Genomic DNA, 257,212 nt, shown 5'->3' with positions numbered 1-257,212 from the left:
CTACCAAGTGGGGATAACTATGCTGGAATTTACTGCCAAGCAAGACTCTGCCACAAGATAGTTTGTTCACTGGAAGTGCGGCAGCGTGGAGAAATCCCAGAACTAGGTTCTTATGAAGTTCTCGTGCTATTCCTCCCCTTCCACCCTTGCCTCCTCCTCGGATGAAGAAGGTGAGAAGATACTGGGCCTTTGTTCATCTGCCCATGCACTTTTGATTCAAGGAGTCCCCTTGCCCCTGGGGAATAGATTGTCCTTTTGGAGATAAATTTACTCAGTGCATAATTCAAATTATTTGCCACTTACTTGGCGTCACAAGCAGCCTTGTCCCTGTCGCAAAGGCAGAGGAGACACTGTCCTTCTGCACAGTGCTTCTCTCAGCATCAAAACCCAGCTCAGGTTTCTCTCTCACAAAGCAGCCAGAGAAGGGAACCTGTACTGCAAATCCTCCAGCTTGAATTCCCACACCTCCAGTGAGCAAACTCTCCTCCTCTGTCCTCACGGGCTTCTCCTTCAGCCCCTCCTGAGGTCACAGTGGACCTCTGGCCTCAGGTCCCTCAGCTGACCCCCATGCCAGCACTGTACTCATCGCGTCTTGTCACTATTGTGTACTTACGGGGATACACAGATAACCTGGTGCCGAGACCGAAGGTCAGTCGCCCACCATTGTTATTTGCACAGTGCTTCTGTGCTCAGCAAAAACTCACTAGTGCTTCCTCCCTGTGCCCCCAGAGCCTCTCCACACCACAAGAGACTCAGGACCTGGAACCGGCAGCTCTGGCTTTAGAAGACAAAAGCGGTCCCTTTTGTCTGTTGAGTCCTGAGAACAAAGGGAGTTTGGGAAGCAGCAAGCAATGGTTCTAAGACTTAGCCCAGTAAGCCATGTACGCATCCCGAAGGCTAGAACTCTGCATTAATCAGTCCTGTATTTTCACAGAGAGAGGCTCTGGAGGCTACAGAAAGCTTAAAAAGATTCTCTCATTCCTCCAAACGCCTGGGGGCAGAACTGTACTTCACTCACCCCTGACAGGAGGTGTCTATCTCCTTTCAAAAACCCTCTGGAGAAAGCGCTCTGGCTATGACTCCTGACAGCTCATTTCCACCGTTCAAAAACCTATTAAGAAGGTTTTACCACTAATGTGCTCCCTTCTGCAGTATCAGCTGCATCTTATGCTCTGTGTCCTGGCCAGGCTGGAGAGCGAAGCCCCTCAGTCTTGTCTAATATGTCCTTTCCCAGACTTAGAGATGGGACAGTGCCCACCTGGCCCTCACAGCTTTCCCCTGAAATACATGGTCCTCATTCACATTTGTGGACTTTGCTGAGCTTCTCTCTCCAGGCTTGAGAGCTTTGTCAGAGGCAAAGGAGTTTCAGGAACCAGATTTCTAGTGAGCATCACTGCCCAGAAGAGCAGGGCAATTTGAGACAGGTTACCTTTCCTCTAAAGTCTCTCCTGTATTTTGGTGATATGGAAACCCCTTTGGGGAAAGAGGATCCAGGTATCTTGGAGGGAGTTGTGTTGTGCTGGGGTCAAGTTGGTGGGTGGCCCCAAGAGCCTGGCTGTGCAGCTCTGCAGAAACCTTGCCCTTGTCCCTGTCCCTCTGACACTGCAATTTTTTTTTTATTGAAATGAGTCAGGGTTCTTTCTATTTTCAGTGTCAAATCCCAGGTGAAGAATTTCATAGAACAGGCTGACACCCTTCACCCTCCCTTCTATTCCATCTCTGCTCCTGCTGCGTGACAGAGCCTTGACAGGAGAGCCCAAAGGGTGAAGCGAAAGCTCTGCCGTGCGTCAGAGATGACCTATGTCATTATTATTAACGGCTGAGGTTTAATGATGGCTCCCTGTGTTCTGGGCACTATGCTAAATATGTGAACTGTATTATTTCATTTGAACGTCACAATAATTTATCAGGGGAGATGTATTTTTATCTTCATATTATAGATGGAAAAGCTGAAACTCACCCCAGATTACTCAGCTGGTTAAGGAGTAGAACACGAATTTGAGTTCGGATATTTTGTCTCTAGAGCTGATGCTGTAGTGCCCAGCCCATCATTGCTGCAGCTTAAAATGTCTAGGAGGGCAAAGGGCATTCCACAGAAGTCTTAGGATGGGACTCAGTGCTGAGCCTCATGATCCAAGAAAGATACTTATTTTTCTTAATCCAGATGTACAAAGTCCGCCTGGTTCTTTCCAGTTATTTAAATTGTAGCAGAGATCAGAATTAGATGTGAGAAAGTACTTTCAGACAGCGAGGGTTGCTAGGTTTTGGAACTGATTACAGAGAAGAAGCCTGAGGACTTTTCTGCTCTTGACCATTAGACAGAACCAAAGTGCATCCCACAGGCCCAGGGAGCCTGCTAGAAAGTCTAGTCAAAAGTGCTGGGGTACTGGATTCCCTAGAGCTCCCTCCTAATGTCCTCAGTGGCTTCAAAATTGTTTATGTCTTTATTCCCTGCCCCTCCCCACTCCCATCTCATTTTAAAGCAGGGGAGAGAAACAGCTCTTTTTTGGCCTGAGGAAAGAATATTAATAAAGAGCCCAAGCAGATGCATAAGATTAAAGTATTTTTCAAGCTAATGATTTGATTGATTTCCCCTAAAGGCCCAGGCTAAGAAGAAGGCAACTTACTTGGCTTCACTGTGAGCATGGTCCCATCCCCAAAGGTTAATTTGCCTGTATTCGTGTTACACAGTGCTCTGTGCTTTTGCAATAACCTTGACTGGAGCCTCTAAGAAGACAGGTGGAGGTGGGGAGGCAGGCAGGAAAACAAAACCTGAAATGACTGCCCGTGGCCAAAACAATCTCCCTGTAATTAGGTTAGAGTGTGGGAGGAATACTGATAACCAGCCACTTCCTGGCTCTGTCCTATTTGCCAGAATTTTCCTTGAAAGAACGACTCTTAGAGAGAACTCCTCCAGGGAAATTCAGAGTGGCTGTGGCCTGTCTCTTGGGGCTGAGTCTTGTTACTCCCACAGGCCTTTTGTCTGTTTTCACCAAGTTCTTGCTTCCCCACCTCCTTACTTTCCCTGCACCTTCTCCCTCCTGGTGGTTCATGGATTTTCTCAGGGAGAGACTACATGGATATTAAAAGCCCAAGCACAATGCCTCAGGGAACATGCACATTGATAACCTTGTTTTCTGTCTGCTACCCCAAACCACACAACACAAACCAAGCAAGGAAAACACCACCTGTGTTTTGACAGCCTCTGCATGAGGGAGGGTGGGCTTCTTTCAGAAGATAATTAGCTAGCAAGAGGGACTCACTCGGTGGGAATGAGAGTTTGGTGCCTTTCCCAAGAGTGAGCTTGTTCCTCCCAGTGCCTGGCAGACACAGATTTTCCTTTCTTTGTGAAAACTCCACAGATGCTGAGGGAATCAAACTCCACACACGGAGCACAGGGAAGAAAGTGACTTTGAAGGGAAGGGTCAGGGGCAATGTTGTCCTTATCCTTACTTGGAGTTGCTTACAATAAGAGCATTTTATGTATTACACAGAAAAACTAAAATTTGTTACTAGTTAAAAATTAAATAGACATCCACAATGGATTTAAAAGTCACCCTTTAGCCCAAGACAACCCTTTCTATACTTCTCCAGGTTATGGAATCTCAGGTTCTCTCCAAGGCTTTGGACTCCTGGGGCCAGGGGAAGGAGCTCCCTTGGGATGTGTGGTCAGGGAAGCTAGGCTGTGAGGCACAGTACAGGGTAGGTCTGGCCTGGGCTTGCCCATAGCTCTCTGGCTGGAGTTTGGTTTACAGTAGTTTGACTGCTGTGTCTTCCTGCTTAACCCTAGTGACTTAGCTCCTAACAGACACAACCTCTCTCCTGTGCTTGAACAGAGGACCTCATGTATGCTATATGCACTCCTGAGCTACATCTCAAACCCTAACAGACCTTTGATGGGGGCAGAGGGTTCCCATGAGCACTGAAGGTCAGAAGCCATTGCTGATGAAGGTTAGAGCTGGCTAGGCACTTTCAACCATAGAAAGTCTTACTTTCCTAAGACAAGCTCTCCACTTCCTGGATTCCCACGGTGACCATCTTTCTATGCACCCCATACCCCCCAGTGCCTGGCCCAGTGTTTTTCTTGGGCCCTTCTTCTTGTTAATCATTTTTTCCCAGTGGAATCATCCAGAAGTCTCCCCATTTAACCATAGCTGTTATTTTCCCTTTGAGTCCTTATCTCTAACCCTTACACATGACAGTATAATAAAAACATGTCTGGCTTTGCCTGTCTACCCTGACCATAGAGTTTCCATAGATGGATCTATGATCCAGGAAGGCGTTTCTGAGCTCCCTGAGAATGTCCAAGCCATTGTTAGCCTGAGAAAACTATCCCAAAGGAAATCCCTGGTCCCAGCCTTGTGATGAACATGTTGCTGGGTCTGAATAGACCACAGACATGGAAAGGCGGAAACGACTGAGAGAGGGCTGTGGAGTGAAGGGGCTCCTGCTCTTCCTCTCTGTTGTCTCTTAGAGAAGTTGTGTCCTGCCCATCCCTGGAACAAGGGACATGATGAAGCACGGGGACAGAGTGCCAGGACACCAGCAAAGGCCAAACACAGAAAGTAGACCTTTTATAAAGAATGGGCGAGAGATTGTGGGAGTCATAAAACAAAGCAAAACAAAACAGAGCCAAAAATCACATTGACTGTACAGTCAGCTGGGGACAATTTGGGGTAGGGTGGAGTGGGGTGGGGAGACTTGAAAATGGATTCTGGACAAAGTTTCTTGATTTTCCTTTCACTCCTCGTAAACAATGAAAAAGATCTCTGTGTTAGCTGGAAGAGTGGGAGCATTTTCTTCTGCGGTAGAGGTAGAGGATGTGGTATTTGGCTGAGCCGAGGAGTGCCTTGGACCTGAGGGCTGCCCTCTTATCTCAGAATGTAAGAAACTTTCCCACACAACACTCAGCACACCTTAGGCTCAGTGGGAGAGAATGTAGAACATTAGAGAATGGAACAGCACTTACTAGGGAGAACATGAAGCAGGGTCCCTTTTCCAAAGACGATTTTGTAAGCCTCTGAGCCACACTGTGATTGGGACCATACCGAAAACTTCTAATGACAGTTTTTGGGAAAGCTCCATATCCCTCAATGGATATTTCCCCTTCATGGGACTTAACAGATCCCACATTGCCTCTTTTGCTGTAACAAGCAGTCCCCATTACCTATTTGGCCGTCACTCTCTGTCTCCTCGTTATTTTGCCTGAAGTTTTTGCTGCTTATTGACCACATTTGACACCGAGAGTGAGTTATAAAAGCAGCAGCTCAACAAACTCCTTTAGGATCTCAAACAGTTCTGTTATTGCTGGCAAAAGAAATCTGGCAGGCAGCCCTCTCTCCAGAGCCTCAACAAGGATGTGGATAGGAAGGGGCAGCTTGGGTCCATCTCACTTCTCACCTCGCACTCAGCACTGAGTTGTAAGCTTGGGAACAAACCACATCACCAACCCCTGAGGACACTCTCCTTGAGTCAAGCAAATATCTGTTGTGCCCATTATAACCTTCCCTAGCTGGGGGCACGGAGACCACTCATTTTGACTCAGAGGGATTCTTGGTTTTGGGGAAATGTAGGTATGAAGCGCATGGATATTCTCTTACCACTAAGAGATGCTCATTAACTCTGAAAAGACTCCTGCTTGGCACTCAAAGAACAAGTTCCATTGTTTCTCTCCTCCTCGTCCACCTGACCCCACAGATGCACCTCATCACAGTCATTGAAAGAGATGGACATGAGATAGTTAAACTGTCAGCTCGGAACAAGATCAGTGAGCCAGGAAGCCCCTTCTCTGCCTCTCAGCAGTCCCCCAGCAAAGCACTAGAAGACAGACTACCCCTAGTTTAAATCTCCCTGGTTGCTTATTCTAGAGTCACAGGCATAACCTGTTGTGGGCTTTAATAACCTGGCCAGGTTATAACACTTGCCTCTTAGTATTTATTGTCTGACATTTGTGTGGCTCTTAGCTCCTCAAATAGCAATGTGGAGAAAACTGACACCCTAGAAACACCCCTCGGAGTGCCAGGCTCCTGAATTTCCTTCTCCATCACCCCTCCAATGAGATACATTTATAAGTTTTTATCCTACAAGGAGGCATTGATTATTGAACAAGAATCTGTCATGCCTGTCACTTTTTCCATGATGAATTCCCCTTCTGATATTCACAAAACCACCCTGAACAATCTGCTGCTCTCTGAATGGCTTTTTCGGCTCCACTGGATTTGAACAGTGAGGCTGCGTTTTTAGTGGAATTTGATGTGGATGATGAGACCAGATGTGGGCATTTACCAAAGCAGGACAGTACATGGATTTCCTGTTAGACTTTTGAAGAATAAATATGTGTTAGACATGATGGAGGAGAAGGCACATTATAAATATCATTAGCATTGAAAATGAGATAGATGCTCATTTTTAATACAAGACAAGTTCTGTGGGCAAAATCATAATAAACACACAAATCATTGCAGACTGTAGTTTCGGAGATACCGAGGTTGTAAATTTCTCATGGTTTCAGTATCTGCCTGGGAAAAGAGAGCCAGGCTAGTGTATTAAAGGCGATTTGGGCTGGCCTCTTTTCCTGTCTATTTATTATTATTGCTGTATTCTCAACATTATGAATGTTTCCTGTGCTAAAATGAACATTCACTTTAAGAAGGATGCTTGTTTCCTTAATAAATTACATCTCTGCTACAGTCACAGGATTTACCTGTTTGGCCAAATGCGAGCAGAACATGGACACTTACTGGGCTTCACCGTCAGCTGCGTCCCACCTCCAAAGAAGAGTCTGTTATTGTTATTCCCACAGCATTTCCTGCCTTTGCTGAAACCTTTGGCAAGACCCAGCCAAACACACGGCATCACAGAGAGGAGGCAGTTAGACTCCGCTATGCTTTTTTGCTTTTCTTCTTTGTTTTCTGGAAATTGTGTTTTACCATAGGAATAAAAAGAGCGGTTATACTACGTAAAGCCCAGCCATTTCTCCTTTAAAAAGGCCAGACTTACAAGCTTTTAAAACTCCTCCGCTCCAACGTTTCTGAACTGAAACCTACCCAAGATGAATCAAACAATTTGTTAACAGTTCTGTGTCCTGTGTGGGCTCAGCTTCAGATATGCAGGTCTGTTCTGGAAGGAAAATTAAGATGTGGCCTAAGGAAGCAAGTGCCCAGACAAGCTGACCGTGGAAACAAACAAAAATGGTGTATTCCTATAATCCAGAGGGACGCTCAGCAGCCACAGAACCTTCTTAACTCACCTCTAAGCTTGACCTTGGCTCCATGGTCCTGTCCCTCCTTACTGGTCAACTTATTTTGGAGCCTTCTCAGTGTACAATGATGCTTAAGTAATTATCTAGATATTTCCTGAAGAAATTCCACTATGGGCTGCCATGTGGTTTCAGTCAGAAAGGGTTGGGAGTAAAAATCCATGATCTCTCTCAACCTTAGAAAGAGTCAGGCCTGAAATGACTGGAAGAAGTGACCATCTTCCACCATAAAAAAGTTTGTATAAGAAAGGACAATGGTGCCAAGAGCTCGATTATCTCCAACTGTACTTGGGCTGGGCTTTAATATGCATGACGTCATTTTATTGAAGGGAGAAGGCGAGCAGTCCAGGCAGGGACAGCAGCTGGACGCTGGCTTTCTGTAAGGTTAAAAGTAGGGATTCCCTGACAGCATTTAAATTCTGGAAGGACGGCAGTGACTTTATCCCAGCCCCAGGTAACTGTGATGTTGATTCATCAGGTTTGAGGAAGGTTCAGAATAGATTTTATTGTCCCCTTTTTAGACAGAGAGAAACAGGTGTCCGGAGAAAAGAGAAAGGACTCCTCCCAGGCAGAGGGAAGAGAACAAATGCAGACAGCATTAGCTGGGTTGCAATTCAAAGATGGAGTTAACCTACTCCTCCCCTCCCAGTCATCTCATCAAAGATGACTCTGGAGTCTCTACGGGAAGAAGAAAAAAGGTATAGCTTAAGGAAGCAGATACAAAATTATATATAAACAATCCACAGAGAGGTCGCTCTGCATAAGCTGATCACGACTATCAGTGGCTAGAAAGCCAGACCCAGAAACAGAGGCTCTGCAGCGTGCAGAGGAGAGGACTTTCTCACAATAGACTTCACAACCTCCCTAAGGTTTATCTGAAAATTAGCACAATTTCCTCCTCCCTGGCTGAGGTTGTCTTTCAGTAGAGTGGGGGAGGGTCAGAGTCCAGCATTTTGTGACAGACAAAGGAGGACACAGCAGGCAACAAAGCCAGCCTTGGCCCTCCTCAGCAAAACTTCCCATTTGCCACGGCCAGGTCTAGCACACAAATGCCATTACTCACGTACTTGGCTGGACAGAAAGCAGAGTGCCGGTCCCAAAGATGAGCTCGTTGCCACCAGCCCCATAATTCACACAGCCCTACAGAGCCTTACAATAACTCCCAGGAAAGGCCGTGGAAGATGGGCTTAGAAAAGCGTGTGTCCTTTCATGTCAAGACTCTCTTAGCACCTCTGTGGCAGAAGTCAAGAACCAGAAACCCTCTAGCCTCCAGATTCTTCTAACACTGACTTTTAGTTGATGTCTTTGTGGGGTCTGAGCTACAGCCCCAAACCCTGAGAAATCAACAAGTGGCCAGGAGCTTTGTAGGCATTTACTCTCCACAGAGGACGGTGGCCCAAGGTGAGCATGTCAGGAAAGCTGCAGCCACACTGCAGTTTGCCTACTGGTCTTTGACCTTCCTCTCTTCTTTGAATTTATTTCCCTACCGGGATGGACTGGCTTGTCTTTGGGAAAGAATTCTAAACCTACCAGAGGGAATTAGGCACCCCCTAACCACTCTGCTATTTTAGAAGGCCAGTCAAGCATTATTCATTCTGGAAGCAAGCAGACTAAACAAGGAAGTTTGTGGCTGACATTGCCTCTCTCTGGGAGTGAAGACCCCATCGGGCTGAGTGCATTGTCTCCAGCAGGCTAGATTATTCTTAAAAATAGAATTTGCATGCTACACGTCATGTATTATTCAGCTAGTGCCTCCTTTCTTACTGTCATATACCTGAGACTTACCTGCCTTTATAATTAGCTTGGTCCCAGAGCCCCAGATCAACCGATAGTTGTTATCCACACAGACACAAAAACCTTAACAAAAACACTCACTGTCCTTCTGGGGAGCCTATTAGAGATAAAGCCCAGATAAAAACTCCAGAGCGAAGCACATAAAACAATGTTGGAATATTGACTATTGAAGATTATGTGTTCGTTTAATTACATCTGATTCCCTTGCCCATTATAGATTCCAGACAGAGATGACAGAATCAAATGACTAACCATCCAAAGTCAGTCTTGGTCTCTCTACATACAAGGAAGTGGAATTCACAACTGTTTTTAAATTAGAGAAGTTGAACTCACTTTATCTTCCCTGATACTCTAAATAAAACTGTAAATGAGAAATACATCATTTTCTTGGCATCCTAAGGCCTCTAGTGTCTCATTTCAGAAGAATTGTGTTCTCATACAGATGAAATGGATTTGTTTACAGAAGGTTGTGTCTGGCAGAAACGACATCCGGCGCTTCTGTGGACACAGCAGTCAGAAATATAGAGGGTGCCCCCAGAACCCAGTGCTAGGCAGGGTGCCTTGAACACACCACATAAGGCTGGGGATTTATAGAAAACACCTTCAAACTGCTCCATGGCTTCAGAACTTACTTGGTGAAACTTGTAGTCTGGTCCCCATTCCAAAGATGAGTTTGTCAGTATTGGAAGACACAGTGATACCAAGATCTACAAAAACCCCTGGCCCCACTGCTCTTTCTGTTTGTGGTAGCAAATGACTATGAGGATCAGAAATTTGGGGTACAGTAAAGCTCCAAATGCCGTTTCATCTCCTGAAAATATCCATGGCTCGTGCTTATTGTGTTTCTAATCAACAAGCCAACAGTGGGAGAGGATCCACCCGTGAAAGCGGCAGGCATATCTCAAGCTCTACGCCCAGTTCTGAGGTTTTTGGCTGGACTTAAATTATTTAACTCTTTTGCTCATCAACTTTTCTGCCTCTGAAACATGTTTGATGACACATGGTCTCTTTGATTTTATTAGAGAAAGAGTGAAGATAAGAAGGACCGTGGGTGCAGTGGGTCTGAAGAATGTGGGGAAGACACGCGTGTTCAAGTCAGGGTACTATTAACCTGAATAACAGGGAATACATTGGCTGAAATGTGTTGTCAAAGCTACTAACACAAAAACTTTCTTAGTGAGAAATAAAGGAGACAATGTCTGTCTTGTGTATCTTTCACAATACATTTGGTAGACACAACCACTTCATCAACCAGAAAAGACAGGCTTGGAAAAAGGCCATAAAATTGGGAGTCTAAGGATGGGACAGAAGACACGACTGTCCTCACAGCAGTGATGAGGATAGACTAAGTACCCACACCGGCTAGTCCCCTTGGCTGTTGGCAGCGTTAAAAGGAATTAGGCTAAGTTATTTTTAAAAGTGAACTTGACATTTTGAGTAGTTAAACTTGACCCTTTTAAGAGTTAAACTGACTGTGTCTGCAGACCCAGAAATCATATCCTACCAGGGAATTGCTGTAAACTCATGGGACAAGAGAAGACACACTTACGTGGTTTAACAATCACTTTTGTTCCTGGTCCATATTGCAGTGCACTCCCAATGCCAGTCTGCCCACAGTGGCCAAGTCTACTACAAAAACCTCTTCAGAGCCACACAGAGTCCAAGGTGGCAGCTAAAACTGCTTAGGCCTGAGAAGACTTGGGCATATGGATTACAAAAGAGGTGCTATTCCTTATTCCTGAGGCTTTCCTCCTCCCGACCCTGCCCAGTCTTCTAACAGGCACCTAGGATCCATGACACTGCCTGCAAAACCGTAGGGGCTCTGCTGAAGGCCACCAAAGAGGACTCTCCCAGGTCTCCTGGTCACTTGAGAATCATTCAGGGGGTCAAGGAACTGCTTAGAAATATAGCAGGCTTGCCAAAGAGCAAGGCAGTGGTATGTGCTTGGGTTGTGGCTGGGCATGGTAGACAAAGTCAGAGGAGAATGAAAACATAAGTGTTAGAGATGAAGGGACCAGGGTTGGACTCGGAGATGGCGAGATGAAGACATTAGACCCACTAAGTGCTAAGAGCTAGTAGGCACACTAAGAGCTGATGCCCACCTCGCCGTTCTTTGCTTTGTGAGTACACATATTTCTAGGAGGGCGGCTCCTGGCTGTCAGCAGCCCTCACCTATTTAGATTCTTCCTGAGCAAGTTCTCAGTGCGGCTGAGAAACCCACCACACACGCACCGACCACCTCCCATCTTCCTCCTGTGTTACCAAACTATCCGACCAAGTGTTCTATATGAGTGGCTTGGAACTGCAGCCACAAAAGACTCTCAGAATCCGTCTCTCTCCTCCTAATTAGGCTGTCAATCTGTTTAGCTAATAAGTCGTATAAAGTGCCTTAATCTCTTCCGTGGAAAAGAGTCATATAAATGCAAACTAGCAGCAGCAGCCAGTCACATGGCCTGCTGCACGGCTTGTCTTGGTGTGAGGAGACGCTGTTTGGAAGGAAGCCTTTCTGTGAGGGGAGGCCGGGCAGGAAAGCGCAGCAGCGTTTGTGTTGATTAGGCCAAGTCTACGTGGCACAAAGTGAAACAGATTCGGCAATTACTTAGGTAATGTGACAGTCAGTCCAAGCAATGTGAACCCAGAGAAGTTTGCTTAGAGGGGAGCTTAACTATTTGGATCAGCTACTGGCACTAATCAAATTAACCGGACATTGGTGGCATACAGACACGCACTGATAAATGCACCCGGATTGGGCTCTAAAAGGCTTCTGTTTTATAAACTTAGCGTTAAAACTGGCTAGATGTTTGGACCTGTTCTCTGCTTTGGCAATGCCCTTGGCCTTCCCCACTTATTCCTAGAATACCTTCCTTACATTACACTGCAAAGGTAAGAGTGGCCTCTCCCCGGAGAGTCTTAGCAGGTGAGCGCTGGAGTCTCATTTAGAACCTCCTTAGTCGTCTGGGCTAAGAGCCCATTGCAGATGAAGGGCGTTTTCTCAAGTGGTAAAGGACTTATGAGGAATAATGGTTAGTCCTGATCTAGTCCCAAAGATGAGGCTGCTTGTCCAGATGTTGGCACGGTGTTTCTGCCCTGTTTAAAGCACCTTCTCCCTCCGCTAGATGTTCTCCATCACCAGGGTCACGCTGGACACATTTGGACCCCTACTTAGTCAAAATCACTTTGTTAAAAACATGCGGTATTATGTTTCCTTTAACAAAAAAAGCCAACAACAAACAGCCCCCTAGTTTTTCAATGGAAAGCTGGCCAATTTTCACACTATTTCTCCTTGTAGGACAGACAGTGCTTGAAGAATCTTGGAGGTTACTGCTGTGGTTTTTACTTTAGAATACTACTATGATAAAAAGCAAAACAACCCATTCTTTTCTGTGAGTCAGTCAAACTTACAGTCCCTCTACCATAGCTAGAAATTTCAGAGCCAACTCACTGCAAATCTTTTCTGCCTTGGCCACAAGCTGAAACCAAACAGGCAGTGAAGATCTTGCCAGTTACTTTACATGACTTCTACTTCATAAAAGGAAAATAAAACCTGAAACCAAGAGTTTTTAGTTAGAAGTAGAAAGGCAAGGAAGACTAATAAAACCGAGCTGAAGCGATAGCTGTGGCCCGCAGGGGACCGTCCAGACCCACCTGGCTGCACTTGTAAAGTTGTCCCTAGTCCAAAGACAAGATTCCTGTTGTTGCTATTTCCACCCCAATGCTATGCTTTACAAAAACTGTCAGGGTGGCTCATTCTTATCTTTCCTTCCTTTCTTCAGCAGTCTAAGCTAGCCGCAGTGAGAAGATACTAACCAGGGCACTCACTGTAGGCTCAACATTGTAAAAACATCTCGAAGCTGTTAGCTGTTAATGTCATGACATCTTGGAAAGCTGGTTACCACCCTGCCCCCACTGTACAATGGGAGAAAGTGAGGTATAAAGAGAATGACAACCTGGTTAGACACAACAAAAGGGGAAGTGGGTCCCATGGTGCTCCTCAACATCCCTAGAGAGAATAGCTTCTCAGGAAAAGCCAGAGTTACAGCAAAATCTGCTTCTTTTATGGTATGTCTAGCAAGGTCACAATAAGGCTCCAAGCCACAAAAAATACAGGTCGTAAGGTCTATGGGGAACCTTTGATGGGGAAGTGTTCCCTGCATGGTCCCTGACTTGGAGATGACCCCAAGTCATGAGAATTCCCAGAAGCACTTGGCTGGTGAGAAACGGTATTGACCAATAGCCCATGTGGAGGGTGGAACAAGATGTACAGACAGTCTAACGTTCTCCAACATTCAGCGCTCCCTGGCAGCCCTTCTGAGATGGGACAGCCCAGTTTCCCTGTAAAAACGAGCCGCACACTCCACCTGCCTTCCTACCACAGCCCTCTTGATTCCTTGATCTAGTTATTTTGATTAGGCAATCAGCAATTCATTGGGCAGGAGAGAAATACTAACTATAAGTGGATATTTTAACATTTGGAGTGGAAAAGAAGGAGATTCTGGGATTTTACAAATGGTAGAGACAGTGAACATGAAGACTTACTTGGATTTACTGTCAGACTTGTTCCCAAACCCCAAATCAGCTTACGGTCGCCACCAACATTACACAGTTATAGAGAGCTTTACAGAAATGGAGCAGCCAATATGGACCAGAAAATCCCTTTCAATCTCCCAAACTGGAGGACATGCTCCTTCAGCTGGGACCCTGGCCAAGGAGGCTGTCGGGAAGACAGTTTATTATTGTGGCTAGTTCAGGGGACAGGCAGGGTGGAAGGGCTCAGCAGAGATTAAACACCTTCCTTCCACCTCTGGGACCAGATGCTCTCTGACCAGCACAGCAGGGAGCGGTGCAGTCTTGACCATGCTGCTTCAGGATTCCCTGACTCCAGCGCTCACCTCCCTGTGTTGAATAGTCTTTAGGTTCCCAATGGTGAAGTCAAAAAGGACAAGGAGTCTAAATTCTCCAGTGTCCTTGTTCCTATACCACACAACTACACACGTGTCCACCTTCACACATGCATAAGCTACATTCATACCACACAATCTCTGGATTAACAGGAAAATAAAGTTGGGTAGAGAAAGCAGAAAGCTGGGCTTGGTGCTATGGCTTCTCTTTGAAATTAGAGCGCTGGTTATTAATACAGTGGAGATACTCACGGGGTTTGACCATTAACCTTGTTCCCCCTCCAAATGTGAGCTTGTCGCCTGCATTATTCACACAGTGATCCTCAGCTCAGCAAAAACCTCCTAGAAGCTGAGCTAAGTTTCCCCTAAATACCTGCTGGAAGGAGTGACGCTGTGAACATAGAGAATATTAAGTAATCGTCACAGTAACAAGCTGGCACAGAGTCCTCGCACCAGCTTCGATTTCAGGTCTGTTTCCACACTGGACAAGTGAAGGTGTTCTTCCTAAACATTCTAAAGAAGGCATTCCCATGTACAAGCTCAGAACACCGACTCTCAAAGTCCCAGCACATCTTCAGTATTTTAGATAATAATTCTCCAGGGTTCTGGACAAAATATGGACATTTTATGCTCATGGTACCTAAGACTGTCACCACAGTGAGAGGGGCTGAAGGAAGCTGTCACTGACTCCCTAGCAAGAGAGGTCAGAGTGTTGATCCACATTCCAAGGGTAGGGCCAGGTACTTCAGACCATGGTCTACAGCCAGCTCTTGGCACTTTTAGGAGGCTGGCTTGCTTCCTCAGCACCCAGAAGGAGAGACAGTCACACACACACTTCTCTGCCTTGGAGTTTGCCCCTGATCACAGATATTCTCTGTTCTCTGCTTAGACGGTCACCAGAAAAAGGACTTTAGGACTTTCCACCTCTTAAGATCCTTGCTCTAGGGGAGACCTCTTCATCCTCTTCATCCCCTCCCAGGAGCTAGTGCAGCTCAGGAACTAGTCTGAAATCATTCCTGTATGACTAAGTAATTTCTTCCATTCTTTCTAAGTCCTCTGCTGTGGAGAAAGGAGGTACTCTTCCAATTTTAACAGTCTGAAAGAGAGTCAGAGTCAAAAGCTCCAGGGTACACTACTCATGCCAAGTGTCAACGTGGCCTCCTCCGCCTTCCTCATTGTGTGTCAATCGGAGGATTCAGTGCTTAGCAGCTATTACTCAGAAATGGATCTCTCTCTCTCTCTCTCTCTCTCTCTCTCTCTCTCTCTGTATAAGAGACACAGAAACATAGACAATGCAGCAACTCATAAATTTCTGACTTGAATTTACCAAGGCCCATCAGCCCACGAACCCTCTTTTTTCCTCACACTCACGCAGACGCTGGCTTTTGTCTTCCTCCCACTTGTCCACTGGATCCCTTACTCTGATCTTATTATTTAAGAGAAGTTTAAAATTTTTCACATCTCCTTGTGAAATTAGGTCTAGTTACATCTGTGCTGAATTTTCAGGCTACGTGATAGGAAACTCAAGTGCTTACAAACCTGTACAAGTCTGAGTGGGTATTAGCCAGGAAGTTTGCTGTGTGGATACAGGGCAGAGGTGTGAGTGTATGCAACTGTTCAGTAGAAACAGTTTGCCTGGGGCAGAGAGGTTAGTAAGGGGAATATCTGGAAATCACGTTAAAGTTCAGGAAGCGCCCAGGTTTCAGAGGGAGTGACAGGCTAAGCAGTGAATATGATAAAAACCCTGAGATAAAACTGTGAGTGCCCAGACAGAGCAGTAGGTTAGACAGGGAGAGAGACACAAAGAGGGACAAAAAAGTCAAGTGGAAAAGTATGGACTGAGAATATCATTATAGAAGAAGAAAATGAAGAAGTCAGGATTGCTATTTGAGAAGTCTCTTGAGGCCTCAGACATACCTTTCTGTTTGTTACATTTTACAACAAAGTCTTAGTAGTTCAGTCCTGGCTGACCTTGAACCTGTGACCCTCCTGCATCCATCTCCAGAAGGGCTAGGATTACAGATCTCCACTACCAAGCCCAGCTTCATTAGCATTCTTCTGAATAATGAGAAGTTCTTTACAGTGGTTCCTCAGAGCTCTTTTAACCCTTTCTGTTCAGAGTTGAGGGACCCAGAGCCTCTCAGATAGCATTAATTTTAGCCTCTGTCGTCATTTGTAATGAGTATTTATTCTGCTTACTATGTCCCTTACATGTGAGCATCAACAATTTTGAAATCAAGTCTGTCTTGTCTGTACTACTTACTTGCTAGAACCTTCAATCTGGTACCCGCTCCAAAGACGTAGTAGTTTCCTGTGTTAGCCACAGTGTTCTGTGTCTCTACATAAACCAAGGTAAGGCTGCCATTGTGAAAAATTAATATCCAGCACTAGAACACGATAGGTACATCTTCACTGAGAGGACTCAATGGCATGTTTTCACAAAAGGAGTTTAGTTGGCATTGTATCTCAGTCTACATAGAAAGTCCTTGTTCTTTCTGTTGGATTTGAGTTTGCAAAACCTCCCTCAATTTCACGCTACTACCCTGCGTGCTCATCAAACAAGAGAAGAGGCTGACTTAGCAAATGTCCTAGCACTCAAACCCTTAGCAGTTGCTTGAACTCTGCAAAAAATATTCTCCTTAGGATTCTCTCTGAGAGTCAGTTTATGAACCATAAAACAAACCATTGACATTATTTCACAGATAAATTTCATTTTAGACTCCAAACAGTATTGGCAATTAACTGGAGTCCCTTCTCGATTGATGTCTTTTTCTGAAAGCTTTTTGATTATTAGCAATAGTGAAATCTACTTTCCAAGGATGAAGCCATCATGGTTGCTACAGGAAGAAAAGGGTGTGTCCTCTGGGGGCCGTTTCAGAAGAGGAAACAGCTGCTATCAACACAGAGTCCTATCCCTGTATTGTTTCACACACTGAAGGGAATTGATAAAATATTACAAAAACACAATGAAGTGGCAGCCACTTCTGTAAAATGTGTGTCTGTATGGAAAATACTTATAACTGTAATTCTAACAGAAAAAGACAAAACAAAACAAAAAAGCAACCCAAGCAATTAATGGAAACCCTACCGACCCTGGAAGGGTGGGTAGCGTGTAAATCTTCCATATTGCTTCCATTTGCCCATCTCTATAATGCTCTCCCCGACAACTTACAACTCACAGTCTACTGCTTCAGCACCGATAACCCTGTGGAGATGGGAAGATGTGTACGCCACTGGGGTCCTCAGTCTCTCTCATAGGACCGACTTAGCCAATGACGTACAGCGGTAAAATTGTCCTAGGGTGAAGAGGAGTGCTCTCCAAAGACAAACAATCCATGGATGTGACAAAGCTAGGGTTGTCCTCTGTCTAGAGAGAGTTCCATGGTTTGGCCACTTGCTCAGAATGAGAAATCCAGGAACTGCGGCTGCCGTCTGTGCCCCTACCTGTGCTCAGCCCACTTGCGTTACTTCTCAGTTCTGCTCAGATGACATGGCATAAGCCCGATTGGGCCCTCACCGCTTATCTGTTGAGGACACGCTTCCTTGGCTACGCACTGCTGCTCAGCAGACCCTTTCCATTCGCTTGTTTCCATCTCTATCACAGAGCTTTGCTTCTTATCTCTGCCTTTTCCCCAAAGCCATAATGTGCTTTGTGGACCTTGGAGAGAAACACTGATTGCAGTATTAGTATAATTCATCAAACTGCCCATAGACCCGATAACCAAGTCCAGCCTCCAGGGAGACATGCATTCATATCTTGCTCACACATCCGACATGGTTAACAACTGCATGCTAAACGAAGCAATTAAATTTAGCTGTGTTTTAACAGGCCCCAATAGATTTCTTTCCAGAAGGGATAATTAGTTAGCCACAGGAACTTAGGAGGTGTCTTTGCCAACATGGAGCTAGTGTTTGAGACCCACAGCACATTCTCCTGAAATGACTCCCTCATCAAATCTCCTGCCACGGCCCTTACAGAAGCTAGTATCTAAAAGCCGATCACCCAGAGTCATAGATCATGGCTCACTGAGGAACCTCTTCCACAACACCATCGCTGAAACTACCACTGTGCCCCACGATCAAATGGGCCCTTACTCCTGAGGAAGTACCATCCTGGGAACGGGGGCCTTCTAAAGTTAGGAAGCTCAGAGTTTGCTTCCATCCAGCACAGGGAAGTACCAGTCTGGACTGAGAACCGCCAGGGGTGTTCTGGTGAGTTTGTGGGTGAAGTAAGATGGGAGAACCCCATCCCCTCTAAAGTGCACTTCAGATACACACTGGTGTGGTCTTTGGAGTCTTTAACACTTACTTGACTCAACCAAGAGTTTAGTGCCTTTCCCGAAGGTTAGCTTTCCTAGGCCTCCTCCAGAGTTCACAGTCATTTGGGGCCTTACAATAACCAGCAGGCAGGAAGGATGTGAAGAAACCTCATCTTTCCCTCTAGTGGAAGCCTCACTCCTTGCAGCCTTAATTCCCAGGTTCTTGGCAAGCTTAGAGCATCCTCTAAAAATGAGTAACAGCCGGCTGGGAAGCTACAGCTGAGCTGGATCATAAACCACGAGCTTTCTGCCACAACAGTGAATTCTAATGGCTGCTCTTGCTTAAGACTTACAAAGACAATAAAAAGGTCAGGTAGATGTGGTAAACTTAGGGGTCAGAGAATGACAGTTTTTGGGCAGGTAGCACCATGCCTTCTCCAAAGGCAAAGGTTTTTTTTTTTTTTTTTTTTTTTTTTTTACAAAGAATAACAGAAAAAGCCAACCAACTAACCAACAGACAGAAACGCACTTCTTGAGTGAGGCAAACACAACAACCTTTACACGAAGGAAGCCAGATGCAGTCGCACGGCCCTCTGAAGGTGTGTATGTGTCTTTGTATTGAGGAAAACCTGGTTTTTGAATTGTTAGGTTTTAATTTTATCTTCTATGAACTTACATAAATCGCCCTCAGCATTCCTGGATAGCCTGAGCTCATGAAAACAGAAAACAGTGCCATGAATTACTTTTTGACCAAATCTTTGGGATGGCCAGAACCTATTAGCTAACAGAGGTCCACACGAACAAGAGCATTAGGAAGTTAGAAACACGGCTCTTGGAGGTGGTGCTGTGTACCCGCTGAAACTGTACGGAACAGTAAAGCCACCCACTCGTGCTGGCCTTAGGATGGGCTCAGTCCTCTCCTTACTTGGTTTTACTCTGAGTCTGGTTCCAGCTCCGAATCGCGGGGCATTGTTGTTATAGCCACAGTGATACACACTCTAACAAAAACGCCTGGGAGACTCCTGTAGTTATCTCCGAGGTAGGGGTAGGGACAGAGGAGCTGGCATGCCATACTATGCAGGGCTTTTCTGCAGGAATACCAGAGCTGTCTGTCACACGTCCACACTGCGAGTGCTCATATTTGTCAAGGCATTCGGCACACCTAACTGGAACTCAAATTGGTACTCAGAGACAGCTAATCAGCCTTCAAACAGGTCCCTGAACACTACCAAGCCAACAGAGCCCAAGAAATCATGCCCAGGTACACAGACTATCTTCTGTGGCTTGTGACTTGTTCCAAAACTTCTATTTTCATCTTCCTCATAGGTAAGAATGCTGAACCTCTTCTTCATCATTTTGTGCTAATTATCATCAGTGATTTCACAACTCGTAAATAATGAGACAGCAGTGCATTGGAAGAAAAGATCCGCCATTTGCTTCTGTTCTCAGAGGGTCAAGGTTTTGCTTTGACTCCACCAAGAGCCCAGTAAGGTGGCCCTCCCAGAAGGCATGCGCACAAGGAAGCAAGCTCCCCCAGGGTCTCTGTAGAGTGCCCATTAGCAGATCACAGTAGCCCATTTCCCGCCTTATACTCATCACCCTTGGGAAGTTGTCAGAGTGACTTGCTGCTCTCTGAGAGCTCTTTCACCCCGTTGCTAAGTGACAAGGTCCCGGCGATAAATTAATTTCCAGCCCTGCTGTTCCCAGGAAAACATGCAGTATGAGGAATTCTGAAGAAGCCTGGAGCAGAGGTTGCTCTCACGGTTGGAAGGGGAAGATGCAGTGACAGAAATCAAGATAGCACGAATAATAATTGAAGGCTGGTGTCCTCCACGAGGTCTCCTCCCATTAGAAGGCAGGGAGAACTATACACAGCCAGGACATCTATATAACACTCCTTTTCTTAAAGGAGTATTCAGGTAAGTTCCTGGTACCTACCAAGGCTGACCTGAAGTCTTGTTCCAGTCCCAAAAGTGAGTTTCCCGCCACCGCCGGTATTTACACCGTGAGACACTCCATAACAGAAACCCTATGCTGGACTTCCTAGCTGGTCTCCACTGCCTGCCTCAGAGTTCTCCCCATGGTGTCTTTGCAGACAGGAAAGCTTCCCTGAACTCTAAAGTATCAGCTTCTGTGAGAGTAGAGGGGCAGAGGGGCAGAGGGGCAGAGGGGCAGAGCGGCAGAGGGGCAGAGGGGCAGAGGGGCAGAGGGGCAGCGGGCTCTGGTCAGATAATTGCTTGATGAGCATATCCTGCCGGTTGCCCTTTCGGCCCCAGTTGGTCATAGGCACTGGCTAGTTCATTAACACCAGTCAAGTTCAACTCTGAACACACTGGGCACTGAGCTCTTTGCCCTCTCTCTCCGGGTTTATGGTAATGCATCTGTCTTGTCACTCTCAATGAGTGATGCAGCTGAGAAACCAAATGATTAATAACTGCTTGACTTCGGGTCCCTAAGGCTGAGACAAAGCCATGAGGACAGAATAGGAGACACGAAGAAACTCTATTAGCAGAGCATTGCAAAGCTTCCCGTGAAAACAGTTTTCATTTGCAGAGACACTGCCGGCTAAGTGCCTGGTGTATCTTTATGCCTTAGCCTTAAGCTCATCGCTTTTGTCTGCGGGAGTCTAGAATGGACATGTAGTCATAATCAGAGACAAGGGGCAAATCTCAGGAGTCCTCCAAAACATGGCCTGCATGGCTTCCTTCAGCCACATGGCTCAAAGCCTTCTGTACACTGAGAACAGTATTGGCAGTGGCAGTTGTGCCAGCTGCCTGAAACAGGATTTGGAAGTGTCCCCATAGACCCCTCGTTTAGATTCCCACCTCCCAGGTAGAAGCACTTACAGGGCTGGATAATCAGCTTTGTTCCTTTCCCAAAGGTGAGTCGGTTTGCAACTGTATTCACACCCTGAGGCAAGCCTTGACATAAACCTCTGTCTCAGAAATGCACATCCTGAGCCCCCAAATCCCCTACAGAGGCAGCACCAGCTTGTTACCCTGGTTTAAGCTACTGGCCATTTCTTCCCCTGCCTTGTTGCCAGCATGAAATATTTACCATTTGTCACCAAGGCAGAGGACTGAGTAATACAGGCCCTGTATAGTTACTGATTTTGACACTGCCCATGTCTTCCAGACTGTTTGGAAGTTCCTGCCTACCTGGAAGGGTTAGGTAGAATGGAAGAACTTAGCCGAAAGTATTTAAAAGACTAAAAAAAACCAACAAAACAAAACCCAAAACCACAGACAGTTCTTATGTCTGAATCCAAAGGAGGACAAATCAAATGTCAGTCTGGAGCGAACAATAGGAGAAGGCGCAGAAAAGACCCCACTGTGTGCTGACACTATGGGCCTGACGTCTGCACTGCTGTTTTCCTCGCTGCCGTCAATAGCAGTACAGAAACAGAGCTGGCAGCGTCACCGACCTCCTCTTACCAGCCGTCTGCCTGGGCTTTCCCACCATGCAGGATGCCCTGGCAGCCACCAGTGCCGCTTTGCTCAGACCCAAGTCACAGGCCAAGGAGAAATCTCTAAGCTCAACGCCACAGCCCACACTTGCCATTTTGCAAATCTAGACACCAAACAGCAGACAGCAGGTCTGCAGACATGGCAATTTTGTTTTCCAAGTTTAAACTCAGTTTTCAAGCTGTCAGCCGCACCAGTGAGTTTGGTGCACAAAGCTCTCCAAGGCGATGGGTGGAAAACCTCACACGAACCACACCAGAGGCATGCGTGTACTGTGCCTGGAGCTTTGTTTGTTTCTTAGAACCAAATACGTCTCTGCTAGTCTGTTCAGCATACAGAGAAGACCAGTCTGTACGGTATTCAGGGATCCTGGAAGAGCGGAATGTGTTTGTACTTACGAGGTCTGACTCTCAAAATGGTTCCCAAGCCAAAGATCAGCTTGTTTCCATAATTCACACAGCCTCAAAGTCCTGTACAAAAACTGCACCTGAGCCTGAGTGTGGTGACTGTGGGGCTATGGGGTGGGGTGAGGAGCGGGGTGGGGGGGGTGAGTGACTTGGTGCTGGAGTCAAGGCTCCCCGGCTTTGCTTCTAAGACCTGATGGTATTTGGCCAGAAAGCTAAAGACATTATTCTAATTACAGACTCTGACGAATCTGACATTATCGATTGTGTATCAGAATTTGGCTCCTGTTTGCTCACCACTTGGACTAGATAAACGTTGCAATCCCCCAGGCTTCACGGCTTCTTTTCTCTCAGGACTTCCCTAGCCCTCTAGTCAGAATTGCCTTTCGTCTCATTAGGTCTATCAGATCCTCCTGTTCTACATAATTCCACTCTGCTGGAATGTCCTCCAACCCCAACCCCAATCACTGTCTCCTCCTGACCATCTCAGGACCGCCTGTTTAGAGGGTGAACCTATGGTTTCAGCATGGTGTCGAATGTCTGCAGCTGTGGGCTGGCTTGGAGGCAATCTGTCCTCTTCTGGGACATCCTATTCCAAGTTTGCTCTTGGTGGCGTTTCCCCTGGGTGTACTATGGTCTCACTTTGAGACATTTTTTCTGAAGTTTCCAAGCAACTTCAGCATTGGGGAGTGAGCAGGCTGACAATTACTGGGTCCCCGCTTCCCTGGCTGAGCTCTGGGCTGTCATTCTTTAGAGCTCTGAGCCACCTGTCCCTACATTCAGAGGGAGGAAACCATTTTCCCGCCTTATCTAGAGAGAAAAGAAACAAAGCCCCTTGGTATCGAGAAGTGCCTTATCCAGCTGGCTGGACAGTGATGGCAGTGTAGGTCTCCCTGGAAGAGTCTGAGCCGTACAGATCCTCAGGCCTCAGGCCTCTAGTTTTCAATGCAGAGAAGCAGAGAATTCCCTAGGAAACAAAGTGGTTTAGACAGCTGGGAAATCCCAGGTTGGAGAGGTTCCATCCCCTGGTTCTTGCTCCTTCCGCACGCCTTTCTGCTTTAAGAGGAGGCCTTTGGGAGCATGGTGGAGACATTTAACCTCTGCAGGTTGTCACGGCAGGCAGGACTCTATCTGCCTCACGTGTGCACATCGCTCTGTGTGTACAGCATCCCTTTGTATCCGGCTATTGTCTTTATCTCTCACGTCAGAGTTTCCAGCAGTTCAATCTAGATGCCAATTTTGTAACTCTAGACACCAAATAGTATGCAGCACAGCCCACAGAGGCGGCCAGGTTTTCAAGGTAAATCTCGGGTTTGTAGCTGTGGACCGCACCGCAGTGCTGGTGTGTAGCATGCTCTCAAAGGCAGCGTGAAGAACTAAATACGTATTGCTGCCACACAGACAGGCTCCTTCTGGGGAAGGGGAAGAAAGAAACTGGAATTTCCCATAATTTAGTTTTTTTCCCTTCATGTTTGGTGCTTCGCTTTCCCACCTAGCTATCTCTGCCTCCCCAGAGCATCTGTGTTCCCGCCCTTCCCAGTGTCTTTGCCGTCTGTAAAAAGAGACACAACACTGGGTTGATTCTATAACGTGGTTCTGCCAGGAGTTCTCTGCCTGCATCCCTACATCTCCCGTGAGTCTCTTCGATAGCTTATGTTTCTACCGTTTCTTCCCAACACTTCCAGCAGCCAAAGTTAGAATCATCACACAAGATGAAAGAGGAGATGCGCAGGCATTCCAAATTCTCTTCACATGGCACATGATACCAGCAGCAAAAACGGGAATCACATTTTCTAGCTATGAATTAAATATTCATGACTGAGTTTCCCCCAGAAAACTCAGATACTTGGCTGCCACCTATCTATGCCAATAGTGGAAAAGGACATGGAATTTCCCTAAGCCTGTATAGTCCAGTTTGATCCCTAAAACCTAACAGGCTGGTTTCCGGACTAGGATGAAGTACTTACTGGGTTTAATGGTGAGTCTGGTTCCAGCCCCGAAAGTTATTCTGTCGTTCCCATATTGGCACAGTGTGCCAGGCCATTACAAAATCCCCCGTGCCAACTCTGTCAACCCCCTGAAAGCCCTCGTAAGTTTCTTGTGAGCCTCCTCCCTCCACTCTTGCACAGCCGTTACCTCACACTGCCTGCTGCATCGGCGGCGACTACAGGCTGTCCTCAGGAGAGTGTGGCAGGTGGCTTTCTGCTAAGTTTGTCTTCGAGAGGACGGGAACCCCCTTGTCAGTCTGGGTGCTTTCAGTTCACACTTATGCCTAAGATACAAGCCGGGGACCCCAGCCATGCACCTCCCATATTGCAGTTTTCTCTGAAGTTCCCTCTTGTTCTTCCTGGCCTCTACCCCTCTTCCCTCAGTTGAGTGGTCCCTTCAGCCTCTGTCCCCGAGGTGAGTCACTGTGGTGAAGACAGATGCCTCAGGTCACTGCTCTCTTGGGGAGCGAGCAAGAGCAAAGGTGACTGCTGCAAACATCACTGTCTATTCTCCTCCCCTCAGGAATTACGACCTGTCCTGGCATAGACCATCCTTGGGGGAAGGCAAGGGGCCCTTGCAATGTTCCTGACAACATTCTACCCAGGAGCAGGGAAACCGAGTAGTAAACTTTTGATAGCTCCTTCCGCAACAGGTTCAGAATTTACAGATGGCAAAGGAAAAAACATTTTTTTCCCCACTTACTTGGAACAACAGTCAAACTTGTCCCTGTCCCAAAATAGAAGTTCTGGTAACCTGTGTTCCACTGTGACAGGAGCCTCAACAAAAACCAGAAGTCAGAGCTAGAGTCTACACCTAGGCTCCCCATGTGGACAAGCGGGAAGGGACAGGCTGTCTGTCACTTTCCCTGTAAGGACACTTGGCAAGGGAATCAGAATGAGGAAGTTGCTGCTGGACGGTGGCTTCCCCTTGGGAGGGGACTAGAAGGACAGCTGATACGATTTGCTGGGGCTTACTGTCTAATTTAGGAGTAGGCCATTTGTTTTATGCTTGGGTATTTAAATTTTTTCTTTTAAGTCTTAATTTCTCTCTTGCTGATTATATGATTCTGAAACATACTGCAAACCCAGGGCTCCCTGTGAAATCTCTTGGCTCTGGGGAGGATTTTATTTCTTTATTAAACTCTCTGGGCTAATCTAGACTGAGGCTAGGGCCACATTGCTATGCCCCACTCTGCCTCACTCCTCAGACCCTGAACTCTCTCATGCCCACCACTCCCTCCACCGTAAGTATCTCCGTATTTGGGGAGAAGGCAGCACTAAACCACAGTGGCCTTTAGTCGCCACCACCAAGGCCCACACTGTCCGCGGCACCTTTTAAGGACTGACCTTACACCTGCTGCTCTTTGACCTCTTGTGCTGACCAGAGTGACTAGACCTCGACTCCTTCAGCTTTGCGTCCTCACCCACCCTGCCCCCGAGCTCCGTGTTTATGACTATGGATTCCACCCTATTCCGCAGCAGCGGTTCTCAAGCCGTGGATCGCGACCCCTTTCACGGGGTCACATACCAGATACCCTGGATCTCAGATATTTGCATCACATTTCATAACAGTAGAAAATTACACTTATGAAGCATCAGTGGAAAGAATTTGAGGGTTGTGGGGGGTCTCCACAACATGAGGAGCTGTATTAAAGGGTCACAGCATTAGGAAGGTTGAGAACCACTGCTCCACAGACAACATGCAAACTTACTTGGAATGACTGATAAGATTGTCCCCTGCCCAAACACCAGCTTGTTGTTGGAGGAGAATGTCACACAGCAAGTCAACCCTTTACAATAACTAGCGGGCGACTCTTAAGGAGCAAAGATCCTAGCTTTTTGTGCTACAACACGGGTCCTGTTCAGCCTATGGGATCTGAGTAGGAGACACATTTTGAAGGGACTCTGCTGGGGAAAGCAGGGCACTTGCTAGGAGTATGCAGTTCTCCTTGGTGTCGTCAGAACCCCTGGTACCCTGCAGCAGGCTTTAAAGGGCACCATCAGGCTCCCTTGTCTTCTCCCATCTTCATGATTTCTCCACCCACAGCATTTCCATCGGTACCTCATCCCGATCTCCAAGCGAGCTTGGTGACACCAGGTCCTCAGGCATCATCGATCTACCATCTTGGAGACAGCGTCTGCTCACCAGCACACTGTCACTGAAGGGTTAGAAAGGCCAGGTTCTCCAAAGCCCAGATCCGGACTGCCCACACCTTTCCTCTGGTCTACGTGTTGTTCTCATTTGTCTGGCTAATGAAGGGCTGACCTTTCTAAGTGGATGTGTTCCGCTGAGATGACAGCTGCCGGGGAGTTAACACAAAGACCACGCATTGGAGGCATCTTGGCCTTTCAGACCCCTTTGACATATTTCAGTCAATTGGCTCCTGAACTAAAATGTCAAGCTCTCAGTGTTGGTGCTCACACTCCTGGGCTTGGGAAACTGAACAGCAGCAGCAACAACAACATGAGCGGTCCTGGTACAACCTGGGCTGTGCCCATTAGGGCCGGACTTTACTAGCAGGTGTCTTGCACATTTGAGACATTTGTATAACCCCACAATGAACCTCAGAGCAGCCTTGCTAACAATGTTGCTCCACACCCACCTGGTGTGAATCTACGCCGCTAAGGCCAGATTAAAAAGTCATGTCCGATATGTCCTCTGCACACTTAGAATCTGTGCCGTGCCCTCTGCCTGCAGAAGAGTAGCCATTTCAGACAGTGCTGGGCACACATCTCTTTGTGAGAAGACACTGTCCTTGGTAGAGTTCCTGGGATGGCAACTATAGTGATGACAGCTTTCTCTTTGATCCCTTCCTCCTGGTTCAGTCCTGTCAAGCTGCACTGAATGTCTCCTTCTGCCTTTTAACTGTTTCCTCTCCTGCTTGCCACTCACTGACTTAATTATCTCTGAGCGCCCACGCTCTCCAAGCTCCAGGCTCTCTCTAATTCAGGTCTCTTTGGCTCCCTTAGGGTCCCTACAAGGAAGATCTAAAAGGCCTGAAGTGGGGAAGGGAACAATGGTGTTGGGGGACACTGAGTTGGGCTCTCTCTCCAGCTGTCTCTCTCCACACATCAGCTTCGCTTCACTGTCACACATCTCTTTGCAGTGGGGTTGTACGACAGATGACAGGAGGAATTTTATGCATCTTAAAAAATAGTTGCATTTCTCTCTTTTCCCAGTGGGATCCAGTTGCAAACACAACTGGAAACAAGTCTTCCTATCTGCTCTAGTTATTGGCAAGGATGCAAGTTATCGTGAACCTTAAGAATGGTTTTAAGCTCTGGACCTGTCACTCTTTGGAATTACTTGTCATTTTTTGCCTGTGGTTTCAGTGACAGGGAATAAACATAGTAACCCCTTCTTTCTGGCCTTCCTTTCTCTCTTTTGTAGTTTTGCATTTATAGATATAGTTGGATACATTCAGGGGACATAGAGGGATTTGAAGTGAGACCTTATGGTCCCATACAGTTGTCTGTTTTCCCTTCTCTGCTTCATTTAAGACCCTCCAAGCTGAATACGACATAGCTATTCATCCACACTCTGTTCTGATTATCTCTCTCTGCTGGGGAGGACTCCCGTGGAGGTGGCCTTAGCTGGGCCAAGAAGAGTTGAAGATTGCTATACGGGGGACCTTTCTGATAGGGAATGCTGTGAAACATAAGATGACTTACTCAGGAGGAGTCAGTTGGAAAGAGTTCCCTCCTCTCCCCAAAAGTAAGTGCCCCACTTCCAGAAAAGACTCTGAAAATGGAAACGATCCCAGCTTTCCAACATCAGGATTGGCTACTCTTGGGGGAAGAAACTAGACGAGACTGAAGTTGACTAAGGACCCTGAGCAGTGTTAGTTTACTTAGGCAAAGTGCGGCTCCTAAACAGCACACATTCTTTTAAACCCGATGCCAGGGACGACCCTTCAGAACCCCATTGTGCAGCCATGTCCTTTATCACTTACTTGGGTGGACCCTAAGGATGGTCCCTTGTCCAAATGTCAGCTTGCCCGTTGTAGCACCAGAGGTAGCACTGTAACAGAGGCCTTTGCAAAAACACCTGGTGGAACCCCCAGGCTCACAGATAGCTTTCCATTTTAGTTTTGGGGGAAATAAACTCACCTGGAAAGGCCTAGACCTATGAGGCTGAGTATAATCCTCTAAAGGTCAAGGCACCGTTTCTACATTTGGTCCAGAGACACTGACCAGCCGCACCCAGGGCCTGCCTCCCACCCCTCTTTCCTCTGGTTTCACAACGAGGCTTGCTGATTTCTCATGCTCAGTGTTCTCTTCTAAAGGTCTCATTTCCATTTACAGCATCACTTTTAGGACAGTTTCTCTGTTCAGCTTGCATGGCATGTCCTTCCTCCCCTCGAGGCGTCACACATTTCTGATGACAATGAATTGATGACAAGGAGACAGGAGGATAGAGGATAGTGTTCCCCATTTGGAGGCTGACTGGAATGAGATGAGGTTTAGACTCAGCCCTGGGAAACGCTGTCTCCTCAGCTCCCTTCCTGCCTTAGCACAGGAGAGGGAAATGGTGGGCACACTGAGCTGAGCCTCCACACAGCGTAGCTTTCTGCTGTTCTTGCACTGATGGCATGCAAGCAGAACCTCACAGGACGTTTACCTCTGAGCCCGGTTACCACAGTGAACTATCTGTTAACGTAATGAGCTGTTCGGGGAAGCCTCTCAATCTTGGTGACCCTACCATCTCCGCAGAGGTGTGCAGACTTACAGAGCAGGCCTGGCACTCCGGTGGAGAATGAGATGTCCCCATGGAGACATCCCTGTAGAGTTACTTAGGATGGCTGTAAATTCCATGCCTTGATCAAATGAAGCTCCTAGTGCTGACAGTCACAACCATGGGAAACTGGGGGCTTTGTTGTCTAGTCTGATGGATGCCACAAAAAGTTGCAAAGAGAAAAACTCACATGATTTTATTATATGACATATTTTTGTCCTTTAACTCAATTTGACTTTTATACTGTTAAACATTTTTTTTTTCAACTAAGTTTTTGGTAACATCTCTACCCTGAATCAATCATTAGAGTCCCTTTCCTGGAGCCACTCTTTTTAAGAGCCTTGCCTGGTCTGTTTCACAACAACCCCACCCCACTGTGGCTCTTCTCTTGATCACAGAGGACAGAGCTGAACTAAAGGAACTAGGAATCTGGCTTCTATGCAGCACCCAGGGCACACAGCCTACGTCATGGCACCCTTCAACGTTCTCCTCCTTTCACGGTAGCTGAATTTTAGAACAGGTCAGTTTTGAAGTAGAGTCTTAAAACCCACGAGCAACACAGGTATTTTTGAAAGTGTCAATAGCAACCACAGGGACTTTTCTGTGAGATTTTAACTGTTTCAGTGCACACACGTCCTCACCAGTGCACACACGTCCTCACCAGTGCACACCCGTCCTCACCAGTGCACACACGTCCTCACCAGTGCACACCCGTCCTCACCAGTGCACACACGTCCTCACCAGTGCACACACGTCCTCACCAGTGCACACACGTCCTCACCAGTGCACACCCGTCCTCATCAGTGCACACCCGTCCTCACCAGTGCACACCCGTCCTCATCAGTGCACACCCGTCCTCACCAGTGCACGCACGTCCTCACCAGTGCACACACGTCATTGTCAGATTCCTCTAGTCTCAAGTGAACTAAGAAGAGGCTGAATTATTACCTATGAAAGGGATTTAATGCTCTTCCCAGTGAACCTGACAGTCTCTCCTACAGAGATCTCAAGTCTCCAGGCAGGACTGAGTACAGTTTCTTTAAGAGAAAGAGCAAGAAGGCATAAGAAATAGATCAGGCTATAGGATTTCCATCATTAATGAAATCTCAGGGTCCCACATTATTTTGGTGTAGTTTTAGTATCTACATTACTTTTGGGTAACTAAATTTGCATAGTCACAACATGCCAATTTCCTCTCAATTTTTCTGCAAAATCCTTTCCAGCCTTAGCCGAATCCTTCTGGATCCTATATTCAGATTGCCTCCCTGTACCAATAATTTGACTTAAGGAGAATTGTTGGGACATTTTTGGCTAGAGGCCATCTAGTCTTTGTACTGTGGCTTTGGGCACCATCTCTCCATAATAAATCCGTTCAGATTTAGAAGCTAAGCTGGGAGCTTTGGAGGGGCAATGCTTGGAGAGAGAGGTGTCTGACTCTCCCCTTCTGCCACCCCCTTAAGACTTACTTGGAGTCACAGTTAAGAGAGTTCCTTTTCCAAATGTCAGTTTGTAGCTGCCTCCAGTGTTCCCACAGCCTGGGGAGGCTTTACAAAAACAGGAACCAGGGCTGCTCTTGCAGAAGGGCCCTGCATTGCAGGTTTGCCAAGACCTGGGCTTCTCGAAGCCAGTGGAAGGCTGTGATCTAGAAACCCAACATATATGTCTCTCTGTCTCTCTAAGTCTTAAATGTGATTTTTTTTATTGCTCTTTTTATGACTAAGCTGCCACCTTCGTTTTGGTAAGCCTTTTCTCTCTCTTCCTTCCTAATTGTTTTCTTCTGCTCGGTACTCATGTAGTTTCTAGTTTATTGTACCTTTTGGGCCACAATTTCTCTGCTGTTTATTGAATTACTTAAAATCAATTCACTGGTTTCTGGTCCGTGGGAAATGGATTTCAGAAGCAAAAGAGGTCAGGGATACACATATTACGTGAGGCTGAGGGCTTGCCCATCCTTCCTGGCCTGCTTCTCTGGAGGAGCATGCAAACTGTGTCTGTCTCTTCAGCGAGCTCAGAGGACACAGCCTAGAAAGATGGCTGTAGAGATCTAGAAGCAGCTTCGGTCTCCATATCCAGTCAGGTCAGCCTGTCCCTTGCTCATACGCCAGCTTCTAGAAACCACTCTCGGAGTTGGGCCACACCACACAGCACAGATTTACAAAGCTTGCATGCAAACTGCACAGCAGAGCCTCTTTCCTCGCTTGAAGAAGCCAGGCCAGGTGCCTAGCAGTCAAGTCTGCTATGGAGAATGGCTGAGCCTCACAAACCTGCGGGGTGTGGCTGCACCTCCCTGCTGTGCTCCTCTTGCCCTTCACAGTCTCCTTTACCGGTTGGAGACAGTGTACTGGAAACTTCAGTTCCTTTGTCAGATATTTAACATCTTTATCTTTTTCTCCTTCATAGATCTTAACTTCCTTTCCTCCTGCCCTTCATCCAGCCTTTACAGAACTTTCCCTGAAACAGTTGGATTAAAAGAATCTTTACACTTAAAAGTCTCTCCAGTGAAGTTAAGCTGACTTCCTACTTAAAGTTCCTGGACCGACTCTGGGGCCTTCTCTTTGGGGACTCAAAACACCGCTCTAAGACAGGAAAGGTTAAAAGGCACATGGAGAAGCCAGGGAGGAGCCTGTTCCCAGAACTCCTCTCATTTTCTGTGCTTAGGTGGATTTATTTCTGAACACCTCCCTCCCCAAACCAAAGCCACTAATATGAAGCTGTCCTCAAAATCAACCCAGAGTGCTCTTTCCATGTGACCTCTAGTCTTGAAAGAGGACACGGCCCAGTTTCTAGTTGTGCAGCACGAGAGGACTGTGGGAAGATCTGTTTGCCTCCCACCACCTGCCCTTCTTTAATAGTTTCAAACTATTTACGGAAATGCCCCTTTAGGCTAGAGAAATGTGCTAAGTTTCTGATCGCTTCATCTTTCGTCTTGCTATCTATTTACTGCAGTCATATATTTACAATCTAAATTTCCATTTCATTTCCATCTCAGGGGCTCCCTAATGCACTTTTCTATTACTTCCAGAACACTGTTCAGAATGACAAACTCTCGAAACAAAACAAATCACAAGGACATTTTGGGCAAGAGACTGACATTTCTGTCTGCTGAAGACGGGTCTGGGATGAACATATTATTATGACTGTTCCAGGCAAGACGAAACAGGCAGCCCAGGCAACTGGGCAAAGAGGCTCACGGGATTGACAGGCTATGTCTAAGAGTTATCTATTGAGCATCACTCCCTGGGATTAGTTTGGATTTCCTCTTTAATCTGCTTCTCAAATGTCAGTTTCCTATCTTTTTTAGAACCCCTCTGGCAGGGGAAGCTGAAGGTAGATCTCAGGGATGTGTTTTCAACCTCAGCTGATATTTTATCTTCACACATCACAAATAGAGGGACCAAAAGAAAGAACACAACACTATGGGGGAGAATTTAAAACAGTTCCTTGGGAAGTGTAAGAATTATAAATAAAATAGAGTTGTATATTTTTCCTGATTATATTTCTCATATTTGGAGAGCTCTAAACAGCCACTCCAGTCTGGAAATGCAGCGACTCACCTGCCTGCTCCTTGGGCCCCTGTGAACCACTAGACACACAGGCCAGCATCTAAATGGTTTTCTATTTGATGCTGTTTTAGCATGAAGGACTTAAGGAAGGTCAAACAGAGGCAACACAGTGGTTCTGAGGACATTTTCATTCTGGCTTTTTAAAATGTGGATAATAATTCAGCCATGCAAGTGGATTTGCTTTGAGACACCCAGTTGGTATTTTGGAATTATGAGGCAACGTTAACTCCTAAATAATTATTTGGAAAAAGCTTCCATTGGTGTAGAAAATAGAAATTGTCTCGCAAGGCAAAATTTCAGCAACACTGAAGCTGATAGAGATTAGGTTGTTTTGAGAATGGTGAGGCATCACCCAAAGCGTCCTTCTGGCCTCATGGGGTGAAGAGAAGGGCTGTTAAGATGCCTGGCCTAAGAGTCCTTTTCCAAGCCCAGGCACCAGTTTGTCAGCAAGAGCACAGAAGTGAGAGAGTATTAGAAGGGTCTCCTCTGGTGCACAGAACTCAGTCCAGGCAAGGATGTAAACATTCTGGGAGGACCCAGTTAGAACACAGCAGTGAGCATCATCCTGAGACATAGTGACCAGTTAGTCTAAGGTTCTGTTGTAGGGGCTGGCTATGTGCCACCGTGACCAGTTAGTCTAAGGTTCTGTTGTAGGGGCTGGCTATGTGCCACCGTGACCAGTTAGTCTAAGGTTCTGTTGTAGGGGCTGGCTATGGTGCCACCGTGACCAGTTAGTCTAAGGTTGTGTTGTAGGGGCTGGCTATGTGCCACCATGACCAGTTAGTCTAAGGTTCTGTTGTAGGGCTGGCTATGGTGCCACCGTGACCAGTTAGCAATGCAGTGGAAGATGCTGGTCAGCGGGTAATGTTGTTTCCAGAGAATTTTTAAAGTGATGGTTTAGGTTTAGAGACAAGTAAATGTCATCAAACATACCTGGGGTGACCCTCAGAATTGTTCCTTTTCCAAATGTCAGCTTATTGTTGGCTCCAGCAGACACACAATGACACAAGACTCTACAAAAACTCAGTTGTCCGAACTTCCCCTGAAGCCCCAGTGTTTGCTTGTTGGTCTAGAAAGCTCCCAGGTAAAGCCAGCCTTGCATAATGAGGAGCAGTAGTGGGTTTTGTGGACTATCCGCAAACCCCCCTTTTCTCATAGTTTTGATCACTTTTCTGGAAATGTATTAGCATCTATCCCCTACTGCTTCTCTGCCCAGCAACACAGAGGTCCAGACTCCTTCTCTTCCCTCTTTCTCATTTTATGAGAGAAAAAATAGAAGCCCAAAGAGTCGGTTGATTTTCCTTTATGCACAGTAGCCCGACTCCTGGTGCAGTGGGCCAGTGCCATTCTCATCTTATTATCAGGTAAAGGGCGTGTAGGGTCAAGGGCGGTGTCCTGCATGTGGCAGGAATACACCAGAAATTGTTTGGACTGGAATCTGCTAACAAGCTGCTGTGGTGCGGACTTGGGTTATAAAACAGAACAGAAAATTTGCATATCAGGGGTCCAGAGAGAAAGTTGGAATACTAGAAATTAAAACTTACACAAGCTTACTGTCAGTTTTGTCCCTTTCCCAAAGACGAGCTTCTCAGATCCTCCTTGGTTCCCACAGCCACACACTGCTTTACAAATACTCTCTAGACTTTCCTGCCAACTACCAGGAGCCAGAGCTCTACCAAGTCTCTGGGGGGGAGGGGCAAAGGCAGAATCACGGTGCAATTGTGCAATTACATGGCTATTTCTGAGTGGGACAATGGAAAATATTTGATTGCCCTTTTACCTAAGAGATTATTAGATTGCTGCCTTATTAATTACATAAGTAATCAATCCAGCTGGTTGGCAGGTACAGTTAGTTTGAAGGAGCTCAAGGCTCCAGGGTCAGAGACTTGAGTTTGACATCAAGGGCAAGTGCTTTAACTTGCTTCACCTCAGTTTCCGTATCTGCAAAGTGGGAGAATGGCAACAGCCTGTCAGTGCTGGTTTAGGGGTTAGGAGCTTATGGCTGGGTGGCTGGAGTCTGTCTGTCCAGTGCTGGGCCATCTGTAAGACACACTTCTAGTTCTTACAACTGGGGAGAACGAGGCTCCAGCGGCTTCCCAGATACATTCTCAGATGTAAACACTCATCTCTGGTACCTAGAGGTCATGAACTAAGCCTCAAGTCCTTCCTCCCTTTTTTGTTTATTCAATTTCATCCATTTAACCTTTTTTTCCCTTTGTCTTGGTCTCACTAGCTAGCCCTAGCTAGTCTGGAACTCACAATCTAGACCAGGTTGGTCTTGAACTTGCAGTGATCCTCCTGCCTCTGCCCCCCATGCACTTAGCTTACAGGTTAGACCACTACTCTTGGCCCTTGAGTTCTCTTTCTTACTGCATGGACTTTATGAAATTATTTGCCTCCCAAGCATCCTTACCAACAGGGAAGTCATGTTTAAAATGAGGGTTGCAGCTGCACCGAACTCAGAGCCATATCAAGAGTGAGTGTGATAATAAACAGAAGGCGTGTGGCCGGCAGCTAACAGCCCTCACTGTTATTTTCCTCCACGTCAAATACATTGCACATGACCTTAAAAATAATGACCTGAAGGTTTGGAAACTCTTGTGAGACTGTAGAATTCTAGAGTTGTCTCTTTACCTGAAGACCAGCATGGCATGAAGGGCACAGAAGAGCTGCTGGACGGTTTGACGTGGTGTGGGGGTGGTTACGCGATCCTGTGGGAAGTTGGGCAAAGCTCTATCCCCTTGCAGGTGGATCAGGTACTTTTCTCTTTTTAAAAAACTCAACTGAACCTAAGTCTCGGCAGACACAGAGCAGGAAGCCGTATGCCCATTAGTTGGCATGAAAAAGATCTCAAATCACATTTAGAAAGAGGGTTAGATACTCTCACACTTACCTGGATTTTCTGTGAGTTTTTTTCCCTTCCCAAATATCAGCTCAGAGCCACTGACTTGCTGGGCACTGAGCTGAAGGGCTTTGCAAAAACCCGTGGCATCAGCCTAATGAGCACGGCTTCGCAGAGTTTCCCAAGGACTAGAAGCTTCCTCCACTGTCCAGGTCTCAGAAGAGGAAGAAGGGACACCATTCTTTTAGTTAAACTGGGGTGCTGTGACTGAGGCAGTGCCCAGGGATACGATTCTTACTTGATGATTCCAGAAGGCTGTGCAAGCCAATTCTGTATCTGTAATCCACAAGTCAAAGTCATCACAGCGTGCAATCTCACCGAATTTAAGCTCCCCTGGGAGAGTCAGCTTGCGCAGTGTCAACGAGCAGGTCCGATAGCTACGTCATTGTCTGAAGGCAAGGCCAGTGTTCCACCCAGGCTTCTGTTTTCCGTCTCTGTGGGTAGCTGCTCCTCTCTTCTGTTATCTGGTTCAGTTGCTGTCTGTCATGGTCCCTGCCTCAGCTAGCTTTTCCCAACCCCAGCTAACACGTAGTGATTTATTTCTTTTTGGAATCAATGCCTAAACTTTGTATAAAGAGTGTGCTGTCTTCCTCCATTCTGGGAGGGTCTGGACTAGTCAAGCTTATGAGACATCTGGGCTCTGCCCTGGACCTTGGGATCAGGCTCAGCTGTGTGACTTTGAGCACCCTTACTTCCTCTCCGAGTTCCACTGTCCTCATTTGCAAAGTTGGGAGGTCAGTAAGGACTGATTCTCTAAGCTGGGAGTTTTTCATTGCTTCTCTGGGTTTAAAGTATTCAAAAATACTGTGTCATTTTTACCCCCCAGCTCATCTAATTCACCTCATCTAAACAAAATCAAACAAAAAAGAAAAAAAAAGAGAGAGAGAGAAAAGTAGGTCTCTACTTAGCATACCGGGAAGTGGTGGTTTCCAACCCTGCCATCTGCCTTAGTGTTTGATCTTCTTAGAGTTTGAAGTCAAAATTTTGGAACCAAATCCTTAGGGAGAGCTATAGTTTCTTAAAGGAATCCAGATAATTTGAAACACAGCAAATAAACCAACACCTTTGGTTTAAACACAACTCTTCTTAAGCTTCATGCCCTCCAGTTGCAAATGTAGTTTTTTCTTCTGCTTTTCTGCAGGACATGCTGTTTGTCTTTGAATCTGAGACCCTCTGGGAAGGGAGACTGACCTCCCATTGGATAAGGTGATTCCCCATGCAGCTTGCTCCAGGCCTCCAAGTATCAGGTGCTCCTACTGAGCGAGGCTGCCGAGGCACCTCTGAGTGGGGCTCTCTGGGCAGACAAGTCACAGAGCACCTCAGAGTTCTTTACGGAGAGCTGGGTCTGTTCCTCAGTGTCTACAGAGATATCAGGCAGGAGTGGAGGCCAGCATCTTGAACTGCCATTTGAGGTTATCTTTCTTTGACTACTGCAGCCTAAGATGCAGGCCACGGGAGGAAGAGACCAAGCATGTCAGGATGCTCCAGATTTCTTTTCTGTATTCACAAGGATCAGAGAAACCTTCTGGAAACCTTACTCAGCTATTTCTCACCTGTGCTGTTCTATAGGTGTCAGGAAGGGTAACTCTTGCTTCTTTACCACTGACCTAGAGTAGAGGAGAGCCCGGGGGCCATCAAGTATACCAGGCGGACCAGGTTTCCCTTCCTACTACACAAACGCACAGAGTATTGACTGCCTTTCCTTGGGTACCAGGAACCCAATATCAAAAACATTGTTCTTCAGATGGTTTCTCCCTGCGGACTTCAGCTTAGGAAAACATGCAATAGTGGGAGAGAACTCTACCCTACAAAGTAAGAAAATACATGCTAGAGCCAATCAGAAAGCATCACTGCTGATTACCTGCTGTTGAAGGTTATTGCATGTTGCACACGTTTTTTTCTCAAGTCCTGTCACTCAGGGCCTCTGTTAAATAAGTCCTGGCTTCATGATGAAAACCGTTCCACCCACGTGCCTGACCCACTGATAAAACATTTGTCTCTCTCTTGGTGCTGACAACATCTTCTCAGAAATCAGTCTGGGTGATCCTTAGGAAAACAGTGGGTTCCTAATAAGCATTTGTTAAGTTGAATATGTATTATGAGTATGTATTAAATATTCATATTTTGCTACTGTTCCCTAAGGAACACATCAATCTCTTCTCCAACAATTTTCAGGTGAAAAAAAGTAATTCTGTCAGATATTATTTGCCAAGTTTCATGACTCTTCCAGTCATGGCTTCAAATACCAGTTCCTATGAATTCTGTACCCACGGAAGCAAGCACCTTGCAAAAGCTTGCTGCATCAGCATGGCTCAAAGGTGGCGACTTTGTTCTTTCCTCCCCAGAAAGAGACACCCTCTGTTACTCAGAGACACCATCTTCCCTGAGAAGGGGCTGGCCTCTTTTGCTCTTCTGGAGATGAAGGAGGGATCAGAGTCCATTTCAGGATGAAGATGATAAATAAGATCTCAAAAATCTTATCACACCCAGGCAGATTTTTTTTTCCCCCATATTGATGGTTTTGCCAAAGGTTGCTTTCAGCACTCTGTTCTCTCCCAGATGCAGTAATAACTGAATTTCAAGTTGTCATCTGGACATCCATGTCCTCAGGCTCCAATGAGTCACACATATTGAACCAAGTCATTCTGCTACCCCCAATAAAGAAACACGCTTTCCTTTCTCCTCCTGCTGGACAATGGGGACTCAAGCAACACATGGGATGGTATCAACTCTTAAGCCTTGGGTCAGCCTCACTGCTCAATACAGTGGCGAGCTGAGCGAGAGACCTGGAAGAGATTGCCTTTCCCAGCGTATTTGCTGGAAAGATAGAGACAAATTTGCTCCAGGTCCTGTAGGTAGGTTTAAGTCATGGCTAGGACTAGAACTCAGGGCATCTGAGTTCCAGCATTACCTTCTGCATCTCTCTGCATGTACCACTTTCTCCGGGCAATCTCTCCCTACAGGAGCTACTGGCTGGCAGGGAATGATTCTCCCTCTTAAATAGTGCATATGACACCATGAAGAAAGACTTGGCAAATGAGAGGTAGACCTTCTTGATTTATCTCTAAGGAATCAGGCAGTAACAATTGATAGCAAGGGAAATGGCCTGTGGGATACCCAGGGAAGCCAAGGAAAAGACAGAGATAGAAAAGTTTGCCCTTTACCAAAAGGATAATCCAGCAGGGAGTTGGCTTTGATTGGTGTCTCTTCAGGACCCATTATGCGGAATGACACTGCATGAGTGGATGGCAAATACGAAACAGTGAGGTCCTGCCTCCTCTCCTCGCTCCCACAGTGGGACTATGAAGAGAAGAGTGCTCTTCCCTCTGAGTGTAGATGTGACCAAAGCATCCTTCTTACCAGTGTGTTCCAGGGAGCCACTACCAATTGTCAGCTCTTGGTAGTTGAGATGCAGCCTGCTGGCTCTTGCTGGTCAAGAGAACAGCTGTGGAGCAGATCCCACAGACTGTGGTTGAGAAATCCGACTGCTAGGAGTTAGACACAATTCCATCATAAAGATATCAAAGACCTGGTAGGATGAAGACTGTCCTTCCCGCAGGCTGCTCCAGAAGTGGCACCCAGGACATCATCTTCAGAGTGTTTCCCCAAAATCCAGCATTATAGAGGGTAATGTGGGGTGAGTGGGTGGGATCAAGGTAGGGTTCTTCAGGCTTATTATTTCCCAAATCTGAAAGGTCTTCCCCCAAACCAGGAGCTTGGTGATGTGTTGGCCCTTGTCTTTCTTTGGAGCACTTCCTGGTATTCATCAGGCCAAGCTGTCCCCGGGCATCTTGGAATGGAAGGTGCCACAGGAAGACAGTGGTGCCAAAGCTCTTTCTCTGGACCCTTGTTCCATAGCCACACATTCCTGATGCCTCTAAGGCTTCCCTTCCAGCATAGATTTGTAGTATCCACAGTATATCTAGTGTCTGCATCCATCCAGTCAAGCTTCCCTGTTCTTGATTGTGGCTTAGGTATTTTGAAGGCAAAAATGTCTACTTCTCTGGGTCTCTTAGAGTAATATCTCATTTCCTTGAAGCCTGTCCTCTTTTAGTGACTGGCAAAGAATGTGCCCATTGGACCAATACAGAAGCAGCTGTCAGTCTCAGAGATGAACGGGGGATGGCAATAGAAGAGCAGCTTTGAGATTAGGTGTGCCAAGAGCGTGTTTTCCCTCCAAACAGTTTTCTGCTGAGCTCCAGCTAGACCTGTTTATGGAGATGGGTTGGTTAGAGCAGCAGAGGGCGCTGCAAGGTCAGAAACAAAGCCACCCCAAAACAAAACCTCTCCCCTATTTTATTAATTAAATTCATTCTTTGACAATTTCATATGCATCTATAATGCATTCTAGTTCCTTTCACCCCGCCTTCTCTATCTTTCCCCTCCTCCAGCCATTCCCCTTCTGCCTTATGGGTCCCTTTACCATGGTCATGACTTTGTGTTTGTTTGGTGACCTGCCCAGCTAAGCCAGGGCCACCTGTGTGACTAAGGGTATGGAGCCCGGCAGGCTGACTGCTCGATACACTTCTGAACATAACCTGCCCCCCAATCCACCACTACCCAATAGTTCAGCAGGGAGAGGTAAGGGCCCCAGGAGCACCCTCTCCATGCATGACTGGCTGTTGATAGGTCCAGGCTGGTGCAGACCCAGAGCAGGCTGCTGTGGTAGGTGAATTCCTGATTCCAGCAGCTCGGTCACACGCAGGAGACAGTATTCAGCAGCCCTTCTCTCTGTCTTCTGGTTCTTACATTTTTTCCAACTTTCTTTTAGTAACAGGAGTTATCAAGACTCAGAATGAAGGATAAAGGAGGTTTTGTTTACCTCTCTTGAGAGGTGATTTCAAGCTATGAAAACCAGTCCTTTTTTTTAGGTGGTAGGTGATGCCTGCAAACTCCTAGTTCCCTGTGAGCTGCTCGGGCTGCAGGTAGCAATGTATCAGGGAGACAGCTATAGCTCTGAGGGCGATTAGTCAGTAGGGGGCTACGACATCCGGATAGAACTTGGGGCTCATTCAGTCATACAAAAGTTGCAGTCTTTTGTAGACCCAACAGCAGTGGGCATGAAGACATATTTCTCATGCTCCTCAGATTCTTTGGATTTAGGAGAGAGCACAGCAGGCTCAAGTCTCAGGGGAGCACAGTGCTCTATGACAACATGTTTGCAGCATAAAGATAAGAAATCCTGGGCCAGGGAGATAACAGCATGTGAAAGACCCTTCTCCTAAGCTTGTTGGCCAGAGTTCCACCCCCAGATTCCCCAAGATAGAAGGAGAGAACAGAGTTCTGCAAGTTGTCCTCTGACCCCCACATGTATGTTGTGGTTTCTGAATAATGCATTGAGTATGTTCAAACACACACACACACACACACACAGGTGCACACACACACACCTTTGAAAGGTATGGTCTTTAGATTTTTTTTAACTGTTGATTGATAGAACAAACCTTCAGCTAAATTTAAAAGTCAATTTTCCCCCATATTTAGTTAGCATCTTCTCCCTGAATAGTTTTGAGAACAGTGATCTTAGGACCATATTAATCTGCATATTTGATAAATGGGTGCTGACTGCAGAAGCCCAGCTGGCTTACTGTGCGGCCCCCTCAGAAGGGCCCTTTCTGAAGAACGCCTTTCAGGAAAAGTACACCACATCTGGGAGATGTCACTTATGCCACTGAGCACTGCACCCAGCGTCTGTGCCTCCGTGTGAACTGGCTGCATGTGTCCCCTGTGAGGGGCCGTGGAACCCATGCTCTTGCATGTGGTCAGATGTCACTGAAGTTGGGCAATAGGAGAAGTCATTAAGAAAATGGCTCAGTCCAGGGATGGACTGGGGACCTGGAAGCTGTGGAAATGACTTCGGCCAGCAGGGATTGAACTGTGTGCAAGGATCCCTCCAAGCTGCAGGCTCTGAGAGGGAGAGCAGCCCTTTCACTCCGAATCTTCCCTCCAACATGCAGGGCCTTAAAGATGCTCACAGTGGGATGCTGGCCCAGGTAGTATTTTTCCTGAGAACTCTCCATGCCTGGGGCTGCCAGATACAATTCAGGAAGACAAGTGTAAATAGAATTCCAGGTAAATAATGAATACTTTTAAAAAAATGTAGAGTGATGTCCCAAATACGGCATGTTCCAGATATTAGTAAATTTTAGCTGTCATTGATTTGAAATAAATATTGACTGCTCTCTTGTGTTTGTGTTTGTGCTGCTGCTGAAGTCTTTCCTCTTCTTTTTCTCCTCTTCCTCCTCCTTCTTTCTCTCTTTCTTCCCCACCCCTGGGGCCTCAGGATGCTAGACAAGGACCTCACACTGAACCTCTCTGGTGAGCTTTTCAGTGGAGCAGCCTTCTTCCACTGCACATCTACTTATTGAAAGACAAGCTTTTCATAGTGAAAAGATGAAGTTGTCATTAGTCTTGCGGAGCTCGTGTGTGTGTGTGTGTGTGTGTGTGTGTGTTGAGACTGAAGAGAGAAGTGATTTTATATATATATATATATATACATATAGATATATATATATAAAACATATAACAAATCCTTGTGATTTCAGATAGCAATCTGAGGGAAAATTCCAACAGACTTGCAATCCAGTAATCCAGGGTGGCAATGAGTTAGGAACCAAGTGGAGTGGCCAGGGACATCTCACTGGAGTGAAGGTCATAAAGGACTAGGCCCAGAGTTTTAGACAGCTGGAACTAGCTGGGACAGGGAAGTTGATGGAGGACTACAAGAAAGGCTGTAACAGCTGAGGGAGACCGAGAAAGCAAGGAATACATGTGAGTACGGCTGGAAAAGAGGCAAGGGCCAGAGCTTTGTAGGAGCTCAGAGACACAGGCAAAGAGGAGCAGTTAGCATTCTAAAGACCTGGAAAATGGATGGCTCAGGACAAGATCAGAAGCAAGGGGACCAGTTAGGACTCTTTGCGGTGGTCCTTGTAAGAGCTGATGTTGGCATGAAGGAGCAGAGGGGAGAGGGGGAAGGAGATGGGCTGGTGATTCCAAGTGCTAACAGGTTTTGTTGATGAAGCAGATGTAGGAAAAAGGGGAGGAGGAAGGGCCTTTGCAGACCCTCATGGGGTTGAGGAGTGAATTAGTGTTTCTGATTCCAGAGCAGTGCTTCCTAAATACTGTGTCATGGCTTACATGGAAAGCCGTATTGTTGGGGTGCGTGACTGGGAGGGGATGGCACAGGGTCTCCAGACGTGGCAGGTATACAGGGCTTCTCAGAACAGTATCTTAGTAAGCTTCATTGCACTTTACCTGCCAGGAAGCTCTCTCTGGGGCAGTAATTTTACCGCTGTAGCCAAGTGTAGGCTGTGGACAGTCCCACGAGACAGGAAGATACACAGCGCAATGCAGTAACCACTGTCAGGATCAGCAAGCACCCCTCAAGACCAGAAACCAAGACTTGCAGGGTCCAAGGCTGGAAAAGGTGTTAGAAACAATCTTGTTCGCCCATTTTTCCACCTTTATACAGAGGGGTGATGGGCTTATGTGTTGATTTTACACATTGCGTACTACACAGGAACGTATCCATTTGTTCATTTATTGAGCTCTACAAGGTGAATGCACAGAGGTCAGGTGCCCTGAGACAGGGCTACTTGGAGTGTGATTCATGGACTGGCGCCAGCCATGATCAGAGACCCTCGGAATGGAGAGCGAGTTACTTTATGAATTGAGTATGCCAAAGCATGCCATGGCGGGGATGTCAGTTTCCTTCCCTTTATCCCACGTTCTCAACCTCCCTCTGTCCTTCCCTCCACCCCTCCTCACATTTAGTTTTTAAAGCAACTCATTTCACTGTCAGAAGTCTCAGTCCCAGACAGTCTGGAGACCAACATTTCTGTAAGCCGCAGCAGTCCCTCGTGCAGGCGCTTACCTCACAGCTTCAGCTGACCCAGTCACATGACAGTCACATGAGCAGATGCCTGCCTCCCCTCATTTCCGGTCTATCTCCGGCCCATCCAGAGCCCTGTGAAGATTAAAGAGCTCCCAGCGGCCTTCTCCATGGGCTGCCTCCTGCACTGACCTAAAGGATGATTCTTGGCTTGACTCTCAGCCTTTTGTTCACCTGTAAGGGGCGCATTTCTTTTGCTCTGTACCCCTCTCCCTTCCTCTGACCTTTGGAGGCTCGGTCCCTTGTTCCTGCATGATTAGCTTCTGTCTAGTCATTCTCTGCCTGTGACATTCATTCCTGTTCTCTATTGAGTTCCTCTGAGCTGGTCAGTGTCTGGGAACTCAGAAGCTACTATTGTCTCATTTCCTCTTCACAGACAAGGATGCGCTATGTGTCACGCTGACCCAGAGCTCACCTGACAAGACAGTCGCAAGTGGCAGTGGAGTAACATTGCTTTGCACTTATGATGGAACTTATCGAAATCCAGATTTATTTTGGTATCGCAGAAGGCAAGATCTGTCCTTTCAGTTCGTCCTTTACAGGGACGATACAAGATCCCGTGATGCAGACTTTGTTCAAGGTCGATTTTCTGTAAGACACAGCAGCGTCTACAGAACCTTCCACCTGGTGATCTCTCCAGTGAGGCCCGAGGACAGTGGCACTTACTACTGTGCTTCAGACACCACGGTGATGCAGGTGCCCAGGAAGCCTGTACCTAAACCCCTGGAGCACAGTTGAGGAGTGGCCCACTTCCACAGGAAGTCACATCTCAGGTTGTCAGGCATCCTTCTCAGGCGTCTGTATCCCAGTCTAGCTTTTAGTGGTGCCCCAAGTGATTGCTAATAAAAGGCCTGGGCACAGCCGGGGGAGACTCTGGCTTCCAAGGAGCAGAACATCTCCCTTCTGGCTCACTGGGCCTTTGTCACCTGCGTCTCCTGTGATTGGCTTTGGAGAACTACAACTTGAGGAAATACCTTTTCTCTGTCCTCGAGCCTGTGCTGTTTGCTGTGAGGGTATCAGGGTGGTGCAGGTGTCAGGCTAGGGACATCACCATCACTATATCTCCACCATCGCTTACTTGTTGCAGTGTATTAATTAGTAAGCATTCATCTGAGACTCCGAGTGGATTATTAAATCCATTCCTATCTTTTCTTCGTCCTGTATCTTGCTATGGTTAGTCATGTTGTTCCTCTGAAACCCCCATTTTATTTATTTTGTTTGGACAACGTTTCTCTCTCTTCATTGAAGAACATGCCTGCTAGTTGTCAAAGAACTGAACACATTTTCTAAGGTACTGAGTGTGGAGCTCAATGGTATCCTGAGACAAGACCATTTCCTCTAGGAATAACTGGTGTGTGGTGTTGAAACAGATGCCCCTTCAGTTTCTGAGACACGCTCTCACCTTTCTCTACTTCTCTATTAACGTCTGCATCTTAAATATATCACCAGTTATTACAGACAACCCTAGGGAGGGAAGAGCCAGAAGTTAGAAATAGTCTCCCGGTCTCCCAGCTGGCTCCGGACAGCCAGGGATGCCATGCTGTACTTCTAGAACTCTGCTGCAGCCAGACCCAGGAGGCTTTATCAAAATGAATTTGGGCAGGAGTTTGCATGCACTTTAGACACAGTAAGTGAAACGTAGCCAGTATGTGGAGCAACCGAGAGGATGAGGTGAGCAAACCACAGGTCACGGTTCATCCCAAGGCAGCATCTTTCCTGGATCCTGCCTTCAGTCATCACACACACACACACACACACACACACACACACACACACACACACACTTGAGAGCAGAGGAAGAACAATTTCTGGGAGGGAGAGGGCCAGTGGGAGGGGTTAGGAACGTGAGAGAGTAATGTGGGTGGTGGTGGATCTGAACAAGAAGATAATGACATCCCTGTAGGAAAATCTTATAATCAAACTTGTTATTTGTTTGCTAACTAAAATATCGATTTAAAACTTTTGGAGATTCATTTTGGTGGAAGAAATTTATAATTCTGTGATGTGCTAGGATTTTTTTTTTTTTTTCTGGCTGCTGGGTCAGAGTCCTCTCATTTGTTGCTGACAAGAGGCAGTCCTGGAGCTCAATGTAGTGACATTTAGATTGACACATCGTCCTCATTTCGGTGATGCAATGAGCTCAGGGGACAGTAACTTTGGGCTGACAGTCTTGAGACCTTGGTTCCGTTCCTAGCAGTATATCTGCCTCACTGAATGACTTTTGACAAAGTGCAAACTTTTTTCTTCTGGGGGTGGGGCGGGCAGGGCAAATGTTTTGTTCCATTTGAAAAATGAGGATGTGATCTTTTCTAACAACTTCAGAATAGCATTCTGATGTCACAGCCAGGAGCAGAAGTGAGTGTTTTGGGACTAGGCGGTCGTCATATGTACCAGGTGATGTGTGGAATGCTATCATTGCTGTTCCTTGGGTAGATCTGACTTATCCTCTTAGATTTTCCTGAACCCAGGGCCTCCCAGAATTGTTACCTCCTTTGGCTTGGAGTCTGTGGCCAATGGTGGCAGGGGAATTAACAGGAGTAATTGCTCATGTCACACCATGGTCCCTGCTTTATACTTCTTGTAGTAGCTGAGGAAACCACAGTGCTCCTGCCTTGGTGCTACCAATAAAGCTGCGGCCTTGTCTGGCTGGGCTGAACAGAGCTGCAAGCCACACGGAAGGTGCTGCTGTGCTAACAGAGCAGGAAACCAGGGCCTAGTCCCCCAGACAGGCCTGGGGTCAGGAAGCTGTGGTGTGACTAACATGCCCACTCTGGCTTCCAGCAGACTAATAGCTCAACAGGGCTGAGTGACTTCTTCCCAGGCAGCACACAGTGAGTGACTGCAGAGGTTGCAGCTTAACAAATGCAGCAGAGGCAGGCCGGAGAAGAAAGGCAGGAAAACACCAACATCAAAGACCATGGCGAAAGGATCTGTGCCCAGTGATGTCAAAGCCCAGGGCACAGACTGGCCAGAAAAAGACAATAAAAAGCTACCTTCACAGGGAAAAAGAGAGAGGTCACATTCTTGTCCCTGCTTCCAAAACTGCTGTCCAGTGAGTGGTTGGCAGGCCAGGCACAGGTCGCAATTCTGTACCCTCAGTACTGCGCCTGGGACTCAGCCAGTTTGTGCAGTGAAGTCAGTTCACAGAAAGAGGTATCCTTCCTCTCTGTATTTTACTTTCATCTTTGGTAATAGAGTGGAGAATGGTTAGATGTGATTGTAGAAGCTTTATTGCCTGTTTGGAGAGCCTTCGGGAGCCACAGATGAGCATAAAGTATTAGGAGAAACAGAAAGTGCTGAAGTCATTGGCGCCCTAGTGCTGCTGGGAAAACTCTCCCGCATGGCATGAGAGCAAAGACAGTGGGCCATACTGACCTCAGGGGAGGGAGGAGGGCGCTGGCTAGGAGTGGGTTGAGTGCAGCTTTCCATGTTTAGCTAACATGACACATGTTCTCTCTCCCAAGACCATTTTCCTCCCGGGTTATTAAACTGGTATTTGCTTCTCCCCACTTTCTAGTTCTGGGTAAATAAAGAAGGATGGAACACCATTTTCAAAGTATAATAGTTATATGGGTAAAAGAAAACAAGTCTATATTTTCATAGCTTTCTATGCTTTTATAAAGCAGCGTGTAAAGCCAGACACACAAACCCCACTCCCCAGGGCTTTTGCTTTTCTACCAGACTGGAGAATTAGCTGGCTTGCTGCCGTCACAGAATGGCTGGTTTTCCTAGCAGCCCTTTAGATGCAATGGTGAAGGGTCAGTTTGAAGCACTTAGGAGTTGGAAGCCTCTGATATAGCATCTTTGTAAGCTTTTGATTTCTTTCAGGAATCAGTCTCCTCATGCCAGCCAGCCTGCAAGACAAGGAAAGTCGTTACAGAATCATAGACCCTGAGCTCTGGAAGGGGTTGCAGGGGTGATGTCATTTTGGGATGGTGGGTACCCACTATGCTGCACCACTACAGACATCATTAATCAGTTGTGGAACGTGGCAGAGGTTCTGCTGGTCAGAATAGTATTCAAACCCATTGGCTTTCTTATAACCATTCTTAAACCCAGGCCCAGAGAGGGTAAACAAAATGGCCATGGGATCAGAGACCTAGTCACAGGGTCAGGACTAAAACTCGGTTTTCTGATGCCTAGGGCAGGCAACATTCTTTATACTGCTGTGCTGCCTGTGGCCTCCAGATTGCGAGTGCAGTAGCAGGTGGGGCTAGATACCCATTTGGGAATTATTGGCTGTACTTAGAGATCAATCCAACCCTCAAAATTTTGGGTCATTCCTGGAATAGAAATTGATAAACATTTGGAAACACTGGGAAAAATAAGGGGAGGAGTATTTTATTTTGTTTGTATGCATGGGTGTTTCACCCGCACGTGTGTCTGTGGACCACGCGTGTGTAGTGCTCTGGAGGCTAGAAGAGGGTATCAGACACCTGGAGCATGTGCAGTGTAGAAGAGGGTATCAGATACCTGGAGCATGTGCAGTGTAGAAGAGGGTATCAGATACCTGGAGCTTGTGCAGTGCTCTGGAGGCTAAAAGAGGGTATCAGATACCTGGAGCTTGTGCAGTGTAGAAGAGGGTATCAGATACCTGGAGCATGTGCAGTGTAGAAGAGGGTATCAGATACCTGGAGCGTGTGCAGTGCTCTGGAGGCTAGAAGAGGGTATCAGATACCTGGAGCTTGACTTGCACATGGTTGTGAGTTGTCATGTGGGTGCTGGGAATTGAACTCTTGTTCTCTGGAAGAGCAGTCAGTGCACTAAGCCACTGAGCCATCTCTCCAGCCCAGGAAAGTCTTCATAGGCAAGTCTAGTGTGGTCTCTCTCTCTCCTTCCGTCCCTCTCTCCCTCCCTCCTCCTTTCTTTTGAAACAAGGTCTTGCTGCATAGCCCTGGCCAGCTTGATGCTATATATCAAGGCTGGTCTTGAACTCACATCAATCCTATTTCCTTAGCTTCCCAAGTGCTAAAATTATGGGACGGCACCACCACACTTTCCTTGTTTGTTACCATTTCCAAACATACTTCCCAATTTATAGCATAATTAGGACGGAGTTGGGAATATGAAGTGAGTAATTCTTACCTTAAAAGAAGAGTAACTTGGCAGTAAAGAGAAAGTTGATGGCGACACTCTTGACAAACAGCATCCGTAGCCCCAGCACTACGAGGGACATCATGTTTACATCTTTGCTGTGAACTATGATGGAATAAAAGTAGAACAGCGGCTTCAGGAGGGGCTAGATTTCTCTCTACAGTGCCAACAACTGTCACCAGTCTGCTCTAAATGGCCATAGCTCTTCCTGGCCTGTACACCCAGCACAGTGCCAGGCAGCACTCAGAGCCCCCAGGCTCCTGTGCCCACTCAGACAGGAGGAAAACACAGGCTCACAGCCTGGCCAGCTCTGCTGGGATGGAGACGGGGAACCAGCGGATTCGGTATGTTTTTTGTTTTCTTTTGAAGTTTGAGGCTTTGAGGTCTCAGGTGACAATGACAGAATTTGTTTTAACCACTTTGTTTGAACTAACCTTTTGAGCCATGGCAAGTCTCTGAAGTTTGTGTGGCACTTTCCTGTTCTGGTGGTTTTATGTCATCTAGAAAAAACAACAGTGGTCAAGATTAAGTTGGCAAGCAAGAAGCAAAAAGAGGAGACTCTGGGTTGGTAAACTGAGGACAAGAGGGTCATATATCTGTCTATACAGGTAGGATTCCTTCGATTTGGGACTTTTGGCATCATCAGGACAACCTCAAGATGCTCTCTAATCTGTAGGCAGAACAAAGATTTTCAATCCCATGATGGGACAACCACCCTTGTAGAGTTTTTGGATTAAAATAATACCTTTGGTGCCAGACATTTATATGAAAAAGACCGTGGTTGGTGAAGATGAGCAATGGGGATTAAATAAGAGGAGAGACGCAGAGCAATTCCTTCTTAGCCAGAGATGAGCGCCTTTTTTTTCCAGCATAATGCTAAACCAGAAGTAATCTATGCTGGGCTCACACTGCCCGCTTTTCTTTTCCTCCACTTTTCCCGTCTTAGCTCCTTCAAGCTAGATACTCACCGGGAGAATTTGCATGTGGTTCAAAGTCTGTCGAGTGCACAGTTCCACTGTTGTGCTGAACCGAACATGTCACTGAATTCGAATCTCCATACTGACCAAGCTTGACAGCACTGTACTTCCCGCTGGGGGAGATGACTATAGCAGGGTCAAATTCCGCTATCTTCTTGGATGACTTGAGACTTATATTCACGTCCTTGGGATAGAAGTCCTTCACCAGACAGGCAACATTTGTTCCATTTTTCATAATGAAAACAGATGGTGTAGTAGGAGGCTGAATTTCTGAAAATATAATTAACTGAGATGATAATTTACAGCCTTAGGAGAATTAAACTGGTGTTGGCTAGAATCTAGAACACTCTATACCTTGTTAGTGGTATCCCTGATAGCCTTTCATAGATGTATGGGCAAGGTGAGAGGAAAGAAGGGACAGTTAGTTTGGCTTCTCATAAGGAGCTGAAAGGAGATAGTACTGGAAGAGAGATGTGGTGTAGTAACTATAAAGAAATTTCTAGAACGGAGGTCTAATATGAGGCCCTGGGTGTGATCCCTGCCACTGCATAAACCCACCATAGTGCTATATACCACTGATTCCAGCAGGAAGATGGAAACAGGAGGATCAGGAGTTCTAGGTTACCCTTGAGTAGCAGTGCAGTCTCGGCTATATGATACCCTGTATCAAACTAAACCAAACCCCAACCCAAAGAAGGCTGGAGAGCTCATTTTGTGAAGTGTTTGCTTTGCAACCATGAGAGCCTCAGTTTGATTTCTAGAGCCCACATAAAAATGCCAGCATGGTGGCAAGTGTTTGTCATCTCAGCACTGGAAAGCAGAGATGGGATCTTCAGGGCTTGCTGACCAGCTAGCTCCAGCCTAATTGGTGAACGCCAAGCCAACAAGAGACTCTGTCTCAAGTGAGATAGGTAGTGTTTCTGAGGATAATACTCAGTGTAGTCCTTTGGCTTCCCTGTCCTCATGTGTGTATGACCTGCACACACATGTCTACCTGTGCACACACAAACAGTTTTTAAAACCAAGTTTTTGGGTAAGCTGGACTTATCTATGATTTGTTAGTTAGTTGGACAACTGAGGTCAGGCTGAATATCTGTCTGGGTCAGTTTGTTAATTTTAAATATGGGAGCCCTTGGAGGAGATTATGGAAGGCGCTCATACTTTGCATGTGTCAGTTAAAAGCACAGACTTCTAGAAAGGTCTGCATAATCAACTCAAACTCAGAGGGTGGCAGTTGGAGTTACTGTGAGGTGTTTTCCCTGTTCTGTAGACTGGAACAGATTGCACTGGAAGGAAAGGCTGTATTTCTCTCCATTTGTTTGGATACTGATTCTTTTCCCAAGGGCCTGCCTACTATACAATTTGAGTGTTTTTGTTTATTTATGTTTGTTTGATATAGTCTTTAACTGTATATCAAGCTGATCAAACCCTTGATCCTTTTACCTCACTCAGCCTCCTACGTGGTGAGACTAAAGGTGTTTGCTACCTCCTTGGAGTCATTTCTTTGGAGACAGGGTCTCATGCATCCCAGACTAAAGGTGTTTGCTACCTCCTTGGAGTCATTTCTTTGGAGACAGGGTCTCATGCATCCCAGACTAAAGGTGTTTGCTACCTCCTTGGAGTCATTTCTTTGGAGACAGGGACTCATGCATCTCAGACGGGCTTTGAACTTGCTATGTAGTCAGGGATGCTCTTGAACTCGTGACTCTTCTGTTTGTATCTTCTGAGTGATAAGACTGGAGGCACACACCATCAGATAACAACCATCATCCTCAGAAAGTAAATAGAACAAGCTACACTTATTTCTTACTTTATTCTAAGTGGGGCTGTAAAATGAACACTGGTCCCAGAACTGGATCCTCTACCTGCCTCTTCTTTCATACCTTGCTTTGACTATAACCTAGTGCTATTCTAGGTATGCACCTTTTCTTTCCTTAAAACGGGCAGTCTTGACGCTTTGAGAAAGACAGTAATAATTCTCATATTGCCTGATTGGAGCTTCTGAATTGTGATAATTTTGTGTCCACAGAGACTTGGATTCTACATTATCTTTAAATAACCACAAAACAAAGAGCCTTCTTCTTACCTACATTAAGGAGCAGCCACTGATCTGTGAACAGATTTCTAATCCTAAAACTTATTTCTGACTTTCAGCAGTAATTTCTCTCATGAACAGAGCCCATACACCCATGGTATTTGCTAATAAAGAGCTGGGGTTGTTGGTATCAAATGAAAACTATGGCGAATCACAATGGACGTTATCTGTTATGGGTTATGATCAAGACAGCAGATCTTTTGCTAAACAGAAAATCTTGGTAGTGCATATGCAAGTAGAAAAGAATTGACTTTTCTAGCACTCTATCCAGAGTCTGGGTCTGAGTTTTAGCCATGGGGTCCACGGTAGTAAAGCTCTGACCAAGTCAGTTGGTCCGGGTTGGTTGAGAGGAGTGGTTGTTAATGGGAAGGTGGCTGCTGATCTCCACGGTATAATTAGATCACGGTGGATCTGGGCGAGCCCAAGAGAACAAGCTGTCCCAAGAAGGCTTCCTCATGTCTGCATCATAATTCTTTTTATTTTTTCTTCACCAAGAAGCTCAAATGAAAGATGGGGATCTGGCACTCAGGGAAGGAGACAACTTTCCATGATTCTGACTATTTTGGCTTTAGCTCTAGATAAGATTTGGTTTCTTTCTTTCTTTCTTTCTTTCTTTCTGTCTGTCTGTCTTTCTTTTTTCTTTTTCTCTCTCTTTCTATCTTTCTTTCTGTTTTAAAAGAGTTTCTTAGAATATTCACTCTCAACCCTCATGAGAAAATCTTTGCTTTTTTTTATTTCCTGTTTTGTTTTTTACACACTGAAGTCGCTGACAGTAAAACTGATAACCCCAGCACTAACGGCTGGAAACCACAAGTCTTCATTACTTGTCTCCTTCCAGGAGCATGGCATTTCTTGTTCATTATCCTGTTTGTGGCTTGAGATATATTGTGGCTGATTTTCAAGAGAGTTAGGAGTTAGAAATTGGTTCAATTGAAAAAAATCAAACTAACCAATGCAAACTCAAACTCATCTTGTCAGTTATTCAAGAGCACGATTCAATTTGAGTAAATTGGATAGTGATAGATTGCTTGTGTTTTTGCTGTTTGAGACAGGGTCTCTCTAAGTAGTTAAGGCTAACAGCACACTCAGTCCTCCTGCCCAGCTGCTTGTGTGGGATTTTAAAACCTAAACGCATCAAGAGATTATCATCAATTAATATTTGGGATAGGGAGATTATTTCTGAATAGCATGAATATTATAATATAGCTGGCAAGGTGGATGTCTGGAGACATGCATGCACACACATGCTGAGATTAGAACATAGTTGTTGGGGTTTCAAATTGAACACAGAGCATTGACTTAGTAAAACATTTTCTCAGGCTCTCTCCCTAAGTTAAGATCCATATGTTTAAAACAATTGAAAGAAAAGTTTATTCAATCAATTTACTGGCCTCTGATTGGCATGGTAATCAAAGAAAACAGCTATCTGGTTTGAACTGACCCTTTCTCTTTAAATAAGTAGAATGTACTCCATGTAGTTGTCGTATGGAACTTAGTCTACTTTGCATTTGATTTAAACAAATATTTGAAGATAACATTTAAAGGAAAGATTTCATTGTTTATCTTTGAGAATAATCTCTTATTATTCCATGAATATGACTGTATTTCATGCTTTCTTTCAAATGTATTTACTTGGACAATACTGTTCATTTTGTTTTCAGCCATTCTCTTAAGACACTCATACAGTGCTAAAATTACATGCGGGCAAACAGCAGAGAGATAGAGACCGCCCTCTCTACATGCTCTTTATGATCCCATTGGTTCTCTAGGAACTGTGGCATCTATAACACATGCCACTCAGAATTTCACGGTTCTTTGCCAGTCTGGGATTTCACTTAAGCCCTAAGGTTTGCTCTACCTGGTTATTCTCACCTGGTTAACCACCTGTCTCCAAAGCCTTCCTAGCGGAGGAATATTTGTGCTTTGTCAGGAGGCACACTGACTAGTCAACTTAGCCGAAGGTGTTTGTAGGAAACAAGCCACATCCTGGGGAGTTTGAGCCCAAGCATGCCTGTGACTGCCTCCCTTCCCCCCAGTGCTACATTTACTAGTATAATTTCAAAAAGATTCCTCTGTTTTCTAGGTTGACCTGAAGAGTTCAGAAATAAATGTGGACTAGAGTTTTAGTGTCTGTATATTAAAAATAAAAGCAGTTAGAGAAGCATGTGAGCAGCTCAGTGTCCTTGTGCTGGCTCACTTCCTTCTGCTCCACTCTGTCTCTGAGATGTAAGCGAATCTACTAGTTATAATTTGTAATATAAACTGGGGGGGGGGGTGTAGCTCTAGTCTGGACTCAAGTTATCCACAGAAATAAAGAAAAAGTTCAACTTACGGGGCTCCACAAAGAGCTTTGTGCCAGCTCCAAAAAACATCTGCCGGGTGTTCCAGGAGCACATTATAGCCTTGCTTTACAGATAACCAGCCTGGGACTAGCCCTGGGCCTGAGTCTGAACATCTGTGCCATTCCTCACAGCCTGCGTCTCAGCCTGTAGAGCCCACAGTTCAGAGGATTAAAAGTTGTCCTTGATAGGACAGGGGGCCGAGTACACAGAATGTCCTTCTTTGAGCTAATAGTAGCTGAATGTTTGGATAGGAATGTGGGCAGGATGTCTCCATCTCAGAGGTGCCGGGACAGGGATGAAGCAGGGCAAGAGATGGTGACAGACATCTGATTTCAAGAAGTCAAATTGAGCTCCCAGTTTTTTGAGAAGACTTTCCAAGAAAAGCACAATAGCAGGATACAGATATAGAATACTAAATTTCTTACCGTGACTGAAAAGCAAGGACAGGAGGCCTTAGAAACATCATTTTCTCATACTTTGGTTCCTTTCTCTAGAGCCACAAATAGTGTGTCCTGATTTGAGTCCTATTTTTCCTCCATTACTCAGGGAGTTTCATGGTAGTAATGAGTTTGGTTCCTAATTGTTGAGCCTAGAAAAGGGCCAGGGACCTGAAAGTTGAGTAGCCAAGTGGCTGTGTTTGACAGGACCCCACTAGTGCTGTGTGGTGTGTGGGTGAGGGAGGTCTGTCCTGTGCTGCTGTCCTCAGTTAGTTTTGTTTTATAATTTCTTCTGATTCTGGAGCCAGATGGATGTCTCAGGAAGGAATAGTAATCGTGTGACTACGTGGATCATGCGATCTCTCACCAAACTCAGGAGGTAGAGCTAGAGCCGGGGAAAAGAGACAGCCAGTTCAGGACCATTATTCAAAGTTGAAGCTCTCAGACCTGAAGAACTGATTTAAAATTCTTACTTTCCCCACCCGAGCTTCACACATCACATTAACTTCCACCACTGCTGGCAGAACCCAGAGAAGAAAGTAGGGTATCGCGGGGACGTGTGGCCAGTGGCCCAACAGAGAGTAAGCGTTTATTTTTCAACCTCCTTTCCCCTGCCCAAAGGAGTAGCCTCAAAGATTTGACTCTTAACACAGAAGATAATTCCTAATTTCAAGTAGAAATGGTTTAAAGAGAAAATGAAACACAGTAGTTTTTACTCAGATGCAATTTGCCAAACATCAATCAGGCTGCAATCGCTATAACATAACGTGGCTTCCCTCCTTCTTTTTGTTGCTCTGGCATTTCTCTCCTTAGAAATAAGGATACTAAGCAAATCCCTGCAAGCAACAGGCAATGAAGAACCCTTACCTATTAATAAATAAAAAACCCTTAAGTTTTTTTTATTCTCTGAAATGCAGAGACCGAGTTGATGGTACCAGTCACTTAGGACTGCCAGACTTCCTACTTCCCTGCACCTTTCCCACTTCATTTCCTCTAGAATATTAAAACTTCTCATGTCACCATGTAAGAGGTAATGACTGCCCCATTGGACTTGGTATTTTGGAGGTCATTTGTAAGACTGTTGCTCTCTGGCTTGGCTCCAGCTCTTGACTGTTGGTAGTCAAATCACTCATTATAGAGACTGGATTTGCAAACCCTGGACCGTGTTGCCCGTGGGCAGCGCCTCTAGGAGAACTCCATCACTTCTCTACTGTTCTGGAGCCAGTGGCTGTGTTTCTGGGGTGAATATGGGTCCCTGAGGCCTTGTGCAGAGTCTCCAGACTCAGAGCTAACAGATGAGGTAAGCATGACCCTGGCTAGGATGGGATCTTGGAGGACCACTTAGTTTGTGGCCAGTCTTGCTGGTGTAATGCAAGTTCTCAAGGGAGAAGAGAAAGAAAAGAAAAGAGACCAAGATGAGGAAGGGATCTTGGGGATCACCTAACCTGCAGTCAACCTTGCTGGTTTAATGCAAGTTTTCAAGGAAAAAGAAAAGAGACTTAGATGGCAGATCGGTCCATCTCTCAATAGACAGATATAGATGATAGAGTACATTTAATGGCTTCTTTCATGTCTTTTCAATGTTTCTAACCCTCCTTTCTACACCATGACAACTCTTTTCCCCCTGAGAGTGAGAGAGGCTCATCTGATCCAAGCTTTTGTGGCCCTAGTTCCCGACCAGAGAGAGACCAGAACCAGAACCAGAACCAGGACCCCGAGCTATGGCTTTTCAAGGTAGTTGTTGAAAATCTATTCTTATTAATCTTCAGGATAGAGTTTTCCATTGTGCATTGAGTATTTTCTTATGAAAGACTAATTGGCCCTCAAATTCTATTGCAATTCACGGCAGCAACTAATAAATTTCAGATTTAGACCCCACCCCCAATGTCCTGAGAAACTTCAGCCACTGAAACTGAGTAACTCCAAGGCTGTGGTTCTCACACTTCCTGATGCTGAGACCCTTTCATACAGGTCCTCATGTTGTCATGAACCCCAACCATAAACATATTTCATTGCTGCTTCGTGACTGTAATTTTGCTACCATTATAAATCATAATGTAAATATTTGATATGCAGGATATCTGACGTGCGACTCCTGTTAAAGGGTCACGCACTCCCCTCTGAGGGATCATGACCCATGGGTTGGGAACCACTGCTCTAAGGGTACGAGCACAATGTGGTTCTCTGATGAGCGGGCGCCCATTCCCATAGATAGGCTGCACTGGTTCAGTATTGGCTTAGGCATCAGCTGGGCTCTTTGCTACTCATCCCTTCCAGTCCACCTCGTCTGTTGGCATAGGGTTGGCGGATGAGGGTAGCGTGAGGAATAGAAGCACATGAAGGTTTCAGAGATCTAAGCACTGCATTTTTCAGACTGTTTAACTCCTTTTATCTTCTAATTGTTGATATTTAGGAATGTCCCTAGGTTTTTGGCTATTAGCTCCTTAATCTGCCATCTCTTATCCCTAGATTTTTTGGCAGAGTATCTCATTTTCCCTAAGAAAAAGGAATCGTTTCTGTTTTGCCAAAATGCTAAATGGCCATCATAAGCAAAAATAGTTATAGGAAGGTTCAAGTAAGCTAATGACCACCAGGTCATGCGTCAGCTAGACATGAAAGGGCAAAGTGATTGAGGGCGAGGCCTCTTGGTTCTGGTCAAGAGTTCATAACAAGAGCATTGTTCAAGAGTTCCTGTAGCTATGTCAAACATCATTCACATCAAAACCTTATACTACTTAAACACTGGAGTCTACACTATAGCAGCCATCATAACCAGCTTCATGAGCTGATGCTGTCACTAGGGGTAAAGACAGCAAATGTGCCTGGGCCTCTTTCTTAAGCCCTCCAGAACCCAGTTTCCATTCACCAGTGGTAACAGAGGAAGAAGAACGAGTTACATGATTCGACCTCTGGATAAACATGCTCCTCTGAGAAAGATCAGAGCTTTGCCTCAGCCAGTAAGCCTAATCCAAAACAAATTTGCTCCATTTTACACCAACCCTTGCTTCAGATGCCAAGCTATGTGCTATCTGCTGGGTGGGATTTCCTGTCCCACTGGTCTTATTTCTTTTCTTCTAGGGGCTATCTTCCAAGACAAACAGAGGGGAACTTCGGTGTCATGTAGAAATCCAAGCTTTTCTCTTGTGACATTTTAACAAAATTTGTCCTCTAAAGGAGAGATAAGGAATATAAACTGGCAAGGAGTTTTTATTATAAATTGTTATTATTATTACTATTTATTCAATAGTGACAAAATATAGAACGTTGGTCCTAGAGCAGTGGTTCTTAGACAGGGTTTCTCTGTGTAGCTTTGGAGCCTGATCTAGTACTTGCTCTGTAGCCCAGACTGGCCTCAAACTCGCAGAGATCCACCTATCTCTGCCCCTCTGAGTGCTGGGATTAAAGGCGTGCACCACTGCCGCCCAGCCTAGAGCTGTTGTTCTTAAGCTCTGGGCAACAGGAAGGTGTGGCAAAATCCACTGAGCTATGGACTTCACTCAGCCTGATCTTTTAGAAATTCTGCTCCAGTTCAGTGAGAGCACTGTGTCCTTACCAAGCGTGTGCAGCAGCCTTACTTTCCAGTGCCTGAGAGAATCAGAGTCCCCTGCCCACAAGAGGCACATGCCCATGAATGCCACACTTTAGAAACCTTGAATGCCATACGCATACTTAGAAGTGACTGGTAAGTTAGCTCTGTTATTTGTACAACATCCCTCCATTAGACTGCCTACATGTCTCTCAAAAACCCAAGGAGAGACTGTACGTTTTCAAGTCAGTTTAGAACCCACGGAAGACAGAAGTACTCTGAGAATCACTAAAATAAAGGGTGTTTTTTAGTTGTGGTGAATGAGATGTCAGAAGACCGTTAGTGGTTATGATCTTTATGACATGTAGGGAGCTCTATTTTCTTCCTTATAAAGTGAAGAAATGTCTTTCTTATTGGCAGGTTGTAAGATAATGGGAGAACAAGTACAGGGCATCTGTAAGCTACACCACACCAATGTAATTCCTAGAGTTTTATTAGGTCTAGACTGAGGGAGGAGGAATTTCACTTGAAGCAGAAGAGATGTAATTTCAGTAAGGGTAGAGCTCAGACTCAGGGGGAATGCTGGGAGCGGTTGCAGAGGGAGAAGGAGTCTCATTTTTGGTGTTCTTTGATGTGAGGATGGTGATCATTTGCCAGTGATACAGCTGAAGACTGGAATCCAGGTTTCTCTGTTCCTTGATCCAAGTCAGTTATGATCTCCATTCCACTCTCTAGCCTTCCTCTCAAAGAGTGTAAGTCCTTACAGTAGCTTGTAAGCGACCCTTCCCCACCTCCACTACCGGCTTATTTTCCCTATCTGTGTCTCTGTTTCCTTACCACCCACCCAACCACCCACCCACCCACATAGCTTATGTATGCAAGTTATGTGTGTGTGTGTGTGTGTGTGTGTGCGTGCATGCGTAAACCAGAGGCAGATGTTGGATATCTTCCTTTATTATTTTCTGCTTTCTGAGCTAGGATCTTTCACGGAACCTGGAACTCACTGGTTAAGCAAAAACTGTCTAGACTGTGAGTTCAGGGGTCTGTCTGTCTCTGCCTTCCCAGTACTAGGACAGCAGGCGTGCGCCGCTGTGCCGGGCTTTTTACATGGGTTCTGGAGATCTGAACTCAAATTCTCATATCTGCATGGTAAGTGCTTTACTGACTGTGCCCTCTCTCCAGTCTCTCTTTCAAATTTGTTCCCTGGCTCTTTCTCTCACCCAGCCCTCACCTCCTGACTGTTCCTCACACACTCCAGAGAGCACTATGACCCCTTTGCCTGGAAGTTTTATTCCTCCAGGGAGCTGCAGGGTGCGTTCTGACATGCCAAATGCCACCTTTCCAACAAGACTCCTTCATGTAAAATCACGCACTGGTCCTTCCTACTCGGGACTTTTATTTTACTTCTTGGATCTTGGCTTGTTGTCACCTGGCACGCTTCCATTTCAGTTTCCTTTCCTTTAGACCACAACTGAGGTGTCCTCGATAGACTGAGTCACTCAAGTAACAAAATACATTCAGTGTCTTAAATGTCCTTGTGGATGGCAAATCTTATCATGTTTATCTCCATGGAGAGATATTATAAACCAACAGATATTTTTAGATGGACAGGACTATAAATAATAGGCTTTTGAGGTGGGTTGGAAAGGCCTCACATTTTAAGCAGGGATTGGGAGAAAGCTATACCCGTCCCTGGTGGGAAACGGCTCTAGGGAGAGAGCTGCACACTTAAAGACTCTGTTCTGAGAGATGCTCATGAGAAAGGAATGGGGGAGGGGGCACTGTTGAAGAGCCAGTGACTGGGAAGAATAAGAAAGTTAACCCAGAGTCTCCTGGCAGAAGGAAGATACTCTGACCGCTGTCTGGGAATTTTTAGGTTAGGGACTCTTGGGCTCTAAAGCCACAATGTGAGTACGGAGGAGCTTGTCCTAGGCCTCCTGGAAGGGATGACTCTCTGGGTATCTGTCTTGGATATGGGATAGGAGCCCTTCCTTGGTGAGGGAGGTGCTGGAAAGGAAATACCACAAAGTCCTGCAGGAATAGCTCTTCTGAGTGGGAAACCCTCCTCCTGTGGAGATACAGCCTGACAGAACACAGGGATCTTAAAGAGCACAGGTGCTGGAACCACACAGGTGATTCAAATTAGAATTGGGCTAAGCGGTATGATCTCAGGTAACCCCCCTCCCAGCAAGATTTATTTTCCTTGTTTGCAAAAGACAAAATGGTAACTAAACCCAGAAGGTCACCGTGAGCCTGAATGCCTGAGCTGATGCAAGGTAGAGGCAGTCAAAAGCCATGTTTGATGTAAGGGTGGTGTACGATAGCAGACAGCCCTGGAAGGCACTATACAGCCACTTCATTCAGGGAGAGGTCTCTGAGGACTATGGTCTCCCCGGGTTTGTTCTCTCTGTAAACTCTATCCACTGGCCTAGAATACCTGGTGGGACCTGCTGCTGTAGGATAGGATCGGCCAGTCTGGGGCTTTCTGGAAATCTTCCAAGTAGGAGCTTAAAAGAGGCTTTCAAAGAAAAGATCAAAAGAAAGTTGGCTTCAGAGAAGACAAAGGCCCTGTTTGCAGCTGTCCCTCATTAATCCAGCACTGGGTGGCTAAAAGGAAGACACCATTCAAAACTATTCTGGATCCTACCCCTAGATGCGCCTCATCTTTTCTAGCTCACAGAATAATGGGGTGCACCGGCTAGGTGTCTGGCAAACTTCAATGAATCACATCTCTCTTTTTGTAGAGGGGGAAGAGGGTCATTCATATCTACCTGTCACAGTTTGCCAAATCATTTTTCCTTAAGTTCACTCACGTTTGAAGTTAGAATATAATTAAAAGGAAACTTTGAACCTTATGGATTTGAGAAATAATTTCTGCTATTCTACACCTGGGCGACACCGGCCCAGTGGATCAGAAAAAGTTAACTCATTAAAGAGCTCTGTGAACAAGGGGAGATTAGGGAAATCGGCCACCGCCTCACTGGGTGGGGACATGCTGCTGTTTCAGTGAGAAGTTTCAAAGTCAAAGAAATGGAAAGGCAATAAATAGCCTGAGTTGCTCGACTTTACGAACTTTTCCTATGACAAAAACAAAAGCCAGTGAACATGCGCTTCTTTCTGTTCAGCCTCAGGTCTGTGTCTTCTGGCTCTGAGCCTCAACAGTAGGTGGCCTTGGGGGGTCTGAAGATACCCACCAGGCTTGGGTTTCCCTTCCTGTCTCCAGATCCTTCGCTTCTTTCACTGCCCACACAGGACCCTCCTATTCCTACAGTTCTCTGAGTGAGCGGAGCCTGCCCCACCTCAGTCCCCATCTGGCCTCCCAGAGCCCCTTCTTGACCTTGGAAAACAAACTGAGCATCAAAATAGCAGTGAGCACTTGCTTCTTTCCCAGAAGCCAGGCTGATGGCCTGTGGCTACTGGTGCTTGTCACTAGGCTAAGATTTGCTTGTCACTATACTTTAATGGAGTTTGCTGACTGGTAGACCCTTGGCTTAGGGCAATAGCCACTACTTGACTGCAATAACTGGCAGCTTCTACGAAGTAGAAACTACTGTCCTTTTTAATAACAAGAAACTGTTGAATTTAGATGTCAACTTAAATGATGCTAAAAGACCCCTTTTGTGTAGAGAACACCCTTTCAACACTTTTAGTGCCCCTGCTTTAGAACAGCTAGGAACACGGTTCTGAAGGCTCATAGGGAGTTCCCACAGACTTTTAGTGTCTCTTGGCTGGAAGTCCCACACACTCACTTAATTCCCATTCTTGGATCTGGTCTCACTGGGAACCGCACTGCTTCCTCCTTATTTCTCTCTAGTAGCGGCTTCCAGCTGCAGTTTGAACAAGTAGACCTGTGTGTCTGCACACCTTCCTTCCACAGAGGACCGTGCTCACATATTTGTAGTGCATGGCCACTTATTCTGGCTTCACGCTCCGCGTCCAGGACTCTGATTCATCCTATGCTCTCCCAGGAGCAGGCGTTTGACCTATGGAAGGTCAGCATTATTTAAATCTGGAGCCACTGCTACAGGACCACCTGGGCTCAGATTCATCCGGACCCTGCTGAAGCTGTCCCACTTTGGTTTCTACAGTTTGACTTGATTCCATGGAGAAGGCACAATTCTCTCAGCTTCTTCCGAGCGCATAGGTAATTTTAAATCCCCCAATTCTACATTTTTATAGGTGCCCCAGCTCCTATGGAGAAGCTAACCATAGCTCATCTCTTCTAGACATCTTCCTGGACAGTACTGGACCGCCGGGCTTATTCATATTATTCCTTTCACATTTCCTTGCACTTCCACCTAGGTAGAAGATCCCTTAACCCCAAATCCAGACAAATAAATGACTTACTTGGTTCCACAATCACTTGGGTTCCTTGTCCAAAGACGAGCTTGTCTGTCGCACAGCCACTGAGGCCATTCCAAAAACCTCCATGGCTCTTCCCAACTTCTTTCTGTTGACTTCATGGCTGGAGGGCTTTCATGCTTCTGTACTTTAAACATGGCACTAGCCGCTCATCCAGATGGCTCATCATGACTTCACAGATGTGTGTGAGGACAGGTTTGCCTATATGAGCTTGTTGCTTGAGAACCAAGTGGGAACAACATATTCCGCAGCAAACGTTTCTGGCACAGAACACACGACATTCTCTTAGCTGAGTTTTCTGCTGCTTAAAACTGTTCCATTTCTTAGACCCACAAACAAACTGCTTGTCTCAAATATCCAGCACTTGGTCTTGGATCCAGGACAGCTCCAGAGTGGAGACTTCTACACTTGTCGTGTGGCTTTAAGGTCAGAGAACACATCACACAGCAAAGGAGAGGGAGAAGTGGCATGAAGTGTCAGTTAGTTCCTCCATATAAAACTTCAAAGTTCCTAAGTGCGGCTGGCGAACTGGCCTACCGACGAATCAACTTCCCTCAAGTCCACCTTCCCAAACTGCAAAAAAAAAAAAAAAAAAAGAACTTGGGAAAATTTCTCTAGGGACCCAACTCCCCAAATTCCCCAGGGAAGGGCTCATTTAGCTCTTTGAGTGTTGCAGAACCAACAGGAAAGCAAGACAAGGGTACATATTTAACAAAGCCCCTTCGTCTTCCTCATTTGCAATGTAAGGAAATGATGAGATAACATTTTTACCCAGCAAACAGGCAGAGGCCAGCAGTAGGGGTCATCTCGTGTCCAGTCAACTTCCTGACATTTTCCCAGGCTTCCAAACAAGGAGGACAGGCTGCCCCACCGGGTTTATCCTCCGCGACACCTGACAGGCAGGGCACTTCCCAGGGAGATGACTCTGCACCCTTGCAGTTTTTGTACAGGTCTCCAGTGGGGTTTGTAACACTGTGCTCGTATCCCTCCAATCACAGTGTTTCAGAGCTTTACAGAAACCTTCCCTGGGCTCCGCATTATGTGTGTCTGAGAACCCCCAGCCAGATGTCTTCTGCAAGTCAAACCACAGCGAGATCAAAGGATTCGGCAGTTAGTTCAGGCCAGACTTGCCTGGGCACTACTGCCCAATGCTCACTGCCCTGCTGGCTGGAGACCCTGGGGGTCAGAGTGGACTGTTAGAAACTGTCAGGTTCACTCCTATCCATACTTTTTGTCCAGTCTTCTCTGAGATGGTTTCCCAGGGAGGAGTGTGTTAGCTGTCTGAAAGTCTCCCGTGTGTTCTACGTGCTGTGGGTTAGGCAGAGAATGTTTGTGGCCAATATAATTTTTCCTCCCTCCCGCTAAGCCTCAGAACCACCTTTGCCTGCCTACTTTTCACTTGAATAGTGTTATACGGTCCGCAAAAAGGCTTTCAAGTAAATTAAAAATTTTATCCTCTCCATTGACCTCCCAGTTGCTTAATTTGGAGCCAGTAGCCCATATGGCGCTTTGTGTGAGTCAGAAATGACAACCTGCTGGGCTTGCAGAGGCGGCACCATAGGTTCCAGCTTGGTAAAGAGAACTCTCTTTTGTGGGCTTTATAAAAGGTATTCAGTTCTCCAGCTGGTGCTGTCCTGTACTAGGGCCACATACAGTCTAGTTAGGTCTTCTGGCCCAGTGCCCTTGGTCAGGGCACAACCAGACCAATCAGAGACAGTAACTCTGCCTGAATACAATAGATACATCTTAGTTATACAGATATTTGACTTCTGCTTTGGGCTGAGTTACGCCCGTTGGGTCTTTCCTAGAGGCCTCCAATGCTAATCTTGTTTGTTTTTGATCATTGTGAGGATGGCTGTTGGGACATGGCAACAAAGAGGTTCTTTTTTTTCTTTGTTAAATTTTTTTTTGTCTGACAGACCTGTCTAGTGGTGAGAGTAGAGTGCTGAAGTCTCCCACTATTAGTGTGTGGGGTTTAATATGTGAGTTAAACTGTTAAGCTTTAGAAATGTTTCTTTACATATGAAGGTGCCCTTGTATTCAGGGCATAGATATTTAATATTGAGATTTCCTCTTGATGGATTTTTCCTGTGACTAATATGAAATGTCTTTCTTTATCTCTTTTGATTGATTTTAGTTTGAAGTCTATTTTGTTAAATATTAGGATATCTACACCAGCTTGTCTTACATCCATTTGATTGGAAATCTTTTTCTTTCTCGCTGGTTCTAGATCAGTACCCTGGACCCACAGAGATCTCTGGTTCCGGCTTATTCTCTCAGAGGTCCCAGACTTGTGTCCAGACCTGCAGAGCTCCTGGTTCAGCCTCACAAGAGGTTCTTCTTAAGTGACTTTGTTAAATGTTGAGTAATGTGAATGTATGAGTGTTGTGTTTATCAAAAAAGAGTAGGATTGAAAAAAAATATTGATATTCATTCCCTGGAGGTCTTAGAGAAGTTCATGACCTAATTTAGATGTTGCTATTTTACTTGTGGTCTTTTAATGACTCCTGTCCACCTAGATGCAACGGCCACATGCAGAGGTCCAGAGTACCTCTGTAACTCAGATCCCTGACTGTAACTCCTGCTGAGGGTTAGTCTTCCAGAGGTGGTTGGTCAGTGTGCTGAAGAACTAATCAAACTGGTTAATATGGCATGCACAGACTCTTCCTAGTATTGGTGTAAACTTTACCAAGAAGCAGCACGAGAAACTGCTCTGAGTGAGACTATTGCGGGAAAGAAAAGTTGGTACCCCAATGAGGATACAGCTGTCAGAGTTCCCAGATCTTCATTCCCTTCCTCCACAGATGTATGCATCCAGATTTGATCCCGCATGATCTGCTATAGGTGTGAGGTACCCCTACTCTCTTGACATTGGTGTTTTGGACGCAAATGACAGTATTTCTATTCCAAGCAGGGACTCCTCATTGTGGATTTCTGCCAGTGTTCTTGAGCCTTCTATGATGTAGAAATTTGTTGCTGCTTCTGCCTGGGTCCTTTTATATCATGCAGAATCGACTTGAATACAAGTCATGTCTTGAAGCCAAGTTCAGCTGGCCTGCTGCAAAAGCAAGACATTAAACCACTGAAAATTTAGAGATATTTATTACAGAACAGTCACAACAGAAATAGCTGAGTGCTACAGATTGAGAGTAAAGAACTTCTACCCACAAGCCAAGCTCCTACACTGAACTCAGAGTCTCAGGAAACTGACCATTTGGATACTGCAGAAGAAAAGCAACTGACCCTGACCTCAGACACCAGCCTTGCAAAAAGAAACAACAGAGTCTGCCATTTCAAACACAGTTTATCTGAGAAATTGGATGGTTATCCAATTTCCCTATTTTGCCCTTAAGGAAACCCTCTGTCCATTTTCCTATAGTACCCTACCTTGAAGTATGTAGTCTACATTCTCTAGAACTCTGGTCACTGTGTTTCTGGGTCATGTGTCCACATCGCTGCCACCTCTCTGGCATTAACTAAAAGTTTGGGATCTTGCTGTTTGGGGGTCATCTAAACTCCCATCCTTTATTTCTTCCATCACATTTAATTCTTATATATAAATTCTTACTCATTGACACCAAAGACCAAGAAAGGCTTCCCAGATGGTTACAGCCTCACCAGTCCCCTTCCCTCACAGGACTTCTAGCCTATCCCCCAGCTCTGGTTTCTTATCTCTCCTTCCTTCAGAAGGTCACTCCACCCTTAAAACTAAGGCTGAATGTTGGCCAGCTAGTATGCCACCCAGGACCTCACCCCATCTGGGGTCAGGGCTTCTAGCTCCTCATGGCCATGTGATAGGAGTAAGAGTTTTGTCTTAACTCTGTCGGCAGGAGTGGTAAGCTCACTGTCTTATCCTAACGCTATCTCCAGCACCTGAGACGGCCATTTTTGCCACTCCCAGTTCTACGCTTAACACAGGTCATTCCACTGCTCAGCACACAGTAGGTAAGGGCTAATCCACTTTCCAGGGGTACCCTGGGACGTCCCCTGTTTCAGGACCCAGGGAATTTGATTCCTTGGGAACTTTCTTCTGATGGCACTTCCATCTCTGGGGGACATTCCTGAAGAGGAATGAGCCCTGGCTCATTTTAGACCTACAAACAAAGGCAGTCTCCTCAATTCCCAAAGACAGTCCTTTGGATTGTCCCCTAAGATGTTTCAAACGGCCTTCAAGTCAGATCTTGGGCTGGTTCCAATATGTCCCTTGACAACCCAAACCTCTGGCCTAAATTTGGTTTGCTTTAACCTTTCCTTTGTAGAACCTCGACAAAACTCCTCCAGCGAAGCCAGAAACAGAGGTTCCCTGTTTTCAAGCCTCCTTCAATCTTCACTCCTCTCCTTCCCTTTGTTTCTCTGTCTGTTCTGCATGTCAGGTTTTACTATGCCCAGCTTCCAAACCTAATTCTCTCAGATCCTGATTCAGCAGATGAGCCCCGCCCCCCCCCCGATCAAACTTCATTGGGGCTGCCCCCCACTCTGCTTTTCCACACATTCCTCCCTTCTCCCATACTTTTGTTCCCACAATCTACTCACCACCGCCCTCTGTCTCTCTCTCTGGACCCCTAAAGCTTGCCCTTTCTGTGTCCCAGGGACAGCTAGCACCTAGAGTCCTTTGATACAAACGGTTCCTTTGGAGTCTGGGACGTCTCCTTACTGAAGGATTCTGACACATGGGTCTGAGGAGAAATATTTAGAAGGCATTTGACAGTGTGTCTGGCTAGCCAAAGGGAGGTAGTAAGTTTTTAAGGGGGCATGTTAAATACCCTTAACAACCCATGGCTACAGGTTATTTTGTTCCATGCATGCTGATATTGTTTGCTTGTATTTTAGAGACAGAGTCTTACTAGGTAGCCCAAGCTGGAATTCACTCAAGGCCCAGGTTAGCCTTGAGCCCATGGTGATCCTGCTTCCTTGGCCTCCATACTGTTGGGACTACAGGTATGAGCCACCATGCCTGGCTTGTGGCAATAGTACTTTTGCTAATATAACCAAAATGTGACAAGAGATAGTTTCTTGAATGTTAGAACCTGGAGTTGGAAAGCATGCTCGTGAACTTATTGTATTTGCTATATTTAAACAATTATCCTTCTAAGGTTTAGATGGAATGTCCGCCCAGGGATGGCTTTGTGACACCATCCATCATTCATCAGGGAAACAACTGATTCAATGAGTAAAGTAGCTTCATGTTTACACTGAATTATATAATATGAAAGTATAGCCATAATTAAGGCCACCACCACCACCCCCAGTATCTCTTCTGTTTTCATGTTATGTGGTATACATGTGGGTATACATGTTTGCATGTGTGTAGGTATATTTGTGCACACTCATGTTAGTGCAAGCAGAGGCACAATGTTAAGGTCGAAAATCACCCTGAATTTCTCTTCCATCCCTGGCTGAAGCAGGGTTCTCAAGCAAAGTCTGAGCTCACTGACATGGCTAATCTTGCCAGTCAGCTTGCTCAGAGGATCCCTCCCATCCCTGCCTTCCAGAGCTGGAATTGCAGGTGGCTGTCATGATGGCCAAACATTCACAGAGGTTCTGAGCATCCAAACTCCAGTCCTCACATTGGCACAGCAGCTTCTTTAACTGCTGTGCCGTCTCCCAGCCTCCAGTCGCTAGTTTTCCCTAACTGATGTTATGCTGTTATTTTCACTGAATTGAAACTCTCTCTCATGGAGTGAGAATCAGGAGACTCCGGCAGCTAACTAACTAAGCTTAGAAGGTGCAGGGAGTTCGTAGTTTGCAAGGCTCCTCTTTAAGACTCTATGAGCTGCAAACATTCTCTGGGGAGAGATGAGTCTGCTGGACTTGACTGCAAGTCTTCTAGCAAGCTCTGTGGGTGCAGATTTTGTGAGTTATCGCCAATGCTCATGAGCCTTTTGCTCATCACTTTTTGTTGATGTGTTGCCTTTTAGTTGCTGATGTGCTTGTAGCCCCGCTCCCAGGCTGCGTTAGCAACTCCAACGCACCCACTGATTCATCAAGCTAGACTTGGAACCATTTCCTTGATCTGTTGTTGGTGCCCTATCTGGGGTCAGTAGATCCGAACAGGAAAAGTCATACAACATGTGACCAGCTCAGCTTATTCATTTGAAAGAAAATGCCTCAAGTTTGAATTGCCATGGCTGCCAGTCACTCTTTCAAATAAAACTGTTTCATGAAAAACAGTGCTTCTGTTTACTTCATAATGGCTGTGGTTTAAGTCATGCTGAAAAATGCTTTATGCATACATCCAATTTTGTCACACAGACCACCGAGAAGATATATTCAAGGGTTGAGAATTTATTAAAATTAATGTTTTTACTTGTATGTAAGTATTATGGGCTGAATTACGCCCCAGTCTTCCCCATATACACATGTTGAATCCCTAATCCCAGGTTTCATTAATCTCTCTCTCTCTCTCTCTCTCTCTCTCTCTCTCTCTTTCTTTCTGGGCAGCTACAAAATTGAGGAAAATACTTCCCGTTTTTGGGAAACTGTCAGCTTATATATACTTTTATATCAATTTATAATCCTCTGGGGCCCTGCATACTGCCTTTTGAGCTCCCTGTCCATCCACATCATATATGAATCCTGCAGGTATTCATATATGCTCAGATTTCAAGTTAGAAACATCCATGTCGTGCCCCAGAGACAGAGTTCCACAACATCCTCTAACTTCAGAACATGACTGTACTTGGAAATGAGGCTGCCAGGGTGAGACCTAGTTCAATATAACTGATACTCTTGGCAATTTGTTTGCAGGTTCTATTTTGGGAGCACAACGGGACTCGTTTGTTTGCCCTTTATTTAAAGATGGTCTTTCTCTATTGGGGAAGGTTGTCTTTTTCTATCAAGAGCATTGCTTTGGGAGGGATACATAGAGAGTTAACAGGAGGGAGGAGAGGGACACTATGTAGCCAGTCAGATCAGCTAAGTCAATACCCTGATTAATGAGATGACAGATGTTATAGCTACATTGTCTGCACACTCAAATGATGTCCTTAGAAAAGGAGACTTTAGAATGTGTGATCACAGAAGAAAGTCCACGTGGAAATGTGGCAAGAAACTGTCCATTTGCAAAGCAAGTGGAGAAGCTTCAGAATAAACCAACCCTGCCAGTCCTTGAGTTCTAGACTCAAGAACTGTGAGAACATAAGTTTCTATTGCTTAAGAATAAACACTCATGGCAACCTGAGCAGACTAATGCAGGGCCCTGAGTTGTAACTATCCAATAATACATGCACACATTCATACAAACAGGCACATGCAACCCCAGAAAGCTGATGGAGTTAATAAAATGTTTATCTGAAGCCACCCTTTTTCTCATGGATATGTGGCAGGGAAGAACACAGTGAATATTATTAGAAAATTGATGTGACTCCATTGCTTCATGTTAAGGCACACGACATTTGACCCAACATGGTTGTTTCTGCAACATCAGTGCAAATGTCAACAGGATGAAGGGAAACATCGCTTTGGTATTGTGAAAATAGATCTGAGTGTCCTGCGTTCTCTGAACAGGTCTCGGGGTCCTGAGGACTTGACAGGCTGCACTTTGAGAAGATTGTCCTCATTCTCTGTTGTTTGTGCTGTCAAAGCTGCAACAGCAGTGGAAGACTACAGTCTCTCTACCGCTTCATCCCCCTACCTGCCTGCTAGTGGCTATGGCTCCCTTAGCATGTGCTTTCACTAACCATTGCACAATGATCAGACACCATTGGAGTGACAGCTTCCTATGTTTGTAGATATGATGGATTTGACCTTCACTTTTTTTTTTTGAGACAGAGTTTCTTTGTGTATCTTCAGACCTGTCCTGGAATTCACTCTGTAGACTAGGTTGGCCTCGAACTCACGGAGATCCACCTGTCTGTGTCCCCCGAGTGCTGGGATTAAAGGTGTGCGCCACCACCTCTCAGATTCACTTACGCTTTTGGTTGGAATTTCTGGTGTGAAAGGCTGTGAATCTAAATGTTGCCAACTATAATTTCTTCTTTCTGACAGTACCCTGGAGGTCAGATGTTGCACCCTTGGTGACTGTGTTTGGTGACATAGGACTCAGTGATGGATCTGATTGCATTATGTTCAATATGCATAGTATGTTTCACTAAATGTAAGTATTCACTTATTTAAGTGACAAGTTTGCTGGCATAGGAAGTTTCAACAATGATCTAAGAGTATATCTTTGATATACATGCTATATTTCTTTAGCAGTGATTCAGTATTCTCATTAAAATAAATATCTACTTATTTAGGTGGCTGGTACTTGGAACTGATAATGCAATTTTACAAAACCATGAACGGGAAGAATGAACCACCATGGCTTGTGGGTTAATGAGTCAAATAGTAGCTTAGCAACCAGACAGGACTGAAAATTAACCAGGTCTTTGGACTGAGATTCATTTCTGGCCTCAAAATGTTTAATTTTTTTTGTGTTAGTTACTTGTATTTTTGGTATGATGAAAATACCTGACAATAGTGGCTTAAGAAAATAAGATTAGATTTTGGCCTATAGCTCTGTGGGATGCAATCTGTCATGCAGGGGAGGTAAATGCCAGCAGGAGCAGGAGACAGGTGGTCACATTCTGTCCAGTCTAGAGGCAGAGAACCTTGAATGTCTGTGCTCAGCTCACTCTTCCTTTTGTTTCAGTCTGTGACCCTGTCCTATGGAAAGGCACTGTCCACATTTAGAGTGTTTTTCTATCTCACTTAACCTGATCTAGATAATCCTTTCGTAGACGTGTCTAGAGATTTGTTTCCATGGTAACTAAATTCTGTCATGTTGACAATTGTAACCATCATAATTGTCAAGTTCTCATTTGGGAGATTGAGACAGTTTCAGTTCTGACAAAACTTCCTTTTGCCATCTCTGTGACACCTGCTCACCTGAAGGAAAAGTGAGCCTAGCAACCAGCAGAGGGGAGCTCCCTGGTGGAATGTGGACGTCTGGAATGCCCCTCCCCCACTTAAGTGTAATACATCTCCACTTTTCACTGTTATTATAATCTCAGATCTTGAAAGGATTTTAAGACACCTCCCCAGTTATGCTTGTGTCCTGCAAAAGAATAGTAAGAATCCAAACGGACACATAATTATTAGTGTTTTTATTTATTTGACGTGTGTATAGTTATAGACAGAATGCATTATTATGTGAGGAATAAATCAAGTTTTTGTCTCACTTTCATCTGGACATACCATGGCCATCGCGCTCTTGAATTGCTACTACCTGGGAGACCTGTACGTGATGGGGGCCGCTGACTTGCTCTCATGGAGGGGGTATTGTTCACAGACCTGTTAACCTCTTCAACACACCTGTAAGTATCACCAACCACGCTCACTGTTTTTGCCAGGCTATACTGATTAGACTGTTATTATTACCTTATCTAGGGTGAACAGAAACTTACCCATTTCCACAGGGAAATTTACACAGCATATGTGTGAGCACAGAGTTTTAATTGGTTCTGACTTCTATAGATTCAGGAAGAATTCTTCAAGAAATATATGAATTTTCAAAACAATATCATGTTTCACTTTTTCATTTGTTTAAATCTGCTGTAGATTTGTTGACCAATTAAAAAAGACACTCTATTAAAAGTTTTTGGAATATTCCAAAAGAGATTAGTAGAATATTGTTGTAGGGAGCTGCTTGTTCATCCCAGCCACCCAAAACTGAAATAATCACACAAAACTGTATTAATTAAATCACTGCTTGGCCCATTAGGCCCACGTTGGGCACCAATTTGTAGGAGGAGGGCCCACTTGTTCGGCCCGGCCACCCAGAACCAAAATAATCACACATAAATTGTATTAATTAAAACACTGCTTGGCCCATTAGCTCTAGCTTTTCATTGGCTAACTCTTATATTAATTTAACCAATGTCTATTAATTTGTATATTGCCATGTGGCAGTGGCTTACTGGCAAAGACTCTAACGGGTGTCTGTCTCAGGTGGAGGATCCATGGCTTTTCCCTTCGCCTCTTCTTCCCAGCATTTCGTTTAGTTTTCCCCACCTAGCTCTGTTCCCCTATAGCTCTGCTATAGGCCCAAAGCAGTTCCTTTATTAACCAATGAAAGCAACACACAGGCAGAAGGACCTCCTACACCAGAGTACCATAGGCTTGTCACCTAGCCTTAGCAATTGTTAGCATTCACCATATTTTCTATTTGTTTTGTTCAAAAATCTAAAAATACATCACAAACATGACAGGTCATTACTGTACATTTCAACATACATTACCATTAACTTTGTGTGTGGCTTTTTGAGGCAGGGTTTTGTTCTGTAGCACAGGCTGACCTAGGATTTACTCTGTAGTCCACATTGGTTTCAAACCGGCAGCAATCTCAGTAGCTCAAACTCTTTGATATCAGGAATACAGGTGGAGCCATTATGATTGGTTTTATTATACATTAACAAAGAAGTGTAATTTTTTTGTACGCAGTCACAATCTCATTCCAATCTACCAAAGTCAATAGTAATTTCCTCAAATCACTTAATAACATCTCTGTTGTCAAATTTGTTCAGTTCTCCCATTTATTTTTTACATATTAAAAATGGAGATCCATTTAAAGACAGTATATCCCATTTGGTCAAAGTGGTTACAGTTTTCTCTGTCCCCTTTACACACTTTAAGTCCTGTCCAGTCGCCCTCTGTTTCCCCTTCAGTGTGCCTTGCCCCTTCTCACATCACTGTTTATGGGAATGATGGGGCCGCTAGTCTGCAGAATATCTCACTGTACCTATCCATTCTCCTTTACTTCAAGGAAATACTCAAGCAGAATGGCTTATAAAGCAGGGAGATTTATTTACTCAGCCTTGGACAGGAAGTTCAAAGAGCAGGATGTGGAGCTTATGAGCTCCCCATGTCACATTATAGAGAACAGCATCAAACAGGACAGCAAGTAAGGAGCACACAATGCCAGACCAGGCTCTAGAGCCCAGAGGACCAACCTTGTTCCTTTGCAAGCTTAGTAATCTTTCAGCATTTGCTTGCTCCTCTTGTAGAGGACCCAGGTTTGGTTGCCAACACCTGTATAAAAGCTCACAACTGTCCACCCCTTCAGTTCCCGGGGATCTAACATCCTCTTCTGGCCTCTGTGGGCATCACCATGCATGCATATGGTGCACATTTGCACAGGCAGACACAGCACATTAAATAAATAATTAAAATAAAGTAAATCTTTTTTCAAAAACCCAACATTTGACTGGGGCCCGAGAACTACATCAACCCCTTCCAAATGGAGGTCTTCAGCAGCTGCTGTACTTCCCACTGGGCTCTGCTTCTTAAAGACTCCACACTGCTTCCCAATATCATGAACAACACCTAAGCCCTTAGGGGACACACTCAGACCAAACCCAAACCACAGTTTGCTCTCTGGGTTTGATTAGTTGTTCCGTTGTGAAATAATTTAGCTGGTTCTTCTTGCTTCCTTGATTCTTATTAGAATGGAAGGTTAGATTGGATTTAACCTATTTACTTCCATCAAAAATACTATGAAGGTTGTCTGCACCGAGTATGGAGTCATGCCAAGATGGACTTGGTGGCAGATAACATGGGCGACATAGTGACAGATAAATCTGCTGCTTTGTTAGGGTACCCATTCCCATTCCAACCAGCAAGAATCCTGAGACATCCAAATGTTTTAATCCTGTCTTGACATGCCATATATTTTCTGGTGTGGTTTGTCTGGGTAAGGTAGAATTCATCACATTTATTTCTGTAGCAGTGAATGTCTACAGTCTGCTGTAGTAAAGGAATTATAAACCATTACTCTATTCAAAAGTTAATATCTAGGAGTTTGCACTTTCATCAAATAAGCAATCTATTTCTGTATGAAAAAATGAGAATTTCATTAAAAATGTTATGCTTGTGAATTGCTCATATTCTCTGAAAATGGGCTTCTTTGATTTTATTTTGATTGGCCTGGTGCTTCTATCACTGAAACCGTATAACCAGTCATTTTCAACAACACAGAAAGGATCCCCTGACATCGTTCCCCCTTGTGCATGGGTTTTGCGTTCCTGGATTGATAAAAGAGGAATCCGACACAGTGTTCTCACTGAAGATTGCCACGCTGAGATGAAAAGTTTAATTTTTGCGTCTCTGGATGGACTTATGCCGGACCACGAAGAGAATGGAGAGGAGTCTGAGACTGGCGAGCTCTCAGATCTGTGGTATCAGCTGGTTTGTCTCTGATGTGCGCAGAACTACTGCTTAGTTCCCAGGAAACTTCGCACCCAAAACTAAGTTCACATGGGTGGAGAGAAACTGTCTTTCCTACAGAATGAGGGAACTTCTGGTGGGTTAGTGGGAGAGGGGGATGGCTTGATTCTCAAGTTCCCAGTGATTCTCTACCATACTGTCTGCAAAGACCAATTAAGGCTTATTTCAAAAAGCTCTTCTGGCTGTCTTGATGCAATACAAATTTCCTTCCACCACATGTTTTTCTCTTTCCTGGTGATTTACTTCTCCCTAGGCATGGCCTACATTTTTCATCACAGAGCCTTTTGTTTCTGTGTAACCTTCTTGCTCCATTGTTACCTCATTTGACAATTTTCTCATCAGAATGAGGTACCCAGGATTTGGGAATTCAGTATCATAGTGTCACGCCAGGATCCACTTCCAGTCATGACTTTTGAAAATACATCATGGTTAGAAGCTGGGATTCTGCAAGCATGTCATATTCCAGTCTAGAAATAATTTCACAACTGCTTTTCTGAGCATTTGCTTTGTTATCTACAAGGTTTGAGGTCTTTGAAAGAAGGAATTGTGTAACCAATACAGATTTGGATTCAGGGTTTTGGTTTCTCGTTTACGTGGTGTGATCCAGTCGACTGGTACTCAGTCACTGTCATGTCAGTCCACTCGATAAGGCTTGGGGAGTGAGGTTAGGACTTGGTTACTGAAGACTTTGGTGATACTTGTTCCTGTTCTGAAATTATTGCAGTAACAATACAGAGAAAATATCTTAAGACTCAGGGCAGTGATGGTGCACACCTTCAATCCTGGCACTAAGGAGGCAGAGTCAGGCAGATCTCTGTGAGTTCTAGGCCAGCCTGGTCTACAAAGCAAGTTCCAGAGAACCAGGGTTACATAGAGAAACCCTGTCTGGAAAACATCAAACAAACAAAAATAAAATCAGGGCAAGGAGGCAATAAAGCTCCAACATAATTTCCCACAGCTCTCGTGGACTCTGCAGTGCTGAGGCCAGCAAACCCTAACCCTAACCAATTACAACTGGGTGTTTCTGAACGTAGGTTTAATATGCTTTAACCTCTGTGATGTCCCCAACACCATGAAACACAGCAGAACAAAAACCCTTTATTCCGTTTCTCCTCTGCCTTAGAATCTTCCACCAAAGCTGTTACTGTGGTTTAGTGTCTGCAAACTCAGGGCATCAAACCATCACCTCAGTTACCAAAGCCACACAGAGAAACCTTTTCTCGGAAAACCAAAAACCAAACCAAACGAAAACCAAACCATCACAACTGTAAGTACTGAGAACTTAAAAAAGAGAGATGGAAGGTGGAAAGATGAAGAAAGTTACTTGTTATCAAACTGGGAAAAATAGTTTAACCCACTAGCAATGAAAACATAAAGCCTTTGATAACTGCTGCTTTGAGCTGTTAATTAAGTGATGCTTTTCTAGAAAGCTTTATCTGCTTTAGCTTTACCTGCTAAAAGATGCTTGTGACAAACTGATGACACTTTTTGGAAGCCAATTATCAAAAATTCAAAGAAAGTGCTGCTTATATTTGATTGCTTCAGTGATGGCAAGACTAACAGTACTGTGTGTATGCTCAGCTTTTGTTCTTTCGGCAATGGAGCAGAGTTGAGTACATCCTAACTGAGGATGATCACAGTCAGTGCTTGTTCTTGGATGCTCACGGCTGCCAGCTAAGTTGCCATTTAGGTTCTGGAAACTGACCCAGGTGCTTTGCAAGAGCAGCAAGTGTTGATAACCCCTGAGCCATCTTTCTACCCACACGCCAACATTTATTCGTTTTCCTTGTTGGTATTAGCTAAATATTAGTGCAAATTGACTTCAGGACCCCTTTTGAGGTTGGGTTTTAATAAGAATAGATGGAAAATGTACTAGGGATGTGATGAGGGAAGTATACAGAAAAAGGACACAGTAAGAAAACCAGAGGTTACAGATCACCGGCTTTATAGCTCACAGACACCAGTCACTGGCAGCCTCTCTTATCCAGTGCTAGGCCTCTAGATTGTTTACCCACAATTAAGCATACCACTCGGTCACAGCTCTTCTCTCCCTCTTTCTTTCTTTCTTTCTTTCTTTCTTTCTTTCTTGCCTTCCTTGTAGGTCAGTAGCACTCATGGAATTCTCCTATTTTTTTCATACCTCATAAGAAAATATATTTTGTAATTTGGACCTTGACACCTTCTGGTGAGGTCAGATTAATGTAACCCAAATGATAAACACTCTGTGTGAACATTTCCTGGCATTAATATTTTTGTTTCTTACTTTGTACTTTGTCCCTTTCTTCATTATCGTCTCTGTCTTTTTTTTTTTTTTTTTTTTTTTTTTTGGTTTTTCAAGACAGGGTTTCTCTGTGGCTTTGGAGCCTGTCCTGGAACTAGCTCTGTAGACCAGGCTGAAAACTTTCTTTTTTTATATATATTTATTTATTTATTTATTTATTATGTATACAGTGTTCTATCTGTGTGTATGCCTGCAGGCCAGAAGAGGGCACCACACCCCATTACGGATGGTTGTGAGCCAGCATGTGGTTACTGGGAATTGAACTTAGGACCTTTGGAAGAGCAGGCAATGCTCTTAACCACTGAGCCATCTCTCCAGCCCCTATCGTCTCTGTCTTTACTAAGTAGAAGGTATATAACAAAGACTATTTTTTTTTTGAGGGGAGAAAAGTATTTTTTAAAAGACTTTCAGACAGCCAGAGTATAGTTCCTCCCAGACAACTGGAAATGAAGGATGCCCTCATAAGACCTGGCACAAGCCGATAATATTACTCTGGTCACCAGAATCCTCATCTTCATTGCCCAGTATGCAGAGAGGCAAGGCCCTGTTGCATGTGGCTTTGAATGTCTATTCAGTGTATGTCCACTACATGGGACTCAAAAAGTGAGGGACAGGGGCAGTGACATGGGACATTAATTATGTCAGGATATATATTTTGTAGCTTTCCAAGCAGTACAAGTAAAATTATAGCACCTACTTTCCAGTAACTTGCTCACCTCTATCTAAGCCTTCTTAAGTCTCTAGAATATTTCAACCTTCTTAATTCCCAACAGAATGAATTAAACATTAGGAGAAAGTCTACCAGGTTCCTCTCTCTGAGCAGGTATTAAATGATTGAAGAGATCCTGATTATGAGAATTTCTAAGAAGCTGATTCTCATGCCTGCCCCTGTGAAGCTCCTTGGGTAGTTGGTGGTTATGGCTTACATCTGTTGTTGATTGGCCCGATGCCAGTAGCTCTGGTTCTCTGAACTGGAAAGGAATTCAACTGTGGGGTTTTAGGGGTATGGAGAACCACAGGATGTGGCATCCTGGGCCTCTGGTGCCTCATAAGGAAGCTGCATCTGCTGGACTAAGGAGCTGGAGAGAAGACTAAGTCAGCAGCCGATGTGAGCAGTTTCCCAGCATTTGGTCCCCATGTGTCCCCCACTTTCCACTTCTCTTGGAACAGGGGCCCTTTCGCTGAAGAGTCAGGTCTGACTAACAGCGTGCATGTGCAATGCTGAGCAAGGAGGCCAGATGGCTTGGCTGTGGAGGCTGAAGACTATGGCAGAACCATCTTAAGCCCCGCTGGCAAGCAAGATGAGAAAAAGTGAGAGGGGCAAAAACCTTTCTCATGTTTTCCTCATTAAAATCGTGGTTAGTGAGTTTGGTCCCACAGTATTTTCCTTCCATGTCACTCTGCACTGACAGTTGAGTTGGTTGGTACGTGGAGGACGGGGGATCAATTTTCATCACCAACTTTTGTATAGGCAGAAATGATGTACAGGGGCTACAATAAATATATCTAGCCGGAAAGGTAGGGTACCTGCTTTCTGTAGCATTCTTGGAGTCTTTGAATTCCAAATAAGGATTTTTCTGTATGTCAGATTTGCTTATTTTACACTTTGTCTCTATATCAACACAAGCTGGGGCTGAATTATTATTCTAGTCTTTATCAACTAGGCCAGAAAAGGAAGGTGTGGTGTTAGAGAGGCAAATATGGACCAGGGGGTTGGAACTGTCTAAGGTGCCAGTGTTTCTTCGGTCACTGAAGGCCTGTGATCTGAGCATCTTCTTCAAGTCCATAAAACTTGTACAGTCAGTTTTTTCTTCAGAACTTTGTAGAATCTGTGCAAGTTAAGATTCAGCCATGATTCTTTATGGTAGAGTTAGCTCAATGACCCTGCGTTTCCTGAACATACATTATAGTGAAGAGGTAGCCGGATCTGGGAATAGTTAGAGACTCTTGAATCTTTCTGAGCCAGCACTTCCGAGGATGATGAGGTTGATGGAGCTCAAGTCAATGCTGTTCTGTGGACAAGTCTCTGAGGAGAGAACCCCCAAATGATGTGAAGTGATGGTAACTTTCAGGCTGTGGAATGGGATGGGCCTGAAAAGTGTATCATCCAAACCCCAGAGAATCCTGCCAACCAAACCAAAATAAAACACCCAGGAGTAAGAAGGGAAGAAAGACCTGTTTTGTAAATAATCCAGGATGATCATTGATGGACGACTGGATGGAAGACCTAAGATGTGTAATATAAACATTGTGGAGTAGCTTAATTTAAAAAGCAAAGGCCACATACACAGGAAAGAGAGAACGACAGACAGAAAGAGAGAATAAAAGGGGGAGATTTTATTTTAGAAATAATTTGCTTCAGGAGGCGCCAATGGACCAATGAATGATTTGGTTTGGAACAATAACACACAGGATTTTTTACTTGTGTTCTGACATGAGTGGTTTTGGTTGTCTAGAATAACAGAAATGAAAGAAGAAATCTCCCTACGTGAGATTTCCAAAGAGATTGTACAAGTTAACTTGTACATTGGTCTTATTCTGGAAATGAGAATACACAAGAAGGTCATAATGGGAGTTATCTTCAGAAGAGAAGTTCTGAGAAATAAAAACAAGTCATGGAATTTTCATAAAGGGTGATAATTCCATGCTTAATACATGGTCATAGTTAATGTAGTTTGGAATGTGCCAATTAGCTGGAATATTAGTGAGTTTTCAGTTCCAATGAAAAGCTGGGTGTGGATGCGCGTGAGTTCAATCAGGGCTCATGGGGTGATGCACCTGGCCCTTGGTTCAGTGGAGTCACTGTGAGGTGTCCAGTGTTTTCAGGCTTGTTTTGAAGGCTGTGCAGGGCTGTTATTGTATCTGTAGACTTTACTTTCTTTATATCCTGTGCAAGTGTGGTGCCTCATTCTGATGATACCGATGACTTACTGCACGCCCTGTCTCAGACCTAATCAATATCATTACCTCACGTAGTTTATAAGATTGAAATGTGAGGCCATAATATAGGCATACACACTTTCTGGTTTTCCTTACTATTCTCAAATGGAACCCGATAATACTCTGGTTACTTAGCAGCCAGCTGTGTATTACATTCTCCCGGGGACATTTCTAAAAGCTTCCTTTAGATGACTATGAAAGGAGGAAGACTAAAGACGACACACAGCCTGAAGCTCCAGCCGCTGACTTGAGCACGGAAGGGAGAACAACAGCTAAGAAATATGAGGTCTTTGGCCCCTTTCCCAGGATTGCCAGGCTAAGACCTTGGCAGAGACACAACAGGAAACTGAACTCTATTTGCATATCCTTTTATACGTGGGAGATTAAAAGCTTCAACCTTGAATGATCACAGTTTCTGAGAATCATGACAAGGCATTAAAGAAGAGGTGGAGTGTCCCGAGGGAGGTGAGCAGGAGTCTGCGCAAGGTAGGTGTGAGGTTGGCACTGACTTTCAATTCCCTTTGATTAATGGTGAGAATATTTAATTTAGTTCTTTGAAAATAAACTATTCTTATGGGGGGGGTCACAAAAAGGAATCAGCAGGGCAGGGATCTTTGATTCCCCAAATACTGGGAATCTTTCAAAGTTGACCCCTTTTGTCCCATAGCTAAAATCCATTTTCTGTGCAGATGCCTACATAGCTTACCGCTAAAGGAGGCTTATAGGTAATCCAGGAACAACTCAACTGTACAGATGCCATCAAGACTCAAAGAGGTCTACTGACCTGCCCAAAGTCAGACAAAAAGTTCAAAGTGGAGTTTTGACGCCCACACAGGCTTCCTGCCCCCCTTAGCAGGTGGTGGGTTCCTCTAGTCTCAGGCCTGTTACTTGGCACAACCACCCTTCACTATTGTCTCCCACCAGAACATGCATTTCTCTGGCAAGACTGTGACTCTGATTCCCTGGCTCTTTCCCCAGTTCTCCTAGACCTTGTGGTTTTTAATTGAAGAATGAACATATTTATTCTTGAGATTCATTTAGGAGAACTTGGCTTTCTTGGCCAAGCAGCACTATAAAAACTAACCTTCTGGGACAAGATCGGCAACACAAGAATGTGAGAACGGAACCCTTCATATTAGTAATTGACTCAATCATTTTCAAGGACAGGTAAAGCTCTATTCTTAAAAGGGCACATTAATGAGGGAGTCCCTGCAGGTGTCATGGCAGGCAGGGAAATGATCCACAAAGAGGTGAGAATGTAAACTTAGTTCAGCTTGGCTTAGGCTGGACCAAACTTCTAGAGAGTGTGATACCAGGCGGTTTATTGCTAGCATATTTAAGCACAGTACAATTTGGGATAAGTTTTCCAGGAAACAATTATTCCCATTGCAGGCTTCCAGATGACAATCATTCCAATTGCAGGTCCCCTATAAAGCTTCAGGTGTGACTACATGGAAACTCCTTTGCAAAGTATGTGCAACCATGAAGGTGGGTTCATAGCTAAAAGACTTAGAATCTAGTGAGGTCTCTGACCGAGAGAGCACAGAGGTCAGCAGGCCGTAGAAAACATGTGACATCTCTCCTAAGGATGGGTTTTATTAACTGGGAGCCAAAGATTAAGATCTAGGGATGGAGAGTCTGGGGTAATCATTCTGTTGGATTTGGTGAGGCCTGGTCCCACAGACTGCGAAAGATCGCCAGGTCATTAACTACATCTACTCTCAACTTTCTGGATAGAGTGCAGGTATTTTATCTTCTCCATTGAGGAGACACTCCTGAGTGTTTAACATTCCTGGTTTTTCTAGTCATCTGTGGGTGCAAAGACCTCTGTGTCCACAACATGGGGAGGTCCTGCATGACAGCATTCCTAAGATAGGCAAGACCCAACTTCCTAAAAATTTAAATCCTTTGCCTAGTTCTTATCCAAGATGTCTGATCAAGTCTACTGGAAAATGGTTCATATGAAAATCTTTTTCTTTCTGCTACTCTAGTGAAGTAGAGCCATGTTCACTTGGCACAGACAAGGAGCCTTAAGGCCAGTATTTATCAAGGGGGTATTTACCCCCAGCCAGTGATGATGTGGCCTTTAGGACTTTCACTGTCAATAGCACAGGGTGTAATGATATTTCAGTTGTGTTTTAATAGATAAAGTTTGCGTGAAGTTCAGAGAGTAAAACAGCTGCACTGATCAGCCTTACAGACCATGTTGTGGTGACACACACCTTTAATCCCAGTAGCCACACTAGTTTACTGTAGAAACTGGGTGGTAGTGGTGCATAGCTTTAATCCCAGCACCTGAGAGGAATATAAGATGGGAGGAATATAAGAATATAATATAAGACAACTCTCATACACAGTCTCATCCTGAGATTTCCGGTGGCAGGATCGTCATTTCAGGCTGAGGTAGAGGCAAGAGCCAGTGGCTGGCTGTTTTGCTTTTCTGACCTTCAAGTTGAACCTCAATTCCTGTCTCTGGGTTTTTATTAATCGTGCTACAACAGGGAATTAATTTAGAGTAGTCTTGGGAAAGAAGACTCCTGATAAAAGTCACTTTTATGAAAAACCATGCTGGCAGTACATTGGATTTGGAAAATGCTAATAGTTATTGGCACTGAGCTCCATCCCATTCTGGATCCTTTTGTGTTTTCTAGGATTTAACATTGCTGAGAACTTTTGGGTGCTCATCACAGGCATCCCAACTAACTAGTTGATGTTTATTCTTGTAATAACCCTGTGAACTTATTCTCCCTAGTTTATGGACAAAGGATAGAATAAAGGCTTAGAGAAGTTGGGCAACCTACTGTAAGGTCCGGAACTAGTAAAAGAGGAGTTGTGATTCTCACGATTTTTGTTCGATTGTTTTCACTAGCGAGACACTATGTTATATGTAACTTATGAACCAAATTCTTGAATATGTTCATTTAGGATAAATGAAACAACTTCCCCAGTAATGTTCATATTATGAAAAAATTTAATTTCAGCACAATGTTTTTATGAATGGTTATCCCATTTATTTTCATATACCACTTACTTATCTGTAGTATATTGGGACTTCTGAGAGGAAAATATACTTATTTAAATTGAGGCACGAGACTTTTTGTTAGGACAACAAAGAAGTCTTCATGGATCTGCAGACATGGGAAGACTTCAGACTCAGGGAGAAACTCATATCCTTTGTCTTGATATGCTCCCACCTTTTGCCCTTCTTGTTCATTTCTTCCAGTGCCCTAGAAGAAAACAAAAACATCAGCAATGGGAAGCCCATTCCATCTCAGAGCTTCCTGTCTACTCAGCAGTCACGTCCTTTGGCCAATAAGACTTCTGAAAGGGCGACTCAGGACCTTTGTGACTCATCGTGCCCCTCCTTTCCCTTGCACCCAGGTAGCCCCGAATGCTGTTATTAACAGGAGAAAGACATGAAAGATTTGAAGGACCTCGGGGGATAAGGAAGTTGTCTAAGTATAATCATGCTGGAGCTATAACGAGAAGATATCAAGGGAGGGGACCGTGCCCCTGGTCACACTTGCAGATTTTACTTTGTTCTGCCTGTTGAAGGGAGTTTCAACTCCTGCAGTTTTTCTGGATTCCCAGTCATAAAAGTAGAATACAGAATAACAGAGTCTTCCTGTTTCAGTCCCTTGGTTAATAAATACAAGTGACTGTGAGCATCCTACCTGGTGATAACAAGTATCATTTCACACAAGATGTTGAGTGATTAATATTCCCTGTCTTAGTTGATTTTCTGTTGCTGTGATAAAACACCATGACTTACATACAATAGAAAGTATTTAATTTGGGGATCACTGTTCCAGAAACACACTCACACGGACAAGGACACAGACACGGACACACAATAGCAGGCATCTTTTGAAACCTCAAAGTCCACCCCTAGTGACATACCTCCTCCAACAGGACCACACCTCCTAATCCTTCCCAAACAGTTCCACCAACTATGGACCAAGCATTTAAATAAATGAGCCAATGTGGCCATTCTCACTCAAACTACCATACTTCTCAAAGGACTAAGTTTGCAGATGGATTCATGTAGTCTTTCTGGAGCTCATTAATACTAGTTTATATAGAAGAATGCAAAGTTAAACCCATCGGAGTCGCCACAAGTTCTCACTGAACATCTGAACAAAAGGAAACATCAGTAAGGCTCATAAGAGGCAGATGTCACCTCCTGTAATCTAAAAATGACGACTACTACATCACCGCCGCCATCTTTGATTGCATTTCCACAGGGAAATGCCACTGAGCAGTCAGTTCAGGCAGACACTAAATGTTTCATGGAGGCTGGGATGTGGCCTTGGGCAATCTCCACAGCTCCTCTCACTTTGGTTTCTTCTTCTGTAAAAGAGAGATAACAACAGCAGTGGTTGTTGGGAGGACTAAACAAGTGGAACAAGCAATGACGTTATGCAGATGTCCTCGGAGGCTGCAGGCCGCACTATTAAGCTCACTACTAGTAACTGGAGTGACTAATGATTCCCACTCGGAGGGGCTGTTTTATTTTTAACTTCTTATTGCTGAAAGTCAAAAGGTTTTCTTTTTTTTTCAACTAATAGCAAATGAGGACAGCTGCTCGCAGAAGGTGAGAACCGGAAGAGACCTTGGCTGTGCCAGGCTCGCCTTCTTCATCTTACAAATAAGCCTGGGAGCAGGCGTGTTGGGTTCAAGTTCTCACAGGGCAGACGCAGGTTTGGAATAAATCACAGTCAGGGGGGTTTCCTTCCCATTTGTCACAACTCTTTGCCTACAACAATTCAATCCTGTCTAATTCTTTGTCTCTCACGTGAGCTGACTCAGAAACTGACCAGGACTGTGTCCTGCACCTATGGAAGACTGACCAGTGCTGAGCAGAATGAACCATCACTGCTAACATATAAAAACACTTTTAATACCTTGGCTTTTTCTTTACAACATTGTCATACAGGTAATGTGTTGGCTAGGTCTACGTCAACTTGACACAAACTAGAGTCATCTGAAAGGAAGGAACCTCAATTGAGAAATGGCTCCTTAAGATCTGGCTGTAGGGCATTCTTAATTAGTGATCGATGCAGGAGGGCCCAGCCCATGGTGGGTGGTGCTGTCCTTGGGCTGGTGGTCCTGGGTTCTAAAAGAAAGCAGACCGAGCAAGCCATGAAGAGCTGGCCAGTAAGTAGCGCTCCTCCATGGCCTCTGCATCAGCTCCTGCTTCCAGGTACTTTTCCTGTTTGAATTCTTGTCCTGACTTTCTTCGAAGATGAACAGTGATTTGGAAATGTAAGCCAAATAAACCCTTTCCTCCTCGAGTTGCTTTTTTGGTTATGGTGTTTCATGGGAGCATTAGGAACCCCAATTAAGACAAGTAACTTCTTTTATTTTGAAAAGGACAGAAATGGGAAATGTCTTGTCTCTGAACAAAAGTGAGAGGAAAAGCTGCCTGGCAGGCTCTGGTCATTGATCCATTTATTCCCTAGCAGAGTGAGCCAGAGGCCCTGTGGTGCGGGGCAGGGGTTACCCAGGTTGAGATGAGAGAGGGGAGCCTGGCTTTGTTCTTTCCCCAGCTTTGTGCTCAGTGTGATGCAAGGTCCAGCAGAAGTGCCGGGAATCCAGGGTGGGGATGGAGGGTTTGAGGTTCTTTAGAAAGAATCAGAAACCACAAACTGAGCTTCAGGCAAGCACTCTGACTTCATCGGGAGCTTTGTACTCTCACAGCGTAGAAGAAAGTACTTACTCTGCAAACCTTGAAGGAGCTTGTTGGGGGCTCAGCCAGGCTGGGGGAGAAAAGTTTTTCAGTTGACTGGCAGGGACTTCCTTAGCGGGGAAGTGGGTTGTAAACACGGGGTAGGAGTGCGCGTGGTGGCTCTCAGCTGTCAGGGCTGGTGGAGGAAGCTCTGAGCCAGAGATGGGAGAGCTGGGTGTTTTTGGTCACCCGCTGATCTGTGGGGATGGGAAGATCACTAAAGTCCTTTCATTTTGACAAGCTTAGTGAGAGGGGCTGGGCAAGGTGGCGATTAAACTCCCTTCGCTTCTGACGCTGAATGAAAAGAACATGGTAGCGTGGTTAGGGTGCTGAACCCAAAGGCTTCCATTTCTCTTCCTGCCCACACGGGCCTTGTCCCGGAGCTCTCTCTGATTTCAGTGATCCTCTGGTCCACGTGGAGTTGTGTCCTTACTTACAACTTGCTGCGTGAAGCCTTAGTTACTCTTTTAGGGGACTGGAGCAGGTGGCCCTCTACTCAGGGTTAAAGTCAGATGTGACATAAACACAGCTGAGGTCTTTATGCAGGGGGGACGCCTTTGATGTGACAGTACTGTGACCACACACCCAGGCTGTGTCTCCATGGCATTGCCCCTGTGGGTGCTGGCTTCCTTCCCATTGCCTCGTCAGCTGACACAGAGAGGGAAACGAGTGTCGGGGCTTTCTCTGGGCCTTGTGGTTCCAGAAGCCCTGGCACCTCAGGCTGGGTACGTATTGTAAAGGCATCCCCATTTTCTCATAGTCACCCCGCTCCTCTGGTTCCCTCTGTGGCTGGCACTCGCTGGGGTGCGCATCCTTGATTTCAGCTCCATTGCTTATTAAGGCTGTTTGGGACGGACACTGATCTGCAACTGTGGACAAGGAGGAGGTTGTGTCCCAGGGAGACTGGTGTCAGCCTGGGATGAGGCAGGGGAGTAGGTCACGCTCTCCACATTCTTTCCTTCTGTGGAGGACAAGGTGAGCTTGTCGGTCTGTAGAATATGGTCAGGTTAGAGAGGGAAAGAGGCAAGGTAGGGGCTCAGTGGCATGCACCAAATGCATTTCCCACCTGTCGACAATTGAATTCTGTCTTCTTTCTTCTCGTGTGCTAAGTTTCGATCTCTTCTGGACCCATCCATGCTGCTCCCCAACACTTGCCCACTGACAGTTTGTGCCAATCAATCCCATTTCATCATTCAGTCTTAAACAACAGTGCCTGTCAAAGAACGCTTAGCAAGATAAGGGAGGGCCCTCTGACTTACAGAAAAGCTGCTGCCCTATCCTAAAACTGGATGAAAAGTTAATTTTGCAGAGGTGTTTAGAGAGGACAAACGCCGCCAGGCTGTCTGTGTGGAAGCCCCACTGTGCTATCGCCTTTGGTCTACAGTCTGTTTGAGAAGTCATAGAAAGCTGCAATCTCAGCACCCTGGGGGACACCTTCTCTGAGTCTCCCTTCCCTCTCTTCCCTCTTTGCTCCCTCCCCTTTTTTCTTTTTCCTTCTCCTCCTCTTCCTTTATTCTTCTTTATAAACATTATCACCATGTAACAATTATTTTTAAATTTAATTTACCATTTATTTCCACTAAAATATAAACTCCCTGAGCTTTCAAAAGCCACATTCCCAGGACTTTAAAAAAATGTACTCAGCACACAGTAGGCACTTAATAAATTGTTATTAAATTAATGAACGAATGAATGTTGTTACATTCCATGAAAGCAACTTTAATCTCCAAAGGTCTATAGTCGAGATTGATTTTTCTCTCTTAATGATTTGTTGTCATGGTGATATATTTATACTGACATTTCTGTTTCTGAGAGTTATAAATACTCATGAGGTTTGCCCTTAAGCTGGGGAAGGATAATTTAAGCCTCTCTATTGTATCATATGCATGCAGGTGAAGAGGACTTAAGATTGCTGGATTGATTAGCTAAGCACAGTACTTGGGATCTGACCTTACTTTAATGTATACAGCTGTTACATTCATTCGCCTTAACTTACTTTGTCCCATCACCAGGTATTCTTTCCAACTGAGTGTGGCGTCCTGGGCAAGCGCACTGCTCCCCTGACTGATGTCTGCTCAGGAGCCCTTGGGCATCTCTAGGCCATGTCTCTGGGGAGTCCTTTCCATATTTGTTCCATGCTACTGCATGCTGCTACCATCATAAATGTGTGTGTACAATATCTGAAAAACTTTAAAGACCCCAATAGAGTTCCTGTTCTTGAGGAGTACCCTCATCATGTGGTGGTGGTAGTGTGCAGAGCTGTTAGGAATCACACATACCCCTTTTGGTACTGGGGATGGAATAGTCTTTTGTTTAGGAAAATGAGTTATTATAAGTTTTAATTATGAGATAGCAGGCTCTTGTGTGTCTGTTTGGGGGAGGAAGTGCAGAATTCCTTATAAAATGAAATAGAAACATACAACTTTCCTCTGGCAGCCCAAGACACAGGGTATATGGCCCTGGGGCTCATCCATGAAAAGAGGTGGTAGAAGTGGAAGCCCTTTCACCTCGCCCCCATTTCACATAGCCATCATCCGGTGTCCAGGGAACATAGGAGGGCTGAGGGATGGCCTCTCAGAGCCATGTAGCTGGCGTTTAAGCATATTGGATTGTCAGAGTGTCACAAAATCTTGTTGCAGCCAATAGCCTTTGGTTAGTGGGTAGTCAGTCTGAGGCAAAGCGGCTCAGAGGACAGGGTGAGCACCAGTCTTGTGCCCCCAGCATCAGCATAGGGTGGAGCACATGGCTCTCATGGTGTTGGGTTTCTCCCTTCAGTGAATGTCTAACATGCTAGACTTTTCCAAATGCCAGAGTTAAAGAAAGAATAAAACAGAAAAAAAAAATAAACCCAAAAGAATCTTGCCACCAAGTACCTGTATTCCACAGCTAGGCAGACAGGAGAGGCATTTTCTCTGCCCCATGTTAGGCTGAAACCCACAGCCAGACTGTCTATCTGAGCAAACAGGAATGCACAGATAGGTTAAGAGTGGCTGATCCCCATGTAAATCGTACATTCAAGAAAACCACAGTCTTACTGGCCTGCCGTTTACATAGATCTCAGTGGTTTTCAGCTGCTCAGAAGTAGCCTGGAAACCGGCGGCAGGAAGAGCCCTCAGATGCCTCAGTAATGCTGAGCAGAGCCTGGCTGTTGGCCATCAGTGTCACCTTGGAACACAGGTTTTCTCTGTATGAATGTCTTCATCAGTCTACTCTTACTGTGCGAGTTAACTACAAGTGTTCCCTTCTATGAAGTACCTGAGGCTCCTCAGGGTGCCTGACTGCCAACCTGAGATGTCAGCACCACATCTTCTGTGACTCCTGAAAGACAAGGCGTAGAGGGGCCTCGTAAGGTCTGAGGCTGAGACAATCGCATGGAGGCGTTGTCTATAACTAACATGTCCTAAGATTCCTCTTGGCAGCTTTTTCTTCTCCTCCTTCTTCATTCTCCTCTCTCTCTCTCTCTCTCTCTCTCTCTCTCTCTCTCCCCCTTCCTTCCTTTCTTTCTTTTAAAAGTTTTTCCAGACAGGGTTTCTCTGTGTAGCTTTGGCTGTCCTGAAACTCACTCTGTAAACCAGGTTGACCTCGAACTCACAGAGATCTGCCTGCCTCTGACTCCTGAGTGCTGGGATTAAAGGTGTGTGCCACCACTGCCCAGTACCTCTTGGCTTCTCAATCTTGCTTGGTTTTTCAACTCTGGATTGAAAATAATTTGCAGAAGATGAGATGAACAAGGAAGAAGATTCTTCTTGGGGTTCTGCACAGGGCTTCCCTGGCAGCCTGGGTTTCTTCCCCTTTCACACCCTGCTTTTTCTGTGGCAAACTCGCACCCGAGAAAGTCAGCTCTTGTTTACAGCTGTCCCACTCCCTCTTTCTCATAGGAACATCTCCCCCTTTATTCAGGGAAACACCCTAAAGTTTTCTTTCTCTTCTCTCAGCTTCCCAAGGCAGGCATTACAGGTGTGCACCACTAGACTCTGGCTTAGAGGAATCTCCTTCCAAGCACGGAGGCTTGCTGTGCCTGCCTCCTGGTGATGTGATGATTAAACCACCTTCAAGATCGGCAGTGTGACCAAGTCAGGCCACTAGAGAGGCAGCAAGGTCTCATTTCCTTCCCTAGAAGTAAAAGTTGATATTGTTACTTCATTTTTAATTAGATGTACATGCTGGACCATTTGCTGTGACGTTAACGGCTAATATAAAGAAGATTCATTGGCTTTTCCAATGCAATCAAAAGAAACATCAAGGAGGAGATCGATGTGTGTGCAGTGACTGGGGATGCTATAATGATTGTTGTGCTTGCTACAAATTCCCTCTGGGCAAAGCTGGGCAAGGATAATTCACCTTTGTGTAAAAGCACAGCTCAGCGAGACATTCTCTCCCAATCTGAGCCATCTCCTGATCTTCACTGAGTTTATCTGTCCTCCTCTCCCTTCTTCAGAGTCACCTATGCTGAGTTAGGAAAAACAGTGTAAAATTTTTAGATATGCCAATTGGTTGTCCAGTGCCAATGGTCAGTCCAGAAAACATACATACAAGGAACATTTATGTATATACAAGTACATAGAGTCATACAATAATAATTGATGAAAAAGAGGGTTTGAATTGGAAGAAAAGTGCGGAGGGGTATATGGGAAGATTGGGAAGGAGAAAAGGGAAGGAGAAATGTTGTAATTAAAAAGCAAAGATACCACAACTTTATCCCAGTTTATGACAAACTAAATATCCACTGACCTTAAAAAGGGGAATGTTTGAATTCTTTTAACTTGCTCTTTGGAAGCTGAAAACCATAATCTTTGAGGTCAAACAGGTCAATTAATAATAGGAAATAGAGAACGCAGGAGAAACTTGGAATTGGGTCCATGGCAAATAAGAAAGCAAGAATGGGGTCTCCCACAACGTTTGAGTGGATCCAGGACCTACATTTCCAATGACAGTGTTGAAAACTGCACCCTAAGTACTGATTACCCCTCCCACGTTACAGGGACCAGACTGCCCTGAGGAAATTCAAGTTTGCTTGCCCCGTGGTAGTTGCTTTTTCCAGTCAATGCTGTCACCCTTTACTTGGCCCCAATATCTATTTATCCATGAATTCTGAAGGATGTAAAAATACTGAGGGTGGACACATTGTATGCTATTACAGAGTATGTCATCAGGGTTCCCATGAAGGATAGAATGGTATTCACTACCAAAGGCAAGCCCTCTTGGTTTAACGCTTGGCCTTTTCATGCCAGGCTGACTAGCTCTCAGTACATAAGTCTAGGCATCCTACTGTGTATCCCACCCTGAATATTTACTGAAGAATGACAGATGTGGTCTCCTCTCTCATGGTGCTTATGTTTGAGCATCACAGCCAGTTATCACTCAGTTATCCGCATTCTCAGCTCCTTCATCACAGCAATGGTGAGTATCCAGGAGACACAGAAAGATCCTGAGAGCTTGGTGCACAGGAGAGGTTCTGGTTAGAAGGGATGGCGGGCGACTATGGACTTGGCAGTGAGTCTGCTGTTCACTGTTCTCACTGGCAGACTGACTTTAATGGATTGCATCCACCTGCTTCCTTTGCTACTTGGCATCCCGTCTGGTTTGGCCAAAGAGATTCAGGAGGAGAGGGCAGTCTGGAGGAACAGAAAGGGAGGTGCAGATTTCATTTTGCAGGGCTGGTATTGGCAGAGCTGCCTTCCTCCACTGAGAATATAGCTCTCTCATAGTCCCTGGTTTTAGTGAAGTTCCTTCCGGCTACATTTCAGACCCAGGGTTCTGCTAGTTCCTGGCTATTTCACCATCATTATTTGGTTTCTTATTTCTTTTTAAATATTTATTATTTATGAGTTTTTTTTTGCCTGCATGTGCGTCTGTGTACCGCACACATCACTGATGTCCTTGGAGGTCTGAGTTTGTCACTAGAGCTCCTCGCATTAGAGTGACAGGTGGTTGTGAGCTGCCTTGTGGGTGAGAGGAATTGAGCCCAAGTCACTTGGAAGAGCAGCCACTAGTTTTAACCACTGAACCCACTCTCTAGTTTCATTTATTGGGTTTCTTACACCCCTACTCTGGTAGTTTTCTGTAGCTAGGTGGTTTAAATTTTGTCTCATTTCTGCATTCTAAATGTCTGAAGTCAGGGTGTTAGCAGGATCACAACCCTGGGAAACAGGGAGGAGGCACTTTCCGGCCTCTCCTTGCCTCCAAGGCTTTGCTGCTCATCTTCAGATTCGTTTCCAGAGTACAATACAAGTGGCTTCTGGTTCCCAAGAGGGCCCTTGTTTCAGAAACCCCAAGCACCCAGGTCCTGCTGCACGAATTCCTACTTGGTCTTTGAAATTCACCAGACTCTCCCACTCAGCTCTGTTCCCAGAAGCCTCAAGTTTTTCTAGCCATATCTCCAAAATCTTCCCCATTCTTCCTGGAAACCGGTTTCAAAGGCTTGTGAATCACACGGACGAGATAAACAGCAGTAGACAATGGCTCCACATTGTGGTGCCAGTCTCTGTATTGGTTGATTGTCTTATTGTTCAGACCAAAAACCAAACCAAGCCAAACCAAAATAAACATCTTAGAAGAAACATCAAGGGAAGAAGGATTTATTTCGTCTTGCAGTGTGAGGGAGCATCTCATCAGGGTAGGAGGTACAGCAGCAGAAACTTGCTCATATCTGGGAGGTTGCTGGGCATACAAGGTGGTTTGGGAAAGAATGTTCAGTTGGCTGTTTCAGTGAGGGACCTTAACCCATGTGGTGGTATTACCCACATTCAGAGTAAATCTTCCTTTTCCAGTTAAACCTCTTTGGAAATGCCTTTGATACTCTCAGACACGTATCTTCTAGGTGACTTTAAACAATGCCACGTTGTCAGTAGAGATCATCATCTCATTGGGCCTTCAGGCTGTGGTTCTGAAAGTCAGGCCATCATAGCACAGGACCTCCCATCCCCTCCTGCCATCGTAGGAACTGCTGACCCTCATGTGTAACCCGTCACGGGTTTGTCTTGTTTCTTTATTAGTGTCAGATGGGCAGTGATGCTGTAAACATGTGGTTAACATCTCATTTTCAGAGTCAGCGTGCTTCCTCTGAGGACCAGACCAATCAACTGTAGCATGAGAATATGTTGGGGGAAGACACTGTCTTGCTTTCTTTCAGATTAGAAAAACTCTAATCCCTTTTCAATTTTCACATCTCTCTAATCTCAGGCAGAGCCTTAGTACATATTGTTCAAGTGAATTCCTTGAACTCTTCCTCAATTTTCATTAAGTTTAACTTTGTTTTTAATGACGGTTTTAATATGCATGTATTTATGGTGTACTAGTTGATGTTTGGAACATGTTTACATGGTGTTATTTTTAAATCGGGTTATATATATTCCCTGGAACACTTATTATTTGATGTAGTGGAAACACTGAGACTCCTTTCTGCCGCTTTGAAATATGCAGCAGGTAGTTGCTATCCACAGCTATCCCACTGTGCAGCCGGAAGCCTTACTTCTGTCTAACTGACTTGGAGCCAGTTAATCAGCCTTTCTCCATCTCTCCCTCTTCCCATTCTCACCTGCCTCCCATAACCACCTACTTCAATAAGGTCAACTTTTGAGATTCTTCAGGAGCGGGATCATGGCGTGCTTGTCTTCTGTGTCTGGTATGGCTTCATTTAATAATTTGCATAGACTGCCGAGGAGTCGGCTGACTTACCTCTGTTCACACAAGCCCCAGACTCGTCTGGAAGTGCTCCTGGATCTTTCCTTACTGTCTACCCCAGTTTCCAAGCTGAAGTTGTGCCGTTGTGGAAACACTGAATTGAGATTCTGAGCACCTGGATCTGAAACTGACTCATCTCTTACTCCAAGTCTCACATCACCAGGCTTCAGTTTACGGGACAATTAAACAGGAACGATTCTTTTCTGCATGGGTGTTGGCAGTCATGAATTTGCAGATGTGATCAACAGTTTGATCTGTGTTAGGGACTAGCTAGTCAACAAGAATGACCAGGCTGAAGTCTGTGACCCAGAGGCAGAGCAATAGCACTGAGGGTAGGGTGGCACAGAAATAATGAGCCTTCTTCACTATGGTGACAATAACAATCTCTGGAAAGACTTGGCTGACTGAATCCCTACCATTACCAAGAATGGAAAGATGAAGAATTTGCGTTGCAACTGTTTACTTCTTCTAAACGAAACAAGTGCATCCAGCCTTTATCAGTCAAAAAAACTATCTGGCTTGATCCTGAAAGAAAAAACACAGTAAAAGTAGATAGAGAAATTGAGAAACAATACTCTTTCTTAGTGCTGTTGGCAGAGAATTGCCATCAGTTATCTTGCTCAGCTGTGGACCCGGTGTGCAACAGTATCTGGTGTGGGAGGTCCTTCTGTCTATGTGTTACTTTTATTGGTTAATGAATAAAGAGCTGGCTTGGCCTATAGCATTGGAGGAGGAAGGTGGAGTCAGAGAGAAGCCATGGAGCCTGCCGGGGACAGACGCTGGAAACTTTGCCAGTAAGCCACTGCCATGTGGCAGTACACAGATCAATAGAAATGGGTCAAATTAATATGTAAGAGTTAGCCAATAAGAAGCTGGAGCTAATGGGCCAAGCAGTGATTTAATTAATACAGTTTCTGTGTGATTATTTCCGGTCTGAGATAGCCGGGCAGCCCAGATGAACAAGCGGCCTGCAGCTACAAGTATCAACTAGCTAAGTGAGGCGAGTCAGCTGGTACAATAGTGGCAAGTCTGTTTTGGGGGTAACCAACTTTCTGACAGATTTGAAGCTTACTCCACAGGTGAGACTTCCTGTTTGATACTGTATGCTTAGTCAAAAGCCAGTGGCTAGGGAGGTCATGTGTCCTAATGCGGAAGCTACTGCTGTTGTTTTGCTAAATGGACAGGATGTGTCTGTCTTATTGTTTTCTAAATAACTATGTTTCTGTTCATAGGGACTACATTTCTGCTGCTGTCAGCTTTGGTTCAGGCCAGAGAAACATCTTTTTGTAAGGGTCAGTAGTGACTTCAGAGACTCAAAGATTAGAGGAAAAAACCACTGTTGAAAACCTTGTCATAAAGGGGACATCTACAACTTCTCCAAAGCTCAGGGAACATCATGGAAGGAGTCAGAAGAATATAAGAGCCAGAGAAAAAGGGCATGGGGAAGCAGTGTGGATCAGCAACTTCTGGGCATGACATGGCTGCTGCACTCCTGAATCCACAGCAAATATGAGTACCTGCACAATATCTCTACAAGCCTAGGTCTGTCATGGAAAGGGGAGGGGTTGTAAGATCCATCATGGTCTGTGGTTTATCCATAGGGAACAGGTAATGGGGCAAGGAGAGAGATTGTCTTCAGTGGTGTAGCCAGTGGTAAGATGCACATAGTTCTGTAAATAAACTCTTCCCTGCTCCTGTAAACAACCCTAATGAAACTCATTGGGCCATAGAGAAGAAAAGAGAAGTAGGGCTAATTGGGAAGAAAAAGGGGACTGTTGGGAGGAGGAACACAAAAGAGGGTAGTAGGGATGAATATGATAGAAACACATTACGTACACATATAAAATTGCCATAATGAATCATATTATTACTTGTAATTAACATATGTGAATAGAAACATTTTTTAAAAAAGGAAAATGAAGAGCAATGTTAGAATATTAAGGGGTTTGAGGCCTGAGTGTAGGATTATAGAGCCATTTTCTCAGGGTGGATCTGTAGGAAAGATAATGTTTCCAGATTTCTGGGTTCACCAGGCCCAGGAAATTATAGTCTTGGGATTCTCAAGTTCCAAGGTGGTTCTTACTTACAGGGCAGGGCAGCAGGATGACAAATGGGCAGATGCCCTGTGTGGCTTCCTCTAAGAACTCAGGGGTTCTGTTTCTGGGACTATCTTCTGGCCTGTCTTCCTCTTCCACTTCCTCTACTCCCATCACCTCCTCCTCATTTCTTTTCCTCTACCACCTATACCACCTCCTCCACCTATTTTCCTCCTTCATCTCTTCCTCCTCCTCTTCCTCATATTTCACATTTTAGAGACTGGACAAATGCTTCTGGCTTGCTTTCAGATTGTATTAGCTCAAGGTTCTCTGGAGAACAGAAGTTATAAAATAATTGCATATATATATATTTATAAATTATAATTTATATTTATTTATATTTAATATATATTACACAATAAATATATTTTATGATGTAAATTTAGAAATATATTTCTTTATAATATATTATACAATCTATATAAATATCTATATAAAATACATATGATAAACTATATATGATTGTATGTCTTTATTTAGGCTTCCAACAGAAGATGTAGCTCAGATTAGAGGTAGATTTTCTAAGTTCAAATGATCTGGTTTAGAGGTGTGTCTTCCCAACTCAAGATCCCAGATTAAAGGCATGTCTTTTCCCACTTCAAGTGGTCTGGATCCAAGACATGTCTTTCTATCTCAAAGATCCAGATTAGAAGTGGACCTTCCTACTTTAAATTAGCAAAAATCCCTCACAGATGTGCTCTCCATATGTGGGTCTTAGTTAATTCCAGATGTAGTCAAGTTGATAACCAAGAACAGTCATTGCACAAATGAAGAGAAAATAGCTTGAGTCAGCAGGTATTCTGTCCCCAGAAATAACCTCACTGGCTGTACAGTCTGAGTCTTTTCCTGTCTGCTGCAAACTGAGCATCTTCTTCATAGAATAAGGCTAAATTGGTTAGAGGAGATGTTGACGTTCAGTTTCTGATTGCTGTTAATGCTTCTTTGGCCTCTATTTGTGGGTACTTCTTTAATATTTTACCACAATTTATCTATTTATTTTAGATTTATTATTTATACACCAAGGCAGATGTTTCCTTGGGAGAGAAATAAATTATGCCAAAATGCCAATTATCTATCAGACAAAAACCCATAGCTGTAGCACAGACCTTAACAGAGAACGTTATTGCATTAGTTTTGTTTTTAGCAGCAGCTAAGTACTTACTGTACTATTCTGCCCATATCAGGGGCCCTGTAACTGTTGTTAGGAACTAAGGAAAATACAGAACCAAATAAACGTAATGAAAGATGAATCAGCAGAATGGACATGGAGATTAAAGGAGGAAAATCAAACCTAAAGTACAAGAAGACTTAGTGAAATGTTGTAGAATTATCCTCTGAAGGATGAAGTAGAGCAAACTAGATATGAAAGGGACTGGGGCAGCTTGGTCAACAATAGGAAAGTGGAGGAAGCTGATGAGGCCATCAGCACAAACCATCCATAATTTGACACCACACTGGGATACCTGGGAATCTTAGGAGTTACTAAAGCCTGGCTGTTACCTCCCTGGAATCTCCTTCGTCAGTCTAGGGCAGGTTCTGGGAATCCAAGATCTTAAAAAAAAATCCCTTCCAGAGGCTGGGTATATGGCTCTGTGATTAAAAGCATTTCCTGTTCTCCCAAATGACCCGAGTTCAGTTGTCAGCACCCACCTTGAGTGGTTCACAATTACCTGAATCTCCAGCTCCAGGGGATCCGACGCCCTCTTCTGGCCTCAGTGAGCACTGCACATGATTAATTAGTATATCCTCTCTCTCAAAGGAACTCAGGACCACGAGGGGTGCTCCCACACACTGAGACAATGGGGATGTTCTATCGGGAACTCACCAAGGCCAGCTGGCCTAGGTCTGAAAAAGCATGGGATAAAACCGGACTAGCTGAACATAGCAGACAATGAGGAATACTGAGAACTCAAGAACAATCGCAGTGGGTTTTTGATTCTACTGCACATACTGGCTTTGGGGGAGCCTAGGCAGTTTGGATGCTCACCTTACTAGACCTGGATAGAGGTGGGCGGTCCTTGGGCTTCCCACAGGTCAGGGAACCCTGATTGCTCTTCGAGCAGATGAGGGAGGGGGACTTGATCGGGGGAGGGGGAGGGAAATGGGAAGCAGTTGCGGGGAGGAGGCAGAAATCCTTAATAAATAAATAAATAAATAAATAAATAAATAAAAAAGCTTCTCATGATGTACCCATGAAATATAGACAATAAGCAATATAGTTACCTAAACAAGACTGAGTAATGACAATACCAGTTGATGTGCCAACGTGTATGAGGAAAATTTCACAAAGTCCCAGCCCTAGATGAAGAGATACAACCAACCAATTAATAGCTGCTGAGGGAGGAAAAAAATCAGCTTTCTCCAGAGACAAGCTCTCAGATAGGTTATCCGGTCCTGGGTTCAACTCTAAACACACACACACACACACACACACACACGCACACACACATATGAGTGACACTAAACGTATACTACATATATATCTACGTGTGTGTGTGTGTGTGTGCACGTGCTATGGAGTTCCTGCTCCTGGGGGAAAGACCACAGGCTCAATTCAATTATAATTAAAAGATTTATTAATTATTGCCAGCAGGATAACAATCTCTGAGCCAAACTCGAATTGCCATGAGAAGAAGGGTGAGGGAGGACTTTTAAAGGTGAAACCCACAAGAAGACCTTGAGTATCCGCACAAGCAAGCTTGTAATTCCTGACTTTTAGCAGACCACAGTTATCACAGGAGATTTGCATAAAGAGTGATGTGTTCGGTTCCTGAGGTAAACACATTTCCTTCAAGAGACTGGCAGATTACTTTCTGCTTTCCTGCAATTTCTGATTTCATAAAGAATATTTTATGTCATAGGATGTCAATTTTATGCTGTTTGGATAGAATGTGAAGTTCTTTTTGTTTATTTAATATTTTTTCATTTTACATACCAACCTCAGTTCCCTCTCTCACACCCCCACCTCTCTTCATTCTACCCTCCCCCCAATCCAGTCCTTAGAGAGGGCAAGGTCTCCTTTGGGATGTCAGCAAAATCTGACAGACCAAGTTGAGGCAGGACCAGGCCCTCCCCACTGCATCAAGGCTGAGCAAGGTATCCCACAATAGGGAATGAGCTCCAAAAGCCAGTTCATGATAAAGATAAGTCCTGGCCTCATTGCCAGCCCCCTCCCTAACAGACCAAGCCACATAACTGTCACTCACATTCAGTGACAGGGGAGGACCCTGGTCTTGCCTTTACCTGGTATGTCAAATTTTGTTGATACCCCAAGGGGAGGTCTTGCCCTCTCTAAGGAGTGGATGGAGGGTGGGATGGGGGAAGTGGGATGGGGGGAAGCAAGAGAAGGGGAGGGATGGGGAACTGGGGTTGGTATGTAAAATGGAAAAAATTAAATAAACAAAAAGAACTTCATTTTCTATACGAGTGGCATAGAATGTGCTCTAGTTCTGTCCTACACAGGTCCCCCAACTGTCAGTTCATAGTCTGTGAGCTTCCATCAGCTTGGGTCAGCTGTCGCTGTGGTTCATGTTCTTTACCCCCCTGGTTCTTATGATCCCTCCTCCCTCTCTTCAGCTGAACTCCAGGAGCTCAGCCCAGTGCTTGGCTATGGATCACTGCATCTGCTTCCATCAGTTACTGAATGTAGGTTCCATGACGACAGTTAGGGTAGTCAGGAAGTTCTTTCTTTTTTTAACAAACTATTCATCCTATGTATGCGGGTGTTTTGTCCGTAGAGATGTCTGTGCGCCATGTGCATGCAGCGCCCATGGAAGCACAAAGAGGGCATTGGGTCCCTTCGAACTGGAGTTACAGACGACCAACTTCCGTGTGGATGCCGGAAGTCAAACTTGAGTCCTCTGGAAGAGCAGCCAGTGCTCTTAGCAGCTGAGCCACTTGTCGAGCCTGGAATGAGAAATTCTTTCTGCTTCTAGAAACCCTCTTTGTTTTCCCTGCTTTCTGGAAGCCCGAGGAATCTGGGGAACTTCAGACGGAACCCAGAGTAACAACACTAGAGGCTCTCGTGCTGCTGATAGATAAAAACAAGTTTTTATTGATTGAAGGCCAGTTATCACGACTAAACAAAACGTGATTTTGTACTTCTGTCCAATAATATCCCAAAAGAGAGGTAAGTGCTGGGAAAACTTGAATGAGATGCCTAGGGCTACTGATTTCTAGAGAACCTAAGAGGCCCTTCCTCTTTGAAGTGTTCTTTGCATCTGAGGAAAAGCTCACAGCTCAAGGTTGGGAAGTCAAGGCATCAGAACCTTGAAGCAGCTGGTCACATCCTGTCCATGAACAGGAAGCAGAGATGTTGAATGTCTGTGCCATGCTGCCCAGTTCCCTTCCTCCATTCCATACAGTCTAGGCTCTCCTGCCCAGGGAATGGTGCCACCCACAGTGGATGGGTCTTCCCACTTTAATGAATACAATCAAGATAAATCCTCCACAGGCACACCCAGAGGCCCTCCTCCCAGGTGACACTATATTGTGCAAGTTGACAATCCGCACCAACCACCATGAATGCTTTCTCCCTCCTCTGGGGACGAGATGAATAAAAGGAGAAGGCAGCCGCTTTAGGAAGCTCGCATTCTGTAACTAGAATTATACAACTGTGAACTGAGACGAGCTGTACAGACCGTGCATCCTTCACCTCTAGTCGTCCTGTTGTGCGCAGGCTGATGACACTGCTGTGCTCCCTCAGAGCCCTGGGGAAACGCTCCACTTCATCTTCCTTCAGGAAGCAAGTAACAACTCTTTATTTTTCAATCCAAGGGAAAGGAGAAAGGTATAGGAGCCTCTGTGGAAACACCACTCTCCCACTTGCCACACATGGGAGGGAATGGGGTGACCCTGCCTTCTGGGTAGTGCTTCAGATGGCAGACTGGGAAGGCAGATAGAAAAGGACTTGTCCTCTTGTCCTTGGACCAGGTGTTGGAGGTTCTGACCCTTCGTGCCCGTGGTTTCCACAGTCACCAACAAACATTTGTGTCACTTATGGTTCCACAGCATGCCCAGATCTGGGCTCTGTCTGAGCTAAGTATACCTAGTAGTTTTCAATTAGTTTTATTACAGATTGGAAGGGAAAAAGGAGTGAGGCTGAAAGAACGGCAAGATGGAGTTAGAGCTAACTGAGGACATAAAGGGAGAAAAGCATGAAATCCCTGGGGGGACTTTTGTGAAGACAGATGTGTCATAAAATAAAACGGTGCCTCCGAGGGTAGCCTTGGGACTAGGTGAAGAGAGTTTCCAAACAGAGTAAGCGGGAAAGTTGGTATTCAAGTGGCAACTTGGACCACAACAGCTTAGATCATTACTACCCTGTGTCCTTGTCATGTCTCAAAGCTTCAAGCACTCCGCATGTCCCACTGTCCCACTGCCATGGCCTGTGTACCCCAGGTGCTCTCATAGGGTCTGTGGGATTTGTAAGGAATTTTGATGGTAGGTAGAGACGGGTTCGGGGGCAATGACAGGTGCACACAACAGATGCCATAGCGAAGAGAGGTTTTTTTCCAGTTACCGCTGCACTGTGTGCTGTGCGCTGCTGTGCTGGTACCTAGTTTGAATGCATGTGCTGTTATATACATCATGCACATGACAAGTTAGAGGGCTCTTAACATTGAGCTGTATCATGAATGCTCAGTATGAGTGAATGGAAAGATTAGTGAATGGGAACACAAGCTATCCTGTTGGCAGGGCTCTAATTGCAAAGTCATCTGAGAGTCAATGCGTGTACTTACTTGACTGAGAAGTGACTATGGGAACTAGCAGAAGAGGACAAAGGAAATACCTCAAGACTGCCTTTGCCTGGTGGACAACCTCGGCATCCAACAAACTGAAACAACACTGGGAGGGGACTCAGAATCTGTGACAAAGAGCACAGCGTCCGTCTCCCCAGTGGCAGTGTCCAGGCTGCCATGGGAAGTTTGGGGTGCATAGGTGGTGATCCATGCAAAGAGATAGACCAGAAGAGCACAGGGACAAAGGACTTTAAAAACTCAGATGACAATACCTTATTTTAAAAAGTGTCGACTCAGTTTCCAGAACCATGACCCAGAGGGTGCACTGAGAATCACAGCTGAAGCACGGCACTGTTACTGTTGCCTTGATTCACGAATTACTGTGTCTGTGCTGACCTGGCTGGGGACTCTGCTGGGTCTATCACACACCACTGTTGGCCCAGAGGACTCCTCATTGCTAATAAATATTATAGCACAAACTGTTTATCTTGGGCTAGGTAAAGAAGGGACATATGTGGAGAGGAAAATAAAATTCAAAATGCTATTGCAGCCAAGAAACGTTTATTTTTGCAATAGAGATACGACCAGGCAAATGTCCTCTGTGCTAATAGAGATCAAACCCTGAGTTCCAAATTCATAGAAGCTTAAGACAAACCTTTTTTTATGACAACCAAGGTGAAAAAATTAGCCAATAACACATAGTTGTTCAAAGGGAAACAAGAACCAGGGACTTCTCAGCTGGCAATCAGGGATCTCCATTCATATGGAGGGACCAAGAGTAAAGATGTCCTTAGTTTGTATCTGGACAACCTAGTTGAACTTGGGCTGTCTGGCATCTGAGAACTAACAGGCTGTGATTAGTACAAGAGGATGTGGGAAGATGGGATCAGAATTCAGAAAAAGTGAGGTTGCCATGTGCTGTTACTGGAAGCACTGGGAGACTCTTTCCCTCCTGATCCAGGGAGTTTTCTTCTTTAACTTATTTCTGTGGCCTCAGGTCTGAATCAGAAAGCAGCATTGTGTGGTTGAATTGAATTGCTGCCCTGGTGAAGCAGGAGGGATTTAAGAGAACCCAATGTTGTTTCCTCCTGTCTTTTCACGTTGGAGTAGAGAGTAGACATGAATGGACTGTGGCAAGGAGTAGGTCGGTCATCTCTTGCTCCACGCCAGCTCAGGAGCTGGGGTGCAAGAGAGAAGGTGGGTCACAGAGCTGGGGTGCAGGAGAGAAGGTGGGTCATCTCTGTTGCTCCATGACAGCCCAGGAGCTGGGGTGCAGGAGAGAAGGTGGGTCATCTCTTGTTCCATGCTAGTTCAGCAGCTGGGGTGCAGGAGAGTAGGTGGGTCATCTCTTGTTCCAGCCATCTCAGCAGCTGGGGTGCAGGGGAGTAGGTGGGTCATCTCTTGTTCCACGCCATCTCAGCAGCTGGGGTGCAGGAGAGTAGGTGGGTCATCTCTTGTTCCAGCCAGTTCAGCAGCTGGGGTGCAGGAGAGTAGGTGGGTCATCTCTTGTTCCACGCCATCTCAGCAGCTGGAGTGCAGGAGAGTAGGTGGGTCATCTCTTGTTCCATGCTAGTTCAGTAGCTGGGGTGCAGGACAGTAGGTGGTTCAGGAAAGCCATGCAGCCCTTTCCATACCCACAGGGGATGATGTTAGCTCAATTTAGCGTTTTAAAGTCAAGCATTCACACGCCAATGTGCTGTCTCATTTGATACTCCTCATTTAGAAACACACGAGAATGCGGCATTATTTCTTTAAATAAAACATTCTCGTTTGTGTTGCCTGTGTCTCGATGATCCCTAAGGCAGAAGTTCAGTTCAGACAGTAAACTCAATATGTATATTTTAAGTGCTTACTAATAATGCACTGTGGAAACTGAAGATGGAAGACCAAAGCTTCCTGCCCTGAGGGGTTTATAAATTGGGGGCTGGGCAGACGAAGGAAATAGCTGAACAATCACGGCATGAGAGAAAACACGTGAAATAAGCCAAGGCAGGCAGGTACTTAGGTGGTGCTGGTGAGGGCAAATGCTATCCTTAGAAGAGAGTTTTACATTGGGAATATAAATTCATGAGCCATGAGCACATCTGTGAAATTTAATGCTGTGAGAATAAATGGGATCACTTAGGAAGACAGAGTAGGAGGCCCAGTAGGAGCCTGGGACTCTAGACCTCCAGAGAGGAGTAAAAGCCACCGAAGGGAACTGATGACGAGGGGCCTACGATGGAACAATCCACAAAGTGCGGCATCTCGGAAGCTAAGCCCAGGAAGCATTTCCAGGAGGAGCAGATGTCCCACAGCTGTGAGAAGTGGTGTGACAGCCAGCTACGTACGAGTCATGTGTTGGCCTTAGGCCAATTTTATTTTATTTTAAACAAAACCATGTGGGCAGAACCCATGTCTGCCTTGCTCACGTTATATACCCAATGCTGGGCACAGCATTTGGCACAGTACAGATTGCAGGATACAGCTGTTACAAAGAACAGAGAAATGCGAACTAGTTTCAGGTATTTATAACTTATTCAATAGCATTTGCAGGTTCGTGATATGGAGCTGAATCTCGGCAAAAGCAGGTACTTCCTTTAGAGGGCTGTATAGACCTGTTGGTCTTGTGTGTAACTCATTTCGCTTTCCCAGCTGTTGTTCCTTGCTCTGTTACCAAGGCTGTGTTTGGAGGATAGGAATTCAGCTTTGACTGTTTTACAGCTCAGTGTGTGACCCAGCAGCAGGAGCATTGTGCTGGCTCAGTGCATGTTTGAGGGATGAGGCTCTGCCTCTCTGTAATCACAGGCTTGTGCATTTTAATAATATGGCTTCTGAAAATAGCCAAGTGGAGAAAAATAACCAAAAGGCTATGTTTATTCCAGTTAGGGGTCACTGAGAAAGATAACAATCATATTAGACTCCTGTGGTTTCCACAGATCCATTGGACTTCCTGGGAAAGTTTTACTTACCTGCAGCACGGAGACATCTTAGACCTATGGAGGACCATGTGCCCTGCTCTTATCCTATGTGCCCAGAATGTGCTCTTAAGGATGTCACCCAACGGATAGGAATCAGTAGCCTCTGAAACCTTTAGATTCCAACTCAGGGTCTCTAAGATCACTAAAACAAGACCTTACTGCATCCCAGAGTCTACAACAAAGGCCAAATTCTGAAAGATGAATCCATTTTTTATACAGATACAATAATGTAATTTTCAGGTCCAGTGAAAAGCAAAATCAAATTTGGTCCTAATTCTCTTGGTACTTACAATCTAGAGAAAATAGGCACAATGAAATTAATGGAATACCCTTGTAGGTTACAATATGAAAGCACTAGGGGAGAAACAGTCTGAATTTGCCATTGAGCTCAAGATGCCCCTGAGAAGCAAGCATCAGATGAGGAGAGAGAAAGCCCTAGGATGGGGTAGCACATGCCTGGACACTCCAGCAACATCAGGAAGACATATTAGACGGAAGCACAGTAAGGGAGAGAAGGTAGAGCAGAGCTGCACAGGGAGGTGAGGGGTCAAACTGCTCAGTCTCAGGGACTTTGAAGGCTTCAGCTCTTCCTGTAAGTAATAAGAAGTTGCAGGAGAATTTCCAGCGAGGGACATGACACGCTCATATTTGCATTCATAAGCTCACTCTGGTACTAGAGGCTGGATATTTTAATCAACAGGTCATAGGCTGCCTAAACACCAGCTGAGCAAAGGTGACGTTAACAGACATGCCAAAGTGAATGGGAGAATGCCCACAAGAACTCCAGGTAACTATGGAATTCTGAGAATGAGAGAAATAGTCTTCCCTAGGGAAGCACACACCAATTGGTTCCCCAATCCCAAATGGTCAGCTCTGACAACACTCACACAAGAAACATTATTCAGACACAGCAGGTTTTATTTAGGAATATATTTATGTACCTACACATACATATGTGGGTGTAAGAGCAATTAATGAAAAAAGAGGCCATAAATTTGAAAGAGAACGAGGAGAATATGGGAGGGTTTAGAGGGGAGAAAGGGAAGACGAAAATGATATAATTATATTATAGTCTCAAAAATAAAAATAACTAAACAACAACAAGAAAACCCAATTTATTTTGATCATATTTTCCCTTTCCTTGACCTCCTAGAGGAATTTTATTTTTTAAAATAAAAATAGTCATTGAAAATATTTGAATGGAGAATGGGTTATCATTTATTTGATCAATATTTGATGAACATGTATATTAATGGAGGACTTTCTTTTTGACCTTTTACATTCCTTCTGGCTTTAAAATTCAATGATTTTTAATTTCTTATTTAAAACATTAATTGTTCTAAATGAAGGTCACAGTTTGGAGTTGTTCAGATTGATTTCTTTATTTGGACTGTAGACATATATTTCTTAGGCACTTTTAATAATGCCACAATTAGTGCCTTCCTCAAGGATGAGACACTCTTGGACTAGGGGATATGTTGTATGGTAGAAGCATCTTTTCTTTCTTGACTGCATGGAGCCTTGGCCTCAGCTGGGGCAGAGGAAGAAACTGAACTGAGGCACATGTTGTCAGTTTACCTCTTTGCTCTTGCCTCTCATCTTTAGGGGTGGCTCTGCAGTGTTGGGTGACCTTCTGTCACTGTAACTAGATAATGGCCCTGTTCCTGGGTGTAAAACATATTTTGTCTGATATTGAATTTTTTATTCCCAACCACAAAGCAGGCCTGCAGACGACCCTGCTTGGGAGTCTAGAGGAAGTGATGTCTATTCCTGTGCCTAGGAATTGAACTCAGGCTTTTTTTAGAGGGAGATTTCCTTTCAGTGAACACTGTTCAACCAAGTTCTTTCTGTGATGCATAAACATTACAGAAGAAGAATGGAAATAACAATTATAAAAACTGGTTTGGTATCAATTGCTTTTATTGGAAGAGTTGGGAAGAGTGTGGGCAATATAAAATTAATAGACAATTTTTGTGCCATTCATTTGGCTTCAGGATTTTTGCAGAGATCTTTGGTTGTTCACACTAGGTGAGGCCTTCAGTGGGCACGTCTCCTCCTAAGTATGAGGCTTGGGTGTCATATGAAGGCTTCCTACTTGTAGGTTGGGAACTGCTCTAGGCCTTTACCTTTAACTCTCTTCTCTCTTTTCTTCTCTCTCTCTCTCTCTCATTCCTCCTCCTTCCTTCATTCTCCTCCTCTTCTTCTTTTCCCTGTTCTCTCTTTTTCTCCTTCGTATGGATTCTCTCAGGACACTGGGACTGTTTTTCCTAGTATGTCTTTCTCTGTTGGCTGCATGCTGTTTTACTTGCTTATCCCATGCTTATGTTTTGAGATTTCTCATTTTAACATGTCCCTATGCAGCTGTAGTAAGGAGCTGCAGGCCGCTTCCTGCTGCCCAGCTCCCACACCCCCAAGGCTAGCTTTACCCAAAATAATTACATGGAAACTGTATTCATTTAAACACTGCCTGGCCCATTAGCTTCAGCCTCTTATTGGCTAATTCTCATATCTTGCTTTAACCCATATTTAGTAATCTGTGTAGCACCATGAGATGGTGGCTTACCGGGAAAGATTTTAACCTGTGTCCATTTCAGAAAGGAGAGCTATGGTGTCTGTCTCACTTCCTTTCTTCCCAGGATTCTGTTCTGTCTACTCCGCCTATCTAAGCTGCTGCCCTATCAAAGGCGAAGACAGTTTCTTTATTAACCAATGAAAGTAACACATAGACAGATAACACTCCTACATCATGCAGCCTGTAAAGCAGTGGTTCTCAGCCTGTGAGTCGCGACCCCTTGGACAAATCTCTGTCTCCACAAATACTTACATTATAATTCATAACAATAGCAAAACTACAGCTATGAGGTAGCACTGAAAATAAGTTTAAGGTTGGGGGTCACTGCAGCATAAGGAGTTGTGTTAAAGGGCAGCAGCATTTGGAAGGTTGAGAACCACTGCTGTGAGGGAATGGGTGAGCCCTCTCCTCCTGTCCTCTACTGCTCTTCTTGTAATGAGAAGTAAGTGTGCACTGAAGACTCGTGTTTTATTTCCAACTTGATCTTAAGCTGGTGGGAGGAAAGGCTGGATTTCAGTGGATGATCTATGAATTATATATGGGCAAATATAACGTGTTCAGGGACCTTGTTAAAACACAGATTCTGATTCTGATTTAGTAGATACAGGGTGATATGTAGGATTTCTCAATTGGAAAAACAACTAGGTGATACTGATGACCGGTTTGGATGATGCCCAGACGACTTTGTTTAGACCAGTTGTTTTCGGTCTTAGAGGACAGGAAGAAGGAGTTACCTGAGTTATTCTAGAAGCCAGAACGCATATGCAAGTTAAATCAAAATCTCTGGAAATATATACCAGACACTGATAGTCTCAAAGAATTTCCCGCAGGTGATTCAAATATTAGGATGAAATTGAGTGAGAATCATTGTTCTGGAGGTAAAGTGACCACAGCTACTGGCTGTTTCTTTGAATCAGGGCAAGAGACAAGAAGCAAGGGCTTGGGTTCAATCCCAGGCACTGTACCAAACAAACAAAACCCCAGCTCTTTCTTGTCTGCTCACACAGAGGCTCTCACAGCAGGCCTTTTGATTACCTGCATCAAAGTCACCTTGGGCACTTGCTGTGAAAAGATACTCTTTTCAAGCATAGAGGTATGTTGTAGTAATAAGAGGAGCGGCGGGGCTGCCTCCCCGGCACCCCGGCCGCCTGCTCGGCTAGCTTATGCCCCGAAATAATTACACGGAAACTGTATTCTTTTAAGCACTGCTTGGCCCTTTAGCTCTAGCCCTTACTGGCTAATTCTGATATCCCGATCAACCCATTTCTAATAAACTGTAGCACCGGTCTTACCAGGAAGATTCTAGCCTATGTCCATCCTGGGTCGGATCGTGTGCGTCTGCCTGGGAGCTGGGAGCATGGCATCTCTCTGAGGCGTCTGCTCCCTAGAGGAGAGCTGTGGAGTCTGAGCTCACTTCCTCTTCCTCCCAGCATTCTGTTCTGTTTACTCCACCTACCTATGTTCTAACCAATAAAATGGGCCAGGGCAGTTCCTTTATTAGCCAATGACCTTCCTCCATCAGTATGTGTTGATAATCCCAGTGCTTGAGAAGTTAAGAAGGAGCATCAGGATAAGTTAAAGGCCGGGCCAGGCAGCATATGGGCAACTTGTCTCAAAAACATAGCCAAGTAGTTAATTGATTGTGGTCCTTCCCCTGGGAAGCCAGAATTAGAAACACTACATCAAGCTCAAGAACATATATTTGAAACAGTTTCCCCAAGGTGTTTTATATGTGCAACAACGTCTTGGTCTACTGTAAGATAAACGCACATCTCCTTGCCTCATAGCGAGAGATCTTTCAACAAGTCGGTTATACCAACTTTTAGACTTTTCTTTCCATGCTCTCTGCTCCAGTCCCTTACTGTAGGTGGGCTAAGGTGAGCTGTTTTTGGTATTCATACTCAGATGTAACCCTTCTTCTTCAATGCAGCTTCACTTACCCACTCACCGCTGTTAAGGGAGTAGTGGAATGTCACTTCCCAGATAGGCTGCGGAAAGACTTCTAATGCAGACAACTCCTTTCCTCAGAGTCCTGGCCTTAGTCCCCATACTGGGTCGCCTTGCCCAGCCTTGATGCAGGGGGAGGAGCTTGGTCCTGCCTCATCTTGATGTGCCATGCTTTGTTGACACTCATGGGGGGCCTGCCGCTTTCTGAATGGAGACAGAGAAGGGTGGTTGGGGAGAGGGGTACATGGGAAGGGGGTAGATGGGAGGTGGCAGGGGGTAGAGAATGAGAGGAGAGGGAGGAGGGAAAACTGTGGTTGGTATGTAAACAAATAAAAAGATTTCATTAATTAAAAAAAAGAGCTTTATGGAGATACCTCTGTTGAGGACTCAGGTTGTGTGATGGTTTGAATGAGAATGGCCCAATAGGCTCATGTATGTGAATATTTGGTCACCAGTTGGTGGGGAAGGATTAGGAAATATGACCTTGGAAGAGGTCCTAGGGAAGGGATTTGAGGTTTCAAAAGATGTATGCAATTCCTAGTTCTCTCTCTTCTTCCCTCCCTCTCCCTCTCTCTCTGCCTCATGGTTGTGGATGAAGATGTGAGCTCTCAGTTTTTCTTTCGATCCACCATCATGGACTCTAATCCTCTGAAATTATGAGTCAAATTAAATTCTTCCTTTTATATGCTGTCCTGGTCTTGGCGTCTTATCACAGCAACCAGAAATAACTAGCACAAGCTATCGATACCGTGTGGGTGAGCTTAAGGTAGATCTAATCAAGCTGTAACCTGATGATGACTCTGGAGCCAGAGGAGCCAGCTACCACACTTGCATTTCTGACCCACAGAGAATGTGGCACAATGAAATGAATGTTTTGAGGTTGAGCCTTTAAATTTTGAGGTAATTTACAATAATAACTTGTATGCCTACTGGGAAAAACCTTTCTTCATTTATTCAAATCTTGACTCTTTCAAGCCTGAAAGTTCTAGGAAAACCTTTTTCACAGAAATTGGTATTTCTAGAAGTCTTAGGGCATTGCATATAAAATTAGTAATATTCATTGTTATATAGCTAGTATGTGTTATATTTTTAAAATTTTGATATTTTCAATTTTAAGTTAGTTTACTAAGTAACAGGCTTCAAAATGACATTTTCGTACATGGATCATTATTTGTTCATATTTGGTCCTTGCATTTTTGTGTTCTTTTGTAATTTTGTAATTGCTGATGCCAGGTCTACTAAAGAAAACTGTAAGCACCTAGATAAGAATTTCCCTTTTTTATTCTCATGACCCAGCCTAATACCATGAACGCCATCAGGAGCTTTATAAATCATGTGTGGGAAGGTGGCATCGTAAAGAATGTTGACTGGAAGGCATTTCAAGATCTTACTTAGAATTTCCACAGTCATTTCTTCTAGGTATGCTTGCTAAGTTTCGCTTTACACGAGGAGAAGATTTCAAATGGACCTCTGAGCAGAAGAAATGCTGGCTGCTAGAATATGTCCCCAATGATTCTCAAATGCTTGCCTCTTTAAGTGCCTGCCCACCAGCCTGTTTACTGGGTTCGTCTGGACCTCACACCCTGCAGACTCAGCCCTTCGTAGGTGATAATCCATGTATTTTATTCATTTGATTCTTGGTCAGTTCAGTCCATATAATGGTGACTGTTAACTGTTTACAAGATTCTTCTAGGAACCTGAGAAGGAGGTCTGTATGTGTATTACCCCTCTCTGCCTGTGCCCCTGGGGCCTCAGAACTTTTCTCCAGTCAAGACAGAAAGCCTTTAACCTGAAACTCATGAAAACATTTCAGAAAACAACCCTACTCACTCTGCAGAGGAAGTGTGAAAACTAGTGTTGATCACTTTGGAAACTTTGGTTAGAATTCTGATGGAAAACAATCTTTGTGTTAGCTAGTTTCTGCAAGGCAAGCTTCCGGTGAGCTACAGCACTCATGATGGAAGACAATCTGTTCATCAGCTTGCTGTTTGGATAAGAAGCCATTTTGGCAGCTGAGGTTGAGGGCCTGTGGGTCTCTCCACATAAACTCTTAGTGATTCTTTCTTTTAGCCACAACTGGCATAGAAACTTCAAAGATCAGGCCTTGCCCCAACTCCGTTCTAGTCCCTCTTATCAGAGGCGACTGTCAGTGCAATCAAGAGGTCCCATCTCACATGTGGTGCTAAGTTCAGCCTGAGATGGTCGCTCATTGGGTCTGCCGCCTTTGTTTGACCAACTCTAGACTTTGTTTTGAAGCGATTAGAAGCAGTAACTGCAGCACTGTGGATATCTGACCCACAGTAATAAGTCCCGGCGTCTTTCGTTGTTGCCTTTTGAATGTCAAGTATAAACCGACTTTCTGAAATGTCAATTTTCCCTTTGAAATTGCCCATTAAATCCTCAGTAGAATTGTTATTTAGTTTGTATACCAGAATCAGAGCGTTATCTTCACTCTTCTTGTACCAGCTCATTTGAAACTTCCTCAAGTCTCCTCCTGTTACAGTGCAGTAGAAGACGGCACGGTCCCCAGCTACAACAGTTATCTGGTCAACTTGTTCCAAACTTACATCCAAAGAGACCCCTGAAGGGAAGAATCTAAAGTCAGAGAGTTTGCAAGGAACTTTTTGCACCCCAAGTAGATGGAGTTTTGGTGAATGCTAGGCATCAATTCACCGTTTACAGCCCCAGAAAATTATCCCAGAGACATACTTCCCAATGAGTGAAAGGCCCAGGCATCTGTCCTTACCGGTACAGAAGATGAAAACGTAGAAGACGGGACATCTCCAAAGCATGGCTGGTGCTTCCCTGGCTGCCTTGCCAAGACTTGCTTCTGTCTTGGTCTCCGTGAGAATCCTTATCTGCTGTAAAGATGGTTTGAAATTAGTCACTTCCTCAGAGAGGTGTGTGGCATGCTAATGAGGTCACGGGCTGCCATGATATTAATTCAACAAACACAGACAACCCACCTATTGCAGGCCAGATATTATTTGGGAGATGAAAAGTAAAAAAGATATGACTTCTGGCTTCAAAAAATTTATGGTGTTTTTTTTTTTCTTGTTTGTTCACAGGGAAGTGGAGAAAATAGATAGACAACAGTGACTGGAGAATTAGGTTCTACAGAAGGGGTGGCCCCAGGGTTCCAAGAGCACCAAGGAAGAACTGCCTGGGACGCTCAAAGCAGGGAATCCTGGGCTGAGCCCTGATTGCTGAGAAGGACATGGCAGATTTTGTGTCTAGAGAGCTCTGCAGGGGAGAGAGAAGGCATGAAATGTAGTGATCCACTGTGTGAGCGCTGCCTTCCACCTCCAGACAATCTCTTGCATGGTCCCTTACACTGACTGGTTGCCTCTTGCATGGTCCCTTACACTGACTGGTTGCCTCCTCTAGTCTTAGGCCTTTCCCTACTTGTTCTCAGTACCTACAGAAAAGTACTCAAGTTCAAAGATGTGTTATGTAGTCTTGATCTGCTTCCGCTGCTCCTTCTTCCTGGAATGCTAATAACATCCTTCTCCCTTTCTCACTCCCATGAGGGAGGCATCCCCTGGATTCCCTGAAACATTAGACCGTGGCACTAATCAACTTTACTCAATTGTCTGAGAATTGGTTTCCTGCCTGCCTAGGGTTTTAAGATTATTTAAAGCAGAGACGTATTTACATGTGCTTGCACTCCTATTACCAGACATAGATTATGTTAATATTAGTAGCTCGCTAGATATTTACTGGCCAAGTAGGATTTTTGCTTGGAGTCCCTGAGACTGGAGAGGCCCAGATGGCTGCTTGCTCACTCTAGTGAAAACTGAGATTAGAGAAAGATTTGTTAACAAATAGGTTAAAACCTGAGCCATCTATGTCTTCTGCCCACCTTTGTGATGCCTTCATCCACACCTATCTAAACAGAACTTGCCAGGAATAGCATGAGGCTCGCTGCTTGGGTGCAGCCTCTCAATGACCACCATTATGGAAACGGAAACACTGCTTTTGCAGGTCTAACTGTGGCTTGAGTCTTGCTTTGAAACTTGCCAATATGAGGCGATTTATGTCTTGAAGCCTTAATTTCCTCAGTTTTAAACAGGGAAATTTTAGTTTGTAGGCTTGCTGTGGGGTGGAAATGAAAAAAAAAATATAGCAAAGCAAAGCAAAACAAAACAAAACAAAACAAAAATCCCCAAATGACAGATAAGCAGTGGGTCCTTTGTCTGGTGCATTGTCTGTAGACTCACCACAGAGGCTGATTTCCTTGTGTCGCCTCTTCTGTCTTGTCATGGTATGCTGTGACCTGGTCATAGCTCCCTGCCTAAGTCATAGTCACCAGGGAAAACTCAGAATTTGTAATTTCAAGTCTGATATGGAACAATCCTCCGAGGAAGGGAGGTTTCTGCTAAGTGTGTGAGTTTTTCTGTAGGTCTCTGGGTCTGGAAAGGCAGGGAGCCGTGTCAGAGATGTCCCACTATCTTCTGTGCCTTTAGGCAAAGGCCCTAAGAGCAGAAAACCTCTGTTATTCCAGCTTATGCGGGATGAGCAGGGTTTTCAAGATCAAAAAATGGTCAAATAAAACCAACTCTTAGGCCACACACACCCAGCCTGCTAGCTTTCCTTCTGATGGTCTCCTCCACTCTGGGGTCGTGGTACTATCTGCTGGTCTCTAGGGACGCTCAAATATCCATGAAAGAGAGTTAGGCTGATGCTTTCTACTAATCAGAACCTACAGACTTGCTTTGCCTTTGGTTTGAGAACATAACCAATCTCCCTACCTTCCGCGTTTTTTTTTTTTATTGAGAAAAGAAGAAAAAAAAACATAAACAAAAAAACAAGTTTCCACCTCCTCCTAGCCTCCCATTTCCCTCCCCCTCCTCCCACCCTTCTCCCCCTCCCCTCACTCCTCTCCCCCTCCCTCTCCAGTTCACAGAGCAGTCCAGGTTCCCTGCCTGTGGTAAGTCCTAGGTCCTCCCCCCTCCGTCCATATCTAGGAAGGTGAACATCCAAACTGGCTAGGCTCCCACAAAGCCAGCACATTAAGTAGGATCAAAACCCCGTGCCATTGTCCTTGGTGTCTCATCAGCCCTCATTGTTCGCCATGTTCAGAGAGTCCGGTTTTATCCCATGCTTTTTCGGTCACCGTCCAGCTGGCCTTGGTGAGCTCCCCGTAGATCAGCTCCACTGTCTCAGTGGGTGGATGCACCCCTCGTCGTCCCGACTTCTTTGCTCATGTGCTCCTCATTGGGACTTTGGGAGCTCAGTCCAGTGCTCCTGTGTGGGTCTCTGTCTCTATCTCTATCCATCACCAGATGAAGATTCTATGATGATATGCAAGATATTCGTCAGTATTGCTCTAGGATAGGGTCATTTCAGGTTCCCAATCCTCAGCTGCCCAAGGAACTAACTGGGAACCTCATCTTGGGCACTTGGGAGCCCCTCTAGGGTCAAGTCTCTTGCCCACCCTAAAGTGGCTCCCTTAACTAAGAATTGTGGTTCTGTGCTCCCCTATCCACCTTTCCTTTATCCCAATTCTCCTGTTTCCCCAGGTCCCCCCTCCTTCCCTTCTACCTTTTCTCTCCCCATCTCCCCTTACCCCCATCCCACCCCACCCCCAAGATCCCATTTTCTCCCCGGCAATTTGGTCTACTTCCCTTAGCCAAGAGGATAACTATATGTTTTTCCTTGGGTTCACCTTCTTACTTAGCTTCTTTAGGTTCACCTATTGTAGATTCCGTGGCCCTTATTTATGGCTAGAAACCAATTATGAGTGAGTACATCCCATATTCATCTTTTTGGGTCTGGGACACCTCACTCAGGATAGTGTTTTCTATTTCCATCCATTTGCATGCAAAATTCGAGAAGTCATTGTTTTTTACCACAGCATAGTACTCTAGCGTGTATATATTCCATACTTTCTTCATCCATTCTTCCATTGAAGGGCATCTAGGTTATTTCCAGGTTCTGGCTATTACAAATAATACTGCTATGAACATAGTTGAACAAATGCTTTTGTCATATGATAGAGCATCTCTTGGGTATATTCCCAAGAGTGGTATTGCTGGGTCCAGGGGTAAGATGATCCCGAATTTCCTGAGAAACCGAAACACTGACTTCCACAGTGGTTGCACAAGATTGCATTCCCACCAGCAATGGATGAGGGTACCCCTTCCTCCACAGCCTCTCCAGCAAAGGTTATCCTTGGTGTTTTTGACTTTATAGCCATTCTGGCAGGTGTAAGATGTTATCTCAAAGTTGTTTTGATTTGCATTTCCCTGATTGCTAAGGAAGTTGAGCATGACCTTAAGTGTCTTTTGGCCATTTGAACTTCTTCTGTTGAGAATTCTCTGTTCAGTTCAGTGCCCCATTTTTTAATTGGGTTAATTAGCATTTTAAAGTCTAGTTTCTTGAGTTCTCTATATATTTTGGAGATCAGACCTTTGTCTGTTGCGGCGTTGGTGAAGATCTTCTCCCAGTCAGTAGGTTGCCTTTGTGTCTTAGTGAAAATGTCCTTTGCTTTACAGAAGCTTCTCAGTTTAAGTAGGTCCCATTTATTTAATGTTGCACTTAATGTCTGTGCTTCTGGGGTTATACATAGGAAGCGATCTCCTGTGCCCATCTGTTGTAGGGTATTTCCTACTTTCTCTTCTATCAGGTTCAGTGTGTTCGGGCTGATATTGAGGTCTTTAATCCATTTGGACTTGAGTTTTGTGCACGGTGATAGATATGGGTCTATTTTCATTCTTCTACAGGTTGACATCCAGTTGTGCCAGCACCATTTGTTGAAGATGCTTTCTTTCTTCCATTGTATACTTTTAGCTCCTTTATCGAAAATGAGGTGTTCATAGGTTTGTGGGATAAAATTCGGGTCTTCTATACGATTCCATTGGTCGACTTCTCTGTTTTTATGCCAGTACCACACTGTTTTCATTACTGTAGCTCTGTAATAGAGTTTGAAGTCAGGGATGGTAATGCCTCCAGACAATCCTTTATTGTATAGGATTGTTTTGGCTATCCTGGGTTTTTTATTTTTCCATATAAAGTTGATTATTGTCCTCTCCAGATCTGTGAAGAATTTTGATGGGATCTTGATGGGGATTGCATTGAATCTATAAATTGCCTTTGGTAGAATTGCCATTTTTACTATGTTGATCCTCCCAATCCAAGAGCAAGGGAGGTCCATCCATTTTTTGGTATCCTCTTCAATTTCTTTCTTCAATGCCTTAAAGTTCTTGTCAAATAGATCTTTCACTTCCTTGGTTAGATTTACCCCAAGATATTTTATGCTGTTTGTGGCTATCGTGAATGGTGAAGCTTCTCTGATTTCCCTCTCTGCTTCCATATCCTTTGTGTATAAGAGGGCGACTGATTTTTTGGAGTTGATCTTGTATCCTGCCACATTACTAAAGCTGTTTATCAGCTGTATAAGTTCTTTGGTGGAGTTTTGGGGGTCGCTTATGTACACTATCATATCATCTGCAAATAACAAAAGTTTAATTTCTTCCTTTCCAATTCGAATCCCCTTGATCCCATTATGTTGTCTTATTGCTATTGCTAGAACTTCAAGCACTATATTGAAGAGGTATGGCGAGATTGTACAGCCTTGTCGTGTTCCTGAGTAAAGTGGGATGGCTTTGAGTTTCTCTCCATTTAATTTGATGTTAGCTGTCGGCTTGCTGTATATAGCTTTTATTATATTTAGGTATGACCCTTGTATCCCTAATCTCTCCAAGACTTTTAACATAAATGGATGTTGAATTTTGTCAAATGCTTTTTCAGCATCTAATGAAATGATCATATGGTTTTTTTCTTTCAGTTTATTTATATGCTGGATTACATTGATAGATTTTCGTATGTTGAACCAGCCCTGCATCTCAGGAATGAAGCCTACTTGATCATAATGGATAATTTTTCGGATGTGTTCTTGGATTCGATTTGCCAGTATTTTGTTAAGGATTTTTGCGTCGATATTCATGAGTGAGATTGGCCTGTAGTTCTCTTTCCTGGTTGAGTCTTTGAGTGGTTTTGGTATCAGAATAATTGTGGCTTCATAAAAGGAATTTGGTAATGACCCTTCTGTTTCTATATTGTGGAATACATTAAGGAGTATAGGTATTAGGTCTTCTTGGAAGTTCTGGTAGAATTCCGCATTGAAACCATCTGGTCCTGGGCTTTTTTTGGTAGGGAGGTTTTTGATAACAGCTTCTAATTCTTCGCGACGAACAGGTCTGTTTAGATTGTTCACCTGGTCCTGGTTTAGTTTTGGTAAATGGTATTTATCTAAAAAAAAGTGTCCATTTCTTTTACATTTTCCAGTTTTGTGGCATACAGGCTTTTGTAGTAAGATCTAATGACTCTCTGAATTTCCTCTGTGTCTGTGGTTATGTCCCCCTTTTCATTTCTGATCTTATTAATTTGCGTGTTCTCTCTCTGTCGTTTGATTAGTTTGGATAGGGGTTTATCAATCTTGTTGATTTTCTCCAGGAACCAGCTTTTTGTTTCATTGATTCTTTGGATTGTTTTCTGTGTTTCTATTTTGTTGATTTCAGCCCTCAGTTTGATTATTTCCAGTCTTCTACTCCTCCTAGGTGAGTCTGCTTCTTTTTTTTCTAGAGCTTTCAAGTGGGCTGTTAAGTCTCCAATATGTGCTTTCTCTGTTTTCTTTAGGTGGGCACTTAGTGCTATGAACTTTCCTCTCAGGACTGCTTTCATAGTGTCCCATAAGTTCGAGTATGTTGTTTCTTTATTTTCATTGAATTCAAGGAAGACTTTAATTTCTTTCTTTATTTCTTCCTTAATCCAGGTATGGTTCAGTAGTTGACTGTTCAGTTTCCATGAGTTTGTAGGCTTTCTGGGGGTAGCATTGTTGTTGAATTCTAACTTTAATCCATGGTGATCTGATAAGACACAGGTGGTTACTAATATTTTTTTGTAACTGTGTAAGTTAGCTTTGTTACCGAGTATGTGGTCAATTTTCGAGAAGGTTCCATGAGCTGCAGAGAAGAAGGTATATTCTTTCCTCTTTGGGTGGAATAATCTATAGATGTCTGTTAAGTCCATTTGCTTCATTACCTCCATTAATTCTCTAATTTCTCTGTTAGGTTTCTGTCTGATTGACCTGTCCATTGGTGAGAGAGGAGTGTTGAAGTCTCCTACTATTAGTGTGTGTGGTTTGATGGCTGCCTTGAGTTTTAGTAATGTTTCTTTTACGTACATGGGTGCTTTTATATTAGGGGCATAAATATTCAGGATTGAGACTTCTTCCTGATGAATTGTTCCTGTTATGAGTATAAAATGTCCCTCTCCATCTCTTCTGATTGATTTAAGTTTGAAGTCAACTTTGTTAGAGATTAGTATGGCCACACCTGCTTGTTTCTTAGGTCCATTTGCTTGATAAGCCTCTTCCCAGCCCTTTACTCTGAGTAGGTGCCTGTCTTTGAGGTTGAGGTGTGTTTCTTGTAGACAGCAGAATGTTGGATCCTGTTTTCTTATCCAATCTCTTAGCCTGTGCCTTTTTATAGGTCAGTTGAGCCCATTGATATTAAATGATATTAATGACCAGTGGTTGTTAACTCCGGTCACTTTTTTAGTAGTAGGGTTTGTGTGTTTTCCTTCTTTGATTTGCGGTGGTGAAGGGTCTCTAGATGTCTGAGTTATTGTGGTCATTGTTGGACTCCTTGGTTAGTGATTTTCCTTCTATTATTTTCTGTAAGGCTGGATTTGTGGCTACGTATTGTTTGAATTTGTTTTTATCCTGGAAAATTTTGTTTTCTCCATTTATAGTGAACGAAAGTTTGGCTGGATATAGTAGTCTGGGCTTGCATCCATGGTCTCTTAGTTTTTGGAGTACATCTATCCAGGACCTTCTGGCTTTCATGGTTTCCATAGAGAAGTCAGGTGTAAGTCTGATAGGTTTACCTTTATAAGTAACTTGGCCTTTTTCCTTTGCGGCTCTTAATATTCTTTCTTTATTCTGTATATTTTGTGTTTTGATTATTATATGGCGAGGGGATGTTTCTTTTGATCCAGCCTATTCGGTGTTTTGTATGCTTCTTGAACTTTCATAGGTACATCTGTCTTCAGGTTGGGAAAGTTTTCTTCTATAATTTTATTAAGTATATTTTCTGTACCGTTGAGCTGCACTTCTTCTCCTTCTTCTACTCCAATAATTCTTAGGTTTGGTCTTTTTATTGTGTCCCATATTTCCTGAATGTTTTGTGATGAGAGTTTGTTGGACTTGCTGTTTTCTTTGATCAGAGCATTTATTTTTTCTATGTTATCCTCAGAATCTGAGATTCTTTCTTCTATCTCTTGTATTCTGCTGGTTATGCTTGATTCTGTAGTCTCTATTCGTTTACCTAGATTTTCCATGTCCAGCCGGCCCTCTGTTTGTGTTTTCTTCTTTGCCTCCATTTCAGTTTTCAAGTCATGAACTGTTTCCATTATCTGCTTGATTGTTTTTCCTTGGTTTCCTAGGGTATCATTCACTGATTTACTCAATTCCTCGAACTTTCTGTTATACTTCTCATCCATTTCTATAAGGGCATTTTTTATTTGCTGTTTAAGGGTGTCAATCACTTTCATGAAGTCAGTTTTTTCTACTTCTTCTTGATTAAGGTGTTCATGTCCTCCTGTTGTGAAGTCACTGGCTTCTGGTGGTTTCGTGTTGTTTTTCAGATTGTTGGGAGAATTCCTGCATTGGCGTCTGCCCATCTCTTCCTCCCAATACTCCCCTTTGGATCTTCATTTACAGGATCAGGTCTTCTTGCCCACTGATGTACCTTCCCAGTGATGTCACTCCCCAGAGATGTTTCTCCACAATGATGTTTCACTCGGTGCCCAGATCGAAACTCCAGCACTGCTTGGTTAGCTCGCGAACAAAGGGCCCACCCTGCTTGCTGCAGGCAGGCTATGGGAACAAAGGAGCTACCGGCCACCCCTTTGTCCTCCCGGTTTGGGTTCAGTCCCAGTGCCCTAGCAGGCTGAGCAGGGAGGCGCTATGCTGCCCAAGAAGGGAGGGAGGGAGGGAGACAGGGGGTGGGGGGGATCTGGATGTAAGCTGAATGGGATAGGAAGAGAGAGCAGGTATGGGCAGTATAGCCCCTGTAGGATGGCCAGGAAGTGTGGGTGGGCTGAGGTATGTTCCCAGCTGCCGCAGCACTCACTCACCACAATGATGTTTCACTCGGTGCCCAGATCGAAACTCCGTGCTGCTTGGTTAGCTCGCGAACAAAGGGCCCACCCTGCTCGCTGTGGGCAGGCTATGGGAACAAAGGAGCTACCGGCCATCCCTTTGTCCTCCCGGTTCGGGTTTGGTCCTAGCGCCCTAGCAGGCTGAGCAGGGAGGCGCTATGCCGCCCAAGAAGGGAGGGAGGGAGGGAGGGAGCCCTTCCGCGGTTTTTTGAGCAAAGGGTGAATGTGGAGAAGAGCTCTTTCTTTGGTTTATCTTTTACACAGCACCCTCAGACTTCTCACGTAACGGTTAGCTGTCACTCCAATGAGCTGTCCCGAGTGCTTGTGATGGTGTTCTGTCTGGGATGGCCTTTATCAGCTGTCACTCGACTTCCATTCTGTTTCTAGTTTCTCTGCCGTCATTGGCTGGCTAGATAAGAGAGCAAGAACAGAGGTGCCTGAAGAAAGGAGTGGGATTTGTGTTTCCCCCCGACAGATAGGACCTCCGCTGCCGGGCATCTCAAGACTGCCATCAGTAGAAAAAGCAATTCTTCTCCCATGTCTGTTTTGGGTTTCGAGTGTGCAGGCTGCTGGGATTTCTTTCTTTCTTTGATTTGTTTTCCTGAAATGTCTGTGCCTCGTTGGTTGTTTCGAAGCAAACATGAGAGATTTTGCCAATATTCCATTTGCAATTCACTTACCCAGCTGCACGGCACTGAATGAAGCAGCTGCCAAGGAAAACAGAGGTGAGCTGAGATTTCTTCATGTTGTAACTCTGCTGCTGCTGCTGCTGACGTGGGACCTTGGGATGTAAATAAACAAACATTTTCGCATTTGGTTGCAGCTCAAGGTTGGATCCCACTAGGACGTTTCCTTGGTTCCCACCAGCAGCAGCTCATCCTGGGATCTAAATGCCACAATTCCAATCTACACTCCACTCTGGCCACACTCCCGTAATCACTGCCAAGAATCAACCTCTTGTTCCCACACGCGTCTGCAATGGCCCCTCTGCTGCGCTGTGTGCTCCGCCATTGTGTGAACTCCACAGTCAGTGGGGTTTGTGCTTCTTCCCTTGACTTTGATTCTTGTGAGGATAGCAGGACCATAGTAGACACTCAAGGCACATTGTCGAATGAAACGTTAACTATTCCTATTCTATATGCTGAGACTTGTTGGTAGTTGAGCATTTAATTAACTAGTTAAATGTTAATTGGTCACTGTTTCTTCAATGTTTCACCTTTGTAGATGAGAGAGGGAGACTGATGGGCTTGTTATAGAAGTTAAGGTGTTTAGAACAGACAGAAAGCTTCCATTAGCTCCAATGTGATGTTTATTTTGATTCCCACAAATTAGTACCTACCTGGAAACCTGCCTTTGGGCAGTGCTTGCCAGTCAATATATAGATCACCAAGGCATTGCCCTTCTTCCTTCAAATGTCCCTTTACCATTTGCGGTAGCTTGTTTTGGAAAAGAAGAAAGATAATGTAATCACAGACACTCAGTATTGGCTAATGAATACAAGATCGGACACCTACAGTCACATTTCCCTCTTATATGTTCTGGTAGAGTTCCTTGCTGGTAGACAATACATCAGAGCACTCCAGAGTATGTATCCTAAATTTTGTTCAACAATTCTGAACACATGTCCTCAGTGACCCCAAGTGTCTTGGGGAAAAAAACGAGCCCAGAAAGAAAAGCCAAACTTATTAAATTGGTCCAGCAAAGATGAGCCTTTGAGATCTGATCCTAAGACCAAATTCAACAAAGAATTATCTCCGACTTCTCACCCCAAGAAAAAGTCCATTTTGTGCTTTCGTCTACCTTGGAAGAGCCGATCTCAGGGGACACCAGTGCTGACAAGCCCATATGTTGGCTGCAAATGAGAAAGCCAGTAAGTTGGCAGGGGAAGAAGCTTCCATTCAAGAACGAACAGGCTGTGAAACCCAGGAACACAGGCATCTTTAGAAAAGACATGTGCATGATGTACATGTATGTGTGTGAGCATGTGGGTTGTATGTGCACATGTAGGCACGTATGGAGACTAGAGGCTGACGCTAGATGTCTTCCTCTCTTGCTCTCTACCTAGAGGAGACAGTCTTCACCCACTGTTGCCCCTAGCCAGTCATTCACACCCAAGAGTCACTATGGTGGTTTCTGCAATTATCTAGGCTGGTGTGGAAGTGTCTTTGGGCAGCCTGGACCCTTGGGCTGAGCTTCGCATGTTTTTTTTTTTAAATGATCTATTAAGGTCAGATATTCTTAGACTTCTTTTGTTACCTTGTTGGAAGTGGGATCTTTTTCAGGTTGTCCAGTACGCTGGTATTTTGATAGAACTAATTCATTACCTTTATTTATGTTCACAAGCAGCCTTAATTTTATTTCTGGGTATAGGTTTGTAAATTATTCCATTATTCTGTCCACTTAATGAGTAGAGGCATTGTTGCATTTTAATATCTCACAAAGTCCATGTTTGCTTGTTTTATGAGGGCCAAACAAAAATTACCTTCTTATTTGCCTTTTCCTATGTAGTAGGCTCTTAATAATTTTTTAGCGTCCTTTGTAACATCCTTTGAAAATATTTTCAAGGTCTTCTCAATTGTGGTTCTCTAAATTCCCATTGATATTTAGTTTTTTCTAGAGAAGATGTTAATACAGAGGAATGCTTCCGTTTCTAAGAGATGGACTTAATTTTGGTGTGTATGTAATATATGTATGTGTGTGTACGTAGGGGTTGATGTTGGATGTCTTCCTGTCTTGCTTTCTACCTTATTTTATTAAAACAGGGTCTTTTGCTGAACTTGGAACTCAGTGGTTCAGCCAACCAGCAAACTTCAGGGATCTTCCTGCCCCTGACCACTTAGCACTGAGATTTCAGGTGTGTGCACTGTGTTCAACTTTTTTACATTGGCTGGGGGATATGAGCTCATATCATATCAGGTCCTCACGTGCAGGGAAGGCAATTTACTGACTGACCCATAGTCCTAGGCCAGAGATTGGCTTAATTCTTATAAACAGCTTCCTAAAGGCCCAACCTAGTCAACTATAGGAAAATGCGGTGATTATCACTATGATAACGCCACCAAGAACACAGGTAGTTGATATAAGTGTTTCTGGTGTACTAGGCCTTGTTCTAAATATATCGACACTAGATGATAGTTCATTTAATTTTAGAAACAATTCTCTCACGAAAGTTCTGATGTGAAAAGAAAAGCACAAAGTAACTTGTCCAAGGTTATGTGACTCATGAGTTAATCAGAGGAGACCTAGGAGTCATACCTGAAAAAATCTGACTTCCAAACTGAACTCAGCAACTTCACTAGGCTGCCTGCTTCCCGTCCGTCTGTCCATCCATCCATCCATCCATTGATCCATTCACCAAGCTATCATATATCTATAATTTATCTACATTACTGTATCTGTGTATATGAATACTTTCTATCTTTCAGGCAAATGTTGGTAAGCTCTCGAGGGTCTATAATTAAGATGTTAATTGCTGGCCTTGCATGTGTGTAATTCATTTGTCCTTCTGGGAATCAGGGACTGTGCTTTTATTTTCAGGTAGAAAATTCGAGTAATTCAACAGGATTTAATTTTCACTTCTCATGACTGAAGAAGATAAAAGTGAGAAACTGATACCTGCTGAGTGTATTTTATATCTGAGAAGTACTCATTTTAATCCGTATTTCCACAGCATTCGGCGTATTGATTTGTAAGGCATAGGGCTTCTTAGTTCTGAATGCATGAATGACAAACACATGAGGCCAGTTCAGGATGACACTTGACGCTTGTGTCTTGTTGGCAGACCCTCTCTGGACTTGGTGTATGCAACCTGCTCGAGGCTTATAGTCTTTTGTTCGCAATGCTATCAACAAACACCATGGTGCCTTTCGTGCACAGTAGTAGATGGCCTTGCCTCTTGGCTTCACATCTCCATGTCTACACACAGATGGCCGTGCTCGGATTCCCTGGTGTCTTTGAGGCATCAGAGAAATAGGTGAGCCTTTAGTTAGCTCTTCGCAGATACAAAAACTGGGACTCCCCTTAACATTTTTATACTGAGACAAGAGCCGCCTCCACTCCAGTCATGACGGTCATGTTTGGGGATTCTGTGACTTTGGTTCTGCAGGAGATGTCTGCTATGCAGAATAGGAAATGGAAAATGAGAAGCATTGGGAAGACACACGCCCATTTATGGGGGGAGCCAGTCCCCCTGCTTTGCAGTTCTCAGTGCTGCGCCACATGGCCTACTTTGCATGCACAATACACTTGGGCCACCTTATCTACTACTGCCATGTGGCTGCTTCATTGCAGGAGCAATAAAAGAAAGAGGTCCTTGGGGATGGTTGGTGCCTGTGCTATTGAAAAGCACACTCGGGCTTTTCAGAGACAGCAATCCAAAAGACTCCTGTAGAGGGGCCTGGGTCCCCCTTCACTACCCTGGGCTTATGTTCTCAGCATAGGGCGCATTTGCTTATCAGTCCCAGGAGGCTTATTCTCTGAAAGGAAACAACTAGGGAGATAATCTGTTCATGATTTCTTGGCTCCTTGTTCCTAAATCCTAAGGTGCCCAGAAGACTGAGTGGAGGGAGCAACAGTCATTTTCCCAAGTGCACCTGGCTTCGGTTGCCCTACTGGAAATTTCTGGTTCTGAAAGTCACTCTTCAGAAGCCACAAAGGGAGGAGGCGGTTTGTTCATTTGTAGTGAGCCTATCAATCAACCACCTATTGAGCAAATGTTTTTTGAGAGACAACTGCATAGAAGCTTTCTTCTGAGTTCTGCGGATACAATGGAAGCAAAGCTGCCCAGCATTTCTGCTGTCATGGACGTCAGCAACTCTGTTGCTGGCATTGAACTTGAAGCACGTGAAGAAGGCAGTGTAACGGTGAATACATACGAGAGTGGGCAGGGGTGAGGTGAGGCTGTGCCTTGAATCTGTGTCTATCAGGCAGGGCACTGCCGCAGCTCACACTACTGGTCATGAGGGCCACTATGGAGGAGACCAATCTGGAACTTTCCCTGATGCCTCATGTTCCATCCAGCGTCAGAGGACTTTCTTCTCACCTTTCTTTGTAGCTACCCACCCATCAGGAAGTCTCGGTTGAAGCTCTGTAGTTCCTGAGTTAGCATTGTCGCCATTCTATTCTTGGAGCTGAATCAGCTTGCCTACTGTGCCCACTGTGCCATGACTTTCTTTTCATTGTATGTACAGTGAAAGACTGCAGAGCCAGGACATTTAAATTTAGGATAAATACTAGGCTATCTTTAGGGTAGATCTTCTTTTGGAAGTTGAGATCAGGGACTTTTTTGTTGTTACTTTTCTTAGTCTTTCCTCCTACCTCTGCTATCCCCTTACCTCATCTCTCTTTTCTCTTCCAAGGCCACTTGTCTTTTTGAAAAAAATTCTCATGAACAACTTGCAGGGGGCGATATGTCAATGGTTAGACATAAGGAAATGCTCGCCTAAAGGTGATGTTTGGTTTTAGAGTAATACAGGGGAGAGTCGTAGGTGGTAAGGCTGTGATTGACTGTAAGAATGGGGAGGATAACACTGAGGGCTTGGGTTCTTCTAGAGGCTTGGCCAAATGGTGCTGATGTTGTTTGGCACCGTGGCGCTGGTTGGGGAAGATGCGTGTGCGCTGCATGGAGGCTCTGGGCAGTCCAGTCAGAATTCCTAGAGAAGGCTGTTCCTGGGGAAGAAGAATGCCCTCATAAGATGAGATGATGCTATGGCTGAAAGAGAACAAAAGGATGCTGGAAGATCCTTTCTGGATCTGAATTCCCTTATGCCAATGCCAAAAGACAGAAGAAAAGAGACTCTATAGAAGGAAAGAATGCTCCAAATGGAATTAATATTCAAACCTTATGAATTAGTAACAAACACTAGTTGTAGTTTGTAGTTGGTTGAATATTTATGTGATGGGCTTTATAAATAATAATTAATCAACAGTGCAATGACTGAGCCTTCCAGAAGACTCTGGCCTCCCAAATCTCCTGTATTGGTGCCTAGAATTCTGCCTTTGGAGACTAATCCTTTGGATTACAGAAACAAAAAAGAAAATAGTACTGGAGAAGCTAGAACCTTAAATCTAATGCACTGAAAATGAATGAGAATGAATTTTGAATGATAAGACCTTAGGACAGAGACCCAGAGACTCCTCCAGTACACAAGTGCCATGCCAGGAAGAGGCTGCCTTTCCCTCCTCTTCACCCCTCATGCACCACTCACCTGCCTTTAGCCTCTTTCTTAAGCTTGAACCTGTAGTGTCCACCTCAGGTTTCACATTAACCGTGTGGCTAATCTTGCACCTTCTGTCCCCAGACTAATCTCCTGTCCACGCCAACAGTGATCTTCCTAAACACTTTCTGGGTTCATTTCTTCTATGGGCTCTGATTCCTGCTCATTTTCTGTAGAACAGAATACACGTGCCTTAGCCAAGCTCCCAAGATGTTTATCAACGGAGACACAGCCCACACTCCAGCCACTTGTTCGCTCTGGCTAGTGTAGACTTCTTTTTCAGCCAGTTCCCAAACATGGCTCATATGCTACCTTTGCTCAGACTTGGCATTGAGGCCTCAAGCAACTCATCTTCCAGAGGTTAAGACCTGGAAATCAAGGCTCCAAGATGGGGCTGTGTTTGAACACAGTGACCTAATCCTGGGGACATCCCTTGTAGCTTGAACCTCCTCTGTTGGCTGTCAGTCTTCTCTCTTATGGAAATTTCTGTATTGTTGTTGGGGGGAAGTTGGGTTGAGAAGAGAGATGTTACCTTAGAGACCTTTCCCTTAATCACACCATTGCATCCTGAACAAGACAGTGTAGGATATGCTTCATATACAATCATCTTAACTTCCATGGGCAGTAAAAGAAAAATGCTATTTTAGAATGATTGGTTTTTTAGTTTGTTTGCTTCCAGGGAAGGCATCAAAGAACAACTTTCATAGTTTTTTTTTTCTAGATTAAAGCTAGGGGCGTGTACTTCGAGGGCCAAGGTGCAGGCTCTAAGAGCAGGTTTAAGTTCAAAGTTTTTCTAACTGGCACTCACTACCCTTTCATGGCTCCCTTTAACAGAACTGCTTCTGAGGCTGCATACACTGTTGGGCTTCTGTGGGTGGAGTGATTCCAGATGAGATCCGGAGTGCTCTTCTGTAGAGAGCGAGTTGATTGCGTTTAGAAAGTGTTCTCTGCTTGTTTCGGAGATCATGAAGTGACCGCAGTACTAATGTGGGTATACCGAGACGGTGCTACATTAAGAAATTTTAAATGGCAGCTTGAGTTAGGACGCTTTTCTCAGTTGTGAGTTTAGTCTGGATGTTGGTGCTCCCCAGTGCTGTTAGATCTAATAGCACAGATGAGTGCATGTTTGCCCTCTAGGGCTGTGGAGGTAAGTCAGTCCAACCTGAGACAGTAGAGGAGCAAGGGCAAGATTTCCCCAGAAGGAATATTTATTTCCCCCTGTCAATGATTTCAGTACAGGAAGAGTTAGTCTTACATTGAGAAGAAATGGTATCTGCTGTTCTCGACACATGGGGATGTCACATTTCCCTTTTACAAAGTTTTAGTTGGAGGCACCGAACTGGTTGCTGCTGTGAGAAGCCAGTCAGATGACTGGGAGAGACACATGCTGAGAGTCTCACTCCCAACCAAGGAAGAGTGCCCTAAATCTCATCAGGGTCTTTACTCCAGCCAAAGAAGCCCAACAGCATCTGTGGTGTTCATGAAACCGTTCTGTTAAAGGGAGCCAAGAAAGGACTCCTTTTATAACACATTCCAGTTACAAATGGTTTTGGGTTTCAAAACATGCGTGACTTTCTCTCCTTGAGCATCCAGTGTTGCTCTGAATGAGTAGACCAGCTGTGTCCCTGATGTCATGGATCCATTGCAATGAAAGCAGAGGGAATGCTTTCTCCCAAGACCCCAGGAAGCTGCAGAAGAGCGCAGTGAAGTATGCTGGATGTGGTGGGGGTCCACAGAGAGCCATGGAATTCCCATGTGGTAAGTGCTATGTATTCTACAGAAAGAGGTTGCAGGCTTTTGTACATCTGGCTATTAATGGTACAGTGTCTATTTTTTGTTAATTCCATGTCTAGTGAGGCCCAAGAACTTTGGGGCAATGTCATGAAAGAGCTCCCTAAAAGAAGAGATTTGGACTCAACTTACCCTTGAAATAACAATTGCACAACATCAGCCACTGGTTCAGCCGAGCAGTCTGGGCCTCCTCTGCCATCTTCAAAAACGCACGCTCAGCAACTGAGCATTAGGTGTGTAGACAGCTGGAAATGGGACTAGTAAACAACAAATCTGGAACTAGTAAATTTCAAATGTAGAAAATACATTTGTGTTCACCCATCTGTCCAACAAGTATTTGCTGATGAACACCACGCTATTCCCAGGAATTTGAGTATGTCACTCCCAAGGGCTTACATCTGAATGGGTGGAGACCAGCATGGTTGAAAAGATACAGATTGCTCCTGGTTGTTGATGTGATTAGGCAAGCTCTCTCTCTTTCTCAGGGGTAGGTCACCCCCAGGACTGGTCTGTTTGCCAGTGAACTGTCTTTTATTCCTATGACCCCAGGTATGAAAAAGGCATCACAAGAAGCCTGGCCACACACTGTTGGTCTAGGGGTGCTCTGAGGGTGGGTCCTGTTTCTGGCTTCTATAAGAGGCTGCATCCTGAAATGATAGGCAAGGTAGGGATAAAATGGCTTGGAGCATCTGGGAGTTTTGTCTGATCCAGCATTGCCCCCTAGTGGTCAAAAGCAGAGCTGTAGTGAATGATGACTTGCAGGAGTCAGTCTATGGATATGTGGATTACTAAAGGGACTCTGGAGCAGCTGCCTCAGATGCAGGCTGGAAAGATGTATTGGAAGCCACCTCTGAGAAATGAAATTGAAGATTACTGTTCACTTATGGCTTGGTATTTTAGGAACTATGACTAGAAAGAGTCAGACACAAAAATCACTTTATTTTCCTAACCTGAATTTTTGCCAGAAGCAAGAGTAACTGGTTGACATAAAGGGGGCCAGGGATGCTCAGAGGTCAGACAGTGTGGTCCTGCTGGGAAGGGTGAGATCGTCTACCTAGAGCTGGTCGTCTGGTCTCCCAGATGATCTTCTTAGAGTCCTAGGGAGATTTTGACTGAAAATCGCTACTTTGAGGTTCTCTGGCAGTGACGAGCACAAATCTGCAGAAATGAAGCAGGATGCAGTCTTATGTAGCTAAGGGATGTTGTTAGGTTTGCAAAAGAGTCTAGTCCATCACAAAGTGAGCTTGTGTTTCCCTTGGGGTTTCAATGGTTTAAGGTTCGTTATTAATCTGACTTTGAAGGAAAGATTCTCTTAGCAGGAAGAAGCCACCTCTCCCTCTGCAAACACACAGACGCACAGACACAAGGACACACAAGTGCACAGACACAAGGACACACAGACACACAGGCACAAGGACACACAGATGCACAGGCACAAGGACACACAGACACAAGGACACACAGACACACAGGCACAAGGACACACAGATGCACAGACACAAGGACACCCAGACGCAGACACAAGGACACAAGGACACACACAGGCACTCAAACACACAGACGAACACACAACAACAAAACAAAACCAACTACAGCTGGGTCAATGTCACTAGAAGATTCTCATCACAGTAGGTTATTCTTCCTCTGAGACCTTCGATGTATGAGTCGAGGCTGAAGTTGTCTTGGCAGCCGCTCTGTTCTTGGCAAGATCTGCAACCAGTGCAATGTTTGCTTCTTTCACTTCAACACACAGTGTCCACCAAATACATCATCACCCCCCTTCCAAGGTCACGGAAGCAGCAGAGTTACACTCGCACCCTAGGTTCTCTCCTGCCTTACTCCTTCAGTTGACTTATGATTTGGCATCTGGACCCACAAGCTTGACATCTTCTCTATCCTTGACCCTTTGGCTCTCTTGTACTGCGCCCATGAAAAGAGAGAGACAGGCAGGAGGAACTTGCTAAATTTGAGAATGAAATAGAAGACTTGTTCACTAGCTGGGTAATTACAGCAAGATGCACAAAGGTTGGATTGCTCATGTGACTGTTGTCAAGTTCAAGTCCCAGAAGCCTCGCTGTAGAAGACCTTAGAAATAGAGGAAGTGGATGCAGGGAGGGAGGAGTGAGAGAGAAGAACAGTGGGGATGGATGAAACAAGGGCGGTGTGCTTGTTGAAGTCTTGGGAGAAGATGCCATAAGTTGTACCAATGGTATATGTAGACACAGCTGTCTATGTTCTACTATGTGGCTAAAAAGAGGCTTTGTGAAATCAAGACCTGAGCCTTTTCTGCTGAGCCATATTAAAACCCCAGTGCCTCATGTATAGTAAGCACTTGATAATGAGACTATAGCTCACGGCACAGTGGTTAGAGCCAATGCTTTGGATCTACCCACCTGGAATCTAAGTTCTTCTTTAACACTTTAGCTCTTGAACATTAGGAGAGCGTTTCAGCCTGCCTGAGCCATTGGTTTGCTAGCTGTAGAGTGGAGACATGATCCCTTCTCCAACTCCCACACACCGACCCACAGAGTGAGTAATATTAGGGAGGAAGGTGTGGTATGACTTCCTCTCCAATTCCCCTGACATCTCTGTCTACAACCTTCCCCTCCAAACTTCATATAGGCCCTCTCTCTCTCTCTCTCTCTCTCTCTCTCTCTCTCTCTCTCTCTCTCTCACACACACACACACACACAATATCCACTGAAACCACTTAGTGCCGCCAATGTCTATACGGGTGGAACCATTGACTAGAGCATAGCAATATTTGCTTTTATGACTGTAAAGACGTCATCAAACTTTCTAGGGGCTATGCGCTATTGACCCTGGTTTACAATGGGAGACACCCTGGCATATGCATACACTCCCCAGAATAAGACACGACGTGGTAGTGGCTCACCCTTCCCTTCGTTACAAGCCAGGATGCTGTGGCCACAACTGTTCTCTGCCACAGACACTTGTGGTTCATCCAGTCGTATGAGCTGCCAACAGAGGAAAGACTTGAAGGTGTTGTACTCAATCACCATTGAGAGCCTATTAGAAAAACAAGGTACTATGCAGCTACTTGAAAGGTTAAGAGTCTAGAAAAGGCCATTACTGAGGAAACTCCTTCCACTTGACTGACTGGGGCAGGGTCTATGGCTTTACAGCAATTGGTACAGATGCTGGGTGAGGAGGTGCATTCATTTTGTGCTCAGTAAAACAACTTTATTCACGGATGTGGATTGTTATGCCCGCAGGAAAGGTGAAGATATAGAAGCAGGTTGCAGTTTCTAGGAGAATCTAATTCCCCCCTACTGTGTGTGTGTGTGTGTGTGTGTGTGTGTGTGTATGTGTGTGTGAGGGGGGGAAGGGAGGGAGAAAGGAAGAGAGGGAGAGAGGGAGAGAGGGAGAGAGAGAGAGAGAGAGAGAGAGCATACAATGATGAAAGGGAGCTGTGTTATCCTAGGTAATTACCCAGCCTGAATTTCTGAATTTCTCCTGGAGCTTCTGGACAGCTGTGCCAGATGTGTTCAGTCCTCTGTGCACCACCCCACAGAGCAGGCATCCAGAGCCCACCTTCTCTTCCTGGCTGCTCCTCATGTCTGGAAACACATCAAAGGAGGCTTGATATTCATAACCGCTGTGAGTCATTTTCACATAGAGCTGCGGGGAGCTGCCTCTACTGCTGCTTGCTGTATTCACCCCTCTGTAGGAGCAGCTGAGCTAAACCAATCCCCCATTATGGTTGAGTGTAGAGCCCTCCTAGGAGACCTGATTTGCCCCCAAGCCCCCATGCTGACTATAAAAGGTCTTTTTAAAATTTGAGAAATAGTTAGTAAAGCACCCTCAATCTTAGACTAGGCATCTCCAGTACCCACAGGGACAGCTCTGCAGGTTCCGTCCACAGGGGAGTGCCCACCTCCAGGCCCTGCTGTCAATGACATCTGAAGTCTCCCAGTTTGCTTCACTCAGAGGACAAAGAATGTCAACAAGACTCCAACCACAGCCACAGTTCTTTTCCACTGGAGGATAAGTTTTGCTTGTTCCTGTTGAGTTTGTCTGTTGTTGGAAGCAGTGTCCTGTGTGCCATTCTCTGATTGCCGACGGAAGTTTGGTAAAGAAAAGCTGCGAGATGGCAGACCTGGAAGAGGGTTACGTCATCATCTAATTCCAGGACCTCAAGTTACTCATCACTAACGAGGCACACACAGGAAGCATGAAGTGTTGAAGGTCACAAAGACTGGCAGGAGTCTCTGGCGTATGATGTCACTCTAAAAGGGAAGGCTGACAGTGGCAGGGCACCTTGGTATCCACGGAGGGGTAAATATAGGAACGGGATGAGGTGGACCAGGAGAGATGAAATTGTTTCTCAGTTCTGCACCTCAGTTTCTCTGTGCGGAACTGTCTCTGGAGGACAGTCTAGTTTTCTCAAGCAGCCAGAGAGGGGTGCCTGTTCTCAATAAGACCCAGGACTTCAGAACCCCCCGGGTCAGGAGAATTCAACAGGGAACTGGTACAGGGAGTAGACAGTACAAAGAAAGTGTGTGCAAGGAAGGAACGAAGCAGCAACATCGGCCAGCTTCAGATCTGGGGTATTCCACAGAGCTGTGTCTTCCAGGCTGAGCCCCTTCTGATGTCAGCAGGACCAGGCCCCTATTTTTGTTTTGGGCAACTTAGAAAGCATGCCCCCTATTCAGGTGCTTCCTAATGCATTCTGGTCATGCCAGATCTTTTCAGTATGCTAGAACAGAGAGTGTGGTTTGTTCTTTAAAATGCCCAGAGCGCCCTTTCCCATTTGGGGTTTGTGGATTAAAGGTCAGACCACTGAGATGGTCTAGTGGTAATAGGGGTTCTGGATAAATGAGGCCCCAAGGTCTGCTAAGGAGATGAGAGAGCAGCAGTCACCCCAGGGGAGGAATGTGGCAGCAGAAAGTGATACAGGGTCCTCTCCAGGTAGCCCTTGGGGTCTCTCATCTTTTGCTAGTGATTTTCCCTGTACCTCAGCTTGGCGATGCCCTGTAACTGTGACATCCGCACCTCTATGCCATGCTTCTTAACCCCTGTCTCTTGTTACTACCGTGTCAACACCAGTATCCAGCAACTTAAAGGAAAGTGTGCCAGGATGCAGGGCGACTGGTTAGCGGCCTCCTGTTTCATAAACAGAGAAGGATTGCTGTGCGGCATCTCTCCATATGCTGTGGCATCTGGAGCTGGCTTGTAAGGGACTCATTTTCCTCACAACAGCTCATTAAAGATGCAAAGCAAAATGGAGGGCTTCAAACCCTTCCCTCCTGGAGCCTGCACAGAGCTCACATTTCTTACCATCTGCCGCCATCTAGTGGCTTCTTGCCCTTTCCTCATTGTTTGTTCAGCCTTAGCTCTCGTGAAGCAGGAGATGGTTCCATAAAAACAATGAAGTAGAACAAAACGATAATCATGACCTCCTCAGATTTCTTGTTATCAACGGATGCCCACCTGGGCCACCCTGGGACTGCTCCTGGAGCCTAAGAGCCCCCTCCCAATGGACTTTCTTGCTAACCTGCTGTACCCTGACTTTAAATGCAAACCATAAAAATTATTGTATATAATTAGAAGATCTTATGAGCCTCAAGGCAAATTCTTTGGGCAAGGTGCTGAGCCCCACACCCCATACTAAATACTATCTTAACACATTGAAAACCCCTCAAAGACTGGGGGGAGGCATAGAGCAGAAAGGGACCCCCACGAGTCTTTTCTGCCATCCATCCACTTATTCCATACAGAGTCCCTGGAGGCTAATTCTAGTCCCAGGCCACCGCCTCCATATATCGTACTCCCAGAGCCTGACCTTGTCTGACATCCATCCCGTTGTCTGTGCTGGTGTCAGAATGAGTTTCCAGCCTTGACTCAGGCGCTTGGGGTTCAGGATGGCTAGAAAACTCTCCTTTAGGAAGATCTAACGCAGCACAAAGAGCTGAACTAACTGCAGCCTGTGAGCATGGAGCCTGACGCCGAGGCAGGACCCACACCAGCTGTGGGTTTATGCACGGGGTGCAGGTGCCTGTGCGCCACTGTGGGCTCCTTATAGAAAAGGATGGAGACACGCCTGGGCTGGGGACTTAGACACAAAGAGTAATGTTGCTTTTTGTCCTTAAACCAAGCAGTTAATGTCTTTTTCCTTAAGCCTTGACACGCACTCATTAATTTCATTAATTGATTCATTCTTCCATATGTACTTGACATTTAATATTCAGCGAACTAGTCACAAAAAGTAGCACACGACGCAGCTGAATCATTAAGGATATTATTATTAGAGTAGGGAGAGACAAAGGAGGATAACAGTCAAGGTAGCATCAATTCTCCAAATGGAAAAACATCTCCACAGAAAATTGGGTCTCACTGAAGATTGGGTCGCAGGTGTAAACTCTTCAAACTGCCCAGGGAATCAAGCTGGTAAAATATTCTCTGAAATCTATGGCCTCTTAAAGTTCCAATGTCCTCAGATCTCTTCTCTAGCTGTCCCCTGTCTCTCTGAGGAAGGAAGACAAAGAGAGATACAGGGACAGGGGTGGGGTGTGTTTTCCAGAGCCCCCGTTCAATGATCCACAACAGCTCTCTCCCCCTTCTAGATATTGCTATTCATTCATTGGTTGCCAAGTCCATTCATTATTCATTCAAGACCCCACACTGTCCCAGCACTGACATTACAGACACAACAACAACAATACAAATTTCCAGGGTTTTACAGAAGCCAACGTAGAGTTTCCCAGACAGAGAAGGCCAGCTCCCTGTCATGTCTTGCCCCAGCTCCAGGTCCTTGATCAGTTGAGCATCTGTTCACGTTTTGATGCTTTTTGGTGCATGCTCAGGGGGTCCCCCTACCTCCTGCCTGCTGCCCGCAGTGTCTTGCTGCCCTTTTCCCATAATCCCATCAACCTTTATCCTTAGGATGACTGGCTAGGCTGCTGGGGCTCCCAGCTGGCAGGGGTGGTCACAGAGAACACTGCTTTTGTCATGTGCGAATAGTCTTCAGACCAGCGAAGAAAAGACCCTCTTGATTTAGTATTGGTTAAAAGCAAATTAGACTCCATTCTGAAGCATTGTTTGATATGCCTGGGGAGGAAGAAATTTGATTCTGCCAAAATTTCAGACGCCTGGACTGCTGTGATAAAGGCAGTTACAGCCCCTGACTGGAGAGCCCAGTGAATGCAGGGCTATTCTGAGACGGGGCAGCGAGGAAAAGACTTTATGTAATTTACATTTACAGAGATTTGCTGACAAGGAGCTAGAAGCCGTGATACCAGCTCCACAGGAACATAACCTTTAGCTGAAGTGTGTTGGTCAGGGAGAGCTTGAAAGACTGTAATGCTGTTTCTTTAGTCCTCCGAGTATGTCTGTAAGAAAAGAATTTGTTCAGTCAAGCTGGGCATTAACTCACTCCTTTTATTACTCTCTCTCTCTCTCTCTCTCTCTCTCTCTCTCTCTCTCATGGTCTTTGCTTCTAGTCAGAGCAGCTTTGGACTTGCCTTTCCACTTCACCTTTGCCTCAGTACCTAGTACCCTCCTTAGGTGAGCCACATGAAACCATGGACTAAAGTAAAACCCAGCCCAGCGCCAAGTCCTTAGCCAGTCCTCTTACTGGAGGTTATTTATTTATTTATTTATTTAGGATTTCTGCCTCCTCCCCGCAACCACTTCCCATTTCCCTCCCCCTCCCCCGGTCAAGTCCCCCTCCCTCATCTGCTCCAGGAGCAATCAGGGTTCCCTGACCTGTGGGAAGCCCAAGGACTGCCCACCTCTATCCAGGTCTCTTAAGGTGAGTATCCAAACTGCCTAGGCTCCCACAAAGCCAGTACGTGCAGTAGGATCAAAAACCCACTGCGATTGTTCTTGAGTTCTCAGTATTCCTCATTGTCTGCTATGTTCAGCTAGTCCGGATTTATCCCATGCTTTTTCAGACCTAGGCCAGCTGGCCTTGGTGAGTTCCCGATAGAACATCCCCATTGTCTCACTGGAGGTTCTTGTATTCCAAGGCAGAGCCAGCTTCAGGCTTCAGTAGGAACTGCCCAGGGCTTGAGGCTTCCCCTGAGGAGCATGGTTTGCAGGGATAGGTTAGTCACCGCTGCAGTCCTTAGCAGCCCACATCTCTCTTTCTTCCCGGTTGAATTTCAAGTGAGGACAACAGCCTTTGGTTGGTTCAGTTCGTGTTGCTAACAGCAGGCAGGAGGCTCCGCGGCTGCACAGGACTGGGAGGATTTTCCTGGTTTCTGCTTTGGATTAGGGTCTTGCCTAAGTCATTCTTGACTCCAACACTGTTTTATTACCTTTGGTCTTTGGGAAAGATTCTAGGCCTTTCTTTGGGGTCATCTCTTTGTTTATAAAGCCAAAAGGCTGGACCATGGCATTAAGTAGACACTGGCCTCAAGCGCCTGAAAGCAGGAGGCCCAGTCCCACCTCGCTTCCTTGGTGCTCTGGGGCCGTGTGCTCCCCTCAAAGTCTGCCGTCCTCTAGGAACACGCTGCTGCTGCTCCGCAGGTTTGCCTTGTGTAGAAAAGGGAGGAGAGTCACAGAGAGGCTCTCTCCCACGCTCTGAACACCTCTGAAGTCACACTGGATGATGACCAGAATTGAGTCATTTGGCTGCCCTGCCTATCTCCTTCATGGAGGTGTATAAAATGTGGGTTTGGTTTTTGCAGAATACAAGAGTTGGCAACTCGGTGAGAGAGGAGGTATCTTCTAAATATGTCTTTCAATATCCGTGGCTCCACAGTCACAACATCCATGCGTTCTGTGGTCTCCATTTGCATGTGGCTCTCTATTGAGCTCCGTCATCAGTACACGGAATGGGAGGAAACTGTCCTTTAGAGCTTCTAGTCTGAGTCAGTAGATGATTCTTACTCTGAAGGTGGCCAGACATTCAGGCTATTTGGTGTGAAAGCAAGAAAATGTTATTCTTTCCTACCGAGGAAGCTACCAAGGTTCAAATTCAGAGGCCTCAATAGCTCAGAAATAAGTCTCAGTCCGCTAAGGTCTCTGGCTGGCAATGGCAGCCTGCTCCTTTCCCTGATGGGTACTGATGCAGGAAGAAAGGGGAGTCTTTATAGGGAACTGCTGAACAAAACTTTATATTTGGTCTTATTTCTACATTTCCATTTTGTAGATGAGGAATAGACAGCCAGAACAAGGTCATTCATCTTGCAAGTAGCAGAGACAAAGTTGAAACCAAATCTTCACCTTCTTTAGAGTACATGTTGCCAATGCTGAATCTGATCCCTGGTCAAGCATCAAACTTTCTGTGTCTGCCATGGCACCAGCGGACAGAGCCTTCATTCTTAGCACTAGTCTCAAAGGTTAAACTCTAACCCTCAAACTCATTTCCATTAATAATGGAGACCTGGATGCTTTTGAATATATTTATTATTTTTGGACCAATCTATGTGCTCATCTTCACTGATGAAATATGTAGCACATAAAACCAGCTTCCCTTTGTTGATGTGTCAATTTTAACTCAACTTCTCAGTATGATATTCCAGCCATTCAGGAGCATTAACAGTCTACAAAGTTGGATGTGCCAATCCTCCAAGGAACAAATTTGCATTTTAACTTGTGCCTTCAGTGGCTGAACTCCTAAGGATGACTAATGGATAGGGTTCAGATCTCATGGCAGGTTGATGGGTATATAATTCTTTCTGTGCAGTGTGTTTGTGTGTGTGCGTGTGTGTGTGTGCTAAATTTTGCCACACACATGTTAACTCTATAGATAAGGCTAATTTTGTCCTACAGTGATGAAGTCTGGAAATTTTCAAAGCAAATTCTGCTTTATTTTCAATGTTAGAGAAGCCCCCAACAGGAAGAGCCCCCTGGTCTTTTGCTGAAACTGTGGAGAAGCAGTTGGTGTCCCTTCTCTTCAATGCATGCGTGTCATCTTCTGCAGTGGCCCTTCCAATACTGCGCTGCTACTGCTGCTCAGACTGTCATCAGAACTCAGAAGGACAGACGGAATCCCTCTATGGAGGAGGAATTCTTTCTTGAGCAGGCAGCTATTACAGAATTAATCCTAAAAACCTTTGACCGGACTTTCCCGCATTTCTTCTGGATGTTCTAGAAGGCATAGAGTCCCCAGCACATGGAGCTGCACCCTTCAGTGAACCCGAGCACTCACCGTAGGCTCTGTTGCTAATTGTACTGCCACCCCTTTGGGAAAATCCCAACTGATTCTAGAAGACAAGATTTCACACTGGGTCACCGAAGAACAAATGCCTCTGGATAGCTTCCAAGTGAAACCGTTACAAAGTCTACTCATGGAAAAACATCAGGTGACATAAACTTGGGAGAAGAAGCATTCCCTGTGGGACCGTCATCACTAGAGAGAATATAGCTAAGGAAATAGTCCTAAGGGATCCTTGGGCAATGATGTGCCTGAGTTTTTGTAAGGAAGAGATCTTTGATCTGCTATTGTAGAGCATGTTCTTTACCCTAGGCATCTCCATCACTCCAGTTCTCTCTGATAGCTCCGAAGCTGAGGATAGATCCAATAGATCTTTGAGTATTGGTTAAGAAGGTGAGTTGAAGCGAGTTGATGGGTAGGTCTGCCTAGACTAGGGGAAAGGAAGGTCAAAGCTTATGCATACGTGGCCTCAATCAGTGGAGGTCAGATGAAGAACAAATTTCTCACTGGACCCTACTCTAATGACTTTCAAATATCTTTCCTTCTGATATACACTTTGTCTAGAATACTCCACGGGCCTCTACGTCTCCAGCTCTTTCTCACTAATGTAAAATAAGCTCATTGGAAAGAATAGAGAGGATGGTTTTACTTTGACTTAAACACTAATGAGCACTTTCATTTTGTCATAGTGTAAATATTAAAGTTATAAGAGACAGCCCAGGGACGAATTAATTACTTTAAAGACCCAAAAGTGCTTGCATGGTGTCTAAAACTCTGTGCCGAGGAGCTGTATCCTCATTTAGTTCAGAGTCTCTGGTTCTTAGAGAACCAAAATCTGCAAGTGCTTTCAGGTGCCAGCCAGGACAGGGCTCCTCGCAAACCCAGGGGCTGTTAGAATTGGAAATCGCTTAGTCTTTTGTGCCGCTCATCAATCTATAAGTGGGAGGCTGCGAATGCCCAGGATGGTTCTGTAATTAGTTCCAAAGGGTCACAATTAGAGCATGGCTCTGACCCTGTCCAGCTGAGTCCTCCTCTCACTCCCCATCCTGGCAGGAGAGGACAATGGCCAGGACAGGCGAGATTTTTCACAGAGTGGAGGACGATTTCATTTCTCAAGGGGCATCTTTATCACCTCTTTGTATTATCCCTGCTCCTGGGTGGGGGAGACACAGTATTTATTCACCACCTGCTATTTTATTATAAAAACACCTAGCCAGGCATGGTGGTGGCACACAGCTTTAATCCTAGCACATGGAAGGGAGAGGCAGGTGGATCTCTGAGTTTGAGGCCAGGGGGACACAGAGAAACCCTGTCTCAAAAAACTGAAACAAACAAACAACAAAACCTGTAATCATTCCCTCTTTGTTCTGGAGCTATTGGTAAAGTAACTCTTTAGCTGCATTGGTCATGTTTACAAGCAGAACAAGAACCCAGGATGAGTAGCTCACTACCACCTGCCAAGCTTATCTTTTTACCCACCTCATTCCAATCACCGTGACTTAAGCAGAAACAACCTGTGGAACTCATGTCACAATTATTGAATTTATTTGAATCTTTCAGGGAGTTGTGACCAGATATGATCTGTTGGTCATTTAGATGGCTAGATCTGGAATAGTTGAAATGACCCTGAGTTATATAATAAGAACAAGACAGGCTGTGCTTTCTTGGGACTTCACTGGTGAGAAGTGACTTGGAAGCTTGTCTTAACAATGGAAGAAGCAGGCTTTTGGGGGGTGAGTTTTTAAATTTTTTTTATTGTGCACAAGCATGGTGGCCTTTAGGCTGACGGGGCAATGAGAGTGACTTAAACTGGGAGCTACCGATGTGGGTGTCATCATCTTGTATAAACAACTTGATCTCAAGTTTTGGCTTTAGCTGTGATAAAAAACTGAGGGGCCATGTGCACTCGAGCTGGGCAGAGGCCATGATAAGAGAGCAGAAGAAATGCATATCTTCTGCCGACTCAGAGGTTGGGGCAGCAAAGGAGTCAGGCATGGTATGAAGACGAAAAGTCCGGAACTTTCCTGTTTAGTTACCGACTGTCATCTGTAGGCTCAGGTGAAGAGTTAGTGTCTGTACAGGCAGCCTTCAAGTTTCTGTAAAGTAACCCAAGCTAACCCATAACACAACACACAGGGTATTTTCAGAGCTACAGAGGGCCCAGTGCTGTACTGCTTGGCTGTGTGACCTTCAAATTAGTCATTTTTAAAAGTCAGGACAAAATGTTGTGATTTTGCTCTAGCAGATTGTCTGACACCTGAGCTGATGGTGGGGCTTGCCAAGGACATTTGATATGACGAGGCTAGTCCTTGGTACCAGTTCCTGCTTGTTTAGTTTGTTACTTGTGTGGCCGTTTCAGACTCTACCAGCTTTAGTCTGTCTGGTCACAGGGGCTTCTAATCTGAAACCTTCTGGCCCTGTGGCCACTCTGATGTGTTATGACAACCTTGCTGACTATACGTTTTTAGGGACAGGTGAATGGCCTGCAGTCTGTTGCCTTTTGTCCCTTTGCAATGGTCCCTCCCTGCCTTGCCTCTGTCCCCTGCAATTCACCATCCTTGAGCTTCTGGAAGGTTTTAGAAATACAGCATTATTTAGCTTTTGAGTAAGAGTAGCTCACTAAGCAGATTAACCATGTAGCTTGTGTTTCTGAATAGAAACAGCAGAGAGCTTTACTTGACGTTTGAATAGTTAAATTCAGAAAAAAAGGACAGTTCTATTTTCTGTAATAGGTAACAAATGCTAAGAAATCCTTGTTCCAGGGTCAGAGCATAAGAATTTGTGTTTTACAGAAATTCAGACATATATATTCTTGGCAACCCACTTTCAGAGACAATAGGAATGTCTTAGTATTCTACTATCGTGACCTACTGTTTAAAGGATTCCTTTTCAGATTATTGTTTTTCTCATTTTAAAGTGCTTCAGTGTTTGCTTGCAGCACAATTCACAACAGCTATGCCATGAAGAGAGCTGAGGTGTCCAGCACTGGAGACAAATACAATGCACACACAACGGCATCCTTGTTTGTAAAGAATAAGATCATGTCGTTTGCAAGAGAGTGGATGCTACTAGAGATAGTCATATTAACCAGTCTTAGAAAGACAAATTCACATCCTTTAGCTCTTAATCCTTATAGGTTTATAAAACTGTGTATATAATGTCACAAAATTGTACGGGGTGGGGGAGGTGAAAAAGGGCATCGCTCAAAGCACTGTATAGATGTGCACGAAAATGTTCTTATGCAACCCTGTATAATGGTGGTAATTCATGTTCTCCTCAAAGGGAAAACTGCAGTTCACATCTACCTATAAAAAAGGAAAGAGGGGTACCATTAAAGATCTCCCTGTCAGAGGAAGCAGCTATGCAGTTGGTAGGTTTCCTTGTAGTTCTTGGTTTTAAGTGCATTTTCTTACATTGCCGGGAAACTTTATATTGTAGAGTCAATTTTATAATAACTCTTTACCACTTATAGTAAAACAAAAATATTTTCCCCTGTAATTTGAAACTGTTCAAAATGTATTTTTTTCTAACATCAGTTTTAATTATAAACTGACAAATTATAGCTGTTTATGTTTATGCTCTACAAAGTGGTGTGATGACTCATGAATAACATTATGGAGTGTCGTATTTATCATCTCCAGGACTTGTTTTTTGTAGTAAGAACACAGTAAATGTATCCTGTTCACCATCTTCATAATGCTCTAACGTATCTCCCATCTGATTGCTGCTCATACTCTTTGATATTACATCTTTATTTTCCTGGCCTCCCAGCCTCTGGTACCCATGTCCCACACTCTGCTTCTTCTTCATCAGCTTTAGATGGCACATGAGGACAGACTGTGTTTGTCTTTCTGAGCCTGACTTTTCCACTTGTTCTCTAGTTTCATCCACGTTTCTGCAAATGATGAAGATGATTTCATTTAAAGAAGTGGATAGTGTCCTGTTGGGGTATGCTGGCCTCGCTTTCCTGTCTTTTGGATGACTAACTTCGTAACTTGGCTACTCTCTGGAGCTGCAATAAACACCCAGTGCAGACTTAACATGCTGTTTTCTAGCCTTTTGGGCAAACACCTACAACTTTCTGGATCACATGGTAATTCTCTTTTTAGTTGCTTTTTGAAGAATTTTCATACAGCTTTTTCTACTGGCTGTACTAATGAGCATCCCCTCAACAGTGTGCAAAGGCTCCCTCTCCTCTACATCCTCATGGTATTTGCCTTCCCTGTTTTACATGAGGGTCATTCTGACAGCGATGATATACTGATTATGTTCTCAAAAAGGTTTGTTGATATATATATATATATGTTATATATAACATGCATGTATGTTATTTATGCATATGTGATATATGCAATATACATGTATGTTATATATGTGTATGTGATATATATATATATATGTATGTATACACACACATATATCTGCGTGTCTGTCTGTGTACCAGGTGTGCATATTGTCTGCAGAGGCCAGAAGAGGAAGTTGGATACCCTGTGACTGGAATTACAGACTAGTGAGCTTCCACGTGGGAACTAGGAATCAAACCTGAGTCCTCTGGAAGAACAATGAATGCCCTTAAACCCTGAGCCATCTCTCCAGCCCCTGATTCTAGTTTGAATTTGCACTTCCACAGTGATTAGTGATATTGGGATATTTACATACACTTGTTGCTGTTAATATGCTTATTTGGAGAAACGTCTATTCAGATTCCTTAGCCATTTGAATCCAAGGATCTCTTTTCTTTCCATGGACTGTTTTGGACAGTTATCCTTTATCAGATGTATGACCTGAAAAATAGTTTCCTCTATCCTGTAGGTTGTCTTTTTTATTAATCATTTCCTTTTGTTCCAGTCACACTTCCACTGCTGTGACGGAACACCTGGTGTGGGAAACCTCAGAGGGGAAGGACATATTTTAGCCTACACATTGCCATTGGCTCTGTCTCCATGGTGAGACAGATGCAGTGGGAGAATGTGGTAGGGCTCACTCACCTTGTGGTAGTCAGGAAGTGGGGAGGGGCCAGGACCCACTCTGTGACCACCTTTCCCAGTTAGGCCTTCTTCCTTCTTCCTAAATCTCTACCACCTTCTGGAAAAGCACCTCTTCCAGGGAACTGGGGCTTCAATGTAGGAGCCCAGGGGAATATTTCTTTTGTCTCTGACTACTAAGAGCTCTTGGTTACACAATGCAAAATTTCACTTAACCCTTCTGGGGAATAATCCTTTCGTACATTGTGAAGATGTGTTGTTCTCATTGTTAGTAAGGAGCTGACTGGCCAATACCTAGGCAGGTAGAGGTTAGGCAGGACTTGCAGACAAAAAGAGAGCTCAAGGAAGAAGGAGGCAGGGTCACCAGCCAGATGCGGAGGAAGCAGGAGATGAATATGCTGTGCTGAAAAAAGGTACCACCATATGGTAGAGTGTAGATAAGAAATATGGGCTAATTTAAGATGTAAGAGTTAGTTAGTAGCAAGCCTAAGCTTTCAGCCAAACATTTATAATTAATAAGCCTCTCTGTAGTTATTTTGGAGCTGACTGGTGGGACAGAAAACTCCACCTACATAACCCATCTCCAAGAGTCTCCAAAAGCTGAGTCAAGTCTGAAGTCTCCCCTGAGACCCAAGCTACACTCTTATCTGTAAGCCCTTATAAAACACAAAAGTTACATTCTTCCAAGATGTCATGCCACAAAGTAAACTTTTCTGTCTCAAGGGAAGGACTGGGGAGACTCCCAGAAGGACATAAGATCCTAAATGATGTGTAGCAGCTGGGTCACTTGGTGTCATGATGTAAGCTTTATCAGACTTGGACAACCTCACCCTAGAGCAGCCCATGGGTGTCACTACAACATGACATATCAACATGCAGTAAGACTAAACACCTTCCTATGTATTAAGGCTGGGAAGGCAACCCCGCATGAGAAGGAGGGTCCCAAAAGCTGGTAAAGGAGTCAGAGACAGGCCCTGTTCCCACTGTTAAGAGTCCAGAGATAGAATTTTAAATACAGAAGTTTGGTGTTGATCTCAACGGCAAACAAGACACTAGTAGTCCCAGACACAGAGTAGTCCCTAATAAAGGCACAGTGTTCTCAACTGCCGGGTGATCCCTGCCACAGAACCAGAGTGGGAAGGAGGGAATAAGGAGTTTGTTACATTCTCAGTTGCTTCACTGTTCCATGCACAATCTAGAGAAACAATAATGAATTCAGGGCATTACACTCTCAACTCAAAATTGAGGCAAGAAACTGGAATATCTGTTACCTTCTCTAATGAAACCCTTTTCTTCTATTGACTCCAAGAACTGATATTTCTGATAACCACGGCAAAAAAGTAATCCTGTGTGTAGCTTACTCACGGTGCCAATTTAACTTTAAATCCCTCAGACTTGCAATGTAGCCCAGTATGGCCCAGAACTCATAATACTGTCTTAGTGTTGAATCTTGATAAGGCCCTATTACCCAAGTGTACTGTCAAGTGTATCACATAGACATCCTTTCTGGTTAAAAGGTTCAGTGATTTATTATGGTGGGATACACATGTATGGTAAGTATGGATTTGACTTTTTCTATCTGTAGAATCTGAATCAGTAGTCACAAGAATGGCTTTATGGCATCCACCAACAATGGACTCTCACACACATGGCATCCACAAACAGTGAACTCTCACACACTGGAGGCTTACTTTATAGTGAAGGAGAAGAGGACCTGCAACTGTAGTTGAATCAGATGCCACACTTCTCAGAAACTAGCAGCGTCATGCGGTCCTGGAATGGCCCACTAAATCCAGCATTTAGTCTGAGTCATTTAGTCTGTCAGAGTCAGTACATTACAAAGACGGGGGCTGTATTTCTAGGTTCAATGTATTTATCTAACTAGAAATGTCTATGCCTCTGTGTCTCTAATGGAGGAATATGGGAGCTTCCTTTCCTTTCAAGTAAGAGGTGGCAGCAAGAGAGACCTCAACTCTGACTTCTAATGACCTATGAGGTCTTTTGTGGTTCCAGTTCCCACATCTTGAAATCTTGTGGGGCTGGAGGGATTGGTAAATTGTTCTTGACATTGGATGTGGCAAAGGTCTCATAGCGAATCACGGTCTGTGTAAAATAATAAAGCCCAGATTGCAAGGGAAGCAGTCATCACATATACTGGCCCTGTAGGACCAGGAAAGGCCACAGTGCAGTGCAGGAGCCCAGGGGAACTGCCAGGAAAGGCTCGTGACCAACCCTGCACTTGTCAGAATTCACAGCTCCACAGCACATGTGAATTTACCAGAGCCAGAATTTACCAGAGATTTCAAGGGATCTGAGGACTTCACCTTTCAATTCAGGGTAGCCATGCCAGCAATTCGTTCTGCCTTTTCTTTTTTTCTTTCGTATTTACTATTTAATTTCCACTATTGTATATATGTCTCATGGTAATTTTGCTTTTGTTTGTTTATTGCTCAGTTAGGTTTAGGACTGTGTTTGTTTTCCCACCCAGTTTCTATAAGGCTTTCTTACTACATTCTCTACCACGTCGTTAACACTCCCTTCTTATTCCTGTGTCTTTCCCATGGTCTCTCTTCCTTAGTCCGTCTTCTTTTCACATCGTACTTGTAGCCTTCTACACACAGCATTAACAACAACACAGCTTTTTTCCAGTTCCCCCAACCCCGCAGATTTCAAGATGCAACTCCTGATTATATCCTTCCTGACTGTGCAAGTAGATGTAGTACTTTGATGGAGGAAGGTCATTGGTTAAAAAAATAAAGAAACTGCTTGGCTGGCCCTCATAGGTTAGAACATAGGTGGGTGGAGTAAGCAGAACAGAATGCTAGGAGGAAGAGGAAGTGAGCTCAGACTCGACAGCTCTCCTCTCGGGGGCAGACATCTCAGAGATGCCATGCTCCCCTCTCCCGGGCAGACACGCGATGAAGCTCCGACCCAGGATGGACGTAGGCTAGAATCTTCCTGGTAAGCGCACCTTGGGGTGCAACACAGATGATTAGAAATGGGCTAAATTAATATGTGAGAATTAGCCTAGAAGAGGCTAGATAGAAATGGGCCAAGCAGTGTTTAAAAGAATACAGTGTCCATGTAATTATTTCGGGTAAAGCTAGCCGTGCAGGCAGCCGGGGTGTTGGGGACGCAGCCCTGCCACTCCTATTTCAATAGTACTTAATCCTTGCGTTACCCACCCTACTTCCTACCTATCCCCAATCTTAACTAACTCTGAATTTATTGCATGCTCTCTTTAGTTGTTTGTTCTCTAACAGTGATTGAAGTGAAAGGTACAACTGCTTTTAATTAGCTGCCATAACACAAGCATAATGGTAGTACCAAGCAGCTGTGGCTGCTCTTGAAGTTAGCATCCTACTCAAGGAGAACATAGAGCTTGCACTGGGAACTCAGGGCTTCTGGGCTGCAGAATTCTTTTCTTAACTATTCACTGAACACTGGTGTGTCTGAGTTGAACATTTTACGTGGCACAGTTATCTTCAGTTGTATTCAGTTTTTACCAAGTGACATAATTTTGTCTCTCTGTGGCTGAGTAAATCTCCACTGCATAGAGACACTGTTTTCTCTTTATCCATTCATCTGTGGATGAACAATTAGGCTGTAAATAGGATAATTCTTACATTCATAATTATCTCCACACTAATAAGTATGAAAAACCATTGTATGTTCAGAGCCTAAATGTAAGCAGAAAAAGCAACAAAGGTATTATGTCTATCTTCAAAGTATGTGTAGTCTACCATGAAATATTCATATTAACATAGAAGCTAAGAGTAGGCTGAGAGTCCCAGAAGTGAGAATTAATGTACTGGTACTGATGGACAATGTGTGCATTATGGCTCTCTGAGGGGAAATGAATATATTGATAATAGGATTCTGTACATAGTTGTATCAACAATAAAATGATGAAATACATCCTTAGCTCTGAATTTTCACAACCCAGTGGTCCTTAATCTGGTAATTCATTCCTCAGAAGACCTACTTACCTCAAAGGATTATTTACTAGGATACAGTGAAGTGTCAGAAAAGGTCTTATAAATTATAAATAATGCTACAAATGTAAGAATTACCAAAAAGGAACTTATGATAAGCATAGTATGAATATGTGTTGAATAAATGAAATAGAAAATAAAAACATACTTCAAACACATTTATTATATGACTAACTAAACTGTCTTCCCATCCCCAATTAGATTACCATCAACTCAGTCTTATTATATTATCCCATTATTGGAGTTTGTATCTTAATTTCCTTGTTTAGTGTCTCAAATTTATGGACTGTTGTGAAAAACAACAGACAAAGAGAAAGGGAAATTGGAGAGACAGTGTCGTGTTTTGTTATAAATAACATCATTTATTTATTCAGAACTTCATTTATTGAATAATTCAGGCAAAGTCTTATGCTTTATGATGCTAATATTCTGGTGAGTACCTAAAAACGAAATACACAGACAAATATAAAGTCTATCTGCTGCTGCTGTTTGCCATGAAAAAATAAGACAAGAGAAGGGCAAGATGCATTAGTCAGTTGGGCACTACCTCACACAGAATTGAAAGAAAGACCTCAGGGGAGGGGCCATCAAGTCAGATGGTGTGATGGCATCTGGGGCAAGAATATTTATGACAGAGGCATTGAGATGAAGGCAACCTGAGCATTCAAGGAGCCTCATAGGTGTGTCTAACATGTGGCCTCTGAGCCACATGCATCTAAGGGTGGTTATGAATGTAGTCCAACACAAAATCATAAACATACTTAAAACACTAGGAGATTTTTTAACCTGATTGTTCAGTTCTTGAGAATAACTTTATAGATGAAAGTGTCACGTCACAATGTTGGAAGATTGGTCCTGTCTACTAGTGGTTAAATGTAGTCACAAGGTGATAAAAGTGAAAAAAATAGGAACTGGCAAGTAAGTTTTCTGTCATTTTTTTTTTTTTTTAATTTTCGAGACAAGGTTTCTCCGTAGCTTTTTGGTTCCTGTCCTGGAACTAGCTCTTGTAGACCAGGCTGGCCTCGAACTCACAGAGATCCGCCTGCCTCTGCCTCCCAAGTGCTGGGACTAAAGGCGTGCGCCTCCACCGCCCGGCTCTGTCATGTTTTGTATGGTGTTTGGGATACCAAGGTTGAATGACACATACTATTTTCTATCAAGGAATAGAGTATTCTAGAGACCGCAGGCTCTATAGTATATTGAGATGATCTCTATGCTAGAAGTATACAAAGGTCAATGAAGTTGGGGAGGAGGGGAGTGTGGGAGAATCAACATTTTGCCTGGAGGATTAAGGAAGGTTTCAGGGAGAGGGTGTCAGGGAACTATAAGGATGAGGTTGACACTCCATACAGAGGGAAGAATAAAGCCAATGAGGAGAGCTAATGGAGTGATAACTTTTATTTCCTGGGACTGGTTGCTTGACATCTCTAGAGCATCAGAGCTGATAAAAGAGGTATGCCAATAGATAAAGTTGGATTGATAGCTATGTAGGTGTTGTCAGAGGTTTCTTTCCCCAGCCAACCAGACCCAAAATAATCACACAGAAACTGTATTATTAAAACACTGATTGGCCTATGGTATGGGACAATTGTCTATATTCTGTCAACTATGTTTTAAATAAACGCTGATTGGCCAGTAGCCAAGCAGGAAATATAGGTGGGAAAACCAGACAGGAAGTAGAGGCAGGTCAATGAGAACAGGAGAATTCTGGGAAGGAGGAAGCCCATCCCTCCCCAGTCCTGTCCCAACCACAGAAGAAGGAAGATGTGATTGTCTTGCTGTAAAAGGTACCAAACTATGCAGCTAACATAGATAAGAATAATGGGTTAATATAAGTTATAAGAGTTAATAAGAAGCCTAAGCTAATGGGTCAATTAGTTTATCATTAATATAGACCTCTGTGTGATGTTCTTGGGACTAAATGGCTGGGGGGACCTGTGGGACAGAAACCCAGACAACAGGCCTATTAGCTCACCCTTTTTGGGGGTAGCTCTTATATCTTAAATTAATCCATTTCTATTCATCTGTGCATCACCATGGGGTTGTAGCCTACAGGTAAATTTCTCGCCGGCATCTGACATTTGTCTCCTGTGTCAGCTACATGGCTTCTCCCCGACTCCACCTACTCTTTCCTCCTCTATATGCTTGGAATTCCCACCTTTCCCTATTCTGGGTGGCAATATGCCCAAAGCAGCTTTATTCATTAAGAAATGGTATTCACAGCATACAGAGTGGAATCCCAAATCATGTAGGCTTTATAAGCCTTATGGATTTTGAAAAATGAAGCAACATAAAAAATTAATCTTTAGCTGAGTCATAAAGGAACTTGTTCAAAGATGGTTTCTTGTGGAGGAAGAGGAGCTCAGATAGGGAAGTGAAAAGATGCTAGACTTTAGGCATCTAAAGTTTACCTTACTCAAGGGTCATCTGACCTAAAGACAGTTAGATATGTATGTCTTGAGAAAAATTATTGTTTAAGATAAAATTATGTACATATACATATTAGGTATAGCCATTGTAGGAATAGAGAAGTAGATTGAGGTTGGATAGAGCAAGAAAAACAGCAGCATTTAAAATGGGAAGGAGAGAATTCAGTCCTGTGCTCCAATGTGGGTCTCTGTCTCTGTCTCCTTTCATCGCTTGCTGAAGGTTAATATTCAGGAGGGTGCCTATATGTTTTTCTTTGGGTTCTCCTTATTTAGCTTCTCTAGGATCACTAATTATAGGCTCAATGTCCTTGGTTTATGGCTAGAAACCAAATATGAGTGAGTACATCCCATGTTCCTCTTTTTGTGTCTGGCTTACCTCACTCAGGATAGTGTTTTCTATTTCCATCCATTTGTATGCAAAATTCAAGAAGTCCTTGTTTCTTACTGCTGAGTAATACTCTAATATGTATATATTCCATACTTTCTTCATCCATTCTTCCATTCAGGAGCAGAAGGAGAGAGAGCACGAGCAAGGAACTCAGGACCATGAGGGGTGCACCCACACACTTAGACAATGGGGATGTTCTACTGGGAACTCACCAAGACCAGCTGGCCTGGGTCTGGAAAAGCCTGGGATAAAACCAGACTCTCTGAACATAATGGACAATGAGGACTACTGAGAACTCAAGAACAATGGCACTGGGTTTCTGATCCTACTGCACGTACTGGCTTTGTGGGAGCCTAGGCAGTTTGGATGCTCAACTTACTAGACCTGGATGGAGGTGGGGGGTTCCTTGGACTTCCCACAGGACAGGGAACCCTGATTGCTTTTCGGGCTGAGGGGGGGGACTTAATTAGGGGAGGGGGAGGGAAATGGGAGGCAGTGGCTGGGAAGAGACAGAAATCTTTAATAAATAAATAAATTAAAAAAAATAAAATGGGAAGGAGAGAATGCATTAACTCTTTAGGAATCATGGTCTTATCATTGACCTCATTGTATTTTAAAATCTTACTGATTAGTCCTTCCTAAGTGGACTGTGAACCCTTGTAAGGATGTAATTATAGATCAGTTGTTTGTAGCTCTCCTGGTACCTTTAACACTGGCATGTTATATGTGTGTATTTAAATGAATGAATAAATAGCTATTCGATTGAATGATTTTGTGGTTTAAAATTTCTACTCAATGTGCCCATTGTTTAGTGTGACATCTGGAAGTTTTTGATCTTTTTTACTTCTTTTCTTTTCCCTTCCCTTCCCCTGCCCATCCTTCTTTGCTTCCTTCCTCCCCCTGCCTTTCTTTCTTTTCTACATGGTCTCAGGCTAGCCTGGCTTCAAATTCTGTGTGTATCTGGGGTTGACTGTGAACTTCTGCTCTTCCATGTTGGAATTCCAGGCATGGACCTTATAACCTGGTTTATATGGTGCTAGAGATGAAAGACCAAGGGTTTGTGCATGATAAGCAAATACTCTAACAACTGAGCTACATCCTCATCCTCTATTCTTTCTTTCTTTCTTTCTTTCTTTCTTTCTTTCTCTCTCTCTCTCTCTCTCTCTCTCTCTCTCTCCCTCCCTTCTTTCCCTCCCTCCCTCCCTCCCTTCTTTCCCTCCCTCCCTCCCTCCCTCCCTCCCTCCCTCCCTCCCTTCTTTCCCTCCCTCCCTCCCTCCCTCCCTCCCTCCCTCCTTTCTTTCTTTCTTTCTTTCTTTCTTTCTTTCTTTCTTTCTTAGACATGGTCTCATAGTGTAGCTCAGACTGGCCTCAAATTTTCAGTTTCTTGCCTCAACTACCTGGTTGACTGTCACAAACATATGACAATATTCCTAGATTTTTTTATGACTTCTTTATTATATACACACATTCATTGAAGAAAAATTAGAGAAGAGGGAGAGCTAAAAAACTGTTCCAAACTTCACTGCTACAAACAGCTATTGTTAATATTTTCATGTCTGCACTTTTGTATCACAGGTATCAATAAAAATACAGTGTGAACTATAGGTATAATTTGATTTTTTAGTAATGCATTAAAAGGACTAATTTTTAAAAATTTAATTCTGAGGATTGAACCGGGGTCTTTCTCAAGTTAGACAAGTGCTGTACCACTGAGATAATTCTGTAGTTACACAAATATTTTAATGCTATATTTTATTTAACTCAATGTGCTCCTAATACCATCATTTTAATATACAGTCAATGTGAAAGGCACTGAGGTAACATTTTCCAACTTCTTTCTTCATACTGTCTCTGAAACCCAGTGTGTTCTATGCTTACAGCAGCTCAGCTGGGACCAGTCACAGTTCAAACATTCAACAAATATATTGTGATGTAACTACATAAAACCATAATTCTTCTATGAAAATCAGATTCTATGAAACCTGGAGTTTGTAAGTGTTTCAAATAAATTTTTAATTTATAATAGTTTGGGTTTGATGCAAGGATTGTGGAGGCACTCTGAGATGCCTTATACTCAACACCCATGTCACACACTGTTGGCACTCAGAGACAATGCTCTATTAGACTTCTTAGACTTTGCTCTTGTCTTTGTGCTGTTCTTAGAATTATGCCAAGGATGCTACATTATTCTAGTCATCAGGTCTCCTTATGGTTTGCTTGGCTATGACAGTTTCTAAGATTGTTTTGTTTTTTGATGATCTCAGCAGTTTTAAATGGATACTGTTCAAATATCTTTTAGACTTTCTTCAAGAGAAATTTGTATGATGCTGCCATCATGTTTAAATTAGAGATATGAGTTTTTGGAGAAAAAGAACAGACTGGTAAAGTATTATTTCTCAGCATATATCAAGGTTAAGATTACACACTGTGAACATAATTTATCTGTGGATACTAATTTTGATCACTAGATTGAGATAATGTCCAGACTTTAATATACAGCTATTGCTTTTGCTTCTTTTCATGTCTTTTTCTTTAGAAGGTCACTGACTGTAGCCAATGAGGAGCAGAAGTTATGTCTTATCTCTTTGTATACCGGGGTACTTGAATAATTGCTTAGAATGCTTCTGCCTGGGAGAGTCATTCATTCTCCCCCAACTTGGCCAATCATTTATTTATAACTATCATAGAATCACCCAACACTAGTTACAAATAAAATCTCTTTCCCCATCTATCTATTTCTTTCTCATCCTATTTCATATCCATATTTCATCCTCTCCCCACGTGTGTGTGTTTGTGTGTGTATCTTTTTCTCTACCCTTGTATGTCTATTACTTATTTGTCCAATTTATTTATTTATCCAATCATTTATTTATAACCAGTATTGAGTCATGGATATTTATTTTAGTCTTTGCATTTTTACTCAATATTACTTTGTGTGTGTTATTGCTCAGATTATTGTGATTTTGGTCAAAAGATGCTTTATCTATGGGCTCAAAATTTGAGTCCTTATTTGTGATGTTCCCTTGAAGGTGGCCACTTTTGTACTTATAAGCTGACTTGATTATTCAAGTTAAATAGCTTCTAGCTTGATTTTCCTCTGGGTTTTTGGTGTCTGGAAGACTATCATCAGCAAACTCTGGGTGACAACTATTGTGCCTGGTTTTAATGTCAACTTGTCACAAATTAGAATCACCTGAGCCGAGAGCCTCTACTGAAGCTGTCCTGGTTGCTTTAATTGATGTGGGAAGACCCACTTTGATGGTGTGACACCTTCAGGTAGCAGTTCAGTTGGAAAGGGCATGGCAGGAGGATGAACACTTGCCTTTTGCTCACTTGGCATCTTCCTTGCTGGCTGCAGAATTGGGTTACCCTGTCGTGGCTTCAGACTTCCGCTGTGGGCTAAGCAGTTCTTGCGGAACATTCCAGATTTGGGTGCTAGACTGAGACTGCTGAGACACGCAGTCTCGAGAACTGAGAACTTCTGGATTGTTGGCCTCTTTAGTAAGCCATAGCCACTCTGGAATTGTTCCCACCGCTGAGCCACCCAGCCTCAAGGACCAGGTTCTCATCCTCTCAGATGTGGTTCAGTGGTTGCTGCTATTTTAACATAAGCCAGCTAAACACACACACACACACACACACACACACACACACACACACACACACACACCATTGGTTCTATCCCTTAGAGAATCCTGATTAACACACCAGCCAAAACTTTATTAATAATTCACCATTAATGCCCAAGCCAACACCCTGAGATTTACATCCTAAAGCATCACTACTAATTAGCCTTCTATCATTGCAGCTCATAGTCTTGTTAAAAACAAAAAAGCTCAATACTTTGTTGAAACAATCTAGCCCTATTTCCTTATTTTAAAAATAAAAGAAAGTATTGAAACACAAAAATAAGAGAAAGTATTGTTTTGCAAGACAAGCAAGCAAACAAACAGCTGCCACACATGCTATGGATTCAATATTCTTTGCTCTGTTCCTTTTACCTGGTTCTCTCACACTCTGAATTGACAGGGTACAGAAAGGGTACAGAAATCCTATAATTTTCACTTGTGCAGAGACAGAAAATTGCTTCTTTCTTTCCTGCTAAGATCTTTGGGTGGCTTAAGGATGAAACTGACATAAGACAAATTAATAGGGGAAAACCAATTTTAATTACATGCATGTTCATGGGAGTCCAATGAAAATTATAAAACTCAATGAAAGGGCTAAGTGGTGGAGTCTTGTATGTCACAGAGAGAGACAAAGGAGGGTTTGGGTGTTAGGATTAGGGAGACCGAGACCCAGAGTGGAAAGGTGAGGGGAGGAAATGTATGGTGAATTAATGTTTTATTATGTACATAAAAACCTCTGGGTTATGACAACTGCCTGTGAGCAGCTCTCTCCCTGGTGCAGATACATTTACCAATGGAAATGGCCTTTGTAAGTGAGCAGTCACACTTTTTCTTACATAGCTCAAGGGGGCATGAAGATCTTTTTCTGTATTGATTCGTTCTTAATTTTCTTTTTGTGACTTTAAAGTAATCAAAATTAAGTGGCTTAATTTGAGGTGACATGTTCTGAACCACTCACCTGCAGTACATAGGTTACTCCTCACAGGAACTCGTAAAGCATATATGTATACACACACACACACACACACACACACACATACACACACACATATATGTATACACATACACACACACATATAAAATCTTCTACACTTTCCTTTCATTGTCACTATGTGATCTAATTTATTTCTGGATGTATAAACAGGGGTGTGGAACACCAGGTGAGAAGGAGAGAGACAGCCCCTAGACTTCTTCCCGGGCAGACCATTCTTCAAGCTTATAAAGAAACTCCCTGAGCGAATTTGACATTTTGAGATAAAGCTGGATGCCCCTCTGAGGGCAGTCTGGCAAATTCTACTAAATATGGCTCATCTGTTGTATTGAGATAGGACGCCGCCCAGACTCTGGTGTTGAACCTGTCCATCAGTGTCACTTCTCTGCTTTTTGTTAATCTTCAATTTCTGCAGTTTTTGTGAGAAGAAACAAAAAGGACCTGGGAAGACAGCTCAGTGGTTAAGACAAGGCAGCCATAAGAACTTGAGTTTGGAACCCAGCACCCATGTAACAAGTGTGGCATGGTCTTGTGGGTGCCTATTGCCCACAACGAGAGGCAGAGACAAGAAGATGTCTGGGCTCACCACTGTCAGCCTAGCTGAAAACCAGGAGCTGCAGATTTGAAGACAGAGCCTCTGCCTCAAAGAAATATGGCAAAGAACAATAGAAGATGCCTGATGCTCTCCTCTGGACTCTACAAACGCACCTATACAAACACATACACACGAGAGAAGTGGGGAAGGGAAGGGAAGGGAAGGGAAGGGAAGGGAAGGGAAGGGAAGAGAAGAGAAGAGAAGAGAAGAGAAGAGAAGAGAAGAGAAGAGAAGAGAAAAAAAATTCTGCTCCCAGCTTGTTCTGGCTAGTTTTATGTCAACTTGACACAAGCTGGAGTTATCTGAAAAGAGGGAACATCAGTTGAAAAAAGGCTTACATTAAGATCCATCTGTAGGGAATTTTGTTAATTAGTGATCAATAGGGGAGGGCCCAGCCCATTGCGGGTGGTGCCATCCCTGGGCTGGTGGTCCTGGGTTCTATAAGAAAGCAGGCTGAACAAGCACCCCTCCATGGCTTCTGCATCATGGTTCCTGTCCTTCTTGAGTTTTTGTCCCGACTTGCTTCAGTGATGAACGGTGCTGTGAAAGTATAAGCTGAATAACCCCGTTTCTCCCCAACTCTCTTTTGGTCATGGCAGTTTGTCACAGTAATAAAAACCCTAAGACACAGCTCCTTGTGGTTACAGGTTTCTGACAGACACTTGCTTCATTAATCCCATAGGAGTCTATCCAGAGCATGTTTTCCTGGAAGAACGTAAGTGGTACGCTAAAACCATATCCCATGGTAGTTTGTTATGTAACAGAACAGAATGAATACATCCATTGGCATCTAGAAACGGGGGGCAGAGCTTACATGACAAACGTCTAAGAGAGGCAGAAAAAATTGTAAAGAGTATACCTAAATTACCTTGAGAGATTGATGTTAGACATTTGGATGTTAATATCACTATATTTTGAGGCTCAGACGGAGGTAAGAAACATACTTTCAAACCCAGAGGAAAGGGGATCCTTGTTAGGTTGTAGCCAAGCTCTACAAATTGTGTCCTCCTGTTATGTTAAGGGCAGAATTTGTAAGTGATGGATTTGGTTATAGAGCTAAAAGGGCATTTCCTAGCAACATGATAAAGATGCCATGTGTTTCTTCTGGTTGCTGACAGTGAAAATTCGATAAGAAAAATTAAGGTAAAAATTGTTAAATGAAGAGGAGCCATAAGTAGATTAATCCAAAAAAACTTTCAATTTCTCTAAATGAAAAAAATACTAAAATTAAAACTGACACAGAATAAATTTTGAGTGCACGGCCGGGTAATTTTTAATTAAAGCGTCAAAAAGAATAAAAGTGAGAGCATTCAACTGTACAAGTGAATCTCTTTAAAGTAAGAGTGTACCTTGTAGATTCCTAAGGCCATGGAGCTTTTGGGAAGCTTGAGAATATTGTCCCTTGGCCATTTGAACAAGATCCAAATGTACAGGTCATCTAGGCTTTGGGGCTTTTATCTGTTGTTGGCTTTGATGGCCATGAGCACAGAAAATGTAAAATTCTTGAGAAAATAATCTTAACAGGAACACTACTGATGTGAACTAAGAGGGAGGGAGGCCAGAGTGAAAGGAGGCAGATAGACCCTTCAAATTCTGTTGGCAGCCTCAGCTAGTGGTGCCGCTCGAGGTGAACATGTCACCTATCGTGACAGAGGGAGGATAAAGCAGAGACCGGAACGAGGAGCCCAGTTGGTAGAGCTGCAAAAAGAAAAAAATCTGAGGCCTTCACTTGACTTGAGGAACTTCAAACATTTGCTCAGTTGGATTTCAGAGGTGATTTCACCCAGTGGCTCCTTTTGGTTTTGATCTTCTCCACCCTTTAATCAAATTGTCTACAGACAGCAACTGCTGTCCTAGGCCTCCCCAGTTACATCCATTCCAACAGTGGATTGCATGGGTATAGGAGGACAAGATTTACCCCTTGGGCTATGGACAGATGGGGATGACTTGTACCCCACAGAGGCTCCTTCACAGATTGTTCTGAGGAGCTGCTTGTGAACATGGCCATGACTGCAATTCTGACTTTGGGTGGTGATGTTGGAATGAACTCTTGAGAGTTTTAGGGATGTATATGTACATGTCTGTCAAGTATGGGGGGAGAGGTTATAAATCAGTATGGCAATTTCTCAGAAAATTAGCAAACAACCTACCTAAAGACCCAGTAATACCACTTTTGGGTACATACCCAAAGGATACTCAGTCCTACCCCAAGGACATGTGCTCAACTATGTTCATAGCAACATTGTTTGCCATAGCCAGAACCTGGAAACAACCTAAATGTCCCTCAACCGAAGAATGAATAAGGAAAATGTGGTACATTTACACAGTGGAATATTACACAGTGGAAAAAAGTAATGACATCTTGAAACTTGTAGGAAAATGGATGGATATAGAAAACATCATATTGAGTGAAGTAACCCATACCCAGAAAGATAAATATAATATGTACTCACTCATCAGTGGCTTTAAGACGTAAGACAAAGAAAAACCAGCCTACAATTCACAATCTCAGAGAACCTAGACAACAAAGAGGATCCTAAGAGAGACATGGATCTAATGTACATGGGAAGTAGAAAAAGACAAGATCTCCTGAGTAAATTGGGAGCATGGGGACCATGGGAGAGGATGGAAATGGAGGGGGAGGAAGGGAGGGGAGCAGAGAAAAAAATATATAGCTCAATAAAAGCAATAAAAAATAAATTATTGGGGACCAGACAATGGACTGTGAGTAGACATACAGACTCTACTTCTTAGTGTTCACATTTTCATATAACCCTCTCCCATGAGCAGGACCTGTGACCTGCTTTTAACCAACAGAATGTGCAAGATGGTGGGATGCCACTCTTACTATGCTGCATCAGAAAGACTGTGCCTTAGGGAAACAAAATGTTGTTGGTTTAATGGCATAGTGTCATGGTGAAGAAGCTTGTTGCAAAGGAATGTCAGGTGACCTCTAGAAAGTATGGGCAACATCTAGGAAATGAGGGCAGGTTCCCACTGACAGCTAGAAAGAAAGAGTCATGATACAGACGAAAAGAAATGATTTGTGTTTATTTCCTGAATGAGCTTGGAAGTGCATTCATCCATAACTAACACTCAGACAATAAAAATGCAGCCCAGGAGATACCCTGTTTAGAGACTTGAGGTACCCTGAGTGGAGGATCTATTTAAACAGCATGGGAGACTCTGATTTACTGAAACCGTGTGACAATAAGTGTGTGTTATCTTAAGCTTTGAATTTGTGATAGCTGTTGCAAAACCATAGAAAATTAAAGTCGCACATGTCATTCATTTAAAAAATCCCCAAAGCATTTGAAAACTATATGGATGTGTATGTCACATACTAGTCAAAGTGGGGCATATTCACTGGACCGTTGGCCACAGAGTCATGGAGATGTTTTGAAGAGGCTAGCTACATCAGAGACTGCTGGTGAAGAAATTTTTATAAGTTAAACATTTCTCATGAGACCATTTATGTAGGAGAAGACTATGGCCAGCCACAGGAATTACGAAGATCAAGTTCTTTATAAGTAACAAGTATAGAAGGAGACAGGAGAATGTTTTTGATTACATTTGTGGGCTACAACTTATAATCAAAAAAATATACTTTTGACATTTAAGAAATGTATTTAATTGTTTTTTTTTAAATTCAGGAAGTTAAAGGACTACTGCAAATGTACATGTCAGGACTCCCAGCATCAAAGCAACCATAACGAGTGTTCTATTACCATGGATGGTTATGCTTTGTTGACTGCTCATTGTACCTTGTCAACAATACAGTACAATACAGGGCCTGTTAGATGTACTGGCTTGGAGAGATCTCCCAAGAATTTACTTTGTATCTATTTATGTTTATGGGACCCAAAGCATTTAATAACACAATATTCAGGCCAACAAAGTATTGCATTGCTAGCAAGTGGTGTGAAAGAAACTCAATCTAAAGTCTTGGCTATGTGTCATTTCTGAAATATTATTCTCACTTGCTATTCTGCTTCTCTACTCCTTACTACTTGTCTGTCCCCCATCTATATGCACACTTATATGATCAACCCTTGGCAGAGTCATTGATGGGATATCTTTGGATTATTTGCCATTATCAAAATATGCTTCTTATAATGAGATAAGGTTTTTAGGAATCATAGAAACCCAGAGAAGATTGGGCTTACCCTGAGAACTTCATTCAAGCATCAGTAAACAGACAAAGTGAATGGCACAAGCTTCAGTGTGTTCTTAGGATATAATAACCTCACCTGAAAATATATTTCATTATTTTATTTCAACAATTTGTGGTTGAAATTAAATATAGATAATTTCAATCACAAAAAAAAGTGGGAGTGAAAGGTTAAATGTGTTCTGTACCTAGGGGTTCCTGAGCCAGAGCTACAAAGAATAGTTGAGTAGCTTCCCTTGTACTCATCATGAAAAGCAGCGAGAACTGAATTAGGCATTGATGGATGTGTAACCAGTCAGAGGAATACTGATAGAGACATGGAAACCTAGGATAGAATGTGGAGGCAAAGGAGCGAGTCAGCGGCAATTTAAGGTTTTGCTTTTGGGCTGAGGGCCCAGAGGATGAAGAGCATTCGCCTCACATATGTGATCTTTCATGAGGTCACTAAGCTTAAATGCCACATAAAGTGATGTCCTAATCCAATGGGGCTAGTGTCCTTATAAGAAAAAGACTCCTTAGGAATACTGCACGCAGAGAAAAGACTACATGAAGGCGTAAAGAGAGCATAGGCATTTGTAATTGGGTGAGAGAGCCTTCAGGATGAATCAAGCCTGCTGACACCTTGAACTTGAACGTTCAGCTTCTGGAACTAGGAGGGTATAATTTCTGTTAGCTTCAAGACACCAGCCTGTATTATTTTCTTAGCTTTTTCACTGACTAATGTACCATACATCCCAGGAAGCCCACGGCTAGGAGTCTCTTTGATTTCCAGTTCAGTTGTGTTTGTTTCGAGACTCGATGCCTATCAGCGTGTATTTGAGACTGAGATTACTGATGACAGATGCTAGCTAGGAGAGACTGTGAGACTCAGACTCCAGGACAGGCTTTGTTGTTGCTGCTGTTTTGTTTTTACAGCACCTCTACTTCAGACATAGCTGTCACTTACGTGGAAAGGAAAATCACTGTATTTCCTTGGTCCCTTTCATCTGTTCCAGCGATTACATTCTGACTTCTAACCTAAGCTCTTCAGTGTGGAAATGGGAGTGCTGCCTTGTGGTTGTTATGATCCAAGACACTTTTACACCCCCTCTCAGATGGGAGTTCCTTTTAACTTGGCTATCATTTTCAAGCACTGGGTTGCTCATCAGTCCAACTGATCTCTCTGTACCCATTCACCACTCCCAGAAGAGGGAAACATTTCTGGAATAACTATTCTGCTTAAAGTCTGCTTTCAGTTCCCTCCATTGGCCTCCTGTTTTTCACCTTCATAGTGCCCAGCCTTCCCTGCACAGACATTGCTTATACGTCTCGTTACCATAGCATTGTAGCATAGTGCTTGCAACCTATCCATAAGTGCATGAGATCAGAGTTAACGTGATCACTGTAAGGTTTAAGACTTGCTAAGGGCGAACAAGGCTGACTTCAGGTAGGTACAGTTCGGGGTGGGACTTCATCACTAAGAAATGAATAAGATGGCTTCCGAGTCAAATGGGATGGCTCGTGTGAGAGCGTGGCAGTGTCAGAACACAGCGTGCTTTCAGGTGAAGCCTGGCCTCACAAGGAATTCTGGGATGGCATTCTGTGCAGAAGAGAGATGCCCTGGAGGACTGGCCTGGCATTGGAGGGCAGGATGGGATAGGACAGCAGAGTACTCTTAAAGGCGCATATTTGGAGGTGGATCCTGGGAAATTGCAATTGAATTAGCTGTGAAATGCCTGTCCTGGTGAGTGATGAGAAAGACAAGCATTCCACGTGGGACGTGCTGCCAGCCGCATAGCTGCAGGAGGTGGTGTGCCTTCCTTCCACGGGGAGGCAAGGCGTAGACTGGAGGTTATTTCAAAAACAAAAACAAAGAACTGTTTGCTGTGTTTGGGAAAATGCTATTTCAATCTACTGCCCAATCACTTTAGGTTCTAGGTGTGTGTGTGTGTGTGTGTGTGTGTGTGTGCGTGTGGCTTCTGAGAATGAGGCTGAACACCATGACCTTTGAACCTTGTTATAGAATATCTCCCCTACAATGCCAGCGCTTTCCTCTCTATGCCTCAGAGGCCACTTGCACTCCCATTAGTCATGAGGGGGGTTTGCAAGTCTTCCAGCTCCTGAGCTTTTGTTGGTCTTATTCTCCACAACTTCTCAGACAGCTCAGAAATACCATTTCCTGGTTGTAGTTGTGAGCTGTTGAGTTTGATACATTTGGCCTCTTCCTGGGAGTCCACTGAATAGCAATCATTTATTTGATAATAGTTGTACTTACACAGAAGGGGCTATTTGCAATGCTCAAATACTAATTGATAATGAGGCGCTTAGAACAAGGCCATAGCCCCTCTTTTCTACACAATTACTGCGGAGATCAAGAATTTCTAGGCTTTGCTGACATCTGATGAGAACAGGAGCCTCTCCTGATGGACTTCATGGAAGATTGGCTCGAATTCCTGGTGTTGGGTACCATTGGCCCCATTTCCAGTACTACCCTCTGAATGGCCCATAACAAGTTAGAACACCAATTATCTAAAGTTAGGTAAAACTTCTCAAATTAAAAGCACCATCCTCCATATGGCTGTCCTCTTGTTAAATACTAGCTAATGTTCAAGCATCCCCAGGTTGTTGGTCCTTCTGACCATTTTGCTGCCCATCTGTGGAGGTTTAATAGATCCTCAGGGAACTCAATCAGGTAGTACATTGGAGAGTAAAATTTTGCTATGGCAAATAGGTACAAATCAGAACCATTTGAAAGGAGAGACCCATGAGGCGACACCTGAGCAGGTTCTGAACATCAAGTTTCTGGAGATGGGATGGTGCTAGCCCCTCCTGGCTATGTTGTGTGTTAACAAGCACAGTTTTATTGACTGGGAAAATTTTCATGAGCCTCTGTATTCTGGGTTTTATTGAGGTTTGATCATTCTGTCCAAGTGGGTAAACTTTGACCTCCAGCACCTCTAGGTGGTTCTAGCCAATTCCTTAGTCTGTTTTCCCCGGAGCTCAAAATTTATATGGCTTGTTCCCAAGCTAATGTCATAAACCATACTGAGAGTTTGACTCATGGATGGAGCCCTCTGGCAAACAGCGATACTCTAGTTAGAAGAGGCAAGGGTCTCGTGCACACCACCCTTTGGCCGGAAGCCAAAGGACTGCTCTGGAAAAGGAAAGGAAATATTACCGCACAAGTCCCCAGCCAGTAGCAGACACAGGTTCTCTGCATTCCCAAGGTCTCAGAGCCTGAGGGAGCACAGTCCAGGCTGGAGTTGTCCTCACTGGCAAAAAGAAAACTGTCCCAGCTTAGGCTAGAGTAGGTTGCTTGTGAACTGCTCTGGACATTGGGGCAGGAACCGTGTCAAATTCACATTATAACTTTCATCACTATCTAACTTCGTGCTATACCTAAAGAAAAGTTAAATCTATGTTTCTAAAATTTCACGAAGCATCTTGGTCCTGTTCTTTAACAGTTTGAAACTTCCCCATTTTTATTTTCTAATATGTAGCTTTCCATTTCTCCTTTGTAAAAATTAGAAACAAGAAAACTGATCCATGTAATACTTACGAGTCAAAAATGAGTCTCCGTGGTCACAAATAAGTATGACAGTTTTCTACAGACACTGTTTCTCAGGGGAACAGGAGAGTAATTGTGTTCTAGGAAGAGGATTTTGAAAATAATAGAACACCTTAGGTATCAGACACTACTGTTTTTGATGGATTTTGGAACAGTGTGAGTACTTTTCCTAATAAAATTGGCCTTGATAATTCTTTAAAAATGAAAGGCATCCATAAATAATTAAATTTTAATGACTCAGCATAGAAGTGGATGAATTGAGGCAGGATAGACGGACACAAAAACTATCAGGTTATGGGAAAAAATAGGAGATTGTCAATAACAGTCTGGTTGAAGCCTAGGCTCTTTAAGAAAGGTAGAACTGAACGCGAGTCTAGGAACAAGTCAGTAAGCAGCATTCCTCCATAGTTTCTGCTTTAAGTTCCTGCTTTAGCGCCTGCCCTGGTTTCCCTTGATGAGGTCCTGTAACTAGTAAGAGGAAACAACCTTTTTCCTCCTCAAGGTGGTTTTTGTCACAATGTTTATCACAGCAACAGAAAGCAAACTAGAATGGACATTTGTGTGAAAACAGTGCAATTGCTGCTATTATGGAGCTGACTGTTGTTTTGGGGGAAGATTATGGAAAGATTGTTCTATGTTTATGTAAGTATTGCCCACATCGTCCCCTAAGGCTACCTCGGGGAATAGCTATTTTCTATCCCATATTTATTTTAAACTGGGAGTATGGAGAAGCCAAATAACCAGAGCCATGCAGCTAAAGCACAGAAGATCTAACTCAGACAGTGTGGCTCATGGCCATGCTCTTCACCTTTGACCTATACTGTTAGTTCTCAAGCAAAACAACATTAACTCAATGTTTCTCAGTATCAAAAGTACTTGAATCAAGAACCCTAAATTTCTCACAAAAATATGTGTAGTTTTAATCTGATTTTAATCAGAGCTGAACTGCAGATATTTTGGGTTCATAAAATCTTGCTTCCGCAGAGAGATCCTGCGAGAAAGGGCACATCTGTTCCTGCGGCCCTTATTCACAGAGTCCAGAGTGTGTGCAGCCTAGGTCTCTTCAGCAAAGCATAATTCAATGAGATGAGATCAGCAAGCAGCTTATATTTTTAGTAGGGAACAATATTGAAGAAAAGCTGGGCTTCATTTTTTTCTTTTTCTTTTCTTTATTTTACATTATTATTATTTTATTTGTTTATTTATTTTGTTATTTTGAGGCAAGATTTCTCTGTTCAGCAGTCCTGGAACTCACTTTGTAGGCCAGGCTGGCCTCGAACTCACACTCACCTGCCTCTGAGTGCTAGGATTAAAGGTGTGTGCCACCACCGCATGGTTGGAGCTTCAGTTTCCTGTTGGCCCATTCCAATTTGTGCTTGGTGACACATGCCGATTGATGTTCCATTTTAGTGGCCCAGTTTGATGGAAGAATTGACACAGATTGTAGAGAAAAGGATGTCCATTGAAATTACCCCATTTTGAGTCTAGAATTATATTTTTTTATTGGTAATAGCGGCTCTTGGGGGGTTTCTAAAAAGGTGGGGAAGAAACATTTGTTAGGATTTGAAAGTCAATTGTTGAGAAATTCCAAAACATCGGTTGGTCAATGTGTTTGTTGTCAAGACAGAAATGATTGATGGAGAGGAGGACATCGTTTAAGAGTGTAACTTGCAATTTAACTCCTTTGAGTGCCCTCAAGGGAGACCAAATTACAACGCCAGTATTCACTATCAAATTTGACTTAGTTGTGGCATTTACATAGTAATGTGTGCGGTTTAACTTGGGAATGCTATTTTCAGTCCTATCCATGCTGCATATAAATGTGTCCAAATGAGTTATCTTACGTGTTTACTGTTTCTCAGTGTTGTTTATGTGGTTATTTGAAGTCGTTGTTCATCAGTTACTGCCTTCATTGTAATGCACTCACTGCCAGCAGGGTTCCTTATATGGCATGCCTTTGCTGCCCCTTGCAATGAACTCCCACATGTAAGCCTACACCAAACTCTGTGCCCACTCAACATCCTTCTTTTAGTAAATATGCAGGTCACTGTTTTTTAGTTAGGGTATTTTGGCTTCCTGGTCTTAGAATGATGCACAATCCTTGGGCAGGCCTGTTTGTATGTAATTCATGAGGAAGTTATTTGCTGTCTGTGCAGAACAGGCTTCTGCTGACCCAGTGACTAGAGATGTAGTTGGTAAATTTGCAGTTTCTCAGATGTGCATTCTAGGACAACTTCATTTCCCCCTATGTCTTAATTATAACTTCAGTAATCATTTTGGCTGCTGTACTAAGCGCTTTTCTCCTTGCTGTTAAGAGATTTCCGACTGAAGAGATTAAGGAGGAGAGGGTTTATTCTGGATCACTGTTTGAGGAAACAGGCCGTTGTGGTAGAGAAGGACTTGTGGCAGAAGCATGGTGCGGCAGCTCAGGACATACTGCAAGACAAACACCCAGCTCACTTTCCCTTTGTAGTCAGACCAGAACCCCAGCCCATGTCATGATGTCACTCACGTTAACCCAGGAACACATTAACCCTCATAGACACATCTGGAAGTCCATAGTGGTTTAAAGATGACAACGATGAGTAACCATTACCATCCCTTTCGAAAATAACACCTGAGCTCATCACTTTAAATTGTAACATTCTATCCCTGGCTTTTAAATTTTCATTTTTATCTCCTAGTAGGAAATACATTTAGTACATCTCTAAAAGTCCCCATAGTCTTTAGCAGTCTCAACACTGTTCAAAAGTTCAAGATCTTTTCTGAGCCTCAAGACAAGCTCTTACTTGTATGCTTCTATAAAGTCAAACAAAACACCCAAACCAAAGCAATGCAACAAACAGAACAAATGTCCAACAACTACCACATAGTGGTATTTTGAAGACAATCCTATTCCAAAGGTTGGAATAGAGGAGTAACAAGACAAGATAAGACCAAAGCAGGACCAGAAATCAGCAGGGCAGTTATCATACATTATAGCTTTATGTTTAGCGTCTGGGGCTTATGATAGAATCATCTGGGCTTCAACAGCCTTGGGCAGTCCTACAACCTGCTGTAAATGTAGCCTCTATTTGGGAATGACTCTGTTCTATACCTAATGTTGTCCTTGACAAACATTCATTGTCTAGGCATCTCTGACATTCTGCTTCTCCATCAAAACTTAGACTCCACTTTCATGGCAAATGCAGTGGCCTCTCAGGGCCTCACAGTGGGAACTCCGACCTCCCACACATTGGTTGACTCTAGCAACTATATGGTATCTCTGAACAAACCTCCCTTGCTTCAGTTCAAGATTTCTCCTCTCAAATGAAATAGTGTTTTCACAAATTAGAGGCTTTATGAACAGGTTCTTGTCTGAAGGGTACATTTCCTGCTGTCCTGGTACAGAGTGCACTAGGTGAGAGTCCTCTTTAATTAAGATAATAGTTTTAAAAATCGCAACTGATTTCTCAACTTTCTTTACTGCAACTTTAAACTTATTGTTTTCCATACAAAATGGCATGTTTTACTTAACTGTCTTCTCTCTCCCACAGGCATGAATACGGGCAATGGACAGCAGCCATGCTATTCAGAACAGTCTGAATGCTCTCCTGTGTTGAGACTTCCTCTGCCAAGCAAATTCGTCTATTAGTATTGAATTTACCTCTAATCAGATTCTCAGGACATGGGTAGAATGTGGTTATATTCATTTCCAGAACACATTATGAATCGTTTCTAGCCTGGTTCTCAATAAAGACCCCTTTCCCCTCTGAAACCTCAAGTTAGGTTTCCACTGTCTACATATCTCTAGACATTGTGGGTTCTAAACACCATCAGATAGTCTGCCCATGAAGCTTTCTTATAGCATGCTAGAACTTTTGTAGCATAAAGCTTCAAACTCTTCCATATTCTCCTTGTAAAACCAGTTCCCAGAGATCTAAGAACCACATCATCAGTTTTATTAAAATTTTATTAAAATACCACCTCTTAGTACCAATATTAATTGTTGCTATGACAATACCTAACAAAGGAATATAAATAAGAAGGGCTTGTATTTTGATTTAAGGGTGAAGTCTGTTATGGAGGGGAAGTCAAGATGGCAGGAGACACCTAATCACACTGTGTCCATAGTTACGAATCAGAAATGAATGTTTGGGCTATTTTCCTTTCTTTTTCATTCAGTCTGAGATTTCGGCCCTGGCAACTTATTTAGTGCTGAGAGCTCCAAAGTCTCTCACTCTCTGCACATTGTCCAGGTTTGGATTTCTTTGTTTATTACTGTCTACTACAAGAAGTTTCTCTGAGGAGAGGCTAGTGAATCTCTGCTCTATGGATATACAATGTGTCCTTAAAAGTCATTTTATTGTTCTGTTCATGTGGTAGAATTATAGTAACAAGTTTTCCCCTGGGCCCAGGACCTGTTTTGCCTCAGATCCTTGGCCCACTTTAGCAATGTCAAATATGGGATCCATCTCATAGAGTAGGCCTTCAATCCAAAAATAATAATTTAAGGAGTGGTTGGTGTCAGGTCCCTAGGAAACCTGGGACAAGGCTCATCCAGAACCTGTGGCTCCTTCCAGCTCCTGTCCTGGAAGGACCTCTCACTCTGCTCCTGTCCTAAACTGCTCCCACTCAGGGGCCAAGCTTCCCTTCCCTTCCCCTAGCTTCTGATTCCTATACAAATCTAGTCATCTAGGCCACATGCTGTTTTGGCCTTTCGTTCCTCTCTTCTCTGCTTTCCCTCTCTTCTTACTCTCTGCCTCTCTCCTCTGGTGGGCTGGTTCAGGCCAGACACTTCCAGATACCTCTGGGCATACTCTTCTCTCATATCTACAATAAAAACATCTTCAACCATACCTTGGAGTGGTCAGGTCCTCATTTTCATTCAGTTGGTTGTTCCCATAACATTTATGCCATCATGGAACTGAGATATATATATATATATATATATATATATATATATATATATATATATATATCAAATCTCTGTTGTAGTTCCCAAAGATTTTAGCTGACTGAAATTGATTACTTTTTTCTCATCCAGTTGTTGCCCACCTGGGTCTTAGCAATGTGGTAGCTGTGGGATCCCTGGTAAAGAGTAGTTCTGCAAATTGTCAGGGACTCACAGAAGGAGAGGCTGTAAGAGGTGCACAGGAAGAACTAGAGGGACCCTGGGTCTGCAATCAGGGTTAAAGGTGGTGTGGGAAGAGGGGCTCAGGCTGGTTAAATGCAGTAAGACTGGAGTTAAGTCTGGGGAGACCCGGATGGAGGACAGGAAAGAAAATAAAAATCCCTTAACTGATTCCTGTTATGCCCAAATCTGCGAAGTCCCTGCAAAAGCCAACAAGGAGACCGAGTTCCATATGTAAAAGCAAAGAGCCTTTATTTTAATCAAGTTTGCAAACTCAGTCTCTTTGCATGTCCAATGTTTTGGAATATCTGGAGAGCCCCGAGCTCAGTTAGAATTGGGTTTTTATAGTAGTAAAGGTGGGGGTGAGGGTTTTTTGAGATTCAGGACCCCTAATTGGCTGATATTTGTCTAGGGGTGTCCTGGTGAGGTGCGCTGGTAGGTGATCCTATCTACAGTGGTTGGAATGTTAGGTATTTCCTTTGAATGGTCTATTCTTGGGCCCTGTTTGGGTAATCTCAGCTTGTGGTTCCTCCTGCAACCAGGTCTTGCCTCAGGGTAAACTACTGAGACTCAGGCCTCTTACTAAATTTATGGATGGTTGAGTTCTACTCTGGCAGGTGGTAATGATTGAAAAGTAAAGAACTTCCTTTGGGTGCCCTGCCCATACTTAGTTTATCATGGCTGGCCCCACAATTCCCAGCCTGATGTGGCAGCTTTGGGTCTCTGATGGAGACAGATCCCGAGGGTCTATTTTTTTAAAAGTTAAAATCCAAAGATTTAGAAATTGTAAATTTAAAAGACATTCTACTTTCTTTACCTTAGGCAGTTTTATCTAAAATTAATTGAAATGTTCATTTTAAGCATACCTCTTAACATGTTCTGGGTCTAGTACTTTTAAATGTTAATTATGGGACCTCTAGTTGAGAAAATAATCTGACTACAAAATTTAGGAAAGATAATCTGAACATAGGTAAATGTATTTTTATTAAGTATTGAAAAAACTCTGAACAGCTTTTGCTAGACAAACTTGAAATAAAATTAAAAGATTAGTTTCAGGATTGATCTGAATACAGAGGTCCTTTTGCCTTAGTTCATTTAACATATACATGATCTGACAATGTTGTGAGGGGATATGTTTTGCTTTGATATAGTTACTAAGAGATGCTACATTGTGTTGTAACTAATGTATTTCAGTGTCTGAATATGTTGCCAGCATTCCCTTTCCCAGGCTGATGTAAGAAATTGAAAGCCAGGCTCAGAAGCAGGTTAAGGAGCAATTAGGGATTTTTGTTGGCTTGTTTTTTTGTTTTTTGTTTTATTGAGTTGGGTATGCGGGAGGGAACCAAAGCAGGCTTGTTACTGGTACCTGCAGGTCTTACTTGCAACCTTTACCAAAACAAATTGGAGGAGAGATTGGTGGATGAGAGTCCTGGTTTGAGAAGATGCTTTAGAAACCGTATGCAGCTGCCATTTTCAAACTGAGAGGCCATCTTGGGTGTTTTTATGGGGAAAATCAGTGTGGACCCACTCCCCAAGCCCCTCATATTTAGGTGAGTTCTTGGTTCTCCAAGGAAAGTTCCTTGAAGAGTGAGATTTACTCTGAGGGCCCTGGAATTTTTCTCAGGACTAGCAAAATCTTGCATCTCTATTAACTCTACTAAAGGAAGGAAATCTCCAAAAGTTAGAGCACCAGGGGGGAAAAGCTTACTTTGCAAGTTGTTAATGGTAGAGCGGGTCAGTGGTTCCCTCTGTGTAGCTGTGCTTCCCTGAGGAAAGCTATTCACAGAGGGACAGATCCACTTTGAAGACTTGTTTTTAAATGAGAAAGGGATGCAGGGAGGTGGAGGGAGAGAGAGAACTAAACAGGCTAGTTCAAATCTAACAAACTTTCTTGTTAAAATCCAGCTCTGCAAATCTTTCTATCTCACTTTTATTGCTCTTCCTAAGACCAGCTAACAGCTCAGCATTCTGGCCTGCTCAATGGTTTTCATGTAATTGCCTGTGTCGTGTTCTCATCTTGGTGTGTGTATTCGTGTATGTGTGTGCGCATGTGTGTGTGTGTGTGTGTGTGTGTGTGTGTGTGTGTGTGTGTGTGATTTAGGAGACCTGAAGTGTTTCTGCCACTGCAGCTGCAGGGGATCATGCAGCATTTTTATTAATCCATTACAATTGTAAAAAGGACAACTTTGGTTTCTTAGCTCTTAGTGTGTGACAGAGCTGGGTGGTTATTTAACAAAAATCTATATGCTTTGTATGGTATTTGTCTTTTGGGTACTATATGCATGCAAATCTCACAAATGGCTGCCTGCCAAATTCTGAAAAAAATATTTTTTTTGTTCTGTATGGTAAGCCTAAGACAAGAGTTAAAATAAAACCAAACCATGTTCTATATTTTCGGTCATTTGTGTTTCAGACTCTTGGCTATTTAGGAAACTATCTTAATATCAAGGTTCACTTAACCACAAGTTTTTATTTCAATTTTTAAATGATGGTTTTGTCAGCAACTATTTTGAATTAATCTTAATGCCTTTAATGCCCCATGTATCTGACTAGAAACATGTATAGCAGTGTATCGAAACTTCACATGTGCTGAAGGAGAGACAAAAACAGAGGCTGCAGCTCCCCAAAGTGAGCCAGAGTAATGGGGACGGTAGCCAGAACAGGCCCTGCTTCCCTTTGACGTGGGCCAGGATGAATAGCCCAAGCTAACTCCACTGAGGATGAGAAGATGCAAGAATGTGTGCTACAACACACTATGGAGAACTAGCAAGGATCCCCCTCCCCCCATGCAGTGTATATCACTTGGCCTTTCTAAAGGAACAACAAATACAAATGATGCAAGTTTTTGCGCTGAGTTAGACTTGCTGACATTCTTTTCTTCTTCTTTAGTTCCTCTATCTACTGGCTCCTGAAACCAACTGGTTTCAACTTGTTTGGATAATGGTGGGTCTTCGGAGACCCACCCACTTTCTATAAAATGTTTCATTACACGCATGATCTAGTGCTGACCTCTTCATGTCTTACATAACTTAAAAAGGGCATTTGAAAGGTTGCCATTCTGAAAGGTTCTATGTATTGATTTAGAAGCAACTTCTGTTTAGTTCTTCTGCATCATGGTGCTAATTGTTGCTGACTCTGTGTGGAGATACACAGTTGCTTAATTTTTAACAGAATTTTATTATTGTTCTGGTGCTTTTGTAAAGCTGTATAGATAATTGTTGTGTATTATTTGATAGTTATCTTTTGTAAAGCTTTATAACTAAATTAGAAAACTGCACATTTTAGAATACCTTTCTGTCTCATTTGTTGCGCTTTTACGATGTAGACCTGATGATCTCTTGCTTTGAAATGTTCTCTGCAAAACACATTACTCAATTAGCTCCATTCAGATTCTCAGGACACAGGGAGAATGCAGTCAGATTCTTTGCCTGAATATCATGCAAATGACTGAACTCTTGCCCAGTTCCTAGAAGAGCCTGTCCTTGCCCCTAAAACCTCATGATCCCTATTGCCTACAAGCCTTTCTGTCTTCTGGTCTTCCAAGCTCCCACCAGGGAAGCCCGTTGAGCTCTTCTTGCTAGCAACTGAGGGCTTTTCTCACCCAAAGTTGCAAACTCTTCTACCACCATGCTGCAAAGCAGTTCCAAAGGTTGGGCTTATCACATCCATGTCTCTGCTTGCTGGGACCAACTCTCTGCGGTAATGGCTTGTTTCATCACTATGGCAACATACCTGACAAAGGTAACTTAAGGGAGGAAATTAGCTTGGCTTCCAGGCCATCATGGCAAGGATGGTATGGGGACAGTGGCAGGAAAATAAAGTTGGTCGTTTTGTGTCCATAATCAGGAAGCAAAAAGTGAACATTGGTGCTCAGCTCTGTCTCCTGTTTATGCTGCCTGTGACTTCAGCCCATGGAATGACGTTTCCTACATTTAGGGTAGGTCTTCTTATCTCAGTTAACTTAGTTTAGATAATCCCTCACAGACATGCCTGGAAGCTCATTTCTTCAGTGATTCTAGAGTCAGTCAAGTTATTTGACAAGGCTTCTATTGGACTTCTAGTCAACAAGACTTTTCATTCCCCCTTTGAGAGATACTTGCTTTCTATGCTATGTATAACACAGGATATTTCCATCTCCTGGAAAAGTGCCTCCTGGCTCCTCCCTGAAGGTAAAACCACCCATCCTTACAAATGAGCAGCACCTGTGTCCACACTGGCAATAGCTTTGACTGTCTTTCTTGGGCCAGGTGACTTAGAAGCTGGGAGTTACCACTTTATGTTCAACCACTATCAGAAGATACTGATAGGACCATGAAGGAAATTGTAGAAGGTCTACTCTAAATTTACATCAAATATACTCTCTTGCTGGAAAGGTTCTCCAAAACAGGAGAACCTTAGATCTATTCACTGAAGGACAGAGGGAATCTGCTTGTATCTCCGGAAGGAATGGTGATTTCATATTAATCAATCTAGACAAGTCCTACAAATATCAGAATATGAAGATTTAAAGCTATCAAACTATCCACCAAGCATTCATTCAGTTGACAATCTAGTCATCAATCTTCCAACTCCAGAGGGAAATACTGGATCCAACACTACCACTCCCTTGGTTGGTCATGTCTCTCCTCTCACCTATCTTCTTGTTTACTTCTAAACTTTTTTCAATAAGATCACAAGTAAACTGATTTGAAAATTTAATAAGTCTGATTATAGATGGCCCTTCAACAGCACCTGCACACAGGAACAACAAAGAAAGGCACTCATGTGATCACGACCAAGGGACTTATCTGTCCCTTGCTGGACCATTAGGCAGAGAAGTTCCTAGATGCTTTTCAATGAGGCCCCAGGACATAGAATACCTTTAAGGATAGAATAGAGCTCAGTTCTACACTCTTTTGAGACAATTAACCTGACTTCTACGACTCCAATGAACTAAGGAGAAAAGTTTCTCAGAAATTGAGTCAGGCAAGCATAGGCAATAGTTGGGAAACCTGGGACTCCTTCTGATTGGGGTTATGTACTCACGCCTTTTTAAACAATGCACTTGGAAGCCTGAGACAGCTGATTCCACACACTGCACACAACCAAAACTCTGAACAATGCAATGACAAACTGTCAGCAACCTAGAACCCCCTACTGCATAAAGCTACACACACACCTGCCTTTTCCAAACAATGGAGTAAGTTTCCCCCTTTCTTAATGATAGTCAAACTTAGACAGATTAGAATAACTGTAGTCTAATTATATTAGTTAGGTCTGGGTGTGAGAGAAGGTGGACCTGAACTGGTATCGGGCAAATTGTATCCTGTACGTGAATTGGTAGGGACAACATACTATTTGCCATTTCATGGCTATGCATAATTGGTTACACATGTAACTAAAATTAGACACGTTATGGAAAGGACATGTACAGCAACAAAGGTTTATCTAATTCAAGTTTGTCAATCAAAATGGAGAACCACTAGACCTTTTAGTGAAATCTTCCTTTAGGAGCACTCAGGAAATAATACCCTGGGTCCTTGAGTATTTTCATTCTTCTGGCCCACTGTCACTCATGATAATGTGTCTGACCTGTCCTGTCACTTCACTCTGAATTAAAGTTCTTTGCTACTCTTACAACCTCTGTTGGCTTTTATTTTAATTCTTTACGTAAGAAGCCAAGAACCTGGAAATCCCTGGCCTGGACTCAGTTACTTAGTAACAGTTCTGTGAGACAGTAATAGGGAATAAATATGTATTGGAGAGCAGGAAGGTATTCACTGAAAAAATGACAATGAATTCAAGATTTGAAAGAGGGTAAATGGTAGATACGGGCCAGTGAGATTTCTTAGTGGGTAATTGAGCTTGTAGCCAAGCTAGTGATTTGAATTTGATTTTCAATAGCCACATGGTGGAAGGAGAGGACCATCTCCTGGAAGTTGTCCTCTGACCTCCACATTGTGCCATGGCACATGCACATGTGTGCACATGCGTGCATACACACACCACACTAAGTAAATATTTTAAAATTTTAAATATTTTAAAAGAGTAAATATTGGCCGACTACCTGGGAACACCGACTCGACATGAACTAAGGTGGCATGATGTAAGTTCTAAGATTGGTATCTAAATGCTTCTCTACCCCTTCCAAGGGAAATAGTTAAATTGGACTTTGATAGTCTTCTTGGTGAAGGTCCTTTACTTGCCCTTGGAGGTAGAATGAACCCAGGTGAAAATGTTTAACAATGCTCTGAGAAGAAGCCTTTGGCAAGTTTCCTCAGTGGTCTCTGCTCCCTTCTGTAGCAACCAAAGATGCTTTTCTCTCAGGAGCTTTGTACCTGTGGACCTGATTGATGCCATCCACAATGCTTTCATTTCCTGATACGTTTAGGGTCTATTATCAAAACGGGCTTTATTCTTCTGCACAGCCAGTTTTCCGCTAAGGGATCCAGGTGACACTGTAAAATGTGAGGAACGATGCCTCGTAAGCCAACTGTGCTGCGATGAAAAGTTAACCCACCTGATACTCGGTTTAAAGTATACGAGAACAAAGGCATGCTGGGCCTCAGAGCACAGACCCTGTGAGACACCTGAGTGCTAAGTGACAAGAAAGAAATAGGCCACTTTACCTAGCCTGAGCATGAAGAGATTTGAAGAGAGGTACTTGAAGGCTATAGGTCACAAGACAGGCTGGAGAAACAGACTCTGCACTGACCTCCAGCAGCGATGGACGAAACTAACCATAAAGCAAGCTTGCCGAGGGAGTTGCTTCCCTTTCTCAGTAGCAGCTGCCCTCAAGGCCACCAAGCACAAGGTGCACAGCCAAAATGACCACAGAGAAGCTCTCAATATCTCACCTGGTCAAGAAGTTGTTACTACTGCCAACCCAACTGTGCATGGAGTCTCCACTCCCCTCAAACCAAGAGAAGCAACAAACCTGCTCTTGTGGTACTCACAGTGTATGGAAGCATCAGTGTGGAGACTGTACTTGAATCCTTTTGCCCTTAATGACATTTTTAAAAAAAAATTAAAATAAAAGAAACTGCCCGAATATGCAACAACAAAGAAGGTGCAGGGATATGCAGCAGATTCTAAAAGTTAGGGAAAGACTGTCTTAGACGATAAAGAATGAGAATAAACACCCTGAGAGTGTTTACAATGTTACAGCAGACAGTACCAGTGAAACCGGCTGTTCAGACAGTAGGCATTTGCATTTGTAGGCTTCCTAGCACTTAAATCACGTTCTTCCAGGCTTAAATTTATCATAGCTTAACAATACGGATAAGTGAATTTAGGGATGAGAAATTGAAACTAGTTTTTAACACGATTGTGTTATTGATGGAAAAAGAAAGTTTTATCTGTAGCTACTGTGCCATGACTTGGGGACAGCACTTATTTCCACCTCCACTCGTTATCTAAATCCAGCAGGGCAGTTAAAAATATCTACGCAACGACCTTTTAACTGGTTAGCAGGGATACGAGGCTAGAGCTGGAGCAATGAATGGACTAGAGAATTAAGGAGCAAGCGATCCAGCAATAGTCTCCTTCCTGAATTTTAGATATACTCAAAGGGGCCCTGCTATTTCTAGTCTTTTGGACATCTCTACCCCGGCCCTGGAAATATTTTCCACACCATGTATAAACTAGTACTCTATTGAATATTTGTGGGCACTCTCTTCAGAATTCTGGGGTCCTTATTTCCCTTGTATATTTGGTGTGCTGGCTGGTTTTTTTTTTTTTTTATGTCACCTCTACATAAGCTAAAGTCATTTGAGAGGATAGAACTCCAATTGAGAAAAATTTCTCCATAAGATCATACTGTAGGCATGACTGTAGGGCATTTTCTTAGAGATTGATATAGTAGGGCCTAGCCCATTGTGAGTGATGCCACCCCTGGACTGGTGATCTGGGGTGCTGTAAGAAAGCAGGACTAGCAAGGCATGAGAAGCAAGCCAGTAAAGAGTGTCCTAAATGAGCAGGAATCAGGGGTGGAATTTTTCAGGGTGAAGTTTTCCAGGATGGAGATTGCTGGGATTTCAGGCCTAGAGAGTGGGCTTTTCACTCTGTAGGGTGGGGGACTGGGTCAGGGAATTAGGACAGTTAGAGTGTTCTGTGAGTGGAACCTGGGAGTTGGAGGTCTGTGGTGGAGGAGCCTGGCCACTTGTATGGCTTGAGCAGCTTACAATGATGCTTTAAGCAAAGCAAGCTTATTGAAAAGTACAGCATTCTATATACAATTTGCAGGAAAAAAGCTGGCAAGGCCAGCAGAGAGTTAAGTCAGGCAATGTTGGTGCAAAGAACATAGGATAACTCAGACTCAACTACCTGAAAACTGTTAACCATAATCGAAGTGGAAGAGTAGGGTCCCCAGAAACTGAAACCTTGACTCTTTTGAGGTGGTCGTGGTTCAAGGGGTACCCAGGCTTTTTGAGAGTGAAAGAGTTACCACAGAGTCATGCCATTTGGCAAGGTCTCTTGAGAGATTTCTTAAGCCAAGACACAAAATGGCCACCTCTGAGAGGGAACCAGAGATAGCAGTAGGTTAATCTGGCAAGGTGGTTCACATAAGGTGAGCCGGAGCATATGCAGAGAGAGGTGGAAAAGTACAGCCTTTGTAGCTGAGTCACAGAGGGCACGGATAGGGGATCTCCATAAAACCTAGTTCTGAAGCTTAGCAAAGGTGAGGAACTTAGAAACTTTCCACTTGCCCAACGCTGGCTCCAGGCCTAGATGAGCCTTGCCAAGTCCATTTCTGAACAAGGACCCAGAATTAAAGTTCTCTTTGTCCTTTCATCAGGGCCCCTGAGAAAGCCTTGGTCAGTCTGGTTCCCCACAAAGCATTCTTCCTTCTTGCATCAATTCCCCCCTTGACTTCCTGTCCTGATTTCCCTGGATGGTGGACTATAAGGAGTGAGTGGAAATACACCCTTCACTCCCAACTTGCTTTTGGTCATAGTGTTTGACCGTAACAACTGAAACCCTAGACATTTAGTCTTATGAATGCTGTAGGAATTCCTACTACCAGTAGCCATTAAGTTACCTGCCCACTTGGGTGTGGGCTCTTATACTATTTATGCTGATGTAAAGTGCAGGTCCAGCCTCTTTTCCTGCTGTAGGATTCTGGTGTTCCCTGTTCTGGCAGAGGATTGTGATCTGTGAGTCTACCCCTAAATAAATAACCCTCTTTTATACACAGTTCTGAGCTAGGGTGGGATTTCTTTTAAGCATTCTTCTTTATATGAACTATGGCTTCATTGGCCTCTTTCAGTTCTGTGTTCTTAAGTCAGATAACCCATTGATTCTCAATTCCCCCTTCTTGAGCTATGATCTTGTTACAGGCATCTCATCAGACACAGTGTATAGCCTATTGGATGTTTTAGTTGCAGATGGCTGGGACCATACCAAGTGTTTGGGGACCTAGGTGTGACCCCATGTGTACAGAATGTAGAATTAGTTTTTGATACTTACTCTGTTCTTTTTTTTTTTGGCATTTCTTTTTTTTAATTTATTTATTTATTAAAGATTTCTGTCTCTTCCCTGCCACCGCCTCCCATTTCCCTCCCCCCCCAATTAAGTCCCCCCCCCAGCCCTAAGAGCAATCAGGGTTCCCTGCCCTGTGGGAAGTCCAAGGAACCCCTACCTCCATCCAGGTCTAGTAAGTTGAGCATCCAAACTGCCTAGGCTCCCACAAAGCCAGTACGTGCAGTAGGATCAAAAACCCATTGCCATTGTTCTTGAGTTCTCAGTAGTCCTCATTGTCCGCTATGTTCAGAGAGTCCGGTTTTATCCCAGGCTTTTCCAGACCTAGGCCAGCTGGCCTTGGTGAGTTCCCAGTAGAACATCCCCATTGTCTCAGTGTGTGGGTGCACCCCTCGCGGTCCTGAGTTCCTTGCTCGTGCTCTCTCTCCTTCTGCGCCTGATTTGGACCTTGAGACACAATCAAAAGCAGAATATCACCTTTATTGCAGCATTTCTATACATTTTAATGCAATTTTTCTGGAGGGTATGCTAGACTAGGTACTTGAGGTTCCCCTCTTCCAGCCTCAGAATTAGGAGAAAAATTTCCTCTTAGTCACCATATTTCCACAGCTAGAAATTCTTCAGTTTACATCTTAGTTGAAGCCGTGAAACCTGCTGGTTCTTTGCCATTACTACTATAGCTAAAGTTTGCTAATATCTCTGTTAGAGAGATCTGGAATAAACATTTGTTCAACTAAGGATTCTTTTTTAATTGCAACTTTATTCCTGGTTTTTCAGAGACCCCAGAATTGTACATGTACTCACCATCACAATGTTAATAGGGTTACTTGCAAAGGGAACCATCCACCATCTTTTAAGTACAATGCTTATGGTACCATCTGGCAGCAAGCTCCATAGCCTCTTACTAAACAGGTAAAATGCTTGACTAGAAAAAGAAAGATACAGAACCCGACAGCCCCACCCAACTAGGAGTCCCAGGAGAGGGCACAGCTGGGAGAATAGATGGCCAATGAGTTCTTGACTTCAGCCAGCTGTACCCCATCAAGCAGAGCAGTTGTGTTCCACACTATGCCTCTCAAAGATCCGAGGGCATGTGCCTTGCCTTTTCTAAAGGTGTCACTATAAACATCCTTGCTTTCTTCCTATGACATTCTTATTTCTCCACATGCTAGCCAGCTCCTTTTCGTTGGTCTCCTTACAGTCTGTGAATGTCCCTTCAAATATGTTTTTGTTGCTTTCTTGTTAGAGTTCTATTTTATTCAGGTAGGTTTCGCTCAACTGTGATTACAGTTCATGAGTCAGTGGCTTATCCTCAGTGGTTAATCACTTCCATCTTATAGTAATTTTCCACCTTTGAGATTCCTTTCCATCCCATACCATATTCATTAGAAGTGCCTCTTAAGAGAAAATGCATGGGAAGATGTCTCTGTCCCAGACTGACCGCGCTCTGCTTCTCGCGCTATGGAAAAAGATGAGCACCAATGTTGGAATCTACACGACTGAGGCCTTGGAGAGGTAAGGGCCCCCGTCGGGCGCCCTTGGGCTCACCTTCCAATGGAAGGCCGGGTAAAGGTGGGCTCTCTACACCTCCCGGCCAGGATGCACCCAACTCGGTTTTCCCACAGGACCTTCATGGCTTTCCCTGCCACACCAAAACCTACTTCCCACATTTCGACCTGAGTCCTGGCTCTAGGCAGATTAAAGCCCATGGCCAAAAGGTGGCTGATGCTCTGACTCTCGCTGCCCACCGCCTGGATGATCTGCCTGGTTCTCTCTCTGCTCTCAGCGACCTGCATGCTCACAAGCTCCGCGTCGACCCCGCTAACTTTCAGTTCTTCAGCCACTGTCTGCTGGTGACTCTTGCCCGACACTATCCTGGAGACTTCAGCCCAATGATGCATGCCTCCCTAGACAAGTTCCTGGGCCTTGTGACTTTGGCACTGGTCTCCAAATATCGCTGAGGATGTATCCTGGGATCCCAAAGCAAGGTTCCAAGAGGCTGGAATTTCAGCCAAGCTGGAGTCATAGACCTCCTGTGAAAGCGGGCAGGTCCTTGTATTGTGGTTTGGTTTTTTGTTTTGTTTTGAGATAGGATTAATGGTCTTGTGTAACCCAGCCTGGCCTCTCAGATCCATAATTTAGACTAGGCTGGTTTTGAACTCCCATCTCCAACCTCCCCCTTGCCCTATGCCCACCTACCAGAACATGGATTACAAAGCATGCCTGCCCCACCAAAAAAGAGAGAGAGAGAGAGAGAGAGAGAGAGAGAGAGAGAGAGAGAGAGAGAGAGAGAATGCATGCCTTTTGCCCATGGGAACAGCTGGTTGGACCCAGCTAGATTTGAATGTCATAAATTTGGACTGAGCTGTAGAGTCAGTGACTAGACTGTGCTGCTGTCTGTCAGTATAGCTATAAAATCCTGTGGGTCTGAACCAGATTATCTCCAAATGACAGCTCAGATGTTGGGCTGAGTCTGGTTTCTCAAGAGGATAGCTTATTATACATTCAAGGAAGTAGGTTCAGAAAGAATAGCCAGTTAATAGTTTCTTTTCTCCTGTGAGACACAGCTATATTTTTTGGCAAAAACATTTTGTGAGATTCCCTTTTCAGAAAAAATTCTTTTTCCTTGAGCCAGTTTGCATAGGTATATAGAAGGTGCTGTAAATTTGGGGTCCTTCACACACACACACACACACACACACACACACACACACAATCTATAACTCATGATAAGTCATCTCGGTTGCATTCTCAGCCATGCACTATTTTGTACTTGACGAACATAATTCATGCGAATTATGCCAGATGACTGTAGATCAGGATGAAGAATGAATCCTGTGGTATAGCGGTGGGATGCTGCTCTGCGTCAGGTCTTTACATACGGTCTTTCCGGTTCTTGGACTGAGCCAGGACCTTATTTACACTGTACGTGAGCTCTAACTTCAGGTCTTCAGTTTGACTGCTTTCAGCTAATGATATCTCAACTATGTCTTGTGTCATAACTTGGTGCGAAGTGAACTTGAGTCTTATTAGACTGTGGATTTTGGGAAGTTTTCCCAGGTCTTTACTGTTTAATGTCTTCCTCTCTGAAATGGGACAATGATGCCAAACTCAGTGTTGTGATGAGGGTCACAGACAGTACTGAGAATTAACACAGCACAGCATTTAAGATGGAAGGCTTTGGGCTAATCCCTTTGGATCTGTGAGCCATCTCATTTCTTTTATCTCCTCAGGCAAGTAAGCTAGCTTCTCTGCATTTTAGTTTCTTTGCCTTAAATATGTGGGTGATAATGGTACTTATTCCTTCATGAGACTGTTGTGAAGATTGAATTGATGTATAAAGCATTTAGAATATTTTCAAAATCTTTTTGTTTTGTCATTTATTTGTTCATTCATTCACTTATTTATTTATTTAGTGTGTGTGTGTGTGTGTGTGTGTGTGTATTTGTGTGTGTGTGTTGGTCAGAGGACAAAGTTGAGGTATTGTTTGTGGCCTTCCACCTCTTTTTTCAGGCAGGGCTTCCCTTGTTTCTGCTGTGCGGTGTACTTCAGGTGTCCTAGGGTTTCTATTACTGTGAAAAAAACACCATGACCAAAGGTATTTGGGAGGAAAAGGTTTATTTAAGCTTACAGTTCTGCAGCACAGTCCATCATGAAGAGAAGTCATGGCAGGAACTCAAACAAGGTGGGAATCTGGATGCAGGAGCTGATGCAGAGGTCATGAAGGAATGCTGCTTACTGGCTTGCTCCCCATGGTTTTCTTAGTCTGCTTCTTCTAGAACCGAGGACCACTAGCCCAGGGACGGCACCCATTACTTTGAGATGGGCCTTCCCACATCAATCATCAATCAAGAAAATACCTGACAAATCCTGTCCACAGGCCAGTCTGGTGGAGCATTTTCTGAAGTGATGCTTCTTCTTCCCAAATGACTCTTGTTACTGTGAACTTGACATAAAACCAGCTGGCATTGCCCCCGCTACCCAGTTTTAGCTCCCTTTGTCCTTTTGTCTTCTAGATTCCAGTTAGAAAAAACAGAGAACTCAGATTCTAACCAAAATTATAAATAAGGGAAACAGGAAATATTCAGGAGCCTCTGAAGAAAACATTAAAAAACAAAAATCAAAGTAAAGCCAAATCTTAAAGGAAATATGAAGTACAATATAAAGGGCAATTAGAACAATTTGGAGAAAAAAGAAGAGTGTGGGGTGATTTTCATATCCAGCAGAATGGACCCATGTTTCCAGAGGAAGAGAAAATGCAGGGAAACTCAATCCCCCGCCCCTATTTTATCCTCTACTCTCTGTCAGACAGAATAACGATCAAACTGTAAAAGAAAAAGGCAGAAATTGAAAAATTTGCCAGATGAATAGTATTTTGCAGATATTTCCTTCAAATTACAATATTCATATCTGGAGGGCAATTCTCTAAGACTCAGGAATTATATTAGTTATTTTTCCTATTCCTGCCAAACAATGCAATGCAGTGCAATGCGGTATAAAACAATAACAATGCACAAGAGAAAAGGTTTATTTTGGAGCACGGTTCAAGGATCTAGTCCATCATGGTGGGAAAGTCTTGGCAGCAGGAGCTTCAGTAGCTGATTGCATTGCATGCAAGGTCAGCAAGCAGAGTGATGAAGCCTAGTGTTTAGATCACTTTCTCCCTTTCTGGGGGTTCTCAACATCCCTAATGCTACACCAATACTTTAATACAGTTTCTTCTGTTGTGGTGACCCCCAACCATAAAATTATTTTTCTTGCTACTACATAACTGTAATTTTGCTACTGTTGTGAACCATAATGTAAATATCTGTGTTTTTTGATGGTTTTAGGAGATCCCTATGAAAGGGTCGTTTGACCCCAAAGGGGTTGTGACCCACAAGTTGAGAACCACTGTTTCTTTTATTCATCCTGGGACCCCAGCCCATAGGTTGGTACTACTCATAAGTAAGGTGGGTCTGTCTTTTCGATAGTCCCCCACAGGCATGCCCAAAGGCTAACCTAATCTGAATAATCCCCCACAGGCATGCCCAGAGGCCCTAGGTGATTATAGATCTTGTCAAATTGTCAGTCACTGTGCAAATCTGGCCAAAATAATTGCTGTCTCAGCTTTAGTTTTTCTGGTTTGTAAGTTTATTAGTGGACATTTGTTGTTCAAAGCAGCAGGTGAGCAAAGCTCACAAGTCTCTGAAAACACCAGACAGTTACAAGCTCAGCAAGCCCTGCCCCCAAGGTTGAATAAGCAAGGACAATTGTTAGAAGGACTCTTCAGGCCACCAGCCTAACTAGGTGCCAGCAAGCTGTGTGGCGAGCTCCAGGGATGCCCCTTTTATGAGTCTGTGCCCATGCTGGGTGAGCTTTTCAGTGATGCAGCTGCCCTTGAGTTATCTCTGCTTGTGGAGACTTCTACCCACACTCTTATACGTACCACCAATACTCTCATTGGTTCACTGGAGCAGATGTTGGGAGACTAGTACCTGTGACTTGTCACCAGTGTCTTATCTGGGGTCAATAGATGTTTATTTGTGACTCCCCAGGAGAAGTCATATTATGATGAGATACTAAGGGGACTATCATGGAACCCTCAAGATGGTTCATCAAGTCAAGAGGCTTGCTGCACAAGCCTGACCACCTGAGTTTGATCTTTGGGATCCATGTAAAAAGATGAATGTAATAGCATCCATCTATTTCCCCAGTGCTCATGGGGCAAGATGGGAGGAAAAGAGAGTTGATTGCTGGGGAGCTCATAAGCTAGCGAGCCCGATGTGCTGGCTGGTTATATGTCAACTGGACACAAGCTAGAGTCAGTTTAGAAGAACATTCTATGGAAGGAGGGGCAGGAGAGAGTAGTGAGAAATGAGTCTGGTCAAAGTACGTGATAGACTTGAACAAAATTGCCATCGTGAAGCCGGCTGCTTGGTACAACAAATACTCGCTAACAGACTTTTAAAAAGGAAAAACTAAAGCTCTGAGACAGCAATTAACTTGGTCAAATCTGCACAGTTAGTAAATAGTAGAGCCAGGACTGGCATCTAAGTCATTAGACATTAATTCCTAAGCATCCTGCAAGGTGCCCCCAAGGACAAGAGTTAGCACAACTGGGAAGAGGGACATTGTCTGTGACTTTTCCCTGACCTTGTCTTTCCTTAGTCAGAGAAACCACCATGCCTTTGAGCCGTTGCAGATATTTTTTTTTTTTAGTTCTTGTAATAATGTCCCAACCAGACTGCCTGTGTTAGACAGAATGAGGTTCCTCAGCTTGGGTTTCACAGTTTCAAAGCATACTTCATCTGGGCCCTTGAGGCTTTTGTAGAACTCCCCACTGTGTCCTTGGCACTGTGTCTCTCAGAAGGCAGTAGTACATGGTGGAGTCTGATACCCACACTAAATATTTCACAGTGGGCAGGGTATTTTTTTTCTTTAATGTTTCTTTTTTTTTCTTTTAATTTTTTTTTATTGCGAAAAGAAGAAAAAAAAACATAAACAAAAAAACAAGTTTCCACCTCCTCCCAGCCTCCCATTTCCCTTCCCCTCCTCCCACCCTTCTCCCCCTCCTCCCACCCTTCTCCCCCTCCCCCCACTCCTCTCCCCCCCCCCTCCCTCTCCAGTCCACAGAGCAGTCCGGGTTCCCTGCCCTGTGGTAAGTCCTATCCTGAGTGAGGTGTCCCAGACCCAAAAAGATGAATATGGGATGTACTCACTCATAATTGGTTTCTAGCCATAAATAAGGACCACGGAGTCTACAAGAGGTGAACCTAAAGAAGCTAAGTAAGAAGGTGAACCCAAGGAAAAACATATAGTTGTCCTCTTGGCTAAGGGAAGTAGACCAAATTTCCGGGGAGAAAATGGGATCTTGGGGATGGGGTGGGATGGGGGTAAAGGGAGATCGGGAGAGAAAAGGTAGAAGGGAAGGAGGGGGGACCTGGGAAACAGGAGAATTGGGATAAAGGAAAGGTGGATAGGGGAGCACGGAACCACAATTCTTAGTTAAGGGAGCCAGTTTAGGGTGGGCAAGAGACTTGACCCTAGAGGGGCTCCCTAGTGCCCAAGATGAGGTTCCCAGTTAGTTCCTTGGGCAGCTGAGGATTGGGAACCTGAAATGACCCTATCCTAGAGCAATACTGACGAATATCTTTAATGTTTCTGGCTCAAAGTTTTTACTGCTTTCCATTGTCTCTATCTTAAACTGAGGAGCTTTGTTGGGATATCAAGCATACCAGAGAAGAGTGGGGTACCTCTTGGTTTATAATTACAACCCATAGTCACAAGTTCCTCCTGACACAAGTACTTGGTTTGTCTCTTTGACTGAATTGCCAGTAGTTCCTCCTGCAAAGGGAAAATGTTTATTTTATAGGTGTGACCATGATCATGTTATTTGGAGAAAGCTTTCAAGATTTTGAGATTATACAATCTATTCTTATAAAATGTACTAACCAAACATAAAGATCGGAATTAGAGAGTGCAGAGTGTTCGTCACCAGGTACTAGTCTGCCTGCAGGATCCTGCTGAAGCAAAGCAGTGAAGGCATTGCAGAAAGGCTCTTGCAGTTTTGGTGAACAGCATCTCCATGTGGCAAGTCCACAAACAGACTGTAAAAACACTCACCTGCTTCCAAACTCCACTGTTCTCTCCAGTGCTCATTCCTAAGACACTGGTCTCAACCAGGAATGGGCTGGGGGAGGCTCTCAGAATAACAGAGAAGATATGAGAAAGAATTCCTGATTATGTGCCTTTATGTGTGCACGTAACTTTCACTATTTTTACAAGTAGAAAATGAACATATTTATTCATGTGTTGTTTCTTAGTTTTTGAAGTACTGGAGATTAAACTGAAGGCCTTGTCCACACTAGGCAAGTGTTCAATTGCTTCATCTCTATTAAAAAAAACCTTTCCTTTTTCAATTGTAAAAATAGAATACAAAGAAGCAGACTTCCTAATGGCATTTCACACATCCTTTGTTGCAGCCAATTGTCCAGCTCTCCTTCCATGTCACGTATACACACACGTTATTCTTCTCAAACCCCTTCTTAAAAACATCTTCTCTATTGCCATGGTCTACTTTTTAGTTTTTATGATTTATATTCACACACACCCACATATATAGAAACTAGAAGCTAGGATTCTAATATGAGAGACTAGAGGCATTGTTCATCTTTCTGAACCTGGGTCACCTCATTTAACACAATGATTTCCAGTTCCATTCATTTTCCCTGGTAATTTCATGATTTTCTTCATAATGTCTGTGTTGGTGATGTTTCTTGAAGACAACAGATAGATGGATCTTGCTTTCCAACCCAGTCAATCTGTGTCTTTTAATCGGTCTGTTAAGCCCATTTGCATTCAGGGGTATTATTGAGAGGGGGGGTTACTATTCTTATTTAGTTGGATGTAGTTTTGGTTGATTAGTAAATTGGTGGTTCTTTTCTTTTTCCTCAGTAATCTTGAAGTTTTACTAGTTTGCTGTGTTGGGCATGACTGATTCTTTCTCTTCTCTCGTGTTAACCTGTTCCTATCATAAAATGTATGTGTTCTTGTATACAACACTGTCTTTTCTTAGTTCTCTTTGTATGATATATGTTTAAGATGTTCTGCATACTGTCCTAGTTGCTGTGAACTATGTTAACTTGTGCTTGTTTTGAAATTATCTTTTTTCTATATAAGTTTGAAGAGATTAATTTTTTGCTGAATATAGCATTCCTGGCTGACAATTATTTACTTTAAGGGCTTGAAAGATCATTCCATGAATCCCTGGCTTTCAGGGTTGCTAATGAAGAAGTGATGGTTCTGCCTCTGTATGTGAGTTGGCATTTTTACCTGATAGTTTTTATTATTCTTTGTTTCATAGTTTTGTTACATTGACTTCTGTATGTTGTAGAGAAGTTGTTATTTGGTCATATCTACTTGTTTCTGAATGGTTATTCTGTTTGGGTGCCTATTTCTTTTGTAGGTTTGGGATATTCTTGGCTACACTTTCCTTGAATAGATTGTCTAAGCCCATGGGCTTTATGTTAGCTCCTCCTTCTTAGCCAATGGAGTCTCATGTTTCATCTTTTGAGAGTATCCTAGACTTTTTACCAGTTCTGAGCAGTTTGCTAAGCCTTTCCTTTACATGAGACGGCATGTTGCATTATCTTTTCTTCCATCTCTAGAATTCATTATTTTGTTTTGTCTCGTCTGCTGTTGGTGTTTATCTCAGTGGGTTTTGTTTGTTTGTTTGTTCAATTGATTGATTCTTGCATGGCTAGAATTTCTATTTCGTTGTTTTTCAGCATCTTAATTTACTTGTTGAATTTTCATAATTTCATCCTTTTTGGTAACTCTCTTGTCTAGTTCCTGAATTGATTTCTGTTTTTGAGTCCTCTGCATGGTTATTGATTCTATATAGAAGTGAGACTCTGGAGTCATTTCCTGACTTCAGCTATCTCATTATCTGTGTTGTTGTTTGTTTGTTTGTATTGTGGAGTTGTCAGGATTTGGAGGTGTCATGGTAGAGTTCTGCATTATGATTTTTTTATGTTTTTTTTTAAACTATACTTTCCACATCTGTTGGGATATATATGTCCTTAAGTTGGTCATTCCCCATTTTCCCACTGTTTTTCCAGTTTGTTTTATCTTAGATGAGTCCTGGTAAGCTGTCATTGCTTCCATTTGTGGCCAGGAAGAAAGTCTACTGCAGTAGCAACCACGGTGGTTTGAAAGTAGCCCTACTGCTAAGAGCAGAAAGCACTCTTGGTTACTGTGCCCCTGCTAGGTTCAGAGACCGCAGCAGTAGGGTGCTGGTTGGGGAAGGAGAGTTTATAGTTTGTTTAGCACTAAATGTATCAATATTTGTAGTGAACTGACGAGGGAATGGGAAAGAGAGAAGGGAATTAAGAAGAAGGAATGTTCAAGGCATGAAATGTTCAAGGAATGTTCAAGGTATGGAATGAAATATTGTCTGAGGCTGTTTTTCCAGATTCTCATCATTTTCCAGGCTACCTAATATAATCACTCAGAAATTGTATTAATTATATCACTAGTTGGCCAATAACTTAAGCATATTTCTGGTCCTCTTATATCTTAAATTAACCAATTTCTATTATTTTATATTTTACCACAAGGCTCATGGCCTATTGGCAAGGTTGGCAGCAGCTACACAGCTTCTCCTTGACTCTGTCTTCTTCCTCCAGCATTCTCTTTAGTTTTCCCCACCTAACTCTATCACAGGCCAAAGCAGCTTCTTTATTCATTAACCAATAAAAGCAACACATATACAGGACTTCCCACACCATTTCTCCTTTTCTGTTTAAATGAAAAGGAAGGTTTTAACATAGTAAAATTACATATAACAAAACTGGTATCAAGCAAGAATTACAGCTACAATATTTATATCTACTTTATCTTTTATCATAACTAAGGAAAACTATAACTATCCATTCTTCAACTCTATCAAAGACTCCAGAAGGATATAATATTACCTAAATAAACAGGAAGTGCATTGTAAACAACTTCCAAAACTTTAGAATTGACAGAGACATCTCGATACCTGGACAGTCATAAAGGTCTTCTATAACATCACAGGCACCCATCTTCAGCCTACTGGCCCATAGTATCCAAAAGACTTTTCCATGAAGCAGGTAATTTCAAAGATAGTTCTACCTATATTGCCTGTTTGTCAGTCACTTCCTTCTGTGTGCTGAAAAATGTCTGGCAGACTCTTTTATGAAGCAGTAACCCCTAAGGACTGTCTTCTGAAGGCGTAAGTCACAAACAATGCCACACCAGTTTGGAATTATGATTAATAGGGTGGTATTTATTTAAAGGGGAAAAAACTTACAGATCACTGTCAGCCCTCTATGCAACCAGGAAGGGAGTCCAGTCACCGGCGGAGCAGGAAGTGAAGAGAGAGAGGAGAGGGAAGTGGCTGCTTTTTTAAAGGGAGAGAGACCACGCCCCAATGGGCTGGTATCTCAGCGGCTATTGGCTGGAGGAGTGGGAGGACCTCCCGCAACAGTCTTCCCTTCTTTAAGCAGCTTCAGCAGTCATTTTTCTGTGGGTCCTTCAAGTCCAGTCAAACAGTTTAGGCTAGAGCAATTTCTTGCTCAAATGTCTAACAAACTCCATAAGGAGCCTCTTCTATGCCCATCATCCTCTTGAAGTAATTGGTGCTTCCAGGAGCAGATGTGTCTCATTGTCATGAAAAGTCCTAAGTTATTAAAACATTTTAAATGTCATATTCTGTAGTCTTTGAAAGATCTGAAGAATATCTATTCATCTGAAATACATCTCTGTATATTTAGAAAACCTAACTAACATGATTACAAGCTTGACTATTATAGTGACTCTCTGTTAACCTATATTTCTTAATTATACATTGCATTTTAAATGAGTTGCACAAACACAATACCTTAATCAAGAGGTATATATGCAACAAGATTGACCTTAAATTTGTATCAATAAACCAAGAGCCATACCAATGCAAATAGCATATAACCCTAGAGTGTAAACATTTATAAAAAGTATTTGGGAGTTTGGGCATAGTTCTCTCCAAACTGCTTCCTGCTTTTTGTTGGGTGATTTTGGGTGTGTGTATTGTGACCTTTTGGAGGGTCTTGGTTCTTCAAACCACATTAGTTTGGAAGGGTTCAATAGGTTCTCATCCTCTGTGGAAAGAAAAGTAGAACCTCTTTTTCAAAACAACACATCCTTAAAACCAAATTTTGAAGTCAAGATACCTTTAAAATACATATGTTGGTTGAGTTTGGCAGCCCTCAGAATCAAATATCTCTCTGTAGTCAAAAAATTCAAAGAAAACATAATAATATACATAATCCATCTTTATGTCTCTTAGTTTTCTTACTCTATTACTTTTTCTACAAGTTTAATGTTTATTTTATTATCTTTACTCCTTTAACCTATGACTGTCTGTACTCTCCCCCCACTCAAGCCTATGCACATTTATCCAACACTGTGACCCATTTAGAGGTCTTTTTTTTTTAATTATCTGAATCTATCTTTATTGTGTATCTGTAATTCCTCTCTGACCAGGACCACTTTTTAAAATGGTAAGCAGCTTGGTTGCAGTGGCTCTAGATGTTAGCTCCACTCCTCCCTGCCCTTCAATATTGCAGAGGTGCCATTACCACCATCTCTGGGACTACTTGGTAGGAGCCGTACTCACCACTTTTATTCTGAAAAGGAATGTACAACACATAAATCCTTTTTATCTGAGTAAAAGCTAAATATGTCATGCAGCAGCACGCTGTGTGGCCTGGAAATGTCTCTGTGTATGGTGGTGGAAATCTGCCATATTATACATTAAGTTTACATAAAGGAAGGACAGACATAAAAAGGTTTTCCAGTGATATGCAAGGTACAATTCAACTGAACACTTAGTTGGAGGGAGGAAAGGACTTGGGGGCAGACTGGGAGGAATGGAGTGAGGGGAGATGAGAGAAGAATAAATAAAAGGAAAAAAAGAAAATTTCTATCTGAGATCTGCAGAATGAAAACAAAGCATCAAAGCATAAGCACAAAAAAGGGAAAAAATAAAAAGTAAATGAAAAATGAACAAAAGAGTAAATGTAGGGGCTGGAGAGATGGCTTGGCAGTTAGGAGCACACACTGCTCTTGCAGGGAACCTGAGTTTAGTTTCTAGCACACAGGTCCAATAACTCACTATGGTCTGTAACTCCAACTTCAGGGTACTTTGATGCCTGTAGCCTGTACTGATGCCTGCAATCATGACATGATGCTCCTCACTCACAAACACACATATAAAAGTAAAACAAATCTTTAAAAATGTAAACTAAAGGCTAACATACACAAAAATGGGCAGTGAAGTGAAGAAAGTGCTGCAGTAAATTCCCTTCTCTTCTTCAGAGACTTCTTCATCTACTGCATGTCTGTGTGTTTGTGTGGATGTGTGTGTGATCCACAAATAAGAGGACACTAAATTTATCTTTCTAAGTCTGCTTAGCATAATAACTTGAATAGCATAATGATCTCCAGTTACATCCGTTTTCTGACAGATAGCATACACTTTTATTCTTCTTTATGGCTGAATAAAATTTTATTGTGTGTATTCTATATTTCCTTCATCCATGACTTTTGTTTTTATTCATTTGTTAATTTGGTTCTGACGTTTTTGAGTTAGGGTCTCATGCAATCAAGGCTGACCTCAAACTCTCTGTGTAGCTGAGAATGACCTTGAACTATTACTTCTGTGGCACAGGCCCATTCCACAATGCCTTGCTCTAATTCTTTTTTGATGGACACGTAGGCTGATTCCGTAACTTAGCTATTGTTAATGATGTGGTAATAATCATCAATGCGTAAGGATTTCTGTGATGTTGACTTAAGGTATTTCAGGAACAGACTGAAGACTGTACACCTGGGTCATGTGGTGGATTTCATTTTAGCTTCCATACTGATTTTTTACACTGGCTAGACTAATTTACATTCCTATCAGCAGCAAATAAGGGTTCTCCTTTTTCTGCATCATTGCCAGCATTTTCAGCTATTTTCTTATGATTGCCATTCTGAGCAGAGTAAAAGAAAAAAGAAAAATGTCAGTTTCACTATAATCTTCTTGAGCCATTGTTATATGTATAATTTGTCTTTGACTGAAGTAGCATTATGAGGTATGAACAAATATATTTTATTTCGGAGCCTGAGAATTTAACTAGTGCACACACCCTTCCATGGCTATTTTGTTAATTCTTCATATTTTCACTCTTTGCCTTAGAAGGGAAAACAAGGACCTAAGTAGGAATTTCCAGAAGGATGATGCTAAGCGATTTTTAACAATGTAATTTCTCCTGTGGAGGTATTATTGAAAATTTTGGGGAGCGCTGCTTGGTGTACCACATTTCCAGGGAATTTGGGATTCTGTCTCAAGATTTCTAGTTTCGTTAACAAAGAAGTTTAAGAATGAACTCCGAAGAAAGCATGAGGACAACTTTATCAGTATTTAAAAGAAACACCCCAGGGTAGGCAAGCTACAAATCCCAGCAGCTGTCCAGAGGAGGAATATGAAGAGGAAAAGAGAAAACCATGCCATTTCTAAGCAGGTACATGGCCATATGTGAGCTTCAGAAAAAACAATGAGAAAGCTTCGAGTATCTGAGAAAGATGAGCAGACTTTGGGAAGTATCCAGAAGAACAAAAAGGACATAAAAATAAGAAAAAGGATAAGTTAGCCTTTCCCAAGTCATTCAGAAAAGTGAGCAGGCTTAGCCTGTCTGCAGGTCCATGGCTGCCCAAGCAACGGCATCTGGGGTGGGAGTTTCAGGAAAGAACAGTGCATTATCTCTGAAAGGTCAACGCAAAGGAAAGACATACTAGCAAAGGACCTAAGACAGCACAGGCCTTTATTTGAGGGAAAAACCTACAGAGCGAGGTCTCTCTAAGAATCAGAGCCCTTGTCTGTTTGCATCTGGGGCAGTTATAGGGTCGAAAGGGGGAGGGGTTACATCTGGGCAGGTATAGACAATTGTCATTCTTGCAGCTGTTTCCTGCTGGAAAAGGGGGGTGTCCTCACTGGGAGGTCTTGGGGAAGTTTCCGGTACCAGAAATTTTGGAAGAGAAGGAGGCTTTTGATATCTCTTTTGGCAGTGTCATGGATAAAAATCTCAGTCTTTGGCAAGCTCATGAAACGGATAATTATTCCTTCCATCTCTCTCCTGGCTTACGGTGAATCCTCCTTCCTGAGGCATGGATTTGGCTAGGTGATTGACTGGCTCAGCTGGATTAGTTTTTATGTTTTGGAAGGTTTGGAATGTAATGTCTCCACCCACGCCAGGAAACTAGTTTTCTTTTAATGGGTTTCCCCTGATCCCTGATCAAGTCTCCCATAACAGAGGGATGTTGCTGATGTTATCAGAAGGGAACAAAGCTGTCATCCCTGCCTAGGCAGTTCTTATGTGTAAAGACAAAGAATATGATGAAGTTGTAAAAACTCAGCCCCCGTTTTGGTTGGACTAATAAGACCTCCTCTATAGATAGAACTCTCCTGGCACCATGGATTATATTCAGTTTTTGATACCCACAAGATGGGGTATCTCACTAGCTTAAAATTGGGCAAATCTAATCTGTCTTTCCTTGCTGTAACTGCAGTGAATTATTGTCACATTATTGTGAGTCCTTTTATGCTCTGATCTGTAACATCAATGCCTGAATAATTTGACTACGAGTAATTAAAACTGAAGACCAGGGCTAGCACAACCCCTGTGCACTGTAATTCAATTAAAGCTCTGCTACCATTGTCTTAAGTTTGGATAAGAAGCACGTGTTTCTTTTTATTTGCATTGGACCCTGAAAATTATATAGACGGTCCTGCTGATGGTTGATATCTCCTGCATGCTCAGGAGTTCACATTCTTTTCATCCGTTAATTTCCCATCATTGTGCAGAACAGGTTTATTAGCCATTCACTGTCCCTTCTGCTCCAATTTTTCCAATACTGTCAACACCACATTTTGAAGCTGCTTTGAGTCTACAGAGTCTTACATAACAGAAGGATGCATCATTATGTTATTCCTCCTGGAAGAGACACAATGAATCTCCTATTATTTTCTCTAACCTCACAGATCAGCTCACAGAAGCTCCTCGGCCAAAGAATTCCCAGAAATGCCACTTAATATGTCTACACCCCCTTTCCATAGCAGGAACAGTGTCAACAGCTACTCCCGAGTGGGCTTTTCATTGTGCAGGGAGCATCTGAGCTCAGTGTAACCAGCCCCCATCTGCTCTGATGTTAATTCAATAGTTTTCCTGCTTTCATCTTACCACCTCTATTCTCAGCAGAACAGCTGGATTGAGGCTTCTGAATGGAAGCGAGATCACATCATCCTCTTCTTGGAGGCTTCCTGTGGCTTCCCATTTCACCTAGCCCTTGAATACGGGAGGTGTTTACTGGCTGAGAACTGATTCCTTTTCTCTCCCTGGGAAGCTCTTGCCCCAGATTTCTTCAAGGTGTTCTCTCATCTGCTTCAAAGCCTCTCACAAATGTTACTTGCCTATTCTGACATCCTCCTAAAATTTCAAGGGGACTTATCTTCCTGTCATCTTGCATAGCAACCGCTGTACCTCTAACCTGCTTTGATTCTTTTCTCTCTTACTTATCTAACACACATGTAATTGACTTATATTTGAAGATTATTGCATTCAATTTTTATAAAATCTGACATTGTTTTATGCATTTGCTATAGATACAGCACCCAGAATACAGTCTGGCACACAGTGGATGCTAAATAAACACCCATTAAGTAAACTTTTGAACTGAGGACAAATAGTCTTCCTGCATTACAAAGGGGTGGTCACTGTTACCATGACTACACACATGCCTTCCCCAGATGCATCCCTGCTGCTTTTGGATTGGATTTCACTACAGGTCAAGTTGCTTCTCTGTGGCCTGTGCTTCTAGGGAGGAAATTGATTTACTTAAGTTGTGCTTTGGCCTAGTACTTGAATCAATCAACTTTGTGCTGAGGTTTCAGGGCAGGCCTGGAGGCTGCTGGTTTCTTTATATTGATAAAAAGACATTATGTGGAACCTGCCCTCAATACCAGGGTAAAGCACTTAGAGTTTCTATGCCTTAAGACTGTGAACCCTTTCTTAGGATCTGACATAAGCCCTGTTAATTTGCTATGTTGCCCCCAAATATGGGCCTGTCCACTGCCTCCAGAGAAGCCACTTACTTGTTCTTTCCCTTGTCTTTATGAATTTCACCCAGTAAATTCTGTTTTAAAAGCTCTGGTATGTGACATTATTTTGAATGTCAAAGTGATACAGCTGGTGAACACTTTCAGCTAAGAGGAGGATATAAGATTAACTTAAAAAAATCAGCAGCCCTCCTATACAAAAATGACAAATGGGCTGAGAAAGAAATAATAGAAAACAACACCCTTCACAATAGCCACAAATAATAAACAAATAAAATGCAAGATATAAAATATCTTGGTAACTCAAGGCAAGCAAGGGAAAGACAAAAGTATGACAAAAACTTCAAATATTTGAAGAAATAAATTGGAGAAGATATTAGAAGATGGAAAGATCTCCCATGCTCATGGATGGTTAGGATTAACATAGTAAAAATGACCATTCTACTAAAAACAATCTACACATTCAATGCAATTCCTATCAAAATTCCAACATAATTCTTTACAGACCTTGGAAGGACAATTCTCAATTTCATATTGAAGAGCAAACAAACAAGGAAACAAAGAAGCAAAAAACTCTGGATCACCAAAATAATCCTGAACAAAAAAGGAACTGATTTTAAGCTTCTCTACAGAGCTCTAACAATAAAAACTTCACAGTGTTGACATCAAACAGACAAGTTGGTCAATGGAATCAAACTGAAGACCCAGACATAAATCCAGATAAACATGGACACCAGATTTTTGATAAAGAAGCCAGAAACACACACTAAAAAGAGATAATTTTTTTTTTTCATTTTACAACTTAACCACAATTCCCTCTTTCTCCTCCTCTGGCTCTCTTCCTTCCTTCCCTCCACATAACCCCCCAATCACTCCTCAGAAAGGATAAGGTCTCACATGGGGAGTCAACAAAGTCTGGCATATCAAGTTACGGCAGGACCAAGTCTCTCCCCACTGTATTTAGATTGAGCAAGGTATCCCTCCATAAGGAGTGGGGTCCAAAAAGCCAGTTCATGCACTGGGGATAAATCCTGGTCCTACTGCCAGTGGCCCCACAGACTGCCCAAGACACAGAACTGTGATTCATATTCAGAGGGCCTAGTTCAGTCCTATGCAGTTTCCCCAGCTGTCAGTCTACAGTCAGTAAGCTCCCACTAGCTTGGGTCAGGTGAAAAGACAGCATTTTCAACAAATGGGCTGGCATAACTGTATGTCTGCATGTAGAAGAATGCAAATATACCCATATTTATCACCCTGCAGAAAACCCAAGTCCCTGTGGATCAAAATCTTCAACATAAAACCAGATATACTGAACTTGATAGAAGAGAAAGTGGAGAATAGCCTTGAATGCATTGGCACAGGAGAGGACTTCCTGAATGGAGCACCAATAGTACAGGTATATGACCAACAATTATTAGATGGGATCTCATGAAACTAAAAGCCTCTTTAAGGCAAAGGACACCATCAATAGGACAAAATGGTAGCCTACAGAATAGGAAAAGATTTTACCAATTCCATATGTGATAGAGGAATAATATCCACAATATATAAAGAACTCAAGAAACTAGACATCAACAAACCACACAATCTAATTTAAAAATGGGATACATACATAAACAGAGAATTCTAAACAGAGGTGAGTCTCAAATGGCCGAGAAACACTTAATGAAATGATCAACATCCTTACCCATCAGGGAAATGTAAATCAAAATGACTCTGAGATTTCATTTTACATCTATCAGAATAGCTAAGATTAATAACACAAGTGACATCTCATGCTGGTGAGAATGTGGAGCAAGGGGAATATTCCTTCATTGATGGTGGGAGTACAAACTTGAAATCAATATGATGCTTCCTCAGCAAATTGGGAATCAATCTACCTCAAGACCCAGTTATACCAGTCTTGGGCATATACCTAAAGGAGACTCCATACTACCATAAAAACACTTTCTCAACCATGCTAATTGCATCTTTAGTCATAATAGCCAGCAACTGGAAACAATCTAGTTGTCTCTCAACAGAAGAATAAATAAAAAAATGTGGTACATTTATTCAATGGAGTAGTACTCAGTGTAAAAAAAGTGACATTATAAATCACAGCTAAGTGTCCTGCCATAGACTGCTATACCCTTTCAGTAGATCCCAACTGATGCCTCAGAAGGTTGCTAAGAGACTTTTTACCCTCTCCATCCCCTTTTATGAGATTCTAGGGTGGTTCCTGTGAAAGAAAGATTTCAAAGAGAAAAGGGACCTTACATGGATCATTTTACATTTGTAATTAACTGTCTAGAACACATAAAGCCCTGAATTTAACCTCCAGCACTTCAGAAACTTGGTGTATGACTGAAATTTCAGCAACTAAGAGGTGGAGGCAGGAGGATTAGGAATTCTAAGGTTGTCCTCAGCTGTGTAGTAAATTTGAGGTCAAGTTGGGCTACCTGAGACTTTGTTTCATGATGGAGGAAGGTCATTGGTTAAGTAATAAAGAAACTGCTTGGCCTTATAGGTTAAAAAATAGATGGGAGGAGTAAACAGAACAGAATGCTGGGAGGAAGAGGAAGTGAGCTCAGAGGCCATGCTCCCCTCTCCTGGGCAGACACGATGAAGCAAGCCGCCAGGTCAGACATGCTGAATCTTTCCCGGTAAGACTGGTGCTACACAGATTACTAAAAATAGGTTAGGCAAAATATGAGAATTATCCCATAAGAGGCTAGAGCTAGTGGGCCAAGCAGTGTTTAAAAGACTCTAGTTTCCATGTAATTATTCCGGGTAAAGCTAGCTGGGTAGCGGAACGTGGCCTGCAGCTCCTTCAACAGTTTCAAACCAAAATTATTTTCTTCCTGTTTTATTTTTGCCATAAACTCTGCATGTGAATTGTAATGATCCAGGAAGAAGAGTATGGTGGATTGAATAAGAATGCCCCCATAGGATCATATATTTGATGCTTGGTCCCCGAGCATCTGGTTGGTAGAACTGTTTGGAAAAGATTAGGAGGTGTGACCTTTGAGATTTCAAAAGCCTACACCATTCCCAGTTAGTTTGCTCTCTCTCTCTCTCTCTCTCTCTCTCTCTCTCTCTCTCTCTCTCATGCTTACCTAGTGCCATCCTCACTGTCATGCCTTTGGAACCATAACCCCCAAATTATATGATTTCTTTTATAAGTTATATTGGTCATGGCATTTTGGCAAGGTGATAGAAAAGTAACTAAGGCAAAGACATTGCAAAAACTTCCAATGAGACTAAAATTTTTGAGACTTTGTATCCCTGGAACTGTATAGTATAGGCAGACCTAGGACTTGTGGTGATCTTCCAGCCTCTATTTCCTGAGTGCTGGGATTACTGGCATGTGCCATCATGCCAGGCCAAAGAGTCAAAGTGTTAATCCCATCAAGCAAGATGAAAGACCACAACCCCAAATCCAGTTTCAGAATTTGGGTTGGGGTCTTGTTCTTGCCGAGGCCTCCAAGAATGTTAATCCCACCAAGTGAGAATGAAGACAACCACCCAAATAAGGGCCAATTAAGCAAGTTTTATTTTCTATACATAGCACCGACTCTCCAAAGAAGGATTTGAGAGAGGAGTGTGGGTGAACTTTTCAGGTCTCTTTTTATAAGGGAAAAAGGTACAAACTGGGGATTTTTGGAGGAATTTGGCAATGTAAGGGCTTGGCAAGTGAATTACAGAAGCAGACAGCGGATAAGACTATTTGATAGATTGTCTTGGCAGAACATCTCAGGATTCCTTGGCATCTTATCTCAATAAGGTAGAGTTTAGGGTACTTCCAAAGTGTGAGTCAAACTCTATAAGGTGGGGAGCATGTCAAGCTCCATAAGTGTGTTAAAGCACAATCAAACTTGACTTTTACAGAAATGACCTTATTCTGACCTTGTAACAAGATCGCTTACAACCTTAAAATGGAGTCAGGCTGCTCCATCAAAATTCCTGACTTGGCATTAAAATGAACTTGAAAGTCTTCTGAGAAAATATCTTTAAAAAATAAAAGCATTGGGTAATATTTTTGAAAATGTGCTCATCAAGAGCTTTTATCATGAACCTCGAGTCTAAAGCTTACAGTAATAACACTGCTGCTAAACACCACAGCATGGGATTGTTCACCCTATGCAAAGAGGACTTTCACCTGCTTCCTGTCTGAACTCCAGGAAAAAGTGAGCTTTGAAAAAGTAATCTATCCAACACATTTCAGACACAGAAGACCATGAATGACAGCATGATGCTTTTAAATGTCACCTTCTAAAGGCATCCAAAATTACTTTGCTCCCTTAAAGCAGTTCCTGGAAGGTGGGTAGGACTGAGAACTGTGTGGTTGTCAACTGGCCTTTCCTGAAGAAAGTTCATGGTACACAGATTAAGCCAAGGTTGTAGTTGAGTCTCAGAGGATCAATAACTGCAGCAGGAGAGGAGGAAGGAGCAAGGCATCAGGGAACACCAAGGAGCCTGAAGACTGAGGCTTAGAGAAATCCCTCCGGCAGTCACAAGATTTTACACTTACATTTTATTGATCAGAATTGAATTCATGGCCATACCTGGCATCAGAGAAATCTGGGAGACAGTCTTTTATTCTGAAGCAGAGGAAAAAGGAGGTAAGCAATGAGAGGAAAATAGCAGGCATTACCACCCACGATAAAAGACACTGCCTTGTGATTAAAATCTAGATGAAGTGGATGGTTTCTCATGTATTATACAGTGCTAAAATGACTATATAAAGAAATACAGTATAAACCATATATATACATATAATGCAGCTAAATAAGTGAAATGAATCAATTTCTTAGAACAATTTGGTAAACTTATTGGACTATTTTAATCATTATTTTGCATTTTTTGTGTGTATTCACATGTGTGTGAGTACAGTGTGTGTGTGTATGCACATGGCTGTGGAAACTAGAGGAAGATATCATATCCTATGACAACATTCTCCACATTATTCCTTTGAGACAGTGTAGAAGGAGCTGTGGGCTGCTTCCCGCCACCCAGCTCCTGGCCACCGGCTAGCTTTACCCGAAATAACAACACACAAATTGTATTCATTTAAACACTGCTTGGCCTATTTCTATTAATGTGTGTAGCACCATGAGGTGGTGACTTACCAGGAAGATTCTAGCCTCTGTCCATCTTGGGTTGGAGCTTCATCATGTCTGGCTCAGAGGGGAGAGGTATGGCGTCTGCCTAACTTCCCTTCTTCCCAGCATCCTGTTCTGTTTACTCCACCCACCTATGTTCTAACCTATCAGGCCAAGCAGTTTCTTTATTAATTAACCAATGAAATCAACAGGTTGATATATGACACTCCCACATCAAGACAGAGTCTCCTCTGAACTTGGAGCTAGGCTGGAGGTCAGCAAGTTTCAGGGATCCTTCTCCCAATAACTTTGGCCTTCCACTCTACTAAGGCTACAAGCCTGTCATGCCAAGCTGTGTATGTGAATGTTAGGACCCAGGCTCAGGTCCTCACGCTTATACAGCACATACTCTTATCTTCAGAGCTGTCCCTCCAGCATCTCAATAGCCCCTTTAAAGGCCAAGAAAGATTCTGTAGAAAGCAAAATGAAGATAGAGGAGAATTTAATGATATGATAACAAATGTTGAAGATATTGATGCCCATATAAATGTTTTTAGCCTCAAATAAAATTAATACAATTATGTACTTGGCCTCAAAGAAAATCTTTTTTTTTCAAAAGTGTATGTTCTTCAATCATGATAAATGAATATAAAAATTAAGATCTCTCTCCTCCAGCACAGGATTCTGATCAAAATATATTATAATATATTTTTTTAAAAAATCTATGTCTTCCTTGGATAGGAAACAGGACAGAAAGGGAGGTACTAAAATCTCCTAAAATTCAAATGAATTCTTAGTCATACTCATCTTCTGAGGGTTTGCTTGCTATTGACTTTAAGAAAATCTAATGGTTCTCACACAGTCCAAGAGTCTCTACAAGAAAGGAGACACAGGAGGCTTGAGTGTTATTCCTTTAGCAGATTAGTTTGGATGAGGATATCTTTTCCTCATCATCAATGGTTTCTTTGTGAAGTTGTTTCAAAGTGGAAATTGGTACGTGAAGACATGATGCTAAAGTTTACTGAAATCTGATCAAAAATCTCTCACAACACCCTGTTTCTGATTATTATATAACAATATGAACGTTGAGTTCAAAATGCAAAATAAAAATTTCCCAATGAACAGTCACCAGCAAAGAAGTTTCCTCTGTAACAGTTCTGGGAAGCTGAAATTTATGACACCTTGTACGTACGGACAAGTACAAGGGCAGAGTTCGTCTGCCTGGTGTGTTCCGTGCAAGGCCCTGTGGAATTGAGTTAGTTTTTCATGTCAAGTTTCATTTTGTCAAAATATGGAAGTTATTATTGGCAGGACTGAAAGCTCTGCCTGATGACAGGAACCTTTGCTCCATCAGGTGCTGCTGCTGACCCCTCCCACCTGCTGTGGAAGCTGATTGGCCCATGCAGGTGCTGGGGCAACCCATAGGAGAGGGATCATGATCACTATTTATTGTTAATGATTGCACTTCTATTTAGGGCATGTTGAAATGTTGTTTGTTTTTACATTATAATTGTACTATTTGGAACATGTTCTGAGCCCGCCTGAATGAATATTATCATTTTCTTAGAAGTTTGGAATGAAAAATCCAAGGAAATTGGTATCCGAGGGTGCTGACTCAAGCTTCTTTATCTCAACGTTTGTACGAGGAGGAAAGCTTGGTTTCATTTATTATTTTAGAGAACATTTAATATGGACATTTTCTGAGAGTGAAATCTGTTTGCCATTAGCCTGAAAAGATGAATTAAATAAATGTCGATATTTAGCTAAAAAGTCAAGAATATAAAAAAATAAATGTAGAAAGAAGAAAAGGCTCAATGGATATTCTCCCAACTGGCAATTCATCTAATTTACTTGAGGGAAATCTGGATATAAGCTAGAATATAAAATTTCCTTCAAATTGCTCCTTGAAGCTTTTCCTTGGGACTCCTTGGGCTGTAGAGTGTTTGAGATCACGTGTGGACATAGCTGTGTGGGTAGTACTCCTCTTTTTCAGTGCTGGGCATTGGGCCCAGGGCCTTGAACATGTTGCATAAGCGCTTTACCAGTATGTCCTCAGCCCCGGAGTGTTTTTGGTGCAGCTTTGTTGATTGGCCTCAAGGAGCATCTCAATTATGTAAATCTTTATGGGAGTGAGAAAGCTGTGCTTGGGTTCCTGTCTATGGGTGGAGAGATGGTGGTGGAGGAGAATTACAGTAAATTCCCCATTCAAAGACAATTGCTGCTGGGATTTATCCATAACTTCCCCTCTTCTGCAGCTTCAACAGACATAGGAGGAAATAGTACTATGCCCGGAGCTTTTTCCCCTCTTCATGTATACCTGCTTCACTTCTTTTTCTAAAATTAAAATGGGGAAAATATGATTACTATAACAGGAGAAGTTATGGACTTTCTATTCTGTCTTTTCTTTTAAAAGACACCCAACCAGCTGTCAGGGCTCTCTTCTGACCATGTTCCACAGAACTCTGTTGATAATACTATTGATAAAACAATTGATTGATAATAATTACTGTGGATAATTGTGTTTTGTTCCCAGTCATGTGCTCACTCTTCTGTTACAGCCACAGAAGAAACTTGAACTGAGCATTGTGAACCTCACTCTGACTTTCTGTTTTTGTACTATCTAAGGACACATGACAGAAGGGGATCGACTTCCATATCTTTGCAACTTATCGCCCAGTTGAAGCCTCAGTATGATTTCTGCGGCTTCTACATTTATGAATTTGGAATGAAAACGAGAAGTTTTAGACAGCAAAAACCCAGAGACAGAAATTGGGGTTCAACCTGAAAACCAGAAAAGCAAAACGGTCAAGCCACTAGAGAAGTCTTACCTCTACCAAGTCTGGGTGACTGCAAACTAAGCAGCCTAAGCCTCTCTCTCCTCCCGTTTTATATTCCTGCTAGGGCTGGGATTAAAAGCATGACTCCCTAGTACTGGGATTAAAGGTGTAGGCTACCAATACTTAGATTTGTTTCTGCATTGATCTTGCGTACCCCATGGTAATCTTGAACTCACAGAGATCCATCTGCCTCTGTCTCCAAAATCCTGGGAATAAAACTGTGTAACCATTACCTGACCTCTAGTGACTTTAGTTTTGCCTCTGATCTTCAGGCAAGATTTATTTACTAAAATATAAATAATATAGCACTATACTTGTTTACTTTCTATTTACTATTTGATAACCTTGGTCCATCACACTGCACTTACCAACCGTGTGGTCTGAAAATGAAAAACATGCTGTGTTTAAGAATTGAGAAAATGTGTGTGCTTCTTAGTATGGTTGCTATGCTAAAGGTATTAACTGACTGGCTTATAAGCAGTAGATATTGATCTCTACCAGGTCTGTAGGAAGGAAGCCAAAGAACAAGTGCCAGCATGGTGGGGTTCCAGTGAGAGCCCTCTTCAGAACTATAGTCTACTTACTATCTCTCTTGTGGTGAAAGCCAGAGAATGGAAGGCATCTTAGCCTCTGATCCTGAGTGTACTAATCCACCCCTACAGGTTCTAACTGAAATGCCCTGCATGGAATACCTCTATACTGGGGGGATTATGGCAATAAAGTTTCAGGGGCACAAACATTCAGTATTTAACAGTGAATATATAAAATCGGGAACACACTTGAATTTCTTGAGGGTTTCTTATCTGCTTACTGCCCACTGTAAACCTTTTGGGAAAAAAAATTACAGACACACAAAAATACAGCAGGACCTAGAAGGAAACAAATCTTTAAACAGTATTTTTCTCAGTACTTTAGAAAGGAGATTTGAGCTTAATGTTTAGTGTTAATTCTTTTAATTAAATTGTACTTAATTCACTGAAATGATAAAAATTGAATGCTTCCCAGCCATAAAGTTGGGGTTAATTCTCTTATTCAGGAAGGAAACCTTGGAAAATACAGATAGACTCACCGAGGACAGTGTTCATAGGTGCTGCTACTGTGGGATCATGCTGGGTCATCTCTCATGGGAAACTGGGATTTCTTTCTCTACAGAGTCTTATTTGGGGCTATAAGTCATCTGCGGTCATTTAAGGAATCCTTGGTGAGCACAGGTTCACAGGTTCTCATAGGTTACTACAAATACCTTTACTTTAGTGAGTGGTGCACCATCTTACTGCCGTTACCCCAGAGACAGGGAATGAGACAGTTTGGAAAACAAAATATACTCATCACTGAAGTTGAGAGTGCAGAACATGGAAAAGGAGCTATTATTGATGGTGTAAGTGGAGTGTGAGTGGCCAAGTCTCACTTCTGAGGACCTTCAACTACCAGGTTTCACTCATGAAACATTCTAACTCTCTTGCAGAGTTAAAAAGCCCAGGCTGGGCGATGGTGGCGCACACTAATCCCAGCACTCGGGAGGCAGAGGTAGGCGGATCCTGTGAGTTAGAGACCAGCCTGGTCTACAGAGCTAGTTCCAAGACAGGCTCCAAAGCCACAGGGAAACCCTGTCTCGAAAAACCAAAAAAAGAAAAGAAAAAAAAAAAGCCCAGGCTTAGGGCTTCGAATCTCACCAATTCCTGAGTTTACTTCAAGTTCTGGACTTGAAACACCACCAACCCCCACCTTGCAAAGCTCCATCTTGGAAAGCTCCGCCCTACCGGAAGGAAAGCTATATAAACCCTGTCTTAAACTCAGTTCTCTGCTGCTTCTCATCTGAGCAGAGGCAGCCACCTTCTTGGGATTTTTCCCTCTCCTTTGTAAGTTTTGCTGTGTGGTGTGCCTCTGTGGTATTCCTTGTTTCCTCACTGCAGGATACGTTTCCATCTGAGCTGTAACATATACAGGGGCCCTGCTACGACTAACAAAGCCATCTAAACCTAGCAATCCTTGGTCACCAGGGCATAGACAGTGGTCACGGATCTGTGAAAAGGGTACCGACAAAGTCTTCATGCTTGGGAGCCCAGAATGGAGGTGAGCTTGGCCAAGCTGTGACCTATTGTGCAGGGTCGTACTTCCAGGGCTGAATTAGCAATTGTCTAGCATTTCCTCTCAGACTGTGTGGAAGACTGAATGCCAGTAAGAAACAAGAAGCAGTCCAGTATTGGCTATGGGTGTGGCACAACCTCCTTCATTGGCTTATATGTCCTATATTCTCAAATGATTCAGGCAGTAGTAAGGAAGGTGGGAGAGAGAAACAGAAACAGAGACAGAGACACACACAGAGACACACAGAGAGAATGAGATTCCTGCGTATTTGGCGGTTAGTTTTTCTAACATTAGTTGGAAAAATTTAGAGACAGAAGAGAATTTGTAGCTCAGGGTTATAGGGCAGATGGGTGATTTCACTCCCCAAGAGCATGCTCAGAGCATTTCAAATAGCCGGTTTATTACCTTTCAAAGTCTTGCAAAGATCTCCCCAAATATTGTGGCCAACACATGCCCATCTCACATGGTTTACTTGACTACTGCATTCCTTGCTTTACTGAGGAACACTAGGCAAGGAGCCACTCAGAATATTCTCATAAATTATGTACTCCTCTTTCTTCCACTGGAAAGTGTTATATATTACATTCACATAGAAAGCAAACAATGACTCCATATCCCACAGGAATTACCTGTGAGACTGCATCAAAGGCAAACTCATTTTGTGATGGAAAGCTGATGAATGCTGAATATGAAGCCATAGAGAACAAGACTCTATGGTTTCACAAAAAACATGTTCGGGATTTTCAGTTTTAAATTTACTTTCCTTTAAAGAAATAAATGTAAAGCACTATCTTTTCCCATTTGTTTCAGATTTTTTTCTTGCAGAAACATGCAGAAATAGAGCTAAGCCATATAGTCAGAGTTGTAAGGAAGCCTGGAGTGTCAGATACAGGTTTGGGTACAGACCAACAATGCCAGAAGAGCTCTGTGTGCTCACGGCACAGAAGTAGGTGGCAGAGTGGTTGTGCTGGAGTCCTGAGAAGTGCAGGGTGCTGACATGGGCTCTGGTATCAAGTGAGCCTGATGATCTTCTATCCCTTTCACTGCTCCATTTGACAACAACACGAACAGAAGCTGCAGGTTTCCCCCCAGATTCTGCCTGTACCAGGATAGTCTGTCTGCAGCAGTGCTTGAATAATTGCAGCAGATAGTACTGTTCCTTCCTTCCCAGGCGCCCAGCAGCAGAGGGTTTTGCTACACTGTCATCTCTCCACTTACCCCTGTGCAAAGAGAACATTCCAGAAGGATGGGGTCACTGGTTACTCCATCACCCAGGTCCTCTTCAAGGAACCCAGGTGAGGCAACCCAAACCTTGTTGACACACTGCACATTGTACAGGTAATTCCTCTACTCTCATAGCTCCCTTAACAAGGAACAGTCGACTCACAGTCTAGCTGAAACCACAGAATCACTGCTAGCGGTGTTTTTATTTTTTTTTTCTTCCTTGTGCCAACTCCCTGAGCACTCAGGTTCAGGAGACCTACAAACTGACCAGAGCTCTCCCAATACAGCACTTCTTCCTTTTGTTGTCCACTAGTTCACTCAGCCCTTCCTTTTTATAAAAAGGAAGGGGGAAGAGGGAGAGAAGAGAAAAGGAGAGAGAGAGGGAGAGAGAGAGAGAGAGAGAGGGAGGGAGGGAGGGAGGGAGGGAGGGAGAGAGAGAGACTTGTGAATGCAAACAGCACCCTCTTCAGGACACTTAGATTATTGAGAAGCACTTCTGAGACAGAGGTGTTTACATTTTTCTTATTAGAAATGAATTTTTTTAGAATCTCATTGATTCCATAAGAATTTTTTCCAAGGCGCATCAACTGAATAAATTCAGACAAGGAAGAGAAACACACTGACTGATGAATTTGAACAGCGTGTCTGGGCTTCAGGCCAATGGGTGCGAGAGAGTCGAGTCTTGCAAGTGCACCCATTTCTCTACTTCTCTCTGTGTGTCAGCTTCTTCCCCTGAGACAGATGCCGCCACTAAGCAGAGGACGTGATTGCAAATGTTTCCTAGCTGGGGTTTACCTCACAGTATAGTCTCCAAACACCAAGAAAACAATCAAACTTCCTCTTCCTAGTTTCAAATTTTAAAATTTTGAGATAAAGCATAGATTACCTCCATGCAAGTACAACCCACCACATCCATATCACATTCTTAGAATTTATCTTTTCTTCAAATCAAAACTTAAACCATTTACTCATGCTCAGCTAAGTTGCAAGCCTTAACTTTTAAAAAATAAGACAGATGTGATTGTTGTGGGAATGGCACGAAAGGGCTTTTCTTGAAGACTTCCTTAAACACAAATGGTGACATCTGATGAACTGGGTTAATTTAACAGTCGCGCTGCTCTTCTGTAGGAAGTCTAACCTTTCTGTGCCAAGCTTACTGCTAGAGTTAGCTTCTTCACTTTCTCAACTCTTACATAAGAATGTGGGAGAAAGAGCAAAGATCATAACCACTGATGTGTATTTGCTTATACTGTAGACCAGGCATTATGGCAAATGAAGAATCACATTGCATTGTCACAGCATCTAACTTTACAGAAGAGGAACTGGAGACCATCAGGAGTTGCACAAATTCTTACAAATTCTTAAGCTTATATAATTTGTTAGTAGTGATGAATTGGACTCAATGACCTCCACCCACTTTTTAGGGTAACATTCAATGCCATGTTTTTCTGTGTGTGTCTATTAATGTTTGTTAGGATTTGGGGCATGTGGGGAACAGACAGGATTTTCCCATCATGCTCATTGCAGTCAATGTTAGATAGTTTTCTACATAAAATTTGCTGTATTTTAAGTCCTAAACTCAATTTCCTACTGTCTCAGGCAAGGTCCCACAGAAACACCATTTTCTACATGAACTCTATGACAGCTGAGACACCTAGAACTAATTTTCCCCATTAAAACCACTTGAGAAAAGGAAATACATTAGCAGAAATCAAAGGCATCACAATCAAAATCACCTCTTTGAGAACTAGCTGAGTTGGTACTTTTGGGTCAGTGGAGGCTCTGTGAGTCTTGGTAATGATTTTGGATTCACACCAAATTGATCCTACTTACAGTTTTCTACTTTTATTAACTTTGTTCTTCCAAAATTTCATGCATGTACATAGCGCACTCTGATTACTTCTACACCACCACCATCTCTTATTCGCCTCCCATCCCTATAACCACTTCTTTGCCCCAAGTCCCATTTCTACTTCTTTACTTTTTGTTTAGGACTTAGCAATGAAAAAAGACATAAAAGAAGACATGACTACTCCTAAAGTATGGAGAAGATATTTTTTTAATCATAGATAAAGGGAGAAAGCAGGCAGAGGGAAGAGTCCATGCTGAACATATCCAGCAGACTGAATGATTAAGTTTTTTGCTGGACCGACAAACCTCTTAACTGATGCAATAATCCAAATCAGACCAAATCAGACTGAATTAGAAGAAGCCCAGATTTAATGGATGCCAGTGCTCCTGGTCAGCCCCCTGGGAAAACACGGAGAGGAAAGGGGGGAAACCACATGTTCGTTCTCTAGGGGGCAGTCTAAATAGCCTATGGGAATGGTCTTGACCCTCTCTGGGGAGGTGGTCACCATTTGACTGGCTTTCTTGGAGGTGGAGCTTGGATTGAGGCAACTCTCAGGGGAGGTGGCTTGAAATGGAACTTTCCACTCAACATTCTTAAAATGGATGCCAGGATCTGGGGTGAAGCCCCCAAAGAAACATTCTAGACTCTTTGGATAAAAAAGGTGCCAGGGAGCTGAGGTGATGCTTCCAACCAGACATTCCAGACTCTTTGGATAAAGGGATGCCGGCTCAAGTCTGTCTATTTCCTGCAGACATGGGGTGACATGAGAGAGGGGAGAGTTGGAAGTTGGTGGGCTCATGCTCAGTGAGAGGTGTGACTGAAGAGGCATCTGGTTTACTGCTATCCTGGAGACCTCAGGCAGCTGTTCTTTGAACGAGATGAGAAGACAGGTGGCTAGGAGAACAAATATATTATTATTGGCCCTATGGATGGGGTTAGCCATGGGAAGAGTCATTAACTGCCAGAAAGAATGGGACAGAGAAGTGCCCTGGTTGTGCAGGTGAGGTTCGGGTGAATAGGTGAGACACGAGAGCAGATATGCCCTTTAAAACCAGATTGTAGTTGGTAGGTGTCCTTTTGAGCCAGGAGAGTTGGTACCAATGATGAAGTCCCAGGAGCTGGCGCAGGTGTTGGTGTTGTCTAGAAGGCCCTTTTTAAGTTGGTCTTGGCCCAGACAGCAGAAGTGACCTATATTTTTTTTTAACCAGACCTGATTTTTTGATAAAGCAGCAAAACTTTTTCAGGAATCTTTAGGTATCTGTAAGACAACTGGAACAGATTTACATCTTGGTGTAATAGGTTAAAAGGTATGAACATTTTAGAAGACAATTAAAGGGAATTTGGAACTTTGGATCTTTGAATATATATCTGAGACCTGTTAATCCTGGACTATGAAGCCTGTTAAAGAGGCACACCTTTTTATACTTTAAACAGGAAACTTAATAAATGAAGTAATGAGTAACCAGTACCTTAAGTCATCAAATGCCATTAGACAGATCTAAGTAGTCAGCATAGGCTTTTGCATCTAGGATACAAGGGTGCATTTAGTAAGATCATTTCAAGTGAGATGCAAGTTCACACTGACATATTTAGGCTCTTGGCATACCCACAGAAATATGAAGTTCTTCCACAAAGGTATAGAGTAGAATTTGCTTCATGGAGATTTCTTTGCTTGCAGAATATGTTTCTATGAAGTTGTTATTCAAAGTCAAAATGTGACAGATGGCTATGAAGAAAGGTCTAACATATTTCACAGAATTTGAAACTCTTGACATAAATTAATCAACTTTTCTTTCCTTCAAGGCCAAATTCAGACTATTAAAAAGTAATTAAGAATGTTCTGAAGTATGTGCTATATTAGAGTTCTTCTGACAGAATATTTGAATCTTAAGATGATAAAATTAAATAAATAATGGCTAACTACATTTCTGTCCAAATCAGATGGATACGGAATAAGGATTTTATAGTTTAAGAAACTGGTCATCCAAATCACTGATAGAATATCCCTAAATGTGGCATTTTTGCCATAATAGGTACCAAATTAGGCATGTTACCCTAAAGGTATTATTTTTCACAGAAATTAAGAGTAAAGCTGTATCCAAGTTTTATTAAAGTCTTTACTGAGAAAACCAGTAGTAAAAAATACTGATTCCACAAGGCGTTATAAGAAAAGAATGCAAATGAGTTGACCTCAAATTAAGGTATCATTTGTGTCCATGTGGTGGTTTGAATGAAGATGGCTCCCATAGGCTCCCATATTTGAATTCTTAGTCTCTAGTTGGAAATGTTTGGGAAGGATTAGGAGGTGTGGCCTTGTTGGAGAAGGTATGCCACTGGCGGTAGGCTTTGAACTCTAAAATACCCATACCAGGTCCAGCCTTGCTTTCTCTGTCCATCTTGCTGAGGAGATGAGAGCTCTTACAGTATCCAGCTTGCTGCCATAGTCCTCGCCTTGATGGTGACGAACTCACCCTCTGAAAACAAGCCTCTAATTGAACGCTTTCTTTTGTGAGTTGCCTTGATGATGATGACAGCAATCAAACAGCAACTAAGTCAGTTCACATTACAATCTGGGGTTAATTTTTCTTTCTGCTTTGCAGGTTAACTTCCAACTCACAGAAATGTAAAGCAGCTGCGCATTTCCCTCAGTAACATATTGCTAAGTAAACAAGCTATGCCAAGAAAGAAGTGCATTTCCCAGGAGTGTCAGATTAATGTTCACTTGAAAACGCTCTCCTGAGCCCCTAATCTCCTCCTACAAAGCTAACTCTTTCTTAGCAGACCCATAATATTTCCTTTCACAGTGCTGTTAATGAATGACCTTGTCATTTCCCACTGTTCTTCCGAAGGAGAGATGCATGTTCAAATACCTTTGTTCTTCCGAAGGAGAGATGCATGTTCAAATACCTTTGTATAATGAAAGAACTCAGTCTCCCATAGTTTTTTTTTGAAAGTTCATGTATAGCATTTATTTAGTGGATTATGGAGGGAAAAGGAAAGGGAGAAGAAGAGAGAGAGACAGAAAGAGACACGGAGAGAACAGAAGTTACCTTTTCAGGAGAGAGATGGAGTCTTCCATAGTTTTGAAACTCATCAGCAGCTCTTTGTCCAAGTTACAGATGCCAAGCTGGCTTCAAGGAAATTTATTAGGTTTATTGACACAAGTTTTCTTTTGTCAAATCTCCTCTTGAACTTTCTCAAACATCACCTTATGAAGATTGGCTGAGAATTTATTCGTAATGTTTAGCATAGTCCAAACAGTGTTCTCCCTGCTGATCAAGGAAATATATTTCAAGGGAATGAATTTCTAAGCCTTGTACTTTCCTATGCAACCTTTGAAATGGCCTAACAACTTGATTATAGTTTTCATATATTTGCCCTTATTTCCCAGTTGCTTTTGCCCAGTTTGTACAAAAGGGATAACTTACAACAGTGCCTTCTGCTTGAAAAATTCAGGGGTGTCAGTATTTTTTCTTTGCTGAAAATCATAATATGCCAGCAAAAGAGAAGTAAAACAAAAAGCAAAATAAAACAAACAAGAACCTCTAAGCAAACAAACAACAAAATATACCCATTGAGACTTCACTGGGGGAAAACAAATTTTTCTTTTGCAGTTGCAGATAGCTTCTTGTTTAGAGGTGGGAGCCTTTGTCTACCATGGCCTGAAGCTATGTAGGCCCTCTGTATGATGACACCATCTCTGTGAGTTCATATACTCATCAGTCTTGTATCTGGAAGACACATTTTCCTTGGAGTCATCCATCCCCTGTGACTCTTACTATATTTCTGCCTCCATTTCTCTATAGCATATCTGTATAGTCCTGAGGAGAGGGGTTTGATCAAGATATCTCATGTAAAACTGAGTGTTCCAAAATCTCTTTCTCAGAACATTGTTCATTTGTGGGCCTCTGTGTTAGTCCATCTACTGCATGAAGAATCTTCTCTGATGATGGATAAGCAAGGCATTGATAGATGGGTATAGAAGAATGCCACTAGGAAAGTCATTGTATTGCTATGTCCCTTTAGCAGAATAATAGTATTTGGTGTTCTCCTAGCCCAGTCTCAGATTCTTGGTCACTCTAGCACTGTCAGGCATGAGTTCTGTCTCATGGTGTGAGTCTTAAATCCAATCAGAGAGTGATTGTTTACCCCACAATGTTTGTGCCACTATTGTACCAATATTCCTTGCAGGTAGTTTATCATTGTAGATGGCAGGACCTGTAGCTATTTTGGTGGTTACAGTCACCTTTATCCTCCTGACTCCTTTGAGTACCATGGACATTAGTCATGGGTGAAGGCACCAGCTTATCTTCTCCATGTTCAAAGAGAAATGTACGTGCTGTTTGAAGAAATTGGGCCTTTCCATCGGTTTGTGAAGAGGTGAAGTGCAGACAATAGTCTTGGCCATAGCCTGAGTTGTTCAGGCTCTTTGCCCAGTACTCAACTAGATGTAACCATTTCTGACACTAGAAGTTTCACTTGGTACTGAAAGATATCTAGTTTGGGCATTGTCTCTTCCATTATTTCGTTACTCCATTTAGATTTCTTTCATATATGTAAATATTTTAAAAACTTCTTCAGTAGGAGGTTTCTACATGATCCCTCAAATGACCTTTAGTGTTGTCTCTTCCCATATTTTCTCTCAATCCTTTATTGCATCCACTCCTCTCCCCACTTAGTCCTCCTACTCCAGTCTCACCCCATCTCTCCACATAATTATATATACTATTAGCCTTCACTTGGGGATTCTCCACTCACCACTAGTCCCTTACTTAATATCTAACGTCTGTGGTTGTATGTATTATACATAAACATAGAAGGCTTAAAAGCTAACATCCACATATAATAAAAACATGCATTATTTCATTATTTTGTTTTTGTAACAGCTGAATAATATTCCATTGTGTAAATATATATTTTCATTATCCACTTATCCATTAATGGACATCTTAGGCTGTTTCCAATTTCTGGCTAGAGCACAATAAACATGGATGGGCAAGTGTCTCTAGAGTAGGATGTAGAGTCCTTTTGGGATACACACAAGTGTTGCATAGCTGAATATTGGGGTAGATCTATTTCCTGCTTTCTAAAGAGTTGCCACACTACTTCCCATAGTGGCTGTATAAATTAGCACTCTCACCAGTGTTACCCTTTCCTCACTTCCTCACCAGCAAGAGCTACCATTAGTTTCATTGATCTTGGCATTTCTGATGGGTATTAAGATAAAATCTCAGAGTAGTTTTCATTTGCATTTCCCTTATGACTAAGGATGTCAAACATTTCTTTAAATGTTTCCGTAGTCATTTGTGCTTCATCTCTTGAGATTCTGTTTCTTTCTGTACCTCATTTTAAAATTTGTGTTGTTTTCTAAATGTCCAGGGTTTTTTTTTGTCTTTATATATTTTCAATTATCAACCCTGTATTGGATGTATAATTTGTAAAGATCTTTACCTATTCTGTAGCCTGCCATTTTTCCTGAGTGATGATGTCATTTACCACACAGAAATCTTTTGGCTTCATGAATTCCCGTTTATTAATTGTTGGTGTTAGTGTCTGTGCTATTGCTGTCTTTTCCAGAAAGTTCTTTCTCGTGTCAGTGAGTTCAAACCTATTCACTGAACACACTTCTATCATGTTCAGGATATCTGCTGTTATACTGAGGGCCTTGATCCATTTGGAGTTGAATTTTGTGCAGGGTTATGAATATGGACTTAATTCTTTTAAATGCAGCTATTCATTTGACCAGCACCACTTGTTGAAGATTCTGTGTCCTCCAGTGTGTATTTTTTTTTTTGTCAAAAATCAGATGTCCATAGTGTGTAGATTTATGTCTGGGTCTTAAATTAGATTCCATTGATTAACATGTCTGTTTTCAGGTGTGCTGCTAAGTTAGCAATATGAGATCTCTCCAGTTTGTTATGCTCACTTATGTTGTAAACTTGTCTCTTAGAATTGCTTTGATTATGTTACATAGGTTTGTTATGTTTTTATTTTCATTATTTTCTAAAAAAATTAAAATTTCTTTCTTGATTTATGTCTTGACCCAGTTTTCATTCAGTAGGGAGCCATTAATTTTCCATGAGTTCATAAAATTTCTGTTGTTGATATCTACCTTGAATCCCTGGTGGTCAGATAGAATGCAGGATGTTATTTGACTTTTCTTGTCTCTGTTGAGACTTGCTTTGTGTCAAGTGTGTGTTCAATTCCAGAGTAAATTCCATGAGCTGCTGGGAAGAAAGTATATTCTTTTATGTTTGGGTACAATGTTCTATAAATGTCTGCTAGATCTATTTGATTTATGACATTATTTAGCTCTAATATTTCTCTGTTTTATTTTTGTCTGGGTAACCTGTCTATTGATGATAGTGGGGTATTGAAGTCATCCATTATCATTGTGTGAGGGTCAATATGTGATTTTATCTGCAGTAATGTTTCTTTTATGAACATGGGTGCTCTTGTGTTTAGTACATAAATGTTAAGAATTGTAATATATTTTGGCTGGACTTCTTATTTGATGAAATGTAGTATCCTTTACTATTTCTTATGATTAGTTTTGAAGTATATGTATTTAGTCAGATATTAAAATGACTATACTGGCTTTCTTCTTGGGTCCATTTGCTTGAAATATCATTTTTTCCCTCATTTTATCTTGAGATAATTCCATCTTTGATGGAAAGGCATCTTTCTTGGATGCAGCAGAAGGCTACATCCTGTTTTCTAATACAATTGGTTAGTCTGTGTCTTTTTATTTGACTAACTCTTCTTGTGCTTTCTTAGGTTTGGTTAGCATCTTCAACATGAAGTTTTTATTCTAGTGCCTTTTGTAGAGTTGAATTGGTAAATAAACACTGCTTAAATTTAGTTTTTACAGTGGAATGGTTTTCTTTCTCTGTCTATTGTGATAAATAGTTTTTCTGCCCCTAGAAGTCTGGCTTGGCACCTGTGGTCTCTTTGAGTTTATAAAACACCCATCCATCCCAGCCCTTATGAGTCTCCATTAAGAAGTCAGATGTTTGTTGAAAATCAAATATCCTTAGGTGTGTGGATTTACATCTGCATCTTTGATTCAATTCCATTGATTCACCTGCCATTTTTTATGCTATTACCATGTGGCTTTCTTTTATTATTACTATAGCTCTGTAGTAGAGCTTGAAATCCCATATGGTGCTATCTCTGGAAGTTCTTTTATTGTACAGGATTGCTAAATCTTGGAATTTTTGTTTTTCCAGATGAGGTTGAGTATTGTTCTTTCAAGGTCTGTAAAGAATTGTGCTAGGGTTTTTAATGGGGATTGTGCTGACTCTGTAGATTGCTTTTTAGTAAAATGGCCATTTTTACTACATTAAGCCTACTAATTCATGAGCATGGGAGATCTTCCCATCTTCTGATTTCTTCAATTTCTTTCTTCAAAGACTTGAAGTTCTTGTCATAGAGATCTTTCCCTTGCTGGGTTAGAGTCACACGAAGGTATTTTATATTTTTTGAGGCTATTATAAAGGCTGTGGATTCCCTGATTTCTTTCCCAGCTCATCTATCATTCAACAAAGAAGTCAAAATTATACAACGGAATACAGAAAGCATCTTCAACAAATGGTGCTAGTCTAACTGGATTTTGGCATGTAGAAAAATGCAAATAGATCCATATCCTCCACCCTCTACAAAACTCAAGTCCCAGTGGATCAAAGACCTCAACATAAATCCAGGTACAATCAACCTGATGGAAAGGAAAGTGGGAAATAATCTCAAATGCATTGGCACGGGGACAACTTCCTAAGCAGAACACCAATAGCACAGGTACTAAGATTGACATTTAATAAATAGGGCATCATGAAATTGAAGAGCCTCTCTCTGTTAAGCAAAGGACACCATCAATGCAATTAAACAGCAACCTACAGAATAGGAAAAGATCTTAACCCACCCCACATCTGACAGAGAGCTGATTTCCAAAATATATAAAGAACTCAATAAATTAGATATCAACAAACCAAATAATTCAATTTTTAAAAAATGGGGTGTAAATCTAAACAAAGAATTATTAATAGAAGAATATAAAATGGTTGAGAAACACTTAAGGAGATGTTCAATATCCTTAGTCATCAGGGAAATGCAAATCAAAATGGCTGTTAGATTCCATTCTACGCCAGTCAGCATGGCTAAGATGAAAAACACAAGCTCATGCTGGAGAGGATGTGGAGCAAGAGGAATACTTCTCCACTGCTGGTGGGACTGCAAACTTTTATATCCACTTTGGAAATCAGTATGGCAATTTCTCAGAAAACTGTAAATCAGCCTACCACAAGATCCAGCCATACCACCCTTGGGCATATGCTCAAAGGATGCTCAATCATGCCACAAGGACATTTGCCCAACTATGTTCATAGCAGCTTTGTTGTTTACTATTAGTTATGATTGTTAATCTGTTATCATTCCTAATCTAGAAGTTAAGCCTTACCAGGGAGGTTCTCAGCATTTACATCAGGCAACTTACAACCAACTATAACTCTAACACCAGAGAATTTGATGTCTTCTGGCCTCGATGGGGCCTACACGTGCATCCAAACTTATGCAGGTACACACACACTTATACATAAATAAAATAATAAATAAAACACTAAAAAATAACTTACAGTATGCTGAGCAAGGACTTCTATGGTACTGTTGCTTTGAAATAACCCTTCACATGTGCTCTCTGGTGCAGTAGTGGCATGACTGTTATTGGGTAACTAACTGCTTTCTGGCTGGATTTGAGACCTACTCTAAAGGAAGAAAATAAAAAATCATACCTGGTATTTTTAAACCTGGTCAAGAGGCCTAATTGGGGAAGTCATAGGCTTTAGGGGAACCCAAGTTATATTTTGTTATTTTGTTCTTATTTTGCCATATGGTCATATTTTCAAGTTGCCTTCTAAATACTTAAGTTTATTTCCTTCTGTTAGTACTGTGGTTAGCCTTGTCAGAGATGCTTCTCATTGCAGCAGCAGACAAGTTATATAAGCACTCATAACTAGTCAACATGCCAAGAAAAGTGACAGTGGAGTGCTAAGGCCCAAATGGGACATCTATAGCTCAAATGGGATATCAAGGCTCAGGGAACATCATGGAAGGGGGGAGTGTAAGAGCCATAGCACACATGAATTTACTGCAGTTGTGGCTACTCACGTAAGACCTGTACAACACTGGGCCTGTGTTGTAGGAGGCTGCCTGTTTGTTTCCTGGCCACCCAGATTTCCAAAATAACCACACAGAAACTGTATTAATTAAATTACTGCTTGGCCTATTAGCTCTAGCTTCTTATTGGCTAGCCTTAAATCTTAATTTAACCCATTCTTATAAATCTGTGTATCACCATGATGCTGTGGCTTACCAGGTAAAGTTCTGGTGTCTGTCTCCAGTGGGGCTACATGGCTTCTCCTTTGACTCCACCTTCTTTCTCCCAGCATTCCCCACCTAGCTCTGTTCTGTTCTGCTATAGATCTAAAGCAATTTCTTTATTCATTAATGGTACTTACAGAATATAGAGAGGAATCCCACATCAGGCCTGTCACCATTTCATCATGGATAGAGGAGCTGTCAAGATGACCCTATCAAGGACTATTGGAAATTAATAGTTGCATAAGGAAGAATGTAATTTTCTTTGGTGTTGATTAATTCCCTTGCTCCAATAAATAATGCCCACTCATCTTATATAAACAACTGTAATTAAACTCAGAGGGTCATACATTAAAATAGACAAAGGTGTAAGAGAACTTGTTGGGAATAAGAAGGGATCAGAGACAGACAGCAGATTAAAGAGGACAATGGGGGATGAAGATGAGTAAAATTCCTCATAAGCATGTATGAGATTGCCAACAGTAAATTGCTTGTACTCAAGGCACGTTTCTGTAGAGGGAAGGTAGTAGTGATGTGTTAGATGAATAGGAACTCTTCACAGAGAGAGCCAAGATGAAGAACAATCTGATTACAACGGACTTCCACAGAAGAATCTCCAGGGAAACCTAAGGCTAAATCTAGGAAAAAGTAGGGAAGGGTAAATAAAGGAAGCTGACAGAATATGATCTATCTGAGAGTAGTAAACTATATATTTCTTTCTTTATAATATGTAACATATACTATAATACACACAGGTAAGTATTTGTAGTATATTTGCTATCCAATGTTGATACTGCTTGGGGGAAATTTTTACCCGAGTTTAGCTTTTCTTAGTTTCAGTGTGTGTGTGCGTGGTGTACAGGTCAATTACCTCCTTCTTTCATATGGGTCTCTCCGATTATTTGGTGACTCCATTTAGATTTTCTCATATTTGTGTCTTTACATTTAAAAAACAGAACTTTCTTCTTAGCCTAAATAGGGTGGGGACCCTTTGTGGCTCAGAAACACCCCATTCTTTAGGGGTATAAATAAGGGGGGTTACTGTGGTCAGATAGCTGCCTGGCCCCAACTTTTAGGTCCTATTTTCCAAATGGCTCCTCCAGTTTGCCTCGTCACAATTACTTTTGTATCTTATTTTGCAGACAAAGGAGGAATCCAGATCAGAAAAATAGATCAGTCAGATAGATCAATGAGGAAACAATGAGATAGACAGGATGTAGATTTGCAAACTATAACATATGCATGAAAAATCAGATAGCTTATGCTGGCGAGTAGAAGATGGGAATTTTTAGGGCCAGGGATGTACCTCAATGTTTGAGCACTGGCTTAGTGTAGATGAGATTCTGGATTCAGTCCTTAACACTGCTAAAGAAACAAACAAAATCAGATTTTTACAATATGTTAGAAAAGTGAACAAAGTTGAGGAAGAGAAGCAGTGTATAAAATTAAGATATGTAGAGCAAATAAGAAAATGAGTCATATATTGTAAGTCCTGGTCTCTGGCCTCCCCTGTGCCTGCCAAACCTTGGCCCCTTCCCCGAGGAGGGATGAGGCAGCCCACCAAACCTTGACCTTGACCCCTCCCCTGAGGAGAGGCAAGGTAGCTCGCCCAAACCTAATAGACCCAGTCTATTTAAACTGCTCCCCGGAAAGTCCTAACTCGCCCCCCCCTGCCCCCGCCGTTGTGTTAGCGGCTTCCTGGGTCCCCCACTCAAGAGCGCAGGAATCCCATTAATCTTGGATATCCTTTAGTTCAGCTTATTGTGATATTTGTGTAGGTAGAGAGCTCAAGTTAGGAAAATTCCTAATATATATGTGAGTGATATATGACTTTGATATGACTGTGGGATATTACTTTGGTGTGATTATGGGATATGAGCATAAAATTGGTAGTGTAGTAGCTTAATTAAGAAATGTCCCCCTAATCTCAGGTACTTGATCCCAGCTGGTGATGTTGTTCGAGGAGACTCAGGAGCTGTGGTCTTGTTGGAGGAAGTGTGCCACTGGGGGCGGGCTTTGAGAGCTCACTGCCCCACACCACTGCCAATTTGCTTTCTCTCCTCATGCTTATGGCTGAGATGTGAGTCCCAGCTTCCAGCTCCAGCTGCCCTGCCTGCTCCCTGTCACCTGCTGTCATGCTGCCCTGTCATGGCTCTAGCTCTCTGGAGCCAAAAGCTCCAATAACCTTTTTCTTCTATAAGTTGCCTTAGTCATGGTGGTTTATCACAGCAACAGAAAGTAATGCGTAGAGGTAGTTTTTAGAATAATTAACAAATTGAAAGACTTGGACAAAATTGTCAAAGAATAGCTTTAGGTTAAGCTCAGGAATTTGCTTGATCACAGTGACATTGAAAATGTCTGATCCGTCCTATGCAACACATGCATTTTGACAGACAACAAAATACTACATGTGATCACACTTTGCAGAGCTATACAGCTTTGTGCATCCCCTATATTTTATTATTGTTTTGAGACTTACAGCGTATAGAATTATGCCTGTGTTTAATACAGTTGCTTATGAGTAATATTTCCTCCAAAGAAAAGCAAGTCTTCCTGTGCATGCCATTGGTACCCCAGCCATTTCCTGCTATTTCCGCACAGACGCTGAGATCTGAGGTTTCTGTTAGCTCCTCTCTGTTGCCTGTGTCACCGTGCCTCTCTCCATGAGCGCGCAAAAATACATCGCAGCATCTTCCATGTGTAAGTCTATTATCTCCAGGCTGAAAGACTTCGCTGCTCTCTGGAAGTTTACGGAGAAACGGTCCTCCTTTGCGTTCTGCTGCCTATAAGCTTCCTGGCGAATAACGAGAGTCATCCGCCCTCTTTGCTGTCTGTACCAAAACAAGTAATAATTACTAGTATCATTTGTGTCGTAAGTGCAGTCCAGGGTTGCTGACTCTGCCTCCTGAACGAACTTTTCCTGCTGAGGCTGAGTGACCGTCTGGGCCGTGCTGGCTCCTGTGGAACAGAATAGGGAAATGACTCCACTGTGGTATCTGTCAGAGAGAGAAACACTGTCAACCTGGTTCCCGTCTTATCTGCCTTTCCTCCTGATTCCAGTGCCAGGCAGCCCATACCAGCCTTTTGCTTCCAGGAAGCTGGGCCCAATGAAGCCGGTCTCAGAGCTCAGTGCTGTTAATCTTTCTCTCTACTTCCCATTCCTAAAGAATACTAGTAAAAGCAAATGGGTTTGCCCTCCTACCAAGAGAGGTGGAAACCAAGAGCGTCCAGAGCAAGTATGGCCAAGCCATGTTGGAAGCTAGATTCTGATTCAGTTCTTGCTGTCAGCTAGACTCAAAATACCACACCTTCAAAACAGGAAGTGGTAAGCTGAGGAGCCTGTCATTGACATCTGACTTAGAAAACTTGTCAATCTGTTTTATCTTCCTCTCAGAGAAAGAATCTTTCTCAAGTGAAAAAAAAAAAAAAAGACATGGTCAGAACCAAACATTCTCTGGAATAAGAAAGAAAAGAAGAAAATGATAAATTGTGTTTGTAAAGACAAAATGGGGGAAAAGCCAGGTGTGTGGTGCACACTTTGGGTCCCAGCACTCTGGAGGTAGAGATAAGATCTTTGACTTCAAGGGCAGCTTGGTCTAGGAGTGAGTGGCAGGACAGCCAGGGCGGTGTAGAGAAACCCTATCTCAGAAAACAAAAAGTCAAGAAACAAAAACAAAGCCCAAACCCAAAACAAGCAAAAACTTTGGGTGGTGGCAGTGTGGATACTGAGAAGAGAGTCAAGGCTAATGCAATGATTAAGTTTTCTGTACGTGTTTCTCTTTATCCCCCTCTTTTCACCCCATCCCCTTTCATCTCTCTCTTTCCGCTCCTGGTTCTGTCTGGAAAGTTGATATTATAAAATAGTCTTTGGGTTTAATGACAATTCTTTGACCAATAATTTAAAAAAATATCATATGTAAATGTGGACGTATGCCTTGGTATGTGTATGGAGGTCAGAGGGCAGCTTTTAGAAGTTGTCTTCTACCTAGTTTGGAGGCAGGATTTTCTCAGTATTTCTGCCACTGCGCTGGCTAAGGCAGGGCAGTGATCCTAGGTGATTCTCCTGTCTGCACCCCAAGCTCGACATGGGAATCTGGGGATTTCAAATACATTTTATTGTGTCTAACTTCTTATGTGGTTTTGGGGATTTGAACTCGGGTCCAGGTTGTGTAGCAAATGCTTCACCCATTGAACCATTTCCTCAGGCCCATGACCAGTAATGCTTTGATGGTTTGAGACATGATTGACCTTATTCTAACAGTGAGAACGCTCAGATAATGGAGAAAGTTGGAGCCAGGAATTTCAATACTAACTGTATTGTTATCTGTGGAAGATATTTTTTCTTTTTGTGAGAGATGCCTGGCTTTGGCTATGCCAAGGACTTTTACCACACTGGTGGGAAACATTATTGTGAAGGGTTTTGCCAATGTTTCTTCATGATTTTGTGGAGGCAAAAAACCCAAACAACGGAACAACACGGCTTATTGATGAGCATCGTCCCCTGCACTGCTGACAGCTCGTCATCAGCTCGCACTGTTCTCTAGACACATGTTGTTCCATGAGAGAGGAAAGGGCACACATTACAGCCCTTATTCTATAATGAGGCACCCGAACAAAAGGAGAATCCACAATGCAGAGAACCGTGAATCTCATTTCCATGAATTTTCTCTACCTACAGAATCCGTGTCACCCAGCTGTCGTCAAGGCCACCTTCACAGCGTCAGGCCTTCTGTAAAGGCCTCTCCTCCCCTCCATAAAATCAGACAGGGAATAGAAGATCAAATTAAAAGCTTCGGAGAGTGGTGGCTCTAATTATCCTGTCTTGTTTGTTGTTTCCATTTAGAAAGCTTAGTCCATGGTGTTTTTTTTTGCCCCCAGAGATGTTTTCAACAGTGGAGGATTCCTTAAAGCATACTTTTTGTTCTACTTACTGTCTTGTGGTGGAAGCCATGGGAAATTGTTAGATATGTTATGGGTCTACAGTTTTCCTTTACCTGCCCAGCCTCCTATAGGAACCTCTAGGTGATGGGACTGCATTCCTTACAAAGTCAGCCCAGCTCAGGTGTGAATTTATTAACAAAGATCTCCTGACTGTTGCTTTCCTGATATGCTGTGCCTGTCATGGGGGGGGGGGGTGTCTCAGATTCAAAGCTCCATCTTGTTCTTGATAGCTTCTCCTGGCTCACCAGGCACAGCCAATAGAACTTCAGAATCTGACAATCACCACCCAATCATGTCCCAGTAAAGTTACTGAACTCTGAAGATTCAGTACAATGATGTATGCCACCGAACTTTCAAGTGGGCAAATGTAATGTGAGGATAGGCAGAGGGCGATCCATGAAAGGTTCCTGTATGCAAGCTTAGCCAAGCAATCCCACATGGAAAGTCTGGCCACAAGGTTTCTCACTAGAGTTAGACATAAAACTGAAGAAACACCCCATGAATATCGTACACCCACTGCCATGGTTCTTATGAGAACTACAGATGCAGAAGGCAGGCACAATGGCACCATGGGAAGAAGTTACCCTATTAGCTGGCAGTTGACTAAAGAACACCAGGGTTCCCAGGCCTGAGCACCATTTTGAGGAAGCAGGTACATTCCCTGGTCAGGAGAGGGCCCATAACTAGGCAATAAAGATGGTGAACTTCCAAGATAACCCAAGATCACTTGCTTCTTCCTCCCCTCATAAGCTGAGACAAAAGCCTGTAAGCCTAAAACAAGGGCTTTGTGGGATTTTTCTCCTGCCACCAGGCCTCCTGCAGATGGCCTGGCTGCACAGGTCCAAGTCCAATCAGGACATATCACAGAACAGTTGTGTGTTACCTGGCCATCCCATCCTTCTTCAAACTGATCAGCCCTAAGCTTGAGGAGGAAAACTCTTCAGAGACCTAAAACCCAGCCCTCGAGAGTAGGTGGCAGTAGATGGGAATGCTGTCTCCTTTTTTTGCAGGTCTGGCCCTTCACCTGCTCCAGCAATTCATAGATGAGCTGGGTGTTGGGATGGGGTACCTAGCAGTCCTGGTTCTGGGCCTGGGTGGTAGCTGGGTTTGTCAGCCTGCCAGCTTTCCCCATCATCACCATTTGGGGAAGCTCCCCAACACTGCCAAGGCTAGCTCCTCCAGTGTAGCAGACAGCAAGGAGCTGGGTGTTTTTCCTGCTTTCCCAGCCTTTTTATAGAACTTCTGCAGATAACTATTAGTACAAGGAAGTGGCGCCCTCTTCAGGTCAAGGACATAACTATTGTTATCATTGGATTTTAGGGCCCACAAGATGGTGGCTCATTACAACATTGACAGGTGACTAAGTGATTTTACATAAATAGTGTATGTTTCTGAGAGAGGGGGAAAGAGAGAGAGAGAGAGAGAGAGAGAGAGAGAGAGAGAGAGAGAGGAAAGATACTGGCTCAAGGAGATTATAGGAGATAGAGACAGAATTGGATTGATAGAGTATTCTTCAATGGCTTCTGTCATTAAAACAGAGGCAGCTTCAAGGATTTTTAAACAAGAAGGCTAACTGTGTGGGTAGGCAGGCTACCACTTAGAACATACCGTTATAGAATTGACAGAGGAGATTTAGGGCTAAATTATTGATGAAGGTACAAATAGGATGAGAGGTTTGGAGTGGTCTGAATGTCCCAAGGCAGGATCTACCAGAATGCCTCTGAGCTGAGAGAATGAGAGTTAGATGGGTTGGAGGGGTTGGAGATTCTGTAAAAGGGCTGTGAGCAGCCTGGTAAAGAGCTTTAGCTAAAACCCAGAAGTTAGGGATTCAGATACAAAAGTAACTGGCGAGGCATAGAAAGGAGAGAAGATCTCAATTAGTTTCGGAGATGGGCATGTCCTAGGTTAGAATTTTGAGGCCTTGAGGAAGTAATTGTGGTCTTAGAGGTACATTATAGTGCATGCCAGACAGAAATTGAAGGAGAATAGAGGTGTGTTGTAGAGACGGGGTAGAAGAGGGACTACTGAGTGCAGGCTGCTCCATACTGGAGGAGGATGCTGGGAATGAGCTTGAGCAGGTTGTGAGAAGGAACCTGGCCAAAGAGCTGCATCCTGGAAAGGACTGCCAGGGTACCTGGGTGACATTTTGCATCAGGGTCTTTCCAGAGATAACTGTGAAAAGGTCTTGGCAAGAAAGGTCAAGGGGATGAGTGAAGGAAGCATCTTCTGAAATCAAGGACTGAGAAATGAGAAGTGGAAGGAAGTTGGGTAAAAGGGTGTCAAGGGAAGGAAATTAGCTCAGTTAATTAGGTTTTAAGTCTTGGACAAGGCTATAGGATGATCTGGCTTTTGGACTTCCTGAATAGCAGTTCTGTGGGGGAGAATTAGGAGGCCATAAAGTTTAGTCTTTGGGAAGGCTGATAATTACAGGTTTAAGTCCCTTCAGTCCCTTAGGCATGAGTAGATAGTGAGATAATGGACAAGGATGGAGGGGTCCTGTAGCTTACTTAGGAGAGGAGTACGGTGGGTGAAGTACGGAGTGAAGAGGCATCTCAGATCCCAGGATTGAAAGATGCCAGGAGAGTTAAGAGAGTTCCTGGCAGGAGGTGGGCCTAGACGGCAGAGTAACAGGAAGTAGGTTGTTTCTGGGGGTCCAACAAGGAAAAGGTAATAGAAAACTATTCTAGAATATCAGTCCAAGGAGAGGTGTTAGACATCCAGGAAGGAGCAGTAATGAACAGGAAAAGGAGTGTCCAAATAGACTGTGTGGCACATAACTAGATACAGTCTATGTTTTATAGGAATGCCTTCTACCCCCATTGCAGTGAGGGAACTCTTTCAGGGATCCAGCAAATTCAGGTAAAACTATTACTGAGCTCCCACTTCCCTGCAATCCAATAAACATGGCATGGTCTTATAGGCTATTGGCAGGGTTACTAGAGTTCCCTGAGGGTGACAGTGGTGAGGGTGACCATTCCTGGGCTCCTATCAATCAATAGAAGTCAATCCCAGAAAACTCACTGGGCTCTAGTTCAGAAGTGGACTTTCAGAACCTGGCCGTTTGCTCAATACAATCTGGTTTCCAGTGTCCTTTTACCCTACAAAGATGGCAGAGGTGAAGCTGTGACTGTGGTTTGGGGTGGGCTCTTGTGCAGTAGCCTGCTTGGCTATGTTTAAAGCAGGCCTTGGGTGGGCCAGATGTGAGAGGGGAGGTCTTTGAGTATTCATGGGGCTACCCCTGGGCCAAGGCTGATGCTAGCATTTGCTGTTTAACTTATTTGGCTTGAGTTGTGAGTTTTGAGAGCCTCCTCTTCTATAAAGGGCCTTGAAGTCTATCTCCTTTTTTAGGTCTCCAAGGAATGTGAGGGCCATCCTCTAATCTTTGAGACTTCTTTCTAATACCAGGTGCTGACAGGGAACTGAAATGGAGGTAGAGATGTAATCTTCCTTTGACAATGTAGGGAGTGAGAATTGTATGTTTAATCATAGTTTCTGGGAGGAAAATGAGGCAGGATTTTTCACTGGTGCCCTACACAATCTCTTTGAGCTCATCATAGTTGGCCACCTTAAGTACCGTCTTTCCGATTGAAGCATGCAATTGGAAAGCCCCATTTTTGGAGATCCTTCAAATTGCGTTGGCATCCTAGTTACTTTTTTGTTGCTGTAGTAAAAATACCATGGTCCCAAACAACTTAAGGATAGCAGGATTTGTGCTAGCTTTCGCCAGAAGACAATTCAAGGAGGGAGTCCTGTGAGAATTCTTAGTGCTTGCCAGAAAACTCCAAGAACACAAGACAAGAGCATTGTGACCTCAGTTTCTTCAAAACATAAATTATTCCTGGAATAATGTTTTGTGCTCCTCCTTGGTGTAGTGGGTAGGTGTGAGCTTATTTCAGTTGTTGTTATTCATTTGTCCCTATGGAAAAATACGTTTATGCCCCGCTCAGCTTATCATTGTCATTGTCCACTTTACTCTTGTGATTCATCTTAACCCTCAGAGTGTAAACTGTCTGAGGCTCTGAATAAAGTTGGCTCTTGAATTAGACCTTCGTCTGCCTCATTTTTAGGCCCTGTCCTTCCAGGTTCATAGCCAACTAGAGTGGTAAAGAGGCTTGCAGTTCCAGAGGAAAAGAGTCCATTGTGGAAGAAAAGGCATGCGTGATGGCAGGAGGAGGTTGCTGGCTGGTCACATGAAGCAGAGAAAGGGAACAAGAAATGGGGTGAGGTGGGAACCTTCAAAACAAATGTCTAGTGACATAGCTCCTCCAGAAAGGTTTCACCTCTTGAAGTTTCCCTAATATCTCTGTAGTGGTCTGAGTGAGAACGGCCCCATAGGTTTATGGGTTTGAGTACTGGTCCCCAGTTGATGCCCCAGTTGATGGAAATGTTTGTGAAGGATTAGGGGACGTGGGCTTGTTGGAGAAGTTGTGTCACTGAGGGTGGACTTCAGGGTTTCAAAAGACTCAACCCACTTCTGGTGTGCCATCTCTCTTTCTTTACTTCCCACATGCAGCTCATGTGAGTTCTCTGATGTTCTTGTCATGATATCTGTGCTCCACCATCATGGACTCTAACCTCTGAAACCATAAGTCCAATTAAACACTTTCTTTTATAAGTTGCCTGGGCCATGGTATGTTGTCACAACAGAAAAGAAACTTAGACAGAAGTTGGCACCAGGATATTGTAATGACAGGTTTGACCATGCACTTTTGAGCAATGCGGAAGACTTTGGACTAGGAAAGAGGTCAGATCTGTACGTGAGGCTAATGGGCCATTTTAGAAGGAGCTTGGAAGACAGTAGTGCTGAGAGCAGTGTGGACTATGGAGGCCCAGATGAAGAGGTTTCAGAGGGGATCAACATTAGCAACCGATTAGAGACCATTCTTGTGCTATTTTGGCACAAGTTACTGTGGCTGCTTTCTTCCCAAGGCTAAATGGAAAAGTAATGGACTAATTCATTTTGTGGAGGAGATTTCAAGATAGCCAACTACGACTAGGGAGAGTTATGGAGAAAATGTTGAGGGGGAATGATATAGAAGGAGTGGACACTGGCTGTTTCTAGGAGTGAGTAAAAAATGGTGAGAAGAAGAGAAAGGATGTCTGGTGATAAACACCTCCTGTGGCCAGCTATAATCAGGGGTCTGCTGGGGTGATGGCAGGGGTCTAGGCAAATGTGCTATATTATTCCTGAAATGCTAAGTACTATGGTTTCACGAATTTCTCATAATTTAGCCAAAATAGAGAAACTTTTCAAAATGTTCATGGCCCACAATAAGTAAACCCTTTGTGTGGTGAACAGATGTACATCTAGAGACAGCAGTTTGGCAAATGTGACCTTAGCCATTTGGGGGAGAAACTGCTCTTGCCTGGACTGCTTCACTGGGCATGCAGTACCCACAGAGAGGTGACTGCTGAACTTGCCTAACGGTGAGGTGGTTCTTCCGGGTTCTTGCTTTTAAGCCAATAGAGCCTAGTGTTGTGGGGAAAGGAAACACGGTTCCTGAAAGTGGATTCAGCGAGCGAGATGAGGTGCTTCAACTCTATGTCTATTTCCTGATTTCTAAACTTGTGCCTCAGTGCCATGTACGGGTCAGTTATTTAATGAATGTTATCAGACTCTGGAGAACAGCGTCACAAACACCAAGCACACTACTGGAGTTGGTGCTTTAAGTTTCATTTAGCAGGCCACCCCATCATTCTTCTAGGCTGTCTCATGTATGTACCACAGACATCATCTTGCCAATTCCTCCATATTTGCACAGATGCCGAGATCTGAGGTTTCTGTTAGCTCCTCTCTGTTGACTGTGTCACCGTGCCTCTCTCCATGAGTGCACAGAAATTCATCGCAGCATCTTTTAGCTGTGAGTCTGAGATCTCAAGGCTGAAGGACTTCGCTGCTCTCTGGAAGTTCACGGAGAAATGGTTCTCCTTTGTGTCCTGCTGCCTATAAGCTTCCTGGCGAATAACGAGAGTCATCCGCCTTCTTTGCTGTCTGTACCAGAACAAGTTATAATTACTAGTATCATTCGTGTTGTACGTGCAGTCCAGGGTTGCTGACTCTGCCTCCTGCACGAGCTTTTCCTGCTGAGGCTGAGTGACCGTCTGGGCCATGCTGGTTCCTGTGGAAAGAAGAGGGAAATGACTCCACTGTGGTATCTGTCAGAAAGAGAAACACTGTCAACCTGGTTCCCGTCCTATCTGCCTTTCCTCTTGATTCCAGTGCCAGGAAGCCCATACCAGCCTTCTGTTTCCTGGAAGTGTGGTTTTGAGTCAATGCAGCATTTTTACTATTACTCCTCCCTCTTTCTTCAAAACCCTACATGCCAAAGGAGTAAAGACCCACAGCCTACTCACCTAGGCAGGTTGTGATCACAACTGCTCAAGGCGAGCTGACAATTGCCATACTCCCAGCTGCCCCCTGCAGGGTCAAGTCTCCTGCTCTGATGTTGTCTTCTGTGTTTACTGGCGTTCTTCAAAGCAGGAGATGCTTTCACAGGTGGGTGGGTGATTATATGTCATCAGGGAGAGATCTTCCTGGCTCTTTGTTGTTCTTTTTCTCAGAAAGCAGGCCTTTAGTTATAGTTTAAATGAAAGTAAATAAATAGTGAGGTTTTATTTTTTTGACAGGATGAAAAGAAAGAAGATATGGAGTTAGAAAATTTCTTACAAAAATAACACAATCAAGTATGCTAGGTAAAACATAATTATGGACAATATAGCATACCTGATATGCTAAGGTATTCAGTTGTTCACATCTTCATAATTTCCCAAAGTGACAAATGAGCAAAAAAAGATGTTTCTGAGAGAAAAGAGCTGACTAAATTCAGAAATAAATGGAATAAACAGAACACATAAGATCTAACTGTGCTAATATTTTCCAAAGATATTAAATGTCTACCCCAAGAAGCTCTGAAGTAGTGATTGCAGACATTCTCATCAGCGTAATTGCTGTAGATGGTTTGATTTGTATTCCGTTACTCTTAAAACTCATTTTGCTCTGAGAAAAGATGAAATAAGAACTCTAGAAAGCCCCTCACTATCTCATTAGCTTTGTGCTTTTCCAGAACAAGTGGCAAAGGTCTATGTAATTTCAGGGCTGGAGTCCCACGCTGGGAGCATGGGCTGGAGTTTTGGCACATGACGGATGCTGTCTGGGGAGCACAGACAGTTGGCTACATGTCTCTGCTCACAGAAACAGGCAAGGAGTTGGGAGGATTGCAACTGATGCTGAGAGAAGCTACTAAAATCTCATCCTCTCCAATGGTGGTGATGGAAGGGGCGCTCAAATTTATCCTCATCATCTCCATCCTGGCATCATGATTGGAATTCCTGTATCTTGAGTTTAGGCCCCTTAAGTCAGCACCAATACAGAGATTTGTGAATAAGTACCTTATTGCAGTTGAATTTAATGAAAGTTGTTTGGATGTAACTTCGTAAGGGAAGGAAGATAATACATGTCAGAACGTCAGCTCCCACTGTAGTGAACTGGAGAACAATATAGTGGGCATGTCTGGGAGACATTGGTAGTATAACCTTTGGGATTATCCTAAATGAATCTTGAGGAGGCTGGAGAAATTACCTGTGGACTTTTCCATCACTGATTAGTTACTGCTCTTATGATACAAACTCTGGTACCTCTAGAATTACCCAAATGTTATCCATGTTGCTACCCTGGCCAGAAAGTGGTCCTCAGAGTCACTAGAATTTTCAGCAAGTAGTGCCCAGTGTGCAGAGGTAACCACCACAGAGGTGAGTAGGTCACCATAGTACCTGTACAATAGGTCCCCAGACCTGCTCAAATCTCCTGTGCTTTGTGGTCTTACCACTTAGAACTCCAGTGTTTGCAAAAGAGACAGAAAAGGTTAGTGGAACAAGTTGAAGTTGCTATTGTTTATTCCACGACTGTAATTCACATTTATTTTCTCCCAAATCATCCATTCTTAATTCCTCTTACCATCTGAGAATACTTACAGGGTCCTGGATTTCTTTCTTCAGGAAACTACCTAGGCTTCCATTCCCGAAGAGTTCAAGTCCCTGGTTATTCTGCGTTCGTTAGGTCATAGTTGCCACACTTGCCTGTTTATAGTAACTTACGCTACAAAATGTCCACAGCCATTGTAAGGGAAACGGTAAAAAATGTAAATGTACAAATGAGTTTTCGACGTATTTTCCCGACTCCTATTAGATAGCTGCAGCCTCACGTTCATGGTGATCAGCATCAGCCGTGGAGTTCCTAGGAACAGAGAATGTCTGCCAACAAAAGCTGTAGGCACTGAGAGAGGAAGGTCCAAGGAGAGGCTGTATGTATTGCAGGTGGCAGACCTGGGAGCGTAGGGCTACTCAAACCTATTGGAGACCAGATGACATCACCGAAGCCCCAGATGTTGGAAATGGAGTGGCAGGGTATGATATTTGTACTTCTGGCTTTTTGTCTTGTTTTGGTCAGAGCATTCCTTGTTTTACCCCCATCCTTCCCTTTGGGAATAGGAATGTTTAATCTCAGCCACTGTCTGATGGAAGTATGTAACTTGCTTTTAATTCTGCCAGGGCTCATAGATAAAACTTTAACTTGAGTCTCAGGAAAGACTATGGGGCTTTGAACTATCTCTAAGACTATGAGGAATTTTGAAGTTAAACTGACTATATATCAATTATGAGTTGGCCATAAGCCATGTGGCTGGAATATTATGGCTTGGGAGTAAAATGTTCCTAACAGGCTCATGTGTCTGAACAGTGGGTCCTCAGTGAAGGGTGCTGTTTTTGAAGGTTGCAGATGGGGTCTTCCTGGAGGAAGTGGGTCCCTGGGGACAGGACTTGGAGACTGCAGATTGCAGCAATACCTTACTTCCACCCCCATCTTTATTTCTAGTAGGTACTGAAACCTGAGCAGAGAATACCACAGGTTTAGGTACCACAGGCAGGATTAGGAAGACATTGCCATACCTTCCCTGCTCTGCCTTGAGCCAAGATTATCCATTGAATTGCTTCTTGTGCAATATTTGGTGTCAGTGATAAACAATAATAAGACATCGTTCCCTATCACAGGCTCAGCTGTAGCTACTGGAGATAGGGTAGATGTTTGTTACCAGAAGCAGCTAAATCTTACCTGGTAAGAGAAAACCCTATTTCTGAGGTAACAGCAAACCTTGGTTCTGTCATCTTGGATGATCTATTCATAATTATTGCTGAAGCAAGGCGAGGGATATAGATAGACAGAGGCTGACTGGCCATCTTTGTATGGATCATCTTATCCACATGGCCACTGAGAGCATCATCTGTAGTGGACGCTCCCTGGTGGCTCAGGCATGAGAAACAGTGCTCTGAACACCTGGTGTCTCTGCTCACTGCTCCTCTCCCATGCACCATGCCTTCAGCACAGTCTCCTGCAACCCTCCTTCCTCTCTACCTGCTTCAGATCCTGATTCTAGAAAAGACCAAGGCATTTGCTGTTTTCCAAAGGCTCACGGCTCATTATCTGCAAACACAGCCTTAACTTTCTCCCTGGTTTGAACTCTGCTCTCAGGAGGCAGCATCTTTCCATCTCTCCCTCTTCTCTCTTTCTCCTTCTCTTGTAAGTTTTATGCCAGTTCCTGTAGGTTTTTATACTTGATCTTCTAAGCTAATCTTTTTGAAATGTCAAATATATTTTCTTTCACAATCCAATTGGATGGCTCTGGCTTTCAAGATTTGTATTGTGACATCTTTTTAAAAGACTAAAGGAAGCTCAAAGGCAGGCATTTATTCTGGTCCTTTGGTGCTTTCTCTTTTTGATATTGACTGAGAGTTTGGGCTTCACACTGAGATGCAAACTACCTTGGACAGTACCTGAAGGCATTGTCCAGTAGTGCGTGCCCTAGAAGGAAACGTTTCCGTGGTTTTGCAGGGCCTCCCCACATCTTCCTTTGCTCATAGAAAAACTGAAGGAAGTACTCTTGAAACCCCGATGAAAGGGTATGTTCTTGGGCCTCTCAGCAGGGTTTAGGTAAAGACTGTAGGTGGTGGAGGGGCACTGTGTGCTCACTCCACAGAAGAACAGAGTTGAGTCTTGGAGCTTAGCATCCTTTGCAATCAGGGAAAAGAACTGGCTTTCTATATCCAGCCTGGTTGTGAATCTCCCACTGATCTTCTCTCTTACACTTGGAAGTATTTGTATCAGGGTGGTGAGGCCCCCCTCAGGGTCCTGCCTAAACCATTGGAAGACATTGGAAGCTCTGTCTCGGTAACTACAGTTCAGTGTGAAGGCCTCACCTTCCTTAGCTGTCAGGGAAGGAGGGCTCTGTTGCACCAGTGGTTGTCCATTTGACCCTGTGTAAGTAGGAAATAAAGAGATTTTCATTTATAAAAAAATGCTTTAGTAGCCAAGATTAGATACTTCTTAGAATAAGACCCATCCTGTCCCAACTTCTCTATATTTCACTGCCAAGGCTGTGTGCTTTTTCCTCATGTGTATTTCCTTCCCCACTCACAGGTCAGCTGCACACAGAGGAGAAGCAGTGAGACTGTCAGAGAAGCACCCATTCTTTCTTCTTCCTGGAACATCAGAGGACGGTCTGGGGGCTGCCTCTGGTGGTGTTCAGTAACCCTCCCCGTTGATCTAGCCTTGTTTCTTTCAGCTGGGACCGTCTGCTTTCACAGCCAATGAAAACCTTCCTGTCACAAGAAACAGTGCCTGCCCTCCCTGTGGTGACTCTCTTTCACCTCTCTTTGGGTGTCAACAGTTCCTTCTGTCACAAATCAGAAATGTTAAATTCAACCCCACTCCGTTGTTCTTTAACACAAGGCAACTAAATCCATTAGATTAAAAGGCAGAATAGAGAGAGGAGAAGCAAAGGAACAAAATCCACGTGGTTAATACTATCACACAGCTAGTAATTGTCTGAAAAGGTGACCAAGTTTGATGTATTCCTGCAAAGCAGTTTGGAGTTATGAATTATTGGACATTTTCTTCCTTAGCGTTCCACATCCTTAGGGTTCCAAATTAAATCTGTGTGACCTTATTGTTGTTGTTGTGCAAAGGAAATGCTAAATGTGTCTTTCTTCTCCACCTCTCTCCGAGAGCACTTTGGAAGTATTTGAGTGAAAAAAAAAGAAACCAAAAACCAAACCAAAACAAACAAACAAGCAAAAAAAAAAAAAAAAAAGAATCACCAAGACCAGGCATGATGTTGTATACATTTAATCCCAGCCATCTGGAGGCAGAGATAGGAGAATTTCTGAGTTTGAGGTCAGCCTGATTTATAGAGTGAGTTCCAGGATAGACAGAACCACAGAGAGAGACCCTGTCTTGAAAAACAAAACAAAACAAAGCAAAGCAAAGCAAAGCAAAGCAAATCACCAAATGGAGGCTGCATCGATTCTATGCATCATAAGTCCATTAAAACAGAGAAATCTTAAATTCATATGAAATTTGCCAAAACTTTCTCTCTCTCTCTCTCTCTCTCTCTCTCTCTCTCTCTCTCTCTCTCTCTCTCTCTGTGCGTGTGTGTGACTTTGTTGGTATGGATTTTAAGTCACAATAGAAAAGTTTTAAATTTTCTTTAAAAAAACACATAGACTTTGTTTTCTACTGCGTATGCACAGTGGTTCATTATGCAACATGTTACACTGAATCTTAAGAGGGCTGTGTAAGGGATGGATTTAGCTGAAGTAAAATGAGTTTGCACAAACTTGAATATTATCAAATTCTTTGTAATGTCTTAATGAATTGTTCCAGACCTTCTTCACACATCTACTAGAAAATACAACTTTTCATGATCAATATCTTTTAAATAAAATGGACCATGTTTTGTCTTAATAAGACAAACATTATTTAATAAACATTTTACTAATCCTTTGAGAAGTTTTTACAATGTATTTTGATCATATCTGCTCTTATCTTAACCCCTCCCAGATCCTCTCCCATCTCTCTAATACTCCGACTTCATGCCCTTCTTTCTTTCTTTTTTTTTTTTTAAATCTGATAATCCATTGACGTCCATCTACTTCTGGGTGTCGGGATATCCTGTGGAGTGTGATCAACCATCCAGGGGCCAAATCCTTCAGGAAAACTGACTCTGCCTCCCTCAGGAGCTATCAGTTGTTCAAAGCTCCCAAAGTAAAGATGGGGGCTGCTGAACCCCTTCCCACTCCACGAGGGATGTTAACTGGCTTCACCTTAAGCAGGGAGCACAGCTGCTGTGAGTTTGCGTGTGCAGTGGTCCTGTCATGTCCAGAAGACGCTGCTGTGCTCTCGTCTCTGGCTCCTCTCCTTCCAGTGATCCATGAACCTCAGGGAAGGGTATGGTATAGCGGTCCCAGTTGTGGCCGAGCTGTGCACATTATATTCTTTCCCCTTAGAGCGGTTGTCAGTTTCCGTATTAACCACTCCTACTGCACAAACAGCTTCCCTGATGAAGTGCGAGAGCTGTGCCAGTCCAAGTCAGCATGGAGAAGAATGTAGGTGGCAGCTTGATGCTAGGTCCATTTAGCAGAATAATAGGTTCACCTATGAGCTTCCTAATTATGAGCTCCTAACTATTAGGACTATGAGTTTCCTAACTATGAGTTCCTAACTATTAGGACAATAGCCTCGTAACTATGAGTTCCTAACTATTAGGACAATGAGCTTCCTAACTATGAGCTCCTAACTATTAGGACTATGAGCTTCCTAACTACGAGTTCTTGGTCATGTTTTCGGTACCAGATGACTTTGTTATGTTCTCAGGCAGGAAACAGCTGCCTGCCATCTGGCTAACTTTGAACATGTTAGTGCGTTTGCAAATGTAGAACTTCTTCTCATATTTAGTCTTGGGTACACAGGCAGATTGGGGGACTTACTCAATATTTCACACATCAGTTATCAGAAGCTCTTCACTTTGGCTAAAGTGTTTGCAGAAAGAGTGGTAAGATCTCAGAAGGAGCAAAAATTTGTGGAGAAAGTTCCTTTCCATTTCTTGTATCTAGTCCTCATCCTGCTAATGCAGGTGCTTACCATTCAAGGTCATTTCCTTGGATACATTCCCTGGGTAAAGCCCTGGCAAATCTAGCCCCACTTTTCTTTCTTTGCCCTTCATATGATTATGAAGCAAGTGGTTGAACCTCCATCCTGAGGGTCTGAAATATAAAGACTTGTGATCCTCTTGAGTGTTAAGTGGAAATGAATCCTTTGCCCCTTTTCAGATATGGAATTATGAAAAACAGGGAGACTCCCTTCCCTAGCATTTCCCCCATGCTTCAGAACAGAGTTAGCTTTCTCCTGAAGATGAGAATTTTGAATAGGGCAGGACTCTGCCTTCCTCTGTCCATTCAATTTTTTTGCTCGAGAAAAACCAGTCACAAGAGAGCTAGTGTGTGGGCAGTCAGTGGGAATTTGGCTCTTGGCCACTCTATGCTGGGAACCATGAGATCACTCTTCACGACAGAACAGGTCTCAACTCATACTACATCTGGAACACAAAGTGCTGGTGATGATTCTATTGTGGTAAATCACACTCTTATTAGGAATGTAAGAAGGAATGTTTTTCTGGTGAGAACCAAGGGGAGATGCCCATCTGCTTGGAAGAAGTACTATTTACATGAGCTTTGTCCTTACAATTGCTTCTCTGTGTTCAATTATGACAGTTTCAACATTCTAGATAGGAACCAGCAGAAGCAGATCTAAAAAGAATCCTGAATTTTCCTAATCGCTGATCAACAGGGGTTGTAGCAGGTCAACAATGAGTATTGTTTTTGTTACCTATAGTCCATTCCATTTAAACTTATGGGGATATTTCATAAAGTTACAAAATAGAACATTCTAACTGCATAGTTGGGCAGGCAAGAAAATCATATGGTAAGATTTAAAATGAAGTAACTCCAGGGGGCAGCGTGTGATTGACACCAGCATTGGTTACTGTGGTTGTCCAGAGCAGGAGAAGCCACAGCCACAGCCCGGTAGTTACCACAGGAGTCAAGAAACAATTCACACGAGTGCTTCCCTTGACTCAGAAAAGGAGTTTGACCAAGTGGTCCTTATGTGTGTTAAAAGCATTTGAAACAGGAAGGAAAAACAAATCCCTTATAAAATCACACACGCGCCACAGTCTCAGCCGTGCTTCCTCATGGAAGTACTCGGAGCTCTTCCATTGTAGAGGGAGAAGGCAAGGCTGCTCCACACCTCTGTCCCTAGTTAACACCGTTTTAGAGCTACAGGCTAGAGAAACCAGGAAACAACAGCAACAGCAAAAAGTCAGAACTATGACCTGGAAAGAAAGTTGCAAGATATCATGGGAACATACCTGGAAACCTGAAAGGGAACTAAATTGCTACCAAAAATGGTTTATAACAAGCATAGCATTAAAAAGTCTGCGCATTGTTCATATGACACCCCAAAAAAGACAGTTGAAAGAAACTGGAAATAGAGAGTACATTTCCTATTTCATAAAAGAAAGGAAATTGTCTTGTAAGTAAAGTCAGCATACAAAACTGAGGGTGTCATGGCATCTTTGTCCTTATTTATCCCTCTCGGCACCTTTCCTGTCCCTCTGCCCTCATCTTGTTAATCCCCCTTCCATTCCACATGCATTTTATCCCTGGCTTTTCTTCCTTCCTCCCCTTTCCTTTAAGATCTCTTCCTCCACTTCCATTGTCCCCTTTCTGCTTTTATCTAACACACAGGGTGTGGAAGGAAATTCTTAAATGAAAATTAAGCCTCGTTTGACAGGCAAGATAAATGGACTAGCGAACCCTTACTTAGGCGCAATTGTACATGGGAACTCACATATGACAAGACCAGTGTCTTGGCTCTTTAGGGGAAACAACTTCGGGAAGGATGCTGGGGTGAGTTGTGTTTCTCTCCGCTGGAGACTGGGGCAGATATGATGTAATTTCTGTCTCAGTTCAGACCAGGAGCCTGGCCAGACTACAGGAGTTCTGCAAACTTGGAGTGGTGTGAAGACTTTCCTAAAATTGGTCTGCTGTGGAACATTCTGGAAGTTCAGAGGTTAAGCCTTCCTGTCATCACTTCCACTCAAACCACTGAAAAGAAGAAATGTGTGCCAAATCTTTACTTTCCTGAATATTACATTGTTCCTGGTCGGGAAAAAGTCTTGGTACCGAACAGACAACTTATTGATTTCAGGATTCTATGAGTAACACAAATATGGAAAGATGGGGTATTTAACAATTAGACATCAACCTCAAGGCAAAGTTTCATATCTTATTCATTTATCTGTCTTTGAATTGAGAATGAGATGGCTTGGATGCCATTGGGTCAACCATGTAACATCCTATTTTGATTTGAAAAATGATTCCAGACTTTTCCTAACAGAAAATAAACCTTCAAGACTAAGGCTGCTTTACAAAACAGGTTGTAGGAGAAAGAGAAGTTAAATAAGATTCTAAGACTTTCAGCTGTCATAATTAGGTAAGTTATTGCCATTTTATCAAGACCAGCAAAGGTGAAGGTGGATTTTATGGGAGGGAATTAGATGCTGTGTTTTTGCCATGCTAAATTCTGAGTGTCAGTTAGTCATGTATGGTAATGGCACCCAGGTGTCTTAGTTAAAGTTTCTATTGCTGTGAAGAGAAACCATGACCACAGCAACTCTTACAAAGGAAAATATTTCATAGGTTTAGTCCATTATCATCATGGCAGGGAGCATGGCAGTGTGCAGGCAGACATGCTGCTGGATATGTGGCTGAGAGTTTTTATGTCTTGATTCACAGACAGTAGAAAGTGGTATGTCTCACTGGACATGACTTGAGCATATATGAGGCCACAAAGCCAACCTCCACAGTGACACATTTCCTCCAACAAGGCCACCTATGTCAACAAGATCATACCTGCTAACAGTGCTATTCCTGTTGGGAGTCATTTTTTTTAAAACCACTACAACAGGCAGAACCATATATGAATATCTGCCTTTCAGCTGGGAAAGCCAGGATGGAGATGGTGAAAGTCACCAGTGTATAGATAACAATTAAAACCACATCTCTTGAGTATGATCATTTGAATATGGACATAGATTAAATATGTGCTTTAGAAATGAGCTGCAGAACACACTAACTAGAGGTCAGCAATAAGACTGGGATAGAAAAGGAGAGTGAGAGAGATTGATCTGGGGCTACAAGCAAACTGGAACTTGTGGCCACCCAGAGCTCAAGCAATGGTGTTTCATGGAGAGAAGAGGATTATAGCAAATGCTTCCAGGAGATTGGTATTTGTAGGTATAAAAACTCCTGCCAACCTCAGCAAGAGAGGTCACAGTAGACAAGAGGCTGACCAAAGTGGGTTCTCTAAGAGAAGGGAACAGGAGTAGATAGAGATAATGAACTTAGAATGGATTTAGAAAGTTTGTTAGAAACACAGACAAGGAGCAATTGCAGGCTCACTGCCCCTGCAAGCTCTTTTTACACACTGGACCAACAAACCCTGTTCTAGCAATCTGTCTTAAATACATGGTGAGAAATTTGGATTGTGTTTTATACTTAAAGATGCTTATGATACTGCTATTTAAATGACTGAAAATTGGATATGAGTTACTAAAATAGGAAAAACTAAGCAGTTTGTTATGGTTATGTTGGATCAATGATGTGGAATAGTAAACAGTTTCAAACTATGAATTCAAATCATTCACGATGTTGATAAAGAGATTGTTGAGGAGGGAACATGAATAGTAACATGGAAAAAAAGCAGACAAAAATAAAATATAGAAACAAGTATAAAAAAGGAGCCATCATGTCTCCACAGAAGAATTGTAAATTTTAATACTTTCCTAATTTGTTCTATCCTCATTGCATAAACCTGTGTATAAACCTGTGTGGGTTCAACAAGGCTGTATTATCTCTAACATCTGTGATTTACTTCACACCACCCTGGTCAGTCTGGCTGGACAGTGCTTCTGTGCAATGTAAATTCAGATCTAATTAGAATAGCCTGCAAGTGTCTCTCTTCTTTTTGACTGTAATAATTATGGCTATAAATAAAAGAATTTCAAAATGAGACAGTATTTTGACTTTTGCTGCTCTGAGTGGAGCTAGATTAATAGGCTCTGATGTACTAAGAAATATGTCTCATATCTTGGCATTGCCTTTCTCCATCTCTCTTCCTTTTTATTTTTACCATGATATCTTAGTTAGGGTTTCTGTTATTATCATAAAGCACCATGACCAAAATCAATTTGGGTTTATTTGTCTTACATCTAGCTAACAGTTAGTTCCTGAGGGAAGTCAGGGGAGAACTCAAGGCAGGGCAAGTACCTGGAAGCAGGGAAAGCAGAGGCTGTGGAGGAGTGCTATTTACTGGCTTGCTTGAATGATATGCTAGCCTGATTCCTAAAACATTCAGGACCACCATCCCAGGGATGGTGCTGCCCACAGGGAGCTGGACACTTCCACATGAAGCATCAGTCAAGAAAATGCCCACCGGCTTGCCCACAGGCCGGTCTGGTGGAGACATTTTCTCAGTTTAGGTGCCTTCTTCTCAAATGACTTTAACTATTAATCTAGTAGATTCAAGAATAATGGTAGCAGTAGAGGCTGTGTCTAACCTTATAGGTTCTTGGCTCTGACAAGAGTGCCAGGTACGGTTTGCATCTTGCGGAACAGGCCTTAAATTCAACCAGAAAGTGTCTCTTTGTTGCTGCTCTAATCACAATAGCCAGGAAATGAAAATAATCTAGATGTAATCAGCTGACAAATATAAAATGAAAATGTGGCACATTACACAGTGGAATATTATTTGGCTGTTAGGAAAAACAAAATTTGCCAGTGTGTGCATGCCTTTAATCCCAGTACTGGAGATGCAGAGGCAGGTGGAGCAATGTGAGCTTAAGGTCAGCCTGATCAAACAAAGCAAAAAGAAGATTATGAATGTCAAAGGTAAACAGATAGAGCTGTAACCAATCATAAGGTAGCCCAGACTTAGAAAAAGTGTCACGTTTTCTCTGAGATGCAGGTGGTAGCTTTGAAGCATGTGTTGGATGTTCTCCATTTGGTATACCCGTAGAGGTCAGGAAACTAGTAAGGGGCTGGGCAGGAGGGTGTAAAGGGAGAGGGGTTAGGATGCAGTTCTAAAAATGGGGACTGATGTAATGGGAAGGGTTGAATGGGTTGGGGAATAAGAGGCCACTAGGGTGAGTATGGGAAGGGGTAACTGACACTAAAGGCCTCTTGAAAAAAAGATGTGTAGAAACCTACTACTGCAGGCAATCCATAAAACATATTCATGTACATATAAAAAAGAGTTTAAATGGGATTGCCTCACAATGAAGGCAGGGGAGGGGAGGTCAATTCACTGATACCACAGGCTAATAAATAAACCGAGTGCCAGGAATAGATTACCTTGTTTGGAGTTGTCCAGGGGTTCCCATAGACCCCTGAACATCACAGACTATTGTCATTGCTCTTGGTTCCCTACAGAACTTGATAAGACTTTATTTTTGAAGATATCACAAGCTCACATCACAAGAACACGGAGCAATCAAACTGGTATTGATCTGGAAACATCATCTCTCCTGGTAAGATTTCACAGTGCTGGAAGGTAATATGCAGGGCACTGTGGGAGGAAGCAGTCATCAGTCTTGCCTATCTGCCAACCCTGTAAGCTTCAGTAGGTACTGGCCTGACAGGATACTCTAACTGGTGCAATAGTGCATGGATTTTATGGGGTAGTCAAAAACTTCCTCCTTCTCCTAAACTGAATGTTAATGAAACCCCCAATGTTGGACACTGATTAAGATCTAGACATTTTTCAAAGTAGAAACAAAAACTAAAACACAAATAAAAAATCACAAGGAAACTATGTACATCCACTGACAGGAATCTGTCCTCAGAATGGTGTATTCCCCTATAATTTCCCTCCCTATGCCTAGCCTCTTCTGCAGTGGTTTCTAATTTTATGTGTTGTGCTGCTAAATTCCAAATTGTCCCTGACAATCAGTCATACTTAAGATATTTTAATTATATAAATGATTTATTATTATTATTAATCTTTGAGATAAGGAATTAGGTAGTTTAGACTAGATTTGAATTTACAATGAGCCTGCTTCTACTCAGTTGCTGGAACTTGCTTGTTAAGATTTTGTTGTTAGCAAGTTTATTCTGCCTGGAATGTGTTTTCTTCATATCTATTCATCAAATACAGATTCAAAGTACAGCTTCTGTTCTTTTGTACAAAATCATTTTTTAGAAAGCCATATATGAGCACTGTATTTATGTCATTCCTCCTCTCTCTCCTCTCTCCAGTTCCTCTCATGATCTCCCTGCTCCTCAACTCCTCACAGTCATAGCCTATTTACAGACACACACACACACACACACACACACACCCTGCTGAGTTTATGTGTGTTGGGTCTGACTTCTTGGGATTCAGTAATCTATCAGGAGGCTCATCCCTGGAGAAGACTAAGTCCTCCTTTCTCAGTGGCCATTAATTTCCATCTAAGATTGGAGCCTTGTGAGATTCCCTATCCACACTGGCACATTAGCTAGTGGGGTTGTTATGAAGGTCTTGTCAAAGTACCCAAATGGTTATTGTTGAGATCTCATGAGTCCAGCTTCCCTCTCACACACAGAAGAAAATTACTGTGTTTTCTTTGAATTTTTTGACTGCACAGAGAAAAATTTCATTGAATGGGCTGCTAAGCTAAACCAACATATATGTTTTAAAGGTATCATGACTTCCAAATTTGGGTCTAATGATATGCTGCTTTTGAAAAGAGGTTCTTATTTTGTCTCCACAGAGGATGAGAACCTGTGAATTCATTCAAGTCTAATATGGTATGATGGACTGAGACCCCCTGAAAGGTTGCTGTGAACACCACCACAAAGAAAATACTTTGCCCAATAAACAGCAGGAAACAGTTTGGAGAGAAAAAACTATGCCCATATTCCCATATATTGTTTATAATTGTTTGTTTACATTTAAAGGGGGATATGCTATAGAGATAAATTTTTTGCATTGGTTTGGATCTTGCTTTATTGATACAAATTTAAGGTCAATTTTGTTATATATGTGTATTTCTGATCTTGATTAATGTATTGTGTTTGTGTAGCTTATTTGAAAATGTAATGAATAATTAAGAAATATAGCTTAATAGATAATCATCTATAATAGTCAAGCTTGTAGTCATGTTAGTTAGATTTTTCTAGATGTATAGAGATATATTTCAGTTAGATAGGTATTCTTCAAATCTTTCAGAGACCTTCAGAATATGGAATTTAAAATGTTTAAGAACTTAAGACTTTTCATGACAATGAGACACATCTGCTCCTAGCATCACCAATCTACTTCAAGAGGAAGATGGGCATCGGAGAAGCTCCTTATGGAGTTTGTTAGATGAACTAGACATGCAGGATCCACAGAAAAATGACTGCTGAACTTATCTAAAGGTGAGATGACCTTTTTGGGTTCCTGCTTCATTAAAGAGTCTGCTAGACATTCTGCAGGACACAGAAGAAAATGACTGATAAACTGCCAATATAGGTGGAACTGTCTTTGAAAAGTCTGCTGGATACTATGGGCCTGTAGGCTGAGGATGGATGCCTCAATACAGTAAAACTTTGGGTGACTGTCCAGGCAGCGAGATGTCTCTGTCATTTCTAGCATTTTGGAAGTTGCTTACAATGTACTCCCTTTTTACTTAGATAATATATCATTTTGGAGTCCTTGATGGAGATGAAGAATTTATAGTTATAGTTTTAATTAGTTAAGATAAAATAGATAGAAATATTATAATTGCAATTCTTATTTGATACCTGTTTTGTTATATGTAATTTTACTATTTTAAAGTTAAAGCCTTCCTTTTTGTTAAACAGAAAAGGAGAAATGGTTTAGGAGGTCCTTCTGTCTATGTGTTGTTTTCATTGGTTAATAAAGAAACTGCCTTGGCCTTTTGATAGGGCAGAACTTAGGTAGGTGGGAAGACAGAACTGAGTTCTGGGAGGAAGAAAGCAGAGTCAGAGAGACACCATGGATCCACTGCCAGAATAAGACATGCTGCCGAAACTTAGCTGGTAAGCCACTGCCACGTGGTGATACACAGATTAACAGAAATGGGTCAAACTAGGATGTAAGAGTTAGCCAATAAGAAGTTAAGAGTTAATGGGCCAAGCAGTGTTTTAATTAAATAGTTTCTGTGTGATTATTTCTGTTCTCGGTGGCTGGAGTAAACAAGCAGCCTGTTCCCTCCAACACTGAAGTGCAGTTTGTATAAAGTTGAATGTGACTTTTAAAAAGTACATTGCAAATTTAATAAGCTTTTGGTTAGTCAGTTCTGTATGCAGTATAAATGTTCTTCAGTATGAAATGTCAAATTTTGCTTTTCTTATACGTGATATCATTTTGTTATTTTTTTCTGTAACATCTCTGGAAAAATGAACATTTCACATTTCTTCCATGATTTCTTGTGACATGGAATATTTTATCTCACAGCTGTCTGTTTTATTTAAGAAAGCTTCAAATTATAATTCTTCCTTATGGCGAATGGGAATGTGCTTTTATATGACTGTGAATTTCCTTACATGTAATATAACCAAACATTTATGCATTCAGCCATTGTTGGCTGGTGATTAGTAGCTTCCAACCCTTGAATGTATCCACTAGGTTTAAATGTAGTGAGGGGTGCTTTCTTTTCCTATGCAATTTTCGTGTGTTTTCTGTAATGATCATGAAATACAGTAGGTTCTTTTTCCCTGTGACATTTTCATAGCATTTTGTGTTTGTTGATTCTTCTCTCCCTCCTACTCCCCCATGCTTGCACATGTATCTTATTACCTTTTCACCTTTCTCCCTTAAAGCCCCTTTCTCTCTTGTTCCTTTTTTAGCTTCATGACCCATATCCATACATGCGTGTATATTACATCAAAGATTAAAAAGGTATTTATTTTGAATGACTTTAAATGGCATACTAGGATAATTAAAGACAAACTTGAAGTATATAGATAATAATCGTTTGCACTGATGCTTCTCCTTTAGGTGTGTGTCTTTGATGATTTGGACCACAGAATACCCTGAAGCTGTCTGGATGCTGTGTGCTCAGGCTGGCTCAGGACCCACAAATTGATCAGAGCTCAAAGGATTCACTTCCTAGCTCTGTCTCACACATTTCACTGCTATCATTGAAGGACAGAAATTAGAATAGTCAAATACCATTTTGCTCAGGGGATTTATTTACCCAACCTGAGAAGGGGGTGAAGAGAGTGTACAGCTTACAGTTTACTCACTAGGGGCTCACTGTGGGGTTCCCTCACAGTGCTGTTTTGCATGGGACTCCACAGTGAACCCCTCAGGAAGAAGTAACTGGAAAATAAAATATTAGTTCAAGAAGCTGCTCTACTTTTATTTTTATGAAGAATATCCGTATTAACTTTCATAGTGGTCAGAGATGATGTTTCATGGTAATTGTCAATTTTAAAGAATCTAGAATCATGGAGATAGGCCTCTAGGGACACCTGGGAGGAATTTTTTAGGTTAGGCTGGTCTCTGGGCATTACTGGGGATTATCTTGGTTAGATTGGTTTAAGTGGGGAGACTTATCCACTGAAGGTGGTAACATTGACTGGGCAGATCAGATCCCAGGCTGTATGAAAAGGAGAACATGAGCCGAGTGTACGAATCATTGCTCTCTGCTTCCTGACTACGCATGCTGTGACCAGCTGCCTCAGACTCAAGCTGCCCTGACTTCTCTTCCATGGTGGACTGCATGCTCATATTTGGTTATGAATTTTAAAAGATATTCTCATTTTTGAAGAAAAATGGAAGTTGGTTTTACATGACCTATTTTTATTTGAATAGTACATCTTACATGCCTCACCATATCATTGCCTGCAAACCCATTTTATCTTCTTCATTAATGGGTTAATAGTATTCTGCAATACCGATTAAAAATTTTTATCAGCTATTGGTCACTGAATACATAGACATTTTCTGCTTTCTCTATTCAGTACAATGCTTCCTGTTAAGTTTCAGTAGATTATTTATATCTGATTCAGGGAGTATTCTTCTATTCTTCATAACACATTGACACGTACTTTTTGAAATCTATTGAAATGAACTTTCTGAATTTCTCTGAGGTGGCTTTTCTCTCCTGATGAAAGACAGATGGAAATCTGTTACTTTCTCTCTCATGTGTTTCCTTAGCTCATCTATGGTCTCTGTGGTTAGATCACCGGCTCGTGACTGGGCAGCAATGAAAATTTCCACCATAGGTGCTGGTGACAAAGGAAAAAGAACTGGCTTTTGGTGCCATGTGATATCACCACTAAACTTACCTCACTTGCCTCCCAACTCCTTCCACTGAGGATCTGGAAGGTCTTCATTGCTTAAATTGTATTCTTTTTGTAAAATAGCGTAAATTTTTTCATGCAGGCAATCTCTATTGATCCTGTGAGTTATAGAAATTGCGGAGAAAACATGAAGTTTTTGTTTTTTACTGGAATAACTTAGGCAAAAAAGATAACATGATAGTTTCTGGCATTGGCAATCGCATGTTTGAAAGAAAACATCTGGCTGGTTGCTGGAAGGGAATGTCTATATTTGGAAGATTATATTTGGAATACTTGTGTCACTGAATTTAGCTGAGAACATGAGGCGAGACTTAAAGAGGTAGAAGAATAAGGGGTGGCTGCTTTTTTTGAGGTGCACAGGAAGTAGGAGAGAGAGCAGAAAGTACTTTCGGTGTGGTACAGTGGCAAAGCTTCATCCTGAAGTTGAAGCCCTCAGACATGATTTTCCAGTCACATATCCTTACATCCTTTCATGTTCTATGCAGTGCTTCCTGCTTTATCTTCTGGATTCCGAGGACAAGACTGAATCTCCATGGCACTCTGGTTTGTATATGTCACTAGCGGGATGCCCTAGCATCCGCTTCAGCTGTGACTTATTCAGTCACCATTCTTAGGACTCCACTCTCCATGTCACCTAAAATATTAGAAAAGAATGTTTATGGGTGCATGCCTATGTGCCATGTGCATGCAGAGGTGAAGTCGGAAGAGGGCTGAGATCCTCTAACTAGAGTGAGAGACCATCGAGAGTGCCCCATGAGTTCTGGGAATTGAACCCGAGTCCTCTACAAGAACAGACAGTGATTTTTAAAAACTTATTTATTTATTCTTCTCTCACACACTACATCCTGATCACAGTTTCCCCTCCCTCTGCTCCTCAAAGTTCTCCCCCACCTCCCCTCTCCCCCAGAAAGAGCAACCCTTCCAGGGACATCAACCCAATATGGCACAATAAGATACAATAAGGCCAGGCACACACCCTCAAAGTAAGGCAACCCAGGAGGAGAAAAAGGGTCTTAAGAGTAGGCAAAAGAGTCAGAGACACTCCCACTCCCACTGTGGGGAGTCCCCACCAAACACCAAACCAACAACCATAACATACGTGCAGAGGACCTAACACAGACCCAAACAGGCTCTGTGATTGTTGCTTCAGTCTCTGAGAGCCCTGATGAGCCCTGTTCAGTTGATTCCACAAGCTGTGCCAGAGAGCCATCTTAATCATTGAGCCATTTCTCCTGCCCATCATTTTGTTTTTGAGACATAGGTTCTGTTTATTTTTATGGCACTAGAGAATCAATCACAGTACCTTTGTGCTAAGCAAGTGCTCTGTCAATAAGTCATGCCCCAGCCCAAGTATGGGTTCCAATAGAATATTTTTGTAAGACTGTGAGCAACAATTTTTATACCAGAATATTCCAAAAGACATCATGACTCAATAACACAAATACTTGCCCTCTAAGAAGTGAAACTTTTGAATATTTAGTATCACTTAAACTTAACGTGGAATTTGAAGTTTTCAATTTGACATCTTCCTCGGATACTTTTTATATTGTGTGTTGCAAGGGAAAGCTTTTTTTTTTGTTTTTTTTTTGTTTTTGTTTTTGTTTTTGTTTTTGTTTTTCGAGACAGGGTTTCTCTGTGGTTTTGGAGCCTGTCCTGGAACTAGCTCTTGTAGACCAGGCTGGTCTCGAACTCACAGAGATCCACCTGCCTCTGCCTCCTGAAAGGGAAAGCTTTTATGCTTTATTTCCTATTACAGTTTGTCTTTTTATTTAACTCTGCTGGAATATATGGAGCTCTTACCAAATGTCAGACCTTCACTCGGTGCTGAAGTTCATGAGCTAAGACAAAAGCTTCCACTTTGGTAGATGGCACACTAGTTATGTTAAGTACTCACTCTCTGAAACCTACTGATTTTCTGGTGAATTACAGCAAATACACAGCTGGGAGTTGTTCAAAGCCCCCAAGAAAGGAAGAACCATTCATGTACGAATAAGAATGTGAGATCCAGCCAGTACCGGGAAAGGGAAGTTAAAAAGTAGTCTCAAATTGCTTGCAGCGACACACTAAACCATAGAGGGAGCTGAGGCTGAACTTGTGTCATTAATATTATGATTAAAGTACATTTTATTCATGTAAGCATATGTTCACTTACAAAACAATAGGCTTCATTACAGCTTTTCCAGGAGTGTGTGCTGTGTGATTGTTTTCATGCCCCACTGCTTTGACTAGCTTGCTTCCTTCCTTCCATTAGCACCTTTCCACTTTATAAGTAGATCCTTTTTGCTTCTATGCTTATGTATGCATACATTCGGATTAGCATAAGCTCCACCTTTCTAATCCCCCTCTTACTCCCTTACCCTTTCCTCCTTCCTGCAAGTCCTTGCTACATTCATGGTTTCTTGTTATTTTGAGACACACCAGGTTCAGCAGGACCATATATGTAACCACAAAGGGTTGAACTGTTCATGGAAACCTGGTGGACTCTCCAGTGGGTACACAGTTGAAAATGATGACTGACCCTTTTTGCTCCCCGCCAATTTTATCAGTAGCTTTGCTTCAAGTTTAGTTTCCTTTCTTACCAGGGATTTTGTGCTTCCTAATGTTTTCAGTCTTTTCTTTTCAGAATGTCACATGTTATTGTTACCCTGATTCTTGCTTTTAGTTCACCCTCTCTGTTAGCTACTGGCAGCTGCAACAAAATATCTGACCAAGCACCTTCAGGAAGGAAAGCCTTAATTGGATTCACTGTTGGAGGGCATAGGGCATCACAGAGGAAGCTGCCGGCAGCAGCTAAGGTAGCAATGTCTGCAGTCAGAAAGCAGAGGAAGAATGCGGCTGCTTGGTTCTGCTTCTCTTTTCAACCCAGCCCAGGACAACTATGGAATGTCGTCATTCACACTCGGGGGCAGCCTTCCTGCTTCAAATAATTTACTCTAGTAACTCCTCACAGGCATCCCGGAGTCTTACCTTCCAGAAGGCCAGGCATCCTGCCAAGTTGGCAAATAATTGTAACTATCACAACTCTACCATTTGTCTACAGGACCCCAAACTCTTCAATTTTAAGTCATGACTATGGGACCCTCACCCCTTATTCTCAAAGGGGCAAGAAGAAATTTCCTAGCAGAATGTTTCCCCAGGAAGATAGTGGCCTTCCCCTCTCCCACCCAGGAGATTCCAAGCACAAGGTCACTTAGCTCAGCCCAGCCAGCTACCTGGTACAGGCTGATAAAGATGGCCTAACTCAAGAACAGTGGCCTTGTGTTGAAAGGAGTGGCAAGCTGCGTTCCTGGCGCCCGGCCGCCCGCATGGCTAGCTTTACCCAAAATAATTACATGGAAACTGTATTCTTTTAAACACTGCCTGGCCCATTAGTTCCAGCCTCTTATTGGCTAGCTCTTACATATTGATCTAACCCATTTCTAATATTCTGTGTAGCACCATGAGCTGGCTTACCTGCGTCTGTCTGGAGTGGGAGAATCATGGCGACTGTCTGACTCGGCTTCTTTCTCCCAGCATTCTGTTCTGTTTACTCCACCTACCTAAGGGCTGGCCTATCAAAGGGCCAAGGCAGTTTCTTTATTTAACCAATGAAATTAACACAAAACAGAAGACTCTCCCCCATCAGTCTTGCTCTAAAAACAAGGAAAAAGCTGACTTAACAGAATGGGAGGCAGCAAAAGTTCTTGTACCGGTGCCAAAGCATCTTCAAAGATTCTCTTTGTAGTTATGCCTTTAAAAGCTTACCCCACAGAGGAGATACAACTCCTGTCTACCTTATTGTAACGGGGATGGAGATGAGTTCCAAACATGTTTGTATTATGCTGATTAAACCTTGCTTATTACAGTCAGGGCCTCTCTGGTGGTCTCTCTCTGGGGTCGTAATCTGGGCGCAACAATGACCAAGTCTGTTTTCATAGGTTCATGGACACTTCAGAATATAAGATGCGTTCAGCCAAACTCTGAAAGTTCCCATATTCCTCACCAGTTCCTACACTGTTCAAAAGAGCATATACAGAGTTTTTTTTTTTTTCACAGACTCAGGCTATTTGTTACCTGTGAGTCTCTATAACATAAAGAAATGTTACCCACTTCCAACATGCAATGGCACAGATTCAGTATTAACATTCCGAAAGGGAGGGATGACGGCACATTGAGGAATGATTGTACCAAAATGAGACCCATATCAGGAGAAACACGAAATCCTGCAGCTTCATGCCTGACACCCATGGTTTGTGATGAAACTACCTGGTTCCCAAAGGGTGAACCCTGTAGCTCCATCTCTGCTAACTGTAGCACACAGCCTCTCTTGCATCAACTCCACCTGATACTTGCAGCTTTCCTTGGTGACACCCCATGGTTCTGTCATCTTCAATATCTTAGGATATCTACTGCAATTTTTGTTTCCTTTTCCCAGCTTCCCATTGATCCTCCAGAACCTCTTTTCAGAGACTCTGACCTTCCTGCAGATTGCACAGCATCAGCAGCTCTCTGAGACTGTGGAACAACACTCCCTAATCGACTCAGTCTTGCATCTTTCATGGCTTCAAAACCAGTAACATGTGAATAATTCTCCCAAGTTCCGCTGCCAGCTAGAGATGTAGCATGCCCTCTTTGACCACAGATCTAAGTGGCCCTTGTGTGCCTTGGTGATTGACTCTGCAAAGGTCAGTTTTCTAGACAATTATTTTCAGTTACGGGGGCCTTTTCTGTGGAATCCTCAGTTCAGGGTTTCTCTTTTCAAATGAATTTGAATTTCCACAAGTAGAAGCCTTTCATGGGTGTGTTCTTGCTGTTAGCACTTCTCCATTGTTCCATTGAGGAGAGTGGGGCTTCCCTTTAGTAATTACAGATGCTTGCCATGGGTACTCTCCTTGTTCACAACATAAAATTTCTCACCCGCCTTTCCTCACCAGATGCTATGTTTTAACAACTTTATCCTCTTGCCCTTCCTCTGACTTGGATGAGAGGGAGTGAGAAAGACCAGGCTGAAGGCTATCCTATCTTGAAAGTTCCTCCACCAAACAGTTTGTCCACACCTTTAAATCCAACCTCACTCATATTCTCAGGACATAGTAAGGATAATGCTGGATTCTTTAAGACACAAATGGCCCAAGTCCAGTTTCTGATAGCACGATCTGAGCTCTCACTGCACCAATTCCTTCTCCTCCATAAAAAGAGGCCGCAAACAGCAATGCACTTGCTCACTCTAGCTCATGTAGAATACTGCTCCCCTGAGTGTGTCCTCTACCACCCCCTTAAATAAGGAGTTCTGGTACTTTACCATTTGCATGTGATTTTAAAATTTTTTGAATAAGATATGACGAATCTAGAAACAGTTGGTCCAGGTAGTGACCCCTGGTAGCAGTGTCTGCCTTGAGCTGACTCTCTTCCTTAACCTGCATCTGTCTTGCAAGATTTTCCACATTCCTAGGATTTTGGCTTCTTGGGTTTTCTACTGTTCTTTCAGAGTCATTCTTTTAGTGGCAGCCCATAGGGTTCCTGACCCTACCACATGTTGCCTAAACTCCCAGGCCTTTCTGTAAAATCTCAGTCGAAGCCTTTGTCATTGTATATCTGCAAAGCCAGAATTATAGGATGATGTCAATGTTGCTACCAGTTTGAGCACGAGCTGTGTCCCAGTAGGGAAACCATGGGAATGAAGAGAGGCTCTTCATCTGTGGATATGTTTCGACTTTCCTGGTGACAGTCAGGAGGCATCGGATATCACCGGCAAAGTCAAAATTGCCTATGGAGACAATGTAGGGTTCTCTGAAGACTTGTTATGTAGAGGTTTCTTTAAGATTGAAACATTGCATCCAGCATGGAAGTTTCTTAAGACAGAAAGAAAATAGTGCAAAACAGATTAAGAAAGTCCCTAAAACTGACCAGACTTACCAGGCCCCTCCTAAGAATTGGTTTTCCTTACCAGAGATCTTTGGAAAGACTGCCCCAGTTACAGGGTGAAGTCTCCCCCTTCCCCCAGAGTTTGCTTATTTGTTTTTGTTTGTTTGTTTGTTTCCAATGGAACTTTGGTGATAACCAGCAGGGAAATGGCAGGCTGCCCTGAAATTTCCTTTTCCTTTCTAATTAGCCCATTGCTTTCCAATTCAATCTCCCACAAAACTTCAAGACACAGAGAAAGTGGAGACAGTTCTTCACCAGAATGTGATGTGAATGACATCTAGTCCCTGTCCCGGTAGAGTTCTCCATCCCACTTAAAGTACCATGGCTGCTTGTCACTTTCTGCATTACACTTCTGCTATTGGCATCCGATCTTCTCAGCTCCCACCAGAATCACACTGATCACACATTGAGTTCTGCTTCTAGCATTCTAACTCTTCTGCAGCCTGCCTCTCTAAGAATCTTCAAATTTCTACAACAAACTAATTCTAAAGTTTAGAAACCACAGGGTCAGATCTAGTAAAAGCAAAATCTGACTAATAGTAACTAACTTTTTCATGTGCATGTTAATTAAACGTTTTTTCCCCCCAATACCTGAGAAGAACAAGAGAAAGGAAGAAGGATTTCTAGTTTCAGAGACTTCAGTTCAAAGTGGGTTGTCCCATTGTCGAGGGTGTGAGGTGAAGGTGAAAAGCAGAGAGGAGAGCACATGGCATACGGGCATCTCATCTCAAGGCATAGTTGAGGGAGAGAGAGGGAGGAGAGGAAGAGTGAAAGGAGAGAGAGGGAGAGACACAGAGACAGAGAGACAGAGACATTTCCAGGCCAAGCTATAGCTATAGCCTGATATTCCCTAAAATTTCCAGTTGCCACATTGGTCCCCAGAGTTAAGTACTGAGCCGTTGGAGAGCATTATTATTATTATTTATTTATTTATTTATTAAAGATTTCTGTCTCTTCCCTGCCACCGCCTCCCATTTCCCTCCCCCTCCCCCAATCATCTCCCCCTCTCTCATCAGCCTGAAGAGCAGACCGGGTTCCCTGATATGTGGGGAGTCCAAGGACCTCCCACCTCCTTCCAGGTCTAGTAAAGTGAGCATCCAAACAGCCTAGGCTCCCACAAAGCCAGTACGAGCAGTAGGATCAAAACCCAGTGCCATTGTTCTTGACTTCTCAGAAGTCCTCATTGTCTGCTATGTTCAGTGAGTCCGGTTTTATCCCATGCTTTTTCAGACCCAGGCCAGCTGGCCTTGGTGAGTTCCCGATAGAACATCCCCATTGTCTCAGTGTGTGGGTGCACCCCTCACGGTCCTGAGTTCCTTGCTCGTGCTCTCTCTCCTTCTGTTCCTGAATTGGACCTTGGGGTTGTAGTCTGGTGCTCCAATGTGGGACTCTGTCTCTGTCTCCTTTCATCGCCCGATGAAGGTTAATATCCAGGAGGATGTCTATATGTTTTTTTGGGGGGGAGTTCACCTTCTTATTTAGCTTCTCTAGGATCACGAATTATAGGCTCAATGTCTTTTATTTATGGCTAGAAACCAAATATGAGTGAGTACATCCCATGTTCCTCTTTTTGGGTCTGGCTTACCTCACTCAGGATAGTGTTTTCTATTTCCGTCCATTTGCATGCAAAATTCAAGAAGTCATTGTTTTTTACTGCTGAGTAGTACTCTAATATATATATATATATATATATATATATATATATATATATATATTCCATACTTTCTTCATCCGTTCTTCCATTAGACAGTAAAAGGCTAATCAACCCAATTATAAAATGGGGCACTGAGCTGAACAGAGAATTCTCAACAGAAGTTCAAATGGCCAAAAGACACTTAAGATCATGCTCAACTTCCTTAGTGATCAGGGAAATGCAAATCAAGACAACTTTAAGATACCATCTTACACCTGTCAGAATGGCTAAAATAAAAAAACACCAATGATAGCCTTTGCTAGAGAGGTTGTGGAGAAAGGGGTACACTCATCCATTGCTGGTGGGAATACAAACTTGTGCAACCACTTTGGAAAGCAGTGTGGCGGTTTCTCAGGAAATTCGGGATCAACCTATCCCTGGACCCAACAATACCACTCTTGGGAATATACCCAAGAGATGCCCTATCATGCAACAAAAGTATATGCTCAACTATGTTCATAGCAGCATTGTTTGTAATAGCCAGAACCTGGAAACAACCTAGATGCCCTTCGTTGGAGAGCATTTTTGTTGTTGTTGTTGTTGTTTGGGTTTTCAAGATAGGGTTTCTTTGTAGCTTTGGAGCCTATCCTGGAACTAGCTCTTGTAGACCAGGCTGGCCTTGAACTCACAGATTTGCCTGCCTCTGCCTCCCAAGTGTTGAGATTAAAGGCATGTGCCACCACTGCCAGGCTTTATTGGGGAGCATTTTATTTTATTATTTTTTGTTTGGTAACAATTTTTAATATAATACTTTTTTCATAACAAACATCCAAATCTTAGGTAGGGAGTCAATCTTCGCTAAGCAATTGCTCTCCTATGCAGCACACTAAAAGGCTAGCCTCAGCATTCATGATCTGTGGGCAGATTTCTACATTAGACACTATTTTTTTATTGTTGGTCTTTTTTTAAGTAGAATAGATTGGGGAATTTTTTTAATTTTTATTTTTTTGTTGAAACAATTTCCACCTCCCCCCTCCTCCACTGCTCTCCCCCTCCCCCACTCCTCTCCCACTCCCCCCACTCCCTTCCCCCTCCCTCTCCAGTCTGAAGAGCAGTCTGGATTCCCTGCCTTGTGGGAAGTCTAAGGTCCTCCCCCCTCCATCCAGGTCCAGGAAGGTGAGCATCCAAACAGGCTAGGCTCCCACAAAGCCATTTCATGCAGTAGGATCGAAACCTAGTGCCATTGTCCTTGGCTTCTCATCAGCCCTCATTGTCAGCCATGTTCAGAGAGTCCGGTTTTATCCCATGCTTATTCAGTCCCAGTCCAGCTGGCCTTGGTGAGTGAGCTCCCAATAGATCAGCCCCTCTGTCACAGTGGGTGGGTGCACCCCTCGCGGTCCTGACTTCCTTGCTCATGTTCTTGGGGAGCATTTTATAGTTGAAACATTGCAGAGATCTTGAATAGCAAAGCAAGAGGAAAAGCCTAAGTACTTGCAGTAAGAACAGCACAGGCTGAGGTGAGAGTTGACTCACTGGAGTAACTGTGGTGCTTCCTCATGGAACACAGCCAGATTTTTGGATACAGCCATAATCACTAACACTGAGAGTTACTGTTGCCAAGAAACATAAACTCTGGTGGATTGCCTCTTCGATTTAGTTGTTCAGTGTTTGGAAACTTTTTATAGCACAATGCAAGGAGACATTTTATATCATTGTAGTGACAAAAATCTTCACAAAAGTAACATGAGGAAAAGAAGGAGTTATTTTGGCTTTTAGGAACTTCTACAACTCATAAACACTTTCAGTAATGTAGCAGGATACAAGATTAACTACAAAAAAGTCAGTAGTCCTCCTGTACACAGAGGATAAAAGGGCTGGGAAAGAAATCAGAGAAACAACATCCTTCACAATAGCCACAAATAGCATAAAATATCTCGGAGTAACTCTAACCAAACAAGACTTGTATGATAATAATTTTAAATCTTTGAAGAAAGGAATTGAAGGAGACTCTAGAAAGTAGAAAGATCTCCCATGCTCTTGGGAAGGTAGAATTAACATAGTAAAAATGGCAGTCTTACCAGAAGCAATCTACAGATTCAATGCAATGTCCAGCAAAATTCTTCATAGACCTCAAAAGAATGGTACTTCATATGGAGAAGCAAAAAACCCAGGAGAGCCAAAACAATCCTGTACAATAAAAGAACTTCTGGAGGCATGACAATCACTGACTTCAAACTCTACTACAGTACTGAAAACAGCCTGGTATTGGCATAAAAACAGACAGGAGCACCAATGGAACCAAATCGAAGACCCAGATATTAATCCACACACCTTCGAAAACCTGCTTTTTGGCAAAAAAAAAAAAAAAAAAAAAAAAAAATCAAATGGAACCTCCTAGAACTGAAAAGCTTCTGTAAAGCAAAGGACATGGTTAACAAGACAAAACTACAGCCTACAGAATGGGAAAAGATCTTCACTAACCCCACACCAGACAGAGGTCTGAACCCCAAAATATACAAAGAACTCAAGAAATTGGTCATCAGAAGAACAAATAATCCAACAAAAAATGGAGTACAGACCTAAACAGAGAACTTTCAACAGAGGAAATTAAAATGGCTGAAAGATACTTAAGGAAATGTTCAGCATCCTTTGTTATCAGAGAAAATGCAAATCAAAACAACTCTGAGATTCCATCTCACACCTATAAGAATGGCCAAGATCAAAAACACTGATGACAACTTATGCTGGAGAAGTTGTGGGGTAAAGGGAACACTTACTTCTGCATTGCTGGTGGGAATGGAAGCTGGTACAACCCCTTTGGATGTCAGTGTGGCGATTTCTCAGAAAATTAGGAAACAACCTTCCTTAAGACCCAGTAATACCACTTTTGGGTATATATCCAAAGGATGCTCAATTTTGCTACAAGGACATGTGCTCAACTATGTTAATAGCAGCATTGTTTGTCATAGCCAGAACCTGGAAACAACCTAAATGCCCCTCTACTGAAGAATGGATAAGGAAAATGTGGTACATTTACACAATGGAGTACTACACAGCAGAAAAAAAATGATGTCTTGACTTATGCAGGAAAATGGATGGAGCTAGAAAACATTATTTTGAGTGAGGTAACCCAGACACAGAAAGACAATTATTACATGTACTCATTTATAAGTGGTTTTTAAACATAAAGCAAAGAAAACCACAATCCCAGAGAAATTAGACAGCAATGAGGACACTAAGAGAGACTTACATAGATCTAATCTACATGGGAAGTAGAAAAAGACAAGATCTCCTGAGTAAATTGGGAGCATCAGGACCTTGGGCGAGTGTTGAAAAGGAGGGGCGAGGCAGGGAGGGGAGCAGAGAAAAACGTAGCACTCAATAAAAATCAAGAAAAAATGGCAAAATAAAAAGAAGAATCAGATTAGTGTCATCTCATAAGGAGGTGTAGGATCCAGTGGTTAAGAAAGGAGTTTTGATGGAAGAGTCCTGAAGGTTGCTAATAGAGTTTGTCACGATACGGAGGATCCAAAAAAGAAAGGGTTTGGTCTCCAAATATTTGCAATTATGCAAAGATGTCACAGAGCCATAGCCTCTAATTTCATGAGTACATGTACATGTTTTTTTTTTTGTAAATTTTGATAATAGGTTTAAAATGTACACCACAAACTCAAAGCAGCACTGGCTTCTGGGCAGATATAAGAGGGTGCTCTGAGCAGTGGGGCCTACAATTTTATCTATTATATAATAACTTCAAAAAATCAGAAGGTATTCATTTCTTCTATATGTAAATTAACTTAAATACATGGACATTTTGAAACAATTATAAGACAATCTCATTTGAAGCCAGTGACTTAATCTCTTGTAAAAGCCTGTTAAAAATTTCTGAAAAGAATCCCATTCTTTTCCCATGTGGTGCTTTCCATACTGTTCTATGTGTAAGAGTGAAGTCCTTTGTTAGAGACAGACACATGGAGATCACGCAGACACACACACACACATACACACACACACACTCCTACACACACAGGTCATTTAACAGACACATACAAAACGCACGGAGACAGTCACACACAGACACACATAGCCCATACAACAGGCAGACACTGAGGCATAGGCACACAGACATAGGGACAAACAGATTCACAAGATAGCCCTCAGACAGGCACCGGTTCCATCTCCTGCAACAGACAGAGGATGGAAGACGCAGGGAGCAAGAAGTGAATTCAAATCTGTACTCATTCTTGGTTAAGGACTCCAAGGGGAAGTGTTTTTATTTCTTTCCTTAATAGACACCGATGCATACTGATAACTCAGAATTAATCTGCAAACCAGGGCAATAGCAAAATAGGAAAGATGAGAAAGAATCGACTTAGCTCAAACAGTGAAGCCATGCGTTATAATAGCCTCTGAGCTAGAGTTATGATCTGTTATTACAGTAGCTTCAATTCCCAAGCTTTGGAAGTATTTTGCTTATAATGTTCTAGTCATTATGCTTACTATTTCACAGAGCACATTTTGTTCCAACCTTCTGTCTCCTCACTACCATGATGTCTTTTGCAGAAAGACCAAAACCAAAACCACAGGAAAGCACAGACTTAGATGCTTCTGTGTACCATGCCTTCTGCCTAAGGTTTTTGTGTGGCTGCCCAGTGAGATGCTATCTTTGTGCTTGCAAGTGCACAGACATAAAGGGCCGTATCAACAGGAATCAAATTTCTGATCTGCAAATCTATGGAATGGGCTGTGCTCTTTGAATAGAACCGTTCTAAAGCAAAATCAGCAACCCCCTTTTCATGGTTTTCCCACCCTCTGTGGAGAATATATTCCGGTGCCTTGTTTGGATACTGTCGAAACCAGTAGAGGACAACACTGGAGGTGGATAAGGCATTGTAACTACAACGCAAGCTCACAGACCTCCCTTCTTCTGCAGATACCTCTGTGTCCTGGGATGTGATCCAGTCTGCCCTTCCAAGCCCTGCTACATAAAACACACAGCATCACACACAGAGAGCATCAATAAGGATCTTCTTCCACAAGGACAGCTCAGGGGCTGGATAGAACTGTTACCTGGGAGAGCCAGTGCTAGAAATGAAGTGAAGATAAATGGTCTACACATTGTTTCCTCTGAAGTCCTGATAGATCTGAGATCTTACAATATTCAGTGGATTCTTCAGACTGGTAGCATCTCTTAGTCAAGGTCCTGGGACATGGCTTCTGGTTGGTTCTTATCACAGGTCAGAAATGGGAGGAGCTCAAGTTAACTAGAGAATTGCCTGAAGGAGCTGAACTAATTCTCCATTACTTGAGAAGCACTCACTGTTCATCTGAGGTAGTCTGAATGTGTTGTATATGTCTGGATTTATTGTTTACCTGCTAGTGGACACAGGTAAACAGGTCAACAGTTAGCAGTGATGATGCCTATAGGTTGGGCTTGTGTGTTCCTTTATTTGCCTTTGACAGGTGATGAACATGAGTTTCAGAACAAAGTTACTTTGGTGGTAAGTTAATCCTGTAAGATTTAAGTTCAGTTTTGTGTTTGTGACAATGGGAAGGAGGCAAGAGAGCAAAGGGAACCCCAGTCTGCTGCACAACCTCGCCAACAAGAGCTCCCTCTCCAGCTTTGTGTTTTAATCTCACCACACCTGTGCAAGGT

The 257,212-nt window shown here is 43.2% G+C and overlaps 1 pseudogene and 1 gene segment (V, D, J or C); one reads left to right on the top strand and one right to left on the bottom strand.

Annotated features, from left to right (window-relative positions):
- Nucleotides 1-46,786: 46,786 nt before the first annotated feature.
- On the bottom strand, nucleotides 46,787-219,085 carry LOC121434988. The segment is given in 8 exon segments: nucleotides 46,787-47,010; nucleotides 48,242-48,355; nucleotides 48,685-48,750; nucleotides 49,219-49,497; nucleotides 61,975-62,033; nucleotides 178,347-178,350; nucleotides 218,490-218,792; nucleotides 219,037-219,085. Coding segments are annotated over 7 exon segments (873 nt in total).
- On the top strand, nucleotides 178,162-178,710 carry LOC121434989 (annotated as a pseudogene).
- Nucleotides 219,086-257,212: the final 38,127 nt, after the last annotated feature.

This window comes from Microtus oregoni, unplaced genomic scaffold (assembly GCF_018167655.1).
Source record: "Microtus oregoni isolate MIOR12 unplaced genomic scaffold, Mior012 000045F_ref0000178, whole genome shotgun sequence".
NCBI lineage: Eukaryota > Metazoa > Chordata > Mammalia > Rodentia > Cricetidae > Microtus > Microtus oregoni.
This window is presented reverse-complemented; position numbering and strand designations above follow the sequence as displayed.